This window comes from Arvicola amphibius, chromosome 2 (assembly GCF_903992535.2).
Source record: "Arvicola amphibius chromosome 2, mArvAmp1.2, whole genome shotgun sequence".
NCBI lineage: Eukaryota > Metazoa > Chordata > Mammalia > Rodentia > Cricetidae > Arvicola > Arvicola amphibius.
Window position 1 is genome coordinate 185,008,934 of NC_052048.2, and position 288,358 is coordinate 185,297,291.

A 288,358-nucleotide genomic window follows, 5' to 3' on the forward strand; every position below is an offset into this window, starting at 1 on the left:
TCAGGGTTTATTGGTTTGTTTGTTCTGGGGAGGGAATAAGTGGTTTGGAGGGAGGTTGTTTTGTTACTGAGTTTTTTATTTGGTTTTAGACACCCAGGCTGACCTCATTTGCTTTATAGCTGAACTGTGGCAAAATATAAGCTATAAGAATTTGCATATATTGTTTCCTAAGAAATAGATTCCCCGTTGCATTTTTGTGTGTGCCTTAGTTGTCTTAAAATACAATTGTTTTCTTAATTATCATATGCAAAAATAAAACCATTTTTAAAATATTCAATAACAGTGAAGATCAAATATTCATTTTTCGTCTGGTGACCATAGTATTGCAGGTCCTCATTTAATTTGCTATGGGAGAAAAAAAAAGAAATTAGTGGGTAAGTCTTTGTTCTTAATACAATTTACAAGGAATTAAGATCCATCAGTTACCCTAATTTATGAAATGACAATTGCTAGCTTTAAAATTTAAAGTTGGTGCAACACAGACATGGTCTAAAGAAATTCACACTAGAAACACATTCTGTTTTTATTTTTTGTTTGTTTTATTGAGGCAGGGTCTGTCTGTGTACTTAAACTCATGTCACCTGCCTCTGCTTCTTGAGTGCTAGGATTAAAAGCATGAGCCACCATGTCTGATGCTACAAACATTCTTTAATGATTGGATTTTTTTAAGTTTATTGACTCAACACTACCTTTAAGCTAGTAAGCAAGTTAGTTTATCATATACTGCTATACTGTTTTCTTGTTTTTGAAAAGATGTGCATATGATCACAGCAGTGAGGGTGTGTGTGTGTGTGTGTGTGTGTGTGTGTTTGATTATCCTGAAGGAGGCATACCACCTCTCTGTGGCCAGGGTGTGTTTATATGTATATATTGTGCATATGATCACAGCAGTGAAGTGTGTATGTTTGATTATCTTGAAGGTATGCCATCACTCGATGGCCAGGGCGTGTTTATATGCATGTATTGCAGCGACATATTAGTATTCTACAATGCCCAGTGCTGAGTTCTTTGGTCACGCCTCAGCAACAGGAAAAGGACAGGCTTTGTAGTTGGAAATCCATAGGGCACATTAAAGGATCTGTTAGGTTTCTTCATTCTTATTTGTACAAATATTTTTAAAATTGTGGAGCTCACACCTAATAACCCCAGCATTTGGAAGGCTGGGGACAGGGAGGTCCCAACAAATGTAAGAAATGGAAATTTTGGAAGGGAATGGAAGATTAGCTTAAGACTTGGTGTTTTTTACATTGGTATAAAAATCTGCCCAACTTGTGCCCTAGTTATTCTTTGTATAAAGGATGTGGTGACCCTTTGTTGTGCTGAAAGGAAACGCATGAGTCCCAAGCATTCGGTAATGGGGCAACTAGAGATAATCTCTCTGAGCCTTTGCTGTAAGGTAGAAAAGTTCCCCAGACCCTCCTGTCATGTACCCGACTCCTTTCTCTAGATAGTCAGATCTAGACTGGCCTCTGTGCTCCATACTGAAAGTCCAGCTTCCCCAGGACTTGTGCACAGAGGTATGTTAAGGAGCCTGTGCCCTGCCTTCGTCCACAGCCTCCAGGGAAGTAAGGAGCCTAAATATAGAACTCAGGGCCATTTCATCTCAGGCCAAAATACTGCCTGCCTTCATAATGTTTAAAGTTAAGTAGACCAATCATGAAAGATGAGAAAGGGAAAAAAGCCAGTCCTTGCAGTAGAACTCATTAGTTTGGGGTGGTGAAGCCATTAGGGGCCATCAGGCCATATGAATGGTCCCTTCCCTAGTCAGTGTCATGGTCATTTGTAAGGAGTTTGCTCAGGCAGGCACCTTTTTAGGTAGATGGGCTTAGTGCAGCTCAAGCTATTTCAGATGCAGTGGAACTAGAGGTTAGTTTACTTGGGCAGATGGAAATCAGACAGCAGGTGTCCAACTCATATTCCAGCCTATTTCTAGATGGGGAAACACTAGCTCATGATGCCTGAAGTAAGGCCTCCCAAAGCTGCAACCTGCACAGCTGGCCCAGGGAAGCTACACTAAAGCTTTTACCACTCTGAGTATTGGGGAAAGAAAGCTAAGCTGTTGCATCGCACCCAGTGATCCCAAGGCTGTAGCACTGTTTCAACTCGACCCCATGGTTTATTCAACAGTAGCTTCTACGTGAAAATCTATAAAGTGAATTGTTTGTTAACTTCAACGTTATTGCTGCTCAGAATTTCAATCTGGACACTCTAATGAGGTTTCTTTGCCTCTAAAGTAAAGGCTACCCATATCCCAAACTTCTCTTGGGTCAAAAAGTGGTGGCCAAGGAGCTAAGAGGTGTCTCAGCAGTAAGTTACTGTTCTGAGTTCAGTTCTCAGTCAGCACCTAACATCGGACATCTCCCACACTCGCGGGGGATCTGTGCTCATTCACATACCCACACAGATACATATGCATACACATCAATAAAAATGGATTTTCTTACAATCACCACTTAAAAACTGAGAGCTTCCTGAGTCCCTTACCTGCAGAGCACGTCCTTTGGTCTCAATGGGTAAAGTAAATGCAGAAATGGCACACACAACACAGACAGATGAGAAAAGACATAGGGCTCCCAGGAATGAGGCGCTCATTAGGACCTGTAGGTAAAACAGAACGACTTCACTGTTATTTTATAGCACAGGATTTGCCCAATACATATATAAATGGTCTGTAGCCAGTTCTGTACATTGTGCTTTTGAAACATTGGTTTGGTTAGACCAAGTTGGTATCTTGAGTGCGTGGCATTAATGCACACTGGACAGAGAGCTTCCATCTCTGCACCTGCCTGTTCTCCAGCTGCTCTGAACTCCTAACTCCTCACTTTGTGATACACTTTCACCGTGTCCACTCCCTCCTTCAGAAGAGAGAGAAGCTCCAGAGTCTGAAAAGATTGCTAATTCATCTTTTCTGTATTCACAGTGTTTTGTGTGATGGTCAGAACTTTATTTTGTTGCTCAAGACAGGATTTCTCTGTGTAGTCCTGTCTCTTGGAACTCACTGTAGATCATGCTGGCCTCAAACAGATCTGTTGCCTCTGCCTCCCAAATACCAAATACATCTTTTGGCTGGGTCTTTTCACTTTGCTACTGTTTAACCAAAGATTCCACGCACCTGTTTATCTAGAACAGTTACCTATACAGTGAAAAAGGAACAAGGCCTGTTAGAACCAGACTGTGTACAATTTAGAAAGATCTGGAAAGATAACAAACTCAGAAACCCAACTCCAGTATATAAAGTTTACTGCTTTCCAAACTGGCGAATAACTCACATGTGTAAGCAGAACCCAATATATTAACATCTCTAATTAGTTGGAGTTGACCTAGCAAATGATAAATGTTCTGATTTGGGAAGATCCTGGGTTTGGGGGGGGGGGGGCGTGTATTGTAGGGCTTGAGAGTAGCAGAGTCTCATGTACCACAGGCTGGCCTTGAACGCTGTTCTCTGTCTCTGAATGCTAGGATTATAGGCACGATTTATCTAGCTCTCAGCTCTTTGATATTCATCAACAAAGTAAATTTTTCTGAAGCAGGAGGCTGGGGAAACAAACCAAAGGAGACTAGGTAGCCTGTACAATGCATGATGAGATCACACAACAGAATGTCTAAAGCCTACCACTTTGATTAATGCGCATTGAAATTCTCATAGGCACCAGAATGGGTTCTAAATTATCCCTAGATATATTTATTTGCACCTATTTCAAAGTACGGAGTTGGATAAGACCCTGAAGGGTTGAGTTTAAATCTCATCACTATTCTATCAGAGGGCAACTGTCTTTTTGCTTCCCTAGAGAAATACAGGGCTCCTCTTTGTGGCAATCCAGTGTATAGCTATGACTCTTATACAACCTAAGCTAGCCTAAGTAATTTTCTGTTACTTGTAAGCAAGAAGTCTATGGAATTACCAGATTATAGAAGTCATCTGGGGACCTAAGAATTAAGAATATAGCTCAGTGTTAGAGCCCATGCTTAACATGTATGAGCCCTGAATACAGTCAGCATCATTTAAAAAAAAAAAAGGGCTGGAGAGATGGCTCAGAGGTTAAGAGCATTGCCTGAAAGGTCCTGAGTTCAATTCCCAGCAACCACATGGTGGCTCACAGCCATCTGTAATGGGGTCTGGTGCTCTCTTCTGGCCTGCAGGCATACACACAGAATATTGTATACATAATAAATAAATATTTTTAAAAAAAATAGTTAAAATGCATAGTTCTGAGTTCACTCCGGATTGACTAAGCTAAAAGGAAAGTAGTCTCTACTTCTAAAGGATAGTTACAAACACCAGGGACATAACTTGCCTAGCCTGTGAGAGGCTCTAGGTTTAATCAGCATAAAACCCTAAAAACTAAAAAGCAGGGTTGGGGATGTAGCTTGTTGGAACAGTGTTTACCTAGTATGAATATGGGCCAGGGTTCAAGCCTCACCAGGGAGGAGAAACACTAAAAGGAGGGACATAGATTAAAGGCAAGGAGCTTTATGTGACAAAGGTCAGCCTATCAAGACAAGTCATAGGTCAATATACAAGATGAAAGAACTCGAACATGCCCAGCTGAGAGGAGAAATAATTCACACATGACTGGAGCCTTCTACTATGTAGCCCTTCTTCATTTTAAGATTTGTTTTAATCTTCCATTTACGTGTGTGCATATGCATGAGAGTGAAGATACCCATTAAGGCCAGAGGAGATATTCAGACCCCTTGGAGCTGGAGTTAGAGGCAGTTCTGAGAGGCCTGATGTGACTGGTAGGCACTAAACTCTGGTGCTCTGGAAAACCAACAAGAGCTCTGAAATAGAACATGAAGGGGCTGGGGGTATAGCTCAGCGGACTGCGACCCACTATGCACCTAGTACTGGCTAAACAGTTCATGGTAGTATGTACTTGTAATCTTAGCACTGGGGGCCAGCCATCTTTTGGGCGATGGCTTACAACTCTGAGGAGAGCATAAATCCTGTGCTCAAAATTAAACAAGCATGAAAAAAAATAGAAAACCGTGTGCTCAGACATTAATTAAATGAACAGCACATGAATGAGTTTTAGTTCTTTAAAGTCTTACATAATTTTCACCAAGATAATTTGTAATTCTAATGGAAATAAAAATTCCCAGTAGGAACTTCAATCAAATTAGAAAAGAAAATGCTTTTTAAAATGAATTTGAAAGAATATGTAGGAAAAAAAATCAGGAAACCTGAAAATTGTCAGTGAGCCCAAGGGAAGTTATTAGCTTCAGGTATGAAACATTAGGTTATGGAGTAGAGCAATAAAATGGAGAATCAAAATATCATTAGTGAGTGCTATAGTAGGGACCTAGTAAATCAGCTGAGAGGAGGCTGTTCGTTAATGGCCATTAGTCTTTATATATGCTAGGTTCTCTGCTGTTGAGCTACATCCCAGATGGTTTTGTGACTTTTGAAAGCTAGATTCTTACCTCAGGTCTTAAGAATAAAGTAGAAATCAAAGCTTAAGAAGTAGATGGGTGTAACCAGGCTTTAATCCCAGCACTTGGGAGGCAGAGATATGGGGCTCTCTCTGAGGTTAGTCTGGTCTACATGGAGTTACAAGATAGCCAGGACTACATAAGAGAGACCATGTCATTAAAAAGGGGGGGGGGGGGGGGCAGGGGCAGATGAATGTATGATACTTAAGCATGACAAAAAAACACCATTTAACCATAGGTTAAAATAATTGGTTCATTAACTACATAAACATTTACGTTTATAGGCCAAAATGTTTTGATAGTAAAATCAAAGGTAAACTATAAAACTATTTGTATTGTAGGGCCTGGAGAGATGGTTCAGTGGTTAATAGCATTACCACTCTTGCAGAGAACCTAATCGGGCAATAATGTGAGTTCGAGGCTGGTCTACAAAGTTCCAGTAGAGCCAGCGCTGTTACAGAGAAACCCTGTCTGGGGCAGAGTGGCGGGGGGGGGGGGGGGGGGGGGGAGCACGCATAGCAGAGAACCTGAGTTCCATTCTAAGCACCCATGTCAGGCAGTTCAGAGCTGCCCATGGTTCCGGCTCCAGAGAGATACAACATGCATCCATGTGTACATGCCCCCATGCAGATATATGTGCACACATATAACTTAAAATATAACAAAATAAACTAAATCTTTTTGTTTCTATTGCAATGAGAAAATGGAGTTCTACTATGACAAAATCAATGCCCTTCCAGAAAGAGGAGATAGCAAACATTCCATGATGGGAGACACCTACAAGCCAAGAAGAGGGAGGGTTCTGACTAGAACTAAATAATGTCTGTTTATCCCCACTCAGCCCATGGTATCTTATTTACACCAGTTGAATAGTGAAGCAGCTGACAGAAACTGTAAGGAAGAAATTTGTGGGCAAAGAAATGTCTGGAGTTTAATCAGAAATGCAGGAATTAGGATTCTAATTTGAAACAGTCAAATGGAAATGCTGAGCACGTAATTAGAAGAATCTGGAGCTCAGAAGCAAGGCCTGATGCAGACATGCAAAATTAGGAGTCATGAATTTGAGCATGGCAGCACAGCTGTGATCCCAGCACTTGGGATTAGAAGCAGGAGGGTCGGGATTTCAAGGTCATCCTCTGCTAGAGCGTTTGAGGCCTATCTGGACTGTGTGAGATCCTGCCTGTCTCAGAGGGGCTGGAGATGGGAGGGTGGGACAGGTAGCAAAGTCTGATACCATCAAACCTAAATTCAATCCCTATGATGGATCCACATGATGGGAAGACTTGCATCATGGCATATCCATGCTCATGCACACACACAAATTTAAAACTGGAGCCGATGGGCATATAGTAATTTAAACCCTAAAATGATGGTGTGAAGCACAGTACGATGAGGGAAGATCGGTGTAGAATACTAAGCAGTAAGAAATTTCCAAGAAGTAAAGGAAGAATAAAAATAAACCTTAAAGCATTAAAGCAACTGAGATGAATCCACCAGAAACTTAGGAAAAACAAGAAGATAAGATGATAGAAGCTACCAGAAGGGAGCAAACTCCTTAATATGGCTGGGAGCTCAAGGAACCTTGAATTTGGATCTCTGAGCAGGGATCCAGTAGGGGTTACTGCAGGAGTCAGGAAAGGAGAGTGGAGTGGAGAAACTCCTCTTAGTTTACTGGAGAGTCCAGAGGACTTAGTTTACAGTCTGACCAAAAGTATTCTGCATGGATGGGATACGATTACAAACCTGAAAACTCAGGAGACCTGATGAGCATCTATTCGGAATAAGATCAGTCAGCTGACTTTAAAACAATAGCCAGGGGTTGGGGAAATGGCTTGGGTTAAAGCAATTCAGATCCCCAGTACCTGTGTTAATGCCCAGCAAGCCAGCCCACTGGCAGATTCAACAAGAGACTCCTGATTCAGAGAACAGAGAGTGATGAAGGCACTTGGCACATTCACCACATGCATGAGCATCTGCTTACACATGTGCATACACATGAACATGTGTTCAAACAAGTTAAAATAGAAGTTAAATAAATCTCAAAGTATAAAATATCTATGTGTAAACTTAACAAAGCCTGAGTCTATCGGGAGCTATTGAAGACGCAGTCCCAGCAGAGAAGCACAGATGGGAAGGAACAATGGACACACAACTGGGTTGCTCTTCACAGATGCCAACTTATACTTTAGATCTCAATTTCAATGTCACTTGCCAGAGAATATTTGTTTTACAAAGCTTGACATCCCTTTGCTCATATTGTTTCCAAAGCACTCATCACAGTTTGAAATTATCTTCATTACTTGCATATTTATAAATTACCCAATTTCAATGTAAATTTCCTGAAGTAGGAACCTTAGAGTGGTGTACTGCCAAATATTTAACAGCAGTTTCTCAAGAAACCCAAATCACTGGTGGTGTAAATACTACCCATGGCTAACTTTGAATGACAATGTATAAAATAGCTGTAGAATTTCCCCAAAATGTAACAAGTTGACTTTAACACACTACTAGAACCTTCCTTGTCCAGTGTATTTGCTACAACAAAATGGAAATAGGGCTGCCATGGTTTCATTTTCTCTCCCAAGAGCTTATTCGGTGGGAGCTTGGTCCTTGGGAAAGTGAAGCTGGGCAGTGGGTTCTAGTGGAAGGTCCTGAGGTCAGTTGGAGATGTGACCTCAGAAGAGACTGTGGGACCCCAGCTTCTCAGATTTCCCGCACCTCCCATTGGGTAATGTGAGCTCCTCACTCTCATGTCACACATGCTGCCCATCAAGCTATCACTGGAGACTGAACTAATGGAAACTCTTCATCTTGAAATTTCAGCTTCCAAAGCTGAGCTAAATAAACCTTTTCTCTGTAAGTACCCATTAAATGTTAGTAGAGGGAGTAGAGAAATAATAACTTAGGAATTTGGTGTGCTTGCTGTTCTTTCAGAGTACCATAGTCCAGTTCTTAGCACACTTGTCGACCGGCTTATAACTACCTGTAACTCCAACTCCAAGGATCCAGTGCTCTCTTCTGACCTCCATGGGCAACTGCACTCATACACATACCCACACACATAATCGAACTTGCCCACCAGCTTATCCTAGAGTGCCCCCCACCACGTTTCTGTATCATCCACACACACCTAGGCCTAACTCTAGGAGTCCTCCAAGCTAGCCCTTACCCTCCCCCAAACATGCTCAGGCCTACCTGTGAGTACATAGCTTATACTCCAACTTCCCTAGTGAGTCTGCTCAGAACCAAGCCTGCCCACATTCCCAAACCTAACTCTGGTCACACAGGTCCTGCATTAAGCCAGCCTGAGCCAGGCCAGAATCACATATCAAATATACAACCAAGGGAGGAAGACCACATGCTCAAGTCACATCCCCAAAGCACGAACAATATGAATGGCCAAGACGGTATTCCCAAATCCAAACTCTCCAATGAGAATTACCTAGATGAATCCCAGGATGCCAAAATTTAAATAACAATTGTCAACTTCATCAAAAACTTGAATAGTTAAAAGAAGAACCAGTAACAGTGAATTTAAAGAATCAATAAGCTCAGCAATAAATGAGTAATGCTCAAGAAAAACACATAGCAAAATGAAAAGAAAATTATAATTCAAGATTTGAAAACTAAATTCAGTAAAGAGAATTGTTGAAAAATCAAGCTGGAATGAAGATGGAACTGAAAAGCTCGGGAAACAAAACCTTAAGGAAAACTTTACACACAATGGACCAAGAAGAAGAATATCAGAACGTGAAAATAAAGTGGAGGAATTGCACCACAAAAGCAAAGAAAATGGGAAGAAATGTTTAAAATACATGAGAGAAACATGCAGAAATTATGGGACGCCATTTTAAGAAAAACAAATCTTTGATTTATAGACATAGATGAAGATCAATGGCATAAACTTGATCGTCAACATGATCATAGAAGAAATTCCCCCAAATCAAGAAATGACATATGTATAATAGATACAAAAAGCACACTGAACATCAAACAGGACCAGAGAAACTCCCTATGGTGTGTTATGATCAAAAACATTAGATATACAGAGAAGGTTTTGAAAACTACAAGAGAAAAATCACGATACATATAAAGAAAAACCCATAGGAATAGTAGCTGATCCCTCAGTGGAAAATTTAAGGACCAGAAGAGCCTAGAGTTATGTACTTTAATTTCTAGAAGACCATGCATGCCAACCTAGATCACTATACCCATCAAAACCATCTACTAAGTTTTGAAGAAATACTTTCATGATACAAAAAAGTTCAAAGAATTATGTCTACCTAACCCGCCCTACACTGAATAATGGACACAATACTTCAGACTGTAAAGATGAATAAGCATAATCAAAAGACTATAAAAAGAAAACAAACAAGACTATAATTATTGAAACAAAGTAGAACCAAGAACACAAACAGGAAAAAAATAAAGAAGATAGCAATCAACACATGCTTTTCAATAATCTTTAAATATTAATGCCCTCAACAATTAAAAGGCACAAAGTAGTTGAATGGATTAAAAAGTCCATCTTCAGCTGGGCAGTGGTGGTGCACGCCTTTGATTCTAGCATTTGGGAGGCAGAAGCAGGCAGATCTCTGTGAGTTTGAGGCTAACCTCATCTACAATTCAAGTTCCAGGGCAGATACATAGAGAAACCTTGTCTGGAAAAACCAAAGTAAAATAAAACAATTTCCATTTTCCTGTTATCCATAAGAAACTCATCATCTTAGCTTCGATGACAGCCACAACCTTAAAGTGAACAGATGGAAGAAAGTATTCCAAGCAAATGTGACCAAGAAATAAGCAAATGTCGAAAGATATTCTAATAGTCAACAAAACAGACTTCAAGTTAAAATTAATCAGAAAGATAAAGGACACATCCTTCTAATCAAGGGAAAAATTAGCCAAGAAAACATTACAATCCTAAGCATAAGAGACTTAAAGGCACATAAATTTCAACTCAGTAATAGTGGGTGATTTTTATAAATCATTTTTAATACAAGAGATAAATATACATCAAAATTAAAATACCTAATACATCAAACGAACCTAACATGTGTAGAATATCCCACCCAAATACCAAAGAATATACATTCTACTCAATCCATGACTCTAAAATAGAACGTATCTTGGGAACACAAAAAAATTCTTGACAATTTTAGAAGAATTGAAATAATTCTATGCATTCTGTCTGACTACAATGCAATAAGGCTTAAAATCAACAGAAGACAAATCCCCAGTAATTATATAAACTCGTGAACATTAAACCACACTTTACTGAACAATGGATGAGCCAGAAAGGAAATCAAGAAAGACATTTAAATTTTCCTGGAATTAAATAAAAATAAAAACAACACAACAAACTCCCTGGGATACATTAAAAGCTGTCCCAAGGGAAATTTATAGCTCTAAGCACCTAAAAAAACAAAAACAAAAAAAAAACAACCTAAGGGCACAGTTGGGCAGTGGTGGTGCACGCATTTAATCCCAGCATTCGGGAGGCAGAGGCAGGCTGTTGGGCCAAAATTATCTCAGGGCCTGTACCTTGAAGCCTATAGAACAGAAAAAAAGCCTGGCTCAAGTTCAGGGCCCTGTAGGACAGAGAAAGCCTGGCTCGAGTTTGAGTGGGGATGAGACAGCAAAAACTAGGTAGACGCCCCTCCCGCCAAGGGAGGGTTTGGCTGCCTCTCATTGGCTGAAGGTGCCCTGACATGACAGGGTATCATTTAACCCTTATAAGCAGATGCTCACAGTAATAAACTGAGTTCCTGCTTTGACTCAACTTCCTATCGCATCTGATTGTCCTGCACCATGGGGCTACAGAATGGGTGGATAGCACCTTTCCATGGGGAATAAGGAGGCTCAAGGAAGCCTAGCAGCAGGCAGATTTCTGTGAGTTCGAGGCCAGCCTGCTCTACAAAAACTAGTTCCAGGACAGGCTCCAAAGTCACAGAGAAACCCTGTCTAAAAATAATAATAATATAGCACAAATAGATAAATGATGCAACTCAAGAATTTGGAAAAGCAGCCAGGCAGTAATGGCACTCACCATTAATCACAGCACCCGGGAGGTAGAGGCAGGTGAATCTCTTGTGAGTTCAAGTCCAGCTTGGTCTACAGAGAGAGTTCCAGTACAGACTCCAAAGCTATAGAGAAACCCTATCTTGAAAAAAAAAAAAGAATTTGGAAAAGCAACAAATCTAGTAGACAGTAATGAATAATAGAATCAGAGCAGAAATAGAAATGAAAACAACACAAAGATGAGCAAACCTAAGGGCTGGTTCTTTAAAAACAAACAAGATTGACAGACCCTTGGCCAACTAACCAAAAGTAAAGAGATGACCCAAATTAGCATGATCAGCAATGAACAGGGAAACATTACAGCACACAAAGGTAAAATCAGAATGTTACAAAGAAATATTTTAAAACCTGTAGTCCATTAAGTTACAAAATCTGAAAGAAATGGATAAATGTATAAATTAATCTAAACTCTCAAAGTTAAGAAGCGATCAATAAAAACATACCTATAGCAAATGAGGTTGGAGCAGTAATAAAAAGCCTTCCAGTTTAAAAAAATCCAGGGCCACAGGAATTTACAGCAGAATTCTTTTAGACTTTCAAATATCTACAGCTTATTTTTCCTAACTATTCAAAAGAGAGAGAAAGGAAGGGAGGGAAGGAACATTCCTAAACTCTAAATCCAGTATCACTTCATTACCAAAAGCAGATAAAGGAGCAACAAAAAAAGAAAAATTACAGGTTGATAGTCCCCAATAAACAGCCATGTAAAAATCCTCAGTCAAACTTGCAAACCAGGTATATATTAAAATGATCACACACCATGATCAAGTTGGCTTTACTGCAGAGATACAGGGACGGCTCAACAAAAGTCAGCAAGTGTAATAAATCATATAAATGGGATTAAAGACAAAAATCACAATCACTTCAATAAGTGCCTTGACAAAGAAAAAGCCTTTGACAAATCCTATATGCTTTCATAATAAAAGTCCTAGATAGAGAAGGACTGAAAGGAATATACCTCAACATGATAAGGCCTATCTATGACAACAACATCATCCTTGTAAATGGAGAAAAACTCAAAGCAATTCCATTGAAATCAGTCATGAGACAAGCCTGTTCACTATCCTTTTGCCTTTTTGATACGTGCTTGAAGCACTAACTGGAACAATAAGGAGAAGGAAATTAAAGGAATACAGGCAGGAAAAGTCAAGTTATCCCTTTTTGCAGATGATTTGATATTATACATAACAGATTCCAAAAATTCCACCAGAAAACTATTAATGGTCACTCATTCTAGCATGGTTGCAGGACACAAAATCAAAAGTCAATAGCTTTTCTATATATCAATTACAAACATGCTGAGAAAGAGATCATGGACACTCTCTTGTGTAGGATATTTGATCGCACTATGAAACTCCAAGACTGTGTTAATAAAATTAACCTTGGATCAGGGGGCGGAGCCAGTGATTAGTTGATAGGAATTAGCTACAGAGAGGATAGAGGAGCCAGGAATACAGATAGATGCACAGGAAGGAGTAGGGAGGGACTTGTATCACAAGTCTTTTTGGTTTGGAATGAATGGAAAGACATTTCTCTTACTGGGTCTTCTGCCAAAAAAGATCAGATGGTTGCTTCTCGATTTCTCTGATATAGCAGATTTTCACTCCAACATCTGACTCCTGAGCCTTTATTGGTAAATAGAACAATAGAGGCTTAGTTAAAAACTACATTTGGCAACTGTGGCCAAGCCGGTGCCAGAAGGACCAGAATTCCCGCCCATTCTCAGTCTTAGTATTGGGGACATTGACTGTAGGGCCTCAAGGTATAAACGATAATTAAAATATCCATAGATTTGAACCAGGTGGTGGTGCAAGCCTTTAATACCAGCACTCAGGTGGCAGAGGCAGGCAGATCTCTGTGAGTTCAAGACCAGCCTGGTCTACAGGGCAAGTTCTAGGACAGGCTCCAAAGCTAGTGAGAAACCCTGTCTGGAAAAACAAAACAGAAAGAAAGTAAGAAAGGGAGGGGAGAAGAAAAAAGAGAAGAGAAGAGAGAGAGAGAGAGAAAGAGAGAGAGAGAGAGAGAGAGAATACATAGATTCAGGTGTGGCTGCTAAGCCAACAGAAAAACAATACTCTCATTCATTCATAATAACCAATTGTTTTTAAATCTAGAAACCTAGAAAACACTAGAAAATGGAAGGACCTCCCTTATTCATGGGTTGGTAGAACTAGTATTGTAAAAATTACCATTTTACCAAAAGCAATTTATAGATTCAGTGCAATATCAATCAAAATCTGCATGATACTTCCCATAGAAACAAAAAATCATCCTAAAATTCATTTTGAACCACAAATGACCCCAAATAACCAAAGAAATCCTGAGCAAAAAAAATGAATGCCCAAGGGATTACCAGATTACAGAGCTGCGTTAATGAAACAGCATAGTATTAGTACAAAAACAGACATATAGATCAACAGAACAAAACAGGAGACTCAAACAGGAGTACATGTAACCAGAGCCATCTGATACTTGACAAAAATACCTGAAACATATGCTGGATAAAAGACAGCATCTTCAACAAATGGTGCTGGGAAAACATTATATCCGCATGTAGGATAAAACTGAACCCATGTTTATCATCCAACACAAAAATGAATCCCAGATGGATCAAAGACCTCAAGGCAAGCCTGGAACACTGGAACTGCTAGCAGAAAGCAGAGGCAATACAAGACGTGAGTGTAGGAGGGACTACCTGAACTGGGCGCCATTTCTTCAGGAATTCATACTGACGACTGACAGTGGGACCTCATCAAACTAAAAAGCTCTGTACAGCAAAGGATACAAGTGACGGGGAAGCCCACAGAGTAGGAGAGAACTTTTGCCAGCTTCATATCTGAGAGAAGATCGATATCCAGAATATAGAAAGAACTAAAACAGCAGCAAAGAATCAAGAAACAAGTAGTGGGGCTGGAGAGATGGCTCGGTGGTAAACTTGCTGTTTTTAAAGACCCAGGGGCTCCCAGCATCTACAGCAAATGATGCACAACCGACTCCAGCTCTAGGAGACACATAGCCTCTGGCCTGTGGGTTCCCATGTGCACATACCACCTCTACACACACTCACACATATTTAAAAATAATAATAGGGGTTGGGGATTTAGCTCAGAGGGAGAGCACTTGCCTAGTAAGTACAAGGCCTTGGGTTTGGTCTTTGGCAAAACAAACAAACAAACAGACAAAAATAAGTAAATTTTAAAAGAAATAACCCAGTTTAAAAATGGGCTACAGATCTGAACAGAGAATTCTCAAAAGAATAAGTAAATGGCTGGGCAGTGGTGGCGCACGCCTTTAATGCCAGCACTCGGGAGGCAGAGGCAGGCGGATCTCTGTGAGTTCAATGCCAGCCTGGTCTACAAGAGCTAGTTCCAGGACAGGCTCCAATCCAAAGCTACACAGAGAAACCCTGTCTCGAAAAACCAAAAGAAAAAAAAATAAGTAAATGACTAAGTAAATATATCAAAAGATGTCCAATATCCTTAGCAAATAGGGAAATGCCAATCAGAGCTGTTTTGAGATCTTATCTCACTGCAGTCAGAACAGCTAAAATCAATAAGACAGCCGACAACAAACACTGGAGAGGATGTGGGAAGGGGAACCCTCATTCACTGTTAGTGAAACTGGACATCAGTGTGGAGAATTCTCAAAATGCTAAAACACCTACCAGCCACTCCTTGGCCTACCCCACAGATAGGTGTCCAATGCCAAGTTATTCAGTAGCTATGAAATAGGAGCAGCCCTAATTGTCCTCCTGCCGATGAATGGATCTTGAAAACGAATGGAATACTGTTCAACTGTTAAAAAAAACAATCATGCACACCTTTAATCCCAGCACTCGGGAGGCAGAGGCAGGCGGATCTCTGTGAATTTGAGGCCAGCCTGGTCTACAAGAGCTAGTTCTAGGACAGGCTCCAAAGCTACAGAAAAACCCTGTCTCAAAAAACAAAACAAAACAAAATCATGAAATTTGCAGGTAGATGGATGGAATTTGAAAACATTAAGCCAGACATCAGCCCCAGCACTCAGGAGGTAGAGACGTCAGATCTCTGAGTTCAAGGTCAGCCTGGTCTACAAAGGGAGCTCTAGGACAGCCAGGGCTACACAGAGAAACCCTGTCTCAAGAAATTATTATAGCAACTCAGACCCAGAAAGACAAATACTACAAGTTTCTAGATCTGAGTATATAACCAGGAGTCCCCATGGAAACCAGGAAAGGGGCCATGTGGGGTGAGAAGGAGCTCTAGAAGAGGGGCTAAAAGACATAGGTGCCAGGCAGGGGAAACGGCAGAGTGGGGATTTAACTGGAAGGGGGGAGGAGGCCAGTGTAGGCAGGGAGGAGGAAAGAGGGATAAATGACACTGTTTGAAAAGTCATATGGAAATATATTGGTGTATGTTTTCTTAAGCACATACACACATATAGACAGGCATAGAGAAAGGAGGAGGTATGAGACTTGGGTGGTGCCCCACCCCAAGAGCCATAGGCCATCTAACAGAAGCCCAGTACCAAGTATGGCAAGCCTCCTTTTGAGTTGCTGACCAGGGGAGTCAAAGAAATTGCTAAAGTAATATATATGTTATTGGTTTTGCCCTTGGTTACCAGTAACACCTACTGTTGACGATAGCACACACTTTAGACACAGGACTTGGAAGAATCGAGGCAGAATTGCCCTGGAAGCCTCCCTCCAAAGGACTAGATCTCAGCTGGCTATGAAAGCTACCAAGTGAGAAAAGCAACCAATAGTCCTACCCAGTTATAAAATGTAAGAACTACAGCAATCACCAGCGGGGCAAGGTATTCCCAGTGGTGCAACAGTGGCATTTCTATCTTAGGGATAACCAACAACTGTCGAATAGGGCCTAGGACTTGTTCAATAGGAGAGCATTTAAGCCTGGCACTGTAAACCTAGTCAACTACCTGCAGCTGGTGAAGTATCCCTAAAGAAGAACCTGCTACCACCATTTTCCTAAACCAAAATGTTTTCTGTTTTCTAAATATTTATCCTGATAGCCCCAAATAAATGTACCTCTCATCCCCCCATAAAAGAAGCTTCATTTTGCCTCAGAAGGAAACCATTATAGAAATTGACAATTGATCAAAAAGCAAAGGACAGCTGACCATGGGCTGCCCAGCTGCAATGATATGCTACAACCCCTACACCTACGGCTCAGGGGGATGCTGCAGAAGATGAAGCAGAAAGAGTAAGATCCAGAGGACTAGGATGTCTGCTGTAAGATAGTATCTTTCTGTGTGATAGGGAGCCGTAGCCATGAAATTTCAACAAAGCAGATATGCCAGTGTGGATGGGGGACATCTCACAAGGCCCCACCCCTAGACAAAAAGCCACAGGCAAGTCAGAGCTGATGAGGGAGAAACAGTCTTCCCTAGGTACAGGTCTGCTGGTAGGCTATCCAGTCCTAAGCAGTCAGCCCAAACACATACATATATGAGCAACACTAAATGGACTCAGTAGGCTATGAGAGAGAGAGAGAGAGAGACAGAGACAGAGACAGAGACAGAGACACAGACAGAGAGAGAGAGAGAGAGAGAGAGAGAGAGAGAGAGAGAGAGAGAGATCACAAATTTTCCAGGCAGTGATGGTGTATACCTTTAATCCCAGCACTCAGGAGGCAGAAGAGGCAAATCTCTGAGCTCAAGGCCAGCCTGGTCTATAGAGTGAGTTCCAGGGCAGCCAGAGCTACACAGAGAAATTCTGTCTCAAAAAACTAAAAAAGAAGAGAGAGCGAGATCACAAATTTGAGAGGGAGGGAGGGGTGCCCATGGAAAAAGTTAGAGCAAAAGAAAGGGAGGGGATGATGTAAATAAAGTACTCGTGTATAAAGTTCTCAAAGTTTTTAAAAATATTTTTAAAGGATGTTTAAAAAATAAAGTTAAAAGACATCCTCAAAGTGATACCATTTTTTTATCTAAATAATGAGTTCCAGGCCACCCAGGGGTTCATAGGAAGACTTTCCACAAAACAAAGAAAATCCCAAAACAAGAAAACTGTATAATATCAATATTTTAATCTAAAAAGTAAAACTAAAACATGTTACCTGAACATTTAATTGGGATGATGTAATTCTACATATACTAACATGCTAATAGAGTAACAATCTTATCTCATAAAGACTAGCTACTAGAGGTCTTTTCACTGTTCTAACTGCTGAGCTACATAATACCTCTACAAAAAAAAAAAAAAAACCCTCTATAATGGGGGACTATTGCTCCAAAAGCCATTTCCTACATTAGTCACTGAAAGGGAATACTGAATGAAGGGACCCTCTGCCTCCTAACAAAGGCTCTGTGTGTCTGTCCTGCCCCATTCTGAGTCCTGACAGGCTGTTGTTCAACAGAACTAGCAGAGAGCTGCTCAAGAAAGAAGAGACATTTCAGACGGTTACCCAAGAGCTGTACTAGGTTGGAGGGGCGATTGAGTCAGAGCGGAATGAGGGTCACTGCTATGCCACTGACGACAAAGGGAGTGGGGCAAAGACAAGGAAAATGTCTATGTTTCACTGGGGTTATGTTCACACATAACCCACTGCTAGCCCTTTGTGAAGCGCTTTTTGTGGGTGTGTGATGCATGTGTCTGTGATGTGTGTGATATGTGTGTGTGCGATGTGATGCATACGTGTATGATGTTTGTGTATGCGATGTGTGTAATACATGTGTGTATGATGCATGTGTGTGATGTGTGTAATGCATGTGTATGTGATGTGTGTAATGCATGTGCATGTGATGTGTGTGATGTGTGTAATGCATTTGTGTGTGAAGCATGTGTTTGTGATGTGTGTGATACGTGTGTGCGATGTGATGCATATATGTATGATGTTTGTGTATGCGATGTGTGTGGTGCATGTGTGACACGTGTGTGATGTGTATGATGCATGTGTGTATGGTGCGTGTGTGATGTGTCTGATGTATGTGATATGTGTGTGCGATGCAATGCATGTGTGTATGATGTATGTGATGTGTGTGACACACATGCCTTCATTTATTTGCATGATACTCACTTGATGTGAGGCCATGTTTAGCTTCATCCACCAGGGGGCAGTCCTCATTGCTTTAACATAAATTTCTATTTTGCCCAGCTGTTCCACACCACAGGCTGTCCCACCAACTTGGATGAAGGTCATTCATGCGCTATAGGGACTTCACCGCCCATCCATAGACGGGACCAACATATTATACATTGCTGTACCAAGGTACTTCTAATGTCATTGACTCTGTAGGTCTTTATGCTGCTCCAAAATTCCTATGTTGAAATCCCCATCTCAGATGTGAGCCTGTTCTGTCTGGAGGGATTTGCACCCTTATAAAACAGACCACACCAGGCCTTTCATAATGAGAAGGTGACCATGTCGCGGCTAGGCAGAGACCCCACCAGAACCCAATCACACAGGCACCTGATTGTGAGCTTCAGTCCAGAACTGTTAGAAATTTCTGTCATTCACAGGCTACTCAGTCTGTGATGTTTTCCCTTTTTGTATTTGAGTCAGGGTCTCACGTAGCCCACACTGGCTCCAAATTTACTGGGTAGGTGAGGATGACCTTGAACTTCTGATCTTCCTGCCTCTGCCTCCCAAAGTGCTGAGTTTGCAGGGCCTGGAATACAAGCCTTCTTGGCTTGCTAGGCAGACTCTCTCCAACTGAGCTACACCCCTAGCCCCTCAGTCTATGATGCATTGTTCTATGAGCATGGACACCTGACTCCTACTGCATCCCGGAATAAAGGAGAACAGGCCCTGAACTAGCTCCACAGCAGCCTTGTACTGACCTCCTCTGCACTGTGGTAGGCCTTTAATAATTCTGGAGCAAAAGTCTTCTTTTGTGTTTGCTTGGGCTACATACACCCAGATTTTATTTTTATTTAAGTTCATTTCTTAACAACTAGATACCTCAAAACATTTGATTTAAATAATGCATTTAAACAAAACAGGCCTGTAGTGGTGGTGGCACACGCCTTTAATCCCAGCACTTGGGAGGCAGAGCCGGGTGCATCTGTGAGTTCGAGACCAGCCTGGTGTACAGAGTGAGTTCCAGGACAGCCAGGGCTATTCCACAGAGAAACCCTGTCTTGAAGAAAAAAAAAGATTCATTTGAATTAAACTTTATGCATTAGTCTTTAGATTATGTAAACATATTACTAACTAATGTATATGGGTTTTGCTTTTAAAATACTTTTATTTTATGTGTGTGCATGTGTGGGGACGAGGGGGTGCTTTATATGTGTGCAAGTAGCTGAGGTGTTCAAAAAGAGGGCATCAGGTATCACATAGCTGGGGTTACAGACAATTGTCAGCCACCTGACATGGGTGTTGGGCCTGAACTCTGAAAAGCAGCAAGCATTCTAAGCACGACTCTATCCCTCTGGGCCCGTAAAGTTCTCACTTTAACTCATTTAATAGCCAGTCGTAGGAAATCAGAAGAGAAAGAACTGGGTGAAAGGCAAAGCAGCTCCTAATCTGCACCCTCCCAGTGGATGGGACAGCCTCTCTCAGGACGGCTCACAGAGCAGCTGACTCAGCTGTGGGTCTCCATCTCTGTCATCTGCATCCAGGAATGTCTACATCATCATGCTGCCCTAGTAATCTTGATAAGCACTAAGATCGGCAGCGATCACCGAAGATAGAGTTATCACCAAGGAAAGCCTTGAAACAGCTCACTCTGTGAGAAACTGGGCAATGCTGTACGAGTGGGCGTGAAGCTTCCCAGACTTAAATTCTTCTGATTCAGACTGGTTAAGGGAGCAAAGCACACGCACTGAATAGTGGCTCATTGCACTGGGCTCGATTTAAAGTGCTTTTGTTTCTCTTATTTTCGTGCCCCCTCCTTCTCCTCATTCCCTTCCCCACCATAGTTCATTAAAGGCAAAAAAAAAAAAAAAAATTATGAACACAAGGTAGTCGAAGCTAGTTCCAGTACCCAAACCTAGCAGCATGCATGTTATTGGGGCTCTACAGCATGAGGAGAATTCAAGTATTTCCTCGCCATGAAAATCACTCCATACGAAGACAGTAAAGGATGCATCTAGAGATGGAAACTGATGTGTGCTTTCAGGACACAGGACAAGAACCCAAGAGAAGCAGTGGTCTTCATGCTTCTCTGCCAACAGATCTGTCTTGGGAAGCTGACACTGGTGTCTGTGTGGTCATTACAGATGGTGTTCCGGGCAGGGAGAGTACTGTCTCCTGGGCCTCCACGCTCAGAGCTCATCTTGTCTATTCAACATTTGCAGCCACTATTTGCTTTAACAATAAAGGATTCATCAGTGGTCATAAAAGTATTTTCTTAACAAGACATATTTATATCTGAGTAGCATTTGGCCTTGATTAGCATCATTACATAACGTCTCTCAAATGCTGTGTCATGTGTGTGACTCGATGCTTTGCATTTAAATGGTCTCATCCTCCGAACAAACCTATGCAAATGTGCTCTTATTCGTCTCTGTTTTAGAACGTGGGAGGCACAGGAAGGATGAGCTGAGCCACCCAGAGTTAGGAGCCACTTTGTGCCCAGGATGTCAAGCAGAACAGAACCCTCAGGACTCAGCCCAAATTGTGATCTTTTCTGACCATTGCCAAGGCCCCTAGAAGCAATGTGGCCTGTCACATAAATAGTCCCATGTCCCTAGGGAGAACAGCACAGGGAACTAAGAACCTACAGACTCCATCCCCACAGTACTGGGGAGAGAAACCTAGCCTCTGTCTGCTTACAAGGGACAGGGTGGGTGTTTTACTTCCCTTTTTCCCTGGTAGGCTCTTCTCTGAGATGGATGAAATAGGTGGATTTTTTTTTTATTTTACGAGACAGGGTTTTCCTGTGTAGTTTTGGAGCCTATCCTAGAACTCGCTCTATAGACCAGAATGGCCTTGAACTCACAGAAACCCACCTTCCTCTGATTCTACCACTGCCCAGCAGAAAAAGGAATTTTAAAAAGCAACATTTCAAGACAAAAGTAGCACCATTTTTAAGACAAGAAACACTTTCAAGAGAGTTTTTAAAAACTCATATTGCTGGGAAGTTGGTGGCACACATGTTTAACACCAGCACTGGGGAGACAGAGATAGGCAGATCTCTGTGAGTTCGAGGTCAGCATGGTCTACAAAGCAAGTTCCAGGGCATCCAGAGCTGTACAGAGAAGCCCTGTTTTGAAAACAAAAACCAAACAAATAATAAAAACCCTTTGTAGCCACAAAAATCCTTCTGTTAAAAGATGGGAAGTGTCTGCTTCGCCCATATGACTGCTTTCCCTGGGAAGTGCCGCCCTTCCCTGCCCTACCCTCAGATGGAACTGTTTGAAGCTCTGACCCCTGATCATGTGATTCAGACATAGACCAACCAACTCTAGGGCAATGACAAAGTCATGTTTAGGACTTTTGAGAATGCCCCATACACAGGGAGCAAATAGAGCCTGCATGTTGGGTGTGGGGGCGGCAGGGGTTCGGGTGGAGAGGTGATCTCAGGCCCCAGAAAGACCAGACAGGGCCTGGTTTTCTCCTAGGTTCCCACAGCCGATGAGGCACTACAGGACCCAAGTCCCATTTCCTATTTCTATAGCAGGAAGAACAAGGCAGAGTAATGTTGTTGCCAAAAGAATGACCAGAGCAGAGGACAAACAGTAGACCCCTCCATGACCCTGTGGGCTACTGCATTAGCCTGTGTTCTCGGTTTCTTGTCACATGGTGCCAGGTCCCCCAGGTCCCAGCCTGTTCCAGACTTTGGGTCAGCCCCACCTCCCTGTGTCTAGGCTCGGCCATACTGTTCTACCCCCGACTTCTCACCCCATCCCCACCCCACCCGAATCCCGGTACTCTCGTGTTTTCCCATAATCCATCTTGGCTGAGAAGCCCGGCAAAAGGTTTAACTCTGAATCAAAGTCTATAGGCTGTTAAATATTCATGCTACGAATAAAGTAGAAACCCTTGTTATACCCTTTCTGGGGTCCCTGTTGCCCACTCACTCAGGTTCAGTGTCCCTGCATATGCTTCTAAGTACCTGGGATATAAATGGCGCGACCATCGCTCCAATGCGGCACAGGGAACCGCTGGTTCCCATCCCCAGAGCGCGCATCTGAGTAGGGTAGACCTGCAGAGGAGAGGCATAGAGAACACCCATTGGTCACGTTTCTTCCCAGGGTTCTCTTCCTCCCTTCCCTTCCTAGTTCAGGCTTCTGTGTTTGTAGAAGATGGGCAGAAGATGCTCATTGTCTTCGGTATATAGTTTTGAATTTTAAAAAGTTACATTTATCCATTTCTCGTATGTGTGTGTGTGTGGGGGGATATGCATGCATGTCATGGCGCATGTGTAAAGGTCAGAGGACAACTTGCAGGAGCCAGAACTGTCCTTCCATGTGAATCTCAGGGATTCCACTCAGAATGTCGTGTTGGGCAGCAAGCTCCTTTCCTCAAGGAGCCATCTCACCAGTCCCATGGTGGTTGATTTTGATGTCAACATATTTGGATTGAGAGCTGTTTCCCTTAGTAAAGGGCGGAAAGATGAGAACCACCCTAACCAATTGTTTAACCCACTAATGGACTTGACATTCAAACGGACTATTGGAAGGAAGAACTTCGAAGCCTGGTTAGAGGAAGTGGTCGCTGGGCATGTGCTTTTGAGGGTGGATCTTAGCCCAGGTTCCTTCTTGGTCCCTCTTTGCTTCCTGATTGCTGCGTGGTGGCCAGTTTTTCTCTCCCAAACCCTTGGACCATGGTGCCTCCACTACAGACCAGAGGTAAGCCAGCCAGTCATGGACCAGAACAACTGAAGCCGAACTAAGATAGATCTTCCCTTCCCTAAATTATTTCGGGCTTAACAGTGACAAGTTAGACTAACGACCCGCTTTCAGTTGAGAGGCAGGAGGCCCTCTCTTTCAGAGACTGGGTTTCAGTAGACTACATGGGAAAGGAGAGATCCATATCAAGCTCTCTCGTGTCGTTTTCAACGAATTTCACCGTTTAAGAAACTTGTCAAAGGTTAACGAAAGTCAGGGATGCATTCCCCACAGATTGGCAGCTCCCCTGGTGTGCCCTGATGTAGCCATGCCCTTCCCCGGTGCTCACCTCAGCAGTGTAAATGTAGATGGTGTTGAAGTTCGCTGCTACCAGGGCCCTCAGCATGAAGAGGAAGCCAATGAGGCCAGCGCTGAGGAGGAAGCAGAGGAGGTCGTAGTCAGAGACACAGAAGGCCCTTCACAAAGCCCAGAGCCTCATCAAGACGCTGCTTCTCAACTGGCATGACCTACAGCCTGTTTCCTCACAATCCACCTAAGCGGGCATTCAGGCCTGATGCTCCCAGATGGGCACGTGCCTTGAAAAAGGTATTTGGGGGTGGGGGGGGGCTGGAGAGATGGATCAGTGGTTAAGAGCACTGACTGCTCTTCCGGAGGTCCTGAATTCAATTCCCAGCAACCACATGGTGGCTCACAACCATCTGTAATGAGATCTGGTGCCCTCTTCTGGACTGCAGGCATGGAGGCTGAACACTGGGTACATAATAATAATAATAATAATAATAATAATAATAATAATAATAAATAATCTTTTTTAAAAAAAAGAAAAAGAAAAAGGTATTTTATGAGTATGATTGCTTTACTTATATGTATGTATGTGTACCATGTGTGTGCTTAGGAGGTCAGAACAGGGCATTGGCTCCCCTGGAACTTCTTTAAAGCACTAGATTGGCTGGGCGGTGGTGGTGCATGCCTTTGGGTACAGCCTCCCTGGCTTTTCTAGGAGACACCCTCACAGCAAACTCTCTGCGATCTTCCTGACTCCTCTTCCACAGTGAGCCCCAGAAATTGTGTTGTAGATGTGTCCACTTGGGTCTGGGTACCACACAACCTTTTGTTCTCTGTGTGTTATTGCTCCTTCAACACAAATAACTGTTTACCACAGCATTTACTTTTTGCTAGGGATTGTAGGCAATCTAGTAATTTTTTTTTTTTCGAGATAGGGTTTCTCTGTAGCTTTGGAGCCTGTCCTGGAACTAGCTCTTGTAGACCAGGCTGGCCTCAGACTCACAGAGATCCGCCTTCCTCTGCCTCCCGAGTGCTGGGATTAAAGGTGTGTGCCACCACTGTCTGGCTGTCTTGGGTTTTCTATTGCTGTGATGAAATGCCCATGACCAGAGCAACATGGGGAAGAAACAGTTTATTTGGTTTACACTTCCACATGGTAGTCTATCACTGCAGGAAGTCAGGACAGGAACTCAAACGGAACAGGAACCTGCATGCAGGAGCTGATGCAGAGGTCATGGAGGGGTGCAACTTACTGGCTTGCTAAGCCTGCTTTCTTATAGAACTCAAGACTTCCAGTCCCAGGATGGCACTACCCACAATGTCCTGGCCCCTCCCATATCAATCACTAAAGAAAATACCCTATCTGAGTAATTTTAAGTCTAAATTATTTATAAAATATCAATGTATTAAATATTAGGGTTCAAAATATGCATTCCTTTTATAATAAAACATAAAACTATTTTTAAAAAGAAAATACCCTACAGCCAGATGTTACAGAGGCATTATCTCAACTGAGGGTCCCTCCTTTCAGATGACTCTAGCTTGTGTCCAGCTGACATGAAACTAGCCAGCACGCATGCCCTATACAGATGCAGTTTGTTTTCATTGTCTGGGGTAAAACCTTTTTTAAATTTTACTCTGTGCTTAGTTGGCCTGTGGGTGTAGAACTCACAGCTCAAGAGTCAGCCATATCATTGCACCGAATACTGCAGGGTTGCCATGTGAGATGAGACTCGTTATCCGAGGCAAGTCCTCCACCATGGAACTACTTTCCCAGCCTTCAGATATATGTTATTCATGTCCCTGGAATAGCCCATGTTGGTCCAGAAAACAAAAACCCTACAGCTGCTTTCCAATTCTCCAACAAGTTCTGTGTAAAGTGAGCATCCTGGTACTTATCCACATCTCCCAATAGCTGAGGGAGGCAGGGCAGGGGAGAGGAGAGGGAAAGGCCTTGTAAAACTTTAAGACAATTCTGAAGCCATTTCTGACAATTCTGAACCCTCTCAGCCTCTGTGCCTTAGTGCTTCCCCTCCTCCTCCCCTGGAAACCAAGGACCTAACAGCTACACATGCACGTATATTCTCCAGAAATTGGGGCAAGATAACCTTTAAGATGTTGACTCAGTTCCTGAACAATTACCCATACACGTATGTTTTGACTCAGTCCCTGAGAAATGGGGTAAAAATGACCTCTTACCTCATCTGATCTGGCAACAGCTCTCCAGCCAATTATTGGTAATAGCCCTTTTGAATAAGCCAATCATAATAGTCAAAGAACAACCCCCCTTGCTTCTATGGCTTTTTCCTTTAAAAGTAGCCTGTACCAGCTATTTAAGGTCTCTCAGCTTCCCGAATGCTGGGGGACCCTGTCATGACAGAATAAAATCCTCATGCTTTTGCATCAGCTGTGGTGTGAGGGGTGGTCTCTGGGGGCAACTCCTCCTTGGTGTTTGGACTCTGGGGTCCAACAGCCTTTCAGTCTAACGGACAGCCTCTACTCCCCACTGATCCCCAGGACTCAGGAAGTCCCATCTGATAACCACTGCACAACAGCCGTGTAGCAGCAGGCGAAGGGTAAGTACCTTGAAGTGCAGATATTGAGGAGAAGAAAGAACAAAGCCGTGCATCCCATGGTGATGGACAGGCTCAGCCGTCTGCCCAGGAAGTTGATGCCCAGGATGTTTAAAGGGTTCACTAGGAAGCAACAACCACAAGTGGTGACACCTTGGAGCACAAGTGGTACCACAGACACCAGCGGGACCCCTCCTGTCATTCGCTAAGGAAGCAGCTCCCATCCTGAACCGGGCACACTGTCATGGGATCTGTGACTTCTTGAATGTGCTTCTTCCTCATGAGTGACTAACACTGCTTATATATTAAGGCCTTTTTACTTTTTAAGCTTTTGATACAGGGTCTCTCTACATAGTCCTGACTGTCCTAGAACTCACTTTGTAGACCAGGCTGGCCTCAGACTCACAGAGATCCGCCTGCCTCTGCCTTCAGGTGCTGGGATTAAAGGCGTGCGCCACCACGCCCAGCTTTGTTTCATTGTTTTCTCTACCAGTTTGCTAGAACTAAATGCCATAGACCATTGTCCTTGAATTCAAGGCTCCACTGATTCTTCTGTTTGTTTTTGAGAGATTCTCACTACGTAAGCTGGTGCCAATTGGCCTTGGTCCTTTGATTCATTTTCTTTTTTTATTTTATATTATTATTTATTTAACTTTTGAAACAGGGTCTCCTATATCCCTGACCTCAAATTCAGCTAAGGTTGACCTTGAATTTCTGATCCTCTTGCATCCACTTTCTGAGCAATGGGATTACAGGCACACACCACACCCCCACACCCAGTTCACACCCAGGATTTAAACAACTCTGCTACATACCCAAGCACACTGGCTTTTTTTAAATGGCCCATCATTTTTGTTGGGAGAAAACAAAGAACAACAACAACAAAAAAAAAAAACAGTGCAGCCAATTGAAATCTAACAAGTAAGATGTGCCCATTTTAGTTACTATGAGTTTTGACATCCTGCTCCAGGGTTTATTCAGGTAAATGGATGGAACTAGGAAAGAGCACAGAGTGAAGCCACCAGACCCAGGAAGGCAAACATTCATGCTCCCTCTCATCTGAGGTTCCCAGCTCCAAACCATCAGATGTCAGTATATAACCTGAAGAAACGGCAGAAACCAGGAAAGCAAAAACAACGACAACAACAACAACAACAACACAACTATGTGGAGGTGGGGAGAACGATAGAGAGGGAATTACAAGGGATCTGAAGGGGAAATGAGAAAACGCGGCAGGGGGCGACTTATTAGGGAGACAGGCTGTGGATGGCTCCGCAGTTAAGAGCACTTGCTCTTGCAGAAGGTGACTTGGATTCTAGTCCCAGCACCCGTCCACATGGTGGCGCACAATCATTAATAACTCCAGCTACAGAGGCTCAGATACTCTCTTCTCACCTAGAAGGAGGGCACCAGCATGCACAGGGTACACATACACACAGTCATGCAAAAGTCATACACATAAAATAAATATCTAGCCGGGCAGTGGTGGCCCATGCCTTTAATCCCAGCACTTGGGAGGCAGAGGCTGAGTTCAAGACCTGCTTGGTTTACAAAGTGAGTTCTAGGGCAGTCAGGGCTACACAAAGAAACCCTGTCTCGAAAAACAAAATAATAATAATAATAATGTCTAAAAACACATTAAAATGAAATAATTAGAGAGAGGAAGGATATTAAATACAGGATGAAAGAAGAGGGTGAAATACAGTAATAATATCTGAAAAAGTCATAAAAACATTATTATCTATCTACCTAAAAATACCTATAATACATGTTACATGTAAGTCGATGCATAAATTTCCAGATATAGTTTAAATCAAGTGTCCCCATCTGGCCTGACAATGCTTTCCCAAGAGCTGTAGACCATCTAACCAAAACCTAACACCAGGCATGAGGAGCTCTCTTTTGAGTGGTTGGTCAGGATCATACAAGAGACTATCAAGTCATACAAAACAGATCAGATCATAGAAAAATTGGATCCAGTGATAATACATTATAGGCTATATTGTTGCCCTTGGGGTGGAATATAAGTCCCTACCAGCTGCATCTCTGAAACAACTCCTGCACCTAAGGTTCAGAGGTCACTGTGGAGGAGGGCAGAAAGGCCGTAAGAGCTAGGGGAGAAAGGAAGTCTGCTGTTAAAAAAAATAAAAAATTTTAAAAAGGTCATGAATTTGAGTGTATGAGTTTGGGGGAGGAAAGAGAATTATCTCCAAAATAAATATGTCTTTTCATCTGAGACAAGGGCTAAACTATGGATGTAGCACTGGCTGTCTTAGAACTCACAATATAGGTCAGGCTGGCCTGGGATTCACAGAGGTCCACCTGCCTTTGTTACCTGAGCACTGGGATTACAGGTATGCGCCTCTCCAGACTAAAATGTATTGATAAAACAGAACAGTTCAAAGCTTTGCTCTTTCAGGCTTTCCTCCCCACGACAACCCAAACTGGGGGTGTAGCAGCGTGATCTGCAGACCCAGGGAGTTCTGCTAGGCAGGTGCCTCACCTCAAGGTCACACTTCCCTCTGACCCTGAGCTGTAGGAACCCTGCCGGAAACAGGGAAGATGGGGGGGCAACCTTACAAGCAATCTCCCCGAGTGTGCTGATTATCATGGTCCTGTAGTCAGAGGGTGCGAACAGGTGGCAATAGCAGGGGCTGAGACTCTCCTCTGAGTCCCCCGTGGTTGCCACCACCGCTGGGTCTGACTCCGACTTCGAACCACAGACCAGATCCCGCTCCAGCAACTCCGCACTGGCCAGGATAACCCCATAGTAGGCGAAAGAAATTCCCAACCTGGAAGTGAGAAGAGAGTATATCTCAGCACTGGGTAGGGCAGAGGCAGGCAGATCTCTGAGTCCGAAGTCAGCCTGGCCTACAGAATGAGTTCCAGGAGAGCCAGGGCCACGCAGTGAAACCCTGTCTTGAAAAACACAAAATAAAAATAAAAAAGAATGTCATCAGCAAAAGTTTTCACCAAGTTTGGGGGACAGGAAGAACCATGACAGGCAGAGGTGAGGAGAACAATCGATGTGGAAGGCATGCGGCAACAGCAACAGAAATCATCCCACACAGCATCCAGGCATCTGAAGACAACTTGGGAGAAATGTGTGTGGGGTGTGTGTGTGTGTGTGTCTGTGTGTGTGTGTCTGGGTGTGTTTATTTCTCTGCATCCTTGCAAACCTAGTCTTTTAAAAGATTTATTTATTTATTTATTTATTTATTTATTTGTGTTTTGCCTGCGTGCATATATGTGCACCATGTGTATGTAGAAGCAAGAAGAGAGTTTGGATCCCCTGGAGCTGGAGTTAAATAGTTGTGAGCCACCACGTAGTTGCTAGGAACTAAACTGGGGTCCTCTGAAAGAGGATCTGACACCCTCTTAAGCCAACTGCTCACACATGAAGTCCAGAGAAATATACACAAACACATAAATTAAAAAAAAATAAATAAATTTTAAACTGGATTACATATCTTAACTGTTGAAAGACAATTATATATAGCATGTGTTTTATATGTATATTATATACTGCATTATACATATATATCAAAAATGTGATATATGCATATGTATATGCATATATATTTTAATTTCTTCTCTTAGATGATAGCTTGCTATTTAGGCTTCTCCTGATATTATATGGCACAGAGACATTAATTTCTGTTTGAGACAGGGTTCTGTGTAGTCTAGGCTAGCCTCAAACTGGTAGCAATAGATGACCTTGAACTCTGCTTACATAGGAACGTGCCACCAAGCCTGGCTCCAGAGACGCTAATGTAATGCTATAAAAGCCATCAGTCCTTCCCGGTATATTAAGTACTGTTTTTAGTCCTATTTTGGATGCGTTTGCTCACTCACGATTTCAGCTGCAAAGAGATGAAGCCCAGAGAGGCCCTGAAAAGGCTGTGCCACCGAGCCTGTCATTGGTGAGTTCAAAGGATCAGCCCATTGTAGGGTAAGCAGAAAGCACACGCTATGAAAGGCTAGGAAGTGACATGTACAGTCACGTCACGGGAAAGAGCTGGGAAACGGCTGTAGAATGTTAAGGTTTTCTTTCTCCCTTTACAGCTTTATCATTTGGGGGAGGAAGGTAGAGTGGGTGGCATTGGAAAGACAAGGCGTTGCAGGGAACTATTGGTGACTTCCTGTATTTCTCTCTAATACCCCAAGAGTGGATTTACAGTGATCCCTCTTCATCCATAGAAGATCCACGCAGGTCATACCATGCCTTACATGTAAGTTCCTATACAGACTCAACAAAATAAAGCAATTTACAACATGCCATAAAAATAACATGCAAATGTGGTCTTTCTGTTGAAGAAGTCAATACAAATACAATTTTCGACTTTGATTGACAATGGATAACAGAAATCACGAGAGGCAATGTGAAAAACAAGGTATATTTGTAGGGCTACTCTCCTTGAGTGGGTCTCCTTCAAATACCTGCTTATTTAACATCAGTCTTGCAGTAATTATGTTCTTACCATATGACCCAGATCTGTAATGTGGTCCGAAGATATTTAGAATCCAGTAGATCTGCAAACCTTCCTCTTTTCTCCTACGAGAATGAAAAGGAGGGGAGAGAACACACATGGAGGGATAAGGACATATTTCTATGACATTCTTGGTGATACACAAGGAATATGAGGTGGTGAGATCATCCCGTGTGGCTCAATTATGAAGCAACCTCTCCTCCCCCTGGCCAATCCAAAAGGCTGATGTCTAAAATCATGACGACCTAGGGGTTGAAGAACAACTCCTTGGTTAAGAGCACTGCCTGTTCTGGCAGAGGATCAGTTGGCTCCCAGCACCCACAAGGCAACTCACAACCATCTAAACTCCAGTTCCAGGGGATCCAACACCCTCTCCTGGCCTCTGGCGGACACTTCATATGTGTGAAGCTCAGACATATGGAAGCAAAACACCCAAACACACATGTGAATCCAGTCACTTAGAACTGACTTGATCATGAGTGCTCTGCTTAGCTGATAGATTAATCCACAGTAGCAGTTACAAGTAGAGGGCATTTGGATATGGATGAAAACTTTCAGGGAAGGGGCCCATTTGCCCCTGACCCCTTTATCAGTCTTTTCTTCTCAGCTACCATAAAGTGGGCAGCTCTGCTCCAACATGCCTTTACACCATGATACTCTGCCAAGACAGGGTTTCTCAGTAGCAATGGAGCCAGTCCTGGAACTCACTCTGTAGACCAGGTTGGTCTCAAACTCACAGAGATCTGCCTGCCTCTGCCCTCCAAGTCCTGGGATTAAAGGCATGTGCCACCACCGCCTGGCAACATCCCCCTTCTTAAGTTATGCCAATATCTTAGTTACTGCTCTACTGATATAACAAAACATCATGTAACAAAACACCAGGTGACTTTCAGAAGGAAGATTTAGTTGGGCTTATGGTTTCAGAGGATTAGAATTCAGTGACTCTTTGACATCAGTCTAAATGTATGGAGTCTTTCCAGTGTGTCCCCTCCTTAGTTCCTGTCACCTCTGCACCTTCAGGATGAAGCTGCTGCAACTATGCTGCCCATAGGACCAAGGGCAGCATCTCGGTTCAGCCCTCTGTGCTGGCCCCTGTACATGCCTGCCTGCATCTCAGCTCCGTCTCTCATCTGCAGGACTCTTTTTTTTCCACTGAGATTTCCTCTCCTTTCTGTGATATTTCCGTCTCCTCATGCCCCATGGTGATGGCTCAGGCAGAGGTGGCTCAGCTACCCCTGCTTCTACATGCACTTTGCAACCTACTCTTCCATGTGTGACCAGCTTACTTTGATTTAAATAAACTTTCTTTCTACTCTGGTCTAAAGAGTGAATACTTTGATCAAATCACTACTTCCCTATCCCCCAAATTGCCTGTAACGGGATCAGGATTTTAATTTCTAAAAAATAAAAGGGGGTGTGGGGAGCTAGCAAGATGATTCAGACATCAAGAGTGATTATTGCTCTTCCAGAGGACTGGAGTTTGGCTCCCAGCACCATGACACCATGTCAGATGGTTCACAATTGCCTATAACTCTAGCTCCAAGAGATAGCAGATCCACTGGCACACGCACACTTCACACACACACACACACACACACACATTTAAAAAAACAAGAGGGGCCTGTTAAGATGTTTCAGCAGATAAAGGCACTTGCTATCAAGCCTGATGATACAAGTTCAATTTCTAGAACCCGCAAAGTAGAAGAAACTGATACCCACACTTGTTCTCTGACCTCCACATGCTTGCTGTGGCATGCACATCCACACCCATACCCATAAATATACACATAAATAAATGCTACAAAAATACTTCAAGTATCTGGGCAGTGGTGGTGCACGCCTTTAGTCCCAGCTCTCAGGAGGCAGAGGCAGATGGATTTCTGTGAGTTTGAGGGCAGCCTGGTCTACAAAGTGAATTCCAGGACAGCCAGGGCTCTCACACAGAAAAACCCTTTCTCAAAAAACTAAAACAAAAAACAAAAAAATACTTCAGGCAAAATAATTAATCCATCAACAAAATATGTGAACCATATACTAATGTGCAGAAAGATATCCCCAAATAGGCGGTGGTGGCACATGCCTTTAATCCCAGCCCTTGGGAGGCTGGCGGATCTCTGTAAATTCAAGGCCAACCTGGTCTATAGAATGAGTTCCAGGACAGCCAGGATTACAAAAAGAAACCCTGTCTTGAAACAAAACAAAAACAAAAAAAAAATAGCCCCCAAAATTGAAGCAGGCTTTATGGAAATAACCTTATTAAAATGAGACAAATCCAATACAAATAAAATCAAATAAAATAAAATGACTATTTTAAAAAATCATATTAGCCAGGCAGTGGTGGTGCATGCCTTTAATCCCAGCACTCGGGAGGCAGCGGCAGGCGGATCTCTGTGAGTTCGAGGCCAGCCTGTTCTACAAGAGCTAGTTCCAGGACAGGCACGAAAGCTACAGAAAACCTTGTCTCAAAAAAATATCATATTATAAGCCACGAAGGCAAATGATGTGATTAGTTCTCCAAAATAAGAAGCATTATTTATGTTTTACAGATGACAAAATGAAGTCAGGTATTTATTTATCAGTATTGCAGGGCCATATGGCATATGAGTGGAACTAGATCAAGCCCCTCCTCTACTCTGCTCTTTCAAGGGAGTCCTGGTCCCCTTCCTTCTGGACTAGTGCTGAGCCATCAGCCCCGTGTGTACTCACCAGAACGGGCTCCACGAGCTGTCCCTCCGGCATGACTGAGCGGTTCATCTTGGCGATGCTCTCTAGGGTGTCCAGCGCAGCCTGCGTGTTTCCGGTGGAGACGTTGAAGCGCGCAGATTCAGGGATAAACTGGGCACAGATTACAAAGGACATCAGAGCTGCAGGTACCATAGGCTGACTGGGTGCTGTTGGGGGCTGTTGTTGCTACTTCAGGCCTCCTGGCTGCCTCCCACACCCAGGAGGGGTGGCAAGCTTGAAGGCATCCAACACATCAGGCAATCTGATAAATTCAATGCTGACTTGGAAATTTGCCTCTAGGAAGGGAAATCTAGGGAACTTGAGAGTCTGGACTAAAACCAAAGGACCCACTTTAGATATTTAGAATATAGATTTTTTTTTTTTTTTTTACATACATCAGTCATACAATGGCAGGTCTTGGATTCTGGGCTTGAGAGCAATTGACATAAAACAAATTCCAGGTAGCACTTAACCTAGGCCTAAAGAACACCCAATGGTAGGATGCAGTTGGCCGAGAATGCAGTGAAGTCTTCAGTCTACAAACACAGAGGCAGGAGTCTTCCCACTGGAAGCAACAGGACTGGAAGTCACTGGTCCCAGAGCAGCTGTGGGGCCTGGGTGTGATTCCTGGTGTATGTGTGGTGGGGGTGCATACTGGGGATCAAAGCCAAGGCCTTATGTAAGTGAGGGACGCATTACACCACTGAGCCACAACCCCAAGCCCTCAGGGGCCAGGCATGGGAAAGGGGTGATCCTGAAAACAGTGATCCTCTGAGCTTGTACAGAAGAGAGAAGGGGCCTGACTGTGGGACCAGCCATGGGAACGATGTGGAGGCCATGGTTTCATTTACTGTGGAACAGGAAAGGCTTGGGAGATTATGTATCCTTTCAAAAAATGCTTTAAAACCGGGCAAGGGGAACACATGCCTTTAATCCCAGTCAGCACCCAGGAGGCAGAGGCAGACAGATCTCCAAGTTTATGGTCAGTCTGGTCTACATAGTGAAAGTTCCAGGACAGTCAGAGCTATACAGAGAAACTCTGTCTCAAAAAATAAAACAAAACAACTTTAAAAGATGCCAGGTAAGAAGCAGACCTCCATGGCTTAGCCACAGGCTTTCTAAAGCTGGTTACATTCCTGTGGAGACCCAAATGAGCTTGAGGTTTGAAATAAATGACCACTCAGGAGCCTTCTCTTCATCCTTGACGTCTCTGGCTCCCGTCTCTATCTCTCCTCTCCCTTTACTCTCTCCTCTCCTTTCTTCTTCTTCTCCTCTCCTCCTCTTTCCTTCCTTTGTCTCAGGTATCACAAGATGGCCTCAAATCACTGTGTAGCTGAAGATGACCTTGAACTTCTGATCTTTCTGCCTTTCTGTCTTCTGAGTACCAGGACTGCGAGCATGCATTACCACTCCCAGTTTATGCTGGGTTAATGACCAAACCCAAGGCAGCTTCAAGTATGTTAGACAAGCACTCAACCAACTGAGCTACATACATCCCCACAACTTATTTTTACTACAGCTCCAAAGGATCAGACACACTAATATACACATACCCACATACAGACACATACACGCTCATATACATAATTAAAAACAATACTTATAAGCCATATTTAGAAGAGACTACCATAAATACATTTGTGGGGGAAAGAGGTCAGTGGTCCAGCAGAAAGGGAGCATAGAGGCAGTTTCAAAAGCATCACCTTGAAGGCCATGATGAGGATGATGCCAGGGATGGAGGCAATCCGGATGAGCCAACGCCACCCAATGGTGGGGATGACTACAGAAGCCATGCCGATGATGAGTAGGGAGCCAGCAAGCCAGAAAACCTGGGAAGAGAGACTTGAAACATGACAATTCCTTCGGTCCTGTCTCTTTCTCCCTTCCCCTGAGCCTTGAACCCGTTCTTTTGTACTGTGTGTGGGCAAGGTGGGAGTTCTGAGGAGTGACTATCGGGTTCTACTCCCAGGACAGCTGCTCCGATCTGAGGAGCTGCTGAGTCACTCTGCTTCAGGGCTCAGTTCGTGTGTAAACTGTTTGCTCTAGTCTAGGACAGAGAACCCAGCAGCAACATCACTAGACTTTCAAACAAAACCCAGCCTAATGCCCTAGAGGTTTGTTGTTTTTGGGTTTTTTTTCCTTACACAGATAATGAAATGTCCTGGCCATAAGAAGGCACAAGAGGAGCAAGGAATGCTCTCTTCTCCCAGGTCTCTGCCACCAGCTTCTTTTATCAGAGGAACTGACAAGGCCTACTGTCTATTGCCAAAGCTTCTTCTGACACTCCATTTTAAAAAACAGCCCGTAGTATATGTGGTGCTTCACACTTTTGCTTTTTATTCTTAAGGGTTTGATATCAAGTAACATAGACCCTGAGGGTCAAGAATTATCAATAGATGCCTGGAGGTGGTGGCACACCCCTTTAATCTCAGCACTTGGGAGGCAGAGGCAGGTGGATCTCTGTGAGTTCGAGGCCAGCCTGGTCTACAAGAGGATAGGCTCCAAAGCTACAGAGAAACACAATCTTGAAAAAACCAAAAAAACAAAAACAAAACAAAGGGAGTTGTGTTGGACAACTGTCTACCTACAAAATATTGATTAGGTAGCTCATCTCTTGATGATTTAAAGTACACAGGATCTGGAGTGTATATCTGTGTACCATATCTGGTGCCCAAAGAGGTCAGTAGGTGTCAGATCCCCTGGAACTGGAGTTACACAAACCTGAAATATGACACCATTTTCTATAAGGGACTTGAGCTTCCAGAGATTTTTGTATCCTCTAGGATCCAAGAAAAATCTCATAAGGATACAAAGGGATGACCACTGGAGTTGACTATATGACCCAAGGAGACATAGACAAGGAGGGACGTGTGAGGAAAGCTGCCACGGCACTGGATAGATAGAAGAGTAGAACCCTGATCCCTTAGTATTGAAGTATAGAGTCCAGATGCTGTATAAAGTAAGATGCATTCCTGGTCACGAATCACTGAGGACAAAATCTGGAGAGAATGCAGAGTCACCATAGGGTGTTTCTGGTTCTTTTTGGTTATTGCTGCCTACATTATGTTATAAAAATCAAATCTCTTGGGTTATTTATTGCCAAATGCACGAAACCTTAGTAGAAAGGGTCATCTTTTTCCTGGACATTCCCCAGAGTTGGGACTTTAGGGTCTAGGGGAATAAAAACAGTTCAGGGGTGCAAGATTGATAAAGATTCTGGATGTAAAACCTCTAGTCAACAGCCAGCCAGGGTCGGAGGAGGACCCTAGAGGAAAAGCAGCTATCAAGACATAATCATGGAACTTTCCTCCAAGTGAGGGCAGTGTGGACCTAGAGACACCAGCATCCTTGGAAGAGAGATGGAGTACCCCCCAAAAGTAGGAGCTGTCTCCTTTCTCCGAAGTCTTTGTGAGGTGAGAAAGGCTCTCTTGGGTGTCTGTCATTCTGATGAAGCCAGCCACTGGACTACACCCTGGCTCTTGAGGAAGGTGGTACAGTGTCTTGAGCATCACGGCTGGGTGGCACAAGTCCCCAGCTCAGAACACCTCCCTGTTGGACCTGTGGCATCAGACGTGTTTCGCGCTCACCAGCTGGTGCTAAGATAGCCCAAGTCCATTAGCAGGCTGGAAGGAAACCCACGTGTCCCGTCCTCTCATGCGCACCACACTCCAGAGCTCCCCCTTCACCTTACCTGAGACAAGGGCAGCATGTAGCCTCGGTATTTTGTGGGCAAAAATTCAGTCTTTATGATTAACCTGCACAGGAAGCAGGGAAACACAGTAATTTTGTTTTTAGAAAACCAAGCAGCTTTCCCTTTAAACAATCACAGAATTTCACTTCAATAAAGACACTGTACGCAAAAGGGAGGCTTGGGAGATGGCTCTGCAGTTAAGAGTGCTTGTGGCTCTTGCATGGGACCTGGACTTGGCTCTCAGAACCCACATAGTACTCACAATCGTCCGTAATTCCAGTTCCAGAGGATGTGACAGCCTTTTCTAACCTCTGTTAGCACTCATGCAGATAAAGTAAATCTAAACAATTTCACATGTATTTATTTATATATTTTTATATCTTATTTAATTTTTTAACTAAAAAAGAAGTTCATCAAATATTAAGCTATAATTGTTACGGTGACGTTCCACAACCACAAACAGTGATTAAGTGAACTCACAATGGCTCCTCTCCGGTCACTCTGCTCTGACATTCATTTTAAACTCTCTGGCTCACGGGGACATTGGCCTTATCGCATTGGCCAAGAGAAGCTTCGGAAAATGGCTTTGTCAAATCTAATGCCCTTTGTGGTGTAAAACATACCCAAGAAATCAAACTGCCCCCAAGGGAAGGCAAAGAGTGTTCACTGGTGACAGTCAGTGCCTTCCCAGGGAAGTGCGCAGAGATGATGTAAACAGAAGAACAAACCGAGTGAGATCCTCAGCTTTGACCTTGTTCTCCGCTAGCGTATTAGCCCGGGCTAGGACTTCTTTGTCCTTCTTTAATGAACTTATTGGGCTGCTTCTTGCAGGAGACTTTAAAGCTCTCTCAGCATCTACTCCAGTCAGGCTCTCAGCTCAGAGAGCTACTTCACTAGCGCCCCAGGGAAGAACAAGCCTGTCTTCAGTCTTCCGCGCATTAAGGTGATGCCAGGTGCTTTGGCACCTAACGTGATTGAAGGAGAATGTGCCTCAGGGCACCCAGGAGGGAATAGCCTGAGGGGCTCTGTGAATTTTGAGGTGGCCCCATAGCAGGAACATTAACACAGCAACACTCACACCCAACATTGAGGCCCGCAGGAGACAGGTAGACACATTAATTCTATTTCAGTATTTCTCATTCTGCTTTGCAAATGCATTCTGGTGTGGGTTTTGTTTTTGTTTGTTTTTAATCCAAGCATTTTTCTTTTTTTCAGTTTTATTTTTAACTATGTGTGTGTACATGTACATGTGAGTGTATGAGATGTGTGTGCACATGGGCATGTGAGTGTATGTGATGTGTGTGCACATGTGCGTGTGAGTGTATTGGTGTATGTGTACATGTGCATGTGAGTGTATGTGATGTGTGTGCACATGTGCATGTGAGTCTTTGTGATGTGTGTGCAAATGTGCGTGTGAGTGTATTGGTGTGTGTGCACATGTGCATGTGAGTCTTTGTGATGTGTGTGCACATGTGCATGTTGAGTGTATTGGTGTGTGTGCACATGTGCATGTGAGTGTATGTGATGTGTATGCACATGTGCATGTGAGTCTTTGTGATGTGTGTGCACATGTGCATGTTGAGTGTATTGGTGTATGTGTACATGTGCATGTGAGTGTATGTGATGTATGTGCACATGTGCATGTGAGTGCATGTGGGTTATGTGATGTGCATGTGCATGTGAGTGTATGTGATGTGTGTGCAGGTGCCCAAGCAGGCCAGAGGCACCAAACTTCCCCTGAAACTGATTTGAACTGGGCAGTGTATGCTCTTAAGCCCCGAGGCATCTCTCTAGGTCACCGGGTATGGTTTTAAACTACAGGGCAATGGCACTTTGTAATAGACAGTTATTCTGGGCACTACAAGGGCCCACAGTGGCTTGTGGTTAGCCCAGAGTAAGCTATCTCTCTCCCCTTGCAGGGGAGAGGTGTTGACACGAGGCAAGTCCATGGAAGGGAAGGTATGGGAGGACACAGCAAATAAGGCCACATCCTACATGCCTTGACCTTCAACCCAAGACCTTGTCCATGTTTGGCAAGAGCTCTGCCTTTGGGCTACATCCCTGGTCTTCACCTACTTAATATAGTCATGTACACATGCATGTGTGTGTCTATCTGTCTGAATCCATGCTGTATCTGTCTATCTGTAGATGCATGTACGTCTGTTTCTATGTCTCTCTTTTTTCTCTCTCTCATGTGTCTGCCATCTATGAGTGTATGTATGTGTGTCTTCTGTGTATCTCTCTGTGAATGTGTGCATATGTGTCTTTCTCCCTCTGTGTGTGTGTGTCTGTCTGTCTGAATCCATGCTGTATCTGTCTGTCTGTGACTGCATGCATGTACATCTGTTTCTGTGTCTCTTTTTCTCTTTTGTGTGTCTGCCATCTATGAATGTATGTATGTGTGTCTTCTGTGTATCTGCGAATGTGTGCATATGTGTCTTCCTCTCTCTCTCTCTCTCTCTCTCTCTCTCTCTCTCTCTCTCTCTCTCTCTTTGTGTGTGTGTGTGTGTGTGTGTGTGTGTGTGTGTGTGTGTGTGTGTGTGTGTTGCATGCCTGAAGCATCCACATTTCTTTCTCACTCTCTGGAGCAAGTCTTACCCTTGTGCATGGCCAGACACTCCACAGCCTACCATGGTCCTCAGAAAGACAAACCAGATGTAGGACGGGGAGAAAGAGGTCAGTAAGGAGAAGTAGGCTCCCCACAGGAACGAGAGCAGCAAAATCTGTAGCAAGGAAAGAGAGCTTGTTACCGGGACCCATCTGGGAAATGAAGGGGCCCTGACACCTTTTGAAGTGGGTGCCTCCTCTGTGTGACCTCAGCTTTCCTGGGGCACTGCTCTCTCAGTCTGCACTGGCATGGTCCAGGCCGTTCTGTCTCAAAGTGTCTGGTGTGTCCACCCTGGGAGGTAACAGAAAACAAGGGGCTGCCCTCCCTCCTCACACGGCTGTTGGGAGCACAGGGAGGCCTTGTATTGGAAAGAGTAGAAGAAGCAAACAACACATTGCCTTTTCTTATTTACAAGAAAAAGCAGGCTTTATAGTATGAACTCAAGTTCCCAGGAAAAGCCACAGCTATGCTGGTGATCCCATAGAACCGGAGACTGATGAGAACTGTGACGTTAAGAAGCTGGACCACTGGGCTCGAGAGATGGCTCAGAGGTTAAGAGCACTGGCTGTGCTTCCAGAGGTCCTGGGTTCAACTACCAGCAACCACGTGGTGGCTCACAGCCCTCTGTGATGAGATCTGGAGCCCTCTTCCGGTTTGCAGGTGTACATGAGGCAGAATGTTTTATATATATATAAAATAAATCTTTAAAAAAAAGTTGGACTATTGCAGATCCAGAGCCAGATTATCCCAGGATTATCTTTAGAGCCTGGAATGGCCATCTCTCACCCACCTCTGTATCTAATCCAGCGCCCTAATGGTTATAGGGTAAAACCTTTGGATTACATTAATTTAACGGAAGACTAACTTTCACTGTCCCCAAGCTAAGAATGTCATCAGATAGCATCTGGGCCCTATAGAAAACATTTCCCTGCTTTGCTGTAAGCCTCCAAGTCTAATGTTCCCAACCCTTGTCTTTGATATTAAACAGCAAGACTAAGATGGAGTGTTGCCTCCGTTAGGGTTGTCTCTATGGCTGCGAGGAAACACCATGGCCAAAAAGTAACCCAGGGAGCAGAGGGTTTACTCGGCTTAGGCTCCCACAGCACTGTTCATCCCTGAAGGAAGCCAGGACAAGAACTAAACAGGCAGGATCCTGGATCCAGGAGCTGATGCAGAGGCCATGGAGGAGAGCTGCTTACTGGCTTGCTCTGTCTGCTCTCTCATAGAATTCAGGACCACCAAAACCAGGGATTTCACCACCCACACTAAACCGGGCCCTTCCCCATCAGTCCCTAGTTAAGAAAACGCTCTACAGGCTTGCCTGCAGCCAGATCTTACGGAGACATTTTCTTAGCTGAGGCTCCTCCTCTCTGATGACTCCAGCCTGTAGCAAGTTGACATAAAACCAGCCAGCATAAATGTGGTACTTGTGGTAACCTGCATCTGTGTTTCTTCTGGGCCACCGTCACTTGTGTTTGACTTCTGAATAAGTTATCTCTTATCCACTTTGAGGGAAGAGGTACTGACATGGGGACAGGTCCATGGAAGGGAAGGATTGGGAGAGTGCCCAAAAGAGTACGGGGTGGTGGGGGGCGGGGGGACAGGGGGTATCCTACATGGCCTGACCTACCTTCCAGCGGCCATATCTGTCAGCCAGGAGACCAAAGAGGATGCTGGACACCATGTAGCCAAAAAACACCATCTAGAGTCAAGGTGAAAAGAAACAGTGCTCTAAGCTGATCACACTAGGAAGAAGCGCAGTTACTACGTTAAGCATAGAGCTAAACCATCCTCGCTAAAATTAGGCTGGAGATGGGCTTCCCAAAGCACCCCAGGGCTCAGGGCGCACAGGCAGGCTCCTGGGGCTGGGGGGTCTATACATCTTGTACACACATACCTTACCAACAGGGCCCAGGTAGAAACAGGTCCCCAGAGTAGGAAACTGCTGCCCTTCTATTCCCTGGCCTCCCTGCTGTGCTCCACATGAAGCTGTGACTTCCCATCGTAGTTTAAGATCTAGTCATGCCTGCTCTGCCCTGTTCCTACACAAGCTGCTGCCACTAAACCAGTCTTTCTTTGTATTGTCACAAACTTTAAATGAACACCTGAACCAGTCATCCACCTGAAACCCTCTAAAAGGCTGGGGCAGAATGTTTGCTTATCATTCACAAAGCCCTGGGTTCCATCCCCAGCTTCACATAAAAGCAGCCAAGATGGTTGGTTCATGGATTAAGTGTCTGTAAACCCAGCACTCTGAAGGTGGAAGAAAGAGGGTCAGAAATCTAAGGTTGCCCTTGGGCACACAGTGTATTGGAGGCCAGCTTGGGCTACATGGATGCAGGGAATCATGGAGTTGGCCTGGTCTAGCTGCCTCGAGAGGTGTGACTCATAGGTTCTTCAGGTGAGAGTTCATGGCTCCTGGGGTACTGGGTGCCTTCCAGTTCTTGAGAGACCAAGGCATCCCCATGGAGTGGGGCATTCAGGTCTCCTGTGTACCTCTGCATTCCCCAGAAGTCAGCAGAAGCACACAGGAGGAGCTTGGCTGTACAATTAGTCTTAGACATCAATCTTGAGTGTCCTGTATAGCTGGCAAACGTCATTGTGTCCTGGCAATTACAATTATATTCTCTTTCCTTTTCTGTTCCCCCCCCCCAGACAGGGTTTCTCTGTGTATCTCTAGGTATCCTGGAACTAGCGCTATAGGCCAGGCTGGCCTCAAACTCACAGAGATCTGCCTGACTCTGCCTCCTGAGTACTGGGATTGAAGGCGTATACCACCACCACCACCACCCAGTGTATTCTGTTTCTGAACGTGTATAAAAAGTCCAATTGCTTCCAATAAACTGGTCAAAGCATCATTCTTGCTGAGACCTCCTCCAAACCCCGCCTGGTTTCCATTCCCACCAACCATATCAGGAGAGCCTGGTTTGGTTAATAAGTGCTGGCACTTACACATGGAGACCCTGTCTCAAAAAAGCACATAAAATCTCCAAACTATAAGTCATCAGGTGGAGCAGCTTGTTTTTTCCTCTCTTGTCTAGCACCGCACTCAGCCTGGCTCTGTGTGTGCCTGTGCAGCCCGCCCCTACATCCCTACCTTCCAGACAATCGCTTTTTCCCTTAGGAATCCTCCTGGCTGATGCCTCCAGGAAACCAGAGGCGCAGTGCAGGCTTTGCTTCCAGCACCTCTCAGGGAAAAGGCTGCTTCTCTCTGCTGCCTGCTTTGCTTTTTTTTTCTGCCCCTCATAAGACTCACAGGCCGGGCGGTGGTGGCGCACGACTTTAATCCTAGCACTCAGGAAGCAGAGGCAGGTGGATCTCTGTGAGTTCGAGGCCAGCCTGGTCTACAAGAGCTAGTTCCAGGACAGGCTCCAAAGCTACAGAGAAACCCTATCTCGTAAAAACTAAAAAAAGAAGAAAAAAAAAAGACTCACAAGAAACTATTCGGAAGCCATCATACATGCACATTTGCCCCACCCCACTTCTGTACACAATCATACATGTACATCTGCCCCACCCCACTTCTGTACACAATTATACATGCACATCTGCCCCACCCCACTTCTGTATGTCATTATACATGCACATTTGCCCCACCCCACTTCTGTGCTGCAGGTCAAACCCAGGACTTTAGACTCTGATATATTCTCCTTTATAATTAATTTGTTTAATTAGCATACAAGTTGTATGCAGTGGGCTTCGTTGCAGCATTTTCATGAACTTTTTAAAGATGTGTGTGGTGTGTGTGTGTGTGTGTGGTGCATGTGGATGTCCAAGGAGCCCAGACAGAGCTGGAGTTACAGGTGGTTTTGAGCTGCCCAACATCAGTGCTGGGACTCAAACTTGTGTCTTTTGCAAGAGCAGCGGGTGTTTTTAATAGCAGAGTCTTCTCTCTGGCCCCCAATTTCTTTTTATGGTCCCTCCTTCCTTACTTCTTTCCCTCCTCCCCATTTCCTGTGGGTCCCTTTTGTCCCTCCCTCCTGCTGCCACGCCACATGTATTCTGCTACCTTCGTTTTCATCTTCCCCAACACTCTCAAGACCTCTCTCTCATGGTTCTCATCTTCCCTTCATGACATACATCTCCCCTAAACACATATTTAAAAATTAGAATCTAAGACCCACACATGAGTGAAAATACATTGTGTTTTGTCTTTCTGAGCCTGGATACTTGGCTTAACTTAATGAGTTCCAGTTCCAGACATTCCCACACAATGCCATGACTCTTTTTCCCTTATGGCTGAATAAAATTTTGCTCTGTACATGGACCGCAGTCTCCTATGCCTTCATCTGTTGATGGACATCTACGGCGGTTCCATCTCTAGCCACTGAGCACAGTGCAGCAATCGTGGATATGCAAGTGTCTGAAATTGAACCAGGGATACTTTGAGTACAAACCCTGAAGTGGTATAGCTGGCTTATATAATAGTTCTGGTTTTAGTTTTGGTTTTTTAAATAAGCTCTCATACCGATTTCCTTTGTAGCTACATCAGTCTCAACAATAAATAAGGAGAACAAGGGCTCCTCTTTCCTCACATCCTTGCCAACATTTGCTGTCATTTGTCTTCCTGATGACAGCCGTTGTGATGGGGGTAAGATGAAATCTTCTCTGATAGCTAAGGATGATGACCACTTGAAATGTTTATTGGCTGTTTGTGTCTCCTTTTGAGAACTTTCTGTTCAGTGCAGTAGACCACTTATTGAATGGGAGATTTGGGATCTCGGCATTGAGTTTGGTTTTCAGTTCTCCGCATGTTTGTGGACACTGGCCTCCTGTCTGAGCAGACAGAGGATTTCTCCCTTTCTGGAGGCTGCCCCTCCACTCTGCTGGCTGCTTTCTTTGCTGTACAGAAGCTTTTTAATTTCACACCACCCCACTTGTCAACTAGGTAATATCTGTGTTATTGGAGTCTTTCCGAGAGTCCTTGCCTATTGCTATGTCTTGGAGTATTCTTCCCGTTTCCCTCAAGCAATTTTGGTGTTTCAGGTTTTAGATGAAGGTCTTTGATCCATTTTTAATTGATTTTTGTGCAAAGTGAGATGTAGTTCTAATTTTATCCTTTGTGTGACTATGCAGGTTCCCCAGCACCATTCGCAGAAAGGCTGTATGCTTTCCACTGGGTGTTTCTGACACCTTTCTCTGTAGAAGGAGCTGCGGGCAGGCCTGCTTTTCGTCCCACCCGGCTCCCGGCCACTTAGCCCCGGAAATAACAACACACAAATTGTAATCATTTAAACACTGCCTGGCCCATTTAGTTTCAGCCTCTTATTGGCTAATTCTCACATCTTGCTTTAACCCATATTTAGTAATCTGTGTAGCACCACGAGGTGGTGGCTTACCGGGAAAGATTCAGCATGTATGACCTGGTGGTTGGCTCCATGGCATCTGACCCAGAGAGGAGAGGCATGACGACTGTCTCACTTCCCTTCTTCCCAGCATTCTGTTCTGTCTACTCCACCCACCTATGTTCTGACCTATCAGGCCAAGCAGTTTCTTTATTAATTAACCAATGAAACAACAGATAGAAACACTCCTACATCATTTCTCAAAAATTGTGTGGCCATTGCTGTATGGGTTTATGTCCCCTGCTGTGCACCCTTGCTCTGCATGTCGATTTTGTGCCAACACCATGCTGTGTTTGTCATCATGGCTCTGTGACGTAATTTGAAGTCAGGTATTATATCTGTATTGATCTTTCTGCTTAGAGTTGCTTTGACCACGAATCTTTGGTGTTCACACATTAATTTTAGGATTATTTTTTCTAGTTCTTCATAGAGTATCATAGGAATTTTGATGGGGATTGCAATGAATCTACAGACCGTCTTCACCAGTACAGCCATTTCCATGATATTAATTCTATCAACTCACGAGCATGGAGTCTTCCCATTTTCTGGCATATTTTTTAATTTTAAAAATTCAGTGTCTTAGTTTTCATCCCATATATCCTCAAGGTACAAAAGCCATGACTTTTGCCCTGGGCTCTCTGCTTTCTGGGACAGAAACATTGACTCAAACAAAGCTTTGTTAACCCGGAAGCCTACATTTCTGCAGCCCCTTGGGAAAGTGCAGAGCAACAGGACACTGATATCACCCCTGCCCTGCACTCTTCCCTCTCCCCTCTCCTCCCTGTGGAGTTCTGTTCTTATTTTTGTTTGTTTTTTGAGACAGGGTTTCTCTGTAGCCTTGGAGCCAGTCCTGGAACTAGCTCTTGTAGACCAGGCTGGCCTCGAACTCAAAGAGATCTGCCTGCCTCTGCCTCCCGAGTGCTGGGATTAAAGGTGTGTGCCACCACCGTCCGGCTCTGCTCCCTTATTTAATATAAAACACAGTTCAGCCTAGCACAATGGCACACATCTGTAACCCTGGCATTCAGGAAGCTGAATCGGTCTGGGCGTGCAAACAAAAGATGGCTGGCAGCCTGAGCTGTGTGGTGAGATCCTGTCTCAAAAACAAAGCAAAAGACAACTTCCTGGTTTACACACTGCACACGCTTCTGCCTTTTCAGAAAAGGGCAGATTTGGAACTGTGACTGGACACAAATCTGAGCTCCACGCCTTCCATCCTCCAAGACACAGAAAGAAGCAGGATTCGAACTTACTACACATTAAGAGAATACAAGGCAGTACTGAGGGAGAGAGCACAATTCAGAGGGCTGTGAGCGGAAAGGCAGCCCGTCTGTCCCTACCATCCCACCAAACAAGGGTGGCTCCTCTGTCCTTGCAAGCTTGGAAGGATTTAAACCAGGCAGGGGGGCGGGGGGAGGTCAAAGAGAACACTTGTCGAATTTTCCATGACAGCTACAGGTCACCACCTTCCTGCCTCCTATCAGTCCTCTCTGGCCACATCTGGATGCCTTTCTGTTACAAGTTGTCTCCGTTAACACCAGTGTTAATGACAGGTAAGTAGACCCTTTCCCATTACCCTGTGCTCTGGACCTCTGAGGCTGACGTTATCTCCTTAGTAATTCCTGAACACACAGCCTCACCTTAGGGTACTGCCATTCCCCATCAGACACTGTATCCCTGGTACCTGGCCCTTCAGCTGTATTTCCCCAGAGTTCTTGAACATCCAAATCACAGCCCTCTTTAAAGCCCTGCAGTGGCTGCTCACATTTACAGCATGTCCCCCACGTTTTTAACATGTCTTCTTCGCATCTTAGTCAAACCATAGAAAGCTTACTTTAACATCCACTTTATAAGAAACATGACTATGCCATGCATTCTTTACCTAAGGCTGCCTTTTGTGGCATGGGATGGGACTCTGAAAACAGTGACACATACTGAGTCCAAGTCTTCTTCAGGGAGGACGCATTGCTTTGGCGGATGTTGAGGACCGGGGAAGATCAGCTAGAGGACCAGATGCCAGAGAGGTGGGGTGGCCCTGGCAGTGCGTGGAGGTGAGACTGTTCTAGAATTCCTGGGGAGGTAATGGGCTAGGGACGCGTGACTACTCGAGGTTATTCACCAGAGGAAGAGAGAGAGAAAGGCACTGACCGCTAACCACTATGGGGTCTGGAAACCCATGAGCTTGGAGGCCAGCACTCCTCATTTTGGGTGGGTGGGGTCAGGGTTGGTGCTAGGCTCTTAAGAGTACTGGGAGGGAAGCCAGACCTTCAAGTTGTTCGTTCCCATGGCACAGACAGCAGGTACTCACCGTGGTGACAAGTGCCACCTGCCAGTTCTCCAGCTGCCATTCACAGCGGATAACAGGAGACACAACCGCTATTAACATGATCTCCATGGCTTCCACCACCTTAAAGACAAAGCAGGAAACACACTAGGCTCATGTCACCGCCACACAGGTCTGTCACCCTCCTAGTCCCGATGTCCTCTTTTCCCTTCCCCTAGATAAATAAACAGTAGCATACACCTGTGATCCCACCATTCTAGAGACTGAGGCAGGAAGGAGCATGGTGGGTTTGAGGCCAGCACTGGCTTCCTATCAAGACCCTGACTGGAGAAACCTCACGCTGAGCAAAACAGTACAAAAAGGAAGTAGACACCTGTAGGAGATCCTCAGCTTTCTTAGATGTGATAGCCACAGTTTGTACAACTTGGGAGTATCCCTAGAGATTCCCTGTGCGTGCTGACCTGCGCATGTGCTCAGTAACATTGTCCGAGGGGCCAGTCACTGAGCTAGCGGGTGAGCCTGGCTAGTCACGGTGTGTTATGAGGATGGTAGGACACACATTTACAAGGGAGGTTTTTTTGTGTTTTTTTTTGTTTTGTTTTGTTTTTTTTTTTAGCTTTTTTTGAGACAGGGTTTCTCTGCAGCTTTTAGAGCCTGTCCTGGAGCTAGCTCTTGTAGACCAGGCTGGTCTCAAACTCACAGAGATCCGCCTGCCTCTGCCTCCCGAGTGCTGGGATTAAAGGCATGAGCCACCACCGCCCGGCTACAAGGGAGGTTTTGAAACAGCTTCTTACATCAGGAAGCTGGGGTCTCAAGGAGATGGGAAGGTTTCTGAAGGCTGGAAGACAAAGCAATGGGCACAAGCAAGGACTTCATTTTCAGGGAAGAATGTCCACTCGACAGATGGTGTAGGATGTGCTACTGAGGAATTTGAGAGGAGAAGGGTAACTAGTGTTCTAGCTTGCTTTATGTTGCTGGGATAAACACCAGGACCAGAAGCAATGAGGGGAAGAGCGGGTTTATTTAACCTACAGGTTGTAGTCCACCATGGAGAGAAAGCAGGACAGGAGCTCCAAGCAGGAACCTGGAGGCAGGGACTGAAGCAGAGGCCGTGGAGGGGAGCTGCTTCCTGCCTTGCTTAGCTACCTTTCTAAACAGGCTCCACCTGCCCGAGGCTGGAACCGGCTGGAGGAGTTCCTGCAGCACTGTCTGTTATAAATTGTAATAGGAACCCACACAGTGGGCTGCGTTCCCACCCACCCTTGCATCAATCAAGAAAATGCCCTGCGCGTGCCCATAGGCCAATCTGATGGGATCAGTTCTTCAGATGAGGTTCCCTTCCACCAGGCGTGCCTAGGTTTATGCCAAGTTAGCTGAAACTAAACCACACAATTAATCTTTATCCATATCCTACACTCCATTTCAGGGTGGGTTTATCTCCCAGGGGAGGGAAGCAGAAACCAGAAATGAATGAGTAGGAACAGGTGAATTAAATAAAGGACAACAAAGACAGGACAGCCTGACAGGCTCCTCAAGGGAGGGTTGTAGAAAGAGACATGCCCACACTGTCTCCTCCCGACAGTCACCTCTACCTTATTTATTTTTGAGTAGTATGTGTGTATGTGTGTGTGTGTCTGCCTGAGTGTATGCATGTATTCAGGAGCCATGGCAACCGGAAGTTGGTATTGGATCCCCTGGAACTGGGGCTGTAGATGGTTGTGAGCTGCCATGTTGGTGTTGGGTCTTTTGCAGGAGTCTTTTTGCAAGGGTGTAGTGTGGAGCTGGGCTTCCGGCCGCCCGGCTCCCGGCCACCGGCTAGCTTATGCCCCGAAATAACAGCACACAAACTGTATTCTTTTTAAACACTGCCTGGCCCATTAATTCCAGCCTCTTTCTCACATTTTGACTAACCCATATCTAATAATCTTTGTAACACCGTGAGTGGTGTCTTACCGGGGAAGATTCAGCATGTCTGACCTGGTGGCTGGCTCCGTCGTGAGGAGAGGCACGGCAGTCTGCCCCAGAGAGGAGAGGCGGGGCAATTTATCTCACTTAGGAGAGGCGTGGCATCTGACTGAGCCATCTACCTCACTTCCTTCTTCCTGTTCTGTCTGCTCCGCCCACCTAAGGGCTGGCCAAGGCAGTTTATTAGAATCCTCCATCCAAGGGTCTTTTGCCATCCCTCTAGATCAACCTTATTTTTTAGTCTCTTCCTGAACCTGGGGCTCATTAATTTGGCTTGGCTGGATGGCCAGGAAGCACCAGGGACCCCCCCCCATCTCTCCCGCTCCCCACAGCACTAGCATTGCAGGTGCACACACCACCGAAGTCAGCTTTGAACTCTCAACCTCAGGTGATCCTCCTACCTCAGTGCTCTGAGTCATTGGGACTACAGTACCTACCACTAAGTCCAGCCAAATCTGAGGGCCTGTACCTGCAGGGCAAGATGAACACAAACATCACAGACAAGGACATCAGGAAGAGGAAGGAGAACTAAAGGAGGAGAACACATTTGTCTGGGGTTTTATAGCACACCACACCCGTCTGAGCTCTATGCGCTACCATACAGTTCATGAACCGGGCAAGGGGCTGGAGATTGAAACACACAAAGACTCACAGAGACATGGATCATCCTTGAAACAGCAATGCCCCCTTTATTGTGTTCCAGAGCTGCTTATATAGAGATCCTTAACTGCTAGCCACGCCCCAGCCAAACCCACCAGAAACCACTCTCCTGCCATCAGGAACTCCCGAGGGTCTCGTGCTCAGAGCAGCTGCAGGCTGTCTCAGAGCAGAGGAGAACAAGTTGTTTACAAGAAATTCAGGATCTGGGGGGTTCACAGCTCCCAACATCTCACCCCCTTTATTTTCTTTCTTTTCTTTTCCTCAACAATCTTTTGGGGAATTTGGGTGTCATCAATCTGGCTGGCTGGCTGCTTCCTGCTGAGCGGGGATGCTGCATTCTTGGGGGTACTCCTTTTAATCTGACTGTCTCCTTTAAACTTACTCTTTCCTTCATCTCTGAGGCTGTGTTTTGTCATTTTTTTCATTCTTTTTCTACTCTTTTCACTCTTTTTTTTTTTTGAGGCTTTCAATTTACCCTCCTGCCTCCTATTTTTTAATATTTATTTATTTATTTATTTATTTATTATGTATACAGTATTCTGTCTGTGTGTATGCCTGCAGGCCAGAAGAGGGCACCAGACCCCATTACAGATGGTTGTGAGCCACCATGTGGTTGCTGGGAATTGAACTCAGGACCTTTGGAAGAGCAGGCAATGCTCTTAACCTCCGAGCCATCTCTCCAGCCCCCTGCTTCCTATTTTTTTGGAGGGCATCCCTCAGAGTGTCTCTGGGGATGAAAATGCACCTATGGAGGAGCAGTGGTCCCCAGGCTTGGGGTCTTCTTCTTAGTATGTGGCTTGTCTTCTCTAGAGGATTGCAGCTGTGCTCAGAGTGGGATGTTTTAGCACAGGACTGAGGCAGCAGGGCCATCTCAGAAAGATGTCCGCTTTACTAAACTCCTCCTTCTTAGATACAGAACAGATGGGCGATAACCATCAGGACAGAATGTCTAAAGGGTCCCAAAGGAAATGCACTAGTTAGGAGTAACGCTCTCCCTCTCCAATAACAGAAGGTAGTAAAACCTGCTGTGTGGCTCTCGAGTGTGGAACTGTGAGCTAGAGCCAAAAGAGTCTTCCCTTTGCATGTTAGGAAGGGTTCCGCATTGTGTGGCATGTTATCATGAAAGGCGAGGTGTGATGCTTCTGACGTGCCTCTTTCTATTCCACCCTCTCTCCTGAGAAAGCACACAGCTCCAGAAAGATGCCTCTGTGTTGGATGACTTTTGGTCTTGTTTTATTTGTGTTTTTAGGGGAAATTTCCCTGTGTATCCTAGGATAGCCTCACAGCAGTCTCCCTACCTCGGCCTTCTAAGTGTTTTGATGACAGTCATAAGACATGACACCCAGTTTTTGTCTGTCATTTTTTATTTGTTTTTGAGACAGTCTCAAATAGCCCAGGTTAACATTGAATTTGCAATGTAGCTGAGGCTAGACTTGAACTCCTAATCTTCCTGTTTCTTCCTCTCAAGTGGCATAATTATATATCTGAATATTATTTGCTGCTTTTAGTTAGTGAATATTTAGTGGAAGTTATTAGAGAATTAATTATTTAGGACTGGAATCACCTAAGACCACCATACCAAGGACAGCATAACAAGATCCCATTTCCCCTAAAAACAACAGATTTTACCTGATTTGATCTTTGTACTGGTGGGGGTGGAGAAGTAGAGGGAAGTGGGGGTGGGTGGGAGGAGTAGGGACCTATCCCAGGGCTTTGCTGAGACTTCACACACTACATATGTCTCTTTCACTGAGACATATCACTAGCCCTTTCTAAAAATTAAAAGAAAAAACAAAAAGCCTAAAATGTGTGTATATTTGTGTGCATGTGTGTGTATATGTGTGTGTGTGTGTGTGTGTATGTATGTGTGTGGTGTGTGTGTCCACAAGCCCATCTGGGAGGAAGCCCTTCTCTCCTCACACCTTTACATGAGTTCCAGGAACTGAAGTCAGATTTCATGTATCCCCAGCTGGCCTCAAACTCAATACACAGCAGAAGATGACCTTGAACTCCTGATCTTATAGCTCCCTGCCAAATGCTGGGATTACAGGTGTAGCCACCATGCCTAGCATACAACAAAAGTTAGGAGAAACACATGGCACTAATAGAAGGGAAATCCTCTTAGGGGATCTAGAATCTTCCTGACAGCAGGCATTCCAGGTGATACCAATGCACACACGCTCAAGGGCCACGTGTCTACCCCACGTGAAATAACCCCATGGTCCTCTCCCTTCTCCCCAACATCTCAATGTAAACTTTTACGAGGAGTCTGGAATTGCCAGGACAGACACACGCATTCCATTGCTCCCAGCCAACCCATGCCAAGGGCTGATGAAATGATTTCCACAGGACTCCCACTCCCTAGGACGGCCAGTGCAGTGGTGGAGGCCAGCAGAAAGCCGGTGTCCGGCAGAGAGGACAGTGCCGCAGCTGCCAAGCCTCTCCAGGAGCACTCACCCCCGTGCTGCCCATGATCAGAAAGAGTGCGATGTGAAAGCGTCCAAACCCAATGGTCTCCACCGCATCCTCCACCGTGAACGTCTTTGTCTCTGACAAGGAAGGCAGAACGTAAGGACCACTTGGGTGGGAATGGAACCCCCAGGACTGTGGCTCACCTTTGGAGGTATGTGCAACATGATTGTTATTACTTATTGGGGTCTTGCATGACCTAGACTGACCTCAAGCTCCTACATGCAGCAGAGGATGACCTTGAACTCCTGATCCTCCTGCTTCTCCCTCTCCAGCTCCTGATCCTCCTGCTTCTCCCTCTCCAGCGCTGGGATTACAGACATGCACCTCCACACCCAGTTTATGTGGTACTGGGAACCAGCGTAGGATTTCATGCAGGCTAGGCAAGCATGCTGCCAACTGACCTATATATAACCTTGGCCCCTACTCATTATTATAACAATGTCAGGCATTAGTCTAAAAGTCAGGCCTTCTGCTGTGGTCTTACCTTTCTGCTGTGGCTCTGGGGTTGCCTGGCTCAGCTTCCGAAGGCTAATAACCGTCACGGGTTCTCTCTGCTTGGCTGCCATCGGGGGGTCACTCCAGTTCCCCACACAGCTTCCCTAATGAAGCCAGGGACAGTAGCAGAGAGGACACATAATGACCATAGAGAGCATCTCATGTGGCAAGTCTACTCATGTAAAATTGCCTTGAGCCGTCAAAAGTCCTGGGAGGTAAGTTGGTAGCTGACTGGGAGGAGGAGCTTTTTCTATACATAGAACCCAGGCTGAGAGAGAGAGGAGAGAGAGAGAGAGAGAGAGAGAGAGAGAGAGAGAGAGAGAGAGAGAGAGAGCGCTTCCAGCTGCAGCAGCCATCTTCCAGGAACTCGCCAAAGTAGCAAACACCAGGGAGAGAGGAGGGCACTTGCTATGTTCTCTAGGCCCTTAGGAAACATGGAGTTGTTCCTTTGGCCATGTGCATGCAAGTCTACAAGAAGGGTGATATTGTCAATATCAAGGGAATGGGCACTATTCAAAAAAGGAATGCCCCAATGCCCCATAAATGTTACCATGGCAAAACCGGGAGAGTCTACAGTGTCACCAGCATGCTGTGGGCATCACTGTAAACAAGCAAGTTAAGGGCAAGATTCCTGCCACGAGAATTAATGTGCGGATTGAACACATCAAGCACTCGAAGAGCAGAGACAGCTTCCTGAGGCGGGGGAAGGAGAACGGCCAGGAGAAAAAGGAAGCCAAAGAGAAGGGCACCTGGGTTCAGCTGAAGCGCCAGCCTGCTCCACCCAGAGAAGCACACTGTGAGGACTAACGGGACGGAGCCTGAGCTGCTAGAGCCCATTCCCTACGAATTCATGGCCTGATGTATAAAAAGAAATAAAAGAGCTGGGCTGGAAAGGGTTTTTCTTAAGTTCAAGTGTGGTGTCTTCTCCCTGAAAGAAAACGTTGAAGCAGGAAAAAGAAAAGGAAAGGAAATGAAAAAGGAGAGGAGAGGGGAGGGGAGAGGGGAGGGGAGGGGGGAGAGGGGAAGGGAGAGGGGAGGGGAGAGGAGAGGAGAAAGGAGAGGGGAGGGGAGGGGAGAGGAGAGGAGAGGAGAAAGGGGAGGGGAGGGGAGAGGAGAAAGGAGAGGAAGGGAGAGGAGAGAGGAGGGGAGAGGAGAGAGGGGGGAGAGGAGAAAGGAGAGGAGAGGAGACTGGAGAGGAGAGGAGACAAGAGAGGAGAGGAGAGAGGAGAGGGGAGGGAAGGGGAGGAGAGGGGAGGGAAGGGGAGGAGAGGGGAGGGGAGGGGAGAAGAGAGGGAGGGGGAGGGGAGGGAGGAGGAGAGGGGAGAGGAGAGGAGAGGGGAGGGGAGGGGAGGAAAAGTGGTGTGGACACAAGAAGACTCCTGGGGCTGTCTGACCAATCAGCCTGGCCCAGCCTATGAGTTCCAAGCCAGTGAGAAACCCTGCCTCAGGAAAATGTGGACAGCATTTCTGAGGGACCACATCCGAGGTTGACCCCTAGCATATACATACATATGCACATACATGCATAGACAGCTACACACACACACACACACGAGCACCCACACTTGTGCACACACACATGCACACACAAGTCCTATTTTTTCCTGTCATCCATCTCATCTGAAGCAGACTACTCTTGTGTTTAAATCCCCTTCTATTTATTAGACACTGGCTTGAGGAATTTGTCTTCTTGTAAACCTCCTTTTCCTCACCACTAAAATGAGGGATATATAGTGATTGCACCTAACACTTAGGCTGGCGTGAGGAGCAAACAAGTTAGCTCACAGACAGTGTTTATCCTGCACCTGCCCTGCCCCACCCTGCCGGGAGAAGGCTGAGAACCCCACTACTCCTGCTGTGGGTACTGCTCATAAAGGACACGTTTGGTGCCACAAAAAAGAAAGATGAGTGTCCCAGGCAGGGGGGTGCACGCATTTAATCCCAGCACCACTCAGGAGGCAGAGACAGGAGGATCTCTGAGTTCAAAGTTCAAAGCCAGCCTGGTCTACAGAGTTCCAGGACAACCAGGACTACACAGATAAGGAGGACTACCCTGTCTTGATAAGCCAGACAGAAGCAAAGAGTGGGCTGAAATGGAAGCTTGAGGACAATTTGTTAGAGTTGAAGGGAAAGGCCAGGGCAGGCAAGCTATGAATCTCACATCTGCAAGGAGGGAGAGTGGAGAGAATAGGCAGGCAGGGAGGATAGCCACTAGGTGGGAGGTAGCAATGTGGTAGGGCAGTGAGCTTTAGAAAAGGAACAGGGAAGGCAGGCAAGATGGTTCAGTGGTTAAGAGCACATACTGCTCTGGCATAGGACCTGGTTCAGTTCCCAGCATCCACACAGAGGTCCACAAACAACTCCAGTTCCATGGGATCTGATACCCTCTTCTGGCCTCCAAGGGTAACACACACACACACACACACACACACACACACACACACACACATGCACAGACACTCATACACATATTTTTTAAAAGAGAGAGAAAAAGGAGGGAAGGAGAGAGGAGGTAAAAAGAAAGAGAAAGGAAAAAAGTAAAAGGAGAAAGAAAGGAAGGAAGGAAAGAAGGAAGGAAGGAAGGAAGGAAGGAAGGAAGGAAAGGAGGAAGGAAGGAAAGAGCGAGCAAGGAAACCCAAAACATTCATTAGAGTTTAAAAACACGCTGAGGCGCTCTGGCCAGTGTTCACAGGGATGATTGTGGCTTTCTGAGTCAGGACTTGAAGCAGGTAAACAGATACAGCTAAGCCCCATACTGACTCACAGGGACTGCACCAAGGGGTGAATTCCAGGATGAAAAAGTACATTATCTTAAAGCAAACCCAACTTCCCAGGGGTGGTCCCCTTGCCAGGTCACTTGACCTTCCCCACTGGATTAACCTGAAAGGGAGGAGACAAGAGCCCATCTCCACATGGAGGTGGGTTTCCATGTGTACAACAGCTGACCTCAGGCCCTTCAGGAGCCTGCCACGAGGGCAGTCATTTCTAAGATGACTGTCCTCTTTCTGAACACTGTTGAGCTATGTCTTGGCTATTTGGTAAAGGTGTGTTGAAATACACACACACTCTCATACACACGCTCACATGTGCATGCACGTGCATGCGCACACACACATGCATGCACACACAGGTATTTAGAGGTCAGAGAATTTTGTGTGCATTTATGTGCATGTGTGCGGGGTGTGGAGGACAACTTGGATGTTATCCTCAGGCATGTCATCCACCACCCTTGAGACAAGGTCTTTCCTTGGCCTGGAGCTCACAGGTTAGGCTAGGCTGCCCAGCCAGTGAGCCCCAGGACTCCTTCTGTTTCTGCTGCCCCAACACTAGGAATTGTAAGTTTAAGCTACCACACCTAGCTTTTTACACATGTGCAGGGGATCTGAACTCAGGTCCTATGCCTCCATGGGACAGCCCTTTACTGACAGCCATCTCCCCAGCCCCTAGCTGGTAATTTTAAATTAAGTAGTGGCAATCAATTATAAAATGGACTTCATAGCACACTAAACACCTTCCCTCCCCCGGCAGCCACCAATTGCTCCTCAGCTAGGTGGGCTCTCAGGAGGGAGAAGAGGGGAGGGCAGGACAGAATCTAAACCACACCAACTCAGGGAAACAAGGGAGAAAACTCAGCACCCCCAGCCATCCCTTCCTCAAACACGGAAGTGAGGACATGATACACAACCCACCTTCAAGCCACCTGAAAGTTTGTGTGGATGGATAAAGAGAGGTTAGGGTTGACTCCGCCACTCAGAGGCCCTTGAGTAGTCAGACTTCTAAGGGACAGATGGACACTTCATTCAATTGTATTTTGATGCATGAACTTTTTTTTAAAAGCCAGAAGTAATTGGGCCCCTGTAGATCTTTTTCATGCTGACTTGTATGTGTGATGTGATTTTAAAAATACTGTCATTAATTAGTAAGTGGCTGGGAGAGTACTTGAATAAGGACCTCAATTCCAAATTCCTAGAACCCATATAAAAAGCCAGCGCTGCTGTGGGTCTCTATAATCAGCACTGGGGTGGGGGCAGGGGCAGGGGAATCCTAGGGTCTGTGGGCCACCAGCCTCGCTCCAGGTTCATTGAGAGACGGTCTCAAGGGAATAGGTGGAGAGGGAGAACAGGACACTCAGTGTGCTCCTCTGACTTCTGGGAATGTGCACAGGGCACAGACCTGCGCACACATGTCCATACACCACACACACACACACACACACACACAAACATTTATCATATATACATGATTTTAAAAAATAATGAAGGCTTCACGCTCCATCTGCCTCCAACTACCCACAAATGGTTGGTTCCCCTCTCTACCCTCAACAGCAGCAGTGAAAGCAGACACACACCTGCTGCCCAAGTTTCTCACCTGCGTATCCCTCGGAAAGTGTCACGACAGTGGGTCCCTGAGGGCTGTCTCACCGCAACCGGTCTGGCAGCTCCGGAGGCCTCTCTGCCTCTAGACTTATCTACCCTCCTTTCATTTCGGTTCTCCAAACAGGATTCGTTAAGGAACCACCTGGCATTCCAGGTGAGCGGCAAGGAGGGCACGCCCCCTTCTAAACAGCCCTCGCCTGATCTGTTGTTAAAGAGAAAATAACAGTGTTGTCTGAGACAGAAAGCAGCTGCCAAACCTTGGGGGGGGGGGGAATATGGGCTTGTGGCTCTCAGGTGGGAGGGGCATTTCTAAAAGAGCTGGGGTGGGCGGTGCCTTGGAGCCATCTATGCAGGGTACAGTCTTTAGACGGATGTCCATAGGACACCAGCAAGTTGAGAACCTTAAAACTTCCTGGTGATCGTGACAGCAGGAGAGGATGGGCTTCTCATAAGCACGTATGGTCTCTTCCGTTGGCTGTCATGGACCGAGCATCCCCTCCATCACCCAGGTCTTAATCTCTTTTCTACAGTCCAGAGAGGTGGAGAGCCTCCTACGCACTTGGCAGGGGGGAATAACTCCATTTCTGGTCCAGTAATGCACATGTTGACATTCACAGCTGGAATTCAAACACAATAATCATCCTTTGATCCAACCTTGATAAGTGAATACTTTAAAAGACAGGCCTCGAATTGCTGTGCAGGCTGTGACAGACAGGAAAGGACCACGGCCACTTCCTTTGAGGTTTGAGACTTGCTTCCATTGACACGAGTCAGTCTTGGCATAGGGCAGCAAGTGGGGTCTAAAAGATAAGGGTCACAAGCTGGGAAGATGGCAAGTAAATAAAGTACTTGCAAAGCAAGCATGAGGACCTGAGTTCAAAACCCCAGGAGCTATGGAAAAGCCAGGCACAGTTGCATGCATCTATAATCCCATTGCTCCGTTAGCAAGATGGGAGTCAGAGGCAGGAGCATCCCTGGGAACTCACTGCCCAGCTAGGCTGGTGCACACAATAACAAGGAAAGTTGTCTGTTGATCTCCATGTGTGCTATGGTATACATGCAAACACATTTGAATCTAATGGGCTCTTTAGGCAGAAAGGACTTAGTCGGTCGCGAAGCACACAAAAATAGTGTGATAGAGATAGCATTTCACCTGGACTCAGGCCATTCAGACGAAACAACCCACAAGACGAATCTCCTCAGGCACTTGGGGGATCTCCAGTACAGGCATCCTAAGAAACTGGCTCAGGGCTCTCGGACCCAAAGGATAAGGAACCCAACTATGAGGCAGTCTCCTTCCCTGTACACTGGTTCCCAGAACCCGACCAAGCCTCTGCATCTCCTTCCCCAGTCACTCCAGCCCCGTGGGGTGACAATAAGCAGTGCCCAGGAATGAGTCAGGTTGTCAGGTTTCATCCCTCAGGACTTAGTGATGCAGAGAGCCAGGCCGGGGCTGGGCCTCCCTCTACACACAGGGCATTAGCTGTGCTTCTGGTAGGGGTGCCAATGTTTGAGGTAGTCTGTAAGCTTGTAACGCTAAGCCCCTAACAAGGGGGAATGCGGAGAAAACACAAACCTGATCCGTCCCTGGATTAGGTTGTGTAATTCCATCGTCCAGTGTTGGCCTCTAACTAAAAATGCTCAATGGCATGGATTAATTTTGAATAAAGACATTTTAAAGAAACAGTGAACAAAGCAGATATTTATTTTCATGATTATAATACTTGAAATACTGCAGGAGATCCAGGTGTGCTGGCTGGTGGCTGTCATCTGAACATTGGGGAAGTAGAGGCAGGGGGGAGTCAGAACTCAAAGTCATCCTTGGCTATGCATCTATTTCCAGGACAGTTAGAGCTAATGAGACCTTGTCTCAAAATAGATACAAAGTAAAACAAAAATAAACTATTAGGAGATAGTGGTCTAGTGTCCCCTCCCCCATTTCCCAGTTATTGTAGTATCTGACCATTTGGCTGCACATAAAGTCCCAAATGAAAAAAGCAGCCCTTGGGTTATGTGGTTAAATCCTGCCAAATCCCACGCCTCACACAGCTTCCCACTTCACGTAGCCAACAGGGTTGCCGCGTGGGACTCCTGGCCTGGGCTGACATCAGAGACGAGAGTGAAGTCCTTCAGTTGGCATCAGCACCAGGGGTCCAGGAGAGCCTACTCCTCGGCGGCCCCTTCCAGGACTTGCTTGAAGGAGAAGGGGGAGAACTTGGAGCCAGCGCCCTCATAGAACTTGTTCTGGAACTCCACCCTGTGGTGACAGGGAAGGGCGGAAAGAGCAGGCTGAACCGTGGGAGGCTGCCGGATAGCAGCACGGCGCACAGAACACCATGGGAACCAGGCAACCTTTTATGCCTCCCTCTTACCACGCCCCCTCCTCCCACCTCTCTTCCTCAGGCTTCACGGGCCACAACACACCTCCCCCACAGCCTCCACCCAAGCAAGGATGCCACCCCTCCATGCTCTGTCTGAAAACCACAGTGCACGAGGCGACAGCTCTTCATGAGGTCTACGTGCCTTTCCACCAGCACCCTGACTCCCAGCTGTGGGGTCCATGCTAGTACAGACGGAGCAGGAGCTTGGCGTGCATTTTTAAATCGTTCTATGACCAGTCTCACCCATGATCATTTCTGCTCTGGGACGTTACGGAGATGCAAACTTCACGCCGTGGAGGGCAATGTTAGCATGGAGACGGGATGCCTCAGTTTTCTCCACTCAGTATGTAAACATAAAAATGTTTCCGAGGGCTGGAGAAACAGCTCAGCGTTTAAGAGCACTGGCTACTCTTGCAGAGGACCTGGGTTCGATTCACAGCACCCACATGGCAGCTCACAACTGTGTGCAGCTCCAGTCCCAGGAGATTTGATGCCCTCTTCCGGCCTCCACAGGCCCTGCAGACATATGGTGTACAGACATACATGCAGGCAAAACACTCATACACATAAAATGAAAAAAAAAAATCAAAAGCTTCCTAACAATGGAAGCCCCAGTGTGTCCTAGGCATGTCACGGGCTTGCTGTGGCACCCTCCATTTCCTCTGTCGAGTCCCATGGCTTGTTCTGTCATTGCCACTTCCACCCTCAACAACCACAAGAGCCAAGCAGGCCTATTCACTTAACGTCCTCTCTACCAGCCTGGTTCAGATCTGTCACCTGACTGCTTTTGAAGCCAACTGTAGTAACAAGTAAGCACAGAGCAAATGAAAGCACATTACAGGGCAACCAACACATATGCATACGTGTGAACATATGTTACATCACGCACATCACACAAACAGACGACTAGACCGAGGTTCCGAAAATGCAGCTAAGTGGTGGCTCTGAGCAGCCGATCAGCCCTGCCTGCGGGCTGCCCTTCCCCCAGCTCTTACCAGTGCAGCCGGAGGGCATGCAGAAAGGCCGAGAGGCCCTCCATGATCAGGAGGATGGCGACGGTCAGGACAGCGAAGATGGCAAAAATGATGAAGACCCCGATGAGCCCTCCCCAGCCCCGAAGGCGAAGGCCGATGTTCATCACCATGGTCCAGAGCACCTCGGACAGCTCTGGGGGAGCAAGTGGGAGACATCATCAGCCACCAGGTGTGCCTGCTCAGTGCCCCTCATTTCCATCCTATCACCTCAAACCCAAAAATCCCTCTGAAGGCCGAGCGGAAGCTCAACCAACACAGCTTTGCTCGCAGTGGCGGCCGTCCAACGACGCCTGCGCACTCTGATCGCCAGGAGCAGCCAGCTAGGGCTATCGGCAGCAAAAGGAGACAGGCACAAAATTGCTGACCCTAAAAGAATGAATGAAGCGTGGTTTGTTTGCCTAGGGTCTGAGAGGGGTGACTGGAAATATGAGAGGGGTCCTTAGCCGTGGGATTGGGGGATTTCAGAGCGTATTCACTCTGGTGGTCTCGCTCTCGCTCCCTCGCCCTTCTGAGCATGTGTGCGCGCGTGCGTGCGTGCGTGTGCGTGTATGTGTGTGTGTGTGTGTGTGTGTGTGTGCGCGCGCGCGCGTGCGTGTCTGTTACAAAGCGGCCTTCCACTGGAGCCCCACCGCAATGACACTCTCATCTCAAACTTCCAGGCTCCGGAACTATGAGGGGAAAAAAATCTGCTTCTGGCTGGAGCCACCCCCATCTGTGGCATTTTGTCATGCCAGGCTCATGTTAAGATTCTGTTCAGGCAATTTCAGAAGTATGGGAAATTATAGTAAGTTGCTTAAGGACCGGACAGACATCCAAGAAAAACATTAAACAGTCGTTAACACACTACGGATGACCCAGAGAAGGCATTCTTGCTCATGAACAGAGAGAGTCTGTTCTCCGGGTGATAGGATTGGCAGCCCCACACCTCCTGGCTTGCACACTCACCTGCATGAGCCAAGCTGAGGGCCCAGAGACGAAGGTACGAGGCTGTGTTGGAGATGCAGCCCAGGCAGTACTCGATGGTGTGGATGGCCTGGTGGACAAAGATGTCTCCAAAGTTGAACTGTAACAGAGAATTTTTGGTCTCATTTCTTTTTTTTTTCTCCCATCTCTCCTCCTTTTATAGTGAGAAATTTAATCCCCTTTTTATTATTACAGCAATAACTACATATTTGTGGGCACAATATATATCAATGCATGTTATGTAACAAATGCTCATTCTATCAGGGTAATTGGAGGCTTTGAGTGTCTGCCTTCCACATCAGTTACAAACTACATCATAGGGCTGGAGAGTTGGCTTAGCAGTTAAGAGCACTGGCTACTGGCTGTTCTTCCAGAGGTCCTGAGTACAGTTCCCAGCACCCACATGGTGGCTCACAACCATCTGTAATGATCTGGCGCCCTCTTCTGGCCTGCCTGTCTACCTGCAGGCAGAATATTGTATACATAATAAATAAATAAAATCTTTAAAAAAAAACAAGCTAGATCATAGATTATCATCAGTCATAGTCGCCCTGGGGCAGAATAGAAAAGGGAAAGTTATGGAAGGGAAAGGAACCCCTCACCCAGGAATCTAACGGCTGAAGGCTCTTGCCAGCATGAGTCAAGGGTTCTGAGTGCTCGGGTTAAAGGCGTGCACCCCCAGTGTCTACCCTGGGATTTCTTGAACCTGCTAACTCAGGAGCCACCAGGCTAAGGGCAGCAGACCCTCCAGCTTGTGCCTGAGTTCACACCACACCCCGTGATTATATTCCAGCTCTAGATCGGTGCAAACTGGGAAGTCAGCCTTTGGTGCTCTGGTCTCAGATACCTCCTCCTCGTGGTCACCCTTAGTCCCCACCGGCTTCTTCTGAGCAGAGGCGCTAGAGTGGCCACCCTCGATGTCATCCTCGTGAATGGTGAAAGACTGCAGCTGTTGACAAGCAAGGAGACGAAGACAGCATTCAACTTGGCCTCCGAGTCATTAAAGTATTAGCAAAATAAAGGGCTTCATTCAAGGTTAACTAGGTACTCCCATCTGTCATGTTATAATTGTTTTGGCTTTTTGGTTATGTCATTCTCTTTCTCCAGGCCCCACAGGAACGCTAGTTGGGGTTAATCTCCACCTTACATCTTAGAAAAGTAGAGTTTAATGCCTACAGTCATTTAAAGCATTCACAACCTCAATGCAGGCTGCTGTATCTTCTGCACAAAAGAAGAAAGCAGGGGGTCATCTCAGTATAGCTGGACCCCAGTGTTCTCTGGGAGGGCTTAATCTCCCTAAATCCTATTTGCTTAGGTTACTGCGCACCTTTTGTAAATCTGGGGCTTCAGGCAGTTTAGGAAAAAAAAAAAAAAGGAAAGAAAGAAATCAACTGAAATTGATATTTAATTTAGCAATAGGAGGAATTTATTCTAAATTAAAACTGGATTTTTGAATGTGCCTACTATGGGGGTTTCCTAAGAGAGCCTATAGCAACATTCTAAGGGAGTGAAATTACAGCCTTAGAAAATTCACAAAGAACAACTTGCAATGTTCATTTTAAAACTCAGATTATCTGGGGAGGGCATAGTGATGTATGCCTGTAATTCTAGCACTAGGGGTGTAGACGCAAGAGGGGTTGCTTTGAATTAGGCTAGCCTTCGCTACATAATGAATGTCAGACCAGCCAAGGCTATGTTGTGTGAGTTTGTCTTTGAAAAACAAAATATAAAGTATAAAATGAGTCTGAATGCTTATAAAGCTTCTAAACCTTCAAAGACAACTGGATAGGATACACACATCCTGAGGGGAGTCTGAGGAACTTCAGACTCACCGTGTCTGAGAAATGGAGGACCATCGTGCTGGAAGTAAAGGGACCCCTGTGGGACTCGACCGAAGGACACACGCTTGAGGCCAGCCTTGCCCTCCAGGCCTCCCCAGGCCTTCCAGGGAAACCCGCCACTCTCTCCCCGTCCCAGACTTCCGTTTCCAGGAAAGTGTGCTGTGACCCACAGTGGGCTAACTGAAAGCCAGCGCTTACCTGAGATTTCTGGTGTTTGGCTCTGAGAAGAAATGGCTTGATCAGAAGCATCCATGGCACAGAGACCAACGCGATGATGACAAAGAAAGTCTGGACTTCTTGCTGCAAGATCAAGAATGACAACAGTCACTAGGACGGCCAGAAGTACTCTGCCCACGCATGATGGGGCTGCGCATGCTCGGGGCAAAGGCAGCCGCTCTAAAGCAGTCACTAGGACAACCACGAAGTACTCTGCCTGGTGGGGCTGCGCATGCTCAGGGCGAAGGCAGGCCATCTGAAGCAGTCCGATCCCGTTCACCCTCACTTCTGCTACATTCCTGGTGTGGACAGACAAACGGCCATCCTGTGGTGCTCTGTGCTCAAGGAAGGATAGAAACCACTTCTTTTCTTCCTTTTTTAAAAAGATTTATTTATGTATTATATATGCAACATTCTGCATCCATGTATGCCTGCAGGCCAGAAGAGGGCACTAGATCTCATAGACGGTTGTGAGCCATCGTGTGGTCGCTGGGAATATGAACTCAGGACCTCTGGAAGAACAGTCATTGCTCTTACCCTCTGAGCCATCTCTCCATCCTGAGAAATCATTTCTGTGTTGCTTATGCACTATGTAGCCCTTGTAATACACTCACGTCATATGAAGTCTTTCAAACAGGAAGTCCTCCTGAGATACACTAGGAAGACAGCCCAAGGCTTCCCTGGCCCTTTAACCCTGCTGGATGGATAGAGTTACTCTAAGTCCAGAAGAAAATCGTCAGGTCACACGACTCCAACCGTCTCTCTGCTGAAACCAGCCCTTGAGTCATTGTACACTAAATCAATAATTATATATTCCCAGTGTAAGGTGATTGTTTGAGCTCTCTCACCCTCCCCTCTTCCTATCCCCCTCCCTCTTCGAGAAGGAAACCAGGAGTTCTCACACACTCTGACAGTCTGCCTCGAGTCCCCTCATGGGCTGGCATACCCACGATGTACTCAGAACCAGTTTCTCATGGTTCCACATTTGAGCACTGCTGAGACCCAAGAGGAATTCCCAGCTTCATATTTCCTTTCAGGGCTCCCCGCCCCCTAACACACACCGAGCTGATTTCACAGGCTCCTCATCCACATTTCCCAGTTCTGAGGAGCCTGTCAGCTACCCCGTGGGAAGCTGCTAGCGGGGAAGGTGTCCTGACTACGGGGCAGGGACAGGAAACAGCTCCCAGGCTGAGGAAGAGCCGCTTGTGAGCCTTCCTGTTTCCTCAGCTGCTCAAGATCGGCTGCATCAGGAGATGGTCCGGGAGCAACAGCGATAAGACCTTTTACCCAGCAGGAGCATTTTATCTGCTCAACGCCTGCTCTGTTTGACAAGCTCAAAGGAGGGAAGGGCACGTGTCCCCACCCTGCCCTTATCCAGTGAAGCCACCTCACTGCCATTTGCCCATTTCACAACCAGACCTCCCAGCCCCAGATGATGTACAAAGAACCTGTATGTGCCTGTACGCAAATGTACACAAAGACAGCCGGAGAGCAAGGCTGAGGAGACTTTAGTGACTGCCGTTTCTTCTAACCACGAGACCCCAGACTGAGGTTATGGAAATCTCAAACCATGTCAACATAATTAATCTTCATAGCAGGTCCGAGGGCGGGCCGCCAATTCTCTGTAATGTTTTTCAATACAACAAGAAGTTGGGAAGCTACCACTCTCACGCTGCAACGCCCCAGGCCTCTTCCAAAGAAAACAAAGCCCTGGGCCTCTCCACAAGCAGTTAACACTGGAAATACCTGGTTACTCTAAGGCCAGTGCCTACAAGAAAGGGTTTGTTTGGAAAATCCAAATAAACCAGTGTGGAGTAAATGAGCCCTTAAAACACACTCACTTTGTGCCTGCATTCCGGGGCCAGCCCAAGATTGCCGCGTGTATGTTTAACAAGCCAGACACAAAAAGGCCCTCTGAGGTATGTGTCCTCTCTGATTATTATCTAAAAGCATCTCTTACAAAAGCAGAGTCGGGCAGAACGCTCTTCTTGCTCGATGCCTCTGGAAGGAAGGGAACACAGCTAGGTGCCAGGAAAAAAGCTCAAAGTCACTAGGAACCTAGTATTTACAGTCCCTGGCAAAGGACGCTTCCATGGAAGAGCCACCTGTGCCATCCCAGTCGCCTAACTCTGTCTAGAGGAATTAGACAGAAGCAGGTCTTCCATTTCTGAAAAACCTGTCCTCAAAGCTGTCTCAGTGCTGGGTGAGGCCGGGGTGAAAGAATAGTTTGTGTTGCAAAGGAATGATTCACTGAGTTCATTTTCTAACCAGCTCCTAGGGAGCATTTTCTATTGTTTCAAGATAAAATTGTCTTTATGGGTAGAGGGAAGGAACACGCTGGAGGGGGAGCCGTGAGGGAGGACAAACGGGAACTCAGTATAATGGCGCGTGTGTGATGACACCATGAGGAAGCCCATGACTTTGTATGTTGACCTAAACACTTTCTGGGATACTTAACAAATAAATTATATATATTATATACATATATACATATATATATATATATATATTACTGAAAACAGTAAGATATACTCGATCATCTCTGTGAGTTTCACATCTGCGTATCTGTTGGGCCAAAATTATCTCAGGGCCTGTACCTCGAGGCCTGTAGGATAGAGAAAAGCCTGGCTCGAGTTTGAAAGATAGTCTCAAAGCTACCCAGTGAGCACGAGACAGCAAAATCTAGGTAGATGCCCCTCCAGCCAGAGGGAGGGCTTAGCTGTCTCTCATGGGCTAGAGGTACCCCCACATCACACGATGTCACTTAACCTATATAAGCTGATGCTCACAGTAATAAACTGAGTCCCTGCCTCTGACTTGACTCCCTATCGCCTCTGATTGTCCTGCGTCATGGGGTTGCAGAACAGGCAGATATTGCACTCACCTTTCCCTGGGGAATAAGGAGGCTAAGGAAGCCTAGCACATATCCACTCAATCAAAAATATTAAAAGAACTCTGTAGTGAACACACAAAGACCCTTTGTCTAGTCATTATTTCCCTAGAACTGGTATGACAGTCATTTACACAGCATTGACATTGTGCTGGCTGCCTAAGCCATCCAGAGCATAGGGGGTTGAGCTAGAAAGTCTCTACACAAATACGACACCACTTTATAGAAGAGATTTGAGCGTTTTTGGGTTTGGGATCTACAGGGGTATTTTGTGTCCTAGAACAATCTCCTGTAGAGACCCAGGGGCAGCTATTAAGAGGCTGAAGGCAATGGGAAAAGTCAGAGTAGACATAGCACCCATGGAAGACCAGAAAATGGAGTAAGATCTGGCTGACTTTGGGACTAATGGAATAGCATGACCCTGGTTCACAGTTCCCAGAAACTTACCATTTATGGGAACAGAGGAACTTCTGCTCTTGATTTTATTTCTATTTCTATCATGTGAACCTTAGTGTTGCAGGAGCTCCTTCCACTCCTTCAGCCAATAGCCTTTAAGATACCAGCCCACTTGGGCGTGGTCTCCCTGGCTTGAAAAAGCAGCGGTAGCCACGCAACCCCCCCCCCCTTGTTTAGGTTATAAACTGATTGGCCCATTAGCTCAGGTTTAGTATCAGCTCTTATAACTTACGTTAACCCATTATTCTTATCTATGTTAGTCATATGGCTCGGTACCTTTTTACAGTGGGGCAAATCACATCCTGCTTCTTTGATGATCTGAGCAGGACTAAGAAGAATGGGCTTCCTTCTTCCCAGAATTCTCCTGTTTTCATAGCCCTGCCTCTACTTCCTGTCTTGTTGACCCACCTATACTTCCTGCCTGGCCAATCAGTGTATATTTAAAACATGATTGACAAAATACAGACAATTCTCCCTTACCACCTTAGCTAGAATTTGCTTTTTTGTTGTTGTTGTTGTTTTGGGGTTTTTTGTTTTGTTTTGTTTTTTGGTTCGTTTTTTGAGACAGAATTTTTCTGTGTAACAGATTTAGCTGTCCTGAAACACTCTGTAGACCAGGTTGGCCTCGAACTCACAGAGATCTGCCTGCCTCTGACTCCTGATTGTTGGGATTAAAGGCACGCTCCACTACTGACAGGCTTAGAATCTGTTTTTTTAACAAAAGATTTTGTTTGTTTGTTTGTTTGTTTGTATTTAGACACAGTTTCACTGTGTAGTTGGCTGGTCTGGAACTCTGTGTAAGACCAGGCTGGTCTCAAACTCACAGAGAGTCACCTGCCTCTGCCTCCCACGTGAGATTTTTAATTTTTCTTTTAGAATTACCTACATATTTATTTTGGGTGCATGTGGAGGTCAGGGGACAACTTGTAGAAACTGGTTCACTCCTTCCATTGTATGGGTCCCAGAAACTGAACTCAATCAGCAGGATGGCAGCAAGCACTCACCTGCTGCTGAGCTATCTTGCCAATCCAAGATTTTTAAACCTTTAATGTTTTGTTCTGGAGCATTTTACCACTCAAGCCAATCCATTCGAAGGTCATATTTTCCTCTTTTGCTAGCCAGTTTTCAACTCAACAATGATGTCCCTTGTGCATTACCCCAGCAGGAAGAGTGGGAGCTTCCTGACAGCTCTCTGTGCTCGTCCCTTTACATAATGAGAACGTAATGTTCTTCTCTGAGCGCTAAGATGGCTCGGTCTTGCAGGGAACTACTCTCTGCGGCACTCGGAGAGGGTGAGAGAGGTCTTTCAGAACTGAGTGGGCTGGAGCAGAGCTACCTGATGGCTGTACAGGGGTGTGTTGGCGTCACTGTAGTCAAAGAGAAACATGCTGATGAAGTGGATGAGGATGCTGGGAGCCTTCTGGGACGTGCGGGCATCATACCGACACCACTTGAAGATGATCATGAAAACCAGGTATCCAAACAGACTCAGCATAAAAATCATCTCGGGGATGAACTGCAGAATGATGTTGTGGGTCCTTCTGAAGTAACTGGGGGTGGAAACCACACAGAGACGGAACGTTAACAGAATGTCAGTGCCTAGGCACCGTCCCCAGAGCACACAGCGCTCATCTCCTTCGTGAGCACGGCTGCCGAACAGCTTCACTCCCCGGGCAAACACAAACATGAATGTGGATGGGTAAAGAAAGAGAAAGGGAATACAGATTCGGGGAACCTAGGTCTAGAAGGTGCTGTCTGGTGATTTGACCACACCTCTCATGGAGATTTCGCTCCCAAGACACATGTGAAGGTGAGATGAAGCAATAACAGACACTTGGGTGTTGCCAGTCTACGCCTGAGGACCAGATGCCGCCTGGAAATTAAGGATCATTCTAATGTGGGGCTGGAGAGATGGCTCAGAGATTAGAAGTACTTTCTGCTCTCCCCGGGGAACCCAAGTTCAGTTGCCAGCAGTCACATCAGGTGGCTCACAGTCCTCATTGACTTCAGTTCCAGGGGTCCAGCACCACTTCCTGGTACCCCGCACATGTGACACACACACACTCTGTCTCTGCCTTAATTCAGGAGTTCTCACTTTTTCCTGGTTGGGTAGAAGAACGTTAAACACCGCGTCTGTCATCACAGACTCTTTAAAGGCTGAGGCAGGAGAATCACATGTTCCAGCATTGCCTGGGGTACACAGTGAATCAATCACAAGGCAGTCTACGCAACTTAGTGAGACCCTGTCTCAAACTTAAAAAGTGAAAAAAATGGGCACCGAGGTTCACATTAATTCTGCCAATAATCCCAGAACCTGGGAAGTGGAAGCAGGAAATGAAGGCCATCTTTGTGTGTGTGTGTGTGTGTGTGTGTGTGTGTGTGTGTGTGTGTGTGTAACAAGTCAGCCTGGGCTACGTGAGACCCTATCTTTTAAAAAAGGAGGGCTGCAGCTCAGTAGAGAACACTTGCCTACTGTGGTGGTTTGAATGAGAATGGCCCCCACGGGCTCATATTTGCACACTTAGTCTTGAGTTAATGGCCTGTTTGAGGATTAGAAAGATTAGGAAGGGTGGCCTTGTTGGAATAGGTGTGGCCTTGTAGGAGGAAGTGTGTCATTAGGTGGCTCTCAGGTTTCAAAAGCCCACACCAGACCTGTCTGTCTCTGTTTCTCTCTCTCTTTCTCTGCCTGCAGGATTAGGATGTAGAGCTCTCAGATACTGCTCCCCACCATGATGATAATGGATTAATCCTCTGAAACAGTAAACAAGCCCCCGACTAAATGCTTTCTTTTATAAGAGTTGCCATAGTCATAGTATGGTCATAGCAGAACGGTGCCCAAGACACCTAGCCTGTGTCAGGTTTTATGCTCAATTCCTGGTACCTCAAGAACAGAAAACAAGAGAGTAGTTTATGATCCTAAAACTCTATAAAAAGTCAAAAATTCTCTCGAGACATGGTACCAAGATAGAGAAATAAAGTTCATAGCCTTCTGCACTAAGACAGAGCCCTACCAGGCTAAGTGGGGCGCTTTAGAGATGCACTGTCAGAAGAACTCCTGCTACAGAAGGAGGCCAATGGCCATCCACTGGGAAGTTCTTCCCAACATCTTTAGCCTCTCGCTTGCAGTTCATCTCTCAGGACACAGCATCCTTGGCTTCCTCTCAGGCTAAGATCACCCTACAACTGGTTCTTGCCAACAATATGGGACCAGAAACAGTCACCTGCCACTTTGGGTAGAAGCTTTAAGACTCACTGAGTAACTCTCTACCTTTTCTCTGCCATGGCACCTACATGGATCCAGGTAGTGCCCACCCATCCTCCTCTAAGTCCCCTGGGCAGAAGGATGACAGACAGGGGACCCTTGAGGGCGCTGCTATGATTCATGGTCTTCAGCCATAGAGGTTGAAGTTGTTCGTTTTCCTGTAACCTAACCCATTCTGGCCATGTATTCCCACTCTTTATCTCCCTTTCTTTCTTTACTTGCCCCTTTATTTTTTAGACAGGATTTCCCAGAACCCAAGCTGGCCTTGAACTTGCTGTGTAGTTAGACTTTAAACTCCTGATTTTTCTGCCTCCACCCAAGTGCAGGGATTACGGGTGTATACCACAACCACAACCACTGTATGAACCCAGGGCTTTGTGCAGGCCAGACAGGCTCTCTACCAACTGAGTTCTAGTCCCATGTTACACCATGATAACAATCGCAGCAATGCCAGGCATTGCAGTTATGATCACATTCACTAGGAGCTGAAGTTGAGACTTAAAATGACTGATTACAAACTCTCTACCATTTCTGTGGACCCTGATGCCCCACCCCACTTACTCCTGACCTAAGCAGCAAGTGGGATTTCTGGGCACCTGACGTCAGCTGTCATGTTCAAAAGGCACACTGAGCGAGCATGTGATACTATTAGCATTAAGTTCAAGAAGCTTTCCCGTAATAGATGTTGACAAAGGAAAGGAATACGGTGTGACATGAACAGGCAAGAGGAAGAGAGGCTGCTACCAGCTGAGAGAAAAGGACATCAAGGATGATTCAGGATTGGGAGCACCTTGGCCAAAATTCATGCCAGTCCTCCGTGGCCCATTGGGTGGAGAATGAGATGGATACTATACCAACCATCCCTTCCGGGTAGGAGGAACACAAGGTGCTCTAAATGAGCTTCCCAGCACCCTCATGAACACTAAGGTATTTCTGAGATGCAAAACATGCATTCACTTCAACAGACTCTGCATGGCAGAAACAGGGATACTCCTGATTCTAGCCAACCAGCCTGTCTCAGCTCAAGCCAAGACCCAGAGGGAAGCTACCTGCCACACAAAGACTCACTGGTGGCTCTGCCTCATCCTCCTCGGTGCCATCAGACGAGCAAGCAGAAACTCACACAAAGGGTGGAAGATGGTTCATTAGTTAAGAGCCCCTGTGTTCTTGCAGAGGACCCAAATTCTTTTTCTAGAACCCATGTTAGGCAGCTCACAATCACCAATAACTCCAGCTCAGGTGATCCACGAGCCTGCATACATATGTACACACCCACACTGAAACACACCACATATACACATAATTAAAAATAAACCTTTTTTAAGAAGAAACTCACATGTGATTGAAGAGACTGAGAATAACACCAAAAGTCATCTGAACAATTCCCAGGATGACTGACATCTTCATCTTATAGGAGTTTAAAAATGTGAGTTTGTTTGAAGCCAGGTTCCAAATCTGGATAAGAAACATGATCAAAAAGACATGAGGTAGGACTGGGGAGGTCTTTAGGAAGTCAGGTTACAACACAATCCCCCAAGGATGCTGTTCTGGGGATGACAACATGCACGTCGGGCTAAGGAAAGGGAAAAGATAAGCTTGTTATAGCCACAACTATGGTAACCAAGTGTGAGGACCACTGATGCCATTGATCATATATCCCAGCGCTGGAAGAAAGCAAGGAATAAAGACTGCCAAGATGGCCCCATGTGGAAGGGTGCTTGTTGCCAAGTCCGGCTACCTGTACTGCTCAGCTTTTGTCAACTTGACAAACCAGAGGCAACTTGACCTCCATCAGATTGGCCTGTGGACTGTTTTCTTCATTAGTTATTGATGTAGGAGACCCAGTTCACTGCGGGTGGTTCCATCCCTAGGCAGGCATTCCGGGGTTGTCTATGGAAGCAAACTAAGCTATGAGGAGCAAGCCAGTAAACGGCTTCCCTCCATAGCCTCTGCTTCAGTTCCTGCCTTAGCTTCCCCTCAATAATGAACTGTAATCTGTGAGGCTAAATGAGCCCTCTCCTCTCCTATTTGTTTGTGGTCATGGTGTTTATCATAGCAACAGAAAGCAAACACAGCAGGACCTGAATTCTATTCCTGGGACCCACAAAAAAAGCGGAAGGAGAAACCAACAAAGTTGTCTTCTAACCTCCACATGCATTCTATGGTATGCATGCCTCCCCTCATACATCACACACACACACACACACACACACACACACACACACAAACCAGAAGATAGATGGTTTGCCTTGTACAAAATAGAAAGATATTCTGAAATACTACAGAGAGTCTCAAACTTGCCTCAGTTCCTTTACTAATGGCCTGCAGAGTGTTGACCAAAGAATGGTTTCCAACTCCCTTTTTATAGTATCTCATTTTGCTTTGAGTTCCCAGAATAAGTACTTCACAGGACAGAGCATTTTCCAGAATCTTCTTAAGCCATTTCTACAATCACTTATCAGAGTCACCATGGATAAGATATGGGTCCTTATAACCAGAGACTGTTCGTTCATTTCCCTGCCACTCAGATCCGAATAATCACACAGAAACTATATTAATTACAATACAGTTTGGCCAATAGCCAACTAAGAGCTCCCTCCTATTCTCCCCTTCCCAAGTGCTTCCCTGTCTTTTCATGATTGCCCTTCCAGTCCCACCCCCATTGCCTCAAACACACTTCAGATCTAGAGAAAACAAGCAGCATCGTTCTTCCAGCAATAGACTTATGCAGCCCGACATATTATTTTCCAGTTTCATCCATTACAGCAAGAGCCATAATTTCATTTTCCTTTAAGGCTGAATGAAATCCCATTGTGTACATGTAGCACATTTTCTTTAGCCATTCATATGCTGATGGGAATCTAGGCAGGTTCCATTTCCTGGCTGTCGGGAATAGAGAAGCAGTGAACATGGACGCTTGTGAGTGTCTCTGTGGTACAGCCAAGGGTGGGCTAGCCGGGTCCTGTAGTCCTGTTTTCAGGCTTTGAGGGATCCCCATACTGACTTCTGTGATGGCCACACGTGTTTACATCCCCCAACCCATGCTGTGTAAAGGCTCTCCTACATCTTCCCCAGAACCCACTGGCCCCTCAATTTGTAAATTTAAAGTTCTCCATCCTTGCTGAGTCTGAGGAGCAGGACTGGGCAGATGGGGATTGCTGATAGGTGGGCGTGGGCTGTGTGGGAAGAAAAGGTAGGAACAGAAGCAAAGGAATGTCACCAGACCTTGACATCTCCTCTAAACTCCCCTTGTCTGCTTTCTGGTGACGCTAGTCTGACCAATGGGAACACCTTCCCCTCTGTGAAGATGCCAGCACATGGCACGGAGCTGGAGAGACAGCTGATGGTCAGAGCACATAAGGACCTTTCAGAGCTTGCTTCCAGCACCCACATCTGGCTCACAACCACCTGCAACTCCAGCTCCAGGAGTCTTGATGCCTCTGGCTTGCTAGGACAGCTGGACTCAGGGACACATACCCACAGAGACACATACGCACAGAATTTCTTTTCAATTAAATAAAAGTGTTTTGTTTTGTTTGTTTGTTTGTTTTTTTAATTTTTTGAGACAGGGTTTCTCTGTGTGACAGTACTAGTTGTCCTGGAACTCACTTTGTAGACCAGGCTGACTTCGAAGTCACAGAGATCCACCTGCCTCTGCCTCACAAGTGCTAGAATTAAAAGGTGTGCACCAACACCGCCTGGCCAAAAATAATTTTTAAAAAATTAGCAACTCATTTGTCTTTTACACTTTGCAGACTGAATTTCAAGGATTTTACCTGTTTTGATAAAACTTAGAATGGAACTGGAACTGGGCCTTAGACCTGAAAAGTCTCCTGCAATGCAACGCCTTCTGCTTTTATTGGGGTGAGGAGAAGGGCTGATAGGGAGAACCCAGGGAAACTGGAGGGGATAACGGCTGCTGGGGAGCCACTCTCAGACCCATTCTGTTTACTCTCAGTTGCTGAGACTCACACTGGCCACTCAGGCTCTGTCCCATACAGAGCTGAGAAAAACACTAATCAAGTTCAGGAAATATGGTTGATTAGGGGGCACAACACTGCCACCTGGTGGCAGAGTGCACTGGCTTTCTGTGAATGGGCGTGCGTGACCATTCACAAATCTCTACTCAGAGATCACACTGTCAAAGGCTTTGGGAGATGCCAGATCTTAGTTGGCTGCGAGATATAACAAACAAATCAGGAAAATGAAACATGTTCTTTAAACCCAGGAGTCTGGGGAGATACCTCAGTCTGTGGAGTGCTTGCCATGCAAGCGTGAGAAGTCAGGTTTGACCCCATAATCCATGTGAAAATTTATGGTTGTGTGTGCTTTTAATCCTAGTGCTGGGGAGGCAAAGACAAGGGGATCCCTGGGGCTCACTGGCCAGCCAGCCTCGCTTATTGGCAAGGCTTAAGTTCCAGGGAGAAACCTTTTGTCTCAAAACACAAGGTATGCTGAAGATGACACCCAAGGCTGACCTCTGGCCTACAGAAAAGTCATTCTACACAGTGCAAAAGAAAGATGTCACCCACTGGGGGGAAAAAAGTAGGGGACTTGATTAGGATATTAAGTAACTTATTTAATGCACAGACTATCTGGGCAGCCAACGCTGAGAGCACATGCAGGGACTGTCCACCAGTTTTCCCTTTTCCTTTTTTGATGCAGGATCTCTCGTCAGCCAGTCAGGCTAGGGTGGGTCCCAGGGATTCACCTGTGTCTGCCTCCTGATGGTTGGGATTCCAAGCACATACCACCATGCCTAGATTTTTTTCTGTTTTGCTCTTTGAAACAGCATCTCACTGTGGAGACCAGGCTGGCTCAGTGCCGGCATTGAAGGTGTGCCCCACATGTCCAGCCCATATCTGGGTTTTGACATGAGAGTCTGGGAGACCAAACTTGGGTCCTCACGCTTGTAACACCACGTGCTTTGCCAGCTGAGCTTCCTCTCCGGGCTGCGAGGGCCTTTTAAAAGCTATCAATAGCCAACAGTGGGCTAGCTGCTGGGTGGAGAAGAAACAAGAGTTCAGGGTACTCCTGGACCCAGCTCTGCCTGTCACTCGAGTCCCAGAGTTATCCTATCTCAGCCTCAGGCGACTGGGCCATCTCTGTTCAGAGGTCTCAACAACATGGCGACCATTACTGACATTTCACCCCCGAGGACATTCTTACCGGATCAATCCCAAATGGGTAGGGATTTCCAGAATACACTCCTGGGATGGCAGGGTCCAGCTGCAAATACTGACTCTTTTCCATGACATGAGCACTACAAAAACAAAGACAAAGTGGGGAGACAAAAGTAATATAAAAATATATAAAGTAATAATAACCAGCCAAGTGCAAAAATGTAGTGATGACACTACAGTGTCATCAGCCATGAGCTTCTGAGCCAACCAAAGCCCAGATGCTGGCAAGGTGGCCATTTTGTTTACTCAATGACTCCATGTTTGGTCACAGAATAGCCACCATGTATCAGAGTGGCTTCTGAAGTTACTCTCTGGACCACACAGGTTAACAGCCCAAGTTTCCAAAGAGCCCTGGCCCTGACTGGAGTGCAGTCAGGAAAATAGAAACTGCAAAGCATCATCAAAGAAGTGGGGACTGGGCTGTGGGGAACAGACAGAAAATGAGGAGAGAGAGGTAGAGCAGGGCCAAGCCGTGAGACAATAATCCAGACTTATAGGGCAGTCCTAAAGGGCAGACGGATTTTTCCACATAGACCTTTATCTCTGTAAAACCCAACGCCCCCCAAAAAAAGAAAAAAGAAAGGGGAAAGAAAGGAAATGAGAAACTTGGTCTGGCTACACAGTGAGTATCAGGGACTCTGTCCTTGTGTCCCCCAATACCGAGGTTACAAGTACGTACTGTCACACTCAGCTTTCAAACGGATGCCAGGGACCTGGATTTGGATCTGCCTCTTGGCACAGAAGCACTTTACCAGCTGAGAAATGGTCCCAGACCCATTTTTTTTTTTTTTTTTTTTTTTTGGTTTTTCGAGACAGGGTTTCCCTGTAGTTTCTAGAGCCTATCCTGGATCTAGCTCTTGTAGACCAGGCTGGCCTCGAACTCAGAGATCCGCCTGCCTCTGCCTCCTGAGTGCTGGGATTAAAGGCGTGCGCCACCAACGCCCGGCCCCAGACCCATTGTTTTTAATGAGCCTCTACAGGAAACGAAGGGTGTATGTGTTTGAAATAAAGAGCAAAAGAGTGACCACTGCACCAGGATGCCTAGAAGAGCACTCTGTAAAATGGTGCCATGGTCTCATGCTCGGGACATCAGGAAGTCTATTTGGGCCACTACTGTGCCGCCTTCCTTGTTGGGCCATACATCCAACCCCAGTGACCACAGGAAATCTCCAGAAAGCCGTCATGTGTCAGAGGAAGCAGGTCCAGAGTGACCAAACTCCGCTGGAGAGTACTTCCGCTCTGGTGATGAAGGACTGCAACCTTCTCCACCTTACCGTGAACACGGTTTTACATGGTGCTATCCCAGCACCGGGGCGTGTGCTGAGCACTGTCTACCCGGGTTCCAGGGTGTCTGAAGAGCCAGGGGCTGGAAGGGCCATTTGCAGGGACAGTAAAGGCATGCGTGCACTTGTACCCATGTCTGCAGACTGACAAGCCAGCCCACTCTACAGGAGGAACGAAATTCATGTAGTTTTGGGAAATCACACAGATTTAATATATTTTGAAACTAAGTTCTTCTAGGTGTCTCTTCAGCAGCCTATCCGTTATAAGAGGAGCAGACCACAAATACAGCCATGTTGTAGCTTCGGTCTTAGCTTCCATCTTCATTCATTACCTTTATCATTGGCATCTGCTACTCCCAGAAACTGGACCTTCCAGAAAATCCAGAGGAGATCTGTCAGAACCTCCACAACTCAAGCTAAAGATCATCACCATCTGGGCTGGGGATGCAGTCACTAGCTTGTGTAGGACCTGCTTTCAGTCCTCTTACTAAAAAACAAAACACCGCCATTTCCTCTGGAAAGCTTATTTAAGCCTTCCAACACTGGCCAGCAAACCTCCTCACATGAGACTGCCTGTTTCTTCTCTCTTATTTTACATCCTGTACAGACTTGAGTGGACAGACTAAACTCTTATTCCTTAAATAGAAGTGTTATAGACTGGGCACAGTGAGGTGCGCCTTTAATCTTAGTGCCCAAGAGGCAGAGGCAGGCAGATCTTAAAGTTCAAGGTCAGGACTGTGTAGTGAAACCTAGTCTCAAAAATAGGAAGAAAGGAAGGGATGGAGGTAGGGACAGAGGGAAGGAAGAAGGGAGGGGGAAGGAGGAAGGGAAGAGGGAAGAGGTAGGGAGAAAGAGAAGGAAGAAGGGAGTGAGAGGGAAGAAGGGAGGGAATAGCGCTCCCGTAATAAGAGGAAGAGGGGGAGGAGGCAGGATGGAAAACAAGGCTTTAACTTCACTGTTTCTGTCTCTCTCAAGCTCTGAACCCCATCTCCCCCAAGATCCCCATGCCTGAAGTGTTGAGCTTCCAGTCTGATTCACTGGAAAGTACATGGGCGGTGCAGACTGTGGCATTAGAGAGCTTCTAGTTGCCCACTTCCATCCATCTAGCTGTGCCCACCCTCCACCCACTCTCCTGACTTAGCCACAAGCAAATCCGGGAAGCTGCCAACGCAAACTCTTAATCTCCTCTTTGCTCTTACTGTTGAACTCTGGCTCTTCTGGGCAGCCTAAGGACATGTCCTGTGGCAGGGCGTGGGGCCTAGGACACCAGAAGTGGGATCTGCATACTGTACCATCTGTGCCAGCCTCTCTTAAGCAAAGACTTCACTAAGCTCCTAGCTGGTGACTGGCGAGCTCACTCCCCCTCCATCTCCACACAAGAACAAAGTTTACTGCCAACCTCACCCTCTTCTCGGTGACGCTCTCTCTCTCTGCAATATGATAACCAGTTCAGCGGCTGGGGAAGTGGTGCAGGTCTTGCACGCAAGATAAAACTGGATTATTAGGACTGGAGAGCTGGCTTGGCAGTTAAGAGCACTTGCTGCTCTTGCAGAGGACCCAAGTTCAATTCTCAGCAACCAAATGGCAGCTCAGAAAACTAACTACAGCTTCAGGGAACCCAAAGCCCTCTCCTGACCTATGCTGCACATACATGGTACACACATTTGTAGGTTAAACATTCGTACATGTAAAATACATTTTTAAAAAAAAGATTTATTTATTCGTACACAGTGTTCTGCATGTACACCTGCAGGCCAGAAGAGGGCACCAGATCTCATTACAGATGGCTGTGAGCCACCATGTGGTTGCTGAGAATTGAACTCAGGACCTCTGGAAGAGCAACCAGTGCTCTTAACTGCTGAGCCATCTCTCCATTCCCCATAAATAAATCTTTAAAAAAAAAAACCTACATTATTGGGTGAAATTTCAGGGGCACCTGTGATCAGAGCCATGTGTAGTAGGCATTGAGGTCTTTAGTTGGGCAGCAAGCACACCCAGGCAGGCTCTAAACTTACTTCCATGTGCCATTTCTGAACATAGGCTGGACGCTCCAAGAGGACCCAAAGATGTTAAAAGACTTGGAGAAGCAGTCATTGTAGATCAAGCCGGTGTAGATGGAGAAGATGCCCATGAGCAGGATCAGGTAGCGCCCGTTGAAGAAGGTGTTCCAGATCTGGTCCACGAAAACAAAGGGTGAGTGTCAGTGGGGCCTGAAGAGATGCTGAGGGGAGAGTGATGTGGGCTATCCCCAGCATCAGTAGTGGGGGGAGAGACGGCATGACCAAGGCAGACTTCATAGTCACCCACGTTGGGGTAGTCCCGAGTTTGTGTAAGTCAGTTAGGGAATCCCTGGCCGATATTCTCTGTGCAAGCAAAACATGTAAGCCTCATGTTCTTTGTCTCAGCGGAATAGACTGCTGTACATTCTGAGGCCTTATCTGCTAAGGAAGGGACTAGAAACTGGCAGGCTGTGGTCTCCGGCGCCTCCAGGAGAGAAGCCCGAGCCGTCCTCTGCCCCACTGTTCCAGGTCAGATCTGCAATCATTGGGGGCTTTGTCCTCAGAGCTGGGCTTCTATCTGCCACATCCGCCAGGGAAAGCAGTTTCCTGGATGCAGGTACCATTCATTCTAAAGATGCTGAATTCGGATATCATTCATTCCAGGAACTGCTGGCATGTCGCTTTGCAACTTTAAATGTCTTCCACAGAAAACGACGTCTGTTAAAAGTTTGCCGTGGAAGACTGAATTGGTCACAAGACTGACCTTGCTTATGATTAACTTACAATGACATCAATGGCACTGGCTCGGTTGGCCAATCCAACCTGTGCCTCTTGCAGCCTGGAACACAGCTAAGGGCATGTTTCCACTCTGCCATGTGCATTACCATGAGCACAGCTGCCATTAACTGACTGGCAGACGAACTCCAACCCGCACAAGCACCCGTGGACCTTCTGCCTTCAAAACAGCATGGAAGAGGGCCGTGCTAAAGAAGGGGTGCCGAGAGTGAGGTCCCAATGTCCAGGAACCCTTGGGGTTTCTTAGAAAGAGACTCTGCCATGAACAAAACATTCATGGTATTTTAGGACAGGTTTTTAAAGAAGCTACAGATAATGTGTAGTTCTTGATGGCAAATCTTTTTAAATTATGTATCTGTAGATAAGCACAAACACACAAAATGCAAATATATTCAAAAGCATCATCACCATCTTTTCTAGGTGTTCAGACTGTAATCCAAACTAAGTTCTACAATTAATATGTTTTGTTTTTATAATAAGAGTAAAGAAAGATTTTTAAAAATTATGAGAAGGCGAGGTTTAATTCCAGCACTCTAGAGGCAGAAGTAAGCAGACCTCTGTGAGTCTGAGACCAGGTTGGCTCATATAGTGAAATCCTTCTCAAAACAATTAAAATAATGATAATAGTAAGCTGGGCGGTGGTGGTGCACGCCTTTAATCCCAGCACTCGGGAGGCAGAGGCAGGCGGATCTCTGAGTTCGAGGCCAGCCTGGTCTACAAGAGCTAGTTCCAGGACAGACTCTAGAAACTACAGGGAAACCCTGTCTCGAAAAACCAAAAAAAAAAAAAAAAAAAGATAATAGTAATGATAATAATAATAAAGGGGGCTGGGGTGTAAGGGAGATAGAACCCTTCCTTAGCACACACACAAGTTCCTGGATTCATTACTCAGGCCCCCAAACAGCAACAAGAACCAGTGCTGCTATGGGCTGGCCTAGCATGCATAGTCTCCTGTCCAACACAGACCGGGCAAACTGGGCATGCCTACAATCACCAGCTTCCAGAGGTAGGGACAGGAGGCTCAGAAGTGAAAGGTCAACCTTGGCTATAAAATGATTTTGAAGCCAGGCTGGGATCCATGAGACTCCAAAACAAACAAACAAAAATAAGTAAGCCAAAACCCAAGGCCTTATTATACCACAGACAAAAATCCCAAATGAGTTGGTAAACTTACTGCAGCAAGCTGCCCAAAGGAACCACCTATGTTGAATTAGGCTATTGGGTTTTTTGAGACATGGTTTCTCTGTGTAGCACTGACTGTCCTAGAACTGGCTCTGTAGACCAGACTGGCCTTGAACTCAGAGATCTGCCTCTGCTGGGATTAAAGATAACCCTTCACCACTGGGCTGAACTGGGATATTTTTTAAACTTCGTATCTTTTTCTTGTTTTTCACAAAACCATGTTATTCCTTATAGTGACAATCACATATACTTTTTTTTTATGTGTGAGTATATGACGCATGTGTTCGGGGGCCTAAGGAGGCAGAAGAGGGAGCTGGATGCTCTGGAGCTAGAGTTACAGGTGGTCGTGAGTTACCACAACACACGTGCCAGGAACCAATCTTCTACAACCAAGCAGTTAGCACTCTTAACTGCTGAGCCATCTCTCCAGCCTTTCACATGTACCATTTTGTTTTTGTTTTTTTTTTTTTTGTTTGTTCAAGACAAGGTCTCAACGTCTCTCAGTCTGGCCGTCCTGGAACTTGCTAGGTAGGCCAGGCTAGTCTCTTCCTCCCAGGCGCTGGGATTAAAGGCGGGCGCCGCCGCCACCATTCCCTCATGTCCACACCTTACTGGTTTCCCTCCAGGAACACTGGCTTGACCACCCACCTCATTGGTGCTCTTCTGAGCCAGCAGGTGCCTCTCGTTTAGGACCATCCACAGGGCCGCCATCAGCATCACCAGCCCGTGACCACAGTCTCCAAACATCACAGCAAACAGGAAGGGGAAGGTGATGATCGTGTAGGGAGCTGTAGTGGTGACAGTCACAGCGGCTGAGGCCCCTGAACGGGTCCCCACACCCCCACCAAGATTTCTCTAGAGAGGCCCCTTAAGCAGCCAGCAAGTTCCCACAAGCCTTTCTGATTGTCTCCCCCCACCATCTCCACACAGTACTGGCGTGGTTCCCACGTGCCCGAGCTACCCCATGAGCACAGATTCTCCTTTCTCAGGTTATGCCAGCACTGAGTCTTTCACAGGTGACTCAGGCTTCAAAGCTTCCCACGCACAAAGTTAGGTGGCATTTGTAATGGTAGATTTTTGACTGCTTGCTGGACTGGATCAGCAAAGCACCTCTGGGGGTTTCTATGATAGCATTTCCAGAAAGATGAGATCCTACGGGTTCTGACCTCGCCTCTGGATTAACCCCTTGATGGATTCATAGGATGGCGGCATTGGGAGGAGGTCAAGGGTAGAGAATGTGGTCTAAGGCCTCGTGTGCTAAATAAGGGGTTGGTCACTGGCAGGCTGCAGTCTAGGGCATCCCCAGGGTACAGTCCCTGAGCTGGTCTTCAACGTCTGCTCTTCCACTGCAGACTGGAACTGTATCCATTTGAGGAGGGAAGTCACGGGTTGGGTTGTGCTGGTTAGGTTTTGTTTTGCTTTGTGTTTTCATCAACTTGGCACGGCTAGGGCCATTCTGGGGAGAAAAAGCCTCCATCAGATTGACTGGTAGGCAAATCTGTGGGGCGTTTTTTCTAATGACGTGAGAAGGCCCAGTCTACCAGGAGCGGTGCCACCCTGGAGTATAAGAAAGTAAGCTGAAGAAGCCATGAGGCACAAGGCAGCAAGCAGCACTCCTCGGTGGCCTCTGCCTCAGTTTCCACCTCAAGCTCCTGCCCTGGCTTCCCTTCATGGTGAACTGTATCTCCAAGGTGAAATAAACCCTTTCCTCCCCGGTTTGGTTTTTGTCATAGTATTCATGGCAGCCACAGAAATCAAACTAGAATAGACTCAACCTTGCCCTGACCCCTTTCCATAGACCCTTTTCTCGGCTCTTGTTTCTCCTTCCCAGCATGACGACCCCCCCCCAAAGGCTCACATGTTTGAGCACTAGGTTCCCAGTGGGTGGTGCTATTTTGGGAAGATTATGGGACCTTTAGGAGGAAGCATGGGCTTTAGATTTTATAGCCTTGCCCCATTTTCTGTTCTTTCCCTGTTTCCTGTGTACAGATGAAAATGTAGACGCCCCCAGCTTCCTGCCCCTACTGCCAGGCCCTCTCTACCCGCTGCCATGATAGACTCCTCCCTCTGGAACCAAAACTAAAATAAACCCTCACTCCCCGTTTCTTTGGTCAGGGCATTTTATTACAGCGTGGAAAAGCCCTGATACAATCCCATCTCCCATAGGCTGTTTATGGAGGTATTTGGACAGTGTGGTAAAAGCGGCTAACACAGGACTGGAAGGGTGTCTCTAACTCCTGTATTCTTGTCAGTGTCTCCACCCCAGACAGCACCAGCAGTCACTCATAGGCATCTTGACACCCTGAAGGCCCCAAATTATTGGTCACAAGTTAGAGAAGACTCCAGCTAGAGAACTATCCTCTTCTCTGTGTGGCTATGGAGCATCTGGTCTACCCCTCTATTTTACTACCCAGGCCTCCATAGTCACACGAAACAAGGCAGGGTACCAAGAATCTATTCTCTTGATCTCAGGTCCTGTGGATCCTTGTCTTTCTCACATAATAACTTCGGAATTGTAAAGATGCTATAGGGCCTTGGCTGACTTGGAGAAGAAAATGAAACCTAGGGTTGACTGCCATTTAAAACAGCCAGGTGTGGTGTCACACACTTGTGTACTCAGTGCACAGGAAATGGAAACATGGAGATCGTGAGTTCAAGGCTACCCTGGGCTACGTACAGGAACCTGACTCTAAACAAAAACATACTCAAAAGGCTGGAGAGATGGCTCAGTAGTTAAGAGCACTGACTACTCTTCTAGAGGATCTGGGTTCAATTGCTAGCACCCACATGGTAGCTCGCATTGTCTGTAATTCCAGTTTCAGGGGACCCAACACCCATGGCAAAACACCAATGCACATAAAATAAAAATAGATAAAATAAACATACTCAAGGAGGGGTGAAGACAAAAAGTAAATCTTTCATAAGTCAGTATTTACAAAAGCCTTGGGAAACCAAAAGACATTGTAGAATGTCACAGTATAATTGGATTCACCTCCTGTCACTACTGAGAGGCACACCTCAGCAATTTTCAGTTTCTTGCTACCTCGTTGTGCAAGGCATCAGACCTTTACCTGGGTTCATCTCTCTGTAGCTCCCTACTCCATAGGCGTCGACAATGTTCTGGAAGCCAGCTGTAAATTTATTAGTCCTGTTGAAGGTGGGAGGGTCTGCTTTAGTCTCCACTTCGGTCATGATGGGGACCATGGAGGAGCCACTAAGTTCCTGCAGAAAGAACAGGTGACCAATGTATATATTTGAGAGCTAAGTACTGGCCCACAGATCTGGATCTGGTACATAAACTTGGGACATCTCTTGACCTCCCCAAAAACCATGATTCCACCTGTGCAAGGTGAATGTGTCTTAATACTTACCTAATATTGCTTACATGAGTGTATCAAAAGGGAAGAACATGTCCTGGTTCTCTGATTGTCCTCCATGCCTCTCCAACACACACACACACACACACACACTCAGCTCTAGGCTCTCTATTCTCCACCCCCCCCCCTCTTTCTTTGGAAGCTCAGCCATTTTACTAATTCATCCTTTTCTTTCAAGGAAAGAACTTTCTTCCACATCTCACTCTTTTCTAACTGCCCAGTATGTTTTCCTGACTCAGCATCTCTAGAAAAATCCATGCACCTACAGTTGAATCACCAATGAGCCCCAACTAGGTCCTCCCTGTCCCCTGCCTCTTCCCAGAGCCTCCACTTTCCTAGGTTCTTGAAGTTCTGTGGCCACCATTTCAATCCCTTCTCCTGACTTAGTGGCCGCCATTCCAGCCTAATACTTCTCCCTCCTGAACCCTGGCTCCTATTCTCTGAGTTACCACCCTAGCCAGGCCTCACCACCTCCTCCAGCCTAGGTCCCTTCTGTTGATCCACCCACCCACCCACCCACGCTGCCCAGTCATGCCTAGAATAAAACAAACCAAAGGCATTGTTCTGCAGACTTCCTACAGTCTAAAGAGTGACGTCAAAACACCTTGGCTTCTTTACGGGGTTGACTTAATCCTCCACTGACATCTTCATGACCTACTCCTCATGGAAACCAAGACTGCACAAGGCACCTCCCCTCTCTGCCCATCCTCCACGCCATCCACCACCCCAAACCCGCACAGCGTGCCCTCAATGGGACTTCACCAACTAAAGGAGACTTTGCAGAATTTAGTCACACTTTACCTCATGATGCCATGAGGTAGATCTCAAGACAAAGCCCAGTTTAGAGATAAGGAAACAGAGGACAGCAGGGTTAAGAAACTGCTCCAGGTCATAAAGCAGGTGGAGGAGCTCCCCACTCTCCAGTTAAGGGGGAGTAGGAGTCTCCTCCTCAGCAGCAAGGCACAATGCCTCCTCTCCATCCGGTACACACCTCGCGGCAGCTGAGCCATAGCTGGCAGAGGCCACAAGGGAAGGGATTGTGACGATGAGGACAGAACCCAACACCTGTTCTGTCTTTACCTTTCCTAACCCTCCCACTCACACCTGTCCTGGAAGCACCTGGGATACTTCAGGGGGTTGAAGAAACTGCTCTAGCCAGCCACGTAGGAAGCCTGGCCTTATGACGACACAGGTTAACATTGAGACAGGGTCTCCTGTACCCCAAGGCCGGCCTTGAAATGCTGTGACTCGAGGATGCTCTTGAACTTCAGGTCCTTCCACCTCCTGAGTACTGGGATTACAGGCGTGCTCCACGCCCCTGCTGTATTCTAAATTCAATTCTGACCCTAGTGTTGTGGCGCCGCCTCCTTGGTGGCCTGGCTCTCCTCATCCTGCAGTGAAAATGCTTCTGAAAAACAGACAGGACCAGGCCACTCTGCCACGGAATAGAATTGTGCCCCTAAGCCACTAAGTTGTTTCAGTAGGTAAGAGTGCTTGCCACCAAATCTGATGGCCTGGGTTCAGTTTCCAGAGTGAACACAGTAGAGACAATCAGCTCAGACAAGCTGTCCTCTGACCTCCACATGTGTGTACTCTCTCTACACACACACACACACACACACACGTTAAATATAATAAAATGTTTTATTCCACCCCTTACACTGTTCTGAGGGCCTCAGGAGCTTTCACACCTCCATCCTAACCAGCCCTGCCCCCTCCCTGCACCACCCTCCCCCTACCCTGTCCCCTTCCTACTTCTACCCTGTACCACCCTGCCCCCTCCCTGCCTCTACCCTGTCCCTACCCTGTCCCCTTCCTGCTCCCTCCCTGCCCCAACCCTGATCCCTTTCTGCCCCTACACTGTCCCTTCCCTGATCTGACCCTGCACCACCCTTCCCCTACCCTGTACCCACCCTGCCCCTACCCCGCATCCACCTTGCCCCTTCCCTGCTCACTAAGCACTCTGCTTCAGGATTCACCCAGAATGCACCCCTGCTCTGCCCCATCTGAAGGAAATTCATAATTTGAAAATGTTCCTTCTGTGTAGTTTGGGAATGCAACTTGTTCCTTCTGTGTAGTTTGGGAATGCAACTTGAACACCCTCCACGCTGAAGTCCTGAGCCCTGATTCACTCCGATTTCCTATTGGTCTCTGTGCCTCCGTTTCCTTCAGCGGGAATGTGGACAGTTCACACAAGCTCTTCCTTCAGACCTCTCCACCCGAGAGCTTTACCTCACAGTACTCCCAGGGTCCTCAGCAACATCTGCTCTGATTGCCACAGCTGCCATGAGTTCCCCAGCCCCCAACCCCTTACCAGATGTACCACCGGCCTAGCAGGAAGTCTTCCCACCATCCTGGCTAGAGCCAGTTTCCTTCCCTCCACCCAGGCCTCAGTCCAGTGGGGTCACCACCCTGATCCTCCGCACAATGATCCAAGCAAGTGTATCACATTCTCCAGAAGAAAGCAGTCAGTCCGCCCTCTTGACACCACAAAGCCCATTCCCACGTGTGGATCACCCTGGCCCTGTGTGGCTTTGGATGGCATGAGGCATCTTCCTGCCTGAGCTTGGATGGCATTGCTGCTGGTCTCACCCACCCAGAACCAAGGGTCAGCCCTCAGGCACTCTTTGGGCTGGGGCTCACTCTTTCATCGGATGAGGTCAACAGGTGGTCACGACCAGCTTCTCTCCCATGATGCCCGTCACTTCCCTCACCCACCATTCACGGCTGCCCGCGAGCACATATTCAGGGGCAAGCGCCGTGCTCATCTCTCTTTCTAGAAAGTCTCCTGGGACTGGGCCGTGTCTCCCCCAGGAGCTCTGGATCCACTGTGCCCAGGGAGAGTGTCGCAGACACATGAGGAAGTAGCAACCAAACGCCGTGTGTGCGTGTGCTCGGTGCTGCAGCTAGCACGCTGAACCAAGTGTGCCTTTGAGCTCTTAGTGCAAGGGTTCGGGTGTTGTGTCTCTCTACCTAGCCCGTACCACTATAAGGTGATAGGGGGCGCCTATAGTCATACTATGAAAACTACCCTTGCAGCTGGCAGGAGGGGCAGCGCATGAACACTCAAAATGTATGCACTGAAAGTGAATGAGTGCCACAAAGGAATGGTGGCAGCTTTTTAACTGCTGGAGGGAAAAAAAGTTTCTCTGCTATGCATTAGCATTGAGTTAAGAATCGAAGGTAGCTGGGCGGTGGTGGCGCACGCCTTTAATCCCAGCACTCAGGAGGCAGAGGCAGGCGGATCTCTGAGTTCAAGGCCAGCCTGGTCTACAAGAGCTAGTTCCAGGACAGGCTCTAGAAACTACAGGGAAACCCTGTCTCGAAAAACAAAAAAAAAAAACAAAAAAAAAAAAAAAAAAAAAAAGAATCGAAGGTAAAGGGACTGGAAACATAGCTCAGTGAATCAAGTGCCTGCCTAGCAGGCTCTAAGCCCTGAGTTCAGTCCCCAGCACTGAATAAATCAGGTGTAGTGGTGAGTGCCTGGAGTCAGAAGTTCAAGGTCAGCCAGGTGGTGTGTCACAAGGCTAGCTCTCTATGGACAAAGGCAGACAGATCTCTATGAGTTCAAAGCCAGCCAGGTCTACAGAGTGAGTTCCAGGACTGCCAGGGCTAAGCAGAGAAACCACATCTTGAAAAAAAAAAAAAAAATCAAGGTCATCCTCAGTTACACAGAGTTGGAGACTCTGTTATATGAAATACAGTCTCTCTCTCTCTCTTTTTTTTTTTTTAATGTGCTGGAGGTACAAGATAGGAACAATTCTACCTCAGAGCCACTTGTTAGCTTGTTCACAACCCCAGACAGGATAAGCAGGGGCTGGGAGGCCAGATGTCACTTGCCTCCCGTGCCCAGCCGCCCCTGCCACTCACTCACCATGCCCTGCTCCAGCGCCTTCTTGATGTGCCTGGTGTCTGCTACTGGGAACCAGATCTCGGCGATGATGCACTGCTGGGTGACGTCAATATTACACATGTTCAGGGCGTGGTAGACGGCCTTCATCTTCTGCACTTTGATGACCCAGGAGTGCCAGTTGGCGGCTGCTTCCTGCAGTAGGCGCTGCCGGTGAGACTCTGTTTGGGTAATGACCTGGCCGAAAGCAAAGAGAGAAAAACAATGAACATTCATGGGGGTATCTGATACGATGGCGAAAGCGGGGGTTCATCTGCCATAGTGGCTTCCCCTGCCCTGGAAAGAGCACGTGATCAGTTTGTCTCCCCTACCCAAGGTTAGCTCCTACAAGCAAAGGCCTTTTCTCCTTTTTCCTCTTTTTCCTCTAAGCTATTTGCTTCCTCTTCCTCCTGCTGCTGCTCTAGGTTGAACTGTGCGTCCAGTTAAGCGGAGGCCACGCTGGAGTGTGAGCCTGGATCTAGAGAGGAAGGCACCCAAGAAGTTCACCATGGGAATGGCAGCACTGATGGGAGCAACACATCCTCTAGCCAGGGCCATCAAGTTGCCCTGGGTAAGACAGATGCTGGGTAAGACAGGAAGGCTCCTCCCTCAGCCTTCTCAGCAAGAGCCCTGCCCAGGTGGCACCTTGATTTTGGACCGCTGGCCTCCAGAAGGAACTGTGTAAGAGAATCTATGTCTAGTACTTGAACCTACCCATCGTGGTCATATGTTACAGTCAGACCAAACAGTCTCCATGATAAACCCTTCAGTAAATGCCAAGCGAGTTCATGAACGGGAAACTTGGTTCTCATAAAACTCATTTGAAGGAATTACATTTCCTGTTTTGACAAATAAAACAGGGTTATCTTTTTCAGTCCCCTTTCATATATTATAAAAGACAGTTCATGAGCGTAAGACCTGTAATACACAGGCCTGCACGTGTGTCTTGAAGGATCACTTGCGGGTGTAAAACAACTCATTCTGAGGATTACCAGGAGACAAAACCACCTTGGCACAGATAAATGTATCCTACAAGAACACCTGCAGGCAAGAAATGGCTCAGTGTGTAAAGGTGCTTGGGGTCAAGCCTGACTTCCTGAGTTTGATTCCTAGAGCCTACGAGGTGAAAAGATGCCATTTTTATAAGTTGTTCTCTGATCTCCACATGCAATAACACAGTGCTTACACACACACACACACCACATACACACACCACACACACGCCACACACACACCACACACGCACCACACACACACACACACACACGCACCACACACACGCACCACACACACACACGCACCACACACACACACACGCACCACACACACACACACACACACACACACACACACACACACACACACACACAATGTGCTTTTAAAAAATCCTGCTCACAGACAGGATTGAATCCTAGAATATAGAAACTCTGAGAGTGGACTCCAGAGGAGGCCCTTCTGATCAGTCAGTCTTTTGAGCCCATGCCTACACATGCCTGTTTTCACAGTTTGTCTTACAAGGACAACTGCCAGACACTGGAGAGAGTCTCAGATTCATCCATGGCTATGACTGAAGAAGGGGAAAAACAGATCAGTCAGAACTTCCCCAGATCTCTGAACACAGCTGCCCAAGTCCCGCCCCACGTAAACACAATCAGCCTCATTCCTTCCCCGTTCTCAGGGCGCATCCCTGAGCCCCATCAGAGTATTTTCAGAGAAGGAATTGCCTGAGGGAAAGAATTGCTGGGACAGTGGCTAAGAAGGAATAGAGACAATAAATTAAACACAGATATTCTGGGACGGTAAAAGTGTTCACTGGCCAAAGGCTTTTCAAGTACACATTCCAGGTGTACACATTACAGGCATATATATACCTGTAACTCCAGCACTTAGGAGGCTGAAGCAGGAGGATTGACATGAGTTCAAAACAAGCCTGAATTATGTAACAAATAGCCACCCACCTAGAGCTACACAGCAAGACCCGGTCTCAAAAAACGAATAGCTAAAACCTAACTTCTAAACTCACACACTGAAGATTTAAAGTGTACTAGCCTATCCAGCAGCCGTGTGCAACTCGGGGAATCTCGATTTAATAAAAACCGAACCGTGATGGGATGGGACAGTGGCTCAGGTGGCGCAGTGCTCGCCTTGCAAACATGACATCAGTTCAATGCCCAGAACTCATTTAAAAGAGCCAGGCACAGTGATAGACACTAGCAATCCAAGGCTGAGGAGTTAGGGACGGGAGCCCTGGGGCTTGCTGGCCTGTCTCCCCACCTAACGGGGAGCACTGGTAAAAATCAGGGACCCTGTCTCAAAGAAGGTAGACGGCTTCCCTGAAGAGACTATCTGAAACTGAAATTGTCCTTGGCTTTGGCACATGTGCACACATACACACGCGCTCCTATGTACACACATAAGCACACTCATGCGTGTGCACAAAACTTAAAAAGCAATCAAAATTCAGTCGCTTGGCGTCACTAGTCATGTTTCGAGAGCTCAAAAGCCACCTGTGGCCCTGACATTACAGCACCGGATAGAGTGGACCGCAGAGCAATCCTGTGGCACGGAAAGTTACAGCGGACAGCACTGGTGGAGAATATACCATTGGACAGAGAATATACCATTGAACCAGTCTGCATGCTGCTGCCATTCAAGAGTATTCTAGACCCAGACACACTTGGAGTCACTGGGGATGATGACGGACCTCCCCAAGGAAGTCTAGCTGGGATGCATCCAGCACTCACAAGGAAAAACCAGACTCGCTGTTTCCACAGTAATCTCAGCCAACTGGTTGCTCCACTCCGCTGGCTGATTGCAGGGTTGCAGACTCGTCAGGCAAAGGCTGGCCATAAAGGGCTCCTTTCATCAGATTAGGGCGGCTGCCTGAGGTGAACTAGGGCTGCGGTGCATTCTAAGCTGAGCAGCACGTGACAAGCATGCAGAATTGTCCGCCCCAGCTCACTGAACACTGCTTTTCTAATTGTGCAGTCTGTTGCAGTTCCAACCAGAATTGCAAAGCAAACATTCCAGGCAGGACTCACGAGGAAAGGGCAGCGGCCCCCATCAGCTCACCGCCTGAAGCCCTCACTCACAGTGATTAAGTCCTCCAGCCTCACGTTGACGCTGGCCAGCATCTCTTTGCGCTCTACGGCAGACTCCGGGCAGGGGTAGATGGTGGCACGAAACCTGTGTTGAACATATTGAGAGGGCACACATGAGTCCCTACAGAAAGCCTGCTGCAGCCCCTTCCCTAACCAGGCCATCACTGACTGGCTGACGCTGCTCAAGGGGCCAATCGGTTGCTAAAACGGCCTCCTGTGTGGTCATTAGAAAATGATTCACAACAGCTGGGCACAGGGCCTCATGCCTGTAGCAGGAGAATTGCAAGCTCAATTGCTTCTACGGAGTGAAGTCAAGGCCAGCCTGGGGGTATGCCTCAATGGGAAGAGTACTTACCTAGCATGGGTTGAGGTCCTGGGCTCACTCCCCAGGACCACACACACACACACACACACACACACACACACAGAGAGAGAGAGAGAGAGAGAGAGAGAGAGAGAGAGAGAGAGAGAGAGAGAGAGAGAGAGAGAGAGAGAGAGAGAGAGAGAGAGAGAGAGATTGGTCTACAGAAACAGCTGAGCCATGGTACCCACTCTCTCCTTTTCTGTTTATTCCTTTTCTGTGCCAGTGAGTCAAACCCAGGGCCTCTAGCATGCCAGCCAGTGCCCTCCCACCACGCTGCAGCTCCAGCCCAAGGCTGCCCACTCAACAGCATCAAGAGTAGAACAAGATAATACCCTGAAACAGGTTGTGTGTCTCTACCTAGTGCTGCCTTCGTAACTCACTAGTTCCCTTCTCCCTGGTAGTATCCTCACAACTACTGACAGCTGGCTGCACTTCCAGCATCACCCTAAATGGTCTTCAGAAAGTTATTCTGAATCCTCGCCATCCTCAGCGAGGGCATGCCATTCCACAGGACACAGCTCTACCCACTCCCGACCCCGACCACCAGGACAGAGCGTGACGGCCTTGCTCACCCATCACAAATCTTCTTGATTTTCAGCCTGAGCTGTTCTCCTTGATAAAATATGATGAATATATTCTTTTTCATTTCTTCTTTCTGGAATATCAGGAAAATAAGGTTATTTTCCTTCCTTCCTTCCTTCCGTCCTTCCTTCCTTCCTTCCTTCCTTCCCTCCCAGTGTTGGAGGTGAAACCCCGATGTAAACATTCTCCCCTTGCAGAACATAAACCATAAACACAGAAAGGCCTCAAACTAACAGCCTCTTTGCTTGCTATGTGCCAGTGACCACAGCCGGGCTTTGGATTCTGTTCTCATCCCCACAGGGAAGAGAGTGCTCACACCTAAGAAAACACCTCCAGGAGGGTCTGGGATATTTCATGGATTTCATGGTTCAGAACAGCAACGGCTAGCCTGGGCATCAGAAGCAGCTGGAAACATCTGCACATCACAGTCTCTGTTTATACTTCCTAAGGGAGAGCTGTGAGTAAGTAAGTAGTGACTCACAGCTACTGAAGAGGCTCCCTTAAGAACACCGCTTAGGCTGGGAGGGGTAGCACACGCCTTTAATCCCCGCTCTTGGGAGGAACGCAGAGGCAGGTGAACGGCACAAGTTTCAGGCCAGTCAGGACAAAGGAATGAAACCCTGTCTTAAAACAAAGGAACAAAGACAAAACAAAAAAGTAAAAGCCACTATTTCGGGCTAGGAGTAGCTCAGTGCCTGGGCGCTTGCCTAGCTAGTGCAGAGTCCTGAGTTTAGTCCGTAGCAATGCAAAAGTAAGTCACTGGTAAAGAGGCAAGTATGGACGGAAACGGGGCTGCCGGTTTGTTGTTGTTTTTCATTTGAGGGAATGGGGGGAAATTATAAAACTTTCTGTTGAAGGTTTCAATCCAATAAACTCATCACATGCGCTCAGCATCCCAGAATCAGGGGCCACCTCAGAGGGAAGCCAGAAAGGGTCATCAAAGTGTCACACACCCTTCAAGCCTACCTTCCTGAGGTTTATATTATAAAACTAATTCATCAAGAAGAAAAAAGTCACATGCATAATCCCAGGGCTACGAGGATGAGGAAGAGGGCATTGAGTTAAAGCCGACCTGGGAATACACTGTCTCAAAACAACCAGCACCACCAAAAGGTCCAGGAGCAGAGGGATGCAGAGGCTAGGTAGGGTAACTGGAAATAAAATGTCCAGAGATATAGCCTGAGAGTCACATCCTGATTGTCCCTCAGAGACAAACGGGTATACACGATCATAGGAACAGGGTAGGGGTGTTTCAGGAGATCTGGAAATAAATGCTTTGCACAATCTCCAAACATCCTCCACCCAGGGAAGCTGTCTGGTCTTTTTCAGAATCTTTGAGGTCATTTAGACTCTAGATCTGCTAGAATCAGGGATCCGTTCTGACTTCCAGTACCTGCTGGTGACCCTCCATGACCCGGATCATCTTTCTCCATACATTTCCTTTATAAATACTCTCCCATCAAGGCAACCACATGTCAAAACTTGACTGTAAAGTGACAATCCAATGTCACAATTTAAAATAACCATAGAAACCAAGCATGGTTGGACCATGCATACGATCTCAGCACTTGGGCACCACAGGCAGGAAGACCAGGACTGCAAGGCCTGTCTCTGCTACCTGGACAATCCAAAGCCAGTCTGGGCTACATGAGACTTTATCAAAAACAAAAACCACACACACACATAGACACACACAGAGAGACATACACACACAAATAATAAGACTAAAGCATGCACAAGATTAAGGGTAGAAATTTTCTTATTTTAAACAAAAAAAGCAAAAGAATCATTTCCATGTAAAATTATTACTGCCCGTGGTTAGAGAAAAGCAATACAAGAAGATAGTTTAAATATACTGGTGTACTTACTGGAGAGTGTGTTTTGTATATTTTAAAAATTATTCACAGGGAAGAGCATGAACTGCCCCCCACTATCACAAATTATGGGATCAAGTTTCTCACAGTGGGGTCAACACAACCCAGACGCAATGAGCAAGCCTCATTCTGGGAAAACCCTGTCATCTCCTCCCCAGATAAATATATGTGTCTTTTTTTAAGATTTGTTTTCTATTTTATTTCAACGGTGGCTTTTTTTTAAAAATCAAATAAAATTTAATTCAAGTTTTTAGCATCTAGCCTGGAAGATTACAGACTTGGTTTCTGGGAGTGAAAGAACAAGACCATTTAAACACTAGTTGGAAGGGTGCAGGAAAGCAATTAGCTGATGGAATTACCAGCGAGGAATGTGTAGCCTTCGGGGGAGGGGGGGAGGGGGGGGGAAGAGCCTTCTTGTTGGAAGCCTGAGGGCTGCAGCAGCCAGTTCCCTCCTCTATCATAGCAACATCATCTGGGATGCTGTAAGAACCGCAGACCCTTAGGTGCCACCCTGGCCCAGAGAGATCTCAGATGACTCTGCAACCTGTGGCCACCCTAAAGCTGGAGAAGGACTCCGGTTCTGGGTGTATTTGTGAAGAAAACAGCTTCAGCCTCTTGTGGTACTTGTAAAGTAAGGTTCTAGAAGCAAGATGCCCACACTTTGAGGAGCGAACCAAGTACGAGGTGTCCTTAGACGGGCCCTTCAAATGTACTGAATTTAAAAGGTGGGGCGTGGGGGAAATAGAGAAGAAAGGGAAAGAGAAAGGGGAGACAGGGGAGGAAACAGATACCAGCTGGTGGTGAGTGAGACGTCTTTAGTGCTAGGGACTCCAGGAAGCTCGCACAGCCCTCTCTGGAGGCCTGAGCCACCCACCGTCACGGGATCCTCCAGAAGCGTGTCCATCTCGCTGAACTTCAAATACACGTTTCCCCGGCAAACTCTCCACAGCAGCCTCTCGAAGGAGGCCATCCTCTCCCTGTGTATCACACCAGCCGTGAACCTAGACAGCAGCAAGAGACAGCACTGAGGCCCAGGGCCTGTGGGACGACGACGGGAGCGGCTCACAAGCCACATGTCCACCTGCCCACAGCTTGTTGGATTGTCTGTCTGCCTCGATACTGCGTCCTTAATCATTGCGATTCTATCTATACTATAGCAACATTATGTGGTCTATACACACATAAATATGTAATATAATAAACCATTCCTATGGTGTTATAGTCATTGTCAGTAAATGTTCAATGGTCTCTATGCACCTTTATTTTTCAGAAGCAATGTATTAAGAAACACACATTGGAAAAAAATTTAAAAAAATAAGAAGATAAAAAGAAACACACACTGATATCCAGATATCTCTGTTTTACAGCATCCTGGTACTTAGATAACTGCTGCTTAAATGTCTAACATGGTCTTCAAAAATGTAACTTTTCAATGGTTTATTACTTTAGATAATGTTGATCTTTTATTACCTTCAAGTAAAATATTTATATAAATGTCATCTTTTCATTTCATTTTTAGTTTTGGGTTTTTTGTTTTGTTTTTTTGAGAAAGGGTTTCTCTGTAGTCCTGACCTGGAAGCTCTCTATGTAAATCAAACTAGCCTGGAACTCAGAGATCAGCCTGCCTCTGCCTCCCGAGTGTTGGGATTAAAGGCGTGTGCAACCACAGCCAGCTCCATTTCAAATTTCAATAAGCTCACAAATATCTACTGAATAAAAAAGTAGAGGCCTCCAGCCACAATGTTCATAAGTGTTTTAAAATCCATCCACCTCACATAAACACTGAATGCATCCCCATTTTGAATTGCCACATATTTTCATGAGTATCATGCCATATTTCTACCACTTAGGGTTCATTTGCCTGCTCAACTTTGTCATCTCTAACAACATTTGAAAACTCCAAATATATTTTATCAAACACAAGGGAGGTGGAACATACCTACCTCCTAGCTTTGTCCCAAAACTAGAGAAGAGCCACAAATAAATAATGAAGCCACATCCGCCCCATATGGGAGCCCTGTACACAGGCACTCTCCAGGCTGAAGCCATAAGCATAGTCATGAACAAGGGCCCCCCCCCCTCGCTCACCTCACCAGCCTTGTAGGTTACCCCAGGTCTGTCCCTGCATGGAAGCCTTGCATTCATTCACAGGCAACGAACGGTTCTACACTCAGTTCTTCTCAGTCGGGGAGATTTACCAAATACCAGGTATCAGGCAAAAGACCAGGAACCTACCCACACCCAACTCTTAGGACACGGAGTGATACTAACCCCAACTTCCCAGTCATGAACGCAGGTATAGCTCTTAACTCCAAGAGACCCGAAGTGTCTTCAACAAAGAAATCGTCAGCTAAGTTGGTTTCTGTCTGAAAGACAAACACCAGCCCTGTCATTAAACACGGGGCACCTTAGAAGCACCCGAACCTCAGGCTTTGCTGTTTCTAAGGAAGCTTTAATCTTCCACAGATGTTAACAGAAGTGAACAAGCAAAGATCTCCTTGTCAGGACAAAAAACCCCAAACCTTCCCACTCCAACCCTAACCCTGCTCAAACCCATCCTCCCTTGTTCTGGCTCCCCTTCTCTTGGGCTGTACTTCTCTTATTGAGACAGGGTGTCACTATGTCACCCTGACTGGCCCAGAACTAGATCTATAGACCAAACCTGCCTCTGCCTCCTGAGCACTGGGATTGAAGGCGTCACCACTATGCCTGACCCGAGTGCCATCATTTTTTTTGCATTCCCTTGAATAGGAATCACTGCTGGAGTACTCCACACTTCGCTGATAGCCTGGCCACGGGCCAAGAAACAAAGTGTTTTATCCATAGTCCAGACCAGCCTTTTTTCAAAACAGAAACTTGGGGCTCTGAGGAAAGGACCCTTTACTGACCACACCCCCAAGAAACACCTCAAAAAAGTCCTGGGTTTTCTTTAGGAGGTATTTGAGTTCTGTCAGCTCCAGAAAGCTCTTCTTCAAAGCCTGTTGGTTCTGGTTGGCTTCCTGTAGCTCTCCTTCCAATTTCTCCAGAGTACTCTGCGGAGGGAAGAAAAAAATAAGCCGGGTTTAAAGTGCTGTGACCCTCATTCTACACACTGACCCTAATCGAGAACAGAGAGGCGGTCCCCGTGTCAAAACACAGCTTGAAGCTGAGCACTCCGGTCAGCTGTAAATTAAATATTCTTGTAGAAGGCAGCAAAGGTCTGACAAACACTGTCGGGAGTGTCATCCTCCGACAGTGAAATTCAAAATCACTGAGGGATGAAAGAGAGCTCTTGAGGAACTTCATGGTGTCTTGTCCCCTTTAGAACTCCAAAAGGTAAGAAAGTAATTTTACATGTTAGAAGATGGTTAAAATGCAAGACAGGAGAGTATTCTCTCCTCCCCCCATGACCTCTGCCCAGTTCTACGTGGATCCGAAGAGCTAAATTTGAACAAGAGATAAGAGGCTATAGAGAATAGTGGGAAAAAAAAGGCAAGAAGGCAGAACTGAGCCAAAAACAAAACAAAACATAACCAAACACACACACACACACACACACACACACACACACACCAATTTATTCTCCCGACTGAACACACACATGAGAGAATAAAACTTGTATGAAACCTGACGGGAAAAATAACCAGCAAATCAGGACACACACACAGACACACACACAGACACACACACACACACACAAATCACACGGCAGTCAATCATAGACTAGATAGACTAGTCTGGAAAAACAACTTTTCTGTTTTGTTTCAGAATGTTCAAAGAGGTAAGTAAGAGAGAGTGCTCCCATCATTAATAAGGAAAAATAATAAATGGTTAAACAGCAATTACCTAAAATAAGAGAGCAGGCAGGGGACCAGCAAGATGGCTCAGCAGGTCAAGGCACTTGCCGCCAAGCCTGACAACCCCAGTTCCAATCCCAGGACCCACGGAGTGAAGGAAAGAACCAACACCTGCAAGTGGTCCTCTGACTTCCACACACACATCACAGTATGTGCACGTGCACACACATGCCCACTCACCCGAGAGACATAAAGAAATGTAAGAACCTGAAAATCATGCAGACCTAGAAAGATAACTATTAGAAATCTGGAAAGTGAAAAGGTGTAGCTATTCAAATTCAAAGCCCAATAAATGAGATGTAGTATATTCTAGACATGATTTTTAAATTTAGTATTGAAATGTAACAGTCAGGCATGGTGTTTCACCCCCTTTTTTTTTTTTTTTTTTTTGGTTTTTCGAGACAGGGTATAGATGACACTTGCTACAATCTAGCACAGTCTATATTTTTTTTTCTTTTTTCTTTTTTTGGTTTTTCGAGACAGGGTTTCTCTGCAGCTTTTCTTTTTGGAGCCTGTCCTGGAACTAGCTCTTGTAGACCAGGCTGGCCTCGAACTCACAGAGATCCGCCTGCCTCTGCCTCCCGAGTGCTGGGATTAAAGGCGTGCGCCACCACCGCCCGGCTGTTCTGCGTTCTTATTCTCTATACACTGACTAGTTTTGAGTCTCAGTGATCATCACCATCTACTGCATGCATAGGTGTCACCCCTTTAATTTCAGTACTTAAGAGGTAGAGGCAGGTGGATCTCTGGGAGTTCAAGGCTAACATGGTCTACATAGTGAGTTCTAGGACAGTCAGAGCTATATAATGGACAGACCCTGTCCAAGAAGGGAGGGAGGGAGGGAGGGAAAGGGAAAAAAAAAAACCTAGGTCACTTATCTTAAAAATACCTTTAAAATAGAATGGAGAGCTGGGCAGTGGTGGCACATGCCTTTAATCCCAGCACTTAGAAGGCAAAGGCAGGTGGGCTTCTGTAAGTTCGGGGCCAGCCTGGTCTTCAGACTGAATTCCAGAACAGCCAGGGCTACACAGAGAAACCCTGTCTTGGGGAAAAATTACAATAGAGAGGACTAGAGACTGGGCTCAGTGGGTTAACAATATTTGCTGTTCTTGCAGAGGACCTAGGTTCAGTCCAGCACCCACATGGTGGCTCACAGCCAACTTAACCCCAGTTCCGAGTGATTCAAAGGCCTCTCTGTCTTCCATGGGCACCAAGCACACACATGGTGCATATACATACATGCAGGCAAACACTCAGACATATAAAATAAGTATACCCAAAAAGGGCTGTCTATACCAATGCTACCTTTCCCTCTGCCCTCTGAAAACAAGTGTATACTGTCAGAAAAAACTGAATGCTGGGATTTGGAGCAGTGAGACTTAAAGGTGTCTGTCTCGGCACAGCTGAAGAGTTCACAGAGCAGTCAATTAAACCAATCACAGTGCAGCTGGAGGAACTTTATTTTAAGTTGAAAAGAACCAGTTCACAAACTTTGTTCTGCCAGGCACATTACAGGAAAACATCCCGTTCAGCCTGTCCTATGGCACCACATAGATAAGACTCCACTGCCTGTGAGAAACTTCTGTACTCAAAAGAAATCTCTCCTCGAAATGGGGCGAGCTTGCTCAGAGCAGTGTTGAGAAAGGAAAACAGCTCCCCATCCCAGTCGACATAAGAGGCCCTAAAGCTGTACCCTGAGATTTTCCTAGGACACTATCTTAGTTAGGGTTTCTTTTTTGTGGTGAACACCAGGACCAAAGAAACCCGGGTTTATTTCAGCTCACGGCTCCACGTAATAGTCCATCCCTGAGGGAGTCAAGGCAGGAACTCAAACGGGGCAGGATGCTGGAGGCAGGAACTGATGCAAAGGTCATGGAAGGGTGCTGTTTACTGGCTTGTTCCCCCTGGCTTGCTCAACCTGCAAGAGCCCAGGACACCAGCCTAGAGATGCTACCCCCACCATGGTCTGAACACTCCCGCATCCACCACTAAGATGCGTTGTAGGCGTGCCTAAAACCCATTTTGTGGAGACATTTTCTCAACTGAGGCTCCCTCCTCTCACTCAGTCGGCTCTAACTTGTGACATGTTGACATAAAACTAGGCAGAGCAGACACGAAGTAGCCCCAGAAAGGAACTATCACCTACTTGTTCGCATGTAAAAAATCCAAAAGCTGCTTGACCATCCTCAGTTCAGGGGATGGTAGAGCGAGGCTCTTACCTCCAGGGTGATCATTTCTCGGGGGAGAGGCGTCTCTGGCTCCTTCTCGGGCATCTGGATTACAATCTCATTTTGCATCTCATCTTCCAGAAAACCTGAAGGAAAGCACAGGTATCATGGCTTCCCAGAACACGGAAGTGGGGGTCCAGCAGAAGAGGTGCCTCGGGCCAGCTGAGTTATCTGGGCTGCTCTAGTTCCTGACCCACGGGGGGGTCCATCCTCTTTCCCATGTTGGCTTGGCACAGCTCTCTGCCATGTAACGCTTCCTGAGGTGATTCCCAAGGCAGAGGGTACTGGGAACCACGGTAATTTAAGTGCTATAAACTAGCTACCTCTTTTGGTTCACATTTATGCAATGAGAGGAAAGAGGCTTACGGAGGATTCGCTCCAGCGACTCGCACCTTCGGACTTCATTCACAAACTTCCTCTGGAAGCTGTTCACATTTGCGTTGAGCTGCAGGAAAGGGGAACCACCGGCTCACGTTAGGGATCTGCAGCTACCAGAGTCTTCCTCTCCTCGCTGCATTACCCTCTGGACGCTGGAGACGGCTGCTAGCAACGCGTTAGGAACACACATGGCTGCGCACGGGATGTATAAGTCCCAGGCAAGTTGCACCTTCCATTCCCACCCTCCTCAGTGGGATCAGGAATAGGAGAGACCGAGAACACTGTACAGGTCTACAGAGTGCATCCCGGTCATCAACGAGAATTCACCCTCAGCTTAGCCTAATAAACATTGGGCCTAGAGAGAGGACTCAGTGGTTAAGTGCACTTTCCGTTCTTCCAGTTAGGTTTCCAGCACCCAAGTCAGGCAGGTCACTGTCACGCGGAGCCCCAGCACCAGGGGACCCAATGCGTCTGACCTCGTGAGCACCACACTCAGATGTGTGCATGCGTGCGCACACACACCTACTCATGATAAAGATAAAATCTTTAAAAAAAATTGTTAGTGAGGACTGGCCTCTGGTCTGGCGCCATGCTAACTAGCAATGCAAAGGACAAGACCAGGGCCTCCCACGAGGGAGCCAAGGTTTGACTTTGACCTTGGTGAGGAAATAAAGAAGGACTTATTTTCTAAATTGGACTTAGTTAAAGCTTGGCAAAGATATAAATGGCCCATGAGAAGCAACAGTCCTGATAGCCCATCCCTAGAGTGCCATTACTGGCACTCAGTGTCGGAAGCAATTGCCAATTCCAGGATGGATGCATTGCCTCTAGTCTGACTAGTCAGAGAAAATAGATTCTGCATCCATTTTGAAAATTGGTAATTCTCTATTCACTGCCTAGATCCAACATGTGGAGACACTGCAAGAATTGAAACACCCACTCACTGAACTGCAGCTTCAAAACATTCCTAGAGAAGACGTGGGAGGAGGAGGAGAGTAGAGAGTGACCTGTTGAGGGTCAGGAGAAATCTCAGCCGGAAGGTCAGGGCCCTGGAATTCCGCCTATCCTAGCTCTGGGTTCCTCTTCCAGCAGAGTGAGTTTTGTTGCTTATCAAGAAGCGTTGTGCAAGGGCTATCCATTGCCACCCCACCTTCCTCTTATCACCAAAGAATGCAGCACCTACATCTTTGAACTGAACCAAGCCAAGCTCTCCCAGCTCAGCTACACAGCAATACGCAGCCTCCACCTGGAGAAAGACTTGGGATAAACACATCTCCTCACTTCGAAACACAGATGACATGTTGGCCCAGCCTTAGTCTGGAGGGGGAAAAGAGAGAGAGAGAGAGAGATAGAAGGTAATAAATATATGAAAATCTTAACATGATTTAAGTTAGGATTTTAAAAAAAAACCCACTGGGTTATAGAGTCCCGACATAGCCATGTATGTTCACTGAACACAGCCTAGCTCAGTCCCCAGTGCCCGTTAAACCACTCACACATACGCACAGAGACACACAGAGAAACAGACAATGACAAATAAATTAACATTAATGAACCCAAATCACCCCAAACTGAAACTTGGGAGCACCAATATGAGGCCACGGCTAGAAGAAGTGCCCCGCCCCCACTTCCAGCTTTACCTGCTAGTCACAGCTACGACACCTGTGCTCTGAAAACAACAGTGCAAATTCCCCTCCAGCCACGTGTATGCAATGTTTACGTGAGATGTGGAATGAGTTGTGCCTGTAGACTTGGATTCGATCCCCAATATAGTGTATTGTGTGTGTATATAAATTGTAAACATGGAAATCTAAAAGTTCTAGCGCCAAGCATTTCAGGTAAGGGGTGCTCAGGCTGAGGGATGAGACTTCCAAGGTTGGTCAGAGAAAAGCAACTAAGGCCCTGGCTCTCCCAGCTGTTTCCCAACCACTCAGTGTACACCATAAGGAGCCTACTCGAGGCTCAGGGACAATGCATTCCAAAGTGTGGCGTGTGACATTTGTGACTCACATTCCCCCACCTCCAAACATTTATCATGGGCCTGGGAGATTGCTTAGTGGAGAAATGCACTTGCCATCTGGCCAGATTTAACTGAGTTCAATCCCAGAAACCATAAGGTTGAGGGAGAGAGCCAGGTGCGGTAGTGCATGCTTTTAATCCCAACTCTGGGGAGTCAGACGCAGGTGGATCGCTGAGTTCAAGGCCAGCCTTGAACTATGTGTATACATACATACATACATACATACATAGAGAGGACAAACTTGCAAGGAGTTCAAAGAGCCCCAAAGTTTTCACTAAATAACACATCAGGTTCAGACCCAGGAGGGTCCCCTGACACCTGCACGTTCAGTAAGAAGCTGCCTTTCCTGTCATCTTCCTGCATGATCACCCATCACTGCCACCTCATCTAACCGCACGGCCCAAGCCAGCAAACTCCTAAGGTCTGCAGGTCCAGGTCTCCGGCGGTAAGGCCCTCAGCCTCCTTTCCTCCTTGGCTGGCACAGACTCCCCTATTCTTGTTTCCGTGTGACCGCCAGGGCCTGGTGCCCCAGATCCCTCCCTGACTCTACTGAATAGCTCTAGGCTCAACTCCAGACCCAGGGGTTCAGGACCCTCCACTTCAAGGCTTGCCAAGCCTTGACCCTTCCCCTGGTTCCATCCACAAGGGACCCCTCTCCCCAACTCTCTTCCTCCACGATTCCATGTCCAGGCCTCCCAGGCTGACACCTTCGGGTCTGGAGAACCCAGAGAGTTCTACCTGTTCTAAACGTGAGCCCTCACACAGTCTTCTGTACCCCTAGAGCACTGACTCATCTTTTCTGACTGTGTACCCCTTTCCCATCCCCCTCCACCAAACCTTCTCTACAGCTCTTCTCCTGGACCTTTGGGGCCCACACACCACACATGAAACCAAACAGCCAGGGCACCCAGGGCACTGATTTCCTTTAGTGTCTCTGCTGGAGCAGAGGGCAAGGGAGGACACTTTCCTGGGTTAGGAAGGAAGGTCAAGATGCTTCCCGATGACTAACTGAAGTCCATGTGGGTGCAAGCAGTGAACGGGGGCCTGTCCACAGGGGAGCCCCCAGAGGGCCCCCATTGCTTCTCTCCATCATTTTCCTTCAAGTCAACCTAGAAAACCACTGGCCTCTAAGCATCGATTACACTTCATAACACCCGGCAGGTCCACGGCCTGCCAGACCCTGGGCCTGGGCCCCAGCAGGATGAAGTCTAAGACTCACAATCAGGCCGAGTGGAGGCCCCAGGTGTGGCCTGTCTGCTCAGCTTCATGTCTTCGCTCCCCCTCTCCAGACAGCTGTACTTACTTTCTTCCTAATCCCGCACCTACCTCAGGACCTTTGCTCATGCTCCCCAGCTGAGCCTGGAGCCTCAGTCTTTCCCCTCCACCATCCGGAGACCTCACACCCCACACGGTCCTGCCATTGTTCCATTCTTCCATTAGCCTTCCCTGACTACCCTGCCTCCTGTCTGCTGCCAGATTATCAATGGCTTGCTTAACAAGTGCTCTATATCATCTCCATTAGCCAGCAAAATCCTGAGGCTGGGACTGTCCCATCAGCTTAGCATAGAGCAAGCTCAATATTAATCACAAAGTAATTGTCAAAAATGACGTTCTGACTTTTCCTTAAACTCCGCCCCAGAAGTCTACCAACTGAGCTGCAGCTTGGGCACCAAAATGAATCAGAAAGTTTTTTTTTTTTCTATTCTGTCTGATAAACGAGGCTACGTGTTCACAGAACCATAAGACATTAGTTTCATGCAGACCAAAAAACAACACCAAGACCTTTCTCACCTGAGTTTCCTTGGAGCTGGTTCTGGGTGGAGAGCCAGTGCCCAATTCCTGCAGCAGGGAGTGCCCAGCAGCAGCAGAGGCAGCAGCAGGCGGCAGCCACAGTCAGTTGTGGCTTTCAAGGTGGCCCAGAGCCCAGTGGCAGGGAGGCTGCCTAGCCTCTCCCTCTCCACACACTGTCCCAGCTCCCTCTCCAGAGGCCACTCTGTTGTATCAACACATCCTGCAGTGGGTGAGCTCAAACCTGCCACACCGGCCAGCCCTGCTCCACCCTAGCGCCATCGGGCCCCGCCCTCAGCGTTGACCTTGAGTCCCCACCACCAAGTAAGAATGGAGTTCTCTTGGGGGTGACTTGCCCCTCAGGGAACTGAGGCTGGGGACGAGGCTTCCTGGGGGCCTTAGAAGGGCAAGACAGACAGCAGGCTAGTTCAACTCCTACACAAATCAAAATACTCCTTCAGTCTCGAGAATGAGGCTGGGTGTGGCTTACTGGTAGAGCACTTGCCTAGCAGGTAGGAGGTCCTGGGTTTGATCCCAAGACCGCACAAAACAGAATGAAATCACATTAGGAAGTCGGTTTAGAAGAGAACAGAGCATCTCATTCACTGTCCGTAAGTACTTTCCCAGACGCTGTGCTCCTAAAGGCGAAGAGGCAGGCAGGTGAAGTTCAGCCTCCTAAGGGCCAACCCTGCCATTTTTTTTGAGGTGATGAGACGAACAGAGGAACAGAGCGAGTCAGGTTTTTCTGGGCTCAGAAATTTCCTTTGCAGCGGCCACCTGCCTGCCTTGATGTGAATGAATTTTCCAGAACAGCTTTTCCAGGTGGTTGTGTGCCAGTTCCTTTTGGGTACCCACCTAGGGTCCCCAAAATGCACTCAATGGGTCCTCAAATGAGGGGTGGTTTTTAGTTGGTCCCCCCACCATTTTATGGTGTGTATGTATTTTGTTTGAGACAGGGTCTCACATAGCCCAGGCTGCCTAGGATGCACCAGGTAGGAGACTTTCTGATTTCTGATCCTCCTGTCCCCTCTCCCCAGTGCTGGGAGAGCAGGCATGTGCCACCACCCCTGGCTTATGTGGTGCTGGGATTGAACCCAGGGCTTCATGGATACTAAACAGGCACACTGCTGTCTGAGCTACATTCCTAGTGCTTGTTTTTCAGTGTTTCTTATGGAACACATTTAAACATCTGTCAGAGTAGAAAAACTAGTTTGTGCAAGGACCTTCCAAATACATGTCACTCAACTGCAACAACTTGAATTTTGTGTCACCTAAACTCTGCTAATTATTCATACTTTAAAGTTAATACCATATATCATACCATTTCTTTCGAAAACTGCCAACATGTCATATACCTCTAAAAGAAAGATTCTTTCATAGACACACTCACACAAAGTCATGATGACTCCTCAAATTCAATGATAATGCTTTCATATCAGATGCTTTCACATCAAATACCCTACCGGGGATGTCTGCGCTGGCTTTAACTGTCAACTTGACACAGCCTAGAATCACCTGGAAGTTGCTAATCCCACCAGTCATGAATAAAATCACTATCACAGTTTAAAGCCAAATTTGAAGCAGGCTTAAATTAAATACTGGCCAGGTAGATGGACTCTAGCCAGGTCTATAATCAGGTTCCCTGGAAATGGCCCTAATTCAAGTTTTGCAGGGACTTAAAAAGGCAAAACCCGTAATTCACTACATTTCCCCGTGAAGTCCAATCAAGGACAAACATGCATCCTGAAGTACCTTCTGCCTACATCCAATCAGGGGCAAGAGTACATCTTGATGTATTTCCTGCCCATGTACCTCTCACCCACAGGTGAAGAAGCACACCCAGTTCAAACAAACTTGTTTAGGGGAGTGAAAGCACCTGGCTTGTTTTCTCCCATAAACAATAGCCCCCAGCATTTTGGGAACCATCTGTCCTTGAACAAGGGGCTTGCAGTCCGAAGGCATTTTTGATTCTTAGATCTCTAAAGCATAGTAATTAAAACTTAATTACTATTAAGGGTCAGGCAGTGGCAGCGCACACCTTGAATCTCAGTACTTAGGAGGCAGAGGCAGGTGGATCTCTGTGAGTTTGAGGCCAGTCTGACCTACAGAGTAAGTTCCAAGACAGTCAGAGGGGTTACACAGAGAAACCCTGTCTCAAAAAACCAACCAACCAAACAACAATTATAACATGAGGGCCGGCTTGTTAGGGTTTCTGTACTGCCCGGTACCCCACAGCTGGCAGCCCCAAAGAAAATCACACAGAGATCTCCATAAGTTATAAAACTGGGGCTGGAGAGATAGCTCAGAGGTTAAGAACATTGCCTGCTCTTCCAAAGGTCCTGAGTTCAATTCCCAGCAACCACATGATGGCTCACAACCATCTGTAATGGGGTCTGGTGCCCTCTTCTGGCCTACAGGCATACAGACAGAATATTGTATACAAAATAAATAAATAAATATTTTTTTAAAAAGTTATAAAACTGATTGGCCCATTAGCTTAGTCTTCTTATTAGCTCTTGTAGCTTATATTAACTCATTATTTTTATCTATGTTAGCCACATGGCTCGATACCTTTCAGCCAGGCAGGTTACATCTTGTTTCTTGGTGGTCTGGGCTGGAATGGGAGGAATGGGCTTCCTCCTTCCTAGAATTCTCCTGTTCTCATCGCCCCGCCTCTACTTCCTGTCTGGTTGACCTGCCTATACTTCCTGCCTGGCCAATCAGCGTTTATTTAAAACATGATTGACAGAATACAGACAATTCTCCCACACCAAACAACAACAACAAAACCTTTGGTTCTCACAAAGTGAGTTAATGAAGAATTATTTAGATTGGTAGTCTGTGGGCATGTCTGGGGGTGTCTTATTGGTAGACCTAGCCCATTGTGGGTGGAACCATTCCCTAGGCAGAGAATCTTAAACTATATAAGACAGGAAAAAGCCAGATGAAAGCAACCAAGCAAGGGTACATTTATTCTATTTCTGCTCTTGACTGTGGATGTGATATGACTAGCTGCTTAAGTTCTTGCTTTGACTTCCCCAAAATGATAGACAGGATCTTGGAAGTGTAAGCACAATAAAACATCTCAACCTCTATGTTTGGTTGGTTTGTTGGTTGGCTTTTTTGTTGGTATTTGTGTTGTTGTTGTTGTTTTTTCACAGAATCGAGGAGGATGATTTCCTATGCAGAGACCCACTTTCACATAAGGCCACATTCCAAGCCACCAGAGGTTAAGACTTCAACACACAAATGAGTGGGTGGGGACACAGACCAGTCCATAGCATGGAAGGAAGCTCCAGAGCCCCAGGACTGAGCTCACAGGTTTGAAAGCTGGACAGAGACAACAGATATCAAAAAGAGGGAGGATGGTCCTAAGAGTAAACATTCAAGAGAAGAAAGTGTCTCAGGAATCATAAAGAAGGTGTGGTTTTCTGAAGCCACAGTGAGCCTTACCTCATGGTTGGAGAGAGCAGAATTCAGAGTTCGGAGAAGTGTGGAGTCAAGAAGTTGATGAGAAAGGAAGAAAAGACAGGTGGAGCCATTGCAGACATGTCTATCAAAACTGAGGCTGTGGAAAAAAGAAGGGAGTAGGGTGAGCGCTGAAGAGAAAATGAGACCTCATGGACGAGGTCTGGGGTGGCTTGAAACAGGCTTACATGTTTGAATACTTGGTCTAGGTTGGTGGAAGGATTTGGGAAGGATTAGAAGGTGTGGCTTTGTTTGAGGAGGTGTGGTTTTGTTAGAGGGGGTGTAGCTTTGTTCGAGGAGGTATGTCATGAGTCAAAGCTTCCCACCATCCCAGTATTCCTGCTTGTGGATTAAATGTGAGCTGCCAGCTGCTGCTCCAATGCCATTCCTGCCTGCTACCATGCTCCTTGCCAGGATGGTCATGGACGCCTATTCCTCTAGAACTAAACCAAATCAAATGCTGCTTCTATAAGTTGCCTTGGTCACGGTATCTTAACACAGCGATAGAAAAATAACTAAGACAATTTTATTCTTGTTCAAGGAAAGGGGCAGTTGATTTTGTGTGGCCTGGGTGCATAGCCCATCTAGAAAATAAAGACTTCTACTTTTTCTTTCCAGTTACAGACACTGAAGACAGTCTCTTTGTGTCACAAGACTTTATCATTTAAGTTTCCCTAGAGCTTCCTGCTTGAGCTCAAATTCCTACAGCTGCTGACACACAGAAAGCCCCAGCAGAGCAAGTATTAGCAAGGCCAGTGTCACCCCAAACCAAAATAAACCTTAAATCTGTCCTGTTTCTCTCAAGAGAGAATGAAAATTGAAACAAACACAGTCCTGGCCCCAAAAGGACTCTCCAGTGACTGGTAAGAAAGTGAGAAACAGACTTTTAGTACAAACCAGTCTTTGGGAAAAATAAAAATTGAAGCACTGCTCTGGAGGTTGGTGTGTGTGTGTATACACATGTAATACAGTACTTCTGAGAAGGCAGAAAGGGAGTGTAAATTCCAAAGCCAACTAGGACTATAAACAGCACTTGTTTCTTTCTTTTTGTTATTTCATTGAGGCAGAATCTCTGGGTAGTCCTAGCTGTTGCAGAACTTGCAGGGTAGACCAGTTGGCCTTGAACTCACAGGGATCCTCCCGCCTCTGTCTCTCAAGTGCTGGGATTAAAGTGGTGTGCCACATGCCTGGCTCACTCATATTTCTTTAATCATTTATTTTATAGGGGGAAAAAAAACCCAGGCAGTGGTGGTGCACGCTTTTAATCCCAACACTTGGGAGGCAGAGGCAGGTGAAAATCTGAGTCAGAGACCAGCCTGGTCTACAGAGTCAGTTCCAGGACAGCCTGGGCTACACAAAGAAAACCTGTCTTGAAAAACAACAACAACAAAAGAGTAGATAATTATTTTTTGCAGTGCCAGGGATGGAATCCAGAGCTCTACGATCAAATCACATCCCAACCTTCCTTTTCCTTTTTTCAAGGCAGGATCTCACTAAGTTGCACAGACTGGACTTGAACTCAGATCCTTCCTGGTTCTCAGCTTTCCCAATTATAGACCTGTACCACCAAAACCTGGCTAGCTATATTCACATATTTCTACATACTCTCAAAATTCCAACTCAGTGCCTTGAAGGAAAATAAGAGTAAAATTTGGTGTGAGGTCTTGAGAGAAAGAACTCTCATAGAGTTAAATCCAAAGTAACACTGCTTTTGACATTCAAAGCCTGACACCAGGGACACACTGCCAATTGAAGCCACTTCACACTGGCCCTTGAAGGTCTCTGGGGAGGCACTTGAATGGCCTGAGGATTTTCCATAAAATTGCTCTTAAGCTGGACTCTCCCCTTGCAGTCTCCCAGTGCACAGAAGGCTCTTGTGTTCTCTGCCCATGCCAGGATTAGAAGGACGCTGGCCACACGCACCAATTCAGCTACACAAGATCAGTCTACGAGAATGTGGCACTTAGAAGTCAAAAGGGGATAAGCAGGTGGCAAACTCAAATGCTGGCGAGGAATTTTAGCCCAACAAAACACTCTAGCTAAAAAAAGTCACAGGGGCCTTTTCAAAGACTTTGTCTCATATCTTGGAACCGAATTCCAGCCAGATCACCTTCATTCAAATAGATAATTTTACCAAGCACTTAAGTCTCGCACTCCTGCCTCGCTGGCCAGCCATGGCGCTAATGAGGAGCTCACACTAGGAGCAAGTGATTTAAAGCTGCTTCACAGAAAGGGCCACTCTCTCCTCCACCTCCCACACCCACAACGGACTCCATTGTGGTAACATCCCCTTCGAATCTGTATCCCAGCACCCAGTGATCTAATTTATGGATCTTGGAAGCAGGGTTCTTCCTGCCATGGAAATTCCCACTTCCTCCTGGCCCCAGGCTGTCTCTCACAGTGTGATTGGGTGGCACTGGTGCCATCCAGTTCATTTTGGCTCTCGCTGTTGTTTACAGCGTCGGGTCCTCTAGGTGGCGCCCTGGGACACAGAGCAGCATTCGCAGCCGGCTCCCTCAGCCTCTTCGACAACCACAAGCTGGGTCCAGAAAAGACCCTCTAGGGTGGAGTTCTGTAGGAGCCCCGTTTCTGCCTCAACATACCTTGGCCTTATGTAGGAAGACAGCATTTCCCACAGACAACAAGATGTCACACAGTTTTTCATGGCAGATTTCCCCCGAGTTTCTAAGCTTTTCACTAGGAGTGAAAAATCGCTACCAGCGATTTGCCTTTGGTAACAGTCTAAACTGCACTGTTTTTTTTTTTTTTTTCCCTTAAAAAAAAAGTTTTGTGCCTGATCTAATGGAAGCTCATCAAAGCCAGCTGGACTGGGACTGAACGAGCACGTGATCAAACCGGACTCTCTGAATGTGGCTGACAATGAGGGCTGACTGAGAAGCCAATGATAATGGCACTGGGATTTGTCTCTACTGTGTGTACTGGTTTTTTTGGGGTTCCTAGACTGTTTGGATGCACACCTTCCTAGGCCTGGGTGGAGTGGGGAGGGCCGTGGACTTCCCACAGGGTAGGGTACCCTGCCCTCTCTTAGGACTGAAGGGGGAGGGGTAGGCTTAGTGGGCAGGGGGAGGAGGGGAGGAAGTGGAAATTTTGAATGGTATTATTTATAAAGCAATTTTAAAAAAGCAAAAAAAAAAATAGTTTTAGCTGGACTGTGGTTGCATATGCCTTTGATCCCAGCACAGAGACAAGCAGATCTTTGAGAGTTCGAGGCCAGCCTGGTCTACAGAGTCAGTTTCAGGACTGCCAGGGCTACACAGAGAAACCCTGTCTCAAAAAACAAAAGCTAGTTTTACCTCAAAATATTCATTTGCCAGTTTATTTTTCCATATTTACTATCCTATACTAATTACAGTCATAGAAAACTTAGAAGTCCTGTAAGCCAGCTCCCTGAGAGAAGAACCGCTCAAGAAGGCAGAGTCATTTGCCTGCAGTCCCACAGCTAATGAGCTGGTGGCAAAGCCAGAGGCAGCACACAAAACAGCCTCTGGGCATCATCATTGCAGCTTCCGTGGATCTCTGGAAGGGCTGACCCACACCTGCCCCCATCTGCATTAGTCAATAAACTCCTGGGGATCATTTGTCTCCTCTCAGTGGGTTCTGAGGACCCACAACAAAGGTCTTCCCACACAGCATTGAAGACATCACTCTTCTGGGGTCTGCTCCAAGACAGTCTCCACCAAATATCTTAAGCAGCACCATTACCAAAAGTTATGTATGTGACTTAAGTTTCCCTCAGGATGTGCTAATATGGGAACTTTGAATTCAGGGCTACCAGCAACAGTTGGCTGTGTTCCCCGGGAGGCTGTGGGCAGTCTGGAAGATGTAATGAAGGAGAGACAGAATGGAAAGAGGGTCACAGACGAGGCCAAGTCGCCTTAGGAGAGAAGTTAGAGATCGGGAAGGCAGACCTAAAAGGGTCTGCATCTGGTCCCCTTGGGTTTCACGTAGGCAGAACTAGTAGGAGAAACTGGATGTACCTTATTTCTCCAAAACGTTAGCTTAAAGTTACTCTTGGAGGACACACGTTTCTGTTTATTAAACAAAAATGAACCTGACCACAAGCACTGTTGTGCCAACACAAGCAGTTTGCACAGACGATAAGGCTGAGAACCGGGGAGAACCGGAAGCTGCCAATCACCGGGCTAGGAGGTTGACAAGCCCCTCTCCTCTAGTTGTCTATCAACTTCACCTTACAATGCCCTTACCCTTTTGAGGCTCATAACTTTCTATCCTTTGTAACAGAACCACCCCACGATGCGTTTGGTTCCCTTAAAAACGAATGAGAGGATTGCTCAGTGGTTAAGGGCGCTGGCTTCTCCTCCAGCGTACCTGGGTCTGATTTTTAGCACACACATAGCCATTGACAGCCATCTGTAACTCCAGCCTGAAACCTCTCCTCCGTGGGCATTAGGCACACACATAGCACAAATACACACATGCAGACAAAACACTTAGACATATAAGATAAAAATAAATACATGTTATTTTAAAGGCATGGCCGGGGGTGCGGGGGGGGGCTGCAGATTCTATTCCCAGGGAGTCCCAGCCATTGGGATTGTTAGAGAGGATGAAAAAGGACACACATACCCTGGGTGATGAGGACCTCAGTTAGCTCTCAGCCCTCCCGCCCCTCCTTTCTCCCTTCTTCCCTTTGCAGTCCTGAGACCCTCTATCCTACCAGGAATTCCAGCCCTTGAATGAACTTGACTTTTCCCTAACCAATTAATTTGTCATCTGAATCTTGGTCTTTGAGGAACAGCAGCCCAGACCTGAACTCCAATATTGTTCTCAGAATGGATCTTTACTAGAGATTGGGAGGCCCTAATCAAAGACCAGAGATGGACATCAGCTTAAACGCCTCCCCTATTCCCATGGGAAGTGTCTTCTTGTAGAGGATACACTTTGCCCTTTCCTGGACTTTTCCAAAGGAAATCAGAGACATAGATAAAATGGGGTGGGGGACATGACCCCCACCTTGGCCAGCTCCAGCTCCAGCTACTACCTCCAGGTACACGCCTGACCGCTGACATAATTATTCCGAAGTGTGTTTTTGTTTGTTTGTTTGTTTTAGTAATGTGTAACCAAACACTGTCTGAACTCTTTGGAAAGGAAATCTTGTGAAAGTTCCTACCGAATGTCTAGCTTTGAGCGCTCTAACTTCCTGGTACACTTTCCAAAGTAAACCCGACACAGATGAGGGGGTCACTGGGTCCTTACCTGCTCGTCACTGCATACCTGTGGGAAACAAGCCATTCTGGTCAATCTGAGAATCACCCTGTAGTCCCTCGTCAAAGGACAGAGAAGTCAGTCCATCCTGTGTTATGATTACAAAGTACACATCTGATAAATGAATATTTGCCATTGTCTAACAAACAATCTCAAAATGAACAATAGCTAATTAAAAAAAAAAAGTAGGGGCTAGACCATTACCCTTGCCCTGACTCACAGATTTGATAGGATGCTGTCAGTTAGGTCAGGACACTGGCAGCTCTTCCAGAGGACCAGGGTTCAGTTCCCAGCAACCACATAGCACAGGGGATCAAATGCCCTCTTCCACCTTGGGCACCTGCAGACACATGTGCACACACACTCATGCAGACAGCATAAATAATTATATATATATATTTCTGTTTAAACATCTGAAATGAATTGCTTGATTTTCTATTGCTTGTCATAATTATTTATGTCATCTCAGGTTTGCTTATTTTGGTTTTTTGTTGTTTTTTGTTCATATTTTGGATTTGAGGATAGTTTTGTCAGGTCTCAAACATTTCAGAGACCCTTCAAAGTCTTGCAGATTCTATGCGCTGCTTCTCCCTCTAGTGCCAACCAGACAAATCAATGCTGCTTTACCATGCTCTTTGTAAGGTTTATTGGGAGGAAAATATTGAAGAATTTGTTCATGGGGTGGCGGCTTTGGGAGAAAATAAATTCCTCTCTGGATTTTGTACTTATCAGAGAGCAAAATTATCCGCAATTTAAAGATCACAACTGGATTTACCTGTGATTCCAGAATGAAACACCACCTCATTCTATAACAATGACTAGGTTTTCCAAAAGGCTGAGGAGTTGTCTGTATAGACAGGAGAGAAGGAAGGAAGCCCGGATGGGTCATTTCAAAGTGAGTCTCCTTGTGATGTGGGGACAGGAAGACAGAGCAATAGGAAAATGATTCACCGATTAACATCATGTTACCTTTTTCAGAAAACATCAACACGGGGAATGTGGATAGAAACTGTCTAGCTCCTGATACCTTGGAAAGCCAGAGAAGCAACTTGGGTTCAGTTGGTGGCATGGAATGAGCGACCCATGTGGCGTGGAATGGTGGCATGAGAGACCCCATGTGGCGTGGAATGGTGGCAGGCAATCTCTGATCTTGGGCTACACCACCCTGATGTGCTGTCATGTTTGCACAGTCTCTCGCCTGGACGTGTGTACCCACATTTCCCCCCTTACTAAGATGCCACTCGTAAAATAGGATGGATTAAATCTGCACCATTTCACGCACGTTTGGGGCAGATGGCTCTGTGCGTATGACCGTATGAATTGAGGCTTGTGGGTGCGTGTCCACACGTGCAGACTTAATTGAAGGAAGTGCTCAGGTTCGTGACTCTTTGTGTAGATTACCCTAGTGCTGCTTTTGGCACTGTCTAGCTTCCAGTTAGGATTTCTACAAATTGTGGCTATTGATAACGAAGATATTTTTATATGTGTTTTTATTTTATGTGTATGATATTTTTTGTATTATTTTATGTGTCTGGTATCTGCAGAGACCAGAAGAGGGTGCTGGATCCCCAGGAACTGGAGTTACAGAAGGTTGTGAGTTTCCACGTGGGTGCTGGAAACTGAACGCAAGAGCAGCCAGTGCTCTTAACCACCAAGCCACCTCTCCAGCCCTAGTGAATGGGTATTTTCTGGATGAGTGGCTTTTGACATCTGAAGTGAGGTGTTCACACTCTACCATTCCTAGAGGCCGTTCCTGGACTCCCTACAGAGTCTAGAAACAGGCTGGATTCCTGGAGCTGGAGCTGCAGACCGTCATAAGCCACCCGGCGTGACTTCAAGGGACCGAGCTTGGGCCTTCTACAAGTGCAGTACATGTTTTTATTTTAATATTTATGTTATGTATGTGCCTGAGTGTATGTATATATGCTGTGTGCATGCAGAGCCTGGAGGTTAGAAAAAGGCATTGAATCCCTTGGAACTGGACTTACATACCTATTGTGAAACCATCATGTGGATGCCCGGACTCAAACTCCAGGAGGCCAACAAGTGCCTCTAGGGCATCTCTCCAGCCCGCAGTACACGTTCTTTCCAGCTAGCCACCTCTGGCCTCTCTTCTTTTTTTGATTATTCAATTTTGAGGTACTGGGGATGGAATAACCCAGGGCCTTTGGACATGGGAGACAATCATTCTACCACTGAGCTATACACCCTCACCTTCCCAGATACACTTTAAAATTGCATATATGTATACTATGTGTGTGTGTGTGTGTATAATTTCTCCTTCCTCCCTCTACCCCCTCCCATGCTCCCCCTCATCCCACCCCCTCACAAATTCATAGCCTCTTTAAAAATATTATCATTACATATATATACAACTCAGGCCGATAGTGAACTTACTATGTATCCCAGGTTGGCCTGAATCTCAAAATCTTCCGCCTCAGACCCATAGTCTCTGGCAGTGTAGGTATGTGTACCACTCCCAGCTTGGGAGCTGACCTGCCAATGCCTCTCAGTTCTGCTGTCCTCTTCTCTATCCTCAACCCAGCTTCTTATTTCAGAGTCTCGCGATCTCTGAGAGGGAATTAAATAGCCTGTGAGCTGACCTTCCTGTATTCAGGTCTGTTTTCAAACCCCGTCTGAAGCCCGACGCGTCCACATCTATAAGTTCTGTAGAGATGGCTTCCCAATCGTAAGATAAAGCCCAGTTTCCTTTGTCATGTATTCAGGACTATTCCCGATCTGTCCTCAGTCTATCCAGATAAACTGTGACCGTCCCCTCCCCTGCGCCCACTTGTGCTTCCAGAACTCACTATCTAGACGGGGGATATCCTGAAGGCCCTATGCACACTCATGTACCTGGTGAGCTACACATTTTTGATGGATCAAAAACCCTATCTCCATTGTAAAACGTTCTCTCTCTCTCAACCCCTCTACCCCCAACCACAGGCCAGGCACAGGGTTGCTACTTGGACACTGGTGAATGTCAAAACAGTGGTTGGCTTGCGCTGGACACTTTTTGGCAAGACCTGAAGCACTTCTACCTCATCCCCCAAATCAGCGCTACCACTGATTTATTCCTTTGGAAGCAGCTGAAGCAGGTGCCCTTCTGGGCCGCTACATGTCCTTCCACGGAGTTATTCTGATTTATTTTACTTTACTTTTTGGCTTTTGTGGTTGTTGGGGTTTAGAGGCTTTGGGGGAGAGGGAAAGGCCTCACATAGCCCAGGCTAGTCTTGAACCCTTGAACCTCCTGCTTTCGCCTCTTACGTGCTGGTGTTACAGGAGTGAGTGGCCAGGCATGATCACTTTCTCCAGAGCTTTAAGTGAGCGGGATTGCATCCATCACTTCCTTACTGGGCTGACTGTGTGTGAGAGCACAGCGTGCAAATGCGGGGTAGGCCTGCCACACTCACAGCTCTCTCACTTTAGATGTGCAAGACTGCTTGAAGAACGCGCGACTCCCCTTTGCACACGCCAGCTTCCACACCAGCCTATTGTTGTTTCCTCTGTAAGCCCGCCCACTGCTCCTCTCATTTTTCTCCTCTCTTCCCATAACTGTCTTACCACATTGCATCCAAATTCTTCCTCGCATGACCTCTCTGCAGGAGTGTGCTCTCCTCAAGGACAGGAACTGGGTCTCAGTGACCTCGTAGTGCTAGCTAGGCTCACGGGCGCCTTGCACTCTCAAGGTGAGCGTGCAACACTGCAGTCAACTCCCCTCAGCTTCTGTCACTTCCTGACATTTCAGTGACTTGTCATCAATTATAGTCTGATCATATTAAATGGAAAATTCCAGAAGCAATTCCTAAGTTATTATTATCATTATTATTTAGTTTTTCAAAACAAGGTTTCTCTGTATCTCCCTGAGTGTCCTGGATCCACCTGCCTCTGCCTCTCGAGTGTTGGGATTAAACTATTATAACTCTGAATTAAATGTTATTTTAGGTATGCATATGTGTGTACTTCGCTTTCAATTGTCCCCTTGAGATCTCGGAATGCACTCCCTTAGGTAAGAACACTCAGACGAGAACACTATTCGTCATTCAGACTGAAATCAGGGTTCCATCAGACTGTTGCTACTCAGTCCAGCATCTTCACACAGACTCCTGATGTGGCTACACATTCCCCAGTTGGCATAGATAGTACTCAGCCTGGCTCTCCAGCCCTCCCACTGCCATGCTGACCAAGATTTATCTATGCCAAGGTCAGAGTGAGCTTCCGGGCACCACTCTGTCTGTGGCCTCTCCATGCATCTGTCTTCTTTAAGCAATCCCTCTCTCTCTCTCCTCTTTACCTGTCAAAATACTGTGCATGCATCAAGGCTCAGTATAAATGTCACTTTTCCCCCCTAATGTGTCCTATCAGAAGAGATGGCTTGGCTCTGGCCGCTGATGCCCAAAGTCCTTAACCATTTAGTCATTCCCTCAGCTACTCGGGGTCTTGTGTTTTGTAACAGCAGCACCCTGGGTGTGGATACAGGGCACACAGTCAGTGCTCAATAAATAACGGAGACACTGGCTTAGGGAATCTACACTCTGCCTGCAGGTGAAGCGGTAGCAAGACCAGCCCCAAGGAACCAGCCGATGATCCCCTTCCCTTTTCCTTAATGGGAACATTTTTGCCTCAAAAATAGAGGACAGGGATTGCCCCTCCTCCCCTCCTCCAGCCACAGTTACAGAGGCAGAGTAGGTGTGACAGGCAGTTTCTTTGGCTCCGCCCTCTTTCTTTTCCCCCAAACACTGAACAGATACCCAGCTCCTTCAGGACAGGAGTCACCTCGAACACAACGCACACAGGACCCAGGGTCCCCAACCCGGGGCACCCCTGTGCCAACATGGCCCAGACAGGTGTCTCCCTCTGCAGCCCTGGGTACCTCACCTCTGCCCCGCAGGCCACCCTGCTCTTCAGCCTGGTCCTCGCCTCCTTCCACTTGTCCTGCGGTACAGGTAATAGTTCTGAGCTCTTTTTCTTGGCCACCTTGGGAAGGGGAGGGCAGGACTGAGGGGGAGGGGAGGATTCCTTGGCCCGGGTTGGCCCTGCACGGTGGAAAGAGGAAACAGGAGTTTCCCTGGAGGATTAGACAGGGAAACCCGGTGGGAGTCAGCTGGGGTGTCTTGGGTTTGTCTGTGACACTCAATTCCTTTGCTAGGACAGCAGCAGGCACCCGGTGGTCCTTGCCACAGTGAAAAAAAAAAAAAAAGGCCGATTCGTCAGTATCTCGCTTACCATGGGGCCAAATTGGTAGAAAATGTGTGGCTCCCCGCTATTTCCCGGGGCTCCTGGAGGCTCTCTCAAGGATGCGCCCTCGTCTTCCCTTAGGGCAGGCAGATGTTCCCTCCAGCCCGGACTTCCTCTGGAAAACCACCCCTAGCTCTCCACCCTCCCTGAGCATCCCCAGCGCAAGTGTCAGAAACTTGGGATTCCCACCCCAGGTCTCAAGAGGCCTGGCTTTCCCAGGCTGGGCTCTGCACCTGAGCATCCAGAGGTCTGGCTTCCTCTCTCCTGCTTCTGGCTTTGACCCTGCCCCAAGCTTTCTCAGCGTGGCCCCACTCCTGACAGATGCCTCTCATCCTGAGTCTCTCCTGTGGGGACTGTCAGGACACTCTTGGGACCCGCCAGAACCACAGAGCCTTGACTCCCTGCTCCCAGACCCACATACTGGCTGTGTGATCTTGAGCAAATTGCTTCACCTCTCTGTGCCCAGATTCCTTGTTTATAACACTGGGGTAAACAGAACCATGATTTATGAGATGACTTCTATGGAAGAGATGAGCTTGCAAAGAATTTACAACAAAATCGTGGCAAGCACATAATGAACAGAAGCCGTTAGAACTATCCGCGACTTATCCACCACAAAGAAGGACGTTAGTTTTTGTGGTGGTTGGTTTTCTTTCTCCTTTTTACTGTGACAGAGCCACGTTAGGTCTCCCCTGGTGCACCAGTCCCTGGCTGGTTCTCAGAATGCTGGAAGGTGATATTCAAACACTCAGGAATTCCCCTGGGCTATTCCATCTGAAGCACCTAAAACTGCAGACATGGAGGGGGTGTTGACCTCCAAAAATAACAACTCAGAGCGGTAGAGGCGCACGACTTTAATCTCTGCACTTGGGATGCAGAGGCAAGCAGGTCTCTGAATCCAAGGCCAGCCTGGTCTACAGAATGAGTTCCAGGACAGCCAGAGCTACACAGAAAAACCCGTCTCAAAACCCAATAAATAAATACATAAATACCAATAAAAAGATAGGACAATTTCATAGGATTCAATCTAACACTGACATCTAATTTAGATTTTTGTTACTTTTGTTCCTCCCCATTCACTTATTCCGTCTGGAGAACATCTCCCTCCCCCCCCACTCTCCCCCCACCCCCCCACCCCACCCCCCTCCGTGGGTGGAGAGGCAAGATAAAGGCTATGGAAGTGATTGGGTTTTGAAGGAAAACTCTAATGTCCAGGAATCAGTTTCTCTAAAACAAAGCCCAGCTCCATGCTGTGTAAATAATTTACAACAGTAGTCAGATTGTATCAAGGTAATCACCATACTTCTGGGTGGGGGAGGGACTGGGGACCTGGTGGCAGCAGTTTTATGGTCCTCAATGACCCTGTGCTGGGTGTCAACAGTACCTCTGAAGGACACACCACAGTGGGGCGTTGAGAGGTCTAGGCTCTCCCTCCCATTTTCAAGGAAACAGCAATATCATTTTCCAAAGGAAATTTCAGTCTCTTGGGTGGGCAGGAGCTCAGTTGGGGAAGTGCTGCCTAGCAGGAACCCAGCACCCGTGGAACCCATGGTGTATGTCTGTCATCCTAGTACTGGGGGAGGTAGAGGCAGGAGAGTCAGGAGTTCATTGCATATAGCAGGCTCAAGGCCAGTCAGAGATTCCTGAGAGTCTGTCTTTAAAAACACATTTAAAAACACAAATGAACAGACAAAAACAAACAAATAAAAACCTGCTTTTAATCTGCCTACCTAGGTTGGTATTTGTGTGGGTAGAATTTTCTTCCACATAAGTGCTTCAGGTTGAACTGTGCTTCCAATAAAGTGGCCATCAGCCACACAGGTGACACCTGAGCACACTTCACATGTGACTAAGGTGATGAGAAAGATGAACTTTTCTTTCTTTCTTTCTTTCTTTCTTTCTTTCTTTCTTTCTTTCTTCCTCCTCCTCCTCCTCCTCCTCCTCCTCCTCCTCCTCCTCCTTTTTGGTTTTTTGAGACAGATTTCTTTGTGTAGCTTTGGAGCCTGTCCTGGAACTCATTCTGTAAACCAGGCTGGCCTCGAACTCACAGAGATCTGCCTGTCTCTGACTCCTGAGTACTGGAATTAAAGGCATGTGCCACCACTGCCCAGCTGAAAGATGACTTTTTAACTTAAATTTATGTTTTTAAAAAATCAACTTAAAGAGGCAGGCAGATCTCTTTGCGTTAAAGGTCAGCCTGGTCTATAGAGTAAGTTCCAAGACAGCAAGGGCTACATAGAAAAGGCCTGTCTTAAAAAACCAAATAAATAAATAAATAATAAGATAAGATAAGATAAAAGGGTTGGAGAGATGGCTCAGTGGTTAAGAGCACTGAATGCTCTTCTAAAGGACCCAGGTTCAATTCCCAACACCTGCACTGCAGTTCACAACTGTCTGTAATTCCAGTTTTCCAGTTCCAGGGGCTCTGACACCCTCACTAGACATACATGCAGGCAAAATACCAATATACATTATATATATTTTTAAAAAACAGCTTAAATAGTCACAATGGCAAAGAGCTGCTGCTCTTCTGGGCTGCGTGGATGTAATGTCCCTTCCCTGAATCTGAGCATTTGTCTCTACAAACCAGTGCTTCTCCACAGACAGAACTTCTAGAATTCCTTCCACAGTTGTTTTTCCCCCCATCCTTCCTTGTCAACTGGGAAACAGTTACAAGCACTGACTATTCTGGAAAGCAGTAGACTTGCCCGCATGAGAAGTCGTTTTTGTTGATACCTGTATGCCTGGGTAACTACATCACAACCCTCAGAGATAAAGAATCAGGGTCAGATTTCCGTGGTTTATTTGTTGACATGTTGGAAAGAAACCGAATCTGCTGTGAAAGAGACATTCTAGACTGTTCAGTGCTTGATTCGATTCACGCTGGAATGACCATCCTATAGCTATCCGCACAGGAAGCAGCCGTGGGCAGTGGGTCCTTTTCGGTTTTGCTTTGTGTTCTTTCTTTGGAGACAGGGTCTCACTCTGTAGCCCTGGCTGGCCTGGAATTTGCTATGTAGACCAGGTTGGCTTGGAACTCAGAGATCCCTCAGTTTCTTCATCCCAAGTGCTGGGATTAAAGGAGTGTGCCACCATGCTCCCCTGAAAAGCTTAAAGAAGGAGGAGGAGGGGGGAGGAGGAGGAGGAAGAGGAGGAGGAAGAAGAAGGAGAAGAAGAAGAAGAAGAGGAGGAGGAGGAGGAGGAGGAGGAGGAGGAGGAGGAGGAGGAGGAGGAGGAGGAGGAGGAGGAGGAGAAGAAGAAGAAGAAGAAGAAGAAGAAGAAGAAGAAGAAGAAGAAGAAGAAGAAGAAGAAGAAGAAGAAGAAGAAGAAGAGAATAAAAAGGGACTGAACTTGGGTCAACACAGATACACAAAGACACACACACAGACACACAGACACACACAGACACACACACACATACGCACACACACACACACACACACATATATCCATGTTTACTGCTGCACTGTTTATATAGTAGCTAAAAAATGGGGCCAGCCTGGATGTCCATCAACGGATGAATGGTTGACGGGCATGTGGTGCAGATGCATGAGTTTTACTCAGGCATAAGGAACAAAATGATGTCATTTGCAGGAAAATGGGTAGAATTAGAAATCATGACAAGCAAAATAAGACAAACTCTGAAAGACATATTTCACAGATTTCATCTCATATGTGGAATCCAGAGAAACACAACAAGATTTGGATGCTATTTCACAAACGTGGAAGAGGGACTGTTCTAGCTTGCTTCTCTATTGCTGGGACAAAACACTGACCAAAAGTAAATTGACGAGGGAAGGGATTATTTCACCTGAGTTTATAATCCATCAGCAGGGATGCCAAGGCAGAGACCATGAAGCAAGACCTGAAGCAGAGGCCATGAAGGAACACTAGCTTGTTCTTCCATGGGTCATAGCTTGCTTTTTTTTTTTTTTAAGTCTCTCCTAGAACTAGCTCTTATAGACCAGGCTGGCCTCAGACTCACAGAGATCCATCTGTCTCTGCCTCCCAAGTGCTGGGATTAAAGGCGTGCGCTACCACCTCTCTGGAACCAGAGTTCTAGGACAGTCAGAGATACACGGAGAAACCCTGTCTCAAAAAACAAAACAAACAAAAAGGGAGAATAATCCTTCATTTGAACTCGTAATACAAACATCACTGACTGGGGGACTTTAACAAAAAGGTACTTGCTCATGGTTCTGGAGGTTGGATGTCTAGGTCAAGGTGTAGACTGGTTTGGTCTCTCCCTCCTGGGGTTACAGATGGCCTCTGCCTCACTGTGACCATGAATGGCCATTCCTCTAAGCCCAAGCATTGGTATCTATCTCTTCTTCCTTCTTGTTTTGTATTTGAGACAGGGTTTTATTCTGTAGACCTGGAATTCACAGAGAGTCACCTGCCTCTGCTTCCTGAGTGTTGGGATCCTAGGATTCCGCACACCTTTATTTAGCCTGAATTACTTCTTTTGTCTGTCCCCGAATGCAGCCCCATTGGAGGGTTAGGGCTCCTTCTGCTGAACGTGAGGAATAGGACACAGTCCCTTACCAGAGTCTTAATGTCACATAAAGCTCTACTGTCTTCACTGGCTCTTCTAGAAAACTGTCATTGTACTCATTACCCATGCACTAAATAATTCAAACCCTCTGCCCGGGACTCATTTTGCCTTCCGCCTGACACCATCTCTTGCTTTTTCTTGCAGAAGCTAGCAGCGGCAACTCAACCCTGAGTATACACCACCCAGACCCTGGGACCCTGGAGCACTGTGCCAGTAAGCTTCCCCTGATCCTAGAGCCATCACTGGAGCTAGGAAGGAAACTTGGGCCTCTCTTCTCCCACTAATGGGTGTCAGATGACCCAGTGACTGCCTGCTCTTCCCAGACAGTGGAGGAAGGGGATGTCCCAGCATTGTTTACACAGCAGATTAAGAACTTGTTTGGCTTTGATCTCAATAATCTCACGCACAGGTGGGTTTAATGGCTCATGCTCTGGCCAACAGCCAAAGGTGCCCTGAGTACAAATGTTCCAGCATCTGGAGGTAAGAAGCCTAATAAAAACAGCTGGTCCACCAGGCAACGGTGGCGTACACTTTTTTTATATAATGACTTTAATTATGTATACAGTGTTCTGTCTGCATGCTAGAAGAGGGCACCAGACTTCACTATAGATGGTTGTGAGCCACCTTGTGGTTGCTGGGAATTGAACTCAAGTCCTCTGGAAGAGCAGCCAGTGCTCTTAAACCTCTGAGCCATCTCCCCAGCCCAGTGGCATATGCTTTTAATCCCAGCACTAGGGAGGCAGAGGCAGGCGGATCTCTGTGAGTTTGAGGTCAGTCTGGTCTACAGAGTGAGTTCCAGGACAGCCACGGCCGTTACACAGAGAAACCCTGACTCAAACAAGAAGAAAACAAAACAACAATAACAAAAACCCCAGTTGGTTCAACCTCTGCCCAAAGCGGGAGCTGCTTGAAGACTCTTTCCTTAATTCCGTTCATCCTCCTAAGATGTTTCCAGGGGCAGGGTGCTCAGAGAGCAAAGAGCAATTTCTATCACACGTGTCCAATCAACAGAAAGCTTTGCTTCATCTTGACTGCGTCCCCTTTATCCCGTCCTCATCAGATGGCAACTGTCCTTATAACGTGTGCGTTCATAAAGAGGGGGATGGGCAACAATACTTAAAAGGCCGAGAATACAGCTTTGGGGTCTACGGACTGGAGCGTGAGCTCTAATTCTGTCATCTTGTGGTCTTGGGCAATGTCCAGTTTGAGTTTCTTTGTATGAAGTAGAGATAATAGCTGGACCTCTCACCGGGCTGGAGTGCAGCTCAGCGGCCAAGCCTATGTTCGTTCAAGGCCCTGAGCTCAATCCCCATCACTGATACTACCGTGAGAGCATAAGGCAAAGACTAACAAGTAGCAAACAAGAAGCTTCTAAAGGTCAGCTGCTGTCTCGCGTTCTCTTAACTGATTTGGGAGGGAGTAGGTGTGGCTGGTGTCTTACGTTCCCTTCTTGCTCCTCCCCCACCAGATGTGGACTTCTGCCCACTAGCCTCGCTGTGCTGCCGAGCTTCAGTGGATGAGTACGGCTGGATTGCTGCGGCGGTTGGCTGGAGTCTCTGGTTCCTCACCCTCATCCTGCTGTGTGTAGACAAACTGATGAAATTAACTCCAGAGGAGCCCAAAGACCTGGCAGCGTGAGCCACGGCCCCAACAATGGCTATTCCCACTGTGTGTGGATACTAGAGGGAGGGGAGGAGCTTTCTAGAAGCATGGCTTCTGCCACTTTTAAAGTCATTTGCTCCTCGATGTCTCTGGCTCCTTTGTTATGGCTTTGGTGCTGTGGAGCAACCCCAGGTTATTGCATAAGCTATGTGCGCACTTTGCTGTTGAGCACGCCCTCATTGCTGCACGCATGCCCACTTCAGCTGCTTCTCCAAAGGGCCAGAGCTGTCTGAACGACCTCCATCTTTCAGGGTCCCTACGGTGACGCTCCTCTTCTACCCCGAGCTTTCTTGTGGGTGCAGTCTTTTAGGGGACAGATTTGAAAAGCAGGATATTGGCTCCACCCACTTCAGGCAAGTGCACAGCAATCATCCTGAAGTGGGAACAGCACCCCAACTCATCCCGCCTCCTTCCCAAGTCCAGTTCCTCCCACCCTCCATCTTTCTTCTCTGCATCTCCCTGGCTGCCCAGCCCTACCTATTTTAGTTATTTCTTTTCACGTGTATGTGTGTGCGCTTGCATGAGCTCATGTACACGTGTGTGCAGCGCTCCTAGAGGGTGTCCGATCCCCTGGGACTGGAGTTAGAGATGGCCATGAGCCACCATGTAGGTGCCTGGACTGAACCCGCAAGAGTAACAAGTGCTCTTGACTGCTGAGTCTCTCCAGACTCAAGTACTCATTTTTAAAAGATGGGAGATTTAGTATTCTGGCCGATGTGACCAGAAATACATCACTTTACTTTAAGCACCAACTTTCTAATGTAAGAATTAGATCCAGCCAGTGGTTTAACACTCGAGCCAAGAAAACCCACCCAGCAGTTTGGACTGTTGTGTGGGAGGTTAGTGGGCATGTGGCTTGTCTTTCCAATGTGAGCCACCTTACTTACGGATTTCATCTGCAGCTTTGTTTTGCCTGTTTAATTTTTTTTTTTTTTGAGTTTTTTTTTTTGAGTCAAAAATCTCCTGTAATCCAGGCTGGCCTTAGAACTCCACATATAACCGAGGACTGGTTTCTCATGGCCCAGGCTAGCCTTGAACTTCCAATCCCCCCGCCTCCCCCCGACCCCAGTCTGGGATTATAGGTATGCACCACCACACGCAGCCTGGACATGCAGTGCTAGGTACAAAAATGTGCCATGTTTCAGTACATTAAGGTCATGGTAGGGCTGGGGAGCCGTGATTGAAATGATGACTCTGGGGCGGAATGAGACACCAGGACTGACCCACAGGGCACAAGCCGCAGTTCTGTTCGGAAGTGTGCAAAGAGGCACCGGCTTCAGGTTCCCAAGCTGAATGTGAAGGTATACACCAAAGCAGTGACCCGAGACCCCTGCTGATGCATTCCTGACCACTCTGACTTTCTAAGACACCAGAATACATGGGTTAGGTAGGAAGAAATTTTTAATGGTTCTTAAATTCTTTTAAACGTCTTGATGCCAATTTCCCAGACTCAATGAATCGCTGTAAGCACTGAATCTCGGGGGAGACAAGCAGAGCCCCCAGCACCTCCTAGGCATTCAGAGAGGCAGCCTTCTAACCTGTATCTGGATAGAAGCCACTAGAAGGTTCAAGATCAACAGGAACAAGCACAGCTCTCACTGCCCAACTTTCTGAGGGCAATACCCCAGAAAGGACCTAGGGGACTGGGAGAGGTGAACCCTGAACACAGTGGGTGTGGCGGGATGCATCTGCAGAGAAGGAAATCTGCACCTAGGGATGAGGAAAGGGTGGCAACATTGGATACCTTTTCGCCCAGAGGTGCTACACATGACATTTAACGTCATGCATACATGTAATTTTGACCTGCATCTACGGGAATCCATGAGACCCAAGGAGATGGTGCGAGCTGACTAGGTCAATTTGGATTTTATTTTATTAGATTTACTCATTTTATGAGTGTTTTGCCTGCCTGCACATCTGTGCACCATGTGTGTGCCTGGTGCCTGCAGAGGTCAGCAGATGGCATTGAATGCCCAGGAACTGGAGTTGCAGATGGTACTGAGCCACCATGTGGGTGCCGAGAACTGAGGCTATCTCTCCCCTCCTCTCCCCGCGTCTCTGCTGTGGCTATAATATCTCACTCCTCTGCATGATTTCCTCGCCATGATGGTTGTAGCCTCAAAGTGTAAACCAAAAGAACTTTCCCCCCTAGTGGCTTGTCGGGTGTCTGGTCCCAGCCACAGAGGTCACAGGTTACTGGAGTACTGGCTGCTCCACCAGAGGACCTTGGCTAATTCCTGGCAGCCACATGGTGACTTACAACCACGTGAAACTCCAGTTCCAGGGCATCTGACACCTTCCTCTCACATCCCTGGGCACTACACTTACATGGTACACATAGGCAAAGCACTCAAACACGTAAGTGGAAAAATAGTAAAGTAACTCATACAAAGAGAAATACAAAGTGGAGCGAGGAGGATGGGGGGGTATAAAAACAGTGTGTAGTGTGACCACTGCTCCACTCTGTCACATGCCAGCCCACAAAACAGACAGTATCCCTTTTTAAGCTGACAAGTAACTAGTGTACAAATGAAAACGGACCCTTTCCACCCGAAGGATTCTTTTCTTTGGCTACAGAGACAATGCAGTGAGTCATAGAATAAACTTACAGCAGCATTGGGGGCCACTGGGTTCTACCTCCCCCCACCCCACCCCACACAAGGCTATACCTCAAGAGTTATGACTTGTCTCTGTTTGGTGACCAGCAAATGATTATAAAATGCCTCTTAAAATGTATGTATACTCGCCAGGCAGTGGTGGCGCATGCCTTTAATCCCAGCACTCTGGAGACAGAGGCAGGTGGATCTCTGTGAATTTGAGGCCAGCCTGGTCTATATAAGAGCTAGTTCCAGGACAGGCTTCAAAGCTACAGAGAAACCCTGTCTAAAAAAAAATTATGTATACTCAGTGCACACTTCCACAGCACATATCCTACAACTGAATACCGGGAAGATGAGCATGGCCCTTGTGTGAGGATGACACACATTTGTAAAGCACTCCATACTTTTAGCTCAAGAACTGCAGAACAGGGGGTGGGAAGACTGTGAGAGCCAGAACTGGAAGTCTCCTGGGAGATCATGTTTCCTAGCAACAACAGGGAAGCTACATCCAAGAAGTCTCATCAACATGGATACCTAAATATGACCCAAACAAACAAGACACCAACAGACATGCTACTGTGGAAGAGGGAAAACCCAGGAGGCCTCAACCCTAGAAGAGGACCTCCAGGCAACTAAGGAATGAGGAAGGCTGGAGAAATGGCCTTCCCCAGGAATGAGCCCCCAGATTGGTTATCCAATACCAAATGGTCATCCCTGAAAAAAATATATACAAGTAACAAACAAACTTAGCAGACTGTATATATACATACATACACATACACACACACACACACACACACACACACACACATATACATACATACATACTTAGGGATATATGTAGCAATTTAAAAATGAGGCCAGGAAAAATTATGTATAGTAAACATGTGCCTACATAAGGGCCAAATAATTTCTGATCCAACAGAAAAATAATTTGCCAGGTGGTGGCAGAGCACACCTTTAATCCCAGCACTCGAGAAGCAGAGGCAGGCGGATCTCTGTGAGTTTGAGACCAGCCTGGTCTATACAACTAGTTCCAGGACAGGCTCGATAGCTACACAGAGAAACCCTGTCTCAAAAAACAGACAAACGAACAACAACAAAAAAAAACAAAAAAAACCCCAAACCAAAACAACAAAACAGAAAAAATCCCGCTTATTTTGACTGAAACACAGCAACCTATTTCTGCTGTAATTCCTTTCCCCTCAAACTCTGCCCTAACGTTTTCTTCAGAATTTTAAAATATTAAATGAAAGAAACCACTTACTGAGACTCATGACCACATCACAGAACCCCAATCCAAATATTTACGCTCCCAGGCCCTCCCTTGCTACCATGTAAGCTTCCAAATAGGGTTGGTTTGTCATGGTGCCACACGGTCGTGTGAGCACTACAAACAGTACAGCGGTAGCCACACAAATGTGGTTCACCCAGACCTGCCTCTGTGATCTCTCCAGGCTTTAACATCAGAGGAGTCAAACACACCCTACCCGTATTCAAGCTGGGACGGACAGACGGACAGACGTGGGAGCTGGGAAAAGGGCTGGAGACCCACCAAGGAATCAAGTTACTAGACAAACAGGGCACTTGCAATAACAAGGTGTTGGTAAATGATCTCCCTTGGGAGCTGGCCTGCTCCTGTTTCCGCCTCACCTTAAGTTGTGCTGGGTAGGGAGGCATAAACCAGGAGAGGGAGGGGCAAGAAATGACCACCACTTGGGTGTGGGAGCAGCCTGACCTTCAAAGCTGAAGCTGTTCCTAGTGACTGCCCTCCTGGTACTTTGGACCTGTTTACACTTAAGAGCAGGTAAAATCTGGCTGGGTAATTAATACATTCCACCAGCTGCCATAGTATTTCTGCTGTTTTAAAAAAAATCCCTCTTCATTACAACATATTACGATATACAGATATACAGATATATCCAGAGGTATCTATACAGATATACAGATCTCTGTATATTTATATATGTATATATGTATAACACCTCTATATATGTACATACCTATCTATCTATCTATCTATCTGTCTATCTATCTATAATATTGTGGTGCTAAGGGTCAAACCTAGGGTCTTGCATATACCAAGCAATCACACTACTATTGAGCTACACCCACACCCAGTGTTTATTAATGAAAACTGTCTGATATATTAGAATATATAATCATTGCATAGTCATGTGTGTTCTTATTTTCCTTTGTAAGATTTTTTTCAAGTTTGTTTAAACATTCACAACATCCTATTCCTGCTATTAGATTTGGGATGAGGGTTCAAGCCAGGGTTTCTCTGTGTAACAGCCCTGGATGTCCTGGAATTCACTCTGTAGATCAGGCTGACCTGGAACTTACAGAGATCTGCCTGCCTCTGCCTTCTGTGTGCTGAATTAAAGGCATGGACCACTACATCTGATTTAGATTTTTAAATCTTTTTTTTTTTTTTAAATTTTACGTGTATCTCCCTCTCTCCCTCTTCCCCGCCCTCTTTGTGTGTGTGTGTGTGTGTGTGTGTGTGTGTGTATTCAATTGCAAGGAGGTCCAAAGACAACATACAAAATTTAGTTCTTTCTACCGTATGAGCTCTGGGGGTCAGATCCATGTGGTCAGGCCTAGGGGAAAGAGCCCTTCCTGGTTCAAACACTCAATGGCCGAGTTTTTAAATTTTAAGTTGATTATTTAATGGGTGGGGGTGTGAATGCAGGCACACACTTGGCCTTCTCTTACCTGTGGAAACTCCCTTGTTGAGGCAGGGTCTCCCGTCCTACGAGCTTCAGGGTGACTGTCCCATTTCGGTCTCCCACCAGGATGCAGGAGTGCTGGGATCAGATGTGTGTCACCACGTCCACCTTTCTTATTTGCACCTTTAGATGTGTTGAGCCATCTCCCTGGCCCACTATTAAGGTTTTTTTTCTTGTTGTGCAATGGCGGCGCACGCCTTTAACCCCAGCACTCAGGAGGCAGAGGCAGGCAGGTCTCTGTGAGTTAAAGGCCAGCCTGATTTATACTGCTAGTTCCAGGACAGGCTCCATAGCTACATAGAGAAACCCTGTCTCAAAAAAATTTTTTTCTTTTTAATGTTTAGAATTATCTGATTCTTCATATTGGTCAATGTTGCCTGTTGCTTACTATTTCCTTTTGATTATTATTATTATTATATCATCATCATCATTATTACTATTATTTTGGCACTGCTCAGAATTGAATCAATGGTCCCAAGCAAGCTACACTCAGCTATTAACTCCCTAAATTCTTGAGACAGGATCTCACTATGTTGACTACACTGGCCCCAAACTCATGGTCCTAATGCCTCAGACTCTGGAATGCCAGGATTACAGGTGTGTGCCACTGTACTTGGTTGGATTTTTCTCCAAGAGTCTCTTTCTTGAGTCTTGAAGCTGGTAGCTCTTCCTTCACCATGAACAGGAGCCATGCCCTCAAAGAAGTGTGGCAGGTTCTGAACTAGATGCTTAGGGTAGGATTGCAACAGCCTCGACAACACCCTATGGGCTCTAGCTGACAAGATTAGTTTGTTTACACTACTTTGTTTGCTTTCTGTATCTTTTTTTTATAGCTCCCCTATTAGTGAGGTCTTTTATACAAAACTGGCAACATTGAAAATCCAGTCTATCTACAGACTGGATTTCAGCAGCACTTCCGTGTTTGTGGTCCCAGCATTCCATGTCTTTCTTAGTTGCTGTGTTCCCTGTGTTCTGAGTTGTTCTGCTTTCTTGAGTTGCCAGGGAGTTTCATCTTCTTGGGTTTCCAAAACAACCCCTAGAGCTTGCCCTATTCTCCTTTCAAGGTGGAATAAACTTTGCTCTTCTCATTTGCACCTTTAACCCATAGCATCCTTTTTAATCTGCTGCATCTGCTTAGGGGGGCACCAGCTGGGCCAGTGGGCAGCAGTAACGCGGGCAGGGCACCACTGCTGTGAGCAGGACGATTCTGCCAGCTCAGCTGAGTGGAATGCTGTTGACCAAAGTCCCTGGAAAACCACACTAGGAGTTCTCAGCAGGCACTCAAGAGGAACAAAAGGTCACCTCAGCACGGGTAACCAACCACGTTTGACAAACTATAACACAATTGTGTTGCAAAGGAATGAACCAAACACTTCGACACCAATTCGTAGCATTTATTGACATTTCCATTTAAAATGCTAAGAAAGCTGTAAAAATTGTAAACATGGGAACCAAACACTGCATAAATTATTTCCAAACTCTACAGCACATTAGAAAACAGTGCAGCTAGTTGAAGGGTAGAAACATGACTGACAAATAGGAGGGCGGGCTCAATCGCCAAATCACACACCCATACTGAGAACTGAGTGCCCGTTTGAGATCAGCAAACCATGATTGTCAAGTTGCAGTCTTGATGCCACAGGTGGCCCAATTTGCTCTGCACTTTCTATATTAAACACGCATCATCGAGCACCCACCTCAACCAAGCTGGAGGCAAGCCAGATGCCCCGCAGCCAGGCAGAACAAGCTTCCCTGCTAACCCTAGCTCCCGTCTCTGCTCCTCTCTACTCTACAGTGAGCTCCGCAAAGAGGAGAGCAGAACTTAGAGCCTTTCTATAATTGTTTCTGAACCAACTCCCTGATATGCTCAGAATGACCGAATTAAGGACCAGAAACCTTGGCTCTTCGGGCACCTCCTGCTTCTTTTCCTACCACAGGGGAAGAACAGGGCGTCTAGCTTTAGCTTAGCCCAATGATCCCCAAGCCACGTCTTTGGGAGTCAAGTCATGAGTACTTGGTGTCTGGCGGGCATGAGAAAAGACTCAGTGGCGCTCCAAGTAAATCACTGAAGTAGCCCTGAAGCAGAGAAACCCACAGGAAGGAGGCAAAACAGGAACCTGGAGCTGCCCTGCAGGACACTGACCTGGGAGGAGCATATCACACGCAGATAGACTTTCACGGTTCCTCCTGCATCCTAGCTGGTTCCTAACCAATTCACGTTCCCAAAGGCATTCACCATTCCTTTTCTACATTTCAATGCTGCTGCGTGTTCTTAAGATAATTGTCCAGTGTCCTGTTACACACACCGGCGTGAATTAACACTGTACCACGACGGTTCAGTTTTCAAGTCCTTTTAACATGGACAAAAGAATTCTAGCTTAAACACCCACAATCACCACCCTCTTCCAGCCCCCTCCCCTTCAAAACAAACCACCTGAAATACGCACTGCTCTTGTTTACTAGGTGACGCGCAGAAGCCTACGTGTTTCATGAGAATGTTAAAACAGAGGCCCACAGAAACCCTCTCACCTGTTCCGGGAATGCCTATAATGGACTGGACTAAATGGCGAAGCTCCAGGGACTGTCCCATTCAAACGTGTTTGTGCCCACGGGCGAAGCGGACTTCCTCCTACTCCTGCTTGGACCAGATGTGGAGGAGCAGGCTCTGTTGACAAGCTCTGGAGCCTCGCTTGGAGGTAGAAAAGGCACGGTGAAAACTCCACTAGCAGTGAGCTTAGTAAAGACAGGAGCACCCTGCCCTGTGCCCAGAACCTTGATCCGACATTCGTCCAAGTGTCTAATTCATTCCCACCTAAGAATCCAGGGTGAAGGGGTCAAGGCAGGCCTAACAAATGATTAACCCGTGAAGTCCTCTCAAAACAGACAAGTGTTTGGGGACTGGCTTGGTGTCTAGAGCACTCACCAAGACCTGACACTGCAATAAGCACTGCATACAAGAAAACAGGGGATTGCTGGTTTCAGCCGGAAGCCTTCCAGGCATACGAGACCTGCGCGCTTTGGGTCACAGGCCTCATGTCTTCAAAAATTCCGCTTGGCAAAAACCCAACTGCTTAAAAGTCACGTGCCATCAAAATCAACACACGCTCTGAAATGAAATAAAAATTGGGAGGAAAACACGGAGGTGTAAAGAAGCCCGATGAACTTATCCACAACCCGCTGAAGACCATAGAGGGCCATGAGATCCGCTACAAGCTAAGGGTCCATGTCAACAGCGCTGACTTACTTTAGACCAGACATCGCCAGTTCTGGTGCTCTGATCTCCCTTCCCCCGCAGCTCTTCCTAGATAATAGCCTGGCTACTTGCTTGCTGCCTTACTGGACAGGTTTCCTCACACTGCTTCCTCTTCTGAAACTTCTCAAACAGTGCAGTTAAGGATTGAGCGCTCACACTATCTCAGCTCAAGAGCGAGTTCACTTTCAGCGACAGAGTAAGTACCCAATTCCTTTTCTTTCTTTCTTTCTTCCTTTTTTATTTTTATTTATTTATTTTTTTTATTTTTTGAGGCAGGGTTTCTCTGTAGCTTTGGAGCCTGTCCTGGAACTCACTCTGTATACCAGGCTGGCCTCGAACTCACAGAGATCCACCTGTCTCTGCTTCCCAAGTGCTGAGATTAAAGGCATGTGCCACCACCTGGCTTAGAGTACCCAATTTTCAAACCTCTTCCCAGGACAACTGTGGGACTTACCCCCTGCCATACCATTACTGGTTTGAGTAACATCAAAGTGGCTTCTGCAGTTGGCTTCTCCCCTAAGATCTCATCAACACCAAACATGTGACTTCTATGACTTCTAAATACCCAACACAACAGTGTCCTTTGCATTCTATGAATATCTAACCCACGCTGCTTATCTAGAGCGTTCAGCTTTTATAACTGTCTGCACTATCCAGATTAGAGTCTCAGATCTCTCAGAAGACAGGGATCATGTCTGTTGACCTACATACATAGTGTCAGAAACTGCAGAAAGTCAGGAGCAAAAAAGGATGCTTTGGAGGGACCTTTGAAGCTAACAGAGAAAGTGGTAACTTTGAAGCACACCAGCAGTGAGAGGGGTCACGATGGGCTCTCAGTGTGGGTCTGACTGCCTACATGTGAACCCAGATACTGGCAGATCACAGCGTAACACATCATCCACGCCAGAACATTCACACAGACGACATCTTCCATGTCCACAGTGACAGAGGCTCCCTCCTCTAGGGACGTTTGCAGGCAAAATCACACCTGATCCTGAGAAACAGATCCTATGAGGTGTGTGTTGGGGGGAGGCAACATGGTTTTGTTGATAAAAAGAATGACATTCTGAAGGACCCGGACACAAGGGATTAGTAACAAAGGAGACTTCCAAAAAGCACGTCTACAAGCACGCTGTCCTAAAATGCTGTCTCAGACTTGCAGCAAGTTTGTGTTTCTCAACAGAACTTGTAAAATTAGGAGCAAAGGACAGACATTAAACTTAAACTTTTATTTTAGGGTGCTTTAATATGTGGAACACCAAAATTACCCACGTTGAACAGGACAACCGTCTTCAGGGGAGCACACTAGATGAATGACCAGACACCCGTTGGGCCTGGCATATCCCACAGCAGTTCAAGTGTGGTAAACCTGCGGCGGCAGGTGTTTAGGGGAAAGGAGTATAAACTGAGTGTGCTTTCAATAACCAACAACTGAGCGCTGGAGTTCCCCAAAGGCCTGCGTGACAAACTGCACCTCACCTTTGGTTGTGACACCCGCTGAAAGGTGTATCTGCTCTAAGATAAAAACACAGGTAGAATCCCTTTATTGTAATTTCAAAGGCATCGAAATTGCTGTTGTCACCACATCCTCTGACACCGAGGCTTATTTTGGCAGTGTACAAAGGAGATGATCATTTTTTAGGACGCTCAATGTCCAAAAGACTCATGACGCTGGGTGAGAAAGGGCCATTTTCTGTGTTGTAGGATCTGACTTTCTCACAAGGTGTCATCATAAAATTCTGCCTGGATACTTGAGACTTGTATTTTTGAGTGGCTTGGGAAGAGGATCTTCCAGCGTGGGAAGAGTATATACTAAATCAGGATTAGCAAATAAACCCAGAACAGGGTCTCCTCCCCCAGGCTCTATAGACTGTGGGCCACCTGAAGATGAGTTGTGGGTCCCCTCCTGCATGCCTTCTCATCTGCAGTGTGCAGATAAGCACTGGCTGTACCAATTGTGTGTCCTGAGATTGACTAAGAAGGGCAGAAATAGTTCTGCCACCAGGCACACCGTCTGAGAGCTTGTTCAAGCTGTTCTCGTGTTCTTAAAACTTGCCTAGACACACAGGTTCTGATTAGGCCAACCCTCCCCACCCCAAACTCAACCCCATTATCTGTTGTTGAATCAAAAGTATTCATTCATCTGATGAAGAGGCTCGTGGTGGGACTCCCCGTTAGTCTGCAATGCCCCATAGTCTCACGGGCATCAGAATACAGAATGTCATTGAGAATAATGTCAGAGGTTGAGTGACCTGACTTCAGGAGTGAGCTGAGATGACCTCTCTCTGACCCAGAGTAAGACAGTTTTTGGACAAAGAAATAATAGCAAAATCGGAAATGGGGGAGCTTCCATTTCCTTTGTAGTCTCAAAACCCTGTATTTCTTCAGTCATTATAGAGGCTGATAGGAACATAAAAGCCCACTTCCAGGCTGGAGCTCAGGGGAACCTGACTAGTAAGGGTAGACTCAGGACAATTGGGCGGTCTGAGAATCACTAAAAACAATGTCTGCTTCCGTAAGACTTCTCATTCAAACATAATCTGTGAGCAAACTGTAAGCAAGCTGCCAAGACCTGGCAGCGAGGATACCCAATAGTCTCGTTCTGTAGGACGGACCAGATGTGCTGCCATGTCACCAAGGGCTGGCGAGCCCAACGAATAAACAGCAAGTACAACTAAGACCGGAAATCTAAACTCTGATATGTATTTTGAATAACCAAATAAATATTAAGCTTCCCCCTCCCCAACGCAGTTCCTTTTTCCTTTTCTTCCCCCCACCCCCAGAACACAACGAAACCGCCAACATACTCTCCTACTGCAAAAGCCACAGTTGAACTTCACAGACAGAAAGGTGAAGGGCCCTCGGAGCTGTAGCACCAGAAGAAGGAGAAAGAACGCAGGCAATGGCTTTGTTTGGAATCACCAGGCTCCACAACCTGTCGCTAGGTTTCTCACTAGTAGCGTTTTAGATTACCAAACAGTCTCAGGGTGTCTTGCTGTTAACATTGCTATTAAATAAGTTCCCGTGGAGGAAAAGAGGGACCAAGCTGTGACTAAAATGTCTTGAAATCTCTCTTCTCAGGAAGCAGAGTAGCGGGTGTGTTGGACATGCCGGTCAGACTCCCATGGGAACGCTGCCCCCTCCATCCCTAACCAAACTTATAGGTTTTAATCTTTTGCCTTTGAAAGAAGAGACTAACACATTTTTGTTAGTTTAGGTCTGGGTTTTGGTTTCTCTCTCTTTTTTTCGTGTGTGTGTGTGTGTGTGTGTGTGTGTGTGTGTATGTGTGTGTGTGTGTGTGAAGAGCTGGCTCTTGGCCCAAAGTACACACATCTTGACTGAATCCAAGTGGCCACCAAATTGCTAACCCAGCGAAGAACCATGAGCTGTCCATGTGACTTTATGGCATCTTCTACAATTGCAACTTCTTCCCTTCCTCGGGCGGCTTGCCCGGAGATGCTGCTTCCGACTCTTACAAACACCCACTCAGTTGATTTCCTTTTGGTCTTGCTTCCACAGGAAGCAGATACTTGGCAAACCTGCAGGGGAGGCTGATCAGCTGTGGAAGTTCTGTACTGAGCCCTGTTTCTGGGAGAGCCGCAGGAGCTCCTCGCGGATCGCTTTGATGAGGGAGGCGGAGGAATGGCCAGGCTGGAGGTCCTCTGTGGAGCTGGTAGGGTAACCCAGGCCGGGGCCCTGAAGCCCTCGGTGGGTGAGGTTCCCGGGAGGAGCTGAGGGCTCCCTGCCCGAAGTCCTTGGCACCTGAAACAGCGGTGAAGAAGAATACTCTTGATGTCCGAGCATGTGGGTCTGAAAGACATGGTAAATGTTATTATACTTTCCCTGCAGAAACAAGAGAAAAAGCAAATTGACACTGGTCCATGGATGCCAAGCCGTTCTCCCATCTCCCACCAACTCCCTCAGCTCTCCAGTGGTCCAGAGAGGCCAACCTGTCCTCCTCCCATCTCCCACCAACTCCCTCCACTCTCCAGTGTGACCCCTGCCACCCAAGTCCCTGTGTGCTAGGTGTGGAGTGAGTGGGTACAGACAGGAGCTCCAGGGCTTCTTGGGGAGAACAGAGAAAGACTGGGAGCTGGAAAGGAAAAGTGGGGGAAACCTACACAGGGTGATATCCCAGAGTGGAGGCAGCTAAGGAGCCACTGGCAAAGGGCACGATGAGAATCCATGCCTCTGTTCTGGCGCCCAGAGAGTATGCATAAGAACATACTGGGACCTCAAGGCTTAGGCCAACCACCAGGTCATTTCCCATCTCTTCCGTTTCTGAGTCAGTGTTCTTATCCTTAGGCCCCATCACTTTCTGACCTTCACTCCTCAACTGCTGAGATCACAGGCAAGTCCCTCACACCCACCCTCCTTCTCAGCCTTGGCCAACAGTTATCTGTCGTGCACTCTTAGAACCTTTTTAAAAAGTAGGCTATTTTTACTAGAAGACATTAGTTTTTCTGATATGGCAGACTATTGGTGGATTTGGCATTATTTTGGTAAGAACGATTATATTTTTTCAGTGACTGTTTTTCTTTTTTTTCCAGTAAAAAAAAAAAAAAAGGATCTCAGATTAGTGAACTCAATCACTGTACAGTTCAGTATGCTAAATCACAGGTCAGTGAACTAAATCGGTATATAGTTCAGTAGGCTAAATCACAGGTCAGTGCACTAAATTATAGGTCAATCAGCATACATGTTTTTACTAAATCAGTGTACAGGTCGGTACACTAAGTCAGTGTTCTAAATGTGGGGCAAACATGGCCTCCTGGCCCTGACTATTTCCACATCTCATGTCCCCACACTGTGATGAGAGGTACTTCCAAGTGAACATTGCTGGACTTAGCAGAAAGCCCACAGTACTTCATGAAATGAAGCTGAGCACATAACAACAGAAAGCTGTCAATACACTTTAAGCAAACGCCTGAGACTATTAAGTCTAGCAAAAGCCTTTTTAGTGGGAAACCATACTCTTAGAGTTAAGCATCCTTTTACCAAGTAAAAGCTTCTGATTGGCTGGGCAGTGGTAGTGCACGCTGTTAGTCCCAGCAGGGTAGCCGTGGCCACACGGTGAAACCCTGTCTCAAACAAACAAAAACAAAACTTCTAACTATAAGAGGAATTTAATATGGTCACCAAGAAGGTAACAACAATGAGATTAAAACAAAGGCATCTTCAGGTTTGCATTCTCAAAATCAGATTGCTTATGCCAAGATACAAAGTTCTTTAAAAAATAGTTATTTTCTTTTGTGTTTGTGTCTCTGTGTGTGCATGCACATATGTCAATCAGTGTGTGTTTGTGTGTATGTATGTGTGTGTGTGTTTGTATGTGTCACTGTGTTCCTAGTGAGTCTAGAAGAGGGCATCAGATCCATTGGAGCCAGAGTATGTCCAGCTGGAGAGCCACTAGACGTGGGTTCTGGTCCTGATTGAACAGCAAATGCTCTTAACCACTGATGAGCTCTCCAGACCCATACAATTCTTGAGAAAATAAGAAAAGTCCTGGCAGAGATTAATGGTGCTCACGCTGAGCAGCTAAAAACCCAAAGGATGATGGATGCCTTGAAATGCCCCAAGTCAGGCACTTAATACAAAACCATCCCAGATGCTGGTCAAGGTGGGAGTGCCATCTGCACTGTAGGGGTACAGAAAAGCTACAGTGACCACACCAGAGAAGAAGTCTGGATTTTATTCAGATCCACAACTTGAAACCTGAAACCTGTCTCAAGGAAAATCACATCCGAGCCACATGTGGAAGGGAGTTTACCAAACTGCAAGCCCAGCCAAGGTAAGGCAAGAGGAGTGAAGAGGTGGGAGCCGCGGTTAGCACAGCTTTTAAAAACAGAGTGACTGTGTGAGCCCCAGATACTCACGGCTTCTCTTCGCCCTGCCTCCTCCTCCCCGTACACAGACCAGCCTGGCCCCCCGTACTGGCCGCCTCTGCCAGGAGGAATTTCCACCGGCTGGGCCCCGATTCTGCTTGCGATTCCCACCTGTGTCAGGTGCTGGATCTGGGAGCCTGGAAGGAACACAGCAGCGACCAGGTCAGCGTCTAAAGCACATCAAAGGGAGGCTGCTGAGGACACCTTCAGCTCTGTCCCCAAGCTTCTTCAAGGAGGGGGAAAAGCAGGTGTTTTTCAAACCCTGTGCTGATCTCAAACATCGCCAGAAGGGCCGTTTCCTAAGAAAGCAGGCGGGAGGGCGGCTTTCATTCCCCCTCCACATGATGCTGACACAAGGCTCCTAACTCACCGCCGCCGCCATCAGATGTCTGGGGTGAGGGATCACAGAAGGTGACAGGAAAGGGGCCAAGTGTTTTGAGGCTGTAAAGCTGAAGCCTGGCACCTTCCTGCTTGTAACTTTGAGATTCACAAGGACCCGAATGCTTGATGTGCTTTTTTTTTTCCCCTTAAAAAGCAGGTGATAAAATTATTTCAATTCAGAACACTGAACTTACACTGTATGGTTCCGACAACAGCACAAGCAACCCCACTCCCTAGCTTACGGGCAAGAGGCGGTGAAGGCAAGGCCAAGCTCACTAATTCCTCACACCTAGACATCAGCTTGGGTGTGCACACAAGCTGAGTCTCTCTCTGTCTCTCTGCCTCTCTCGTCAGCATCTGGCACACAGAAACACCCTAACAATGCAATCATGGAAGAAAAGAAAGAATCTTTATTGTATTTTTTGGTGGCGTGAAGGACCGAGTGCAGGATCTTGTATCTGCTAGGCAAGTGCTCTCTCTACCAGCCAGTGAGCTACATCCCAACTCCTACAACTCGAGCGCTGTGAAATACAGTACACAGCTCTAAACACTCCTAGGATCATCAAGTTTATCCATGGCACAGAAGCTCTCTGGGGGAACTCGGGGTAATGCGGCCTCTCCATTTGGCCCGTTATCATGCTGTCCAGTTACCCTCAGCCAATAGACTACATTTTAAAAGGAACTCTTTAATGGTCGTATTTGGACATAGGGCGATAACTGATGATCGGGGGGTGGGGGAAGTCTGGGTCTCAGCCAGGACAATGAGTTCCACATGAGCCCCGGTCTGCAAACACAAAGACTGCCGCATGAGAAAATCATCCACCAACGCCGGCACTGGCGGCTCCACAGACACGGGCTGAGCTCATCTTTAGAGGTTACAGATGTGACCCAGGAAGGGATTACAGCGTACCTTTTGTGTTAAAACACACAGTGGCTAAAATCCTAATGTAGTTCTGACTTTGAATATTGCTTTGATCCCTTAACAAAACAGTGCAGGCTTCCAGCCCACTGGGCTTAGAGCCTGGCAGATCCCCGCTGGCTGACAAGCCCTTGTCCTCCAGAGGCGGGCTCTTGCCCCTGCTGGGCATCAGCTCCTCACGTCTCCGGTCAGCACAGAGGGTTATTTCAAGAAACAGGAGATACAAGGCAGATCAAGCACCAAACACATAGGAGGCAACAGGAGGGTCTTATATCATTTCAAGCTTTTCTTGATATCTTTAAATAGCTGCACATCGCCAGATATGGCGGCACACAGCTATAATCCGGGCACTCAGGAGGCAGAGGCAGGTGGATCTCTGGTGAGTTCCAAGACAGTCTGACAGTGAGAAATAAAGTAAGATGACTAAGTAGCCACATGATTTACTCACTGGGTGCCCAAGGTGGTAACTTCCCCCTTCTTCTTCCTGCTCTGAATAATGACAGGCTAAACATCTTGGCTCATTTCATTTTCCCCTCAGTATTTTGAATCTGGGAGCAGGGAGACTGTGTATTCCAAGAAAAACAAAACAAAACCCTCAAAAGCTCATGAGTCCTACCTCCATACTGATCCCCAAAGCCCTCACGACAGGATTCTCCTTCCTGCGTGCAACTCAGCCGCCCCGCACTCCTGCCACCTTGCCTTCCCCTCCAAGCGAGGCAAACAAAATCTTCCTCAAGTTGCTTCCGACTAGCAACGAGAACAGTAACTCACACGGCCACCACCGGCTGCTCGGACACTTGTCACCTGTTAAACACGCCCAACAACCTAGGGGCTCGGCACCAGATGAAAAAGCTGGATGTACATTTAATCGCCACATTGTTTGTTTATTTATCAAGACAGGGTTTCTCTGGGTAGCCCTGGCTGTTCTGAAACTCACTCTGTAGTCCAGGCTGACCTCTAACTCAGAGATCCGCCTGCCTTTGTCACCCGCATGCTGGGATTAAAGGGCACACGCCATCACTGAAAATCACATTTCTATGAATATAATTTCATGGCTGTTTTTATCAAGTATAATTTATACTTTTCTAGTTATTTTTGAAACTAGGCTATCTTCCTAGTTTCTTTTATATGGCAAACACACACACACACAAACACAAGCACATACACTAGCACACACACACATACACACACACACACACACACACACACACACACCTACACTTTCATGAATTATTTCTTCCTGTACACTGATGATGTCTTCTGAAGGATCCCTACTTGTCATTTTGTTTTGTTTTGGTTTTTTGAGACAGGGTTTCTCTGTGTAACAGCCCTGGCTGTCCTGGAACTTGCTTTGTAGACCAGGCTGGCCTCAAACTCACTGAGATACTGCGATTCGTCTGCCTCTGCCTCCCGAGTGCTGGAATTAAAAGTGTTTGCCAACACTGCCTGGCCTTGTCAATTTTTAGAATCAATCCTCTACAATGAGCCTTTTTCTCATAATCTCTTACAGAGTTTCATTATTTTTCTTTTGCTTATCTTTTGAGGCGTAGTCTCTCTATGTAGCGCTGGTTGTCCTGGAACTCATCTGTAAACCAGACTGGTCTTGAACTCACAGAGATCTGCCTACTTCTGACATCCAAGGACTAGAATTAGAGGTGTAGGATACCACACTTGGCCTCTGGTAATTTTTAAAAACACACATTTGATAGTTTGTTGTTGTTAAGAAAAGGTCTCATGTAGCCCAGGCTGGCCTTGAATCCACTACTCAGTCAAGAGTGACTGTGAATTGCTCTTCCTACCTCCATCTTCCTAGTGCTGAGACAATATATGTGTACCAACATCCATGGTTATATAGTATTGAGGAATGGTGTATGCCAGGGAGGTACATTAGCAACTGAGCTACTCCCCAGCCCCACATTTGGTAATTTTCTATAATTAGAAAGTAATTCTAGGAGCTGGAGATGTCTTAGCAGCTAAGAGCACCAACCAATCTCACAGAGAACCTGGGTTCATTTCCCAATACTCACAAAGTGGCTCACAACCCTTTGTAATTCCAAGTTCAAAAGACCCAACCCACTCTTCTGGTCTCCCTGGTCACTGCACAAATGTCCACAGACAGACATACAGGAAAAACACCCATACACACAAAATAAAAATAAATAAATCTTTTAAAAAAATTCTTCCAATAGATAGCAACATTTTCCATTATTTACATTTACACGATTTCTAGCTGGGTGGTGGTGACGCCCACTTTTAATCACAGCACTTGAGAGGCAGAAGCAGGTGGATCTCTGTTAGTTTGGGGCCAACCTGGTCTACAGAGCTAGTTCTAGAACAGTCTAGAGAGACCCTGTCTTAGAAAAAAAAATGACATAATTTCATCTCGTTAGAAATTATCAGAAGACAGATTGTAGTTGAACATTTGACATAAACTTCTAAGTTCATGCCTTTAAAAAAAAAACTAAAAATTAATACATCTGATTAGGTTAGCACATATGCATGCTGCCGTGATGATAATGCACTAAACCTCTGAACCGTAAGCCAGCCCCCATTAAATGTTTTCCTTTATAAGAAAACACCATACCATGGCCATGGTGTCTCTTCAGAGCAATAGAACTTTGACTAAGACATTTAGCAATCATTGAAAATTTTGGAAATGCCTAAATTACTTTCTTGATGACATCGTAGAAGTGTATATACATTCTGTAGAGAGAAGCTTCAGTTTGGCTTCCCAGAGGAGGGAGAGGGAAGGACCAGGGAGGGCAACGGAGTGAATGGGCTTCAAATACACCAAGGTGACTTTGCAAACTACATAAGCAACAAGACGAGGCTGGGAAGGGCCATGATCTCAAGCAGCACAGACGCTGGAAACAGGACGCATTCACAAACAGCCCTCACTGGCTCCTCATGAGCTGGAAAGCTATAAAAAAGTGATTTAGGGGAGCAAAAGTCTGAAGCCCGGGTGAACTGCTATAGTAAACCCCACCACTTGTCCATGACCAGCAGTGTGCCCCCACTGAAACCCTAAAGGGTCTCATAGCTGCTCTGCTTACATCTCTGGCGGGCCAATCAAAGGAGCAGATCATAAAGTATAGCTGTAGGGTATGGGAGGTTGCTCAGCAGGTGAAGGTCCTTGGTGCGTAATCCTGACCACCTGAGCTGGAGTCCCAGCATCTATTTTAAAAAACCAGATGGGGAAGCACACATCTGTAATCCCAGCGTTCTCAGGGAGAGACGGAAGGGAGATAAAAGAGCTAGTGGGCCAGCTGGCTTGGCCGCAAGCATCCTACTATGCAGAGAAGCAAGTTCAGTCTCTGTACCCACCTGTGGTGCCCCCAACAGGCCGAGGCCGGGCCACGGACGGCATCTCCTCAGAGTAGATCCCTCGGGCAGCAAATGGAGCGTCAGCTGATGACTGTGGCTGTGGGGGTTCAGGGGGGACCAACTCTGAAGACGGCAGCAACCCTGGGCCGAAGCTCGGTCTGCTGGGAAAGCACACCCCACATCAATACCCCTTACCTGACTATGGAATTTTAAAATAGCCCCCCCTACAGGGATTAAGGTGGCTTAGTGTAATTCTCTCTCTCCTCCACTAGAATATAGGGCATTCTCTATTAGTTCAGGGCCCTACCTCAGTACTAAGTCTGAAAGACTGCCATGAGAGAAAAGGGGAGAGGAGGAAAGGGAGGGGAAGGGAAGGAAGAGAAGGGTAAAGGAGAGGGTAGGCATGACTGGAGCTTTGCTTTTCACTCTGGCTTCCCATGCTACACCCCAGAAAGATGCAACCCAGACACGAGTTGTTTGATGCTTGCTTTTGGGATTTTGTTTTCAAAAGAAAAACTCCACAGGCAACCTTACTTTTCTATCAAGACTGAAAACCAGCTTAAGAAGCGTTCTCAAACTTTTTAAGTTCTGAACCACTTTAAACTTAGGGGGACAAAAACATTATTGAGGGTTCCTAAGAGCTTTTATGTGGACTCCATCCATAAATATTAACTTGATTGTGAGTTAAAACTAAGAACATTTAAGAACACTTACTTTGAAAGTCTATTAAAAACACAAGCCTATTACATACTAGCACAACAATTCTCATGAGCCAAACCATCCGCCCAACCACTCACCTCCCAGATAGTGGAGCAGTGCCTGAGATTTGACTCAAATGCCCTTCACAGAGGACATCTAGATTCTCATGCATGCTTTTCATTATCTAGAGAATACTCTATTAGTTTCTGTAATGAAACCCATGTAGGGAAGCACAGTGTATCATCCCTGTATAAATGGGAAGGGAGAGGAATTAAGTTTAACATGTCTAGACCAACATGAATGTTGGTTTTTTGTACAATGTAAAGTCAACGTGTTAAGCTAGGGATACTCCCCTCCCCGCAATGGACAGTGCAGCTGAAGTTTCTAAAAATACAAGTTATGTAGATGCACATATACATTTGTATTTCTATAAAAGCCCAGTGATAGCAGTATGTTATGCATCAATAGTAGCAGCAGCTTACTTGTAGATATTTTTAAAAAGTGAAAATCAAAATTTCCCCAAACAGCAGTTTCCCATGTATGTGATATGTCATCTGACGTGTGTTACTTTAGGAGGGTCTGCCCTTTCAGAGGATGTTCTTAGAGAAGGAAGGGGGACCCCAACCATCTACCAGGAAATACTCCGACCATCCTGATTCCACACCAAAACTGTGGAATCTGCCACAGGACTCTGGAGGAACTTCCCACGCTCTATTCCATTAAAATCCACTGTTCTGTCTTATGACAGCCATCATTTGGGAAATGCAAATTATAAAGAATGGATAGGGACACTCCTAATTTCACAATAGTAAAAAAAAGCTCATCCAGAAAAACCTGTGGGTGCCCAGACACTGTCAAATCCGAAAGTGTAGTTAGGAGGTAACAATGCCTAATTTTCACTTGAGTAGGAAGACAGATTCCTCTTCCTGGACATGTCTGTTACTATCTGACTTAAAAAATTTTGTTGCTGGGCAGTGGTGGCGCACACACCTTTAATCCCAGCACTCGGGAGGCAGAGGCAGGTGGGTCTCTGTGAGTTTGAGGCCAGGCCAGCCTGGTCTACAAGAGCTAGTTCCAGGACAGGCTCCAAAGCCACAGAGAAACCCTGTCTTGGAAAACAAAAACAAATTGTTTAGGTTTATTTAATTTCATGTGCATGAGTAATTCACCTACATGTATGTATGCGTGGCATGTGCAAACCTTGGACACCAGAAGAGGGCACTGGGTCCCCAACACTGGAGTTACAGATGGTTGTCAGTCACCACGTGGGTACTGGGAACCAAACCCTGATCCTTTGCAAGAACAACAGGTGCCTTAACTGTTGAGCCATCTCTCCAGCCCCCTCATTACCTTTTTAAATGTTTTTCACACCTGATTTTAAAAATAACTTTTGCTCACAAATATTTTCAACTCGGTGAGCTGAGCAGGCCCAGAGCTCACTGCCAAAACCCTTCTCTAGGTTTTATTTGCTGAAACTCTGAGCACAAAATGATGTTGTCTCATCAAATGCTGATCTACTCGAATGGTATACCCCCCCCCCTTTGTCCTCTTTGAAGTAGGATATTTTATGGCTTGGTTTTTCACATGCTAAGTCACCCTTATGTTGCTAACCAGTCCAAATTGGTTGTAATACGATATCCTTCTCATGTACTGCTCCCTGTTGGTAAATATCTGGTTTCATATTCTTTCTATCTTTGTTCACGAGTAAAATTGTCCTCAATGTTTCCATTTTCACAAGGTCCTTGTTCTTGTTAATCTTCCTTTTCTGGCTCTCAGGTCCCTTCCCCATCTCTCATACAGTAGTAGAACTTAAATTCCAGCATCGTGTACGTGTATACGTGTGTAGCTATGTGTGACCGTGCGCTACGGCACACATGAGATCAGAGGGCAGCTTGCTGGAGTCAGTTCTCTTCCTCCTACGGTGTGGGTCCCCGTGACTGAAATCAGGTAGGCAAGCTTGGTGGCAAGCACCTTTATCCACTGAGCCATCTTGCCCGCCCAAGTTCTAACATTTGTGCAATAAGCATTTTGGCCACTGAACAACTCCCCAAATTCCAACAGTTTACTCTTCTGGTTAGATCAAGAACATACACAACCCAGAGTTTGATAACTGTTCAAATTAACTAAAAAATATGTTTATAAAATTGAAAAAAAAATCAGCCTGCATGAGAAAGCCATGATAGGATTTCTTCTAGAAAGCTTACCTTGATAATGGGCCTGATGGGGGAGTCATCCCATAGTCTTCATATCTCTGGGGGAAATGGAAACGAACACAAAAATAAACATTAATAAATATTAATATTAATAAAATAAAATGACGATAGCAAGCTTACAAATTTAGGTCAACTTTCAGGAATATTATTATTGTTATGTTGTCATTAAGGAGTGCTTCACTGTGTTACCTTAGCTAGCCTGGACTTTAGTATGTAGAACAGGCTAGTCCTAAACTCAAGAGATCTGCCTGTCTCTTCCTCCCAAGTGCTGGGATTGAGGGAGCATACTGCCACACCTAGCAAGGACTGTTTTTGCTTTGTCTTTTGTTGTTTTTTTGTTTTGAGACAGGGTCTCTACACAGCCCAGGCTAGCCTCAAACCCACAGAAATCCACTCTCCTCTACCATCCGACCACTAGGATTAAAGGTATGCGCTACAGCGCCAGGGAAGAACTGTTTTATTATAGCTTAGCATGCAACCGGGGTCCTCCACCAGAAAGCAATAATGCAAGTTTTTCAACTGATTGACTTACTTATAACTTTATTTTATACTTTATGTGTAAGGATGTTTCGCCTGCGTGAACATCTGTGCAGTACATGTATGCCGTGTCAGCAGGGCCAGAAGGTGGCACTGGGCCCCCTAGAACTGAGTTACAGACAGCTGTGAGCCACCATGTCTAACTGACAGACTGTCTCCCCTCCCATAAGCTGACTAAGCACACTACTGCCTGCTTTCTTGACTATGTTTAAGCCTTTTAATTTCACGCCATCCCATTTGACATGTCTTGGAAATATTCTGTGTGCTGTTGGAGCCAATTTTTAGAACCAAAAATTTAAAGCTGGGAGACTATAGCTGCTATGACATTAAAGGCTCTGACAGAAAAGAAATGCTTTCATTTCTTCTGGGTAAAAACCGAGCAAATGGACGGCTGGTTCATCTAGTCAGGGTCTCACTGACTTATTAAGAGGCTGCCTGGCTGCGGACACAGTGTTAAAGAGTATCTCCATGCCTGGACAAGGGCCTGGATGTAATGCCCGCCACTGCCAGATCCATACGCAGTCTGGGCTAGGGATGTAGCCCAGTGCAGACCACTGGTCTGGCACATGCCAGATGGGAGCACAACTCCCAGCAGTGAGATAAAAGCAACGGTCAAACCGTTTGTCTTCTTTCCTTTCATTGGACAATATTCCCATAGTTCATTGGGTTAAAATCTTTGTTAGCATAGAAAGTAGTGGATTTCAAGCTGGGTGATGGTGGTGCATGCCTTTAACCCCCAGCATTAGGGAGGCAGAGGCAGGCAGATCTCTGAGTCTGAGGCTAGCCTGGTCTACGTAATGAGTTCCAGGACAGTCAGGATTACACAGAGAAACACTGTCTCGAAAAACCATTAAGACAAAAGGAGGGAGGGAGGGAGGGAGGAAGGAGGGAAGGAGAAAGGGAGAGAAGAAGGGATTTCACGGTGGCATCTCATGCCTCTGTGTCATTATACTTTGTTCCTTTCTCTCACTTCCAGCCCTTCCTCCCCTCAAACAGCCTCGGCTCCTGCTTCCATGTCACATGCATGCCACTCTCCCCTTCTCTTGGGACCTCTTCCTGCCCCTCACGACCCCGTTCTACGTCCACACTCTACATATACATCAAAATATAAACCCAGATTCTACGCACACGAGAAAGCATGCTATTGATCTTTCTAAGGCTGGCTTATTTGCTTAGCATAATGACCTCTGGCTCTATCCATGTTCCCACAGAGGTCATTGCTTTACAGCTGGGCACATCTTCATCTGTCCACCAGCTGACAGGCACGCAGGCTGGTTCCGTCCAGTAGCCACGTGAACCGTGCAACACTTCAGCACCGAGGAGCCACCACGGTGGCGACGTCAGTTTCCATTCCCCTCACAGATAAGGGTTCCTGACTCCCCACATCTACCCCAGCGTTTGTGTCCCCCATCTGTCCGTCTGTTCTTCCTTCCCTCCCTTCAGACAGGGTCTCGCTATGTAGCTCTGGCTGTGCTAGAAGTCACTATGGAGATCAAGCTAGTTTGAACTCACACTGATCTGCCCGCCTCTACTGAGATCAAAGGCATGCTCACCACACCTGATTATCCAGATACAAATCCCTTGTCTCGTGTGTTCAGAAGTAGTTTAATATTTATCATTGGGAAGCTACGTTTAATAGCAGGAACAGTTAACGACTAGATGGGTATTTCTCCCACGTGACAGCAGCTGCCCACACTGTGGAATTCTGCATCTCTTGTCATGAGAGAAATAATTTATGTCGAAAGAATCACACAAACCTCAGAGATAAAGATTCCATATATACACATACATATGTATACATACGTATATCTGGAGAGACAGATAGACACCCTCAGGATTACTTTACTATGTGTTTAAAATAAATTAGAAAAACCCAGTATAAATACTCACCAACCAGTGAATTTACATTGTCACTTATTAACTTCTTTCCAGAGTTAATAGGTCGCAAAGCAGTTAGTGCAATCATTTCATCTGAAACTAGTGGGAAGTGAGAGCCATTTCTGTGAGTGTGGCTTGTATGTCCTCAGTGTGAGTACCATTTCCGTCAGTGTGATTTGTATGTCCTCAGTATGAGTGCCATTTCCATGTGACTTGTATGTCCTCAGTAAGTGAGTGCCATTTCCGTGAGTGTGGCTTGTATGTCCTCAGTGTGTCACTTCCATGAGTGTGGTTTGTATGTCCTCAGTGTGAGTACCATTTCCGTGTGGCTTGTATGTCCTCAGCGTGAGTGTCATTTCCGTGAGTGTGGCTTGTATGTCCTCTCTTCAAAAGAATCTGTGGTGGTGGGTGTGGCTTAGTCAATAAATCATTTGCTGTTCAGGTTAGAGGACCTTGAGTTGGACCCCAACATCCACATCATAATCCAGCACACATTTATAACCCCAGTGCTGGGGAGGTGGAGACAGGAAGAGGAACCAGCCTCAAGGAACTAAGTTTGAGAGAAAGACCCACCCACCTCACCAAAATGGGCAGCTCCTAAGGAACAGCACCTGAGCCTGACCTCTGGTCTCCACATGTATGTGCACCCACATGTACCCACATGTGAACCAGCACCAATCCAATCCTCTACTCATGCACACACCCACATGTGAACAGCACCACCCCCACCCACGCATACACCCACATGTGAACAGCATCAACCCCACCCCCACCCACGCATACACCCACATGTGAACAGCACCAACCCCATCCCCCACCCACGCATACACCCACATGTGAACAGCACCAACCCCACCCACACATACACCCACATGTGAACAGCACCAACCCCACCCCCACCCACACATACACCCACATGTGAACAGCACCAACCCCACCCCCACTCACACATACACCCACATGTGAACAGCACCAACCCCACCCACACATACACCCACATGTGAAGAGCACCAACCCCACCCACACATATACCCACATGTGAAGAGCATCAACCCCACCCCCACTCACACATACACCCACATGTGAACAGCACACACCCCCACCCATGCACACACCCACATGTGAACAGCACCACCCCCACCCATGCATACACTCACATGTGAACAGCACCACCCCTACCCCCACCCATGCATACACTCACATGTGAACAGCACCAACCCCACCCCCACCCACGCATACACCCACATGTGAACAGCACCACCCCCACCCACGCATACATCCACATGTGAACAGCACCAACCCCACCCCCACCCATGCATACACCCACATGTGAACAGCACCAACCCCACCCCCACCCATGCATACACCCACATGTGAACAGCACCAACCCCACCCCCACCCATGCATACACCCACATGTGAACAGCACCAACCCCACCCCCACCCACGCATACACACTCACACTTGCATACAGAGAAGAATGTGACAGAAACAGACAAGATATAATAAGTATAAATTATGACAACAAAGACATATGAAAGCCCAAAATGTCAGCTTCCAAGATGGGAAGCTGACATTGCAAATGGTTGTTCTTGTCTGTGCTTGAACTAGCACCTCTGCCCTCCCAGCCTTGGGGACACCTCCAGGACCAGGTGGTCCAATATCAAGTTAAACAATTCAGGTAGTTCCTATGCTGATCCCTTTACAGAATCAACGAGAACACACCCTGACAACGCATCTCCCCTTCATGACTCTGTAAGGTAGCTGGGAAGATGCTCTCTATATCACCACCAACATCCCTCCCGCACGAAAGGATGCTTCCAACACTAAGAATTAATTGTAGTAGAAGATCAAACTAAGAAGACCACCTTCAAGTGCCACCGTTAGGTAACAAAACTCAAGCACCATGCACTGAAGAGAATTCCAGGGGGCCAGTACTTACGCTGCAGGGGTTGTTGGCCGTCTGGGCTGGACTGTAGAAAGACCCCCACTGCGTGGCTCGCCTCTCTTCCCTGGAAGGGGTACTGTTCACAGGCAGGCTGGCTGGCACCCCGGGACCGGCTCCCACGGGATTGGTAGGCTGGCTGCTGGGAGCCACGAGGGCGAAGGCATCATCCAGGAGGGAGTGCATTGTCTGGCGGGCCTCCTCGATGGACGGCTGGGGTGGGATGTAGTGCGAGGCGGAGAAGGGCAGGCCTGGATACCTGCTCAGCTCAGCAGAGGATGGCGTGTGCACGTCAGCCGGGAGGTCGGGATCAGACTGCACGGGAAGCAAGGAGGACAGTGACACGCGTGCTTCCGTGGGGTGGGGCAGAGCGTGAAACAAAATCCTGGCGCAAAGGGGAATTCAACAGTGGTCCCGCCACTTGGGAAAGGGTTTGTCAGGGGGATTCAAAGTCATCTATATAATATGTATCACATTTTGTGGGAGACAAAGACTTTAGGTGGAGAAAAACCAAGTGTGACTATTCAACTGTCCAACTTCTTTTCTGTAAAACTCGACTGTGTGAGATGGATTGCAGAACCTGGAAGGAGACATCTTCCCCGAGAGCCTAGGCAGCCACGTTTCACACTTCAAAGTGTGCACACCACACAAATCCAGTCAACTCTCCGTGGGTGTGAAAACCGACAGGCAGAGCCGACTATCAACAGTCAGAAAACACCCTATCTGTGTGTAAGTAATTCAAATTAACGGTTTAAAAACGGCTCACCACAGTGAATAGTGACGAATATTTGGGAATTATGTCTCTAAAGTGGAGGTATTAGAGGGTAAGGTATCTAAAGTTTAATGTCCTGTACCCACAGTTTAAGAAGCAAGAATCAGAGAAACTGTGTGGTTTTTTTTTTTTTTTTTACTTTCTTCTTTTTTTCATTTTATTTATTGAGACAGGGCCTTACCATGTAGCCCTGACTGGCTTGAAACTTCCTATGCAGACCAGACTGGCCATGAACTCAGAGATCCACCTGCCTTTGCCTCTGCAGTGCTTGAATTCAAGGTGTGTGCGCCATGTCCAGCTCAAGATTTTTTTTATTCTGCAGTGTGTGTGTGTATGTGTGTGTGTGCGCACATGCATACGCACAGAGCACTCAGATCCCAGTGGAAGGCGCTCACCTACACTCCAGAGCCCCAGCCCTCTAGAACCTTCCCATCTCATCCTCAGTGATCATACTTTTAAAATGAGGGAGAAAGGGAAGGGAGGGGGAGGGGAGGGGGAGGGGGAGGGGAGGGAGAGGGAGAGAGAGAGAGAGAGAGAGAGGAGAGAGAGAGAGAGAGAGAGGAGAGAGGAGAGAGAGAGAGAGGAAGAGAAGAGGAAAATTAACTCTTGGAGCAGGACAGACAGGTTCTGGACGCTGTGGGGAGGGTGGTTCCTTGGGATCCCGACATGGAATCCTACTTGAAACCCGAAAGGAGAGCTTCCCATTCTGTCTCCCCACTGCCTCTTCACGTCTCAGCCTCTACTGTCAGAATCTGGAAGTCAAGAGTCCTCTTGCCCACATCCCATCTGCTAGCACAGCGCTCCACATGGAGACAGAACTCAACAATGAAAACCTGAGGGCCATAACGTTAAGATTTCCTAAGGTGCTTGCTTGGCTGGGAATTTAAATTCTATTCTCTTGAACTCTAGTCTGCTGAGCCCATTATGATTCAGGGCTGGTTGGTTCAGACATGAACACACACCAACGTACCCCCAGAGAGGGCACCAAACCCCCAATTCTACTCCAGTGTAGCCAATGAGTTTCACTGGGGTGACTTACATGAGAAGTGAGACTTAAAGGGGCATGGGCAACTGACAGACAGCTGCGCCATCGAGAAAATCTGCCTCCTGGCAATTATTAACCCTTATCCGTTCTCCAGAAGGGAGGAGCTTTGGGTTTTCTGGGGCTCCTCATGCGCTCCCCCTGCCTGCTTCAGATCTGCTCTGATCGCAAAACGGCAATGGCCGTGTCGTGCTCAGAGGACCGAGATTCCTGCCCCTGTCGGTCTTCAGACACAAACATGGACCTCTCTTCTAGGCATTGTGGTTCAGGCCCTATGCTGGCTATTTTGCAATCCTTAGTGGACTCTGAAAAAAGCAACCTCACATCCTAGTTTAGGTTTGTGCCTGCCGCCCTGGTTTAATCATTAATAGCACCGCCTTTCTCTTCCAAGAGCATCTGGTTTGGGGGTCAACACACTTGTAGTGTTTTGTTGCTGTTGTTGTTTTAATGAGATAGGATCTCTCTACCTCCAAAGTCTTGGGCTCAAGGAACCGCCCGGCCGCAGCTGGGCCTATGGATGGGCACCAACAGGCCTGCTGCCAACAAAAACTTTTAGTCAAGATCCAGACAATAAATATCTTAGGTTCTGCAAGTCATAAAAGTCTGTTACAACGCAACTCAAAAAGCAGCCAAAGACAGCAGGCAAGCAAGGGCGTGGCTATCCTTATAAAAAAGGCCAGTGTTGACCTAAACAGCAGCGGCTGGATGTGATCCAAGGACAGAAGTCTTCCAGGCCCAAGCCCAAACTAGAGTAGAGACAGGCTAGAAGGGGTTGAGGGTTCTGGAGGGCAGCCCTCAAGGAGAACTTAGTTTGAGAGAGAAAGTGGAAAATTCTAGATAATTTAAAACTGTGTAACACACATATGCTCTTGAAGGTAAAAATCTAGCTGGGGAAGGTGAATTCTGAGAAAGGCGTTATTTTTGAAACACACATCACAGAATTTCAGGCAGAGTCAAAAGTTAAGCAGATGTGGAAAGGATTTTCTGAGCAGGGGATCTTTGGGAAGGCAGTCCTATAGTCCAAGGAGGTTCCAGGAAGGCTCTTGCCACCAACTCTTGGAGGAACCCTGCACTTCCTGTGAAAGACAAAAACGGAGAAAACAAAGGAAGGTCCAAGCCAGGAGCATGGTCTCTGCCTGCAGTCCCGGCACTCGGAAGCTTGCTCGAACTAGGATTCTGAAGCTAGCTCGGGCAACACAGCAAGGTGTTGTTCCCCCAAATTAAGTTAAACCCAAAAAGGAGGGTCCAGGACACCACGAGGGGAGCCTGACAGTTGGTCATCAATGAAGATGAATCAGAGAACGATCACTCCCTACAGAGTTCAACAGGAGGATGGAACTCAAGGGCTGGAAAACAAGGATCTCAGACAGACTCCCTTTGGAGGGCGAGCCCGGGCTGGCCAGGAAAGGCTGTGGGGGAAGGGAAGGCAATGTTGTTTCTTCTTCTATGACTAGTTCCACAAAAGCACCTGGTGACTATATGGAAGGACTACAAAGATGGTTTCTCTAGACTTCCCAAAATCTCCAGCAGGACAGGAATGCCCATGTTGCAGGAAAAGCAGATAGGGGTGTGTGTGTGTGTGTGTGTGAAGGGGAGTCCTCCCCCATCAGGGAGCACTGCACTCAGAGAGAGAAAGTACTCGACTCCTCCCTTCTATAGCTGCACCTATAATTAGCAGCTCTAGCTCACAAGGACCCTCAAGAGCAGGTTCATGTCATTTAGGGAAAAAGTGGAAGCCTCCAATAAACTTGAGTCCTCTGGAGTGACTGTAACTATCACAATGCCGTCTTTGAGGACACGCTGCTGCTAAGGTAATGTAGACAAAGCTGGCTCTCTCAGTTTGCTTGGGGAGAGTCTTTACACTCCCCCTGCTGCCAGTGAACTGTGTCCTTTGGACTCTCCCTCTCTTTCCCAGGGCATCTTTGTGTCTCTTGCTAATGGTCCCTTGAGAAGCGAGGTTTCCTCTTCAATGGAGCCTGTGTGTGCATGTCATCATGTATCAATGTCTGCCTTTACCACTTCAAGCCACACTGTCTGTGTCCATTTCCATTTGAAAAAAAAAGGGGGGTCTCATTCTTTGATTTCCACTGAGCTCTTTATGCTCATGAAAATTATACGTATGCATGTATGTGTGTACGTATGTATGAAGGTTGAACATCCCTAAACTGAAATCAGAAACTTTTTGAGCTCTGACATGATGCTCAGTTGGGAACTTTGAACACTTCAAGTTGCAGACTTTCCTATCGGGATGCTCAACAGGTAAAGCGTGCACGTATATTCCAACATACCGAGTATCTGAAGCAGTGCGGTCCCAACATTTTGGATAAAGACTCAGCTGAGTAATTAATTCTATGTGAGTGTGGAGGTGTGCAGACAAAACAGGAAATATTAAAAAATAAAATAAAAAAACAAAAACAAAAAACAAAAAAAAAACCCCAACTAACCAGCCAAAAAACAAACAAAAACCCCGAACAACTGCCATCAGAGCAGAAAGAGACAAGCTGGACATTCTTGTTCTTCCAATTAACCCCAAGCAGCTCCCCTTCTGAAAGCAGAGACGGGTTATCACAGAGGAAAGCCTGGGACACACTGGCAGAGGTGTCACCCAGCGGCTCCAGGCTGATATGATTCAGGTTTAGCTGATGCCCAAGTCCATCTACCCTGTGTGCTACATGACCCGCTGGCCCTGGTGTCCACTGTGCACAGGGCAGCAGCACTCTCCCTCCCATCAAGGCACCCTCCTCGTAACTCCCACCCTGGTTCCCAAGGGTTTGGGGTTACGCACCGGGCATCCAATATAGGCAGAGTTGTGCACACCGGGAGGCCGCTTGTATGTGCCATCACTGTCTGTGGTGATGAGTCTGTCCTTCTCGGCATCAGCAGGGCAGCCATTGACCTGGTGTTTCCGGCGTGGCTTAGGAGAACGTTTTATCCGTGAGCTGATAAGAAAAAGAAACAGAAATTATCCTCACAGGAAATAAACCTGTTAGCTACTGGCTTATCAACTTAACACCAATGTTTTCAGAATGCCTATGATGGGCTGGCCACTTTGGAAAGGCGCCAGGGATTCTGACAAAGTGACAGCCACAGTCTGGTCACAGCCACACCTGGGCCCTATAGATGAGACCGAACTATCAGATAGACAACAGAGCAGTCTGTACTCAAGACATCATCTAGTGACAGTTGGTCACAAAGTGGCAGGCCCAGACGAGAGCTATTAATACCCCACAGGTGACCTGAGGGGGTGACCAGATCTGAAGCTGAGGAGGGACATGAGAACAGCCTAAGAGGGCCAGCCCAGCAGGCTGAGGGCCAGAAATGGATGTGGGTGAATCTGGGGGCAAGATGAGAGAGCTATCCACTGCAGTCATAGCTCTGTGTGGCTGGCCGCAGAGAGAACCGAAATAGAGGAAGGTCTCACCTACCCCAGGGGTACAGGTTTGGGCACAGAAAGACAAGCTTAATGTTGTATTTATTTCTTGGCGTGTAGGTGTGTTGCCAGGAAAGAGCACCGGATCTCCTGGGACTGGAGTTACGAATGGCTGCAAGGTACCACGGAGGTGCTGGGGAATCCAACCTAGGTCCTCTGGAAGAGCAGCTGCAGCTCTGGACCACTGAGTGATTTCAGCGCCAGTGTGTTTACAGAGGACACACCGACAAGATGGGGCAGGGGCTGACCAGTGGGAAGGTGGGGCCAAAGGCTGCAGGGAGCTGTGAGAACACAAACATGAAGGCTGGCTCGCCACACTGCCTTGTGACCATCCCGGTGATGGAGACAAGAAATACAGAGTAAGAAGGGGGGGGCCGGACGAGCCAATGGGGCGGGGGACAAGCTGGCTGCACAACGGTTTGGTCAGACCGAGGAAGCAATCGGGGCTAGCACTGGGATGTGGAGATTAGGAACCCCTTCCTCCCCAGGAGCTGGCTCCTCCATTTCCTGCAGGCCTACACGACCTCTACAGAAACCTCTTCAATTCACAGTCACAGACCGGCACCTGGATATGACCAGGATTTCTGTCACTGGCCCGTGTCCATCCCGCCCTGAGTCTAGTCTGCCTGACCACCACGTCCCTGGCGCCCCAGCCCACCTCTTCCTGGGCTCTATGAACACAGAGGGCACACTGGCTGCGGGATCCAGGATCTTGTCGATCTGCATTTGTGCCCTGCGGTACACTCGGTGTCGCTCCTTGGTGTCGCCAGAAGACAGGTCATCCACCACCGGGAACTCGTAGTGGCCTCGGCGTTTGGCGCGCAGTCGGATCTTGTTGCGGTGGTGCTCAATCTCCGACTTGTGGCGCAGAGCAGACTGGATCTACGTGCAGGCGGTAGGCAGCAACAACAATCGTTTAGGGTGTTGGTTCAGGTTCAGGGATACTTCCACCAGAGAAGGGGCACTGCCCACACCAAGGGCAGAGAGCCCACTCACTGATGATGGCTAGCTTAGGGGAGGCTGGCCATCTGCAGGCTAACCCCAGTGTTCCAGAGCCTGGGTGGCTGAGGCAGGGAGCAAGGCTTTCCAGAGAGCCTTCTCAGGGCTGTTCTAACACTCCCCTGCTAATCTTGTCAGGATCCACCACTGTCCCCGACTAGTGTTGAAGGGTGAAAAGAATCAAGCATGCAGGAGGGCTCCAGAGGCCACCAGTACAGGAGCGATGGGCAGATGATGTCTAAGTGGGGAAGAGACACTTTTTCTTTTGAGGATGTGGCTACTGCTAGGTTGCCCATGCCCAGGGGATGGCACTTATTACTACTAATGATGATGATGATGATGGTAAGACGACATGAAGCTGGGAGGGAGATAGGTTAGGGAGTCTGGGGAGAATTGGGGGGGGGGGGTACATTGTAGGAATGTACCAGATTTTCAAAGAATAAATAAAACATTAAAAATTAGCAGGTGTGTGTGTGCATGGTGCATGTGTGTGATTTCTTGCTTGTTTTGTTTTTTTGATTCTGAGACAGGGCATTACACTGCAGCCCAAGCGATGTAGTCCCTGAGTGACTCTTCTGTCTCGGCCTTCAGGGTGCTGGGATTACAGGCCTAAGTCACCATGCCCAGCTTGTAGTGTTTTGAATTAATTAGGGAGCAGCTGTCTGACACTGGGCCTTTCACTCATTGTTCTAGCATGGACCGAATCAGGACGCGGGCTTTTTTATTAATTCGCTTTCTTTAACACTGAATACCTCCTTGTTGATTTTGTTGGTTTCTGCGACTCGGTCGGCCAGCACAGGGTGCTGCACTGGGGGTGCTGGGATGGGCTGCATGGCGATCAGCTGGATCTTACTGGGGACCCGCCGGCTGGCCTCTGAGGATCGGGAAATCCTGTCAACATGCTCGAAGATGGAGGCCGAGGAATGCTGCTCGTTGCCTGAATTGGGCAGGGGAGCACCTGGAACAGAATGGAGGCAATGAGCGGGAAAGCACCGGAAAGCAGCCAGGAGTCAAAACTATGCATCATCCCCGAAAACATCCTCGGTCCTAGTCTCTGACCAAAGCAACCAAAATCTCTGGTTCGGTGTACGTGGTCTATATTAAATTATCTCTTTTGGCTTCATTAAAAATTTCAAGTGAAGCCGGGCAGTGGTGGGGCACACCATTAATCCCAGCATTCAGGAGGCGGAGGCAGGTAGATCTCTGTGAGTTAGAGGCCAGCCTGGTCTACAGAGTGAGCGCCAAAACAACAAAACAAACAAACAAAAAATCTTCATAAAGAAAAAGGAAGGTTCATTCGACAAGAGAACATCATAGTATGTTTCAGGGCCTGGGTTCAAAGTCTGGAACCACAGAACAAAACACCTGAGCTGGGCGTGCTGGTGTATGCCTGGAATCCTAGCTCTTAGAAGGTGGGGACAGGAGGAGCAGAGTTCCAAGATCATCCCCAGCTGCACAGCAAGTCCTAGGCTAGCCTGGAATCACGAGAGCCTGCTAGAAAAGGGAAAAAGACGAGCGCGGGAGAATGAAGCTGTTCAGCGGGACAATGAGCAATTTGTACAACTTCCACCAAAGTATTTATAGCAGCAGCTTTGGGCCTCCACTATCCTCTGGGCACTCACTGGCACAGCAGCAATTAGCTATGAAAGCTATGAAGTCTTCCCTTGGCATGGGTGGTGATTAGTTCAAGGACCCTGCAGGTCCTAAGCCGATCAGCTGGACTCAGCATCTTCTAAAGAACAGTGCAGTATCTACCCGCACATACAACCCAAGCACACTGTCCTGTAAGCTTTACATCCCCTCTAAATTACCTGTTAAGACAATGTAAACACCGTGTTAATGGTTACTTCAGCAAGAGTGACAAGGAAGGTCACACACGCATGGAACATACATGTAACTTAAAAACATATATCTGATCTATAGTTGTTGGTTAATACAGACGCCATGGATATGGATAGGCTGACTGGGCTTTAAGAGGAGTGGGGAAGGGACAAAAGACAAGGGTCTAGAGCCACACAGGAGAGCACCAAATTAGCTGTGAACATGGCAGGGTTTTCACTCCCAGTGTAGAAGGAAAAGCTGAAGACGCAAGAGAAGAAAAGCCTCCTCCCCCTTAAAAGAAATCAGTTCCATTCTAAATGGGGCACTGAAGAATAAAAAGGGTCAGGTTCGTGTTATATACATTTTACTGCAATATTTTTAAAGAAGTAATCAGACCTATGGAAATGAAAAACTTTATGCCCTCACCAAAAAAATGGACAAACCATGCACTGTGGTGTACACCTTTAATCCCAGCACTCAGGAGACAGCAGCAGTGAATGTCTGTGAGTTTAATACCAGCCTGGTGTAAACTATGTTTCAGGCTAGCTAGGGCTACACATTGAGACCCTGTTTCAAACACACACACACACACACACACACACACACACACACACACACACACACAGTATCTTATATCATGACTGACTTTCTCTAGCTTCTCATTTTCAGTAATGATAAATTTCTCTAATGAAATATATGTACTAAATATAACTCCAGTAAAATTTAAGCTTAAAAAGAAAAAAGGGAGCTGGAAGGATGACTCAGCTGGTAAGAGCACTGGCTGCTCCTGCAGAGGGCTCCAGTTCAGTTCCCAGCACCCACATGGTGGGCCATGATTGGCTATAACTCCAGATTGAGGTGACCTGCTGTGGTCTTTGGCCTCCTCAGGCACCAGGCATAGATGTGATATACTAACATATATGCAAGCAAAACACCAAAATGCATAAGAAAAAGCAAGCTGGGTGGTGGTGGCACACACCTTTAATCTCAGCACTCGGGAGACAGAGGCAGGCAGAGTTCAAAGTTGGTTTGGTCTACAGAGTGAGTTCCAGGATAGCCAGAGAAACCCTGTCTTGAAAACAAACAAACAAACAAAAAAAAAAGGTGGAAGGAAGGAAGGAAGGAAGGAAGGAAGGAAGGAAGGAAGGAAGGAAGAAGGGAGGGAAGAAAGCTCAAAAGAGGAAGCAGGGAGAAGCTGGTTGAAGAACAGCCAGAGCTTTCCTTTAGCCAGTCAACTGCGGATGCTTAGGCACTGTTCTAAAGTAAACAGCCAACAGAAGGGGTGGGAACAGGTAGGAACCGTTTTTGAACAAAAGCCAGCGGTTTGAAACCTCTAGTGAAAATGGGAAGCCTGGAGTGGGAAGTCTTCTGAATCTAAAGGAGTACAAGTTGGCAAAGCAAGCAGTAGGCCACAGTGGCATGCTGGGTATTTTACCTAAGGAATGCACAACATTCCTCTCTTGATCTGAACTGTGTGTCTGTTTTCCCAAGGGGCCAGACAATGTGTACCCTCCAAACGAGCGGTGTCTCTCAATGGCAGACGCTCTTACAGTCTTAGGCTTTCTTTCCGTACCGACCTGAACCGCAAGGCCAGCGATGCAAGCTGCAGGATTCACGACTAAAAAGAGATTAACCTCGCCAGCAGGCCAGCCTTGCTGATCTGAACCTCGGAAGAGACAAGTCCCAAAGTCGGCACATCAGCCCAGTCTCCCAGCACTCCTGCTGCCTTTGGAGCTAAAGGTTGGCGTGGGGAGCTCCCCGTGCCATCCTCTCTGCCTGGTTCAGCCTGCACCGCAGCCTCTGTCTGGGCTGCTGTCCTTCCTCTCAGCCGAGGTCACTGAGCTTAAGTCAGTCATTCATCAGCAACAACCTTCAAGGCAACGCATGCCCAGACCTCAGGCTACTCGGCCAAACTGCTAGGAAAAGGCAGGAAAGAAAAAGAAATAGACCCAGCCCTTCAAAATGCCTGGAAAGAGTTTTAAAACTTGGTGTTAAATTATAATGTGTATTATGTTATATATCGGTGCAATTTATTAAAAAAAATTACATAGATAATAACAACCCATGGGAAGCATAATAGAGGCTTAGAAGTGAGTATGTGAGGAATCCTGCCTTAAGGCTAGTAGGGACTTTGGATTAAAATGCCTTTCTCTTTCAATGCACTTTTAAAAAGGTAGTAATATAAATTACACGGCACATTCAAGAAATCATCTATCTAATGACTGCAATAAATAATATATTATCTATTCTAAAATAGCCAAGAAGTGAGCCAAGGCAAGAGGGCTCAGCAGGTAGAGATGCTTGCTGCCAAGCCCGATGCGGGCTTGAAGTCCAGACCCCAGGTGGTGCAAGTAGAGAACGGACTCCTGAAATCTGTCTTCCACGTGTGTGCTGTGGCAGGTACACGTGTGCACACCACATGTGCATGTATACACACACATGATAAACAGACAAATGTAACTTTAAACACTGAGCGAAATTTTAAGTGCTCTCACATAAAAACATGGTAATTGTGATAAGTATCTCATACAGTAAATAACTTGATTTACCATTCTATAAAGCATATATGCTTTTTGTTTGTCTGGCGTTGGTTTTTCAAGACAGGGACTCACTCTGTAGACCAGTCTGGCCTCGAACTCACAGAGATCCTCCTACCTCTGCCCCCTGAGTGCTGGGATTAAAGGCGTGCGGCACCACCACCGTGCGCCATGTTTTTTATGTATAAAACATGACTCTGGGAGAGCAGTTGTTCTTGGAGAGGAGCCAGGTTCAAGTTCCCGGCACCCACATGGTGGCTCACAACCATCTGTAACTCCAGTTCCAGAGGATCTGAGGACCTCTTCTGACCTTCCTGGGCACGAGTTACACACGCGGCACACGTATACATGCACGTAAAATACTCAGACACAAAATTAAAAGTGCATTTAAAAATCATATCGTAAGTATATATCAAAATACTTAAATAACTAGAAATGAAAGGGGGAAATTATTGTCTGCTCTTTAAGGCCCCAAGGAGGAGGCCATACAGAGTGTCAGCAACGCACACAATGACAGAGGAAAGAGCGCTCCTGAAATGCTCCGATGGAAGATGGTTTTAAGAAGGCGTTTCGTCACTTACAGATAAACATAGTTAGCCCACACCATCCTAAATCTGGAGGCCCTCCAGCCACACCCTATGAGGCAGAGATCACTGAGCCACCGTCCCCACCCTATCTCCAGCACCAAGCACATTCCAGGTGCTCAGGAGAGAGCAACACTGAATGACAACAGCCGGCGGCCGTCACCATGACTTAGTTCACAGTCCTCGAAGAAGCCTCTGGGAACCGCCTTAGTGAGAAATCTCGAACGAGGCTTAACGGACGATCTCATCTCAGAAATGAGCCCTCAGTGCTACACGTATGTACATGCATGTAGCTAATCAGGTTGAAACAATGGTGCCAAAATAAATGTCTATCCGTCCCCACGAGAAATCCTAGCACCTGGAGCTCGTGGCGTTCAAGCTGATGAGGTTCTAACTACTTCAGAACCACACACTGGCATATGTAAGAACATCAGGAAGCGTTGCGGGAGAGGGGCCAGTGCTGGGGAGGATCATTTTCAGGCGTGTTACTTTTGTTTATGCTGCATTTGGTTAACTGTGGAGCTGTGATTCTCTGCCTGTCTAAAACACCTGATGGTTCTAATAAAGAGATGAACGGCCAATAGCAAGGCAGAAGTAAGAAGGATAGGCAGGGCTAGCAGGCAGAGAGTATAAAAGGAGAAACGAGGCGAAGAAGGACCAACGAGAGAACAAGGAGAGGAGGATGTCAGGGGCCAGTCACCCAGCCACCCGGCTAGCCCCAGAGTAAGAAGGAAAGTAAGATGTACACAAGTAAGAAAGATAAAAGCCCAGAAGCAAAAGGTAGACAGGATAATTTAAGAAAAGCAGGCAAGAAACAAGCCAACCCTAAGGCCAGGCATCTAATAACTAAAAATAAGTCTCCACATGTGATTTATTTGGGAGTTGGGTAGTGGGCCCCCCAAAAAAGCCAAAAGAATAATATCAAAAAACAGGCAGTGTGGTGGCAAACACCTTTGATACCAGCACCCAGGAGGCAGATGCAAGTGGATCTCTGGGAGTTCAAGACCAACCTGGTCTCCATAGTGAGATCCAGGCCAGCCAGAGCTACACAGTCAAAGCTTTGCATCCAGGGCTACGTAGTGAGACCCTGTCTTAGCCACCTTGCCCCCCCTCAAAAAGCACCTGGCAGTCCATTCTAGTAGGTGTGTTCCTGAGGGAAAGGCGGGAGTAGCGGCTTTGGGAGGACGGCACCGACTGACAAGGAGACCGCTTTTGCTCAAGGGCACACACCCTCCGCTTTTGCCTCTCCACGGTCTCTTCAGGGATGAAAGTGGAAACAGATGAGGCTCCCCCTAACCACAACGGCTGAGAACACGGTACTCTGTGAGTCAGTTACTTCTGGAGGTCTCAGAGATGAACGCAAGGGATGCATGACAGTCTAGCTGGCACCTTCCAAACGGAAGGGCAGGAAGTGGAGTCAAGATCGAAATGACCAAAACACAAACTCTCAGGAGTTTCCATTGTAAGAGTCGGGCTGAAAATAGCATGCCAGACAGCCTAAAGCTGGCTCCTGGGTGTGCCACACGCAATGGTGACAGGGAGCACTCATCCAAGGGCAATCCTGGTGGTTCTCAACAACCTCCTCCCCGCTCACAGCTTATGCCGCAGAAAATGAATTTTTATTCACATTTTAAGAAACAACTGAGGTGCAGCGTACACTTGCTTTCCCAGAACTCAAAACGAAGATCACTAGCTTGAGGTCCAACCTGGGCTACATGGAAGCCACTGTCTACAGAGAGGAGGACACTAGAAATTTAGCTCAGTGAAAGCACGTGCCCAGCATGTGCGCGTGCGCGCGCACACACACACACACACACACACACACACACACACACACACACTCAAATATATGGTATTTAATAAAGCCTCCTGTTAGCCCCAAAGCTGTCTGATGGTCCCTTTTAAGAAGGTGGGAGCTTTAAGTGAGCTGATATTATCTTAGGCTGCTTCCAATTATGGTACCATCACTCGAACTCCCGGCACTCCCAGGCAGCTCCCACTCACTGCCCTGCCTCACAGGTGAAGGCATGCCGACAGTGGAGCTTGGGTCTGCTCCCTTCTCAGCACACTGGGTGTGCTAGTGTCAGAAGGGGTAGGGCGGGCACTAACAAACAGCAAAAGCTAACTGGAGAAGGGTGAGGACTCTCTTCTTTCTTTTTCAGCTATTTCTTTCCCAGGATGGAAATGAGATTTAATCCTGCCATATCTGAAACACGGCACCCGTTACCATGGTACTAAATAAGCTTTAAGATGTTGTGAAACTGGATCACAAGGAAAAAACTCTTCCCTTATTCTAGAAGGGTATTTCCTCAAAATTACCTAAGACCCAGCAGGGAGGGATGGCAAGGGTGAGTGACAGGAGCTTGAGGCGGGACCTGCAAGACCTTGGGAGTGGGGGCAGGGGCATAAAAGGTCTTTAAGCTTTGGTCCAGTCTCTTCGTTTACAGAATGTGGTTCGGTCTATGCTGTATTTTCAGTGGAGATAATGTAATCTCACAAAGGGGTTATAGGAATGGCTCTGAGGTTCAAAGCACTTGGTGATCTTGCAGAGAGCTGGGTTTAGTTACAAGCACCCATATTATGGGTCACGACCATCCAAATTCTTGTTCCTAGAGACCCAAATTCTCTTTCGGCCACCATGGGCATTGCATGCCCATGGTGTTCATACATACATGCAGGCACTCAAACCCTCATAAAAACAAAGTAAACCTAAAAACAAAACCAGAAACATTCTAAAGCAAGTACAGCTGGGTAGGATGGCATGTGCCTTTCAAGTGGAACACTGTGAGGCCAGCCCGGTCTACATAGTGAGTGCCAGGCTAGCCAGAGCTATGGAGACCCAAAAGTCTCTAAAACAGTAAGTACAAAATCCACTATTAAACCCCTTATCTCTGAACTGCTGAGACACGATCCTGAGATAAAAACAAAGCCCCAGCCAATTCGCCAAGAGTAACCCAATTAACACAATCTGTTAAGTTGAAACCAAGCTACTGGGGCCTAGGCCAGGATGGCTCAGTGAGTAACAGAGTTCACCACCAGGACAGACAACCTGAATCCAATTCCCAGAATCCATACGGTAAAAGGAAAGAAAGGACTCCCACAAACTGTCTCTGATTTTCCCATGTGTGCCAGGGTCATAATAAACACACACCATACACACACAAACGTGAAGCCACACTGCTAACCAGGCATGGGGGAGCATGTCTGTCACCGCACCAGTCAGGGTGGAATCAGAAGAACCAGATTTTCAGGTAGAGCTGAGCTACATGAGACTCTGCCTCCAAAAACCCCAAATTCAATTCAATGAAACCACAACACTTTGTCATCATGCCAAAAACCCCTTACCAAGTCAAGGCAGGCCTATGGCATTGTTTTGGTTTGTTTGTTTGTTTCTGCTTGTTTTGGTTTTTTGGTTATTAGACATACAGCTATGAACTTGACAGTGGGCATGACCTTTGTTTGTGCCTGGCCTGCAAAGACGAGGTTGAACCATCTGATTACACCCAACTACCTGCTGGGAGAATGATCTAGAAAACGGGACCACCCACGAAGGGGATGAACCTGCCACAGATAAACATCACCCCACAGTGTGACATCAAACTGGTTCCTAAAAAAGACACTGTGCTACAGGCAGTTTTAAGACCACAGCTTCTATGAAATTCTCCTTGTCCTTCAGGTGGGAAATCTGTCCTGATGCTAAGTTAAAATTAATTGCTAGCTCTAAGTCACATCTCAGTGGACCCACATTCTCTACCGCCTTCCCTTGAAGCAGACACCAGCACAGCGTTCAAAAGGGACAAGACTAAAAAACCTAACAAGAGCGATGGGCATTCCATTTTTGTAGATTGTTTGTCGAGACAGGGTTTCTCTGTGTAGCCATGGCTGTCCTGAAACTTGCTTTGCAGACCAGGCTGGCCTTGAACTGTCAAGAACCACCTGTCTCTGTCTCCTGAGTGCTTGGACTAAAGGCGTGCACCATCACCGGCTGTAGATTTTTTTTAAAGTTTAGTATTTGCAGTAGGACAATCTCCTGCCCCATAGGACTCTGATCATGACAACTGTTAACACTGGAAGGAAGGACAGGGACAGACCACTCTGCGGAGCTCTTTGGGCCTTGCTCTCATGGGCAGCGGCCGGCGTTTTCTCTCCGGCGTCCCTCTCGCTAGACTCTTCGCTGACTGTGGAGTCGGCATCTGAGGGAGAAACTCTGCAGACAGAAAGCAGAATGCAAACATCAGAGAGGCCTAGAAGGATTTTTAAATGTCTCGTTCATTTCAAAGCAGGCTTCGGAGGCAGTCACCATGTCCTGAGAACAGACTGGCAAGGTTAACTGAGCAGGGGTGCATTCCAACAACTGCTGGACACTAAGCGCTGGGGAGGAGATTCCCATAGCTGCTGGGGCCCAAGGCTGAGCCCCCCTCCCACCCTGCTTGAGGTCGTTTCCTAACAGGCAGTCTGGGTCCAACACATTTGGATGGAAAGGAACCTGGGCTCCATAGCTGAGGACGTAGCAAAGTGTTTGAACACCAGTCAGCATTTTTAAAGCCCTGGGTTTAATACTTCCACGAGAAAAAAAAAAAAAAAAAAAAAAAAAAACAAAAACAACTTACTCTTAAAAATAATGGTCTGCGAAATGGCTCGGCAGGTAAAGGTGTTTGCCCAAAGCCTGATGGTCTGACTTCCACCTCTACAGACGTACACATACACACACACACACACACACACACACACAGAGAGAGAGAGAGAGAGAGAGAGAGAGAGAGAGAGAGAGAGAGAGAGAGAGAGAGAGAGAGAGAGAGAGAGAGAAGGGAGGGAGGATGGGGAGAGGGAAGGAGGATGGGGAGAGGGAGGGAGAGAGGGAGGGAGGGGGGTGGAGGGAGGGAGGGAGGGTGGGAGGGAGGACGGATGGACAGGGATTAAAAAAAAAAGAACCCGGGCTTCTGGTCTGGTTTAGCATCAATTGAACCCAAGAACCCTAGGAGGTTAGAGAATTTCTGGGGCTACCCCAATAACTCCAAACCTTGGAAACAATGACCCCAAATGCGATCTGATTCCATGCATGAACGTTAAGGGTAACACGGCACAAGGATGTACCAGGCTAGGTAGGGAACAGCCTTAACCTGTGAGCACTTGGTCTCTCTCCATGCACTTCCTAGCTTCGACTGCAGCACGAATTGCTAATACATTCAGGTGCCCTCGAGGGCCTGTCTACACAGCCATTCCGTGGTACCTGTGGGCCATGGATGCTCTCAAGTGCCTTACACGAAATGGCTCAGTGTTTGCCTAATACTACACTATTCTCTTGTAAGCATCTCTACATAACTTAGAGCACCTCACACAACACAGCAAAGAGTTGCAAGAGCTGCTTTAAGAATCATGACAAGGGGCTGGAGAGATGGCTCAGTAGTTAAGAGCATTGCCTGCTCTTCCAAAGATCCTGAGTTCAATTCCCAGCAACCACATGGTGGCTCACAACCATCTGTAATGAGGTCTGGTGCCCTCTTCTGGCCTGCAAACATACACACAGACAGAATATTGTATACATAATAAATAAATAAATATTTAAAAAAAAGAATCATGACAAGAATGAGTCTGGACATTCATCACCAACATGATTTCCCTCCTTAGCTTTCTGACCCACCCTTGGCTGAGTCCATGGAGGTGGGACTCAAAGCTGAGCAGGACAACTGTATCTCCCTCAAAGACCACTGTGGCGAAGGATCAGCTGCTGTTTACAGAGGGCTACTGGGGAGAAAGCAATTCTTTGAAAACTTTTACTAACACGTTAAATCATCTCTGGTGATTTGCTGTATTCTACGCCTAGGAAATAATTAAGCCAAGAGCATCTCTCTGCGTAATTCATTTTCTTTCCTAAGGACCATGCTCCAACATCCAATAAATTCTTCAACGAGGCCAGATCCCCAAGGCAGACAGGAGGAGGCAGAAGTGAGGACACGCGTTTGGATGTTGAATGGTGGTACGGACACGGGCTTTTTCCACTACCAGCAGCCAATCAGAAGCCAGGATTCTGAATCTCAAGCAGAGGCTGACAGCGGGAGGCTTCAGGGGCCCAAGCTGTGAACTAACGTCAACCCTGACCAGGCTGTCTTCTTCAGGGTCATTTTAGCTCTTCTCACAGGCGAAGGGCAACAAGGGCCTCCCTGGCAGTTTGGAAAATGAATACACAACTCTCCACAAGCTTTGCTTTAGCACAAGGAATTGGAAGTGGACTGGAATGGGCAAGGAGGGAGTGGGTGAGAACCTGTGATGTCTCACAGTGAGGGTAGCTGGGAAAAAAACAAAGCCCGGGAGGAACTAATGAAGGTCACTGCAGACAAAGCAAGAGGTCACAGCCAGCTACCAGCAGAGCAGACACAGGCACAGGAGGCCTCCTGACTGAGTATGTATGGTGGACCAAGCTTAACATTTATTTTATTATCTGACATCTATCTATCTAGTGTGCCACAACACCTGGGTGGAGGTCAGAGGATAACTTGTAAGAATCTGGTCTCTCCTTCCACCACGTGAGTTCCAGGGATCAAATAAATACAGGTCATCATACTTGGCAGCAAGCCCCTTTACCTGCTAAGCCATCTAGCTGGCCCCTGCTACTCACTTTACATAATTCTTGCGTTACCTTCACCAAGCCTAAGACATTCACCTCAAAACACACTCAACTCTTAGCTGACTGATCCCTAATCAAATCTGCGATTCTGCGGGAGGGAAGAAGTCACACAGTCTCATTTGGTAGGCCAGCAGAAGGGAAAGAAAACACTTTGGGGTTTATATGTATAACTGGGCAAGTCAACAGTCTCCCAGACTGCAGGCTGAAGGCAATACTCATCACCGGCACTTCTGACACCAGAAACAGTCCGAAAACTGAAACACACTCTGCAACAGAGAACAATCTGGAAAGCCCAATACCGACCTTCCTCTGTGGCGGATGTTCTTAGGAGGGATCTTTGACTTTGGACTCGGCACATCTCCATTTTCAGAGGGCGTGGCGTGGTCCTTCACAGGTCCCGGCAGCGGCGCTGGCTCGTGGATGATCAGTATGTCATCTTTATTGTGCTGGCCCAGGTGCTGCTTAGCAAAATCGAAGCCTTTCACACTGGGGATCTGCAGCTAAAGCACACAGGAACAAGGTGGTTAAGGAGAGGTCAGAGGCGCATGACCCCTGGCCCAAGACTGCCGCAAAGCCACCAACCCGATTCAACAAACATCTCTGTAACGGATCAGGTGCCAGGTTCTGTTTATACTTAGAATCCGTCACAGATGCTTATGAAAGATTAAACAAGAATACAAGGATTAAATAGCAAGACCACAATACAGAATCCATTCCAACAGATCGCTTGCTCCATTGTCACAGACCTGTGAAGTGAGATTTTTTTTTTTATATAGAAAAAGGAGCACTTCATCCAGGCCCTGGAAACTGTAAAGGCTTCAAAGAGCTTGCTGTAGACCAAAGTGTGAGACAAACAGAGACTAACAGAGGCCTAGAAGAGATTGCATTAGCACTGAAGGGGTAGGATGCAGTGGGGAGGCAGAGAGAGAGAGGGGGGCCAGGCTCCACATATTTTATTCCAAATGGCCGTTTTTAAGATTGTCCTCTGGGTACTCAGACAGTCTCTATTTCTAAAGAGGCAGATTTCTAAAATCTAAGTAGACCAAGCACAAGGACCCAGTGACATCATGTGCACAGAATCAGGACAGGCAGACAAAAGAAACCAGGGGAGAAGAGGTAACGGCCTGAAAGTCTGAGGCAGGGCCTCCCCAACATGGAGGGGATATTAAGGGGATGTCCTTGGAGGAGCAAAGTTTCCAGGAGATAAAATACCGGCTTCCCTTTCAGCATCATTAGTCTGGAAGACAGAAGAGGCCTCAGAGGAAAGCAGCTCCAGGGGGCTGGAGACAGAGGACAATAGCTCAGGAGCCGCTCAGTCTGAGAGGTGCCCCTGCTGGTTATCCGCCCAATGATATGCAGGCCAGAATGTGGAGTCGCTGTTGAAAAACCATCTAACAGGTTGGAACTGGGGGACAGAAAAGGAAGCATAGAAGAAAACAGGAGACTTCAAATAAACAGACCAGTCTGTTAGTTCAGTGTACCGGAAGTCGAGGGAAGGATTTCTATAAGGAGTGGTCCGCAGCAGAGACCTGCAGAAACAGCCTGTGCTCACTGGTGGACACGGTGCTCCCTCTGGGGACACCAGTGCACCCGACACCACACCCAGAATCAGACCCTGGGAGCTGCACCTTCTCTAGGCTTCAGTTTCTGAGCCTACGATGACGGACGAAGGACATTCGTGACACCGAGATGCAGAGTACCCAGTCTGGTGACGTCATTTTAATGATGTGACAAACTCTATTAACAGTTTCCTTAAATCCAGTCTGCAGGGCATAGGAAAATGGGAATACACAGACAAGGCTGCCCTAAGGGGCTGGGGAGATGGATCAGTTAAGAGCACTCACTGTTCTTCCAGAGGACCTGGGTTCCGTTCCCAGTGCCCACATGGTGGCTCACAACTGCCTGTTAATTCCAGTTCTAGGGATCCAGTGCCGTCTTCTGACTTCTGTGGGCACCAGAACACAGGTGGTATGCACTCATACATGCAGGCAAAGCACTTATACACACACAAAATCAAAAAATTAATTAACTTAGAAATACAAGAAGCTGTCCAGAGGGGTCTGCTGATAAGGAATGCTGCCAGACTCGCTCAGAGTCCTGAGGAGTACTCTCCCATCTGAGGAGAACTTTCACACAATGTCCTATGTGTACAGTATAGTGTGTATATACACAGGCGCAAAAGCTGTTGTCACAATGCATTACTTTCAGCCTTAAAAGCGACCCTGTCGGCTTAGGTTTGTGACCTGAAGTCCGCAATAACGACTTGTGCCAGCAGAGGGCGAAAAATCGTACAGTAAGGACCGCTTACAAAGAGTTGCTTGGACAAAAGGCAGAGCAGCTGGCAGCCACATTCTCTAATTAAATGAGCTTCCTTTACTAGAGCAGGCCGCCGTTCCACGCATCCCTGGGCTCAGGAACACTGCATGGGAAATGACAGATTCAAGTTGCCTTTCCTCAAGCTGGTCACTTGGTGGACAAACACTTCCTAGAAGCAGAGGCTCCCCTCTCCCACACCCCTCCAGCAGTCCTGTTGCCCTTACAGAAGAGAAGCCCTGCTCTTAGGAACACAGTAGCTTCTTAGAGTTCTCCACAAAGAGAACAGAAACCTCTGGAACATCAAATAATGGCATCTCAAAGTGCTTAGCAGACCCCTTTCACCAAATACAGTAAGCCTGGAGATGGCTTCCTCTTTCCCTACCTTAAATGTATTTCCTGTGTGCATGCATGATACACACATGTGAGTGTATGAGCATTTGTATGTACACATGTGTGGAGGCCAGAAATCAGACTGCATGTACATATGTGTACCACACGCATGCCTGGTGCCCGTGGAGGTCAGAAGAGAGCACCAGATCCCTTAGAATTTAGTGGGGCATCCTGAAGGTGCAGGCTTAAGTGGGGCATCCTGAAGGTGCAAGCTTAGTGCTTTGTCTGTGCACCTCAGGAGGGACGTGTTCGAGATCTGCATGGCGGCCCTGGAAACACGAAGTGCCTCCTGGCTGCAAGGTCACTACTTTCCACAACCCAAGGGCTTGTAAGCACCAAGTTCACAAGGCCTCAGCCTGGCTCTCTGTTGTTATTACCTGAATCCAGTCATCTTGCTATATAGCCGAGGATGGCCCTGAACTTCAATTTTCTTGGCTGGTCCTCTGTATGCTAGGATTAAGAATGTACGCCACTACACCGGGCTGAGCCTGGGTCTTTTCTTTTCCCCTTGATCTTTTTATTTTTATTTATGTGTATGATTGTTTGCCTCCACGTGCTGTGTGTATGCCTGGTATGTGTGACCCCAGAACAGGGTATCGGTTCCCCTGGAACTAATTGCAGGTGGTTTTGAGTCACAGACTTGGTGCTGGGAACCAAACCTGGGTCCCCTACAAGATCAGCCAGGGCTCTTGACTGCTGATTCATCTCCCCAGCCCGAGAGCCTGGGTCTTTATTTTGCATCAAACGACAGGGGAGTAAAAATTTTCATATCTACTTCTAAAACAATGAAAACTCCAACTTAAAATCAACGAAGGGAATGATGGAACCGAGAGAGAATCTTTGTTTCCTTGAACCTTTACTCAGTCCCACAGGAAACTCCCATCCGCTCCTGTCAGTAACCAGATACCACAGTCAGGTTCAGTCACCTGAGGCTCCCCGGGTAGCACTCTCTGCTCGTTTATCTCCTGTGTCTCTGCACACATTAGATTAGCTGCAGAGCAAGACATCTGGACTTTGGCATAAATACTGTGTGTAAGGGGCTGGAGAGACGGCTCAGGGGTTAAGAGCACTGCTACTCTTGAAGAAGACCTGAGTTCAAGTCCCAGCCTCCACATGGGGGCTCACGTCCATCTGCCAACACCAACTCCAGGGCTCTCACCCCTCTTCTGGCCTCCAAGCGCCCCTCCATGCATGTGGTACACACATACACATTCAGGCACATAAATACATATACATAAAAAATACACATCTTTTTTAAAAAATAATATACTTAACAGCAATCAGCAACACACCCTTCACAAGCCCCATACTTTCTAGCCCAATATTTTCAGCTCATTTGTTTTAAGTTCCCACAAAGATCCAGTTGAGCTCTTTGTTTGGTTTTCGAGACAAGGTTTCTCTGTGTAGCCCTGGCTGCCCTGGAACTCACTCTGTAGACCAGGTTGGCCTTGAACTCACAGAGATCTGCCTACCTCTGCCTGCCTAGTCCTGGGATTAAAGGTGCGCACCAGCACTGTCTGACTTCAGCTGAGCTCTTAAAGGCAAAGCATGTATTGTATATATGAATAAAGGAAAAATTAGGCAACTCCTGAACCTTACTTACTAAATAAATAAATAAATAAATAAATAAATAAATATATTAGGATGGGTTCCTGCCTATCAGACTGAGATATACTATTCTAACTTAGTAAATATGTAACTGTAAATATTATTTTCATCTTGAAATTATATGTCTATCTAGCCACGTAATTCTCAAGCATTTATCTATGAAGCCTTTTTAAGATGGCTAGAAAACTGACAATTTGACACCAATTACTCTCAGCTAATGAGGAAAATCCCCAGATGAGCAATTTGCAATCTTGTACATATGTTTTACTCCAAACTACATAGTCTTTTAGCTTCCTAAACCAAGTACCTCTAAGTGAAAAAGTAACAGAAACAACAGCCACCTGACCCGCGAGGCCTTCAGCTAGCAAACTGTGGCGAGCTCCTTGTCGCTCCCTATCCCAGCAGGAAATCATATGACTCAAAGAGCTGGGTACCGCAGTTACCCAGCAGACCGCAGTTACCCATTCCAGGGTTTGCTTTCGTCCAACTGAAGGAGTGGCAGACTGTCACCAAAGGCCTCTGAAAGAACTGATGTCAAAACACAAAACAGCACTGGCCTCTGTGGCGCCGTCCCCCCAGGCCACGGCCAAGCAGCAGCCACCTCCCCTGAGAGCATGGCAGGGCCGGGTCAGACACAAACATGGCAATATCTGTAAAAAGGCTTCACAAATGCCACGGCTGGGCAAACGAGATGGATGGCACGCTCAAGGCGATCAGTTGATAAAAGGCCAAGTAGTAAATATAAACCGAGATGCCTTCAGGGCATCAACCCCAGCTATAGATGAAGGTTTAGATAAAATACTTTGTAAGTGGCAATGTGACCCACACTAGACCCTCCATAAATATCTAATGCCTGACTGGGCTCCACGCAAACCAGCCGACACACGGAGCTTACTAGGTTGATTGACCTAGAGTCAACGTGAGACACAAGTCCTGTTGACTATCAAGCCCAACACACACCCTTAAACATCCTCATCAGAGCTCATCCCAAGAGCTGGGAAGTCACTACCTTCACCCACCATAAAAACAGGGCATTCATCTGTACTTAAACACCGCACAATAGCCACCAACGCACAGAAAGAGAAATTACAAAAAATACCACCCCTCCCCCAGCCAGGGAATTCGCTGCTTTTAGTTTAGCCCCTGCTTTCTGAACCACCAGGAACTAGTTTTTCCATTCCTTAAAAAATAAACCTAGACTAAAGCCAGGCTGGCATGGTATCCCCACCTTCCTTAGGTGTGCAAATGGGCTTTAACCGGTTTTTCATAAGGAAAAGAATCATGATGAATTCGGGTGTTCAATATTCAAATTACGGTCAGTTATTTCTGGAGAAAGATAGTTCTTTTGTTCTTTCTTTTTTTTTCCCATATATCACTTGGGGGACAAGCCACGTTGCCTGGCCCCACGGGAACACGCTGCCGACAAGTCAGGGAGGTCTAGGCAAACAGATCGGCCAAGTAACATGAGAGATGCGTGATGAATTTTAAACCACGTGGGCCATAAATATAACGAGACCCATATGGAACAAGACACAGCAAAGCCCCCAATGCTTGGGTCCATCAGATCTCCAGGAAAGACAACAGAAACCATACAGTAAATCCCAAAAAGTGTGTGAACAAAAATAAAAAAAACCAAAACAAACAAACAAACAAAAACCCTGCAATGGTGTGGAAAGTGCCATTGTGTGAGTTCATTACTTGACTGATAACAGTTGATGAAAGATCCCCCACAACCACCATGGGGCTTCCATTTAAAAAGTGAAGACAAGATCGAGTTACAGCCGTAGGGTTATCCTCAGTTTGGCCACCAGGGGCCCTGTGATCCTTGGGCTGGAAGGAGAACACTCGACTGTGCTGGTACCTACAGGCCACACTGAACCATGGGTGACAGAGACTGTCAGGGTGCTAATGATCCAGAAGACTAAGTCTGGAGCTGGGGAGGAGTACCGGTGGCATTTCTCTTCCACACTGCCTTCCCAAGTGACCACTGCAAATGGACAGCTGTCCAGACTGCTTCCCTTGGCAGATATCCTGCAGTGGCTACCTGTGGTACCAGTTCCAATCCCATAGACTTCTTCAAGGCTCTTGAGATGTGTCTTTTGTCAGGAGTTTAGGCTGTGCCCTTCCTTACAAGCTTGCTCCAGCTTTCACACCCCTTCCAAGGTAGTGGTGGCTTAAATAAGAATGGTCCCTATGAGTTCATATATTTGAATGCGTAGTCACCAGGGAGTGGGACTCTTTGAACGGATTAGAAGGATTAGGAGGTGTGGCCTTGTTAGAGGACTGTGTCAGTGGTGTCAAAAATCCATGCCAGGCCCAGTCAGTCTTTCTGCTGCCTGCAGATCCAGATGTAGAACTCTAAGCTATTTTGTTAGCACCATATCTGCCTGGGTGCCACCATTCTCCTCACCATGATGATAATGGACTAAACCTCTGAAGCTGTAAGCAAGGCCCCAATTAAATCCTATCTTTTAGAAGAGTTGTCTTGGTCATGGTGTTGTGTTACACAGCAACAGAACTGTGACTAAGACAGAGGTCCACTGGTCTCTTGCACCTCAGTTCCAGCCCAGCATCACCTCTCAGAAAGCAGCAGAATGCCCCCCAAGCTGCCACAGCCCACATTTGCCATGCTTGTACTGCTGCAGGTCAATCTGTGAAAGACTGGGTCTTCTCCACAAATATCACCCTACCAGACAGAGAGAACCTGCTGTTGGTGCTTGTAATTTAAGTCTGGCCTGAACACTTAGGAGTCCAGACAAGGGATGTGCATGGTGTGGCCAGCTCCTTCTGGCTGCCCACAGTGCCAACTTTAATAGCATCTCAGGGTGTGAACCACCCAGGGGCTACAATCCTACACTAATCATTGGTATGGGCTGCTCCCATTGGAAGAAACATTCCCATGGGGCCTGCGAGCATCCAGCCATTTATGGTGAGAAGGATTCACACTGTAGTTTTTTAGGTAATAATAACAAATGATGGCTTTGGACAGAGATGAAAGCAAATACAAATAAAGGAAAGATCCGTGGTGTTTTCCCGTTATTACCGGACATCAGGACGGCCTGCCTGGAAACCTAAGACACGCTGGTCTCTCCCTCTTTTTGTCTTTCAAACATCATGGACCCTCAGACAATCTGAAGCGGTCTCTTCATTACAAGGGGGAGGGGCTGGGGAGCGCAGGTCAGTAGATTTATTGTTTCCATATGTTGGCAACTCTGAGATTTGCTGGAGGATTTCACAGAGCGACACAGGGCAGCATCAGGGTGGGCTGAATAGGAGAGGGAGAGAAAGCCGCAGGAGCGGGGATGCGGACCACAGTCACAGGACAGAACCGCACTCATTACCTCAGGGCACAGGCGACAGACCCTTCACCACAGCTGTGCAGCCTCAGAAGAAAATAGACAGGTTTGCTTTCAGCTAAGGGGTGGTCACGGTCTTCCTATTGCAGACCTATGGCAATCCTGTGCAGACAGCTGCAATGCTAGCAAAAGAAGATGCAGTTGCCTCCTAATGTTGCCAGCAGTCACTCACTTCCTTGGGGTTCTACCATGAAGATCTTTACTGCAACAAAGCTGTGTGTACGCAGAGACCCTTGCAGCCCCTGAAGAAAAAGAACTTCCCCGGCTGGAAGTTCTATTTGGAACCATCCATTTGATTTATAGCAACATCTGCCACATGGAACTATCACAGAAGCAGAAGTGAGGGAGAAAGCTTGGGGGATATCTTGTTTTCAGCTGGGGAACCGCTGACCTCCAGCAGTTTACAATGGACAAGGCTTCCACAAGGAGTAGGTATGGCAGAAAGAACAGAAAAGACCCAAACATCTCTACGGGCTAAGTCTCCCCGTAACAACGCTCTTTCACCAGAACAAAAAACATGTCCCTCCCTCTTGCTGATCCGATTTCATGCCACGAATCACTGAACACTATGGCAGGCGCCTTTTCCGTGTCGTTTGTTAGCGTTAACAATAACAACTACAGGCACCAGCAGACTACGTAAATAGTAAGTGAGGGTAGGGGAGAAAGAGAACATCCATGCATCCATGCACAAAAGGCTGCAGGCATACTGATAGCTATAAGCTTGCAATATAATTAAGATTTTTCATTAATTCATAAGAAAGCAAAATACTCTTTATTTACTATTATAGGTACATAACATATTTAAAAGTAAAACTTACTTTTTTTTTTTTTTTTTTTGGTTTTTCGAGACAGGGTTTCTCTGTGGCTTTGGAGCCTGTCCTGGAACTAGTTCTTGTAGACCAGGCTTGGCCTCGAACTCAGAGATCCGCCTGCCTCTGCCTCCCGAGTGCTGGGATTAAAGGCATGCGCCACCACCGCCCGGCTGAAACTTACTTTTTATTTAGGAGGCTGAGGTTTGGAATATTTATGGGTTTTGCTTCGGTTTTGTTTTTCCATGGGTTATGTGTGTGTGGTGTGTGGTGGGTACATGTTCACGTGTGTGTGGGTTGATGTTGGCTATCTCCCTAATCACTCTCAGGTTGGGTCACTCCTTGAGCCCAAACCTTGCAAATCTGTCTAGTCTAGCTAGCCATCCCCAGAGATCCTCTCCTCCTCAGATGCTCTGGGGTTACAGGCAGTCACCAGACGCTCCAGTTTTTATGTAGGTGTGGATGATCTAAACCCTGGTCCTGATGCTTGCAAGGCAAATGCTTTCATCACTGAGCCTCCTCCCAGCCCATTTTGTTTTGTTTTGCTTTGTTTTTTTTTTTTTGAAACTGTACAGTAGTACAATCCCAGCTGCCTTGAATTGTGATATTCCTGCCTTTACCTCCCAAGTGCAAGGACTGCAGGCATGCACCACTGTGCCCGGCTAGTAGATTTTTTTTTTTTTTTGGAGACCATCTGAATAAAATCAGAAGGTTACTATGGCAATCTTTTATTTCTTGCTCTTTTGCTATTTGCTTGATCTTATCACTTTCAGAATAGAGCAAGCCTTCCAAGATTTACATAGTAGGCGTGTGCTAATACAGACTGGCTGAAATGAATGCTGGTCAATGTCCCCAGCTAGAGACTTTCTCTCGAATGCAGGCAAGGTTTCTGTTCACACCAGGTGCGGTGCCAGATGCTGACCCCAAGTCAATTTCTTTGAATGAAAGCTCATATGGCAGTATCACAGAAAGTCCAAAATATTCATATGAAAAAGAACCACTATTTCTACAAAACTGAATGCCTTGGAGAGACAAATGAAAAGTGGGGAGCTGAAAACAACCACTGTCAAATTAGGTGCAGGTAAATCAACTCAAAAAATAACTAGCCAAGCAGTGGTGGCACACCCCTTTAATCCTAGCACTTGGGAGACAGAGACAGATGGATCTCTGTGAGTTGGAGGGCAGCCTGGTCTACAGACGGAGTTCCGGGACAGGGTCCAAAGCTATAGAGAAACCCTGTCTCTCAAAAAACCAAAACCAAACAAACAACCCCTATACCCTAAATCCAACTAGGGAGTCCAGCAGGGGCATGGAAAACATGGAAAGGAGCATTAACAAAACCTAGAGAATCTGGAACTGAGATTTGTCTTTATCTGAAGAGAAACGAATCAGGACCAACAGGTGACACAGAGGGTGTCACCTTTTAGAGCACCGCTCAGTGGACAACCACTCAGAGCAACAACAAAGAGCTAGGTAGGCTATGCTGGAAGACTAGAGTCCATCATAATACAGAAGTTTAAAAAATGTATGACCAATTTTTAATGATTAAAGAGGCACTGGAGAGATGTCTCTGTGGTTAAGATCACTTGCTCATCTTCTAGAGGACCAGAGTTTGGTTTCCAGCACCCACACTGGGTGGCTCACAAGCACCTCTAACTCCAGCTCCCAAGAATCCAGCATCCTCTTCTGACCTCCTCAGGTGTGTGCGCATGCACGCGCACACACGTGCACGCACACACACACACACGGGTTTCCAACACGGACAGAAGGAAACTAAGAGAGCCGTCTAGTGGATCTGTGTAGGAGGAAAGACACACAGATCTGAGGGAACCTGCGTGGCCACTGCTCTTCAAAAACCAAAATAGCCAGACTGAACGAATCACAACCCATTCCCAGAATGAACTGATCTTCTACGGAGTCCCTCAACGTTAAAATCACAGCGGATCCCAGGCTCACTCTCATCTGTTTTACAGGTCCTGTTCTTGGAATACATTCCTAACACAGAGAACTGGAGCTACGGTAAACAGACATGAAGACAGAGGAGAGCCCCCATTAGACTGAAGAGTTCTTTCGATGGCCCTCCCTTGTCCTTCAGCATCCAAGCCTAAACTTGTTTCTGCCCCATGAAGATGCTCGTGCGGACACAGGAGTTGGCGCTTACCTTCTGCCGCTGCTGTATGTTGGCCACCGTGTCGGGCTGGAAATCCAGCTTGTCTGTGCGGCACAGCTTCCAGTAGAGGATGATGACAATCACGGTGACCACTAGCACCGGGATGACCACGCCCACCACGACCCATAGGTTGCTGCTCTGTGACTCCGGGGATGGCCTCTTCACTCTGTCCACAGCTGCAGACGAGCAGAAGAGGGAGAAAGGTTCTCAGCAATGTACCCTTTGTTCATCTGCTGGACGGAACGCGCCCTCCTCCGAGAGACCTGAGGCTTGTCACGCAGCTCAGGACACGACAGGAACCAGGCATATTTGAATGTCGCACAAGGAACGCCAGGGATCACAATGACACACATGACGTGCCAGAGGACAAAAGTTTGGTTGATTCTAGTCTCCGAGTGTCTATTCTTCCTACTCCTTAACATCTCATAAAATGGTTCCCTTCAAATGTGAGAAGAGAAGCTACGTGCTCACGATACAGCTGTAACCGCCATATCCACCGGAGCAGGCATCACCTCCCAGGTCTCTGGACAGAACACCAGCTGGAACCTGCAGACCTGGGAAGGAAGCTCTTCCCCATTCCACCAACTCACTTCCCTCTCTGTCCTTAACTACAAATGCTTACTGATGGTGCCAGACACCACTCTAAAGGCAAGATGTGCTGATGAGCAAGCAGACGAAACCCTTCAAGGGCACACTGGTTCTAGTGGCGGGAGGGAAAGCTACCAAGGAATGAATCCCCAAGTAAAGGCGTCTGCTAACAGTGCTATCTGCCTGCGGGAACAGTCAAGGAGGTACCGTTGCAGAATAATCTTTTTGTATAGCACACAGATGAACAGAAATGGGTTTGTCTAACTTATAAGAGCTAGAGGGACAAGCCCAGGCTCTAGGCCAAGCTTTCATAATAATTAATAATAATAAGTTTTCATGTCATTATTGGGCAGCAAAAATGTCTGACTGTAAGTTACAGTACCACAACAAAGACAACTGGGCATGTCCACCTCAGCACCTGAAAACATGACAGAGACGGGGTTATTCATAGCTGCCGTCTTAACACAACAGCCATGGTGGAGAAGCCCAAAGCCGTCAACACGTAGATAGATAAACAAAAGTGTGGACCATCCACCCAGCAGAATACTATCCAGCGTTGGAATAGGAAGTGGGGTACTGTGGAGACGGCTCACTGAGAAAGGATACTAGCTGTATAAACAAGAGGACCTGAATTCAGACCCCTAGTGCCCATGTCAAAGAGGGGCATGGTCACAGTCCTACCTGCAACCCCAGTACCATGTGAGGCAGAGACAGGAGGATGGTTGGGCTGCAGTCGCCAGCCTAGCTCCAGGTTCAGTGAGAGACCCTGTCTCAAAGGAACTGGGTGGGGAGTGACAGAGTAGGACCTTTGTCTCACATACAAACACAGAAAAGAAGACAAAGAAGGGACTCTCAAAATAGCCCCAACAGGAAGGAACTTTGAAAACATGCTATGTGGGAGACACCAGACGGATAAACAGGCACCTAGAACAGTCAGATTTATAAAGAAAACAGTGGTTACCAGGCCTGAGGGGCACTACCCAACGGGCAGAGCGTCCAACTCACCAGGCCTGAGGGGCACTACCCAATGGCAGAGCGTCCAACTCACCAGGCCTGAGGGGCACTACCCAATGGGCAGAGCGTCCAACTCACCAGGCCTGAGGGGCACTACCCAATGGGCAGAGCATCTGTACTCAATGACAAGCTCTAGAAATGAAGGGAGGAGGAGGCCGCGAGCACCGAACACAGTCAATTCTACTCGTTCAGACATGTCAAGATGGTCAATAGTGTTACACCTGTAATTTTTCTTCAGTTTTTTGAGATTTTAATTACATAATTTCCTCTTCCCTTTTCCCTCCAATATGTGTGTGTATTTTACCAGTCTACCCTTAAAGAGGACTCTTAGGCTTAACTAAAGGGGGTGTTTGCTAGGAAACTGAAGTCTGAACATGGGATTCTGGGGTATTGGCTTCCCAACCTGTGACCTTTGAACCCTGGAACATGGGCCTTAATGGAAACTGCTTTACTAAAGGTAATAGGTATCAATTATTAGATGGCACTGAAATGAGCTGCGTCCTCTGGAACTGCCTGTCTGCACTCACAGCGGTGCCCACACCGCAGCCTCTCACCTTTCACGGCTCAGATGACCCTGCATGAACCCTTCTGCTCCCTCCCCGTTCCTATTTCCTTCGCTAGCTGATCCTTTGCCCTGTGTCCTCTTCACTCCGTGCTGATCCTCTGAAGCTCCTGGGAGCTCAGAGCTTCTCCCACTCAGACCCAGTCTCGAAACCCAAATGTTCCTCCTGTCCCCTCACACCCCGGCCTCTCTGTGACAACACTCTTATCTTTGTTTCAAACATGGTGCCCCGCTGTTCTCCTAAAATGCCCTTCGCACACCAAAGTCTAGCGTTAGATGCTGTATAACTCTTCCTCTCTGCTCACCCCAGCTTCCAAGCCCTGTCTTTTCAAACACCCCTAAATTTTGACTGGCAGGGACTAAGGCCTGAGCTCCCTCCCGTCTCAGAAGCTAGTACCTGTTCTAGGATCAAAACATGTCTGCTCAGAGATGAGCAACAACACTAAAGATTCATTATTGTTACTTCATATGTATGGGAGCTGTGCCTGCATGTATGTCTGTATACCACATGGGGGCAGTGCACTCGGAGGTCAGAAGAGGGTGTCAGAGCCCCTAGAACTGGACTTACAGGGGGGCCGAAAGCCGCCATTTGGGGGCTGTATATCCATCACAAGTCCTCTGGAAGAGCAGTCAGTGCCCTTAACCACTGAGCCATCTCTCCACTCCCAGTAAAAAGTCATAGAGAAGTTTATGTTTGGCACTGAGAGAACGAAGACTGGATTTTACAATGTGGCTGGGATGGAATTCACACTAATTGTTCGTTGTGCCTGAGAACAAGCAATAGCATGGACGTGGTGACAGCTCAGCGGAGGAGCTGAGGACTGATATTCCTCTTAGCGCTAATCTAGGAAAACCACAGAGAGGGAGATAGTATCCTCAAGGCCCCTTTACTGGCCCTGGTAGGAAGTGAGGCTTCTTCCACCAACCCTGAAATCCCAGGATGCTTGCCCACATGGCCCTGAGCAGTCCTCAGGTCAGGTGATGGAGACAAGAGCAGGGTTAAGTAAGCTTTCCATGAGAAGAGTGAAGCACACCGAGAAGGGAAGGTGGGCCGTTCAGACAGACGTGACTGCCCGATCTTTGCTCTCAGGGCTTTGAGAGTTAAGTAGACTCAGGATGACACTGTTCCTAGGTGAGGACCCAGGGCCCTGTGTGTGTGGAAACCAGGCTGGGCCTTTTCGGATCCTCGCACATACATGTTTGGTATGGAAAGCCGTGTCAGGAACATGCAGGTTTGGTATGGGAAGCCGTGTCAGGAGCGTGCAGGTTTGGTATGGAAAGCCATGTCAGAAGCGTGCATGTTTGGTATGGGAAGCCGTGTCAGGAGCATGCAGGTTTGGTATGGAAAGCCATGTCAGGAGCGTGCATGTTTGGTATGGGAAGCCGTGTCAGGAGCGTGCAGGTTTGGTATGGAAAGCTGTGTCAGGAAGAATGATACACATGTGTGCTGTGTAGAAGTCACCGTGAGTGCCAGCTAACCTCAGAAGCCCCACAGTATGCATACAGGCCTGGAATCCCTGAACAGGCTCACACAATAATCACCTGAACTTGGGGGGTCTCACGGCATGTGTGTGGTCCATGTCAGGATGTGCGCTTTAGACAGAGGAAACAGCTCACCCAGCGCATGTCAGTGCGATTAGTCTGCCTGCTCTCACCCCTTCTTCCTGCCTTCGGGTTATCTCTGGCTCTGGGGCCAGCACTGGTTAATCTTGTAACTCTGGTCAGTGACAAACACTTGGAGGATCGCTGATCTGCCTGCTGATAGGCCAGTGTTTGAAAATCTGCATCCCCGCCATTTCCCAGGTGCCTGTATCCTCTCAAAATCAACCTCGTGTAAAACATGGAAGGAGGCAGCTCTCTCAGCATCCGCCTCCGGCTCTGGATGCAGTGCTAGGAAGTGGTTTTTTATTATTTCCTCACTGATCTGAAACAGACCCCACTTACGAAGCCATCTCTCAAGCACACCAAACAGCCTACTAAAGGTATGACGTCATCTCTCCCACCACGGTCCACCAAACGAAGGAAGTGCACACAGCCCTCACACTGGTTAGTCTCCAGGGACAGGGACTGATTTCACCAAAGGGTAATTTCAAAGGTATTGCTTAAAAGCTGGGCTGGAGGCACACCTCAGGGGTTAAGAGCACTTGCTGATCTTCCCGTTGACTTGGGTTTGGCTCTTAGCACCCACATGGTGGTTCACGACCCTCTATGACTCCAGTCTCAGTGGATGCAATGCCCTCGTCTGACCTCTGTGGGCACTGAACATAGGTGGTGCCCAGATATCTATTCAGGCAAAACACCGGTACACATAAAATTAAAAAAATAAAACTAAAATCTAAAAGACAAGAGTTTAAAGCTGCATTGTTGACTCTGTCAGGGAGAGCAGGGTGCCACAGCTTAGAGCTGATGTAACAGGGCTGCAATGCTCCAGAAGCCGGACCTGAAGGGCATGAAGATATAAAGCGGAAGATGCCTGGGGGTGGGCGGCCTCCATGTGAACCGTCTTCCTCTATATGGCTCTGCCAGAGTCGCTCCATCTATCTGAGAGATGTATTTATTCTTAGTTTATGGATATGAGTGCTTGGTAGAAATAGGAATGCACCCTGTGTGTTTGGTGCAGAAGCCAGAGGAGGGCGTCAGGTCCCACAGACCTGGAAGTGTGCCGGTCATGAGCTGCCATGTGAGGGCCGAGAACTGCAAAAGCCGCCTCTGAGCCATCTCTCCAGCCCCGCCACTTCACTTTCAGGAAAGAAACAGAAAACTGTGTGAAGACTGAGACTCACTCGGAAGGCCTGTTATGACGAAGCTGGCTACAGTTTCTCCCCCATCTGCCAATGATTTCATCTGGAAAGTGTAACTGAGTGGACATAAAACTTCTACTTGTTACAGACAAGCTAGGCTACAGTAACTGACCGTCATAATGAAATACAAAGCTGCCCGAGAAGAACAAAAATATGTCTTGTGGTCCTCGCACGCCTGTGGCGCTTGGCCTCTGCGAGTGTTGATGGAACTGTAAATTACGCCAACCCCACTTTCTCACAGGTGTTAATTACAAGATTATGTCTGAAATGGGACTGCCTTAGTGGTCATCTCTGACTGCACCTTTACATCTGTCTGGGGTGTGTTTGTGCATCTGTCCCATTTTACGGACGCCAGCACGCATCCACAATGACGTCTAAGCATGGTCCATCAGTCTATGTTTTTAATAAGCATACTGACAAAGAAAAAAAAAAAAGCACTGTCTCCTACCTGTCCTCAGTAAGTTCTTCAAGACATCTGCCTTTCCCTCTCCTCTGGGAGCGGGTTTGCCCACACACTACCAAGGACTGCTCTGAATAACGGAGGAAACACCCACACCAAGACAGCAGTCCAACTTGTCAGGTAGTGTTTGGAGCGTTACAGTCTCCATGCTGTTCCCTATTCTTCATTTTAAATACACACCCCAAATCTGGCAGTTGGGAAAGAGGTACTGAGAGCAAGCACGGCCAGAGGGCAGGGCCAAGCACTTTCCAACAATAATAAGAAATATCAAACACATCTTTCCAAACGTAGAGGGGTGTGAGGTGAGGGTGAGGGAGAAACAGGATCGAGAAAGGATCAAGGGATTCCTTTGTGTTAAAAGGCCCCGAAGGAAGCCAGACAGCCTAGAGGGCACCTCCCAGCTTCCTGAGTGACTTACTGGCCCCACCAACATGCAGGGTGTGACATGGAAGATTTTGGAATAAAAACAGAATAGGTGCATTATTTTACCTAAGACAGTTTTGGAAATGAAAACTGGCACAGGGGTAGGGGAAAGGATGTTCATGTTGCTATAAGGTCCTATGACTCACTAGGAACTCCGTGAGTATGAGGTGTGAGGTGGGAAAAACAACAGCAATGGCCACAGTCACACCGATGGAAATAAAAATAAAGAGGGCTTCAGAAAACCAAGGACAAATAAAGTCACACAGGCCTGATGTCCTGAGCTGGGACCCCAGAACCCCATAAATATGGAAGGAAAGAACTGAGTTTACAAAGCTGTCCTCTGATCTCCACAGATATACCATGGCAGGTGTACATGCATGCACACACGCATGTACACACATGCACAGTGCATATTTTATAATTTATAATAAATACACTTAAGAAAAATACAAGGAAACCTCAGCAAATGGACATCAACAATCAGCATCCTCCATAAGCACCACTTCAGGACAAGGTTTTAAGACACAAACCTACCACACACAGGTCTGTGCTGTAGTTCAGTGCTCACTATCAGAATACAAGTGGCTTTGGCCTCCAGCATGGCTGGCAGGATGAAACTCTTGGACTTACGCTGGGCAATGGCGCCTTGAATCCGGTACCCCAAGATGATCGCTGCTCTCTGGAGATCGACCCTGTTGATCAGGTCTGAAGACTCGGCTGCACTAAGTCTCTCTCCATCTTGATTCTCCACAAAGTAGATGAGCTGTACCGGATTGTCATCTCCCTCCAGCCTGGACACGTTTACCACCTGAGACAGACAGAGTCCATCAGCATCGGGAAAGTTCACAGTGCCAGCTGCCCCTTCTCAGGGCACTCAGTCCCTAGTGTGTGACTTGGGATTTGTCCCGGCCCTCTTAAAAAGCTCATTGCCACTTCTGGAGTCCCCGAATCTCCCCGTTGCTCTCTACTGGTGGAGACAGAGCTACATTGAAAGCCCATCTGTGAAGAATAGCAACTATACCTTGTTTTGCTTTAGTGTCTTCGTTGAAACATAGGGACCACGAGAGCGCACAGAACAGCACCAGACAGGATGGAACTGTAACCGACAACCTCCAACAAACTCACCATGTCATGGGAGTGACCTGTGTGTCTACCCTTTATATTAAAAAGTCTGGGAATTCTTCTCATAGAAATAGCGTTCTCGGCAGCAGCCACTTCTGTTAAAGACTCCGAAAGCTGTCCATTCTAGAAGGAGCCACGGGAAGGTCTAACTTCAGCATTCTTTCTGGATGATGGCTAATCAGATTTATATCGGGAACCACAATATACAAGGTATCTCTCCAAGTCAACCACTTGGGTGACGAAAAGTATGTGTGTATTATACAAATTATATGGCCCAGTAAAGAGATTTTGAAAAACATATGCAAAGAAACTATAAAGAAGAAAGTGAAACCCTCTTGAAAATTCAACCAATTATAGAAAGCCACTCTAAAGACTTAGCATACTCCCCTTTCCTTCCCTGTATTATTTCAGGACTGTTCTTCATGTTCCTCTCTACAGCCTTTTTCAGAGCACGTTTCTACGGTACTGATTTTTTAAATTGCTGGAGAACATTCCAATACATAAAGAGCTACTCTTTACCCACTCCCTAATTCCTAGACAGTTACGTGGGTTCAATATCTGTCATCTCCTTTGTTAATTGGGAGGGGGTGGAAACAAGGTCTCACCCTGGACCCTTGGCAGGCCTGGAACTCTCTACGTAGACCAGGCTGACCCCTAACTCTTAGACTCATCAGCATCTACCTCCCTAGTGCTGCAATTAACAGCGTGCACCACCATGCCTGGTTCTTTTATTAATTGTTAAAACTGCACTTATTTGTTTGTGTGTGCATGTGTGTATGCGTGTGGGCACACATGTCTCTCCTAGTACAGAGGACAACTTGCAGGAGTTGCTCAAACTCAGGTCCAGACTTGGCAGCAAGAGCCATCCTCACTGCCCTTGTTCAGTGTTTCCGTTTTCATCCACAAAGTACAGAGGAAGAGCCTTGTACTTTTGTTTACAATGCCTTTTGTATACAGTATTCTCAGTATTCTGTCTGCATGTATGCCTGCAAACCAGAAGAGGGCACCAGATCTTATTACAGATGGTTGTGAGCCACCGTGTGGTTGCTGGGAATTCAACTCAGGACCTTTGGAAGAACAAGCAGTGCTCTTAACCACTGAGCCATCTCTCCAGCCCCCTACAATGCCTTTTGTACAGACCAGAAACAGAACGTGGCCTCCAGGCAATCTGAGGAAGCTTGGTGACCTTCCACAGAAGCGAGGCTCCTACCTGAAGAAGCTTAAGTATCCAGTGTGGGACCTGATCACCCAGGTTTCTGGTGCCCTGCAACTCTCTCTATGCACTCAGCCCTTGTGAAGCCACAGGCTACTGAATAACACAAGGCCTTCATGATTCATTTTCATATTTAATTTGTTGTATGCTTATTTAATTAATGGGCATTTATTAGCGCCTTTTTCCCCTTTATTTATTTATTTTTTAAGTTCTTAGTATTTGGGGTTGGAGAGATGGCTCAGCGGTTTACAGCGTGTACTGCTGAGATCTGAGTTCAAATCTCGGAACCCTCATAGGAAGGCTCCCAGCCAACTGCAACTCCAGCTTCAGAGGCATCCAACACCTCGGACCTCCACGGACATCTGCACTCACATGCACGCACCCTTGCACGCATATGCATAATTAAAAATAATAAAAATAAACATCTAAAATCTTAGTCCTTTGTAAAGTTCCCTGGTGTGACTGTGTCTGGCAAGGAAATCATTTTGGGAGCCTAAGAACCATGTTTTTTTTGGGGGGGGGGGAGCAGGAAGCAAGGCTGAGGGGGACGCATGTGGAGAAGGGGCTGGAAGGCAAGGACACTAGTTCTAGGGAAAACGGGCACCCTGACCTACCCAGCTCAATCCATATATTATTCTCACAGCCCCCGCCCTGCCCACCAGTCCCCCTTCACTGCTTGCTTTCATCCTAGTTCTGGGTTCCTGAAACGGTCTATGAACCTCATTTTCTGTGATGCTCCCAGCCTGTAACGGATTGGCAAAGACAGAAATCCACACCAGTCACACAGAGACAGGAATTAAACAGCAGCTCCACCCCCAAAGTTCTGTGACTATGTGCGTTCTTAAATAGGTCATTTTTCCAATTCAAACAGATCTGTGGCCTGCCTGCCCGTTCCCAAAGAGAAGATGATTTGGGGCACAGGCTGGCAGGAGGTGGGGAAGAGGAGATTTCTGAACAGAGGGTAGAAATGCCCTCCATCTGCGAGGACTCTCCCAGATCAGCGATTCATTTCTAAAATGCCACCAGAACCATAAAATAAGTTCAGCGCTTCAAAAAAACAAAGCCTTATGATGATACAGAAACCCACTGTAAATTTTCTACCATACCCCCTGCAATCCAGGGCGAGGCCAACAAATTGCTAAACGGTCTATGAACCTCATTTTCTGTGATGCTCCCAGCCTGTAACGGATTGGCAAAGACAGAAATCCACACCAGTCACACAGAGACAGGAATTAAACAGCAGCTCCACCCCCAAAGTCTGGACTCCAAGTGACCGCACAAGGCTGCCGTGTTTATCTGAACAATCAATTCACACCAGACTTTTCCATTTGCAGGAAAATCGCAGATTCCCAGGGGCTTTTCCTCTGCCCACCACCCCCTTTCGGTGAGTACCTGCACCACACTGTTGCTAGCAGCCACAGTGGCCCTGCGCCACAGTCTTCTCCTGGTGGGTACCTCGCTAAGCAGCTGGGCCAGTTTGCGCTCCATCTCGGCTGGAAATACTTCGTTATGGAGCTGCTTCTCCACTACGCCCAGGAGGACTGTGTTCAACAAGAAAGCAAGCCCTCAGAGCAAGTCAGCACACACAGGAGCAAACACAGGGCCGGGATCGGGTGGGGGGGGGGATAGACCCAGCGTGTATGCACCTGTGCAGAAGTCCCACACAAGACTACCACAAAACACTAACTACTAGGCAGGAGGCATAAAGCCGGGGACTAGATGGGGACAGAGTAAAGGACCCTGGCAGTGGCCCCAGTCCATGGCAAACTAAAGGCGAGAAGCCCCAGGAACTTAGCCATGCAAGCTCTGAGCACAGAGTCTCACAAGATCAAAGAAGTCCTGTTGGTATGCACCACCTCAAACTTCAGGATAGAAGGAGTCCTTATCTTGTCTTTGGATAGACTTCCACTCTCCCTTGAAGAGAGAGGGGCGGGGATCTGCCTGCTTCTTGCTATCTGTATCAGACAAAGGTATCTAAACAGATAATCAGCTTATCCTCCGCTTGACTTGATGGGGAAGCAGACCGGGAAGCAGACTTTCAGCCAAACTTGTTTCAACGCTCCCTGAGGTCCAACACTAGGCAAGTCACTTCAACACTCTGAGGTCTGGAAAATGGAATCTAAGCACCAAGCAAAGCGCTGAGCCCCACACAGGCTTCAGAGCCCATAAGTGGTGACTGTGTAGACACCCTCTTTCCTCATGCTGCTTGCACTCTGGGGCTTGGGACTCTCAGAATTCAGAGCCAGGTTATTAGAGAGCCTTGCACTGAAATGTCGTGTCCTCGGTCTAAACACAAGGCACTATCTGTGGACACAAGTCTGTCTAAATACCTGACCCTGGTCCCCAAACTGCTGTATTCATCTAGCAATACTTTCAGGGAAAAAAAATATGCTTGCTTCTCAGCTTCATCCTACCTCAGATCAGGAGACTACAGATTCCCCGTAGATCCCTCCCTGGACTTGATGCATGAATTTTAAAGAAGCCCTTTCTGTGCCATAACTCAGTGGGACACATTCCCAAAGTCCAAACTGAATCTCTCTTCTCATTCATTCTCTGCCAAGAATTTAAAGTACATCTTGTCCTCAATTTGGGAATCAGGAAGAGTGCATCATTCGCCACATGCCCTCCCAGACTTCTTACCGAACAGTTCTCCAAACGTTACGTCAATCAAACATACCTGTTCTGACCCAGGAGGACTTCAGTAACTGAGACAGGTTGAGCTGTGGGTACTGGAAGGCTACAGAAAGGGAAAAGTCGGAGAGGGAGGAAAGATAGTGAGAAGCACATTTCCACTCAGGAAGGCAAGTGTTCTAGAAGCGTAGGGTAAATCACAACACATCACCCTTCCTAGACTGTAGCAGTCCTCGAGACCCCAGACCCCAGGAACATAAAGACAGGGCTACCAGGTTCTGAGACCCTAGGAGAGGGAAGGACCACAGCATCACACAGGCCACCGCCACATCTCCTGTGTCTGTTGTTCTCAAGCAAAGCATCCGCAGGCTGTGTGCGTCAGCGCCAGGAGCTCTCTCGGCAATGCCTCTGGGTAAAGTGAAGCGAGCCCTACCCTGCTGGGAACTGTCTCTGGTACCCCTGCTTGTTAGTTTAGCGGTATGTGCATATACTGTACAAAAATCAAAATTGTTGTATATAAATAACATCATATTTTTTATGGTTTATTAAGTTTGGTTTCTCTGTGTAGCCTTGGCTGCCCTGGAACTCGCTCTGTAGACCAGGCTGGCCTAGAACTCACAAAGATCTGCCTGCCTCTGCTTTCCGAGTACTATGATTAAAGATGTGTGCCACCACCACCCGGTGTTACGGTTTATTTTTAATCATGTGTGCTTGTGTGCATTTGTACACATGTAGAGTGTAGGTGCACACAGAGGCTGGCAGGGGCTGGCGTAGCTCCTAGACTACTCAAGAGCACTATGTACACGCCCTAATCACTAAGCCATGTCTACAGCCCCCAATTTCCATATTTTATACTTTATTCTTAATTTAATTAATAACATATTAAAAAAACATTAAGAATCCTGATTTAGAGCATTTGGCTGGCCTATTTCCAAAATGAATTTTATTTATTTGCCTGCCCTTAACTCTGGAATGTACCGCTTTCTAATGCAAGTATCTCCCCACTTTTTTCCCAACTTCCTGGGAATCCGATTGCTTTAACCAGGAAGGATGCTTGCATTTATTGCTTTTTTAATATTTTCTAACATAGCACACAATAAAGTTTCATTGGTTTGGGAAAATGCATCATTGCATAAGTATCACCCTGTGAGGACCCAGGAAGTTTCATTCTCTAACCCCGTACCCCTCCCCAAACTCACCTCTACTCTCCTTTGTAGTCAAATGTCCTCTCCACCATTAGCCCTGAATAGCTGTTCCCATTCCAATAGTTTCAGGTTCTCTAGAACCAGCACACTGTCTATACTACAGTGCCTCTTTGTTCCCAAAAGCACACAGGAAAGGGAGGCACAGGGGCAGAGAACAGCTCTGGAGCCTACCCTGGCTGGGCTTGAGAAGTCCTGCTTTTATTCAGAAGTTCAAATAAGTCCCATGGAAAAAGACAACCCAGTGAACCTACTGTGAAGGCAGGAACAGCACTGAATTGTCATTGAAACCACAAAGCGTGCAGTGCTGAGAGTGAGCCCCACAATAAACCCAGAGACTCTTGGGTACCTGTGTCAGAGTGTGTGCACTGGGGTGCCTGTGTCAGTGTGTGTGTCTGTGTGTGTATGCATGTGCACTGGGGTGCCTGTGTCAGTGTGTGTGTGCGCGCACTAGGGTGCCTGTGTCAGAGTGTGCGCACTGACTGTGATCAGTGGACCATTCTGTGAGAATTTTATGATGGAGACGCTGTACATGTGAGCGAGCAGGAGCACAGGAAGAATCCTCTCTCCATCCAGATCCCATTTACTATGAGCCCCCAAAGAAGCACTCTAGAACAACTGCCCCTCTCTCTCTCTCTCTCTCTCTCTCTCTCTCTCTCTCTCTCTCTCTCTCTCTCGTTAAAAACAGTTTAAAAGTAGAGATCTACCAACAGAAATACCATCAGCCCCTTCCCCATTGCTCCCAAGGAGCCAGTGAGTACTCACGTTCTGCGATCTGCAGCACCGGGTAGCCCAGGTAAAAACTGAACTCCACGACCGTCAGGTTCCTGAGCAGATCGCTCACCTCCGATCCATTCAGAAAGCCTTGCAGGCCTTTAACAGCAAAGATGATGTTCACCGGGCCCCTCCGAGGAGCCACCCGCGAAGAACCGATGGTGACATTCACAATCTGGAAGAAAGAGGTCAGAAGGCGCCTCTAGAATAAGCTCCATGGGAGCCTGACTGTGAGATCTGCCACGAGTTCTCTGATCAATGCTCTTCACAGGGGTAAAGTGGAAAGATGTTTTATTTTTTAATGACGGTGTCTCACGATACTGTCCTTGCCTCAGAGTGGCGGGATTACAGGTGTGTGTCTCCAAGCCTGACTAAAAAGGAGGTAAAATTCTAAAAGAAGAGGCACTGGGCGCTGGCTTTCTAAACTTGTTCCTTTATTTATTTAATTTATTTTGGGGAGACTTTAAACGCTCTGTTTACTGGAAATGTCTCCTACATTAAGTGATGAACTGAACGCATGCATTCAATCCCCACCCCCCCTCCAGCTCCAAATCCTCCCAAAACAACAGTAAGCCGAACGAAGGGCAATAAATCCACAATAGCACCGGGAATGGAAGAAAACCAGAGGTTCTGTCAAATCTCTACAAGATGAAGAATGGACAGGACAGTGCTGAAAAAAAAACCAGAACCAAGAGAAGCAAGAGCCTAATCACACACAGGCAAAAGCTAAAACAGTCTCGTTCTAACCCCAGAGGTCTGGGGAAGCCCACGAGAGAGAGCTGGAGACCTGAGACCAGACAGAGCAGGAATCAGTCCAATCAGTTAAGAGGAAGCAAGCCAAGAGTGAACTGAAGTGAACTCGTCTTGCCGAATACACACCCAGGCCAAGGCGGGAAGCATCAGTGCCATCTCCCCAACAGCCCAAAGAACTGCCCTCTGAGGAAAGTGAGCGCCTCCCAGAAGAGACCAAAGGCCTCCCATGGGTTAAGACCTCCCTGCAAGGAGGGCAGGAACAGATAACTCCAAGTACACCAGAGAACACAAGACCCAAAAGAGAAATAAAAAGGGAAAGACATAAAAAACACTCAGCAGGGCCCCGTCCCCAAAGGAGGGCCTCCTGAGCCTGACACAGGGCAGGGCCAGTCTGCCTCTTACTCTCTGACCACAAGCTGTGCAGTGCTGTAGACAGAACCCACATTCTGGTCTATTCTGATATAGTCCCCCAGCTCCCAGAGCTCAGATGGACTCTCCCTTCAGGAGACAGGGCTGACATAGAGGTAGCCTCCTCAACGGGACAGCCAGGCCAACAGCCATAACGAATCCCATTCTCCCTCCCTCACCACCAACCAGTCTCCTACTAACCAATGGCCCCCGAGACACAGAAAAGCAGATAGGCATATGGAACAATACTGCAGAGAAAACAGATCTATAGGAAGGAGACAGAATAAAACCTTTTAGAAATCCTCATTAATGTCCTCAAGAGACGCTGAAGGCAACTTGCTAACATCTCGGTGAAGGACGTAATGAAAAAGGAACAAAGGACAATGAAGGGAGATGACTGGTCAGAAATTTCAGTATGAATGGACACAGCTGAAGGCAAAATTAGTGACTCCGAGGACAGAGCCCTTCCAAAATCTGACAGAACAAAAAGTTCCTCACCATACAATGGAAAATCGAGACACACAAAAGGTGAATTCAGGAATGCTAAATCTGTAGTAGTCAAATACATTTCAGGAAGGGAACAGAGACAGAGCGGGGTGCCACACCATAAAACATTAGCAGTTTGATTAGAATACACACGAAGCCAGTCTGGTGACCAGAAGAATGCTCTATGTTTAGACCAGTTGGTTCTCAACTTGTGGGTCACGACCCCTTTGGGAGTAAACTACCCTTGTTCACAGGGGTCACATATCAGACATTTATACATTATGATCCATAACAGCAGCAAAATGACAGCTATGAAGTAGCAATGAAATAATGTCGTGGTTGGGGACCACCACAACATGAGGAACGGTATTAAAGGATCACAGCATCAGGGAAGTTGAGAGCCACTTGTTCAGATGGGGATGTGACATCCAAAGAGCCCCATTAACAAAGGTAGAGAGCATCTCAGGCAGGAAAGCCAAAATGCCCCAAAGTTCAAAACTTTCGGAGCGCCGTCACTAATGCACAAAAAGTTTTAGAATTTGAATCAATTCCTATTTTCAGGTTAGAGAAACCAACTGTGGCCGGGCGGCGGTGGTACATACGCCTTTAATCCCAGCACTCGGGAGGCAGAGGCAGGCGGATCTCTGTGAGTTCGAGACCAGCCTGGTCTACAAGAGCTAGCTCCAGGACAGGCTCCAAAGCTATAGAGAAACCCTGTGTCGAAAAACCAAAGAGAGAGAGAGAGAGGAGAGAGAGACAGACAGACACACAGAGAGAGAGAGAGAGAGAGAGAGAGAGAGAGAGAGAGAGAAACTAACTGTGCAAAATATTCCAAATAAATCCAAAAGCTCCATCATATGAGCAATTCCAGCACCAAGCCTTTCAGATCTAGAATACACGAACTGCTGGGAAAGGGAAGTATATTCACGCATAACCTCACTGACCAGACAGCTAAGACCATCCCTATGTGGAAGCATTACTGCATTTCCTGCATAGGACCAGCTCTTCAACTCACCCTATCTGCCACTCTGAAATCTCTATCATCAAGCTGTAGACTCAATACCTTACCAAAGGTCAGCCCTGGCCCACAGGAGCTGGGTTCCCCTCACCCCCCAGTCTCTCTATGTAGCTCTCTTTGCCCTGGAACTTGCACCAGGCTGGCCTTGAACTCTCGGAGATCCACCTGCCTCTGCCTCCCGAGAGCTGGGATGAAGGGTGTGTGGCACTCAGGATGAATGGCGCACTTTAAATGAAATGCCTTGGAGGACAGAGCCCTCTGCCCTGCGGTCAGTGGCCTCTCACCTGCACTGTGAGGTTGTACGCCCCCTGGTGCTTCCTCACTTCAAAGAGAGCTGTCATCAGGCCCTTCTCAACGCTCTGGGTGAAGTTGCAGAAGCCAGTATCCACACTTGGAGGCACAAACTGAAGTACTGAAAAGAAAGACAGCGATCAAAGTCCCATGAACGAGGAGCTGCTTCGAGACTAGGACTGATGGGAGGGGGGACAGCGCTAAACTAACCAAGGCACCACTATCTGAGATCTAGCACTACTGTGCATGGCTTCTTTTGTTTTTAAGACTTACTTACTTAAAATATCAGGATTGAACACACACACACAGTATCTTAATAAAATGCAGAAGACTGTACTGAACAGATACTTGGGTCTCCTGACTCTAGGGATCCACAGGCATAGGAAAAGCTGTGTAACTGGCAGGCCAGTTAGGGATTTCCGACCTGGAATGAAAACCCTGGTAAGGCCAAAAACTCTCTCCACAAATCCCTGTTGCAGTTGCCTTCATCACCCAAGCAGACAGTCAGAATTTTCATTTCTTTATTGACAAAAACATAGCCCTGACTATTTGAAAATGAAAGTCTTAATTTTTAAAATGAAAATCAATGCCAAGAAAATTTTGCTTTCAACAAATTCCCTTAGAGTCAACTTTAATGGAAAAGATACATCTCAATGAGGTAAGATTTTAACGTGGCACTCACAGATGGCTGTGAGCTACCATTGCTGGGAGCTGAATCCCAGGCCTCTGCAGGAGCAGCAAGCTCTTAACTGCTGAGCCATCTCTCCAGGTCCCAGTATTTCTTCCTTAAGATCACCTTGTAAAACATCCTTTTTGTTCTTAGTTAACAGAGTAATTACAGTGAGTGACAGGAGTCTGTTTTCTGTCATCTGCATGTTTATGGTTAGACTGTAACATTTCAACACACACACACACACACACACACACACGAAATGATGTATCTTCTGCTCAGAAATTCATTATTTGTGTTGGGAATGTTCAAAACCATCCCTCTGGCTATCTTGAAATACACACCTGGGGGCTGGAGAGATGGTTCAGGAGTGAGGAGCATCAGTTGCTCTTCCAGAGAACCCGGTTGTAATTCCCAGAAGCCACACAGCAGCTCACAAACATCTAACTCCAGTTCTGGGGAATCCAGTGCCCCCTTCTGGCCTCTGAGGGCACTGCATACACACGGTGCAGAGACTCATGCACATACTTAAAATGAAGGTTATTTAAAATTAAAGATACAGCTAATGGCTGTCGAGCACATTTCTGCGACTGCGTCAGAGACGCAAGGTTACTCCTACCCAGCTGCAAGCAAGGGAGGGGGTGTTAGCCTCTCCCACTCTATCCTTCCTCCCCAGACTGTCTGGAAATCACACCAGCTTCCAGATCTGCTTCCACAAGGTAACTGAAAATGTGTGGTATGGGGTTTTTTGTTTCTAATAGTTCACTTAGTATAACACCCTCCAGTTCTATCCATGCAAACTAAAGGATTTTGTTCTTTGTGGCGGAATGCTATTCCATTGCGTACATATGCCACATTTCTTCATCTGTTCATCTGTCAGTGACTACATGGGCTGGTTGCCCATCTTCCACACTGTGAATAAAGGTGCAAAAAGACACAGTGAAGATCTCTCTCCAATATACTACCTTCACTGTGTGTGTGTGTGTGTGTGTGTGTGTGTGTGAATGGACCATACCGTAAACTTCTAGCTTTTTATAATGTCTGTATAATCAACATTACATGATCGGGGTGAAAGTAAGACAATCTAAGCTATAAAGCAAGACCCTGTCTTCAAAAACAAAACAAAAAAAGTGAACACTGGAGAGATAGCCCAGCAGTCAACAAAAAGTCTTACTGCTCTTGCAGAGGACCTGGGTTCAGGCCTCAGAACCCAGAGCAGGTGGCTCACAACATCCTGTAACTCCAGATCCTGGGGATCTGATGCCCTCTGGCCAACAGCGGTGCACATAAACTCATTGCAAACACACACACACACACACACACACACACACAATAAAACAAACAAATACATAAATAAACAAATCAGGGCCAGTCAGGTGGCTCAACGGGTAAAAGCACTTTCCATCAACACTGATGACCTGAGTTCCATCTCAGGAAACCACATGGTCAAAGAATCTACTCCCACAAACTGTCCTCTAATCTCCATGTGCATGTGCGCACACATACTAAATAAACAAATGAGCACACACACACACACACTGGCACGCCCACACACACACACACACAAAGCCTAGCATATATGAATTCACCTTTCTCTGTGACCTCATCAGCACAGGCTAAAACTGTCTTTTGGTTAACACTCTGGCAAGAGCATGTATCTCATAGTTTTGTTTTGTTTTGTTTCGAGACAGGGTTCCTCTATATAAGCACCCTGGCTGTCCTGGAACTCAACCTGCCTCTGCCTCTGAAAAGCTGGGATTAAAAGCATGTGCCACCACTGCCTGGCTCATAGTTTTGATGTACATTCCCCTGATTAGTAGTGCTAGGCTTTTTTTTTCATATTTTTATTGACCATTTGCATATCCTGCTTTGAAAAATGTTTATTCTGGCCATTTCCCAGTGAGTGTTGAAGGGGTACACTCATCTATACACATGCACATGGATGCCAGAGGCCAACGTCAGGTGTCCTTTTCAACTGCTCTACACCGTATTCTTGAGACATGGTCTCTCACTGCATCTGGACCTTGCTGATTTAGCCAGACTGGCTGGTTAGTGAGCCCCACGGATGCTCCTTTACCAGCCTTCCAGGTGCCGGCGTCACAGGGCTTTCTACGCAGCTTCCCATTAGTGCCGAGGGTCAAAGTCGGGTCTTCATGTCTTCATGCCTGCACGGTAGGATCTTTACAACTAATGCCATCTGCTCAACCTGCCAGCTTTAAATTAGATTACTTAAGGGGTTTGCTGCTCAGTGGTTTGATTTCCCCGCGGATTCTGGAAATGGATGCCTTGTAAATATTCTCTCCATTCTGCAGGCTGTCTCTTCATTCCAGTCACCGTTCCTGCTGCTGCACAAAAGACTTACTAATGTGAACCTATTTGTCAGTTTTTGCTTTGGGAACCTATGTTTTTGTGGTCATATCCTCTCCCTCAAAAAATATCCTAAAAACATTTCTTCAGCGTCTCCTATCAGTTTTACAGTTTAAGATCTTACATTTTGGTCTCAATTTTAAGGACTTTTTTTTTTTTTAGTATGGGGGGGGATCTAGTTTTTTTTCTCCTCCATAAAGACATCCAGTTTCCCAGTATGGTTTACTAAAGAGACTATACTTCCTCCAATATATGTTCTTGTTTCTGTCAAAACTCGTGTCTGTTTCTGCGCTTTCTGTTTTGTTGGTCTCCCTGTCTGCTCTTCGGCAACACCATGACAGTTTGGTTATAATCACTTTGTAACATAGTTTGAGATCTGGTACTATGACTCCAACACTCCTTTCATTCTCTTTGGTGGTTTGGTTTTGCTTTGGGCTCCATACAAATTTCAGAAGTCTTCCCACTTCTACCCTTGAGGAATGCCATCAGCCCTCCCCCCCCCCATACCTGTGAGGAACGCCATCAGCCCTCCCCCCATACCTGTGAGGACTGTCCTTAGCCCTCTCTCCCCCTTATACCTGTGAGGAATGTCATTAGCACTCTCAGAGGAACTGCAACGAATCTACAGATCACTTGGTAGTATAGACATTTTTCTTTTACATTTTCTTCTTTTACTTCTTTTCCAGGTATTCCATCAATTTCTTTTTCTTTACCATCTACTGTTAGAAGTTACTGTGTTCCCTTAAAGGTATCACGCTGTCTTGGTTTTTTTTTTTTTTTTTGGTCTACCTTGTGTCTCTATGTTAATATTTGCATGCCTACTGGATTCAGTGCCTCTATCATTTTAAAAATATACCTTATTTTTAATATGTGCAAATAGTGTGCAGGTGTCTGTGGAGGCCGGAAGAGGGCATTAGATACCTCGGAGCTGGAGCACAGTAGACATGAGCCACACAACATTTGCTGGGAACCAAATTCAGGTTCTCTGTAAGAGCAGTGGACACTCGCAACTGCGAGCCATCTCTCTAGCACGACCTCCGTCACCTTTATGGGATGGCTTTCACGAGAAAAGACGTTTTCCTGCGTCCTACGGTGCCAGCTGGACACATGTTGCTTTGCTCCCAGGCAGTGTCTGCAAAACTCCTGCACCTACAGTCAACATAGGCTGCGTCTCCAAGTGTCCTAACGACCTAGGCTGCAGAGGCAATGAGACTGAAGCACTAACTGTAGGGTGCACGTCAGTTTCCACACCCCACTGGGTCGTGGTGGGTGTGCCCCAACATTCCCAATAATAAGGGTGACTCTCAAGGTCTGAGGGAGGTGGGAAGCTCTGGTGGGATGAGGGTTACAAATTGGATTTACTTTGAGGGAATCTCTGGGGGCGAAGCTGTTTAAAGTGTCGCTACAAGGTGTTTCCCAGGGTCACAAAGCAGGAGTCTGCTCTGCAGAGACTCGGTGGGTCAAGATCCTGAGATGGGGCTCCTCAACAGCTTATTCAGGGTGATGCTGACTGGTTGCTTCCTGGAGCCAAGAATGAATTATATTACTTCTAAGTCTCACCTCAGAGAAATATAGAAAGCCAACATTTGGTCAGGCGGTGGTAGCAAACACCTTTAATCAAACAAAACAAAACAAAATAACAAAAGCCAACTTTTCTACCACATGAAGATACGCAGCATGAAAGTGAGTGGCAAGCCTTTGGGCTCAGTGACTCAGGAGGCTAAGACAGAAAAATCACTTGGGACCAGGAGTTCAAGTCTAGTTTAAAATCTACACATTAGAAGATGTAACTTATAAACAATTCAAATATATAATATTTATTACAGATGGATTATTAAGTACGTGGAGACAAAATGAAACGACACCTGGCATCACATTAAAGTGTTTTCTGGTGCGTTTAGCTTTTGAGACAGGGTTTCTCTGTCGAACAGTCCTGGCTGTCCTGGAACTCACTTTGTAGACCAGACTGGCCTCCAACTCACAGAGATCCATCTGCTTCTGACTTCGGAGTTCTGGGATTAAAGGCGTGTGCCACCACCACCACCCAGCTCATTAAAACATTCTTGCATCTTCAAAAAAGTTTTACCAGTTTTGCTTGAAAACTGACAAAGAAAAAAAAAATCTTGATTATTTTTTTAAGCTTATTAATAAACGGTTGTGAACCTCATGTTGTGTATTCTGATTTCATACATGACTGAAAGTACCCATAGTAAATAAGGCATTATTGACGGTTAAATAAGGCATGAAGCGATTACTGTTAACTTTAGGGGTGATGATACGGACAGATGTGCATCTGGGTTGAATAGCCCTCTTGTAGAGGTACAGGTGGTGAAATTTTATGGTCTTTTAAGATTTACTATAAAATAATGTAAGGAGAAGTGAATGGGAGCGAAGGTAATAAAAGTTTAGCTAAGAATTGAACATTGTTATGATTGGGGAGATGGTTCAGTCAATAAGGCGCCATGCCTCACAAACATGAAGATTTGAGATCCATCCCCAGAACTCACTTTAAAAAAAAAAAAAAAAAGCCAACCACAGAGATGCTTGTAATCACAGCACTGGTGTGGCTGAGCCCGACAGATCGCCCAGCTAGAGAGTTCTGGCCAGTGAGAAATCCTGTCTCAAAAGACAGGGTGGACAGCACTGGGAAATAGCTCCTAAGTCATACTCTGGTTCCTTGTGCCTGTGCACACATACACATGCACACTCATGCACACACTCACGCACACACCTTTAGACATGTGTACACGCTTACACACACACACACACGAAAACAAAAAGGAACTAAAAGTTTGTGGAGACCATATAATGGCACATGTGGATTCATTAAACTATTTTCTGTACCATTTGTATGTGTTTGGTTTTTTTCATAAATACAAAGCTGTTGTCATTGTTGCTGATTAAGTAATAGGCCCAGGTGCAATAGCCCATGAATGACATCACAGCTACTCAGAAGGGCACATCAGAGATTTGCTTAAAGCCAGAAGCGCGAGTCCAATAAATTAATGGATATTCTTAAAACAATACCCAATTTAAAAATTATTTAAGATTTTGTTTTATGTGCATGGGTGATTTGCCCGCATGTGTCTATGTATTACGTGTGCACCTTTCTCGGTTTTTCCATTTATTGCATGTGTGCGGGCATGCATGGGTGCACATGCAAGTAGAGATCAAAGGACAACCTACAGGAGTCAGTTCCCTCCTTCCGACCATGTGGGTTCCAGAGAGCACATTTAGGTCTTCCTTCATCCGCTGAGCCATCTCACCACGACAGAACCCCCAATTTTAAGTATAATTAAAATAAGATTCTACACACAAACCCAAGCATCTATATTCAGGTGTCTCACCTGTTTGAACTTGGAACCTGGGCTCTGGCACGAGGAAAGACGGCTTCACAGACAAGATTAAAGGAGTTTGGTCGCGTACAAGTTTGCTATTGATGAGGACGTTAATGACAGATATTGCCGTGTAAATAAAAGGACCAGATGTCACCAGAAAAGTGAAGTCTGTGAACAGTTCATAGACCTAGAGAAATAAAAGAGTTTAAAAAGACAGTTCAAACGTAAAGAAAACTATTGGAGAGAAAAAAAAATAATAAGTAAAACAATATATATGTATATCAGTATCAGCAGTTTAACTTTGAAGATAGGCGAGATTTTATTTTACGCATTCCTTCTACCTTTGCCCAACTCTCACGAAAACTGCACAAAAGTACAGGAGTAGCAAGAAAGGGCAAACAACCAGTAACATGGGCTGAAAGGCCAGTTGCGGAAAAACCAAGACTTCGGTCATGTTTACGCCACACAGTTGTTTCCTAGAGCCTCGCTGTTTAAACAACACAGTGGCGGCCACGTGCACGACTCTGAAGTCTATGGCGGCCACAGTAAAAGTAGAGGGACGGGGGATGCTAATTTCAAATACACTTCACTTAGTGTGGGAAACAACATTCCGGCACGTGGTCGATACCAGAGTTAGTGAGACAGTCTACGCCCTCTATCTGACGCAGGTCTGAGCTCCAGCCCGCAGTCTGCACCCACCATGCATCTTATTAGTCCAGGCCAGGCCCATGTCACAAGCTCCATGGCCAGCATGGCTCATGGTCATGGCTCTGGTTAGCCAGAGGGAGGACTAGTAGACCACAGCTTTCTGTAAGGCTCACATGGGTGGGTGCAATGCAAAGTGTGGAAATCCATCTCAGTCACACTGAATGTACAGAAAGATACAATTGGACTCGCTCTGAAACCTAACCTAAGCCCAAGTCATTTCATTAAAGTAACAAGGACAGCAAGACTGGTAAGGTCGCCCCAAACTATGCTGCCTCTGGTCTGGGAGCCTCTTCATTCCAAGACTACGGACGCATTCCCCAGCGCACAAGGGGACCTGTGAGCAGAGAAGCTGAGGAAACTGTATGCCTGGAGAGGAGTGGGAGAGAGAATTCAAAGACAGAGCCCAGGGCTCTTACCCACACCCTACGAGACCCCACAAACATGTCAGACCTCAGACTCCCAGGCTCGGGGCTCACCTTCAGCTCCACCGCACGGTTGAAGTGAATCCTCAACACTTCTTTGATTGATGTAATGATATACTCCTGCACAGCTCGCCTGGCCAGCACTACAAACGAGAGTCAACCAGCAGATGCATTTTAGTGCCATTAGGAAGCATGAAGCTGTCACTTCAGGAAGCCACGGCTGAGATGAAGCATGCTAGCGGCTTGTTTTGAAACATAAGGCCCAGACTAAGGACAGAGTAGAAATGTCGAAGTACTGTAAAGTATTATAGGAAACAGAAAAACTGGACACACCCTCAGCCTGACACGCTGAGAAGGTTGGTGGGCAGGACAGGGAGCAGCAACTGTGGCCAACCCAGGGGACAGGAGCTTCCACTTCCCACTTTATTCTCAACAAGTAATAGAATTCCTCCAGCTATGCACCCAATGTCAAAGGATGAGGCTTTAAAAGCTCTCAGAAGTAATATTTTTAAAATCATTAAGATGCTACCAACTGGCGATACCGTCCTCCACAGGAGGAGGACGGCTGCATGGAGTGTTCCAAGCAGCTGCTGGGGAGTGCTAACCACTACTGATGGGAGCGAATTTCTTTATAATGTCCACCTAGCAACATTTTATACAGGAAATAAAATAGTTTTCATTCCAACGTCTATTTCTTTCTATTCGTTTCTCACACAAAAGTCCAATTTGAAAATCTGAACCAGGGCTGGAGAGCTGACTCTGTGGTTTGGGGTGCAACACTCGAGGAGGACCCAGGCTGATCCCCAGCACCTACATCAGGCAGCTCACAATCTCCAAGGCTGCAGTTTAAATCCATCTCCTGGCCTCCACAGACACCTGCAAACACATCTCTAAAAATAATAAATATAAATCTATGACAGCGAGTCTGTCTGTCTGCCAGTAAACCTTCCCTTCTATCCCATGACGCTTTTCCTTCCCCCTCCATTCTATATGCAGAATTATATCTAGTGTTGTTATTCTTATTTTGATTTCATTCATGTACATGTGTGTCTGTGGATTGCCTATAGGTGCAGGTGATTGTGGAGAACAGCAGAAGCTGATCAGATCCCCTGGAGTTAGAATTACAGGCAGTTGTGGGGCATCCGTCTCGGGGGCTGGGGCTCGAACTCTGGTCCTTTGCAAGAGCAGCACACCCTTTTAACCAACCACCGAACCATCTCTCTAGTCCTGCTCTTCAATTGTTTTCATTATCCTATCTTAAATTATTAAAACTTGAGACAGAACCAACCCTCATTCGTTCATTATAAAAACAAACGCTTAAGCTAAGTGGTTGTTTCTCTAGTAACTCAGTGGCTCGTGGTGAGAAGGTGGGGAGTGTCACCTGCTCAGTTCCAACAAATCCACGGCCCCGTCTGCCTACCTTGGCTGATCCCACCAACAGCCAGCTGGCATGGCCTGCCGGGCTCGGAGTGGCCAAGACTATGCCATGAATGACACTGGAAGACGAAATGAGTAGGAAGGGAATGAAGGAGGGGGAGGGAAGCAGGAGGAGCCAAACTCAGAGAGTGAGGCCTAATAGAAAACCAAAGGCCTAATAGAAAACCAAACTCAATAGAGACAGGAGGTGCATGCTACAAGTAGCCCCGTGCAGCTAAGGGAACCGCTCAGGATAGCTAGTGCTACTCAAGGGCCCCACTGCCCGCCACACAATTACCACCTTCTCTGGGTAAACTGAGGAAGTCAGGACACCCCACCTTGGACATGGGGACCTGAGTGTGGGAAACAGGAACCATCCAGAAACACGTATCATAAACACTGTTTCCTGGTTCTCTACGATTTCTCCAAGGCCAAGAGAAGAGAGGTGTAGAGCCCTGCAAAGGATGTCTGGCTCCCCTCAGTGGAGGTCAGCTTCCAAGCATCTCCCTCCGAGCCATCAACACCCCTCACGTGATTCTGCATTACTATTATGGAGCTCCACAACAAAAACAAAGCACTTTGTCTAGACTCTCTTCCTAGCAGACAGCTGCTACCAATAAGAGAAAAGCCGATATTAAAAATTAAACAAGAATGTGTTTTTGCTTTATGACATTTATGCATATGCTGGGCAATGAGTTCCAAAGCCAAATATACTACCAGAAGTTCCACAGCCCACTTAAATCTTTATCTGTCCTTATGGTAATTACTAATACACAGTGCTGTTATGTATTTTATACATTTAAATCCTTACAGTAACCTAAGGAGCCCACGGTCCTTGTTTGACACTCGGGAAAGCAGATCAAGAGACAAAGTGACTGGATGGCTAGCAGGAGGCCGGCCGAGGAAGAGGACGGCTACCCGCAGGTCATGTGAGAACAACACCTACTCTCACAACACGATGGTGTCTCATAAACACTGCACACAAACACCTTAGAGAGGTCCCCTACCTCAGAGAGGTGACTGGAAGCAGGGCCTTACCAGTTGTGATCAAATAGGCATCGGGAACTGTAATATCACACACATATGGCGGCTTGGCTGTGGCCAGTGATGGTGTACCAACTGTTGCTTCAAGCGTGGAGGTGGTCACAGGACCGAGGGAGGGCAGGGGAGGGGGCACACTGTTCCCCGAAGGGTTCTGACTCATAGGCTCGCTGTTCAGAGCGGAGTCCACGGTATCACCAGGGGCAGTGCTGATGGTGGGCATGCTTGGTTCCGGGGATGTACTTGGTTCTGGGGAGGTACTGGGTGGTAAATCTGTGGGTGTCGATGATGAGCCCATGACTGGCTTTGTGGGCAGAGGTGAAGAAGGGTGGACTTCAGAAGCAAGCGATGGGGTAGCTGACGGGTATACGTTAGAGGCTGACTCTGTGCTGGCCGGAATGGCACTGGAGGATATGGGTGAGACAGATGTGTGATGGTCTGTCACGCTCACACTGCCGTCAGAAGGCGTCAGCGTCGAGAATGGAGATGACTCGGTTAAAATGGGTGTCAAATGGAAAACAGCTGGCGGTGATGAGAGGTGACTCCCAGCAGTTGAGATGCCAAGGGGGGTCTCGGAGCTGGAGGGCACCAGTGTGCTGACTGAGGATTCATGGGAAATGAGTGGAAATTCAGAGACAGAGGTAGCTTCAGAGAAAGCAGAGGGGAGGTGAGCATCGGACTGGACCAGGGAAACTCTCCACGCTTCGGCGAACTTGAGAGAATCAGAGGGGGAACTTGAAAGCGGGGGCATTTCAGAGTGCCTAGGAAAGAGAGTGACCGTCTTCACGAGGAGCTCTGAACCGGACCAAGGCTGAGATGGCTCTAGACTCGTAGGGTTAGAAACAAAAAGCTGAGGGGACTGCAAATTGATAGAGCTGGACAATGGAACCGTCTCGGCTGTGGTGGGGAAAGGCTGAGAAAGGAAGGTTGATGGATCGCTTGACGTCAAGGATGGAAAAGCAAGAACATCTGACCGTGAAGGGGCCGGAGTGCTGAAGTCCAGGACTGGAGTTGAGTAAAAGCTGGATGTGGAATCCAAAAGACTTCCAGACTCGAGTTCCAAAGAGCTGGTCGGTTCTAGGTCGGCGGAAGCATTAGACTCTACTGAGGAGACCGAACTGGAGGAGGTGAGAAGGCTTGGGTGTCCAGCCGGAAGGGATGGTGTGGGTTGAGCTGCTGTCAAAGAGAAAGATGAGTCAAAAGGGACGCTGGGGATGACTGAGGATGACAGATGGGTCACACTGGATGGCATCACTAGCTCCTTGGTGACAGAGAGGCCAAAAGTGGAATCAAGTGAGCTTGGTGTGGAGAGGAGGCCGTGGGAAGAGTACACCTGGGTGGCGGTAATGCCACCCATATCCACCTCAGGTGACATATCCACGCTGACTTTCCAGAACCCCACAGATCTGGAAGAAAGGGAGACGACAGGTCTGGATGGGAAAAGAGTATTAAATACTTGAAGGTCTTCAAGTTCAGGGAGATCTGTACCCATGCTGCTCGATGGAGATAGATGGCTAACTTCCACTGAGGCCACAGACAGAGTCTCAAGCCCGTCCCCTGATCCCATGTCCTTCTCCGTGAGGCTCCTGGCCAGAGCTTGCTGAGGTGATGAGACAGCACAGGACACACACCAGGTTTGTGGTCTCAAGGATGCCTCAGGGTTGAAGACATGGGGATGGTCAGTAAAGCTGGGGACCGTGGAACTGCGCGGTGGCTCTGAGGTTTCCCCAGCCCTGCTAGAGAGGAAGGGGTTATCCGAAATGCCAGCTGACTGGGTAGCAAAAGACACAGATGACAGCAGGGCTGAAAATAACGCAGAAGGTGGGCTGATAAAAACAGGGTCTGTAGCTGACATGGTTGCACTGGGGAGTGTTCTTAGAGAGATGGCTTCTTCTAGATGTTTACTCCACGTAGTGGTCCCATTAGGGTGTCTGTCTGGGCTTGCGGCCAGGACACCCAGGAGAGGCTGTGACACCTCCCACAGGGAAACAGATGGCTGCTGAGTCACGCCACCGCGGATCGGCTGAGACACCGAAACCCAGGAGCTGGAAAGGGGGTCCTCTGCGCCCTCGGTTATGGAAGCTACAATCTCTGGCAAAGCCTTGCTCGATAACTGGCTGTGAACTTCCGTGGGATGAAGCACCAAACTCCTACTAGGAGACGGAATGACGCCCTCAGATGTGAGAAAGGCTGACCAGGAAGAGCTGAAATCACTGGCGGACTCAACGTGCGCAGTCGCCTGATGAGCTGTGTTCTGACATGCGGACAGCATTTCATCCTGCGAAGGAATCCTGGGTAGCGATGGAGTCATCCCAGGCTCTGGCATTTCCTGGGGTGGCTCCAGGGGGCTCGGTGTGATAGACTGCGTTGGGGAAAGCACCCGCGAAGGGGTCCAGGGAGCATCCGGCAGAAAGTTATCCATCTCATCCTCACCAATCACCACCTCGTTACTCCTCACGGATCCATAATGTGCCCCGAAGACGCTGTGCTCTGTTGTACTTTGAGTCTGATGTCTGTGATTTAAAAAGGCTGTATCAAAAGTGGGAGCAGATGCAGAGGGCAGGACAAGGGCAGGGGTGCTCGGCTGGGACTCTGGAGTCTCTGGTAAGGCCACATGTGCAGCGCTGGGCATGACGCTTGTCTCCAGCAGGAGCTCCTTGGGACTTAAAGAAGGGTTGTGCTGTCCCAGGGAGGGCTCATCTAGCGAGAGAAGCAAAGTTGAGTTAGCGGCCGCGCAAAGAGTCAGAGTGTGAACATCCCACTTCAGATGTCAAAAGCCACTCATCCAGAAAATACCCATTCACTAGGGCTGGAGAGGTGGCTTGGTGGTTAAGAGCACTGGCTGCTCTTGGGTTCAGTTTCCAGCACCCACGTGGAAACTCACAACCTTCTGTAACTCCAGTTCCTGGGGATCCAGCACCCTCTTCTGGTCTCTGCAGATACCAGACATGTAAAATAATGCAAAGAAAAATTCATACACATAAAATAAAAATGCATATAAAAATATCCGTTCGTTATCAATAGCCACAATTTGTAGAAATCCTAACTGGAAGCTAGACAGTGCCAAAAGCGGCACTAGGGTAATCTACACAAAGAGTCACGAACCTGAGCACTTCCTTCAATTAAGTCTGCACGTGTGGACACGCACCCACAAACCTCAATTCATACGGTCATACGCACAGAGCCATCTGCCCCAAACGTGCGTGAAATGGTGCAGATTTAATCCATCCTATTTTACGAGTGGCATCTTAGTAAGGGGGGAAATGTGGGTACACACGTCCAGGCGAGAGACTGTGCAAACATGACAGCACATCAGGGTGGTGTAGCCCAAGATCAGAGATTGCCTGCCAATCATCGGGAGCTGGGAGGGGGCCAGAGTGGAGCAGATTCTCCTTCACAGCCCTCAGAGACAATCAACTGTGCCATCTGACAAGCTGACCTTGGATTTCCACACTCCAGAAAGGAGATAGCAAATTTCTATCCTTTACGCCCCAAAGGAAACTGTCTACCACAACTCAGACTCTTTGTAGCAAATCATGTAAAACATGTCCCCAGGTTTAGAACCTACATCATTTCTATGGTCCTAATAAACTGCTTAGGAGTCCTAATTTAAGACAGGCCAGGTCTTCACTGTCTGTCGGATAGTAACATCCATTTTCCTCGGGCTAGGCACAGGGATCACATACATGTTGTCACGGTCACTAGGACACCTGTGGCAAGGGGATCACTGAAAGCAGCATGGCAACATAATGCAATCATCTTTTGTTTGTTTGTTTGTTTGTTTGTTTTCGAGACAGGATTTCTCTGCATAACAGTCCTAGCTGTCCTGGAACTAGCTCTTGTAGACCAGGCTGGCCTCAAACTCAGAGATCCACCCGCCTCTGCCTCTCCTGAGTGCTGGGATTAAAGGCGTGCGCCACCCACTGCCCTGCATGAGACCATTTCTTAAAAGGAAAAACACACAAAAAAATGTGGTCAGAAAAACACACTGTCATACCAGATATCAAACACTTCCCTCAGCTACAGATCAAATAAATGCGAGCACAAAAATAAAAATTATGAAACACACAGGGAAATAGAGTACCATTAAAAGGTCAAGAGGGAAGCCAGGCATGGTAGCTCATGCCTTCACTACCAGCGCCCAGGAGGCAGAGCCAGAATAGATCTCTGTGTTCAAGGACAGCCTGGTCTACATGGTAACTTCTAGGACACCCAGACCTACATAGTAAGATCCTGCCTCAAAAGTCAGACAAACAAATAAAAAAGACTGAGAAGGAAAATCACAAGCAGAGCCAGAAAAAAATGATGATTGGCAGTTAAAAGATCAGATAGCCACTTCGCAGAGCCAGAACCTTCAAAGAAACACTGGGAGAAAGTATCTGGTGCTTTAGATCTGCATAACCATTAAACCTCTGTAGCAAAGACACACAAGGGGAGGGAGGGAACGTGCAAGGGGCCGATATGACAATCTGAGCTCCATTCCCAGCGTCCACATGAAAAGCCAGGTATGGCGGCACACACTTGAAACACCTACTCCCGAGAGCAGAGGCAGGAGGATCCCTGGATCCCACTGGTAAACAGACTAACCCAATTGTTAAGTTTCTGGCTAGTGATAGACCCTGTCTCAGAAAGTGAGGTTGGGCCAGCAAGACAGCTCAGCAGATAAAAGTGCTTGCCTTGAAAGCCTGGTGCCTTAAGTTTGATCCCTAGGACCCACATAGAGGTGGGAGGAAAGATTCGACCCCACATAGATGTCTTCTGACTCCCACACGCGTGCGCTATAAAAAGGGCATGTACACATGTGTCATACATGCACACACTAATAACAATAATTTCTTTAAAGTAAATCTCTCTCTTTTTTTGGGGGGGTGGGACTAGGATGGCTTCTGGGGAACAGCACCTGAGGTTATCCTCTGGCCTCCACAGACACACCTGCACACACACAAGAAAATACATAAATAGTAACAAGGGGTGGTTGTACCAATTAAAGGACCTAGGTAAAGAGCCCTGGAACAAGAATATCCTTCAGGAAGGTGTGTTATTATCCCTGGTGAGAGGCCAAGAAGAAAAAAAAAACAGAATAAATGATTACAACGTAAGGGAAAAAAGCAAACAAGGGGTGGCGGTCCACGTTCACGATAACGCAGCTGCGTAACCAGGGCAAACAAGGGGTGGCGGTGCACGTTCACAGTAACGCAGCCGCGTAGCCAGTACAAATGGAGGAGTTGGAGGAAGAATTTTTTAAAAGCATACATTTAAAAGGTTATAAAATTCTGTCTGTCTGTGTTAAACACATTTGAAAGTTTGCCTAAGAATAAAGAATGTATACGTCTGTTTTAAACTCTGCTATGAGGTTAGGAGAGCTGGCTGCTCATCCAGAGGACCTGGGTTTGTCCCCAGCACCCCACATGGCGGCTCACAACCATCTGTAACTCCAGTTCCAGGGAATCTGACTCCTCTTCTGACCTCAGAAGATTCCTGCACACACGTGGTACAAAGACATACAAATCAGACACATACACATAATAATATTTTTAAAAATAATAACAATACTCTGCTATAATGTGTTTAAATTTTAAGAGCCAAACAGAAGACAAATCCCTTCTAAAATGAGTCAAAACATCTTTGTGTGAACCAGAAGGATGCAAGAGTTAAAATACAAAGAGCCTTGTTCAGTGGCTGGTTTATGAACCCAAAGATCTGCCGCAAATTAAAATTAAAGAGCAGGGATGAAGGAAGGCAAAATGGTCAAAAAGATTAAAAATAAACCTCAAAGTCCCCAACTGAAAAAGAGCAGGCACACACACACACACACACACACACACACACACACACACACACAAAAAAAACTCCACACTGAGGACTGGAAGGTGCCAACCCAGGAGGTTTATCCTCTCTGCCAAGCCCTGGGGGAGAGTCACCGGCTCTGATGAGGCGGCAGCTGCAATGCCATGGGGAATTACCTCTAGTTAATTCAGGAAGAGGTTAGAAATCCCAGGTGAGCCTCTCTCTCCACATAAGAGGCATCAGGGCCTCTCATTTCAAGCCCTAGAGATCAGTTTTCAGGCTGTAAAGCTTTAGATTCCCCCAAAAGTGAAAGGGTTTTTCTCTCTGATGACAGAGAAAGGAAAAGGGGATGGGGAGAGGTGCTATTTCTCAGGTGGTGCCGTGGGCGTGCAAGCAGTGTGAGCGTGCAAATGACGCAGGGGTCTTGTGGAAAGAGCAAACGCCACCGCCAGCAACTGGGCAGTACCTGCTTCTCTCCCCACTGACCCAGGTCTGAGAGCTCACCCCCAGGGGCCAGTGTGGAGGCACTTTCTCCCCACGTCATCTTCACTGGGTGCCCACTTGGCCGTGCTAGCTCTTCCAGGCCAGAAACTGCCATATGCCCTCTCCTCCACGCCAAGTCTGTTCACAATGATTAAAAATTAGTGACAGAGACACCCAACTGTCTGCCTGAGGTTCACACAGACAAAACAATGTGGCATTCTGAGATATGTTTTGAAGTCATTTTATGCTATTTCAAAGTCTTTTCTAACTGTAGCAGAACATTGTGGAATCATGGACTCTTCACGCCAACTGGATCCCTTTAAGACCTCGGCCAATCCCCACCTGTCACAAATGAGGCTAACAGGGTTTATGTTAGCTTGCTGAAAACACCCCCACCTGCAGGTGTATGTGTTGGGAGAGGCTAAAAAGGCAGCTTTGTAGAGTCTTCACACCTCACCATGTTTTACCAGCCCATTTTACCAAAACTGTTGATAAGAAAAGCTGAAAACATGTCAGACTGTGCTGTTGTGTACTGAGCCGAAAGTACAGGATAGGTCTGGCTACTAGAAAGGCGCCTGTTTTAGACTGAGTCCCACTGCCAAGCTACGGACACCTCCAGGCCACAGGCCTGAGTGCTGGCAAGAAAGGACATACTCTGTGAATTGGCCTGGGTACTACAGGGTCACCCATCTCTAAAGACCTTGAATCCAAATGGAACTATTATTCTTGCTGCTTTGCTAAACTGTGTAGTTTTCAAAACACGATGACTCATCTCAACTCGCTGTGGATATTCAATCTACAAAACAAAAGAAGCCCCCATTGACGCCTAAGACTTACAACACAAAAGCAGTCAGATCAACTGGTGAGCAACTTGGCAAATCTTCACGGCTTTTCTCCTAGTTCTCAGGACATCCTGAGGAAGGTTTCCAGGGCCACCCCCCACCTTTCATCTTTTCCCTCATTTAGAAAGCAGCAACCTTCCTTGTCTTCCCTATTGGCAGCGTGTACCAGCACCCTCTTCTGCCCAGGATACCCAGTGTGTACCAACACCCTCTGCCCAGAGTATCCAGTGTGAACCAGCACCCTCCGCCCGGGGTACTCAGTGTGTACCTGCACTCTCTACAGGGGTACCCAGTGTGTACCGGCAACCTCCGCCCAGGGTACCCAATGTGTACTGGCACCCTCCGCAAGGGTCATCCCTACTAAAAGGTATAATGACGCTTCAAGCTCAGTAACTAAAGTGCTTGTCCTGAAAGCAGGAATGCCTGCTGCGCTCAGCCGCCAGAATCCACATAAAAAAGCCAGGCACACTGGTGCACATTTATCATCTCACCACTGGGGAGGTACAGAGATGCAGGCCGATCCCTGGAGCTCCCTGGCCATCCAGCCTAGACGACTCAGAGCTCCAAGCCATTTGAGAAACCTTGTCTCCAAACACAAAGTGGACAGGGCCTGAGGAACACCTGAGGCCCGGAGACACAAAGGGACCAAGCAGTATCAGAGAGCAATAGGAAGCCACTGAAGGGCATGATCAGAAGCACGGGTTCTGAAGTCCATTTCCCTTGCTGCTGTAGGAAGAGCAGGCACACAGGAGCCAAAGAGGACAGAGAGAGCTGCTATGCAGTCACAGTGACTGAGCTTGAGCTGACAATGCCTTCGAAAGAGGCGTGCAGAAACCGGATAGCTGAGGTGGTCAGTGTCCAACAGCTGTGCCGGGCCATCTTCAGAAACAAAACTACTCAGGCCACGTGAAAGCCCATTCAATCAGACACCGCCATTCACAAGGTTCCCAAGGGATTCCAGTGTCCATTAAGGTCTAAGGAACATGAGCCTGAGGCTTATTCTGGGGAAGCCCCAGTAGGGACATCACGTATACAAATGAACACAGGGCCCTGGGATAAACCCGTGAAAGTGAGGAGAAGCCAGAGAGGCAAGGACACCAGAGAGTGAGGTGATAAAAAAAGCAAATTCAACACTGAGAGGGTCACCTTTGTAAAGGACTCCAAAACTTCAAGACAGAAAGCTGGCAGGCACCGCAGGATGCTGAGGCTAGCTTCCAGGGATTAAAGAACAACTTTGTGCAGACTACTTACAGAACAGAGAGAGACAAGATACATCTGGGGGGCCCCACGAGATTGTTTGGTTGGTTCTTAGAGCTGTAAAAGCTAATCATAAGAAAACATCAGCCAAAATCAGAGATGTTCCATAAAAGACTCAACTCCTCAAAAAACGTCAAGGCCATAAAAGGCAAGGAACAAGTCCAGGGAGACAGCGCAGCAGGCTAAAGAGTTTGCTCTTCCAGACTGATGGCCTGAGTTTGAGCCCCCGAGCCACTAAGAAGCTGGATACGGCAGTGGTGGCATCCATCTATAGTCCCAGCAGTCCTAGGGTGGAATGGGAAGAAGAGATAGCATGATCAGAAGCTCACAGACAGCAAGCAGGGAATGCGTGGCACAGCAGAAACAAGAGAAACCAGAGTCAACAGGGTGGGAGGAGAAAACCAGCTCCCTCCACAGATGTCATGGCATGCACGTGCCCACGCATACACAAAATTAACTAATTAACTTTAAGATAAGGAAGGACTGAAGACCTGTCCCTCGAGATGACTAAGAAGGTGTGTCAACACCTTACAAGATAGGTTCTGGATTGGATTCCAGAAGTGAGAGACTGGTCAACCCATGAAGTATGTGGTTCGAGCTCACGGTGCCATCCCAAGGATAATTCCTAGTTTCTATGACTCTTTCAGGTCCACGCACGATGCCATTAGGAGAACCTGAACAAATGGTGTAGGAGCTATGTGTTAATCTACTTTTGTATATTTCTGAAATTCTTTTAAGATTTAAAAAGTTGGGGGGGGGAGGGCTGGAGAGATGGCTCAGAGGTTAAGAGCACTGTCTGCTCTTCCAGAGGTCCTGAGTTCAATTCCCAGCAACCACACGGTGGCTCACAACCATCGATAGTGAGATCTGGTGCCCTCTTCTGGTATGCAGGTAGAATACTGTACACATAATAAATAAATAAATAAATAAATAAATAAATAAATAAATAAATAAATAAATAAATAAATAAATCTTTAGAAAAAGATTTAAAAAGTTGTGTATGTGTGTACACATATATGTGTGGATGTCCACAGAGGCCAGAAGAAGGCATCAAATCCCCTGGAAGTGGAATTACATGCAGTTGCGAACTTTTCACATGGGTTCTGGGAAGGAAACTGAGGTGCTCTGGAAGACCGGGACAAACACTCAACTGCTGAGCCATCTCCCCAGCCCCCTGAAATTCTTTCAACGTGAGAACTGAAATAACTCAGGTTTCTGTATAGCAGGTTAGGCAAGGGCTCAGGAAGTGTGTGTATGGGGGAGGGGTTGTGTCTGGGTCTGTGCTGATGTTAGGACCCATCTTTTGAATCAATACCACGGATAATTCAAATGCAACTGCTGGGACTTTCTTTGAGAAATGTTAGACAGGAGCAGCATTAATAAAACAACCCAGAGAGAAGACACTGAAGATGAAAAGAATAAGGAATGAACACGGGCGAGCAGGAAGAAGCGAACGGAAACCAGAGGACAGAGAGGGACGGAGATCAGCAGTGTGTGGAGGCTGGCGGGTCAGAATCTAAGGAACTCTGGCAGATGTCCTCCCCTCTGCACCTTCTTTCCTCCAGTCCGGGTTGTCTGTTGTGAAGAGAGTGTGGTAGGAAGGTACACAGCAGAAGGGAAGAAAGTACGAAGAGACCTGGGGCGGGGCGCGGGGGAGAGCATCCACAGACACCCACCCAGAAGGTAGGCTTTCAAGAAAGGAAACCCTCCTGCCCCCAAATCCATGCTCCAGGCCACACTGGGTGTGGAGACTTCACGAGCAGCCGCTGTGATGCGTGTTCCACAGAAAAGAATCTGCCTCTGTAACACGCCGTACATCTCCAGGATTTTAAACTCACAACTATTTCAACGCTCCTTTTTGAAAGCCTCCTTTGACATCTTCTTTAGCAAGTCATACTCTTCATTAGAATGTCTGGACCGCCCTAGTTCACATCTGAGCCCTGACTCAAACCAAAAGCATTACACTAGAAAAGCATCGGCTGGACAATACGGCCTCTGCCTTGAGGCTCATCTGAGTCCACCTCCTGCTCCTCCTCAAGCTCTGCCCTTAGGAAGCTCAACTTGCTTGCCTGGGTCTCCGTTCTCTTGCCTGCCACTAAGACGTAGGGTTCCTAAACGTCACCACCTGAAAAAATGAGTGTTGAAACGTGGTTCTGCAAATAAAACTGAAATGTGGCCCTTCGATGTATATGCAAGGTTGGGAGTCTTAATATGCAGGAGGGGACCCACAGAAGGACTTCAGAGAAACTACAGAATTTAAGAGAAGACTCAAGTTCAAACAGAAATCCCAAGTCTGGAGTGGCCAAGGAGAAGCCGGGTGAGAAACAGGCTAGGGTCTCCTTGGGAAAGCTGTATCCAGATCTGTTCTCATGGCCCTCTCTCCATGGCTCAGCTCCATGGCTCCACTCTTCCCTTGAGCCCAAAGTCTCCGCGTGGGAGAAGGTCCGCGTGGGAGAAGGTCCACCTGGCCAAGCCTTGGCCACATGCCATGTTGCCCCATCAATCCCCTGGCCCTCTAGACTGCCATATGATAAGCACTCCCAAATTAAAATTAAGGAGAGCTCCCCACTAAATAACAAGCGGCCTTTCTGTCACTCATTGAGGAGACTTCAGTTGTAGCTAGGAAAAAACCCAGCCAATAAAAAGGAGAGCTCTTCAGTCCTGATACAATATAATTGTGCTGGCTGGTTGTGTGCGTCAACCTGACACAAGGTAGAGTCAGCAGAGGCAGGAGCCTCAGTTGAGGAAATGCCTCCATGAGACCCAGCTTCAAGGCATTGTCTCAATTCGTGATCAATGGGGGAGGGGCCCGGCGCATGTGGGTGGTGCCATCCCTGTTCTAGGTACTATAAGAGAGTAGGCTGAGCAAGCCTTGTAAGCAGCACCCTCCCATGGCCTCTGTATCACTTCCTGCCACCAGGATCCTGCCCTGTTTGAGTTCCTGTCCTGACTTCCTTCAGTGATGAACAGCAATGTTGAAGTATACGCCAAATAAACTCTTTCCTCCCCAACTTGCTTTTTGGTCATGGTGTTTCATGGCAACCACAGAAACTCTAATTAAGACAATGACCATGCAGGGAGCTGAAGGGGTGAAAGTCTACAGCACACCCCAGAGAACAAAACTCTGGGTCATCCATCTCCAGGTCTCTGCTTCCCTAGGACTAATTGCTGTGATTGGTCACATTTCCCTTTTCCTCCTCTGGAGAAGGAGGCCCAGATGAACGACCAGTGACAGCACGAAGGGAACCTGAGAAAACTTCAGAAAACTATAACCACAGGCCAACAACGTTAAAACAAATGGCATGGTAAAGCTTCTCAAAAATCCGTATTATTATAGTCAAAACTTCAACACAGGACTTGTGGTGGAATTTGGGAACTCTTCCTTTGTGAGATCCTATCTGAAGAGATAGGGCATTCAAATGCGGGCTTAATTTATTTAAGGTCTATTTATTGGACGATGTCACAGCCCCTAAGTAAGATGTAATCCTCCCCACCAATCCCGAGCAAGACCACCATCAGCACTTGGAGCAACCAAAACAAGCTAAGCCCTCACTTCGCCAGGAACAAAGGCGAAACCCGCCCTCTGCCAGCCACCTGCTCCTAAAATAATTTAATTTGAAACAGTCCTACGGCAACAGGGAAAGGGGACACCACCCGCCCCGAGATAATCTTGTCTCCAATTACACTTGGCGCTGATGGCACACGACATCCCATGACTAAGCACGAAGGGGCGCGTCCCCCCAGGACCAGGGGCGGTGGCACCAGAGTCCACACTCAGGCCCTGGGCTCCAGCAGAGCAACTGGGAGTCATCCCTCCCTCCCGGGGTCGGTTTAATCCCAACAAACGGCAAACAGTTTATGCCCCAGGCTTAATACCCTAATTCAGGTCCACGTTAAGCTTTTCTTTGATATCGAGGGAGCTAAAGGCTTAGTCGACAGAGGGGTCAGTCTGGCGGGAGGCACCAGCGGGGACAATGTTGTATGTGTTTTTAGTGGCAAAGAGCAGCGGCTCCGTTCAGCTGGGAAGGAGGCAAGGAAAGCTGGCTCCGGAGTGTGAGAATGTCAGCAGACCACGGGGAGCCACTGGGTAGTTCTGAGCAGTGCAGCCTTTTTAACGTCACTGTCCTGCAGAAAAATCACCCTTGGCAGGGCGAGGAGAGGCAAAGCAGGCGCCACCCTCCACACAGATACACCAGCCACCAGACAATCAAGCGGGAGAAGGGGGATGGGGGGGGGGGCTGGAATCAGAGAGAGCAAAGTTAAAGGGAACACAAAGCGTGAGCAACTGACGGGGTGTGTGGGGCGTGAGAGCAACCGTGAGAGGGGTTGTAAGGCAAGCTCAAGGGCAAGCACTGTAGTCCCTACTGCTCAGGAGGTTCAGACATAAGGACATCGTAAGGATTAAGGGCAGCCTGGGCACACATGGGATCCGTTGCCAGCTGCCCACTAGACAACACCTCTGAGTATCTAAGAAGCCCCAGTCCTCCTCCTGGGACTCACGCTCACAGTCAGATCTATTCGCCACCCTTAACTCCCCAATCTCTCCTCCCTACATCAATGCGCCACTGTGTCCTGAGGACGACCTGCTCAGAACCCAGCATTAGAGTCCACAGGAGATGCGAATCCTGGGCCCTAAGTGAAACAGACAGAGGTCTTCCGAGACCCAAACGTAACCCCGCTTCCTCCCTCGTTCTGAATGTGGCTCTAAACCAGGGTAGGAGGGAACAGGGAAGGGAGGGAGGCCTGGTTGAAAGACTCTGTCAGGAGAATCAGGAATCCCAGCACAGCTAACGTCTGCTGTGAAGGCTGTCTACACTGAGCGGTGTTTCTTTTAAACAGTTTCTAATCAGAACGTTTAAATATCCAGGCATGGTGGCACAAGCCTTTAATTCCAGCACTGGGGAAGCAGGAGAAGGTGGATCTCTGTGAGTTCGAAGCCAGCCTGGTCTACAGAGTGAGTTCCAGGACAGTCAGGGCTATGTAGAGAGACCCTCTTTCAAAAAACAAAAGAATGAAAGAGAGAGGGAGAGAGGGAGAGACAGAGAGACGGAGACAACAATGAACAATGATTAGGCCTGCCCATACCCAGACTTTTGCTTATCCTGCTGGAAACCTGCAGTTTTCTAGGAATCTCACAGGAAACTTTATTTACAGTGAAAGGCACATTTTAACCCCCTTCTGAAACTCCTGGGGCCTGTGGTTGTATTTTACCCAATTGTGGTGCCATCCAAAATACCCCACAGAGCCCTTCACAGTCTCAGTGATCAAAAGGGGGAATAAGCATAGAAGAGAGGAGGGTCTGGTGAGCAATGTGTGGCGGTATGAACAAGAACAGCTCCCATAGGCTTATATTTGATCGCTTAGTCATCAGGAAGTAGCACTATTTGAAAGGATTAGAAGGATTAAGAGGTGTGGCCTTACTGGAAGAAGTGTGTCACTTAAGAGTGAGCTTTGGGGTTCAATACCCATGCCAAGTCCAGAGTCTCTCTCTGCCTGTGGATCAGGATGCAGCCATCAGCTCGGACTCCGGCACTATGTGTACCACTGGTTCCTGCCACAATAAGATGGGCTACACTCTGAAACTGTAAGCAAGTCCTCAATTAAATATTTTCTCCCAGAACAGTTACCTTAGTCATGGTATCTCTTCACAGCAACAGAACAGTTACACAGAGAAATCTGAAAAGTCCTACACACAGCAGGACATGGTATTAGACACCTCTGAGCCCAGCACTGGGGAGGCAGAGCCAGGTTGATCTCTGTAAGTTCAAGGCCACCCTGTCTATGTAGTGAGCTTTTGTCTTAAAAGGAAAACAAAAACAAAGACAGAGGCTGGGGCAATTGCTCAGCAGTTAAGAGCTCTTCCAGAGGACTCAGGTTTGATTCCCAGCATCCTCATGGTGGCTCACATCTCTTAACTCCAGTCCCAGGGAACCCAATACCCTCTTCTGAACTCTACAGACACTGCAAACACACGGTACACAGACATACATGTAGGCAAAACACCATACATATAAAATAAAAATAAATTAATCATTTTTTAAAAAGTTTTTTTAAAAAAAAAAAAAGTCCTACACACAATCACTACCCTTTGAGAAGCCCACCCCAACCGCCTAGGAGTGTCTGCCTTTCTTGCAACCTAAGATTTGTGCTAAAATCTTTTATAAATTCCAGCTCTGCCTCATACTGGCTCATCCTGAAATTATTTTCTCTTGCAAAACCAAGGAAGACCAGCTTTACCTAAGTGGAGGCCCCTAAAAGCCACGCCTCAGGATGCTGGCATCAGTTCCGGGCTGGGTCTCCTGCTGTAAAGGTTGTGACCATTCAGGAAACACAACTGTCATCATGGCACTGGGAAAGTGGTAGAGGCAGGGGGATCAGAGGCTCAAGGCCAGCCTGGGCTACACGAAACTTTGTTCTTAATCCCCCAAATCCCCACCCACCCGCCCCGCCAAAACACAAAACGAAACTCCAGAGCCCTCAAATGTTCCTGTTGGGCACCGTCTCCCCACAGGTGGCCCACACCCCAGCTTCTCAGTGCCCTCTGCAAATGCCATGTTTTCACACAAGCTGTGCTCACTGCCAGACCCTCCTGCTCCCCGCAACTCCTGCCTCCCCTTTTCTGTTTCCCACGAAGCCTTGTGCCCATGTGTTTCTCATCAAACTTAGGTTGTACCCTTGCCAGGCATGGTGGTTCAAGACTTTAATCCCAGTATTGGGGAGGCAGAAGAGGGCTGATCTGCATAAAGCCAAGATCAGACTGGTTTACACAATCAGTTCTAACAAGGGCTATCCATTCACCGCGAAATCCTCTCTCAAAAGCCAAGCTTACATTGTACCCGATTTATTTATTATTCCTCTGCCTTATTTAGGAGACCCCCGAGCAATCCAAAGGGAAAGGCTGCATCTTCCCGAGGGCTGCCTCCACAGCCAGCCCAAAGCTTACCACGTCTTTCCCTGAGTCTAACAAGACCCTTCTGGCCATGGAAGAACAGGCGCAAGGGATTAACCAAGACCGAATGGTCCCGTGCTTGTGGACTTTACCAAACAGAAGAGACAGATAACCAACCACAGACGGGACAGGAGATTGCCACGGAAACCAGGAGTGTGCTGCACGGGAATGATGGACAAGGAAGTCAGCAAAGGATGCAGAGCCAGGAAGACAGTGGGAGGCTGCTCCAGCGAGACAGGATAGGGAGAGATAGAGAGATAGAGAGATAGAGAAAGGAAGGGAGGGAGGGAGGGAGGGAGGGAAAATTAAGTAAAGATGAGAATAATCTGTGTACTTGACTGCACTGAGTCAGAGAAGTGTTGAATCAGAGCCTGGGGCGGGAAAGCTCCTCACAGATGTGCAAGTGGATGGCAGAAGGACATACGGCCCGAGGAGAGCCTGCCAGGGGGAGCCTGCCATGGCAAGGCTTGTGTGGTGTGTGGAGAGAAACACGTTCTGAAGAGAGCAATCTGGGACAATGAAGCACGTGCTGGCCACTGTTCTCACTGCTGGCATAAACATCTGACAACTGAAGAGCTTCTTTGAGATCACAGCTCCAGGTTATGCCCACCATGGCCGGGAAGGCCGGCAACACTCACACGGCATCCACATCAGGAAGCAGAGAGATGAATGTGGGATCCCAGCCCACAGAACAGTACTGCCCATGGTGAGGGTGGGTCCTGCAATTAAGAACCCCTCACAGACCTGTCCAGAGACTTATCCCCACGGTGTGGTGGTCTGAATGAGAATGGCCCCCATGGGTTCATAAGCTTGAACACTAGGTCCCCATTTGGTGGAACTGTTTGGGAAGGATTAGGAGGTGTAGCCTTGTTGGAGAAGGTGTGTCACTGGGTGTGAGATTTGAAACAACTAGTGCCATTCCCAGTGTAGTCTCAGTTTCTTATCTGTGGGCTCCGAGCTGCTGCGCCAGCAGCCTGCCACCGCCATGCCTTTGCTCCCCCATCAGAGACGGCAACCCTCGGGGACTGTAAGCTCACTCAAACTCTTCTGTAAGCTGCCTTGGTCCATCACAGTAAAGTAACTAATGCACATGGTAGTTCTAGATCCCATCCTATTCAGGATTTACTCATCACATCAGAGATGGGCAGTTACCAAAGATAACTTTGGCAGAGGCCAAAGGGGGCAGGACTTGTAACAGGACTCGTCGGAGGGTGGCCTGCAGCAGTCCTGTAATGTGGTGTAAAGCTGTGTGTTCAAAAATCTGTGTTGAAGCCCTTCCCCGGAGGTGGATGAATTTAAGAAGCGAAGGCCTGTGGGAGGTGAGGCGGTCATTGCGGGGGGGGGGGGGGGGGGGGGGGGGAGGAAGCCATAAGGATTACTGTCCTAATAAAAAGGGGCTTATATACCTCTTCCCCCTTGTGGTCACACATATAAAAAAAATGCCCTCACTAGACACCCAATCAGCTGCACCTCAACCTTGGATCTGGCAGCAACCAGAACGGTGAGCAATAGATTTCGATTGTTTCTTAAGTACCTGGTCTAAGGTATCTTGTTACAGTGGCACAAACAGACAAAGTCCCACACCCAATCAAGTGCTATTTGCATATACTTCTCGGGTTCACTGCAACCAAGCACACAGATTATTCTTATCCTTACTTAATTTCCAGTCACCAGGATCTTTCCTCAACCCCCTCTTTCTGCCTGCTTATTGGTATGAAGCGCCTACTGAGGAGCAATTATCCATAACATTAACTCTCTAAGCATTGACAATATGGTTTATTGGAGGGCTCTTTGGGAGTTCAGAATGAGGATCAACATAAAGTTAATATAAACACTAATTTGCCACGAAACTAGCCAGACCAAAAGTATGAATGAGCCAAAAAGCAATCTTCTAAAACTGAAGTACAACATAGAGTTCGATGTGTTTGCCATTTACAGGAAAATTTTTAAATGCTGCCAACATATCCATTTTTGGTATTTAAATTTTTATTGTCAAATAAACATAAACGAAAGCTAAAAAAAAAAAACTAAAATCTATTGCACAGATTCAATACCACGAGTTCCGCTGCGAAGAGGAGAAAAGTAAACTCCAGGGCTGGGGCAATAGCTCAGTCAAAGTCCTTAGCATCCTCATCAGGCAGGCATGAAGGCCCGAGTTCAGTCCCCAAAACTCAAAGCAAAAAGCTGAATGTGGTGGCACACGCTTGTTAGCCCAGCACTGGGGAGGCAGCGACAAAGGCTCTAGGGAGAGTCCCAGGCCAGTGACAGACACTGTCTCAAGAAACAAGACAGACAGCTCCTGAGGTTGACCTCTAACCTCTACATAGAGGAACACACATGCTCGCATATGTAAGAACACACACAGACATACAGACACACACACACAAACACACAAGGAAATTCCAAACATCATTATTAGCATCAACAAATATTTCCACATCTCTAGTACAGGATTCTAAAACAATTAACTATTCTGGTAAAAATAAAATGGCGCTGTTCCGAGTGGCCCACAGATCACAAGAGGAAGGGGGGGGGGGGAGTCACAGCAGCAGCTACCTCTTTGGGAGAGAGACAGAAAGGGGAGAGCTCAGACTGGAAGCGTAAGGAAGATCTGCAAGGAGGGGAGAGGGAGTGGGCAGGGCTTGTCTCTTAAAGGGACAGGACAGTCCATTACAATAACCACAATATAATCATCACAACTGACAAAATTAAAAATAAATTCCTAATTATCCAGTTCCTATTCAGTATTCCTTGGTGGCCTTAAGACACTTTTGCACAGTTGCTTTTTTCAAGGCAAGCCCCAAACAAGGAGCACACTGCTTTGGTTCAGATGTCTTCTAAGTCTCTCCTTTCCTCTCCTTTCCCTTTCGAAGCTCTCACGAGTTCATCAGTAAAGAAAGCAGGCCACCTGAACTGTCTGCCTCCCTGCATCTCAGGGTGTCCTTTAGAGTTCTCTGAACTGTTGGATGGGTCAGGAAGCTTCCTGGGGTTCAGGGTCAATGTTTTGCCCAGTGACACTTTCCAGGTGACCTGAGGGTTTCTAGGAGGAACTTGGTTTCCAAGCTGTGCCACTCTGAGTGGCTTGGGTGCCAACTTCTCGCCCGCTGCTGTAGAAGCCATTGCCGCAGACACTCATTACCTCATTAGGGAGGTTGCATTTGGAAGCCTGCATTAATTAAAGATATTCCAATGCTCAAAGATGTAATTAAAGAAAGAATGATAATTATTTAGTATCTGAAGCGTTATGTTTATGTTTAGAACACCCCTGAGTCTTCTGATTAGGAATTCAATACCAAGTTCCCAGTGTCTTGCTGTTCCTTAGAAATTCTGCAGATGAATCCCTGGCTCTGTGAACGCTGGGCTAAAAGTCTTCCTTCTCTCTAATTCAGAGTTCAGAAAGACAGAGAATAAAGGATCAGGCAGGTCCTGGAAACTATGACACTTACGAAGGGGAGGAGGAAATAGCAATGATAGGACACTTTCAAAGCAGGGGGTTTATTTTAGGCACAGATTGGTGAAGAACCAAAGTAACCAAAAACCACGGTGGCTAAACATTGGTCAGTGTCCTGTTCCTCTGCGGCCCTTACAGAGAGCTTGCAGAGCCGCGGTTCTCAACCCTCCTGACTCACGTCTGTTCGCACATACTCGCTTATTGCAGCACGGATAGTCGGAGGATAAGGCTGGGACTCCTTCTGCCATGTGGAACCTGGGGGATCAAACTCAAGTCATCAGACTTGGTGGTAAATACCTTTACTGGCTGAGCCATCTTGCCAGCCGTGAGGGCCCACAGAGCTGCGAGCTGTTCTACTTTGACTGGACATCCTAGAGTTTGAGCTGATTTTTGCTCTCTCCAAGTTGTTGACAACAGGTGTGGCTACAAATGAGAGATTCGGACCTAGGGTGTGGTTAATTAGTTTTTGGAGTGCTAAAGTGGACCCCTCCACCTGGACCAAAGGCTGGCGAATTCAAGTCTATTCCTTATATCAAGTTAATGAAATCTCCCCTCCCCCTCCCCTTTTGGAATGAAGTATTTATGCGTATTTAAGCGTGTGGGAAATAAAAGGCAAATTCGGTATTCACCGAGTGTCCCTCCCGATGCTGTTCTGTGTTTCTGTCTCTTATTTCTCCTATATCTCTGTTCCTTTTGTTTAATCATCCTAGTCCTCACGCTCCTACCCTGGAACGTACAAGTTTTGTGGAAGCTGGTTTCCGGCAGTCGGTTCCACCATTTCTTTTAAAGCGGTACAATATGCATAACAAAATTTGCCAGTTGCTCATTTTTAAGCCTATGATCAAGAGGCATTCACTGCCATGTTCCTTTATTTGTTTTCTTAAAATTTAATCTTGGTTAGTATATAATTCGTACGTACTGACTCTTTCCATACTGTATATATAATCCCAACATCTCACTGTACCCTGATTTCTGTTCAGGGGAGTACAGGTCCTCTCATCTTACTGACCGGACCCCTGAAAGTGATCTCAACAACCATCTCCTTCCCTCCCCCATTTCCCAAGTGTGCCAGGCTGGTGCCATCCTGGGGGGCGGGCTCTGCTGTCTACAACAGAAAGGTCTCCAGCGGGGGCAGGTGGGCACTTGCCGAGGCTGGCTATTAATAGAAGCTCTCGGGTGATTACATGATTATGTGGAAGGAATTAACTGGTCTTTGACAGGGGTAGGGCGTTCTTACCTCTGTTTACACAGACATTTTACATGCTGCTCTCCTTATTTTCTTAGATTTGACTCTTCTTAAAATGTTTTTGAATTAACAAAAATAATAACATGTTTCATTGTCTTTTTTCATACACAGAGATTGTTGTATTTTGCTCACATTTACCCCTTCCACCTCTTTTTCACCTTCTTCCCTCTCCCTGATCCCTAGGGGTCCTCTGCCCAGATAGTCACCTCACATAAGCACAGGCACGCAGGCATGCACACACACACACACACACACACACACAACTGTAATTAAATAAACGCTATGTCAGTCAATTTTGAGGCTCATGTAGACAATATTGACCACTCCGCTAGGAACCAGACTCTGATATCTTTCCCTATATTAGTGAAGAAACTGAAGGTCCAAAAGATTCTATAAGTCTTTAAGACCACAAATGACAGACAGATAAATCAAGGCTCAAAAGCCAAGTCCATGCACTGCCCCCAGCTCCCAACCACCACGCTCCCTGGAGTACCTGACATAGGAAAGGTGGATGAAGAGTTTCCAGGGGAAATTTCCAGATTACAGTTCTTAAACAGTGTGCACAAGACTCCATAATTACAGGGCAAAGATGAACTCTACGTACAGAAAACAGCTTTGCATTTCAAAATGCCTCCCTGCATCTCAGTCTTGGCCAACCCTTAGCATTTAAAAGAGCAATGCAGGCTAAAGAAATGGCCCGACAGTCAAGAGTTCTTGCTGCTCTTGAAGAAGACCCAGGGTTCTGTTCCCAGCACCCATATGGCAGCTTGCAACCCCGTCACTCTGGTCCCAGGAGATCTGATGCCCTCTTCTTGTCTCCACAGGCACCAGGCACATGTGTGGTACACTTTCTTATAGGCAGGCAAAACACTCACACACGTGAAATAAAAATAATAAATCTTTACAAGCAAAAAACAGCAATGTAGCAAAAACAACACTAACCCCATAGAGACAGGCCCACACGTGGGTAGCACCACAAGAGGCCCTGAAACCTGGTGTCCCAGGGCCCAGCCTTCTCCGGCACTGGTCTGGTCATTCTTCACAACTGTGCTTGCAGAGACAAGCTAGAAGTTAAACCAGGAGCAAGAGAACTCAAGTACAGAACCAAATGGCTTGTTTGCTATCCCCAGCAACCTGCTAATGGCTGCCTGGTGCCTCACACAACAGATGGCCAACCACTATGTGTCCATCCTCCACCACTGAGAAGCCGAGGTGGCCTGCTGGACCCTTACAGAATAGGCAGGTAACAACAGGCTGCCTTATTTGTGACAACGGTGGCAATGAACGCGGTACCCGCTTTGTAGCGGATACTTCACAAGTCCCCTTCAAACACCCTAAGCCCCCCAGGGCTGCTACTATTAGCATGAGTCTTAGGTCCTGCCAGCCTGAGCCGTCCGTCCAGCACCTGACAAGTCAGACGCACACGCAAGCCTGATTCCTGGGTCGGGACAACACCATCATTACTCTTTAAAAAAAGAAAAAAGTATAAACCTCCAGTACACATATTTATTATTATCATATTTATTTATTTAGTGGGAGGCAGTACACACACATTACAGGAGTTGGTGTTCTTCCATCAGTAGGGTGTGGAGATTGATCTCAATTGCCAGGCTCGGCAGCAAGTGTCATTAGCCACTAAGCCATCTTGTTGATCCTACAGCATGTTTTCTGATATTTGCCGATGTTGAAGAACAGCTAAATCAAACCAACTGACCTGGTTTAGTTCTCATTTTTATGGTGACAATACTGAAAATTCACTCTTAGTATTTTCCAAGATTATAATATATTGCTATTAACTACATTCACTATGTTGCCTATTCTCTTCAATTTATTGCTCCTAAGAGAAATTTTCTGTCTTTTGGACCAAAAATCACCCGAGCCTGTGTCCTTTCTATCTAAACAGCTTTTTGTTTTGTTTTGTTTGTTTTTCTAGATAGGGTCTCTCTACATCGCCCTAGCTATACTGGAACTCACTCTGTAGACTGGGCTGACCTCAAGCTCAGAGATCTGCCCACCTCAGCCTCCTGAGTGTTGGATTAAAGGTATTCGCCACCACTGCCCACCTTCTAAATAATTTTCAACTCGAAAGCAAGAAAGCCAGATAAATGTTAAATCACAAGGAAGGACAGTCAACATCATTTACTGGGGAAAAGCAGATGAAAACCATTAAAAAGGCCCAATCACAGCCACAGAACGGCTGTTTTAGAAAATGAATGCAAAGTGGGCATGGGTGAGTGGGTGGGAAAACGGAAACCGCCGTGCAATGCTGGCGTGTTCGTGTCCACAACTAGCTAAGCACAGTTTTCATAACCCAGTAATCTCCCTACCTAAATAAATGCCCAATGACATCAAAACAGAAGGAGACATTGAAAACAGGCAGCCAGGTGTGGTGGTGCATGCTTTAAATCCCAACAATCAGGAGGCAGAGGCAGGTGAATCTCTGTGAGTTCAAGGCCAGCCTGGTCTACAGAGTGAGTTCCAGAATAGCAAGGGCTATGTTGAGAGACCCTGTCAGAGAAGGAAGGAAAGAAAAGAGGTATTGTAATTTTTTGATAGATATCTGTAGTATTTGGGGAGGGCAAGCATATGCCACAGCACACCCATGGAGGTCAGAAAGCAGAAGCCAATCTCCTTCCCCCATCGTGTGGGTCATGGGTACTGAACTCAGGTTCTCAGGCTTGGCGGCAAGCTCTTTACTCACGGAGACAACTTGCTTGCACTGAAAACAAGTGTTCAAACAAGGACATGTACATGAATGTCCACAGCAGCACTATGCATTAATAACCAAAGGGTGGAGACAACCCAAAAGTCAATCAACTAGTAATAAATAACATGGCATATCCATACGGTGAGACATTATTTAAGCATAAAAAAAGGAATGAAACAGCAATGCATGCTTCAACATAGACCATGAATCTTGAAAACATTATGCTAAGTGAAAGCAGGCACAGACGCAGACAGAGGACAGGCAAACAGACAGACGCGCGCGCGCGCGCGCGCGCGCGCACACACACACACACACAATAAACTTCTTTTTTAATCTAGTATTTAAAAACATGCTAACATGTTTTCACAAAGACATATTAAACTAATCCTCTTTTGAGACCCACGGCATCATTAACTACAGTGCCCACTTTCTAAAATGAGATTAGAAAGGGCTCTTTCCCCATACGACACGGTGATTCATCCTCTGGTGAGGACAACAGTAAGCTAGGCGAACAGCATCTCTAAACTGGGTCTCCCATCTGAGTGTGATGACCCCACCCCCCTTCTCCTCCCACAAGGGCCTCTCTACAGCCTCCCCTCCCCTCTCTCCATGCTCCACCAGTCTCCTGGTTCCCTGGGGACCGCCTCTCATCTCCCTCTCCTCTTTAGCTGGTTTAATGTATCATAACAATATGAAAGCAAATACTATATTCATTGTTGCGCTTACTGAGTGAGGCTTTTTATTCTCTGCTTTTAAACACTGCTTACGATTTGTTCTCTTAGAGATGCTTTTCTGCCTGTGTGTAAGACTTACTTGATTTCTCCAGAGGAATCAGTGGCCTCTAAGAGAAAAGACTCTTGATTACAGGAGGCTATTTAAATAAGAAACACAGGCATCTTCAGTGAGCATGAGAAACCGGTCTCCAGTGGGCACAATTACTCTTTCTTTTGCTTGGCTACAGGGACAGAAAGAGAAGTCTCTCACAGCCCAAAGATTTTATAAGAAAAAAAACTTCAACTTTTTTTAAAAGTCTATTAGCAATCCTATGCAGTGACATTTAGAGATCCCTTTTTTGTTGTTGTTGTTTATTTTTTTCCTCCCGGACCTCCCCCACCGTCTATAAACTCCACCCCAGGAACATGAAGTCCCTGAAGCATTCAACGTGACCCTGCAGGTGAAGGGCCCAGATAGGAACCGTAGGCGCACATGGCGTCTTCACCAGAGCAGGCTCAAGAGAAACCAGGGTAATGCACACTCCTGGCAGCCACTGTGGCTGGTCTAGAAAGAGCACAGCATTGCCTTCACTTGGGCTTTATTTATCGTGCTCATACCAGGATGGAGGGAAGAGGAGCAAGCCCAACCCTCCCCACACCCCACACAGTTCTTATGCCCATTCATGTAGAACCATTATTCACCAGGCTGAAATGAACTACTTGTTAAATCTGAGGTCCCCAGCGTAGACTGACTTTCCCAAGATGAAATATTAAATAAGTTGCCAGCAAAAACAAGGAAAGTCAACCCACTAATGCCTATGATGACTGAGATTTACTGACTGCCTACTCTATGCAAGCTCTGCGCTGAGAACCTTTCTGGAATGAAACTGCTTAATTTCCCCTAACAACCCACTTTTTCAAATGAGGAAACCAAAGCTGGAGAACACACGGAACACTCTAAGGCCAATTAAGTAAGCAAAGGGTGGGGGTGGGGCTGGCACACTCGTGAAGCCACTCCTCAGACCACCCAGGTATCTTCAAATAGAGGGTCTCACACCTCATTAATAAGAAGAGTCCTGGGGCTGGAGAGATGGCTAGGCGGTTAAGAGTTGCTCTCCTGCAGAGGGCCGGGGTTCAGTCCCCAACACCACACGAGATGGTGCACAATCCCCTGTGAACCCCACCTCCAGTCCACTTCCAGGGAACCCAAGACCATTTTCTGCCTCCTCTGGTGCCTGCACGCATCCGGTGCACAGAAATTCACGCAAGCGATACACACAAACAAACAAACAAACAGATAACACTTTTTAGAAACGAGGAGAATTCCCAAGCACATATACACACTTCATCTAAGCGCTACACCTGGGGGTGGCGGCCCAACTGCGTGGGAGGCTGAGGAAGGAGGGTAAGGAAAGCAAGTTGTTTGACCCTGAATCAAACAACTACAGTCCATTTTCAGCTTGCAAATCGTGTGCATTTGTGCGGCACGGAGAACCCAAACCTAGGCCTTCATACGTATGAGGTAAGTGACCTAACACTAAATCCCTAATGCTATACTGTGAGTCATATATATCATACATAAAAGCAAAATTTAAAATAATGAGGCAAACAGGCAATAAATGACCTCATAATTGCATTCACTCACTAGCATGTGAAGGCAAAAATCAAACCTATCTGTGGTCCTGACGATAACTGCAGATGTCAAACAGTGTCCATCCTCATCTTGAGGAACTACAGTGCTCAGGGACCAACTCCACACATCTTCAGGAGCTCTGATGGGAAGAACTACAGCCCCAAAAAGTCACGCTGAAGTCCTTATGCCCAGCATTTCAGAATGGGACTTTATCTGGAAACAGTCTTAACAGAGACAATCAAGTTGAAATGAGGGGAGGGGGTTCTGACAGCACTGACGTCTTCATAAAAAAAAAAAGTGTGGGGGGGAACTGTGGACATGTACAGAGGAACGAAGACCCAGAGAAAGATGCACCCCGAGGGAAGACAAGGGGAAAACACACAAGGAGAAGACAGCCACGTGGCTGAAGGGGTGCAGCCAAAGAATGCCAAGAATTGACAGCAAAAGCCAGAAGCTGGGAGAAGCAAAAAGAGACTCTCCCCTAGAACCCTGAGAGGGAGCGCGGCCAAACCAAACCAAGGTTTAGGACTTCAGTCCTCCAAAACTGTAAGGAGGCAGAGATGCTGTTTCAAGCCACCAAACCCGTGGCCCTTTGTCAGCCAATCTCTGTGCATTAATCCAGCCTACAGAGCCTGACGCTAACACAGATCTAACTCCGTCGGTGAGTGCTGCCGTCGGCGCTGGTACTGCACTCTTCAGTCTGTAAATCTCCATCCCTCGGCAAACCACGCAGGTCACTAAGGGAAACTGTGTTTTTACAAAGCTTATAATTACTGGAAAACTCTTCATGATCGGGCCTTGTCACCTCCACCCATCCCAAGTCACACAACAAGAAGGTGACCGACTCGCTGCCAATCCCTCAGGTCGCGGCATTCTCGTTTGTCCTCAGGACAAGTTTCTTTCCGTACGTGACATGATATTCTCTGTCAGGGTCAATACAAATGGCAGACATCAGTAAAATTTAATTTTTACATACAGAGTAGATTTTTTTTTTTTTAAGAACAGAAAGGGGACTGGGAGATGGTCAAGAATGACTAATGAAAAGAACTGAAGTACGGATCCTCAGAAATAAATAAATGCTAGGTAAGCACAGCAGCCACCTGTAATTCTAGCCTAGGAGGCACAGACAGGAGATCCCCAGAGCAAGACTGGGCATAGTGGCAAATTCTTAGTTTGACTGAGAGAATTTGTCTTTATGAAAAAGGTGGAATAGTGGTCAAGAATGATTCCGACACCAAGTTCTAGCCTCTACATGCAAAAACATGCACGCACGCACACACACGCACACACCACACATATGCACTCATGTGTGAGCACACACACATATGCACGCATACCCATTGAAACATACATAGACACGGACGCACACACGTCACAGACACACACAAAGACACATTCACACATGCACGCATGTGTGCGCACACACATACACAATCTAAGAAGAAAAATGAAGACAAAGAAGTTCTAATGTTTTCTTCCCACAACCTATTGTGGACACAAGTCTATTTCCCTGGCCCTCTTCCCACAGAAGGAGAAGATCCTGGTGAGAGCTTCAGGACCTTGCTAGCAACCAGTACTCAGGGAGCCAACCAACTCTGAGTTCAGAAAGGTCGAAGCCTCCAAGCTGACCAAGTCTGAATTTACTGATTATCAACTGGGTCGTAAGACAGATGGAGCTTACATAAACACAGTAGGAGAGACACAGGGAGCCTACGAATCCTCGGAGTTACAGTGAAGTGTGCCTGTAGGGGCAGCAGAATTTTCTAAATAGTGAAAGATGCACCGGAGAGTCACCAGTCAGTGCTGCTGAAGGACCGAGGACCTGCAGGGCCACCAATCTCTAGAGCCCAGGCAGAGACACCACAATTAGCAGCAGCTGTGGGGCAGGAGCTACCCAGAGGTGGGACTTTGTGTTAACTAGAAAGTGCACACCTGACCTCTAGCATCCGAATCCAAACGATCTTAAGATTCTCTCAGAATCCCAGAGCACACATTAGAACGTGAGGAAGCAGGCTTTAGGTGCCAACATGAAACAGTAAAGGGATAAACTGAGGATTCTATTTGCATTAAGTATTTCTGAAGGCTTCAAAAAGGGTAATGGCGGTGATGGGCAATAGGGGTAACTGGGATAATAGGGGTGATCCTGGACATTAAGAGCCTTCCATTCCCATGCAGCTGGCAACCTCAGCAGTCTCCTTCTGCTCTGGAAGAGACACGTATTCCAGGGGCTTCCACGCACCGCTGTAGAGTCAGGTCTGCTGCTGTCCACAGAGGTTGCCCCTGCGCACCTCCCCCCACCCCCACTCCAGCTCCTGGACACTGGCTTTTCCCAGAGCTGAAACCACACACTCCATCAGATTCCAGCTCCTACCTGGCTGAAGCTACTCGCACATCTCACATGAAATAGCTAACCCCTCCACCCTCACTTTAGCCCCTACCACCCCAGCTACATCTCTGCCAATTCCCTGTTCGTCCTCAAGATCTGGTGTGCCCGCGCCTGCCCCAACCTGCATACTCCCTATTTCCTGAATCCCAACAGGCACCACAGAATGAAGATGCAGGATGCTCAACTCCGCTCTCCTCCCTCCATGGGCTCCTCCTCTCTCCTCCCACAGCTCTTTCTTCCCGGATGTTCCCTTTTTTTAAAAATTTCTTTCTTTCTTTCTTTTTGAGGCAAAGTCCTGGAACTATCTCTATAGACCAGGCTGGCCTCCACTCACAGAGACCCGCCTGCTTCTGCCTCCCGAGTGCTGGGATTAGAGGCATGCACCACCACCACCCAGCTCCCCAGCTGCTCTTACTCCTGCTCCCTGCTCTGTATGTTTCCCTGAATGAGTCAGTGAGAAATCGGCACACACGACCTGGCCGTGACCTGCTTCTGTCATCCACGCAGCTGGGAAACGCACCAGGTAGAAGAGAATGCCTGTTTTCCCTCGCAAAACGGCGAACTCAAAATGAGCAATTTCCATAAAGCCATTCCCTCAGGATCATCCGGAGCCAGTCTGAGTTCATAAAATGCTAAGCTGCACAAACCTCTAACGCGGTGGGAATTCTATCATCATGATGGGCAAATTACACAGGAAACACACAGCATGCATGTCCACACAGGAACTTCGTGAGCCAACGGTAAAGCCTTACCTTTCCAAACACTACAGAATTACCTTGCGTTCCTCAGCTTTCCACATAACAACAGGCGCACAAAGCACCCTGGGCACTGAAGGGATGGCTCAGCAGCTAAGAGCACTTGCTGTACTTGCAGAGAACCCAGATTTGTTTCAGAGGACCCGACACCCTCTTCTGATCTCCATGGACACCAGGCACACACAGGTTGCACATACATACATGCAGACAAACACTCATACACATAAAAAAGAATAAATAAATCTTAAAAAAAAACAATCAAAGAACAGCCTTTGTTGGGCTGGGTGTGTAACAGGTAGAGTTTCTATGAGGTCAAGAAAAACTTGTTCTATCCAGCTAGTTTCAGGTCAGCCAAGGATACACGGTGAGACACTATTTAAAAAAAAAATCAATCAATTAATCAATCCATATATACATACATAAAGGACAGCCTCTGTGGTTATACAGGCTGTGCTAGGATCTCCACTGACCCTGGAAACAGGAGTAGAAAACTCAACTTCCAGGGATTATTACCTAGATTAAATGAGATAGTGTACAATTAATCCTAGCTGGTGAAAAATAGGGAAAGGGGTACAGTAGCTGCCTAATGGGCCTCTTTTAGCAAAATATTTACACACTAATCCAAAAGTGCGTCTTCGAAAGTTGAAACTGGCACTCGGCCCTGGAGACTAGCTCTGTTCTTCTCACTTGTTACTCCGACCATCTTGTTTGTTGAGACAGGGTCTCTACATACCTCTTGCCTGTTCTGGAACTCTCTATTTAGACCAAACTTGCCTGAAACTCACAGAGATTTCCACCTGCCTCTGCCTTCCAAGTGCTGGGATTAAAGGCATGCACCACCATGCTCAATCTCTTGGTGATCATCCTAAGACAATCTAAACAAAGAATTCTGGAATATTCTAAAAAGCCACCCAAAAAAGTGAGCTGAAACCCTCAGTAAGTAATGCCTAATAAAGGCTGGCAAGCTGGCTTGGCAGATAACAGCACCAGCCTTCAATCATAATGACTCTAGTCTGCTCCTGGGCCTCCCAGCACAGGGGACCAAGAGATGCCTCCAGCAAGCTGTCTTCTGCCGTCCACACACGCCTGGCACGCACACCTGGACACAGCTGGAGAATGCCATCCATTCAGCTGTTCTGGCTAGGAGAGGGCTTTCGTTCTGTCTTGTTTAGTTTTGTTTTGGGGAAGAGTGCCTCACGTCCCTAGTCCTCAGGCCTCCACTTCCCAAAGTGAACCAGTAAAAACCCAGGAGAGCATTCTCAGGACACAGATAGCAGGCAAGCCCGCACTGAATTCCAGAGTGGAGTCTGAGCAAGATACTGGCACGAGTGACAGGATCCATCCAGAGGGGAAATGAGCCAGTGACCCTCTCAGGCACCTTCCTAAAGCTGAGACCCTTTAATGCAGTTCTCATGTGGTGGTGACCTCCCCCAACCATAAAATTATTTTCGTTGCTACTTCATAACTATAATTTTGCTACTGATATGAATCATACTGCAAATTTCTGATATACATGATGTCTGATATGTGACCCCTGTGAAAAGGGTTCATTCGACAACCCTAGTAGGGTCGTTACCCCCAGGTTGAGAACCACTGCCCTTAGACAAGACAGTATCAAGTGTTATTACTGCAAAGTCAGGCTCAGGGTCACTCTCGGCTGGGAAGCAGCTTCATCGTCGTCTTGTCCCAAGTACAATAATGTGGGGAGAAGCATAAAGAGACAGAATTCTAAGAGGAAGACTTTTAAAAACAACAGTCACCCTCCTGCATGAAGCACAGACAATAAATGCACACACACTAAATTACTAGATAAAGACTCTGTAATAAAATACACAAATATGAAAGGAAACGGGTAAAAAAGAAGAAAGCCTACTGAGCAAAGAAGGGACACACAGGAACTGCGCTACACTCAACAGGGAAGGTTATGTGCTCCACATTCCTAAGAAGAGAAGGGAGTTTTTCAGAAATAAAACTTGAAGAGTTTTTCCACTATTGTCTACAAGCTCTCTCGTCTACCTTCCTCCCACGGCACAAATATGCACACGGCAAACAAAACAAACTGAACAGCACTTATCTGGAACTTCCTTGGGATTCATCTTTCCAATGTTGCCCCCCAACACCCTGCGTGGTGACAGCTGGACCATGCGTGGCTGTGGTGGTGACAACTTTAACCCAGCACTTAGGAGGTAAAGGTGGAGAACCGCGAGTTCAGGGTCAGCCTGGACTACAGAAGACCCCATCTCAAAACACAAAATGACTGCATTAGTGTGATTCAGGACGCAGCCACTGTGGGTGGTGGGCTCCTGAACGGCAGTGATAGCCTTTCTCGTTGATACAGAAAGCAAGTGATGGCCCACACTGTCCATGGCAAACTTAGCATCAGCAAAATACGAATTTGCAGTCAGCAGGATTATTTCTATAATGTTACCCACAAGGGTTTTGTATCTTTAGTTTCAAACGAGGGGCAAACAAAATGAAAAACTCTGGTTGTTGTTTTTCCTCTTAAACTTGTGTCCTTATAAACCACACACAAACTTTACTCGTGCGACTATCCCCTAAACAGTACCGAGTTCCCATACGTACAGAGCAAGGCCTTCACGTTATGCAGAAGTAATCTAGACAGGATATAAACGAGACTGAAGGATGCGCGGGAGAGACTGCTAATTATGTGAGATCTTAAGACACTGGTGCTCACGGAGTTCCTAGAACCCGCAGCTCCCTCCCCTCCTGGATACCAGGGGACAGCGTTGTATGTGCAGCATTAGGGAGCAGCTAATAACCTAGTGGTTACTGAATAGGTTTCTTCACGGTGCTTTAACACTAACCAAAGCAACCCAAGGAGGAACAGTTGATGAGATCTGCAAGTCACAGCCCATCAACTGAGAGAAGCCAAGGCAGGAACGGAAGCAGCAACCATGGAGGAATGCCACTCACCAGCTTACTTTCATGGCTTGTTCAACCCCCTATTTCATACAACCCAAGACTTCCTGCCCAGAGATAGGCCCAGCCACAGTGGGCAAGACCTCCAACATCAATCAGCAATCTAGATGATACCCCACAAACATGCCCATGGGTCACTCTGATAGAGGCAATTCCTAAACTAAGGCTCCGTTTTCCAAGACTCTAGTTTTGTGTGGAGTGAACAGAAAATTAATCAACAGGCATATGGCAAAGAAGCCATGTTATAGTAACAAAAGTCAGCTCTCAGGCCAGGGGTGGTGGTGTGTCTCTATTCCAAACACTGGGAAGGTGGGAGCCAGAGGATGAGCAGATTAAAGCCCGCCTGGATGCACTGGTTTGCTTTCTATTGCTGTGATACACACCATGACCAAAAGCCACTCAGGGGAGGGGAGGGTTTACTTGGCTCACAGGTCCATCAATGAGTAGAGTCAAGGAAAAACTCAAGGCAGGATCTTGAAGCAGAAACCATGAAGGAATGGTGCTTACTGGCTTGCTCCCTCCGGATTATGACCAACCAGCTTTCACCCCAAACCACCAGCCCAGGGTTGCACCAACCATAGTGGGCTGAGCCCTCCTACATCAATGAACAATCAAGAAAACACCCCACAGATATGCTACAGCCAATCTAATGGAGGCTACTCCCCAACTGAAGTGTCAAGTGGACATAAAAATTGGCCACCAAGGGCTGGAGAGATGGCTCAGAGGTTAAGAGAACTGACTGCTGTTCCGGAGGTCCTGAGTTCAATTCCCAGCAACCACATGATGACACACACCCATCTATAATGAGATCTGGTGCCCAGAACACTATATATAATAATAAACAAATTTTTTAAAAAAAGAAAAAATAAATAAATTTTTTAAAAAATTGGCCAGCAAGATGGGCTCGAGAGGGAGCCCAGCTAGATAAGGCCAGCCTGGGCTGTAAGAGACTCTGTCTCCAAAATCAGATGCAAAAGCAGCTCGTCAGGAAAAACAAAGTCTGGGTGAAAGAAGCAGAAGGGCACATGCTGTATCGGTAAAGCAAAGAAGCCGGGAAGCCCGGCAGAACTGAAGTTAACAGAGAACTGAATCCTGGGGCCTAGCGGTACATCTGTATGCTGACATATTTCTTAGAGGATGTGTCCAGGTTCCTTCTGGCTTCAGAGACTTTGGGAACCAAAAGGAACACAAGTCACCTTGTTCTTGCTCAGCTCCATCCTCATTTCAAAATGCTTTTCTTATTCCTTTAACCGATGTATGGAAAAGACAAGAAGAGAATAGGGATGGAGCATCTAATGGAATACTATGCAGCCTTAAAAAGGGAACTGGGACACACCCTACATCAGGAATGAACTCGGTGACTAAAGGAAGGCACCCTATGATTCCATATCTCCAGGGGGCCACGGGAGTCACACTCATAAAAATAGAAAGCAGAATCTGTGACTCCAAGGGACTGGAGGTACAGACACGGAGTTGTATTTTAATGGATATAGAGATCAGTTCTGCAAGATGAAAAGGGCTTGCGAGGGTACTTAACACTGCTGAACCCTGTACTTAAAAATGGTTATGATGGCAAATCTCATGCCATATGCATTTTAACCACAATTCTGGAAATCAAGTAATCACTGTAATTCAAGTTGGGAACAGTGAGAACAGAGACACTAAATACAGCTGTGGGGAAAGGAAGGTCAGGGAAGAGGCACTCTGCTGTGGAGAGATGGTGCTGCCGGCTCAGAGGCTCAAGGAGGAGAGCCCCACCCACTTCCTCAGGCTCTGGTCCTTTTGTACAAACTCATGTCATGGGCCCTAGAGAAGAGCGATGCTCACCTGTTCCAGTCCCCAGGGCAGCTACGATCCCCAGGGACACCCGCAGTGACTCCTGGGCTTTCATCTTCTCAGGTGGCCAAAGTGCTGACCCTTAGTGGGCCAACACGTGCTCGTGGATGAAGGATGAGGATAACCAGACAGCAGGCCTGGGGGCAAGCAGCCATCTGCCCAGCTGGTCTCCTTTAAAAGCTGCTCAACTACACAAACTGAGACTAAGATCCCAACGCTGGGCACGTTCTCCAACACGCTGTAACGCTTTCTGATGTACATTAACTCAGGGATTTTTTTTTCTCCTCCAAATTTACCCTTTGTGATCCAACTGCTTCCTTAAAACTGTCCTGAAGGAAATAAACTGAAGCTCAAAGAACTATGCACAGAGGTTCATCACAGGAAGACCAATAAGATCCTGAGTGGTTTAGGAATGGCTGGTATGCAACTCAGGGGTACAGCGAGTGTCCAGCATGCATTAGGCCCCATGCTGGATTCTCTTGTGTGCTCGCTTAAAAATATTTTTAAAGCAGGCCAGGCGGTGGTGGTTCACATCTTTAAACCCAGCACTCATGAGGCAGAGGCAGGCGGATCTCTGTGAGTTTGAGGCCAGCCTGGTCTACAGAGTGAGCTCCACGACAGGTTCCAAAGCTGCACAGAGAAACCCTGTCTCAAAAAAAAGTTTTTAAACATATGAAAAACATTTACAATAAAATGAAAACTAGAAGATACAAAAATCTGTAGATAGTACAATCCCATTTCTATTTTTTGAAAAAACTACATATGCATACATGATGCACAATTTTTAAAACAGGAAGAAGGGAGTGGAGAGAGAGAACAGCGAGAGTGGCATGAGGCTCGGAATGTTACCCCCAGAACTCAAGTCAAAACCCAGGTACAATGGTGTCAGAGGAGGTGGAGACAGGCAGATTCCCAGGGCTCATCCGCCAGCAGGCCTAACCTAAATAGACAGCTCCAGGCCACTGAGGGGACTCTCTCTGAAAAGGTGGATGGCTCCCAAGGCCAACAGTCAAGGTGGACCTTAGTCTCCACACGCACATGCATGCTCATGCACACACCACACACACACACACCTGTGCACACATGAACAAACACACACAAAAAGACTAGGAAGATGTGTACCAAACTATTTATGGAACAGGAACAAAGGTGGGTACTTTCTTCTAAGTAGAGCTCATAGTCCAAAGCATCTGAAAATGAGTATCACTTACAATCAGAGACTGAAAAGCTTTTCTATCTCAACAGGGGGCTCAGCATGCAGAGATCTGCACGTCCGCCATTTTCAGGTTAGACTGACCGCCAATCGTCACAGCAGCTTAGGTTGGGATGAATCTAGGACAAAGATGTAGTGTGGGGTCTGACCCCATGGAGGCGACTTCTGAAGCCAAGAGAGTGATAAAGATACACGGAAAGAAGGTGCGAAAAGGTCTAAGCGTGGATGTGGGAGGAAGGCACTGTAGAGAGGCAGTATTGAAAGATGAAGGGTGTCCAGCTTCCCAAGGGCCATTTATCTACAAGAGAGACGCCACGGCCACACCAAGCTCACCATGCCATTAGTTGTTCTAGCTCATCCCATCACACACACAATCATTTATCCGTTCGGTGGGGCACTCGTGGAAACACTCCTCCAAAACCCATCCACTTAACAATTCATCAGGTGCTCACTGAAGATGGTGAGCCCAGCCACACCGAAGAGGAGGCAGTAAGCAAGAAGAGATCTACTCACAGGAGGTCACGAATTTGAGTCACACATGGACAGTGGGCATCTAAGCTGTTTTGCTTCTACACGCCTTGTGGGGAGTGTGATGTGTGGCCTGAGATCTTTGAGGGAGAAGTGAAACGTGGCCAACAAGGAGGGGAAGAGTGTTTGGGAAGAAGGAACAGCGTATATAAAGCACACAGGCATTAAACAGCTTAGGAGGCTCTCCCTACAGAGAAACCAATCCAGGGCAGTGTGGTAGGAGGAGAGGCCAGACCCGAGGAAGGGAAGCGGGAGGAGGCTGTTCCACCCATTCAGGAACACCAATGAAATGAAGATGAAATCAGCCAAAGACACTGATATCTGTGACATCGCTCTGTCCTAATGGACTTTAATGGACACAGTGGTAAGGAACACAACCAAGGGACCCAGCTATGGGAATGGACAGACATTCAAAGTCACCTCACAAAGCTCAACCAACTACTTCAAAGCATGTGACTCTGAGTGCAGCTGGCTTCCCATGGTCACTTGCTGGCCCCTCCTGATCTGTACTGTCCCTTCTCTCTCCTTGATCTACCCTCTACTACTCAATCTCCCCTCCTAAGCACCCACGTATCATCGAGTCTGCGTGTAGGCAGGTACACCCTTGCACATCCGCATACGCTCCCACTGCAGAACCATGCAGAGGCTCAAACAGAATGATAAGCAGCTGACACACACCCCGTTAGGCGTGCCCGACAGCCAGCCTCCGACTCCTACAGCCTCCTGCATCCTTAAACTGTGGGCCCTGGAGCATCCTGTCAGAGCCACAGAAGTAGAAACTGATACATATATGAATATTTATGTAACTTACCAGCTGTCAGGTTCTATGATTCGGGAGCTACTTAACAATCTCTCACACACTCCCTATGACGACAGCCACGCCTGCGCTTGCAGTTCGAGATGGGGCTGCTCATCGTCTGGTTCGGTGTCATGCGGCTCCAACCCCACATCAGGGAGTGCTCCTCTCCTGGATCCAGAGAGGCCTGCTCATGCTCACAACGGAAAGTAGCCTCCTCAGGGGAAAGCGGCAACCCAAGATGACCCAAACAGACTGGCCACCCTCCAGCCGTTCCCTCAGAAAGAAGGGAACACAGAGGACGCTACTGACAAGTGATACAGGTCTGTTCTGTCCTGCGGCCAACAATTCTCACGCATCATTCTGTATATTATCTGAGTTTTCGGTTTTTTAATGGCATTTATTGAGTGTGTTGTGGGGTGATAACACACATACACCATGTGGCGGTCAGAGGACAAGTTTAAGGAACTGGGTCTCTCCTCCTGCCACACAGATCCCAGGGACCCTACCTCGCGTTGTCAGGCTCAGCAGCAAGTGTCTTTAGTGGCTCACTGAGCCATCTTGCTGAGTCCTGTTCTCTCTTTGGAATCAGTTACTTAGATGTTCTAACACTGTTTTAACCATCTTCTGGTGTCTGAACTAAGAAAGCCGGTCTCAGTTCCGCCTAAAACTCCACCCCCAGGAATCTGCTTCTGAGAACACTGTGGGTCCAAGTGACACTCTTGGTTATTCAGTGACATTGTCCTCTGTCTGACCTGGACTTCTGCCCCTGACTCTGGCTGGTCTGTACTTTTTCTCAGGAGTAGGCAATCCTTTGCTCATTTCCTCAAGCCACAAGTGCTTCATTTGCCCAAGTTTCTCCTCTCTACCTCATGCATACTTTTTTTTAATCGAGTGACCAAGTATCCTAAAAATTGGGTGCACACTAATTAATTCCCTCGTGGCAATTAGCCAAACGCTATTTTTTTTTAATCATCTCAAGTCATGTCTGTAGACACCTAGGAGCATGAAGCCTGACACTTAAAAAGAAAGGCTGAAGTGATGCCCATTTAAAGGTCAAAAGACTCTTGGAGAGCCTCTTTCCAAGTCTACAGTAGAAACTCTGGAGGCTGAGGGAAATCTGAGAGAGAAGAAGCTGTGTAGGGAAAAGATCACCAGACTCATGTCCTAGGCTGGACCCACAGAGGGATCAACCCCCTGATGAGCCTTCTCTGCCATGGCATGAGGCAGCTGGTTTCCCTCAGGATGGGGACACACTGTGGTCTGGCTCTCCAGGCCTGTGCCTGCTCCGTTCCCCTCTGGACTTTCCCACTCTACCCTACTTTTGAGAATCCAGATACTCCATGTTGATTAATTCCTTCTTCTATGAGCCATAAAAATGCAACTGTGGCTCACTCTGTGTCACTTAAGAAACAAGGAAGCTGCTGGACAGCGTATCTCAAGAGCAGCCTTCTCGCAGCCACTCACTCAGATGACCCACACCTGGACTGGTCACTTCTTTCTCCTCCCCAGGAACGGGGTGACATTTCTATTATTGTCCTCTGACCTCTACCTGCATGCTGTGGTACACACACACACCCCAATCTCATGGGCACACACACAATAATAATAATAACCTTAAAAAAAAAAAAAACAATAGTCCCAAGACCAGTGTTTCTGGAAATCATTTAGAAAGTTAATATTTAACATCAGATCCTGGCACAAATGCAACATATTAATATACTGCTATTTGGGTTTTTGTTTTCTTTTCCCTTAGAACTAAGAAAGCTCAAAGGGTGGAGAAAGTGTGAAAGTCGTTCACCACGCTGGCTGTCTTGGTGTTTTGTTTATTATCTTTTTAACTTTTATTTTATATGTATGGGTATTTTGCATGTATGTATGTCTATGTACCACATGTGCCTGGTGTCCACAGAGGACACCAGATCCCTGGGACTGAAGTTACAGGCAATTATGAGTCATCACATGGTTGCTGGGAATTGAACCCAGGCCCTCCAGCAAGACCAGCCAGTGCTCTTAACCACTGAGCCATCTCTCCAGCCCCCACTGTTAGGTTTGGAACAAGGTAATGAAGGCACTGACTTCCTCCCATCAAAACCGGAAAGTTAATGAGAAATTGATTTTCTAACCAGAGGCATATCCTAATTCATGATCAAAGAAGAAACCATCAGAAACCAACCACAGAGAAACAGCATCGTTTATGTAACAATGTTATCAGGTCCACAAGGAGGTGATCCAGGTGGCAGTAACCAGGGAAATGCAGGGAGAAAATGTCACCAAACGTTATGGACCATTACCCTCCAGGCTGGGAGAAACAGAACTCACTCTGTAAAAAGAACTTTCATTTTTTCCTGAAACCATTCCTGTTAAATGTTCAATTGCTAAAACAAAACTAAATGACTATCCCAATCTGTAGCTTTGGAAAGCCTGCCTTATTCATTCCTCTCAACAGAAGTTTGGGGTGAACCTTCTGTGACCTTCGGTTAAAACTTGTGCGGTGCCACGGGTGGGCAAGGTGCTCACCAGGGGTCACAGACCACTGTGACTATGGAGACTGTATGTGACTGTAGACAGAGTTCACTCTGCCAAGCAAGCAAAACCTGTGAATGTACACCTTCATGGGAGACACCACAGAGCCAATCTAGTAACGAGACCCAGACCACAGGCGCCTGGCTGGGGTGTGCACACCCACCCCTGGGGTTTAGAGGACTCAGTAGCTATATGGCCTGAAACAAGCAGGGGAGCCCACTAAGGTTTGTCTTCAACCTGTTACCTGGCTTACAGAGCTGTTCTGTAGGAGAAACAAGAACTACACTGCCTCCCACCACGCTTGGACGGCTACTGTTGCTCTTCCCAGGACAGCTCTGGGGTTTGTTTGAGGGAGTGGGGTGTGTGTGTGTGTGTGTGTGTGTGTGTGTGTGTGCGCGCGCGCACCTGTGTACGTGCGCTGAGGTCAGAGTAGATATCAGCTGCCCCGCTTTATTGCTCCTTTTGGGTCAGGGTCTCTCACTTAACTCGTAGCTAGGCTGGCAGCCAGCAAGCCCCAGACATCCTCCTGTCTCCACTCCCCACAGTTCTGGGAATATTGGTATAAAAGTTTTTTTTTGTTGTTTTTTTTTTTTTTACATAAGTGCTGGGTCCCTGAACGCAGGTCCCCACGGTCACCTCATGCTTACTCACCAAGGGCTCTTACCCACTAAACCCTCTCTCTAGTCCCTCGGCCCTGGGATTTCTACAGAAAGCCAGAGAAAGAACGCCAAAGGGGAACTTGATCAAAGACTCAACTACCAATTCGCAATCAAAAAGATGCAACTGTAGGATGTGTCTTACCTTCAAGCTTGGCAAAGCCGAGAGATGGGTAACGGGCTGTATTTCAGAAAGAGGAAACAACACTGGCACCTCTGACTCATTGCTAGAGAGAATGCGGGATTGCTTCAACTTTTCTAGAGAGCAATTTGGCAGGGCGCATCAAAATTTAATGTGTGCATACGGCGTAGGCCAGTGAGTCTATTTCTGGGAATTATCTTACAGAAGTTATTAGAAAAGTGTGTAAAGATCCACGTGCAGTGGTGACGCTCAAGAGTGCAAAGCCATACATTACAACCCACTAACCTGGTTACATGCAGCAGAGAACATCCACAGAACCCACTAAACCCTCTCTCTAGTCCCTCAGTCCTGGGATCACTACAGAAAAACTGGCCTGTGGTCTAGACCCGCACTTCCCGACAACACCAAGATCCCACAATGGAGACTGAAGTGGAAAAACGCAGATCGCCAAACGACGTGTCAGATACGATTCAACCGCTTTGCACGTGTGTTCATGGGCGCTTGTACGTGTGGAAAACTAAAAAGAGAGACACCAAAATGCCACAGCAGTTATCTGAAGTAGTAGGATGTATAAGGTGATTTTTGCTTGCTAGCTTGTAAGTTTTCCAAACCCCCTGAAGGCACACAGTGTGCAGCACATTTTACACAGTAAATCCCACCACCTGATGACAGCCCTCTCGTGATCCTCCACTGCCAGAATCCACTTCCTCTCACATCTAATCCTTGATCCTGCCACCTCCACACTTCACACTGGTCTCCTCCGAGGTCTATTCTTGGATGACTTCCTGCCGTAAGGCTTTGCATGGCCACGTCCTCTGCTGGGAATGCTGTCCCCTGAAAGACCTTCTGGGCTTGCCTTCTGCCCTCTTCGGCTTTTTATTCAAACTTTACTGTTATGGGCTGAACCGAAAGGTTCCTACAAAGCCCTCACCCCAAGGACCTCAGAGTATGACCTCATGTGGAAACAGCTCACCACAGAGATAAATAATTAACACAAGATCGGACACAAGTAGGTGAGTCCCTGATCCATCATGACCAGTCTTACAAAAAGGTAAAATTGGAAATGATGCACAGGGAAGATGGAGCGATACCTGCCGAAAGCAGAAACTGCCACAGCTACCGGCATGACCTGGAACAGAACAAACTTCAGCACCTTCAGAGGGATCACGGCAGCACCATGATCTCCAGCTACAGAGCACCGCTTCTGCCGGTTAAGTCCCCCCACTGGTGGCACTTTGGCCACCACAGCACACTAACGCAGACACCTTGCAATGGGTGGAACATCCCAGACTGAATCTCTAAGTCTTCCCCTTCTCTGCCCGACCACTGATGGTATCCACCACCGAGGGACACGTGGTACAGCCAGAGGGCCCGGCACACAGGGAGACACGCTACAAAAACGGGCAAAGGACACAGAACCAAAACACTAAGCAATGCAAGCCTGTCCTGCTGGAGCCTGTGGTCTAGTAGAGGGGACTGAGAATAAACAGATGGACAGAAACATAGGTTGTGACAGTGTCGGGTACACAACAAAGCGGGCAGGAGCTCAGGAGCCATGAAAGCGCTCTTGCTGGGGAATGCCTCTTCTGACTGTGTGGGAGCTGAGAAGAGACCCGCAGGAAGGGAAGGAACTGAAGATAACATCTGAGATAAGAATGTTCTAGACAGAAGGAACAGCAAGTACTAATTACTGCAAGCAACTCATATTGTTTTTATAATCAGGGAGGGAAACCAATAAAGCTATTGAAGCCCTCAAAACACATAAAAACAAGCGAAAGCCCAGTTCCAAGGGCTGTCGAGGACAGTGGGCTTTGACAAAACTTTTTTACACTATTTGGAAGCAGGGGGATCACTTAGGTGTAGCAAAACCCTGTCACAAAAAGAAAGAAAGAAAAAAGAAGGAAGGAAGGAGAAAAAAAGAAAAAGAAATTTTTATAATTCTATTCAGCCTCTATGCAGACCCAGGATGAAAACGTCAACCCTTCTGTACACTTGCCTTGCTTGGCCCAGGCCCCACCCAACAGTGGCCCAGGAAGAAGCCTTCAACCTCAGTGACCTGAGGTAAGAAGGGAGGAGAGGTCAGGTCAAGTGAGACAAGGAGTCCTGGAGATCTTTGCTAGAACCGCAGGATGCTGGGAAACCTTGTTACCACTGCCCTGGCCAGCAGCTGCTGACCTACCCACGGCCATCACCTGACTCTGACTGGGGTTCCCAAGGCCACCTCCCACTTGCTTGGACCACAGAGGCTCAGCGTGATGGTCACTCCATCATCACACAGCATAAAACATGACCCAACATCAGGCCCCACTTCACCACCATTGTCACTTTGTAAACAACCAATTCCTAAACACGTCCCCTTAGGAAACTGACACTCTGTAACTGTAGACAGCTCTCTATGCTCCGCCTCCCAGGCCAAGGCAACAACCACTCTTCGGACTGACTAAAACTTCCACTACACCCAGCACCTCGCCCAAGGAGAACTGTCCAGCATCTGTCCTTCCACCCTTGACTGGTGTCAGTCACAGTTCCTGAGGTCCACCTATGTTACAGTGTGCCACAACTTCCTCCCTCTTGGAAGCAGAAGACACACCCACATCCGCTGGTCACCATTTATCTGTGTCCCCCATACCCACTGGTTACCATTTGTCCCCCCTTCTCCTATCTACAATCCCTAAAGCCGAGCCCACTTGACTCCGGTTCACACAGCTCAGGGAATCAGGGCCGGTTATACTGTCCCCTGTAGGGAAGCTCTGATCAGCAGCAGATGTCTGACCCCATCCATTCAGACACCAGCTCGGGCTGCTATCCTCCACGCCCCCAGAAATCTGGGTGGGGCTTTTACAGTAACTTAAGGACTCCTCACTAATTAGGGAGCAAGCAAAAATCTTTGCATGCACCCAAGCTCATCAAGAAACTGCTGAGGCTTGAGCTTCCAAACCTCACGGAACACACAAATTATGTGAAGATGCCTAATAGGTAGCTACCTCACTCGGGGGGTGGAGGGGAACACTTCTTTGACATGTTCGAGTGTAGCACAGACTGGCCAATAGCTCTCTGTGATCCCAGGGTTGACCTTGAACTCCTGATCGCCCCCCTCCACCTCCTGAGTGCTGGGATTTCAGGCACTTTCCACCAGTCCTGCTGAGCCTCTGAGTTTCTGACAGACTCCCAGGTAATGCTGATGCTGCCTGTTTGGGGGACCACACTGGAGTAGAGAGGCCTGGGCTCCTGGCCTTTGCCCAAGTCCCCTAAAGCTGACTCCATGAGACCATTTGTTCTGTATGTTTTCAGTCCCCCCACACCATCCTTTGAAAGCTCCCCCAGCATTTTAAAACAGACCTTCAGACTATCTGGCTCCAAAGTTAATCCCCGCACCCAAAACGCTAAGTGACGAAGGGCTCTTTCCACAGGCCCAAACAAGAGGAGCAAAAACAAGGCCTCAGCAAGTTTCCAAATGATGGCACAGGGCTGTGAACGCCCAGCCTACCAGAGGAAGAGCGGCCTCCCCACTAGTCCTGACTGTCCCAACTCAGGGCCAGAGCCACCTGCTCATTCCCCACCAAGTCTCTGGTGGGACGAGCAGAGTGTCCCCCTGGCCGACTACCAGGACTGTCCTTCTAACTCCCTGCCTGGCATTCCGGCATTCCCCTCTTCTCCTATGGAAAGCAGTAGCATCTTCTCAGCTCCCAGCTCCACTTCCACTCAACACCTCCCTCCCTCCATGAATAGTCACTCATTCAAGGCATCTCTGCTCTCAGAGCTGGTCTGCCTGAGTCTCCTCCGGTTTCCTCCTCTCTATAATGAATTTCTCCATGCTTGCCCTGGCTCCCATCCCTTCCAAACGTGAGCAAATCCACTCCTGCCCTCTCTGCCTCCCCTTCCAGCAACATCTGTCTCCTCTGGCCCCAAGACTGGCTCATGTCTACGCTAGCTCTTGAACTTCTTAATATCTTATTTCATCTCTTGGGCATACACAACAAGCACAAAAAGCAGGAGACACTTGCCCTCCGCAAGCTGGGCCCTCCCCAACACTACCACTCCCGAGTTAAGAAACCGCCTCACAGAAGCTGGGTATCCACGTGGGAAAGGCAGAATTCAGGGTCCGCATCCATCCCTCCACCTCTTTTACTAGCCACGTTGGGCCCCACGGCAGCACCAATATGCAGAATACGCATCGCCCACTGTATCCATGCCAACACAGTTACAGCAACCAGAACATGGGCACTGCCTAAAAGAAGTAGCACTATTCTAGTAAGTTTAAGGGCAAAGGATCTTAACGGAAAGTTCTCAAGACATAAAAATGGTCAAGAGGTCTATAACAAGTGCCCAGCATCAGTAACCATTGGGGTAATGCAAGACAAAACTGCATGGAGACTTCGCTTCGGAGCCGCTAAATGGCTGTCAAGAAGACCAAAGCAGAGTCCTAGGGGCAGTCATTGTACTGAGTCACGGACTGTGGAGAGCGGAGAGAGCAGCTCTGAGAGCTCGGGGCACTAGGGAAGAGGGAGCCGAGGCTGACACTACCTAGCCCCAGGAGGCTGAACTGGAAGCCTTGCCTCCACACCCAGGGCCTCTCAAAGTTGAACTTAACCTAGGAACTTGGCCGATTTGGATCTCAATTCAGAACGTCTGGGGTGGGGCCCGCGCAAATTCTATCTGCCAGGAGCAGATGCTGCTGCGGGATGTGAACGGCAGCGAGAGGAGCAGAAATCGTCACCGACGAGCACAGATGCACAGCGCTTGTTACCTGCAGCACTGCCAACAGAGGGGAAAGAATGGGCGCGGGCTAAACAACTCCCGGACCGCTTGAGCTACACCCACAGCCTTTTTTTTTTTTCCACTTTCCCCCTAATTTTGGTAGAATTTATTTATTTATTATTCATTCGTTTTGTTTGAGTGTGTGCACGCGTGTGGACGAAGATCAAAGAACAACTGTAAGAGCTAGTTCTCTCCTTCCGCTATGTGGGCTCCAGGTCATCAGGCTTGGTAGCAAGCACCCTCTTACTGTAAGGCTCCACCCTTTTTCCAGTTTTACTTGGACTTAGAGTTCCACTTATTTACCAGGCTATTATCATCCAAATTTTCTATTCTCCTGCCTCAGCCTCCTGAGAAAGTTGTGATATACAGGGGTGACAACCAGCAGACAGTTAAAAAAAAAAAAAAAAAAAGATTTGGGGGTAGGATGTTTGCCTCGCATGCATGAAGCCCTAGGTTTAATCCCAGCCATGTGATGGTGCTGCATGCTTGTAATCTCAGCACTTAGGAGGTGGAGGTACGAGATCAAAGTTCAAGGCCAGTCACAACTACATGTCAAAAAAAGCAGTCAGCCTGAGATATGTAAGGTCCTGTTTCAAAAAAAAAAAAAAAAAATCAAGTTGCTAATGCAACGAGAAGAGGAATCTGTCTGTCTTCGGCAGATCCTCGGCCTGGCATATCTAACAGACAAAGACAGGAACAGGCCAGTTGCATCTATACATTTATTTCCAAGGCGTCCAAGATAGCCAAAAGGGAACTTTACCTACAGCACTGACTGGACAAGGGCTACATGTCTGTGCTCCCACAGTAAGCTATAGATAGACAAAGGGGGTGTCCTTTAGACATCAGACACCAGGACGTCTAATCTGTCCAGCAACCCTGCCACCTGAGCACACATGAAAGCTGGGCCGTCATAACTCACAAACAGATGCCACCAGTCAGAACGGCATCTTCCCCTCTAGGAAAAGCCACCTGGTGTAATTATAACCACGGTAATTAGCTGCTGCCACCACTCAGGGCAGACAGAAAACCCCTGCTGCCAGGTCCCTGGTGACTTTTAAGAGTCCCCTGGTGAGGGTTCTGTTTTCAGGCCAGAGGGAGGCAACTTCCTGACAGACTGAAGCTGCCACGGAGGGAGACCCAAGGCAGAGTCCTGTGACCCAGTAAAAACCAAAAGCATCAAGAGAGAAGCCAAAACCAATCCCAACAGAATGGTTTAGTTCAAACGTTCTAATGGCAAAAAGACAGCTGCGGGGCAGGAGAGACGGCTCAGACGTTAAGAGCTCTGGCTGCTCTTGCAGAAGACTGGGGTTCAAATCCCAGAATCTACACGGTGGCTCACAACTGTCTGTAACTCCAGTTCCGGGGGAGTTGATGCCCTCTTCTGCCCTCAAAGGCACCTGTACTCATACACTTAAAATACATAAATAAAACCTAAAATAAAAAAGACGACCATAAGACATAAAACATCTGTCTCTATTAATATTCACGTGATGGGCTCACACTATTCAGAAAAACTGTTCCAAAGCATTAAACCCCTACAGCTGAGCTTTAAATTGGTATGATAAAGATCCCCAGACACCACCAAAAGATTATAATTTAGGGAAAGATGAGCTTCAGAGATCTAAATCCTGTTGTTGTTTTGGGTTCTGTTCCTGTTTGTTTGAGGCAAAGTCTCACCATGTAGGCCAGGCTAGCCTCAAACTCAAGATCCCCCAGCCTCTACCTCAAGTGCTTGAGATTAAAGGTTTGCAATACCACACTCTATTTCAGAAGTTTAAACTCTGAACAAGCATTCCCCAACCCCAAATAACAGGCTGCAGGAGGTCTGGGAATCACGCTTCACATGCATTTTAATTCCCTGTTTACAATTCTAAAAGAGGTCTTACAAATACCCACCTTGAAATGACCAGCAGCTCATTAAGACAGAGAAAAATTAAACAATCCATAGCACAAACGGACGGGAGAAGTGAGGCAAAGAGAAAGCAGATCTCGCTAATCACAACAACTGCACACTTCTGTGTCTCCAAATTACATAAAAAGTGGGGCCACTGAGATGACTCAGCAGGCAGAGGCACTTGGCACTGGAGCAAGGCGACCTGAGTTTGATGATGCCCACAACCCACGTATAAGCGGAAGCACCAACTGGACAAAGCTGTCCTCCAACCTCCACACTCTTGCCACGGCACATACCCATAACGACGCACACGCGCAAACCCACTAACTCTTTCTTCAATTATGTAAAATGTAAAAGAGGAGGCTGGGACACAGCGCTTGCCTAGCATGCACAAAGCCCTAAGTATAATCACCAGCTTGTAACTTGGGTACGGTGATGCCTGCAATTCCAGCACTCAGAAGGCGGAGGTTGGAGGGTCAGGAGTTCAAGGTCATCCTCAGCTACACAGTGAGTTTGAGGCCAGCCTGAGTTATATGAGACCTTGCCTCAAAAATTAACTAGTTGATTAATTAAATGTAAAAGAAAACACATCAGAAAGGGGGAATGTGATAGTGGGGACAGCAAAAAAATTCAAAGAATACAAATAAAAAATAGAAATTCAACACTAAAGAAGTGTAAAAGGTAAAAAATTGAAACAATGTATTACAAATTTAGGTGACAAAATAATCAAAGGAGCCAGGCATGGTGCTGCACACCTTTAATCCCAGCACTGGTTAGGCAGAGGTTGGAGAATCTCTGTGAGTTTGAGGCCAGTCTGGTCCACATAGTAAGGCCTGGGTTTTATAACAAAAGTCTACCTCGAAAACAAACAAAGCCTAAACCAAACACAGTGCCATCTATGAGCTGTGGAATTGTGGGTGAGCCATCCTCCCCTCCTTGCTTGTCCTGGGGATTGGACCCAGGGCCTGTGCATGCTACCCAATGCTCTACTGCTAAATCCTACCCCAAGTTCTTAGTGACGGCGTTCTCCATCTTTCATTAACTTCCAGATTCTGCGGCGCTGCCAATGTCATGATGATCATAATTCTTAAATAGCCTAGTCTCTGAATAAGGAGCGGGGTGCCATTCTCTCCTTTTCTGCTGTGAGTTAGCTGGCTACCTAAAAGCACTACATTCAAAATAAGTCCCCAAGCATTTCAGATTGTCTCCACAGCAGTGAAGTCAGAACCAAGCCTATAAATGCTTTCTTTAAAAAGAAAAAAAAAAACACATTTAAAACGCTACAGGAAATAGAAATGGACAACAAGAGCAACACAGCGCAGAGATCTCACTGAAGACTGTAATAAGGGGACCACCTGGAAGTCAACCCCATTGAGCCAAAGAGAAAGATGCTGAAGGCAGGGAGCTTATCATGCAGACGCAGGAGGGACTGCTGCCTCCCAGAGGAACTGCAGACAGGATTAAGACACCCCCTGCACTCTCAGGACAGGCCCTCAGCAAAGTCCATGCCCACACTGCTACTGAAAGGTACATCACTAAGATGGGAGGGTCCTGGTGCCACCATCCCCAGGCACCCACAAGCCACGCTTCACCAAGCTGGATTCCCAGAACCTGCCATCAAGAAGTCATCCCTGAAGACCCTCCACCCAGCAGTTCCCTCAGAGTGAGTACAAACGCCCACACTTGCTTATGCAATAGCTCTGGCTTTGCAGTTGGGGCCCCGAGGCCGGATCCTTGAAGCTGGATGCTATGCCCACTGCATCGCGCTCTGTGCCCCTGCCCAGAAGCGGCTGTGCAAACCAGAGAAGCCCAGTGAGCAAATTAGTACAAAGGTGATGTCTCTGCCTCTGTGACGTCAGCTCTAGAAGAGACGGATAACTTCGCGTCTCCAGGTGGGATATTTGGATTAGGGGTAGCAGGGAAATAGAAAAGGGTCACTAAAGGAGGGTGAAGCAATGTAGACGGACCCACTGCTGACTTTATAACTTTATCTTCTACAGCCTCTCTAGAATATTCAGATGGCAATGTGCGTGTGGGAAACACTGGCGCCCCAGAAGCTAAGAGTATCGCAGAGTCTGGAGACACTCTCCTAAACACCTGTTAAGGCCCTCCTCTGTAAAGTAGGAACCCTAAAACCTAAGTCCCAACGGGACTAGGTCACCTATATAAAAAGAAACACCCTGCACATGTCAGTGAAAACAACTGGCGACCCAGGTCCTGTGATGGGCAACTCCAGCAGGATCCACCTTTCTCTGCTGGCTAAAGACAAGAGTACTCCAAAGGGCTGACTCCTTTCCTCTGAACACTGAACTCTCGTGGCCTAAGACCGAGACTGGAGGTAGTAGCTTGGGCAAAGTTTCTGGACCCACTGAACACAACCTAAAAGACCTGCTCCGTCAACCCCGCCTCTGGTGTGGTTCCCTGAGGCAGGGTTCCACCCGGCTAGAGGAAATCTCTGGCAGCTTCAGCTAGGAACCTAGCCTGTGGGTCAAGAACAAGAGCAAAGGGGAAGGGATGGATGGAGCAATTCCTTCCACCACCTAGCCTGCGACCTTCAGCAGACTGATTCTGCCTTAATTTCCTCACAAGTGAGTGAAGCGGTCTCATCCTATGTCCCCTGAAGTCCCTTCCTCCACCATCCCCTTTCTAGAGCTGCTGCTAATACCCAGAGTCAGGCCTCAGGGACACCTTCAGGTGTGTTCCACTTCCTTCAAGCCACTTGGCAGTTCTCTGGCCCCACTCCCACAAGCAGGGAGGGTTCTTCTGAGCTGCTTTCATGGTTTTTCTGTTTTTCCTGTGCAGTGGGAAGAAGCGTTCCACCCTAAACTGCTTCTCCCACCTTCCTTTTCCTACCCACAAAGTAGCCAAGCGTGTGTGTGTGTGTGTGTGTGTGTGTGTGTGTGTGTGTGCTGGGGCAATCACAGGCTTGCCTGTGTGTCACCTCGGAGATGGTCTCCAGGCCACCTTCCCAATGCACTCTCAGGGCGGACAAATAAACATTTCAGCGAAACAACATGAATTAAATCATTTCCTCGACAAACAAAACCCACCCACACGCCTCATAAATCATGTCTCTTAATCCCATGCTGATGAACAGTCACTAAATTGCATCTATTGTAAAACCAACCATGACTCCTTTCATGCCCTGACACTCCAGACTCAAAATATTTTCACACTCCATTGTAATGCCTTTGTAGAGGATATACCAATAGCTAGTTCCCTGGAAAGATCGACGGCCAGGGCGCTTTCCAAGAGATTTTTCTTTGACTGTTCTTTGTGTCCTGGCGCACTGGGGGACACGGCCAGCTTGCCTGCATCTGGGGGAACACTGGCTGTTCACGGCAATGCACAACTGCTCTACAGCACACACCAGATGCACCCCTTTGCCCCAACAATAAAAGTATCCCAAAACATTCGCTACGCCACATTCACACAGCTGTGCACAAACACAATTCCAGTGCCTGCATTTTGCAAAGGAGATAAAGAAAACAGGCATCTTCAGAGCAGAAACCACCAGACCCGCCTCGGGCAACATGGTTCACGGAAGGCTAGGCTGCAGACCTTTTACCAAGACCGGCCAGGAACCGCTCGCTCTTTTCCTTTGCATCTATTCATTTCCTCCATGCTTTTATTTGCTGGGCCCAGGAAGAATGGGAAAGCATCTCCAGCAAGGAGGGCGAGGGAGCGGTGGAGAATAAAAGAGGATGGGCGGGTAGGGGGGAGTCAGAGGGTGGCGAGCGCGGCAGCGAAGGCGGGCTGGGTGGTGGCCCCTTCCCGGGGGGCTCGGCGAGGCTTACCTGGGGCGCACGAGGCCGGCCGGGCGAGCAGCAGCAGCCAGAGGCCGGGGAGCAGCAACCCCGGGCGGCGGTGGCGGGAGGAAGGCCCGCAGCCGCTCCGCCCCGGCACCAGCGCAACCTTGGCGCGGGGCTCCCACTCCATGGCCACGCGTCGGCTCCCCGGCACACCGGCCTCGCGGCGTGGGCGCGCTCGGGCCCGGGACGCGGGCGGCCGCTGCGGCTGGGACTGGGCGCCGCGCACCGGCGCGCAGCGAGGCCGGCGAGGCGGGGGCGGGCCGGGCCGGATCCGCGGACAGGGGCCGCTAGCACGCCGGCCGCGCCGCTCCGCCCCCTCCCGAGCCTCGCAGCCGCTGCCGGGCAACGCACGGTCCCGCGCGGGGAGGCGAGCACCACCTCCCGGCCGGCCGGGCGCCTGCCTGCGGGCCGCCCGGCGGAGGGCGCGGCGGGTCCCGAGCCCCGCCCTCCCCCAGGACCCGCCTCTCCGGAGGGCGCGCGGGACGGCGCCGCCCCGCACCAGCACAGCACCCGGGAGGCTCTAAAGGAACTGTCGGAAACCCGGGGCTGTTGGCGATCGCTCCTCCAGAGCCGCCCAGGCGGAGCGGGCAGCAGGTGTGTGTGCGGGGCGGCCAAGGTCCCGGGCTGCAGAGCGGACAAAGCCGAAAGAAGTCGGGCTCTTTTCCCCGGAGCCCGCGTACAGGAAAGGCTGGGGAGGGGGGTGCCCACAGCTCTGCCCATCCTTTGCCCTTCCAGAGCTCTGCCACCTTGCAAAGGTGGGTCTTTGGAGAGACCTGGGCCTACTGCCCTGAGCTTCGTAGTCTTCAGAAAGGGGCTGCTGAGCCCCAGACACAAACACTCACACAGAGTCTGGCCTTTTTCAAAGAAAGTAACACCGGTGAATGATGAAAAAGACAGCACTGGGGGTTAGTTTCCAGAGAGAATAGTGGAAAGGGGTGAGAGTTAAATTTGTCTTGGTGCTAAGAGCCCACCGTGTGAACTCCGAAGATGAGGAAGGTTAGAAGGTCTTGGAAGACACCACGATTTTATTTCAGAGGTTGCTCCAGCCATAATCCGAAAGCTGTGCACAAGGGAAGTATCTTGTTGACCAAGAAACCAAGACAGACAGTGGGAAATGTGAGCCATTCACGCTGGCCAAAGGATCCAGGTTGCTCTTCAGTGAGGCAGATAGACTAGGCCAGAAGGAGCTGCCCAGTCTTGCAGGGCCAACCCATCTATCTAGGCAGAGAATCAATAGTTCCTCTTCTGAAAAAGGCGGGTCAATACCTGTTAAATTTCGGGGGAAATGAGAATGTAGGTTAAAAGCTTTTGTGGCTGACCCTAATTTTTGTGCTTCATTGTGTCAACTCGAAAGCAACCCCCATAAATTGCTCTCTTGCTCCCCCTTCCCCCTCCCCCGCAATACCCACCCACGGAGTAATCTCCCGCAGACCCAAATGGAGCTTCTGCTTGTCTGAGCATGTCTGAACCCTGATTACAGTAGCCCTGGGTATGGTCCTCTCGATCCTATATTTTCTCTGAATTCTTGGTATACACAACTATTTGAGCACAGACCACCCACGGGGCAGCTCTTGACATTCTGTTATTTATTTTTTATTATGAACTTGGGCTTTGCCTCCTCCCACTAAATTAAAAGGAAGTTCTAACATGTTGTCACCCCCATAGGCTCTCCCATTACCCCAGGAAGATCTCATTATATATGTATTGAGAGGAACCTATGCATAGTCTATATTTGGCCTCAGCCTCCAGGAAGTTCCCAATTTGTCTAGACTTCTGGGTGGGGCGAAAGGAACCTCCCTCTCCATTCCCAGTCCACTCAGACCCTGCTCGAAGTAAACAAGAAAACACAACCCTGGCATCAACTCCCTAAGGAAAAGCAGATCCCTAAAATCCTTTGGTCTCCCAGCTCTGAAAACATAAAACCAACCGCTGTCAGGAACTAGGGCATTCTCTCTCAGTGTCTGGGAGTGTGTCTCCCAGGGCTCAGCTGGCAGATAACATGATTCTGCAGACCCTGCGGGAATGGACGGGCACGTATGTGTGTGCATGCCTCCACACAAAGTCACACATCTGTGCACATTCGTGTCTAAGAATAGGGATCGAGACGCAGCCTGAAAGCATTCATGTGAAATTATGCTATGACTTGTTAGTCCTGGGAGGAGGCTATAAGAAAAGATAGAAGAAGCCGGGCAGTGGTGGCGCACGCCTTTAATCCCAGCACTCGGGAGGCAGAGGCAGGCAGATCTCTGTGAGTTCGAGACCAGCCTGGTCTACAAGAGCTAGTTCCAGGACAGGCTCCAAAGCTACAGAGAAACCCTGTCTCGAAAAACAAAAAACAAAAAGAAAAAAAAGAAAAGATAGAAGAATGGGTTTTTAGACACTCACCTAATTCTCATTTTGTATATAAATAAGTAAGAGATGCGGTCTCCCTCAGCCAAAGGTAATGCACCATCAGCTAGACGGGGAGAATCAGCCTGGCTGCTCAGCATGCTTCTAGCTTGGTTTGGGAGAAGAGAGAGGCAGGGTCAATTTTACTCTTAGAGATGGGACTCAACAGGTACCACTCTGGGCTTCTGCCAGCTGTACCCAGCCCCACAGACCCAAGAGTCTGATAAGCCGAGGGAACACCCACCAAGACCCATCCTCCCTGTGCCTGAGTGCTGAGGACTCCAGAATTCCACTCCTTTGGCCCAGCTCACTTCCAGAGCCTGTGTAATATCTTCCTGAGGTCTGTCCTCCCCAAAGTGGGCCCACAGCTGGTGAGTCTGGCTTCAGGGAGTAGACAAGGGATAATTGTTTGCCAAGGTGGTGATAGGGCTTTTACAGGTGGATAGGGTATCTACACAAAGCCTACAGGATAAAGCAAAGAGCCAAGGATGGGAAGAAGGTGTCAAACATGATCCAGGGGCACATAGAGCATCTTCTCACAGTTTGTTGGGTCTTAAATTCTGCCCTTGAACCCAGCCCTCCAGGTTACTAGGAAGGTCTGCACACTAAAGAGCAAAGACGGATGCTTTAGTTCATAATTTTCTTTCTCACCATAGACCTTGCTGATAATTCGCTGTGTGCTATGTGTGCTTCATTTGCCTTCTTGCCCTCTATCCTATTAGCTCTGCTTCCCAATTGACCATGGCATGAGCAAGCAGGGCCACAACTCCCAAGCCACAGGGATGTCCCTTCTCTTCCCCACCACAATGAGCTGATACTCCTGAAGCCACAAGCCCAGATAAACTCTTCCTCCCTTACTTTGCTTCTGTCAGGATTTTGTCACAGCAATAAGAAACATAACTGATACAAGGGCCACAAGTTTCAGTAAGTTCCACCAACATTTTGGGTACTTGCTCTATGCCAGACCCCATAGTGGGCATTGGGGACACCACAGCAGACAGAGGATGCTTTTCCTGGTGGCCCTCACATTCCAATGAAAGAAGATAAGAAACAGATGATAAACAAGTAGAGAGGACTCCGCTGGAGACCGCTGCTTAGAGACCTTTAGAGAGGGAAAGGGGAGGCTAGATGTGGTGGCCCAGGCCTTTATCCCAGTACTCAAGAGGCAGAGGCAGACAGATCTCTGAGTTCAAAACCAACCTGGTCTACAGAGCAAGTTCAGGACAGCCTAGGCTGCATAGTAAGGCCCTGTCTCAAAACTGTAAATAAATAAAAGGAAAGAAATAAAATAAAGGAAGAATGAGGTTTGGGGAAAAGGTGGTGTTCCATGCTAACCAAGCCACTTAGACAGTCACTCTAAGGTGACATTGAACCATGGGACAATGGAGAAAAGGGTGCCAGGCCGAGAGAGGTAACAGCTGTGCAAGATAAAGAACCAGCCAGAGTAAGTATCCACAGACGGTTTGCTGAGCTCCAAAGGCTGTCCTGAAGCACAGAGTGCCGGGCCTTGAAGAGAAATTAGCCATGTGTTGTGTGCCAGACCAGACCAAACTACAGGTATCACCAAAGACCAAGCTGGTGAACTCTAGTTTTGGGGGGGCTTCTTACAGGAATATGGGTGAGAGGTTACTTACAGAAGCAAAAATGACCCAAAGACAGCTGCATCACCAAAGCCCACCCTAGCACTAGTGACGACAGTTGACAAAAACTGGGAACCTGGAGCACATTGCCCAGCCTGCAGGCTGCTCAACAAGCTAGAAAGTGTCCCTTCCAAGTGACTCAGTTGGCCCATCCCTCTTCCAGGAAGCTCAGTGGTTTCTCCTTTATTCAGGCAGCTGGCTTGGGCTGAGAGTCTTCTTTGTAGCTTGGCTTCTCTGAGTCTTCCTCGCAGCTTTGCTCTGTGAGTCTGAGATGGCTTCTCAGCATTTTAGTGCTTTCTCTGGCAGAGAGGGGCCTAAAGAATCTGGTCAGCTTCAGAGACTTCCTGAAGCTATTTTGAGGTTTTCGTTTTGCCCTTTTCTTTTATTTTTTAACCGTCTTGCTTAAGGAGTCTCCCTACAGATGGAATGTTTTAATCCCAGAGGAAACTTATTACACAAGGTTTTTATCCAAACTGCTTATAATGTTATAGGGAAAAAAAATGTCAACATGATTATTACAAAGCAAAAGATTTAGGATGTCAGAATGACATCACTAAGTGTTCAAAGAGGGCATTTGTGTTTGGTAGGAGGACAGGAGGAAATGTAGGAGGAGGAACTGGGATGTAGCTCAGCGATAGAGCACTCGCCTAGCATACTTGAGGCCCTAGGTTCAGTTCCCTGTCAGAGCCCATGAATGTGGATCTGGTCTACCTTGACCAAAGGTCAGAGAATTCAGGCCTGTTCTTGTTCCTTCAAGGTTATGGCAGGAGGCTTGACCCAGAGTGTGACTACCTACAGGATGCTTGGCCTAAGGTGTGGTCGCTGCTTGTCCTGCCTATACAACAGAATAATTAACTCAGGATACAGTTACTTGATGTTTCAGGTATCAAAGTGGTAATTGCTCTGTTTGTTCTCTGTATCAGCATAAAGCAGTCTTTTGCCTTCCTCCCCCACCACAGTTTGGATTGGGGTATATAAAGCATATCTGCTGGAGAGATTCAAGAGCACTGCCTGCTCTTCCAAAGGACCCGAGTTCAATTCCCAGCAACCACATGGTGGCTCACAACATCTGTAATGAGATCTGGTGCCCTCTTGAGGAAGTGACCTGGTCAGTCATCCTTATCAACTCAGGCCATGAAACCCAATATGGACAAGTTCAACAGAACTGCCATATACGGGCTGCCCATGCATGCTTCAGCATAGCCAGGGTATAAATTTCATTTTTCAGTTTCATATAAATCATATGGAAAATAAACACAGGTGGATTCAGTATTCACTGGGTTGCCCTCCTGACTATATTCTGTGTCTCTGTCTATTTCTTTTGTATCTCCTGTCTTGTCTGCCTAATATTTCTCGTCCATACACCCCCACCTGGAACACCTGAACCCATCAAGGCTGGACTACAACAATCCCAGCACTCAGTAGCACATTAAATGGACTTTAGGAATTAGAGAGTACAAGATTCAGCAGGGATTGCACTTGGAGGGGATGGATGATCTGAACAAATACATAATGGCAGGAACATGAGATTTTTCTAACTAATGTATTAGCTCAACTGGAACCTTGGGTTCCAAACCTAGCAACTAATTAAAGTTAACTGGAGTCCAATAACTAAAGCATACCATCCCTGGGCCACACCTCCAGTAATTGAATTCAAATGTCTGCCCTTAAGGCTAGGGCAGCACTCTGTTTAGAGAGCTCCCTGGGATGTTCATGTGCAGTCCAGGATGGCAACTGGTCGGTGAGAGAGATGGGAAGAGCTGATGATCAGGAGAGGAGGTGGAACTGGCACAGGACACGACCTCCGCTATAGGGCTGAAGGGTCTGGACTCCATTGGCAGGCAATGACAATCAGTAAAGATCTTTGGGGAGATTATTAGAATGAAGCACAAGAAAGATGATCCTATTAACAATGCATAAGACCATTTGGAGCTGAAAGGCTGGAGAGGGGAGGCCAGTCAGGACACTTCAACCCTGAAGGCATGAAGCATGAAGGACCTGAACATCTCCCACCATCAAACAGAGCAAGCTTAAATTTTTTTATCCTTTCCACTTATACAAGAATATGGGGGAAGGGGCATTCTTAAAACCTACTGCTGAGAATGTCAATTGTTAGAAGCATTTTGGAGGATATCTTGACATTTATCTAGCAAAATTTAAAATTGGCTCAACATGTAGCCCAAAAAGTTCAACTCAAAATACAGATGGTTTCTTGGGACAGGAAAAATGGCTCCATGGTAAGACCACTGGCTGCCCTTCCAAAGGATCCAGGTTCAATTTCCAGAACTCAAATGCTGGCTCACAATCATCTATAACTCCAACCCCAGGTCATCTGGCACCCTCTTCTGGCCCACATGGTGAGCGCGGGCGCGCGCGCGCACGCGCACACACACACACACACACACACACACCACACACACACACAAACATGCACGCACAGAGAAACAAAATACCTAAACACAGAAAATAAATTTGAAACATGTATGATTTCTCCCCCTCCATTCACTCATCCTTTTTTTCCTTTCAATATTTAAAATCAACTCACAACATAGCCCAGAAAGCCCACCTCAAAATATATATGGTTGTGGTGGGTAGTGGTGGTGAACACCTTTAATCCCAGCATTCAGGAGGCAGAGGCAGGTAGATCTCTGTAAATTCGAGGCTAGCCTGGTCTACAAAGTGAGTTCCAGTACAGCCAGGACTACACAGAGAAACCCTGTCACAAAAAACAAACAAACAAACAAACAATATATACAGGGTTTTCCCTTCCCCTTGCCTAGCCTTCCTCCTACTTCCTCTTTTTTCTCCCTCCTTTCCCTTTTCTTCTTGCTCTTTCCCCCTTTCTCTCCCACCCTCAACCTCTCCCATTTTTTCATTTTTATATCTTTAATTTAGTTAGATAAACTTAGTCAGGCAGTTTAATTCAAGGAAATTCACCTTTTTAAAATGTTCACTAGGAGCAAGGCATGGTGTCACATGCCTTTAATCCCAGCCCTTGGGAGGCAGAGGCAGGTGGATCTCTGTGAGTTCGAGGTCAGCCTGGTCTACAAAGTGAGTTCCAGGACAGCCAGGACTGTTACACAGACAAACCCTATCTCGAAAAACCCAAACAAAACAAAATAAAATGTTCACAGAGTCTTCTGAAGCCACTGACACATTCAAGATAGAGAACACTACCATTGCCTCAAAATTTCCTTCCTATCCTCTTGCCATATATCCTACACACACCCACACATCCCCCACAGACACACACAAATCCCTGACATCTTCAGATATGATTTGCACATCTATAGTTTTTCTCGAATTTCATATAAATGGACTATACAATATATACAACTTTTAAATCTGGTTTATTTAATATATATCAGTTGTTGCATGTATCAGTAATTTGTCCCTTTATATTGATTGCTTAGTAATATTCCATTGAATGGCCATACCACAAGTTGTTTATACATTTCACTAACTGATCAATATTTGAGTTGTTTCCATTTTCTGGGTTATTATTTGTGTAAATTTGTGTTTCCGTTTTTCTTGAATAATACTTTGGAGTAGAATTACCATATTCTGTAGCAATATATATTTAATTTATAAGAAACTGACAGCCGGGCAGTGGTGGCGCATGCCTTTAATCCCAGCACTCGGGAGGCAGAGGCAGGCGGATCTCTGTGAGTTTGAGGCCAGCCTGGTCTACAAGAGCTAGTTCCAGGACAGGCTCCAAAGCCACAGAGAAACCCTGTCTCGAAAAACCAAAAAAAAAAAAAGAAACTGACAAATTTTCTTCCAAAGTTGTATATATATTTACAGTCCCACTAGCAATGTATGAAAATCCTAGTTATTCTATATCCTTGCTGACACTTGGTTTCATTTGTATATGTTTATTGTTTTTGTTTATGTTTTTACAGTATTAGAATAGTAACCCAAGACCACTGAATAACATTTTCAGCCCTCTCTAAATTTCGTTTTGAGACAGGGTCTCACTAAATTACTAGGCTGACCACAGACTTTCTATCTCCTACCTCAGCCTCCCAAATGACTGAAGTAGCAAGCATGAACCATGATGCCAGCTTTGTAGCGGTTTTAGCTGAATGTGTCTAGGAGCTGTGCACACATAACTCGTTCAAGCATCATTCTAGCTAAGCTCCATGTCCTGTGTGTATTTGAACTTACTGGCTCTTCTTTACAGTGTGTTTTCAGATCTTTTACCCATCTTACATTTGGGTCATTTTTCTTCCTTCCTTCCTTTCTTTTTTTTTTTTTCTTTCTTGTTTTTTGTTTTATTTTGCTTTGTTTTCCCAGACAGGGTTTCTCTGTGTAACTCTGGCTGTCCTAGAACCTGCTCTGTAGACCAGGCTGGCCTTGAACTCACAGAGATCTGACTCCTGAGTGCTGGGTTTAAAGGCGTGCGCCACCAGTGCCTGGCTATGGGCCTCTTTCCTTATTGCCAACTTGTAAGCATTTTTAAATAATTTAGGTACAAATCTTCCATCAGTGAATGTTTTGGCAATATTTTCTCTTGGCCAACAGCTTGCCTTTTCGTTCTTTTAATGGTATATTTCAAAGAGCAGACTTTTTTTTTCTCACTTTGATGAAAGCCAACCTTTCTTGCTTTTTTGGCTCATGGTTTTTGTGTCATGTCTAAGAAATATTTGACTAGGCAAGGCTGGATTGACACAAGATGAAGAGCTGATTACCCAAAAGCTCCTGCGAGCGCTGGACCAGTGGCAGAGAGCCCAACTAGCAAGAGCTCTGCAAGGAAGAGTCAGCTGGGTCTGAAAAGACTCAGCCAAAAGGCCAAAGATGCAGACATGGAAATCATCTGTGTCAGGTCGTTAGCCACAGATATGAGAGTATATCACTGTACCTGGGAAGAGAGGAGGTGAAAGGACAAAGGAACCCGAGAGAGCTACTCAAGATATACTTCATGCCAGGCGCGATGACGCCCGCCTTTATTCCCAGCACTCGGGAGGCAGAAGCAGGTGGATCTCTGAGTTCAAGGCCAGCCTATTTTAAATAGCAAGTTCCAGGACAGCCAAAGATACACAGAGAAACCTTGTCTTGAAAAATAAAAACACAAACAAACAACAACAGAAATAACAACAACAGAAATACTCTCACTGTGGGAAAACTGAAATGGAGCTTTGTCAAAGACCAACAGCAACTTTTGGACAAAGCAAGGCATGCCAGTGGACACCCTGATTATCAGCCTGACAGCATCCAGAATTATCTAGGAGACAAACCTGTAGGCATGTCTGCAAGGATCCACAACCACCTGCAACTCCAGTTCTAAGTAATCTGATGGCCTCTTCCGACCTCTGTGGACACTGCATGCGCACGCACACACACCACACAGATGAAAATGAAATAAAGCTATGTAGTGCATAGTCCAATATAAAACAATATGCATGTCTGGAAGGAATGCAACATTTAAGATTGTTGTATAAGATGATGTGATCTGGGATATTGTTTCCCTTGATAAGAATGTCATCGTTTTATTTTCAATCAAAAATTCTTAGCCAGCCATAGTGCCTCATGTCTTTCATCCCAGTACTCAGGAGGTAGAGGCACCCTGGGCTACAGAGTGAAATCCTAGCTCAAATAACAAAACCAAGGAAAATAAATGTTTAGAAGGCAATGTCTTCCCCCAAGATAAGAAAAAAGTGCTGTCAAGGTAGAGGCCTCCGTGGCGGATCGCTCCCTCTGTAAGGTCAGTCTCAGGGTTAGATGGCAGGGCTTGGAGATCGGGAAAAGGAGCCTGTCATTGTGAGCTACCACAGGTAGGGAAGGGGTCATAGAGAATGTTGGGGTTTAAGCTGGGTCTTGAACAATAGAAACATGGGGAGCATTCATTAAAAGAAAGAAAAAGAAAAGGAGAGGATATTGTGGAAAAAAAAGACAACCAGGTAGATGTAAACAGAACACAGAACAGGACCCTTGCTTATGTGACAGATTTGGGAACAAAAAAAGCAAATAATGTCAGGCTTAGACATTCTATGATCTTGACTAAGTGACTACCTCAGTTGATCTCAGCTCCCCAAGAAGATATTCTGACTGCCAAAGAGAAGCCACGGGCCTGGGAGCCAGCTCAGTGGGTGAAGTATTTCTGGACAAGCATGAGGCCCTGAGTTCCAATCCCCAGTACCACATAAGTGACCAGATGAGGTGGAATGTGTCTGTGACCCCAGCACTGGTGCGGTGGAAAGAGAGGGAGGTTCCTGGAGCTCCCTGGCCAGCCAGCCTACCTAACCACTGTAAACTCCAGTTCCAGGGAGAGACTCTGTCACAAAAATGAGGTAGAGCGTGGCAGATAAGGACACCCCACCATCAAGCTCTGGTCTCCACAAGTACTCATCCAGCAAAAGCACTTTCACATACATGTGACACACACACACACACACACACACAACTAGAAGAGGGAAAGACATCCTTATGGGGCTGGTAACCACAGAGGTAAAATGGTTAAAACCAGGATCTTAGGGCCAGCAAGATGGTAAAGGCAATTGCTACAAAACCTAATGGCCTTAGTTAAATCTTTTTTTCTTTTTTTTTTTTTTTTTTTTTTTGTGTGTGTGTGTGTGTGTGTGTGTGTGTGTGGTGGTCTTTGAGACAGAGTTTCTCTGTGTAACAGCCTTGACTATCCTGGAACGCACTTTGTAGACCAGTCTGGTTTTGGATAATCTTTTTATAGGATGTGTCTCTGTCCTTTTTCACTTGCCTAAGGCACCTTCTGATTGACTTAATAAAGAGCCGAATGGCCAATAGCTAGGCAGGAAGAGGACAGGTGGGACTTCCAGGCAGAGATAGGAACTCTGGGAAAGAATCTGAGACATGGGAAATTCTCCAACCAAACATAGAGGAAGTCAGATGTAAGGTACTGAGGAGAGATAACAAGCCACATGTCAAAACATAAATGACTATAAATAGGTTAATTTAAGTTTTCAGAGCTAGTTGAGACCAAGCCTAAGCTAAGGACAAGCTTTCATACTTAATAAAAACTCTCCGTGTCATTATTCAGGAGCTGGCTAGTGGTCCAAAGAAAGACCTGTTACAGGTTGGCCTCAGACTCACAGAGATCCACCTGCGGCTGCCTCCCGAGTGCTGGGATTAAAGGCATGCGCCACTACCGCCCAGCTCCTGCGTTAAAACCGTTCAAACCCCCAAGTTGTAAGGAGAAAACTGACTCTCTAAGCCGTCCTCTAACCGCCATACATGTTTGCTGTGCACACAATTGCAATCCCACACACAGGGTAAGAAAATGTACACAAAGCCTCTCTCCAGTGTGCCACTACTAATTCATCTCAATTGGGCAGGGGGCGCTACACTAGTTCTTACAAGCACCAGCCCACCTCCCGCCACAATTACATTCATCATCCTACCTCTCCTCACCTTTCTAGAATTTGCCATAGCCCTAATCCAAGCTTACGTGCTTACCCTACTAGTTAGTCTCTACCTACACGACAACACATAATGACCCACCAAACACATGCATTTCACATAGTTAACCCAAGCTCATGACCTCTTACAGGAGCCTTTTCCACCATCCTACTAATTTCTGGCCTCGTAATATGATTTCATTACAACACCAAGCAAACAACAACAATAGCAAAAACTGGCCCAGACTCAACTGCAAAGTCTGCCTCTCTCACGCAGTTTGGTAGCAATGGTGGCAAGCAAGAACTTTCTGGAGGGAAGTTCAGGTCCAGCTTCCTGGCTGTCCCAGTTCCCCCGGGCTCCAGCCTCCAACACACAAGCTGCCACCAATTATCAGCTAAATCCTCTGCCCACACTCACCATGGTCATTGCCTCCTATAGCCCCAACTGGCGGCAGCTCTCCAAATCCCCGCCTAAGAAGCATGGCGACAGTTGGTGAAAACTATTTTTAGGATCACCCTCCTTCTCTAGCTTTGTACTAACTCCAACTCGCATATGGCTGTGTCTGAAGCTTGACTCTCGCAAGCTGGGACTGAGGGTGGTGGGCACAGTCCAGCTCCATCCTGAGCTCCTCTCATCACAGGTTGAGATCTAGTCCGAGGAAAGCCAAACCCACACTAACTAGATGATGTCCATCTGGCTTAGAGTTTCCATTGTTGCGATAAAATTTACCATGACCAAAGGCAACTTGATTTGGAAAGGGTTCGTCTCAGCTTACAACTTTCGCTGAGGGAAGTCAGGGCAAGAACTCAAGGGAGGAATCCAGAGGCAGGACCTAAAGCAGAGGCTGTGGAGGAATGCCACTTACTGATTTGTTTGCTCAGTCTGTTTGCTTGTCCCGTGCAGGACCACCTGCCAAGGGGTGGCCCTACCCGGAGTGGTATCAGCCCTCCCTCATCAATTATCAATCTAGAAAACGCCCTACAGACTTGCCTACTGGACAATCTGATGGAGGCATTTTCTCAGTTAAGATTCCTTCTTCCCAAATGACCCTCACTTGTGTCAAGTTGACATAGACAACTAGCCAGCACACCATCCTACCATCTCCACTCTCTAGAAGACTCCTTGGCTGTCAAATCCCAGAGGCATATCTTTCCCAGAACCTCTGGAGCTACGGGCATCACTCCTGCAAGAAGTCTCCCCTGGTCTCTGCAAGGTGGGACTTGCTGCTCTTCCTTCTGCATCCCCCGAGACATCTCTGTTGCTGTACTGGTTGCACAGTTTGTGTTTGCTCCCCACCTCCAATGTGAGTTCTCCAAGGACAGAGACTTTGTTCTTTCCATCTCTTTCTTCCCCTGATCTCAGTGTAATGGGTGGAGGCTTATAACGCCCCCAATGAATGCTTGGGGAATGGACGAACAGAACCAAGAGCAAAGCTCATAGCCAGTCTCTCCTCCGGCCTCACTCCTCCCTACTCCCGAGGGAGTGCATTAACCTAAGAGGAGCACAAGGTTGGCCAAGCTCTTTGGTACCAGGCCCAGAAGGGAAGTAGCTTGGCATCACTTGTGCGCCTTGTACTGACAGAGCAACGAACGACTCAAGTTTCAAAGTATGTGAAGAAATGCCGGGTTTCTCTGCCACGTATTCCAAAACACCAGCTGAGATCACTGGAAAAGTATAAAAGGCTGCTTCAAACCCGATGTGGGCTTGGCCTTCTCCAGAACTCAGGGCCTGAACAAGCTGGCATCCACAGAGGTTTGTTAAATTTAGTGGACGAAGGCTCTTGATGAGGCTCCAGAACACAAGCTCTGTCATTTGGAAAACGATTTTCCCCAAACAATGAATGAATGAATATTGAGTCTTATTCCACGTCAGACAAAACTGGATGTTATAAGCTCTGGGAGAAAATTGTCAGAGGCTGGGTGACAAAATGAGCCACCCTCAGATAACTCTGTGTGGAACTCATCTGCCACTTCCAAGCAACAAATTAAGACATTTCTAGGTCAACATAAGGGAGGAGAACTTTTCCTGGGGCTGGAATTGGTCTATAGATTCTGCTTGTCTGGGGCTAGGGAGCTGGGGAAATAGCTCAGTGGGTAAGAATGCTCATTCTACAAACATGAGGATCTAAGTCTAAATTCCCAACACCCATATAAAGAGCTGGGCATGTCTGCCCACACCTGTAAGCCCAGTCTTCTATAGACGCAGAGACAGGCAGACACCAGGGGTTTGCCACCCAGCTGAGCTGAACTGGGGAACACCCTGTTTCATGGATGAAGTGGAGACCTACAGAGAAAGGACAATGAGGTCCTATTCTGGCTTCTGCATGCAGGCATCCACACTCACATGCATAGCAACACACAAACTGAATGAGTGAATGAAGTAATATTTAAAATTTATTCTGCCCAGTAAAGCAGCCATGGATGTCGAGCACTCAACATGCAGCTGGCACGACGAGAGGATGGAATCTTTAATGTAATTTTATATTAACAAACTTAACTAACTATCCACACATGGTATACATTAGCATAGCTCTGGTAGACTATAGACAGACACATACTATATGCCCCATATACTAACAGGCGTCTAACGAAGTATACGAAGGTAATCGTTATTGCTCAGTTCTTTGCCAGAGTTTTAAGGGTTTTGTAACTATGTTCCTAGATGAGATTGGCCTCTGATAGAATTTTTAGGAAATCTTCTTTATCCGAGTTAAGAATAGCACCTATTTAGCTCAGAGAAATAATTTGAGATCATGCCATCTTTTTCATTTTTCTTAAAAGAATGTTAATTTTTTATTACACATTGTAGGAAAAGCATAATGTACTAAGCAAAATTATAAATATTAAAATTGTCCATAATCTCATTAGCACCAAAGAAGCATTAGTATTAGATGTACCATCCAGGCCTGTAATCCCAGCCACTCCAGAGGCTAAATCAGAAGGCACCTAAACATTGTGCAACATGTGTTAATTTTATTTTTAGATTCAATTATTTTTTAAAATATTTATTTATTTATTATGTGTACAATATTCTGTCTGTGTGTATTCCTGCAGGCCAGAAGAGGGCACCAGATCCCTTTACAGATGGTTGTGAGCCACCATGTGGTTGCTGGGAATTGAACTCAGGACCTTTAGAAGAGCAGGCAATGCTCTTAACCTATGAGCCATCTCTCCAACCCCAGATTCAATTATTTTTATGTATATGATTATCTTGCCTACATGCATGTATGTATATCATGTGAGAGCTTCGTGCTGCAGAAATCAGAAAAAAGGGCATCAAATCTCTTGGAACTAGATCATAAAGTGTCATGTAGGTGCTAGGAACTGAACCCTGTCTTCTATAAGAGCAGCAAGGGCTTCTAACCACTGAACCCTCTCTCCAGCCCCTGTGCTATATATTTTAAAGATCGTTGTAACATTCCAAATTTGTCTTTCATTCATGCAACAGGAGTGAGGATCCTAGTCTTCTGGCCCTTTGTCTACCTGGTCTGTTGTTTGCTTGCTTGTTTGGAGACAAAATCACTCTGTAGTTCAGACTAACCTCAAATTCAAGAGGCCATCCTACCTCTGCCACCCACGTGCTGGAACTGCAGGCACGAGCTAGCACGATTCTGGCACAGCTTTGTCAGTGCTTGGTTTGTTTGTTGTTTTGTTTTTCAAGACAGGGCTTCTCTGTGTAGCCTTGGCTATCCTGGAACTCACTCTGTAGACCGGGCTGGCCTCGAACTCACAGAGATCCGCCTGTCTCTGCCTCCCGAGTGCTGGGATTAAAGGCAATGTACCATCATGCCCAGTATGTTTGCTCGGTTTTGATGGTGGAAATGAAACTCAGGGCCCTGCACATGTTAAGTAAGCCCTGCGTCTTGCTGCTGTATCTCTAGCCCTTGGGGTCTGTTGTTTTTGTTGTTGTTTCAGATAGAGCTTTGCCATATAGCCCAGTCTGCTGTGTATAACAGGGCACCAGACCTTAGCACAACTGACTCCTATAACATAGACAACACTATCTGCTGAAATCGCAAACAAAGACCTAATCCATTGTGGTGGCTTGACTAGCATTAGCCCCCATACAATTGTGCGTTTAAAAACCTGGTCCATCGCAAGTGTCACTATTAGGAAGTGTGGCCTTGTTGGAGTAGATGTGGCTTTGCTGGAGGAAGTGTATCACGGTTCACTTCCTGCCGTGTGCTGATGTAGAACTCTCAGCTCCTCTCCAGCACCAAGGTCTGCCTGCACACAGACATGATGACAATGAATTAAACCTCTGAAACTGTGAGCCAGCCCCATTAAATGTTTTCCTTCATAAGAAGTGCCATGATCATAGTGTCTCTTCACAGCAATAACACACTAAGATATCCATCAAAGTCCATAGTTTTATATATATATATATATATATATATATATATATATATGTCTCTAAATATACTAACCTTGCTTTTTTGGCTTCTGTAGCTCTTCTGGCTAACTGTTCTGATTAACTGAAGTATGTCAACTGAGGAGATAGTTTATTGTTTTCATGCTTAAAAGCTCACCCTGAGAAAGGCTAGGGCTACACAGGGATCCAGAGACCCAGTGCAATCGGTGGCTGGCTAATAAAGACTTTCTATTGCCTTAAACCCAAGTCAGAGCAGTCTTCTCTGAATACCTCTCAACACTTTGAGATTTCCACCCTCCTGCTTCAGCCTCCTGAGGGCTAGGATTACAGGTGTGTGTCATCTTTGGTTTGGAGGGTGTAAGATGGTTTAAGGAGAGAAGCCTCCCCTGCATACTTTTTTAAAGATTTATTTGTTTATTATATACACAGTGTTCAGCCTCCATGTATGCCTGCAGGTCAGAAGAGGGCACCAGATCTCATTACAGATGGTTGTGAGCCACCATGTGGTTGCTGGGATTTGAACTCAGGACCTCTGGAAGAGCAGTCAGTGCTCTTAACCTCTGAGCCATCTCTCCAGCCCCCTCCCCTGCATACTTAACCAGTGACAAGGGAAAGCCTCTTAAAGCAGAGGACAACCCAGGACAACTCCTGCAGGGTTTAAGGGCATGTGGATCAGATTGATACCTGTTTCGAGGATGACGTGAAGCGATTTCCTTAAAGACTTCATCTAGTACTCACATGGAGATAAGAAATGGAATCTTTCATAATTACCAGAATTTCTTATAATTTCCAAGAAAAAACATAGCTTTAAGTATGGTAAACTTAACATATTTTACATACATTAAAGGTGGTGCACGCATTTAATCCCAGCATTTGGGAGGAAGAAGCAGTCAGATCTCTAAATTTGAGGTCAGCCTGGCCTATAGAACAAGTTCTAGGACAGACTGCAAAGCTACAGAGAAACCCTGTCTCCAAAATAAATAAATAAATAAATAAATAAATAAATAAATAAATAAATAAATAGATAGATAGATAGATAAATAAAAATACTGATTTCAACCTCCCCAGTTTTTTTATTTGGATTTCAAACTTCAAAGTCATTCTCTATGGATTTCGATGCTGTCAATCTTTTTTTTTTTAGTCTTGGGGTACTTTATTATTGATATTCAACAATTTAAAAATATTTAGGGCCACCTACTAAAATTGTCAGTAATAGTGTGCTTAGCATGAACAAGGCCCTGGGTTCCATCCACAGCACCAAGTACTCTGCATATATGTTTACAGATATGTGTGTTCAGAGTTCTCAAGGTCTTTGATAGAGCCCTGGGTGTATTTTTGAGTTTGGAAGATCAGCTGGGTTTTCATTTCCAACTGTAGTGTAGTGTGCAACTTCGTGAAACCCGACCAAACTACTGGTCTGTTACTTCCCAACAAGTTGTTCTTACTACACTGTTGTGTTCCTGTGCTCCCTGACAAGCTCCATCGGGTTGCAGGTAACATGACAGCCCTCTTACTTAAGCCTACTGTAGTCTGAAGCTGATTTATCAATTCTTCTTTGGCATTGCTGACTGCCTCTGCTAGATTTGATTACACGGCTTTCGAGATAAAACAATATCTACCCCATAGAATTCACAAATCTACTGAAAGTTTTCCTCGGAGCCTGCTTGCTCTCCTCTCGTGTTTTCATGAGATCCCCAAGCAATTCTAAGACTCAATTGAAATCTGTACTTTTGTCATGATTTCTGCTCATCCCCACATCTGCCCCTCCCCACAACAGTGCATTTTGATTCTGTTCTTTCTGTCATAACTTTTTGTCTTGTACAGTCTTTCCCCTTCTCATTATTCTTTGAATGATTTTCTCTTGTTTTTTTGTTTTGTTTCTTTGGTGTGCGTATATGTGCATGGTGGTTTGACTAGAAATGACCCCCACAGTCTCATATGTTTGAATGCTTTGTTGTCATTAGGAAGTGAGGGGTGTTGCTTGACAGGGATTTGTTTTGTTTTTGTTTTTGTTTTTGTTTTTGTTTTTCGAGACAGAGTTTTTCTGTGGCTTTGGAGCCTGTCCTGGAACTAGCTCTTGTAGACCAGGCTGGCCTCGAACTCAGAGATCCACCTGTCTCTGCCTCCCGAGTGCTGGGATTAAAGGCATGCGCCCCCCCCCCCCCCCCCCCCCCCCCCGGCTTGACAGGGATTAGGAGGTGTGGTCTTGTTGGAGAAAGTGTGTCATTGGGGGTGGGCTTTGGGGTTTCAGATGCTCAAGCCAGGCCAGTGTCACTCCTTCATGCTGCCCGCCAATCCAGATGTAGAACTCTCAGTTCCTTCTCCAGGCACATGGCTGCCTGTATGCCAACATGTTCCCCGTCGTGATGATAACAGGCTGAACCTCTGGACCTGTAAGTGAGCACCAGTTAAATGTTTTCCTTCATAAGAGCTGTCATGGTCATGGTTTCTTTTCACAGCAATAAAACAGTGCCTAAGACCGTGTGTGTGTGTGTGTGTGTGTGTGTGTGTGTGTGTGTGTTGTTTTTGTGTTTTGTTTGTTTGCTTGTTTTTGAGTGCTGGGGGATTGAGACCAAGACCTCAGGTAAGCTAAGCAAATGTGGTACAACCAAGTCATATCTGTTGCTGGTTAGTACTCCTATCTTACAGCACCCTCCTCTGTCCCTGTCTAGCCTAGACACCACTGTGTCTCCCTAGCAGTTTTCTGATAGGTCCTTGCTTTCTCAGAACGTCTGACCATATGATACCTATGTACATAAATGCAGCATGTGACTGCTCTGCTCTGCTTCCCTCTGCAACCCCAAAACACACTTTAAAAGTGCAGATGGTGTTAGTTTGTACAGCGCTTCGCTATTACAGACATAAACACCACAACCCAGAAAAGCTTCAGAAGACGGATTTTAGCTTACAGGTCTGTGGGGATAGGTCCATAACAGTAGGGGAGGCATGGCAGCAGGAGCAGGGAGCAGGGAGGAAGGAGGAGGAGGAAGAAGAAGAAGGAGGAGGAGGAGGAGAAGAAGAGGAGGAAGAGGAGGAGGAAGAAAAAGTGAGAGAGAGAGAGAGAGAGAGAGAGAGAGAGAGAGAGAGAGAGAGAGAATAGGAAGTGGGGCTAGATGATAAACCCTTAAAACCCACCACCAGTGATAAACCTTTCTCCACCTCTAAGGGCCAAAGGGCCAAAGTTATCCTGTAAGCCCCGCTTACCCAAGGACATATAACTCCCTGGAATGCCTGGGGTTGCAGTTCTTATGAGACAACAAGCCCTAAACATGTTTGTTTGACCGAACTGTACCAAATGTGCTCGGTCACGCGTAGGTGGGAGGTACACAGGCAGGAAGTACGTCAGTATACGTGCTTGCCCTTGATTGGACCTGGTTGGAAACTCGCAGCCTTTTGGGTTTGCCTTTATAAACCTCTGCAAAACGTGACTTGTCACTATTTTCTGAGAACCCTGGAGTGGTCTTGGCTAGAATTCAATTAAAACTTGCTTCAAATTTGGCTTAAAATCTGTGGAACCGGTCTTTCAAGGTTTTCAGGTTTAACACAGCAAGGCTCCATTAAAGATTTCATAGCCTCTCAAAAAACGGTGCCACCAATTTGAAACCAAGTTTTCAAATATGTGAGTCCATGGGGACAAACTCAGAACACCAAAGTCCTATTTCTTTTTTTCCTTTATTTATTTATTTATTTTTTTTTATTTTCTGGTGCTTTCAATACAGGGTTCCTCTGTGTTAACAGTTCTGCTCTCCTGGAACTCACCTTGTAGACCACGCTGGACTTGAACTCACAGAGATCCACCTGTCTCTGCCTCCTGAATGTTGGGATTAAAGGTGTGTGCCACAATGCTGTCATTCACTGTATAGACCAGGCTGGCTTCCAAATTGCAGAAAGATCTGTCTGCCTCTGCCTGTTGAGCATGGAACATTAAAGAAATGAATCATCGCACCCTGCCCCAGGTTCACAGAGAATCTCTGCTCCTTCAGAGTCACACAGTATCTTGAAGGCAGAGCTAGAATCTAAATTAAGGTTCCAGTCCTGTGCTCATCACATGACTATCCTGCCCATCCACAGGGTACTTGATAGGCAAAAACATTAGACTTGCTCTGCCCCACAGCAGTTAGCTCTCCTCAGTCCTAACTCAGTTTTCCCTCATTAGATTGAGAAGCAAAAATATACAAAACCACAGGGAGGGTATTCAAGGGGCTCTCTTGGTTTCACTGATTTTTATTTGATTCCTCAAATTCTAAAGATCTTCGGCCTACATCCATCTATCTAAAGGGAATTTGCTAATACGCTCTATGAGCACATATGAAAATAATTTCCCTAAATTTTCGCCAGGACTGAGCTATTTATCCTGAGTTCTAGGAAGGTACTCTGTGAACTCATGTGGAATGAATTGTAGGCCAAATTGCTGAGTGAAAGCAAAAAAGTACAGAGGAGTAGACAGTGGTCCCCCTTGTTCATGGTTTTGCTTTATGTGGTTTCAGTTACACGGTCAACTACAGATGGAAATTATCAAATGAAAAATTCCAGAAAGCAACAATCCATAAATCTCAACTCACATGCCCTTCTGAGCAGTGTGATCCCATCTGATACCATCCACCCCCGCCCCCCCCCCCATGCGAATGATCCCTTTACCTGGTGTGTCTTCTTTGTATACCCTACCCACCCAACACTCACTTGGTAGCCATCTTGATCAACAAGTAAACTCTGAGGATCACAGTGCGTGTGTCTAAGTCATCCTTATTTTTGCTCAGTGATGGACAAATCACAGGAGCAGTGACGTAAAGGAGGCACCAAAATATAAAGTATGGAAAGACAATGAACTCTGGTGGCGAACACTGGAGAGCATCTAGGAGAAGGCAGCATGCAGACCCTTGCCACTATCTACAGTTCCCTGAATACACTGGGACTCGGCCTGTGCTCCCCGCCCAGAAGGGGGGACTACTGTATGTAGTAGACTATCTCATGTAAAAACAAAGGTGAGAAATGGGACTGTTCACATGACAAGTCTGAGGCCAGCCTGAGATACATGAGGCCCTATCTCCAAAAAAAAAAAGACCTTTAAATGCTTTCAGAAACCATCCAAATTGTTTATCTGGCTATTGCTAAAGTGACGCTCGACTCTTTTTAGAAACTGTGTCCATGTTTTGAGTGTGTGCTGTCCTTTCCTCTATTCATACCCAGGTTTGAAGTGACATTAAAACTTTTTCTCAGCAACTCCAACTTTACCCAGGCATGATGGCGCACGCCTTCAATCCCAGCACCAGCACTCGGGAGGCAGAGGTAAGTGGATCTTTGAGTTCGAAGCCAACCTGGCCTATAGAGTGAGTTCCAAGACAGCTAGCGCTGTAACACGAATTCTAATTGATCTTAATAATAAAAAAACCTGGAGTCTCAGATAGAGGGGTGAAAGCTAAGAGATCAGAGAAGCAGAGCAGCCAGCCACTAGAGAGTTCTTTTTTTTTTACCCCCTAGAGACAGGTTTTTCTGCAACTTTGGAGCCTGTTCTGAAACTAGCCAGGCTGGCCTCAAACTTGTAGAGATCCACCTGCCTCTGCCTCCATGTGTGCTGGGATTAAAGGCATGAGCCAACACCACCCAGCTGAGAGTTCTTACCTCTACCAATGCTCAGACCAAAGGGAAGATCCTGTCTCTACAAGTCCTTGGACTGAATGCTGTCTCTACAAAACCTCAGATTGCATGCTCAGACTGAATCCTCACACTGCACCCTCAGACTGAATCCTCAGACTGCCCCCTCAGACTGCGTCTGAGCTCCTGTCTCCTCCCGCCTTATATTCTTCTCTCCGCCCAGCCATATCCCTTCCTGTCTCCACCTCCCTAGTGCTAAGATTAAAGGCATGTGATCCCAAGTGCTGAAATCACCTTTGGGTGAGCTCTGTTTCTCTTTTAGACAGATTCAATTTTATATAGCCCAGGGTGGCCTTGAACTCACTCACAGAGATCCATCTGCCTCTGCCTCCCAAGTGCTGGGATTAAAGATGTGTGACACCACTGCCTGGCCTCTATGGCTATCTAGTGGTTTAGGTTTGCACTCTGATCTTTAAGCAAGCTTTATTTGTTAGATCACAAACAAAATATCACTACACAGGGCCACACAGAGAAATCGTGCCACAAACAAACCAACCTAGGAAACCTTCAACTTTGGTCCATTCTGACTCATCCAAAATTCTTTTATGTTGTAAAGTCAAAAATTCTAGCTTCACCTAAGTGGAGGCCTCTGAAATCACTCCCCAGGCCGCTATGGTAGCAGCAAAAGAGTTTCCTATTCCTGACAAGGCTCTTCCCGTAAGTATTGAAGTTTGGGGGCAATCAGATGGCCAAAGAATGCCACAGAGATCTACCATATAACAGACCTCATGAAAGAGATTTACTGGGGGGAGGTGGCTTGAAAGGCTACCTCTGAGTGGGATAGGGAGGGAGGAAGAGAGAGAGACAAAGTGACAGAGAGACAGAGAGGAGGGCTGTGATGGCACCAGCCATGGTGGCAAAGGAAAGGTGTCACATTTGGTGGCTATTGGTGCCGAATGGCTGAAGGTAGGCTAAGGGAGCGCCACATTCTAGAATGTGGGCAGTTCCTAACACCAGTTAGTCTGTGCAATAACCAGAAACCCTCTCTGGCTTCTCTGTGGTGATTCTCAGCTTGGCCCCTGTTGTGTCTTCCAGTGACCTACATCTGACTGGCCATTCGTTTCCCTAGAAATATTGCCACTCACTGGAAGACTCAGTCAAGTCTGTTACGGATCCTGGATATGAGACAAATGGTATTGCTTTTAAATATGATTATTGATTTCATTCAGCTATACAAGAAAATAGAGCTTATTATAGCTCCTGAGAGGAAAGGCACCTGGCACCTCGGGCAGGGCAGGGATCCATAAGAGCGCCATGAGTTTGCATATGAACGGCTCATCTAAGAGCAGTTTTCCTTCTCTAGGAACCATATTACACAGGGAGGAACATTCCTCCCCTAGTTGATGATATCTAAGATAAGAAAGCCTCAGACACTGGTAAACTGCCTGGTAAGGTATCTGAAACACCTCATCCTCTCTCATGTATGACTTAGCACTAGCTAAAACACAGATCCAGAATGCAGGGATAGCTTGGTGGTCTCTGGATTTACTATCTGTCTATCCTTTTGCATTAGGCATCCAGTGTGTGCTATCACTCGTAAAAGCAAAGTTTGGCGCCTACTTCTCTTCTTATCTTCCTCCCCTCCTTTCTCATCTGAAGCCATGGCTCTTCCCACAGAAAGCAGAGCCTCTTTTCCTCACTTCCTGCATGCCATGGGAGCACGTTTTGGAAAACAGAATGCGGGGAAAGTTGCGATGGTTTGGTTTCTATTGCTGTGATAAAACCCTGACCACCAAGCAGTGGTGGTGCACGCCTTTAATCCCAGCAGTCAGGAGGCAGAGACAGGCGGATCTCTGTGAGTTCTAGGACAGCCTGGTCTCTAGCACGAGTTCCAATACAGCTAAGATTAAATAAAGAAACCCCTGTCTCAGATAAACAACAAACATATTCTGACCAAAAGCAACTTGGAGAAGAAAGGGTTTATTTGGCTTTGCTTTACAGGTTATTGTTAATTGTCAAGGGCCTTGGGGCAGGACCACAAGGCAGGAATCCAGAGGCAGGAAGTTTAGTGGGAGCCATGGAGAGCAGCTTACTATCTTACTTCCCATGGTTTGCTCAACCTGCTTTCTTACAGAACCCAGGACCACCCACCCAGGGGTGCTACTACCCACCCATGGTGGGCTGGGCCCCTACTGTATCAGTCATCTAGCAAGAAAATGTCCCAGACTTGCCTGCAGGCTAATCTAATGGTGGTGTTCTCCTAATTGAGGTCACCTCTTCTCAGATGACCCCAGATTGTGTCAAACTATTTGACAGAAACTATCTAGCACAGAAGCAAAGCTACGCTGATTCCCAGTCTTAGAGGGGCCTTGTGTATTTCCTCTCTCCTCCTGGGCTCAGGGAAGGACTTTCTCATGGAGGGAGGTCCCTTTGTCCCTGCTATCTCCAGCTTCACAGTTCTATGATTAGGGGTGTGGCTCTCCAGGCCTGCTTTTATGTGGTACTGGAGATCAAACCCTGGGCTTTTTGATTACCAGGCGAGCACTCTCCCAACTGAACTACATACCCGTCCCCTGATTAAAGGATGTCTAATGAACCTTTTTTCTTCTATTTTAATAAAGGAGAGGACAGGGGGCCTCCTGGGGTACACTGAATGGAAGTACAAGCCGGTGAGATAAAAACACAGGTCAAAGTAGCAAAGGTGTCCTTACTATACTAGGACACCATGTAGCCAGTGGTGGCTGGTGGGAGGCGCTCAGGAGGCTCCAAACTCCTCTCTTGCTGAGGTCTGAAGGTGGCAGGGAGACATTTTTTTCAGTGGTGTAGCCATTAGTGAATTGTCCATATTACTGTAAGTGACCCCTTCTCAAATGTGCTCCTACAAGCAACCCTAACTAAATTCACTGGCTCAAACACCCCCCCCCCAAAAAAAAATGAAAGGAGAGGTGGCTAAGTGGAAGAGTAAGGGGAACATTGGGAGTGAGAGGGAAATAAAAGAGGGTAGTGGGGGCTGGAGAAATGGTTCAGCAGTTAAAAGCATTGGCTGCTCTTCCAGAGGACCTGGGGTTCAAGTCCCAGCACCCATAGGGCAGGTCGCAACTGTCCAGAGGATCTGACACCTACATACACATGCAGGCAAAACACCAAATGCACATAAAAATAAATATTTTTTAAAAAGAGGGTAATGGAGATAAATATGATCTAAGTGTATTATATACATGTATGAAAAAGTCATAATGGACCCCAGTATTGTGTACAATTAATATACACTAGTAAATTACTTTAAAAAAGAAGACAAGCCAGAGGTCTAAGGACATAGCTTAGTGGTAGAGTGCTTGTGGAACATGCACAAGACACTGAGTCCAATCCCTAGTATTGGAAAGAAAACACTGGGGCTGGGGATATTGCTCAGTCATGTTGCTCCGCAAGGCCCTGTGTTTAGAAGACAGACAGACAGACAGACAGATAGAGATACAGAAAGGCAGAGAACTGGCCATATTTCCAGAAGGCAAGATTCAGGTGTCTACAGAGGTTGGTAGGGGAAGCATGAACCCCAGGGGAATAGCCAATAAAGAAAGGCAGGATCAACTGCTTTATGACAACATCTGCTACGTTTTCTTGGCTTGTTTATCTGGATGAGAAAAGACTTCGAACCAAAGGGATTTTTATCTGAGACATCTCTACCTTGAAAGCAGGTAGTGCCAATCCAAGCTGACGGACACTTTCCTCCCGTCTGTCGAGATTTTGCCATGTGTACTACTGGCTCCTCCCTCCCAATAAGTCAGAAACTCATCTTGTAGATACTTCCTGGAGAGTGAGTCCCTGTCAGGCGAGATGGAAATAAAGTATTACCTTTATTATTTTCTTTCCATTCTTTGAGACAGAGTTTCCTGTCGCTCAGGCTGGCCTCACCTTTGAAGTTGAAAATGACCTTCGCCTCCTGACATTCCTGATTGTTCCTTCCTGGTGCTGACATGACGGGTGCCCAGCAAACCCTACCTTTATAAGGTGAATGCATCATCGGGTCACACCAAACTTCCCATACGGAAGTAAATCAAGAAGAAGAAAGTGCCTGATTTAGTATGGCTGAATAATAAATAGATTTAAATATACCTCTGCTACGGATACCATGGCACACGCTTATAGTGACCAATACATAGGACCCATTTGGCTATGAGAATCTGAAAACAGCTTGAGCAGCACAGAGAGACCCTGTCTCAATAAAAATCGAATAAATAAGATATAACCTTGGATGAGTAACTGTTTAGACGTTAATACAAAAGCTTCTTCAGTTTTGCCCAGACTGCAGCTGGAGATGCCGCTCAATTGGCAAAGTGCTTGCAGAGTTCACATAAAGCTCTGGGTTTGATCCCCAGCACTGCACACCTGGGCATGGTGACGCAGGCTTATAATCTCAGGATATCCCTGTTGTTTTTAGCACTTTGGAGGTAGAAGAAAGAGGATCAGAAGTTCAAAGTCATCCTTGACTGCATACTGAGTGCAAGGTCAACCTGGGCTACTTGAGACTTCAGCTCAAAACAGCAAAACATATGTGTATGTGCGTGTGCATGTATATGCACACACAATATATATTTGCATACATATGCACATACATATTGCTTTGTAAGCACCATCTGGGCAGAGACACACCCAAGAGAGTGCTCCTGTCCTTCATTCTTTTTTTCTGTTTTGTTTTTTGGTTTTGTTTTTCGAGACAGGGTTTCTCTGTGGTTTTTTTTCTTTTTTCTTTTTTTTTGGTTTTTCGAGACTTTTTGAGCCTGTCCTGAAACTAGCTCTTGTAGACCAGGCTGGCCCCGAACTCACAGCGACCCTCTTGCCTCTGCCTCCCGAGTGCTAGGATTAAAGGTATGTGCCACCACCGCCGGCTCCTTCATTCATTTTTGTTCTGTTCTCACTCACACTTAGAAATTACTTCTCAGTCCCTGTCCAGAATCTGAGCTGTAACTTTGTGATGTGGGATTCCCCTCTGTATGCTGGGAATACCATTGGTTAATAAAGAAGCTGCTTTTGGCAAGTGGCTTAACAGAATATAGGCAGGCTGGAGAAGATATATATAGAAAGTAGGTAGAGTCAGGGAGAAGCCATGTAGCCACCACAGGAGACAGATGCCTCTGCCAGAGCCTGATGAAACTTTGCCTGTAGGCCACAACCTTGTGGTGATGCACAGATTAATGGAGATGGTTAGTTTAGGATATAAGAGCTAGCTATAGCCGGGTGGTGGTGGCGCATGCCTTTAATTCCAGCACTCGGGAGGCAGAGGCAGGCGGATCTCTGTGAGTTCGAGGCCAACCTGGTCTACAAGAGCTAGTTCCAGAACAGGCACCAAAAACTACAGAGAAACCCTGTCTCAAATAAAATAAAATAAAATAGAACTAGCATATAAAATATGCTTAAGCTATTAGCCAAACAGTATTGCAAATAATATAGTTTCTGTGTGATTATTTCAGGTCTGAGCGACGGGGAACAAACAAACACCTCTGCCAGTAACTTTGTTCATTTGATACAGGCTCTCACTATGTAGCCTAGACTATCCTGGAACTGACTATGAAGACCAGGCTGGTCTCAGACTCACACAGATGCTCCTGCCTCAGCTTACCAAGTGCTGGGATCAAAGGTGTACTCCACCATGCTCAGCTGTATAACTTTGTTGTTTTTGTTTTTGTTGTTGTTCAAGACAGGGTTTCTCGACAGCTTTGGAGCCTGTTCTGGAACTTGTTCCGTAGACCAGGCTGGCCTCGAACTCATAGAGATCTGCCTGCCTCCGCTACCCAAGTGCTGGGACTAAAGGCACGCGCCACCATCCCCGGCTATTTTCGTAACTTTTTAAACATTTGAACACTTCACTGACTTTCACAGAAGAAAAGCATAATTATTATAGAAAAATACATATAACAGAAAATAATATATTGTATTATACTATATGTAATCTATATCACTTGGAACAACGATGTAGGAAACGAAATGTACTATGTCTTTCATGAGAATATGCCAAAAGCGCCCTTCAGAGAGATCCGAGACAAGTACTTTCCATATCGTTGAGGAGCAGACACTAACTACTCTAGAAGGCGGTTCTGAGACCCTCTGTGAATCCTTACCATACCCACTATCTTTGGGTATAATCTGTTTACACCTTGAGATGTGTTCTAGAAAATAACAAGCATAGGCACTTCCTTAAAGACTGAAATGATGTGAATAAGCATCCAGCAATAGAACTATGATTCCATGACACACAAAGGTGCAATACAACCACCTAATAAAACTGCCAAGGCTTTTGATAATACAGGAAACTGCTTAAAACTCCCCCCAAAATAGACAGATACAGCCCCAATAGCTAAGATTAGATGTATGAGGAAAGCTAAAACTATTTAGCAAATTAACAATGATTGCCTCTCTCTCCCTCTCTATCACGTACTACCTATGAGTATGTATATATGGAGGTCAGAGGGCAACTTGCAGGCGTCAGTTCTTGCCTTCCTTCATGTGGGTTCTGGGAATCACTCAGGCTTGGTGGTTAAGTGACCTTCCCCACTGAGCCAACTCACCAGCCAGCATGGCTACCTTTGGTTAATTATTACTTTCTTTTTTAAATTTAATTTTTTTATGTGCATTGTTTTTTGCCATGGGTGTCAGGTCCCCCGGAACTGGAACTGCAGACAGTCATGAGCTGTCCTGCGGGCGCTGAGAATTGAACCCGGGCCCTCTAGAAGAGCAGTCAGTGCTCTTAACCACTGAGCCATCTCTCCAGCCCAATTATGGCTTTCTTAATGCATCTGCATTGCATCAGTTAGCCTCCCATCCTGCGGCAAACAGACGAGGAAATCAACCGGAAGGAGGAAAGCTTTCTTTTAGCTCACCCTCAAAGGTTTCAGCCCACGGTCACGTGGCTCTGCCGTTTCTGGACCTGTGGTGAGGCGGAACATCGTGGGAGCATTTGGTGGCACAAAGCTGCTCCGCTCACGGCAGCCAAGAAACTGAGAGGAAAGAGATGGAAGAAGGAACATAATAGGTCCTTGAAGGGTCTGCTCTCCCTCTATGGCCCAGGTCTCAGTTTCCGTGTCTCCCAATAGCCCAGTATGCTTTGAATCCATACATGTATGAATACATTCATGAGGCCAGAGTCCTCGGGATCTAATCCACCTCCGAAGGCCACACCTTTGAACACTGCAGAGATGGCTCAGTGAGTAGGAGCACTTGCTGCTCTTGTGCAGAACCTGAGGTGGTTCCCAGCATCCACACAGTGGCTCACAACCATCTGTACCTCCAGCTCCAGGGAATCCAGTGCCCTCTTCTTGCCTCTGTGGCCACCTACATGCATGTGATACACATAAATTCATGAAAGTGCACATACACATATAATAAAAATAATTTTTGTGTGTTTTCCAAGACAAGGTTTCTCTGTGTAATAGCTCTGGCTGTCCTAGAACTTGCTTTGTAGACCAGCCTGGCCTTGAATTCACACAGATCCGCCTGCCTCTGCCTCCCAAGTGCAGGAATTAAAGACTTGAGCCAGGCTAAAAATAAATAAATTTTAAAATGAAAATGAAGCTGGGAGTGATGGCTTGCACCTGTAATCCCAGCACCTGGGAATCTGAAGCAGGAGGATCAGGAGCTCCAGGCCACCTGGGCTACAGGGTGAGACCCTGAATAAAAAAGTCAAATAAATAAATCATGAAGCAATTCACAGAAGCTGTAAATGTTACTTAAAATAAAATTTATACTTTGACCAGATACCAATAAAATTAAAAAGAAAATCACTATATATGCCATGAAATATAAATGATTTTTATTTATGAATGAACTGATGGGTAGCAAATAGAAAAAGATGACATAAGAAGAATATATGCCATAACCAGACAGAGCTTACCACAAGAATTTAAGGATGTTTTAATATCACAAAAACATTTAATGCGATCAATCATGCAAGTGATTAAAATAATATTCCATTAAGAGATTGATTCATTTTATCAAGCTTTCGGCTTCCAACAAATAAGAATAGAGTATTTCTCTTATCCTAATAAAGAATTTAAAACTAACAACCATTTGTTGTTTGTTTTTTTTGAGACAGGATTTCTAGTAGCCAGGCAGGCGTCAATTCACTGTGTTATGAAAGTTGGCATTGAACTCTTTTTTTTTCCCCCTGAGAGAGGGTTTCTCTGTATAACAAACAGTTCTGGCTGTCTTGGAACTCACTTTGTAGACCAGGCTGGCTTCGAACTCGGAGATCCACCTGTGTGTCTGTATGACAGACAAGGAGATCAGCCTCCTGAGTGCTGGGATTAGAGGCGTGCGCCCCCACCTCCTCGTGGCCTTGTTTCTCTTACCTCCAGCTGTGTGCTGTTGAACTAATTTGAAAAGTAAAGTCCAAGGAAATACTGATCTGTTTCTGAGACTTGTAGAAGTGAAAAACACCCCAAGACAAGCAATGAGTGGGCACTACCTGGCCCCCGCCACTTAACAGAACATCCGAGGCCAGCCATCACCACTTGAATAAACTGACCCCAAATTAGCTCCCCAGCAGAAGAGACTCTGGAACACCCCCAAGCTGCCTTTCTTAAGAAGCTTTGTCTCCTAACTTCACTCGTTTGTCATGGGGGCAAGTAGCCAGACTTGGTCCAGTAACAACTACAGGTCATTTTAGTGCTGAGGATATGGCTCAGTGGTGAGCACTTGTCTAGCACACATGAGCACACTCCCAGGAGCATACAGACACACAAGAAGACAATTCTGTAGACTAAATGCCATGAGAACATTAAAATGGAATCTTAGAGACTTGAATAAAATATTGCAACAATGACTACAGACCAACAAGCATTCTCTTTAAGAGCACAATGGTGATGTATATGCAAAAACAAGAATGTAAAAGTCTACCACGTCTATTGATGTAAAGGGTATGCATTGAGCATTCCTCTGAGGACTTAGGGTGGCTTACAGCAAATATATACAGGAGAATGACAAAGTATAAGTACTAATAATAAATGCAGTTTCTTTTTGAGACAGGGTCTCCCTATGTAGCTCTGGCTAGCCTGGAACTCACTATGTAGATCAGGGTAGCCTTGAACTCACAGAGACTTGCCTGCCTCTATCTCTGTAGTGCTGGTATTAAAGGCATATACTACCTTGACTGGCCTAAATTTCTTTTAAAGTTTAGTCCCAGGACTTAGAAGATGTAGCTCGCTGGTCAAGGGCTTTGCCTCACATAGGCAAGACCCTGGGTTTGATCCCAGCACACAGACACAACAAACACCATTAGGAAAAAAGTCACAACTAGAAATCTAAAAAAGAAAGACTGTAAAACACAATTTCAGAAATACTGTTGTGGACAACCATAGTGCAAAGATCTACGTTGATGAGTTTACCGCCCATTAAGAGGAAACTGATTTTTCATTTGGAAAGAACATTTTTACATCCCTCCTCTCATGATAAACGTTTCTCTAAATAAGGTAAGTTCGGCGTTAAGAAAACTTACTGAATTGCCCCTATTTTTTAAAGGTCATATTATGGAAAGAAACACAAACCCTTCTCTTTATACAACGACACTGGGGAACATGAGTATCTGCAAGCGACAAGATGAGAACAGTGGAGACAGACGGGCTGGAGGAAGGAGGGAATGACCGTAGAATAGGCAAAGTGTGTGTGTGTGTGTGTGTGTGTGTGTGTGTGTGTGTGATGGCCTGTCCCCATCCACAGAAGGGACAGGTACAACTGGAGGAAGGAGGGAATGACCGTAGAATAGGCAAAGAGTGTGTGTGTGTGTGTGTGATGGCCTGTCCCCATCCACAGAAGGGACAGGTACAACTGGAGGAAGGAGGGAATGGCCTTAGAATAGGCAAAGTGTGTGTGTGTGTGTGTGTGTGTGTGTGTGTATGTGTGTGTGATGGCCTGTCCCCATCCACAGAAGGGACAGATACAACTGGAGGAAGGAGGGAATGACCTTAGAATAGGCAAAGTGTGTGTGTGTGTGTGTGTGTGTGTGTGTGTGTGTGTGGTGTGTGATGGCCTGTCCCCATCCACAGAAGGGACAGGTACAACTGGAGGAAGGAGGGAATGACCTTAGAATAGGCAAAGTGTGTGTGTGTGTGTGTGTGTGTGTGATGGCCTGTCCCCATCCACAGAAGGGACAGGTACAACTGGAGGAAGGAGGGAATGACCTTAGAATAGGCAAAGTGTGTGTGTGTGTGTGTGTGTGTGGTGTGTGATGGCCTGTCCCCATCCACAGAAGGGACAGGTACAACTGGAGGAAGGAGGGAATGACCGTAGAATAGGCAAAGAGTGTGTGTGTGTGTGTGTGTGTGTGTGTGTGTGTGTGTGGTGTGTGATGGCCTGTCCCCATCCACAGAAGGGACAGGTACAACTGGAGGAAGGAGGGAATGACCGTAGAATAGGCAAAGAGTGTGTGTGTGTGTGTTTGTGTGTGTGTGTGTGTGTGATGGCCTGTCCCCATCCATAGAAGGGACAGGTACAACTGGAGGAAGGAGGGAACTGAACTACACATCCTTCAAGATATAGCAGCTGAGCTCTGGTCGGCTCAGTAAGAGATGAGAAGTGGCTGGGCTGAGGTAGAGTCTGGTGCGAGACCAAAGAGTATTAACTGTGATGCTGACCGGGGATGGACCCATAAAGTTGAATATTACCAACACAGTGTGGATGATAGCACAGAGGGTCCTAGCAACAAATGCAACACAGAAAATTCACAAAACCAAGGCATACAAAAAGAAGGGGCAGAGGAGCCCACTCATCTGCACAGACAGTTAAAGAAATGTGCATCAGAAGACAGCATTGTTTAGCACCTACAAGCCAAGCAAAGGTATGAAATGGCTCTTAAACTCCATACAAAACAAGACACAAATACATCTGATATAGAATGAAATATTCAAACGTTATGAGTTTTGAAATATGCCAGAATAAGGGAGGCAACTCAACTATGTAAACAATTCTGTGCAAAAAGGATTATGTACAAACCCAAGTAACAAGTAAGACACAGAGTATACAGACTCTGTGGTGTCTACCATACAAGCGTGTGAAGGGAGTCTAGGAAATGCCAGCGGGGACCTGCCCTCCATGCCGGGGCTGGAAAGGTACTCGAGAACTGCAGACAGAGGTTACAGCTCCAGGATTTGCCCTGGACTGATCCCCTCTGTGCTCAGAATTTTACCCTCTCTCTGCCTGCTCCAGGGCCAACCTCACCCACAAGCACAGTTTCCTTTCCATCCTGGAAAGGTATTAAGTTACCAATGCTATTAAGTCAGGAAAGAGAGAATAGCCACAACTCCAGCTCGGCAGAAATCTTGCTTCTCATCCTCCAAGACGGACAAGCTGCTTCTCACTTCCTCTGTACCCTTTAAGGTTTACTGGGGCTTCCTGGGCGATTGAGCAGGGGCAGGGGCCAGAGGCCTGGCTTCTGGAGCCCCAGCCCCAGGAGCCCCAGGAGCCCCTTGCTTCTCGACGCCTTGTGAGTGCCCAGCAGAGGTCGCGCTGTCTGAAAGGAAGAAGAGAGGTGAGCTTTCTGTTATGGGGTAGTCTGGATCAAAAACAATAAATAAATAAAAATAAGCAGTCAGGAAGACTAAGCAGCAGATACTTCTGATATTAAATTTAGTGGGAAAAGATGGTAAGCTAATGCCATTTTGCCCACACCCAGATCGCATTAGCGCTTAGGGTTACAACAAAGGGGATCCCCACGCAACTTTGAGGTGGTTTGAATAAGAATGGCCCCCCTAGACTCCTATATTTGACTACTTAGTTACCAGGGAGTGGAACTCTTTGATAAGATTAGAAGGATTCGGATGTGTGGCCTTGTTGGAGGAAGTGTGTCACTAGGGGGTGGGCTTTGAGGTGTCAAAAGTGTGTGCCAGGCCCAGTCTCTCTCTCTTTCTCTCAGTCTCTCTGTCTCTGTCTCTCTCTCTCCCTGTGGACCAGGAGATAGCTCTCAACTACTTCTGCAGTACCATGCCTGCTGCGCCAGCCACTGAGCTCCCTGCAATGATAATGGACTGAGCCTCTGAAACTGTAAGCAAGACCGCAGTTAAATGCTTTCCTTTGTAAGAGTCACCTTGCTTACGGTGTCTCCTCACAACAGTGACTAAGACAGACTTAAAAACAATCCCTGTCTTCCACCCTTCCTCACCGTAAAGGGAGAACCTCAATTAAAGTGGCCCCTGCGGGCCGGGCGGTGGTGGCGCACGCCTTTAATCCCAGCACTCGGGAGGCAGAGGTAGGCGGATCTCTGAGTTCGAGGCCAGCCTGGTCTACAAGAGCTAGCTCCAGGACAGGCTCTAGAAACTACAGGGAAACCCTGTCTCGAAAAACCAAAAAAAAAAAAAAAAAAAAGTGGCCCCTGCGACAAAAAAAAAAAAAAAAAAACAACTATTTGCTTTTATTTTATGTGTAAGAGTGTTCTGCCTGCATGTATGTGAGTGCACCATGTGCGTGTATGCAGAACCTGCAGAGGTCAGAAGAGGGTGTGGGATTCCACAGAACTGGAGTTAGGATGGTTGTGTGTCACCATGTGGGTGCTGGGAAATGACCCTGGGTCCTCTGCAAGAGCAACAAGGACTCTAAAAAGCCCAGCCACCTCTCTAGCCCTCTCTGAGACATGCAATTTTATTTCTAGTCTGTTGCCTATAACATGGTCAAAATTACTTAAAAATGAAGATGATAGAAAAACTTTAGTTGAGGTTGACAAAGGAGAACCATGTGTACGTTATTTTTCACCTGCTATCTCCCTCCCCTGTTCCCAGCTGAGCTGAATTAAGACAATTCTACCAAATTCTTCACCCCCCAATTGGCCCAGAAGTGACCATGTTCAAATACTTGGGCAAGTT

General features: G+C 46.9%; 5 protein-coding genes and 3 pseudogenes across 8 annotated transcripts in view; 3 read left to right on the forward strand and 5 right to left on the reverse strand.

The window, feature by feature from the left end:
• Nucleotides 1-1,703: 1,703 nt before the first annotated feature.
• Svopl (SVOP like) lies at nucleotides 1,704-52,914 on the reverse strand. Its single transcript, XM_042054571.1, has 15 exons — nucleotides 52,833-52,914; nucleotides 52,334-52,425; nucleotides 47,276-47,374; nucleotides 41,253-41,324; nucleotides 39,613-39,737; nucleotides 37,015-37,078; nucleotides 35,027-35,152; nucleotides 33,306-33,434; nucleotides 30,591-30,664; nucleotides 28,690-28,901; nucleotides 26,121-26,232; nucleotides 23,580-23,661; nucleotides 22,516-22,605; nucleotides 2,485-2,598; nucleotides 1,704-1,760 (listed from the first exon to the last, which is right to left on the reverse strand). The coding sequence occupies exons 1-15, from the start codon at nucleotides 52,912-52,914 to the stop codon at nucleotides 1,704-1,706; spliced, it is 1,530 nt and encodes a 509-aa protein (XP_041910505.1).
• A 36-nt stretch (nucleotides 52,915-52,950) lies between these two features.
• LOC121677101 lies at nucleotides 52,951-53,702 on the forward strand (annotated as a pseudogene).
• A 5,199-nt stretch (nucleotides 53,703-58,901) lies between these two features.
• On the reverse strand, nucleotides 58,902-132,655 carry Atp6v0a4 (ATPase H+ transporting V0 subunit a4). 2 transcript variants are annotated; one of them, XM_038318554.1, is made up of 21 exons: nucleotides 132,174-132,655; nucleotides 101,518-101,651; nucleotides 100,323-100,401; nucleotides 99,948-100,042; nucleotides 96,799-96,924; nucleotides 96,164-96,258; nucleotides 94,767-94,893; nucleotides 92,009-92,091; nucleotides 91,064-91,157; nucleotides 87,957-88,169; nucleotides 83,777-83,927; nucleotides 81,354-81,493; nucleotides 78,744-78,901; nucleotides 75,432-75,525; nucleotides 71,599-71,717; nucleotides 68,337-68,550; nucleotides 63,637-63,738; nucleotides 62,445-62,549; nucleotides 61,580-61,697; nucleotides 60,596-60,767; nucleotides 58,902-59,476 (listed from the first exon to the last, which is right to left on the reverse strand). In XM_038318554.1, exons 2-21 carry the CDS (start codon nucleotides 101,632-101,634, stop codon nucleotides 59,383-59,385), a joined length of 2,496 nt encoding a protein of 831 aa, XP_038174482.1. In that variant the 5' UTR covers nucleotides 101,635-101,651; nucleotides 132,174-132,655; the 3' UTR covers nucleotides 58,902-59,382. The 2 variants fall into 2 exon arrangements, with proteins under 2 accessions (XP_038174482.1, XP_041910403.1); XM_042054469.1 differs by lacking the exon at nucleotides 60,596-60,767.
• On the reverse strand, nucleotides 93,922-94,058 carry LOC119808606 (annotated as a pseudogene).
• On the forward strand, nucleotides 116,853-124,288 carry Tmem213 (transmembrane protein 213). Its single transcript, XM_042054572.1, has 4 exons — nucleotides 116,853-116,866; nucleotides 117,622-117,803; nucleotides 122,795-122,863; nucleotides 124,119-124,288. The coding sequence occupies exons 1-4, from the start codon at nucleotides 116,853-116,855 to the stop codon at nucleotides 124,286-124,288; spliced, it is 435 nt and encodes a 144-aa protein (XP_041910506.1).
• LOC119808535 lies at nucleotides 127,220-127,320 on the forward strand (annotated as a pseudogene).
• A 3,558-nt stretch (nucleotides 132,656-136,213) lies between the features above and the next one.
• Nucleotides 136,214-254,299, reverse strand: Kiaa1549 (KIAA1549 ortholog). Of its 3 annotated transcripts, none has more exons than XM_038320234.1 (20): nucleotides 254,140-254,299; nucleotides 204,842-207,544; nucleotides 202,442-202,530; nucleotides 201,267-201,444; nucleotides 194,876-195,003; nucleotides 191,918-192,101; nucleotides 189,997-190,056; nucleotides 188,712-188,860; nucleotides 185,615-185,792; nucleotides 179,128-179,312; nucleotides 168,791-168,987; nucleotides 165,954-166,069; nucleotides 157,673-157,878; nucleotides 156,580-156,803; nucleotides 155,277-155,430; nucleotides 150,675-150,992; nucleotides 146,310-146,356; nucleotides 143,407-143,564; nucleotides 138,774-138,919; nucleotides 136,214-136,659 (listed from the first exon to the last, which is right to left on the reverse strand). In XM_038320234.1, exons 1-20 carry the CDS (start codon nucleotides 254,279-254,281, stop codon nucleotides 136,453-136,455), a joined length of 5,769 nt encoding a protein of 1,922 aa, XP_038176162.1. In that variant the 5' UTR covers nucleotides 254,282-254,299; the 3' UTR covers nucleotides 136,214-136,452. The 3 variants fall into 3 exon arrangements, with proteins under 3 accessions (XP_038176162.1, XP_038176161.1, XP_038176160.1); XM_038320233.1 differs by having other exon boundaries at nucleotides 136,214-136,707; XM_038320232.1 differs by having other exon boundaries at nucleotides 136,214-136,707; nucleotides 143,407-143,567; nucleotides 254,140-254,281.
• Nucleotides 254,300-286,882: 32,583 nt separating this feature from the next.
• Nucleotides 286,883-288,358, reverse strand: part of Zc3hav1l (zinc finger CCCH-type containing, antiviral 1 like) — a 5,581-nt gene continuing 4,105 nt past the window's right edge. The window contains exon 4 of the mRNA XM_038317903.1: nucleotides 286,883-287,013. Coding sequence (XP_038173831.1) covers nucleotides 286,883-287,013 — 131 coding nt within the window. The remainder of the gene's footprint in view (nucleotides 287,014-288,358) is intronic.

Coding starts and splice junctions, on each gene's coding strand:
- Svopl (XM_042054571.1), bottom strand. CDS start 52,914: ATGGCAGCCAAGCAGAGAGAACCCGTGACGGTTATTAGCCTTCGGAAG. Junction 52,426..52,832: donor CCCAGAGCCACAGCAGAAAG/GTAAGACCACAG, acceptor CTTCCTTGTCAG/AGACAAAGACGTTCACGGTG. Junction 30,665..33,305: donor AGCTCGTGGAGCCCGTTCTG/GTGAGTACACAC, acceptor TCATTCTCGTAG/GAGAAAAGAGGAAGGTTTGC.
- Atp6v0a4 (XM_038318554.1), bottom strand. CDS start 101,634: ATGTCATCTGTGTTTCGAAGTGAGGAGATGTGTTTATCCCAAGTCTTT. Junction 63,739..68,336: donor CACCCCTGTACAGCCATCAG/GTAGCTCTGCTC, acceptor TTGATCTTGCAG/CAAGAAGTCCAGACTTTCTT. Junction 59,477..60,595: donor CATGCCCTCCGGCTGCACTG/GTAAGAGCTGGG, acceptor CTGTCACCACAG/GGTGGAGTTCCAGAACAAGT.
- Tmem213 (XM_042054572.1), top strand. Junction 117,804..122,794: donor CCACTTGTCCTGCGGTACAG/GTAATAGTTCTG, acceptor TTTTTCTTGCAG/AAGCTAGCAGCGGCAACTCA. Junction 122,864..124,118: donor GACCCTGGAGCACTGTGCCA/GTAAGCTTCCCC, acceptor CTCCCCCACCAG/ATGTGGACTTCTGCCCACTA.
- Kiaa1549 (XM_038320232.1), bottom strand. CDS start 254,281: ATGGAGTGGGAGCCCCGCGCCAAGGTTGCGCTGGTGCCGGGGCGGAGC. Junction 202,531..204,841: donor TGCCTATTTGATCACAACTG/GTAAGGCCCTGC, acceptor TCTCGTTTGTAG/TGCTGGCCAGGCGAGCTGTG. Junction 201,445..202,441: donor ACCGTGCGGTGGAGCTGAAG/GTGAGCCCCGAG, acceptor TTATTTCTCTAG/GTCTATGAACTGTTCACAGA.